The following is a 288,358-nucleotide window of genomic DNA, read 5'->3' as shown; positions in this document are numbered from 1 at the left end:
AAACTTCCATGAAGACACTACACAGATGTCATGGCAAATTGTTCTTGAAATTAAGATGTGAGCTAGGAATGTTCTTATACTGACCTTACAATTCTCTTTATTGATTTTGCTGTCATTTTCACCTGTTAAGAACAGAAAGAAATGGAAATGGTGCTTTATTTGTTTCTAAGAAAAAATGTAATATGATATTTGAAGAAAGAGTTTAGTCTTCATAGAAAATTATATATATGTTATATATATGACTTTAAGTTCTCAAAATTAGTTACCATATAAATCTAAGACAATAGATTATACAGTTTAGATAATATATAATATTTAAAATAAATTTGTCACATAAAGCCATTGAGGATTCAAATGGAATAAATGATTGGCACAATGTTTTTCAGCTTGCCCTTACTCTAAGTTACTATAACATATTTTACCTTATTTATTATCTATTAATATGTTTAATATTGATTTTAGTTGTTGAAAAATCAATATAAATATTAATATTCCTTATCCAAGGTCTGATATATATATTAGAGTTGTTTAACAAATAAAATATTCTTCTCACTGCAGTAGAATAGCCTAAATTGATAAGAGATTATTAACATTTGGAGAACATAAGGTATTAAGTGGAGAATATTTAATATGTTATTATATAGTCATTTCTAGAATAATATGCCATATTTTTATGTTTATTGCAGTTATAAAGTTCTTTTTCATTTTTTTATTTCAGTAACTTTAGGGGTGCAAGTGATTCCTGGTTACATGGATAAATTTTACAATGGTAAAATCTAGAATTTTTAGTGTGCCCGTCATCTGAATAGTGTACATTATACACATAAGGTAGTTCTTTTCCCAATAAACACTCTATAATTAGAATGTTCTGATTACATTTAAAGTTTCATATAAATATAACTTTATGAATGTATATCATTCCATTGTATTCATTATATTATAATTAATATTATATAATATTATAATACACTAGTATGATGTAACTAAGATAATAGCACACATTTGAGTACTTATTTTTATGAAGGCAATCCAATATAAAGCACAGTTTAATTCTGGGCACAGATCTTGAAGAATATAGAACACTTAATTCCCAAAAGCATATAAAATTACCTATTTTGTTAGCTCACCTTAAACATTAAGATGTATTTTAAACTATTTGTTTATTTTTATAAATGGCATATTTTAAGACTGATAGTGTAATATAAATGAAATATAAAACGTTATTCCAATGATCTATTCATTATATTAATATAATGAAATATTCATATACCAATTTCCTCTCATAGCAGGATTGAACTTACTTTTTGTGTGATTTTGGTTTTGCTTTTGGTTATTTACATTAGTCTTACCACCTAGAAGAATTTGCTAGGAAATATGAAGAATACTTAAAAGTGAAATCAGTATGGGGAAGATATCAGAAGACTAAATGGGGAGGATATGGTGAGTTGAGATACTAGAGTAAAAGTGAGTGTACTGGGGGGAGTGTAAAATATTTATGTGACTTTTATCCTTGCATTTGCCAGCATGAATGCAGGGGCATGAAAGTCTGAATAGGGCTTTTAACCATCACCTGGGGCTTAGAAAATGAAAATTAGAGTTCAGGATATGTCAGAAACAGCCACGTTGTAGAGTGGATAGCAATCCATTCAAAAGCTCAGCACTAACAAATATTAAACTTCAGATTTAAATCAATTCAATTATTGATTCAAAAAAAGTAATGTGACGTTATCATAACTCCTGGCCAAAAGAAAGTATCACTTATTTTGTGAAGAATATAACATCATTTATATCCTCAAATGAATGCTACACATGCTCAAACAAAGTGTTTAACAACCAATAAAAATAACCAAGTATGCAAAAAGAATAAAACTACAAAAAGGAAAAAGAAAAATATAAGGGGAGGGGCCAAGATGGCTGATTAGAAGCAGCTGCAGTCTGCAGCATTCATGGATGGGAACAAAATGAGTGAATGAATACAGTACCTTCAGCTGAAATATCCAGGTTCTCATATTGAGACTGATAAGGGAAACAACTTGACCCACAGGAAATGAAGAAAAGCAGAGTGGAGAGACAGGCAACCCAGGAGTGACATGGAGCCAAGGGAAGTGGTGAGTGATTGTGCAACCCCAGGAAACCATGCTTCTCCCACAGATTTTTCAACCCATGGATCAGGAGATACCCTTGTGAGCAAACCCCACCAGAGTGTTTGGTCCAACACACAGAGCCATGTGGAGTCTTGGCAGAGCTCCTGCTCAGGCATGAATGGAGACCCAGGAACTTTACATAATCTGGCCCTGGGATCCTCAGCAAACATGTCTGTAACTCAGGCAAGGCAGGAGGCCCACACATAGGAAAGAGGTGGAATCCAGGGATCCAAGTAGCATCATTCTTCTGGCCCCAATTCCACAGCACCTCACAAGATAAGACACATCGGTTTCAAATTCCAGCCAGCTACCAGCAACAGTGTGGACCCTCCCTAAGACCTGATGCAGTCCCAGAGGGAGGCATGGGTATCATCTTCAGAAGGTTGGCTAGCAATGAACTTCCCTGAACTAAAGGAGCATGTGGCAAAACAATTCAAAGAAGCTGAGAATTATTATAAAACAATGCAGGTGCTGACCCTCACAATAGCCAGTTTAGAGAGGAATATAACTGACTTGTTAGAGTTGAAAAATATATTACAAGAACTTCACGATGCAATCACAAGTATCAGTAGCAGAATAGACCAAGCGGAGGAGAGAATCTCAGAACTTGAAAACTCTCTTTCTGAAATGAGACAGGCGGACAATAATAGAGAATAAAGAATGAAGAGAAATGAAAAAACCCTTGGAGAAATGTGGAATTATGTAAAAAGACCAAATCTATGACTGATCAGGGTATCTGAAAGAGATGGGGAGAATGGAACCAAGTTGGAAAATATACATTAGTGTATCATTCAGGAGAACTTTGTTAACCTAGAAGGACAGGTCAACACTAAAATTCAAGAAATGCAGAGAACCTCAATAAGATACTCCACAAGAAGATCATCCCCAGGAAAAATAATCATTAGATTCTCTGTGGTCAAAAAGAAAGAAAAAAAAGTTAAGGACAGCCAGAGAGAAAGTTCAGGTCACCTATAAAGGGCAGCCCAGCAGACTAACAGAGGACCTCTCAGCAGAAACCCCACAAGTCAGAAGAGATTGGGGGCCAACATTTAACATTCTAAAAGAAAATAATTTCCAACCTAGAATTTATTTCATATCCGGACAAACTAAGCCTCATAAGTGAAAAAGAAATCAGATCCTTTTCAGACAAGCAAATGCAAAGAAGTGAGGATATTTATTACCACCAGACCTGCTGTGCAAGGGTTCCTGAAAAAAGCACTAAATACGGAAAGGAAAAAACTTTACCAGACACTGCAAAACACAGTGAAGTACACAGACCAGGGACACCGTGAAGCAACCACATAAATAAGTCTGCAAAATAACCAGCTACCATCATGATGACAGAATCAAATTTACATAGTCAATGGAGTCAAATTGTATTTCATTTGATAGCGATTTTTCAGGGACCCTCCTTTTAAAATTGTATTTAGTTCCACTAATAGTGAGATTTCATATTATCAAGGCAAAACTGAGTCAATTAGAACATTAAAGCTGCCTTCTTTGGTTTTATTTATTTATTTTATTTCATTTTTTGAAGCGAGTTCTCTCTCTCTAGCCCAGAATGCAGTTGCATGAGCATGGCTCACTATAGCCTTGAACTCCTGGGCCCAAGTGATTCTCCTGCCTCAGCCTCCCATGTAGCTGGGACTTCAGGCACACAATAACACACTCATCCAAATGTCTTTTGTTTAGAATAAATATTCCCCACTTCACTGTTTTTATTCCCTTTTTTTGTTTTGTTTTGTTTTAGTGTCACTTTGTCAGCCAGGCAGGAGTGCAGTGGCCAATCTTGGCTCACTGCAACCTTTGCCTCCCAGGTTCAAGCAATTCTTGTTCCTCAGATTCCTGAGTAGCTGATACAGGCATGTATCACCATGCCTGGCTAATTTTTGTATTTTTAGTGGAGACAGGGTTTTGGCATGTTGGCCAGGATGGTCTCGAACTCCTGGCCTCAAGTGATTCGCCCGTCTCAGCCTCCCAAAGTGCCGGGATTATAGGCATGAGCCACCATACCCAGCCCCATTTTCTTTCTTTTAGCATATTTTTGAGTTATTTTCTTAGTTGTATCACTGGGGATTACAATTAACATCTTAATTTAAAACAATCAAGTTCATAATAATACTAACAATCTCAATAGTATTGAAAATATTTACATATTATAGTTCAGATCTGTCCCCCTGCATCATCTTATTGTCTTTAAACAGATTGCAATTTTATGCATTTATAAGCCTATAAACATTTGTAATTATTTTTTATGTAGTTGTCATTTAAGTAAGATGAAGGCAAACAGTAAAACGAACCAAAATATATGTATACTTTATTTTTATTTACCTATTTATTTACATGTACCTATGTCCTTTATTTCATTGTGTGGATTTGAGTTTCTGTTTAGTGTCTTTTCATTTCAATTTGAAGAGTTACTTTTAGTATTTTGGAAAAGCAAGTCTGCCAATGACAAAGTTTCACAGTTTTTGCTTATTTGGGAATTTCTTATTTCTCCTTTATTTTTAAACTCTAGTTTTGCTGGCTATGCAATTCTAGGTAGATGGGTTTTTTTTTCCTTTCAGTATTTTTAATATGTTATACCACTAGTTTCTAGATTCCATGACTTCTTACATTATTTCAGGTGTAAATATTTTTAGTGATTCCTTGTATGTGATGGGTTGTTTGCCTCTTCTTGTTATCAAGATTTTCCTTTTGCCTTTGGCTATTGATAGTTTCACTACGATGTGTTTAGAGATGGATCTATTTGAGTTTATACTGCTTGAAGTTCATTGAGCTTCTTTGTGTATACTATACGATGTGTATAGTTGTAATTTTCATCAAATTTAGAAAATTTTTGGCCATTATTTTTTCAAATACTGTTTTTGTTCCTTCTCTCTTTTTAATCGTTTGCATACATTTTATGAAATTGAAGGTTTTCCACAGTTTTCTGAGGTTCTGTTTACTTTTCTACATTATTTTACTATTGTTCCTCAGGTTGGGTAATTTCGGGTGACTTTTTTTTCAACTTTACTGATTCTTCTGAAATGTTAAGCCTGCTCTTAAGTCTAATGATTTTTTTCATTGTAATTATTTTAATTTTTAAACTCTATAGTTTTGGTTGTATTTATATCTTTTTGTTATTCTCTATTTGGTGAAACATTATTCTAATACTTATGCTTTCTTTCAATTCTATGAGCGTATTTATTATGGCTGATTCAAAATCTTAGTATACTAAATAGAAAATCTGGGTTTCTTCATGTTGGGTAAGTTTTTCTCTCCTGTATATGAAGCATAATTTCCTGATTTCTTTTTTCATGCCTAATAATTTCTTATTGGTGTTGAAAACTGAATATTTAAATAATTTAATGGAGCAAATCTGTAAATCAGATCAAGTCCCTTCCAGGATTGTCATTCTTACGGTTTATTCTTCTTGTTGCTGTTGCCGTAGTTTGCATATTGAACATCTTGCAATAATTCTGTAAAGACTGTATTTTTTCCTTTTGTGGCTACTGAAGCCTCTGATTGATTAGCTTAGTGGCAGCAAATTAGTGGACAGATTTTCTTATTCATCTTGAAACACTAAGTCACTTAGTGTTTGCCAAGGGATTCTGTGTATGTTTGAAGGCAAAACTTTCATTCTCTGACAGTGTATAACTCTGCCTTGGCCTTTATTTTCTTGTCACATAGGGCTTTAAGTCACCCAGAGTTGAGAGATTAGGGCCTTCCTAGGTATTCTCTGCAAGTATTCATTGACTTCTACAGTCTTAAGAATATTTTAGAGCTTTTTCAGGGATTACATGAACATTTTATCCTCCAGATTTTTCTTTTAAGTGTTTTGACCAATTTCTTATTTGCCCCAACTGGTATTGCCACCTCAAGCTGATGAAATATTAAACACTTGTCACTGGTTTGACAAATGCTCTGTAAATAAGGCTTTTCCATTAGCTGTGTATCCAAGTCAGATAAAATAAATATAAGCCCAGTGAATGAAGCTCCAGACAGAACTGGAGCTCTATTCTGTGAGACAAAGCTTTGGGGGAGCGCCAAACCCATCTTCTTCCCTCTTGTGTTAGGTTACTGGTTTGCAAGGGCTACTATGTAGCTGAGGTGAGGAAAAATAGGAGACAGGGCTTATTATAATGTTACCAGATTCAACTTTCTAACGAAGAATTGGCCATTTTTATTCAATTAATTGTTCGTGGATTATTACCAGTATTTGAGAAATTCCTGTTCTGAAAAATTTAATGTTCACAAATTTTTTCAATGTTCTCCAAGCTTTTATGGAGGATAAGATTATCAGATATTTTACACTCCTATTCTAAATGTGATTGACAGTTTATTATTTCTGGATGCATTTAAGTTGCTAAGAAGAGGTGAATGTACTGAATTCATTTTAATATCTGATATTTTAATTTTGCATTGGTCATTTAGCAGAAATAAAAGCATTTGGGTTTAATTTACTTATTTATTTAGTTTTCTTTTACATAAAACTAATTCCAGACATATAGTTCAGTGATACTAGATCAAGTCTTGATGAATTTGAAACAGCAAACTTGAGAATCTTGTCATATTAGGATCACAATGAATTTCAGATGCTTTTTGGGTGAAGATAAATATTAAAAATTTTAATGTTCTTTACTTATTTACAGAATGAAAAAGATCTTGAGCAATCACTTGTTTATTCATTTCAGCTGAGAATACTGTGACAGTTTTATTAGACTCTAAAATTCATGGAGGAAAATAATAGATATATAATGAATGCATAAATATTCAAATAACCTATTATACACACATGAAATACTGGTGTAATTTAAATATCCAAAGTATACACATTCTGTATATAGCACAATGGCAACAAAGAGACAGTTACAATTATATGATTTTTTTCTAAAATATATACTACTACACTACCACAAAGACTTTTTCTTTGTAATGTAGTTTAATCTTTTTTAATATAAACTGGATTCAGTATGAAATAGTTGTAAAGAGTCTGAAATCTCATATAAACACTAAATCAACATGTACTTGAAAGAACATTCATAATAAAGATAATCTAGATTATTACAAAATAAAAGCCTATGAAAGCAGTTTGTATTTTGATAGGTATTTTCTTTTCTAGCACTAGAATCTGTCAATGGTTAGCTAGCCTCCATAAAGCTGATTATCTAAAATAACCATGCAACATGAGATATACATATGGCTTCATACCCCCTTAGTCTCCCTCTCCAGTGTCTCTTCCTGTCCTGGATGTACTTTCCAAAGAATTTTCTGAGCTTTCCAACTCACTGACTCTCATGAACAATTATCTCCAAGACAGCAAACCTAAAAATGCATTACAAATGCTATGAACAAATACAAGCTACAATATGTGATTTTATATGTTTATTTTTTTATTGTCAGCTTTGTTCCACAATTATTATTAGCAATACTTGAATGCTTAAAAATGTTTACTAGTTTGGCTTATCCACTCACATTCTCATTTTGAAACTGGAATTCATCAGTAGTCTAGGCCTCCTTGTTTAGTTGAATAATAGTCTCTAGCAAATGAGGAGAAATACATAATGCAATATTAATTAATGCTACTTTATTATAAACATACTTAATATATTTGAATATCTTAAAGATAGAAAGTAGTTTACATATTATTTAATTTATCATTCATAGAGCTTTTAGTGTATATTTCTATTCAGTTTAATGTAATCAGACTGCATATACAGAAACATGTGGGCACATATACACATGGTTATACTATCATTTAGTGTATATATGTATTCAAAAATTTCCTTCCTACTCATATTAAAGCAAAGCAAATATTAGCATTTACTTTTTGTGTATTTCTCAATATTTAATGTAAAGCAATATACTGAAAAGTACTCTGTGACCTTTGAAACAATGTATTCTGATTAACTGGTTCTCCCATGTCTACACTAACATTCAGGGAGTGAACTGAATGACTACTCAATCAAGACATGGAATATTGAAAAGGTCAAACTGATATGATGGTGAAAATCACTTCATAATGTTTTTTATCTTAAATCTATTTTTTTAATAAAATAAACTGAAAACTGATATAGCAAAAAATTCAAGGTAAATATTTTCCAACATTAAATAGTGAAAGAAAAAAGGGATATTGTACAAACACTATAAGGAAATGTGAACATACATAATGTTCTTATTTTTGGTCACATAGTCTCAGACTACTTGTATTCTACTTGGAATATGTTATCTCACATATATAAAAGTTACAATTACATTAATTAATCATGAAATCACTACATATAGCTCATGATAAGTCACAATAATGTAAAGTAAAATATCTTGTTATGTGCTTAAGAGACAAAGATACATTTGTATTGATGACAGCAGCAGGCTCTCTGGAGCTGCCACTGCAAAGACACTGGCTGCAGCAAGGGAGGTGCCACCAGGGGCTGTGCACTCCATGGAGCCAGCAAGAGCCAGGAACAGGCAGGAGCCGCCTTCTACTTGGCGGGGTGGGAGCCCTGCCCTCCTGGCTGCAGCTACAGACCTGGGCATCCCTGTACTCTCAGGGTCCCAGAATGCCTGCTCCTGCTGCCTGGCCTCTCCCTGCTCCCAGCACCCACTCCTATTTTGGAGCAAAGTTGTGGCTGAGTTTGGGTGCTGTTGTGATGTGGCCGGGTGTGTGGTGGTTCACACCTGTAATCCCAGCACTTTGGGAGGCTGAGGCAGGCGGATCACTTGAGGTCAGGGGTTTGAGACTACCCTGACCAATGTGGTGGAACCCCATCTCTAGTAAAAATACAAAAATTAGCTGGGCATGGTGGCTTGAGCCTGTAGTCCCAGCTTCTTGGGACGGTGAATCAGGAGAATTGCTTGAACCTAGGAGGCAGAGATCACAGTGAGCCGAGATTGTGCCACTGTTCTCCAGCTTAGGTGACAGAACGAGACTCCAACTCAAAAAAGAAAAAAACGTGTACATATATAATACAGACATACACACATACCATGGAATACCATGTGACCATAACAAAGAACAAAGTCATATCCTTTGCAGCAACATGGATGGAGCTGGAGGCCATTATTCTAAGTGAACTAACACAGGAACAGTAAACAAAATGCCACATGTTCTGTCTTATAAGTGGTAGCTAAACACTGAGTACATATGGACACAAACAGAACAACAGACACGGGGACTTACTTGAGGGTAGAGGGTGGTAGGAGAGTGAAGATTGAGAAATTACTGATCGGGTACTATACTTATTAGCTGGGTGATGAAAGAATCTGCACATGAAATCCCCATGACATGCAATTTACCTATATGACAAACCTGCACATGTATCCCTCAACCTAAAATAAATTTTAAAAATAAAAATAAATCTGTATTGAAGACTTTAAATGCACAGCTGTTAGAAATCTTGTAGGTGATACACATACATTAATTTTACAACAAAATCCTAAAATCATTTCTATAATTTCTAATACAATTTTAAACATACTTTTTAAAACTAACATTTGATTCAGAAAGCATCAGAATATGCATGGCCATTTTTATTTTATTTTTATTTATTTATTTTAATTTATTATTATTATAATTTAGGTTTTAGGGTACATGTGCGCAATGTGCAGGTTAGTTACATATGTATACATGTGCCATGCTGGTGCACTGCACCCACTAACTCGTCATCTAGCATTAGGTATATCTCCCAGTGCCATCCCTCCCCCCTCCCCCCACCCCACAACAGTCCCCAGAGTGTGATGATCCCCTTCCTGTGTCCACGTGTTCTCATTGTTCAATTCCCACCTATGAGTGAGAATATGCGGTGTTTGGATTTTTGTTCTTGCGATAGTTTACTGAGAATGATGCTTTCCAGTTTCATCCATGTCCCTGCAAAGGACATGAACTCATCATTTTTTATGGCTGCATAGTATTCCATGGTGTATATGTGCCACATTTTCTTAATCCAGTCTATCATTGTTGGACATTTGGGTTGGTTCCAAGTCTTTGCTATTGTGAATAATGCGGCAATAAACATACGTGTGCGTGTGCCTTTATAGCAGCATGATTTATAGTCCTTTGGGTATATACCCAGTAATGGGATGGCTGGGTCAAATGGAATTTCTAGTTCTAGATCCCTGAGGAATCGCCACACTGACTTCCACAAGGGTTGAACTAGTTTACAGTCCCACCAACAGTGTAAAAGTGTTCCTATTTCTCCACATCCTCTCCAGCACCTGTTGTTTCCCGACTTTTTAATGATTGCCATTCTAACTGGTGTGAGATGGTATCTCATTGTGGTTTTGATTTGCATTTCTCTGATGGCCAGTGATGGTGAGCATTTTTTCATGTGTTTTTTGGCTGCATAAATGTCTTCTTTTGAAAAGTGTCTGTTCATATCCTTTGCCCACTTTTTGATGGGTTTGTTTGTTTCTTGTAAATTTTTTGAGTTCATTGTATATTCTGGATATTAGCCCTTTGTCAGATGAGTAGGTTGCGAAAATTTTCTCCCATTCTGTAGGTTGCCTGTTCACTCTGATGGTAGTTTCTTTTGCTGTGCAGAAGCTCTTTAGTTTAATTAGATCCGATTTGTCAATTTTGGCTTTTGTTGCCATTGCTTTTGGTGTTTTAGACATGAAGTCCTTGCCCATGCCTATGTCCTGAATGGTAATGCCTAGGTTTTCTTCTAGGGTTTTTACGGTTTTAGGTCTAACGTTTAAGTCTTTAATCCATCTTGAATTGATTTTTGTATAAGGTGTAAGGAAGGGATCCAGTTTCAGCTTTCTCCATATGGCTAGCCAGTTTTCCCAGCACCATTTATTAAATAGGGAATCCTTTCCCCATTTCTTGTTTTTCTCAGGTTTGTCAAAGATCAGACAGTTGTAGATATGCGGCGTTATTTCTGAGGGCTCTGTTCTGTTCCATTGATCTATATCTCTGTTTTGGTACCAGTACCATGCTGTTTTGGTTACTGTAGCCTTGTAGTATAGTTTGAAGTCAGGTAGTGTGATGCCTCCAGCTTTGTTCTTTTGGCTTAGGATTGACTTGGCGATGCAGGCTCCTTTTTGGTTCAGTATGAACTTTAAAGTAGTTTTTTCCAATTCTGTGAAGAAAGTCATTGGTAGCTTGATGGGGATGGCATTGAATCTGTAAATTACCTTGGGCAGTATGGCCATTTTCATGATATTGTTTCTTCCTACCCATGAGCATGGAATGTTCTTCCATTTGTTTATATCCTCTTTTATTTCGTTGAGCAGTGGTTTGTAGTTCTCCTTGAAGAGGTCCTTCACGTCCCTTGTAAGTTGGATTCCTAAGTATTTTATTCTCTTTGAAGCAATTGTGAATGGGAGTTCACTCATGATTTGGCTCTCTGTTTGTCTGTTATTGGTGTATAAGAATGCTTGTGATTTTTGTACATTGATTTTTTATCCTGAGACTTTGCTGAAGTTGCTTATCAGCTTAAGGAGATTTTGGACTGAGACGATGGGGTTTTCTAGATATACAATCATGTCGTCTGCAAACAGGAACAATTTGACTTCCTCTTTTCCTAATTGAATGCCCTTTATTTCCTTCTCCTGCCTAATTGCCCTGGCCAGAACTTCCAACACTATGTTGAATAGGAGTGGTGAGAGAGGGCATCCCTGTCTTGTGCCAGTTTTCAAAGGGAATGCTTCCAGTTTTTGCCCATTGTGTATGATATTGGCTGTGGGTTTGTGATAGATAGCTCTTATTATTTTGAGATACGTCCCATCAATACCTAATTTATTGAGAGTTTTTAGCATGAAGCGTTGTTGAATTTTGTCGAAGGCCTTTTCTGCATCTATTGAGATAATCATGTGGTTTTTGTCTTTGGTTCTGTTTATATGCTGGATTACATTTATTGATTTGCATATATTGAACCAGCCTTGCATCCCAGGGATGAAGCCCACTTGATCATGGTGGATACATGATCAGAGTTTGTAGAGGGAAATTTATAGCACTAAATGCCCACAAGAGAAAGCAGGAAAGATCTAAAATTGACACCCTAACATCACAATTAAAAGAACTAGAAAAGCAAGAGCAAACACATTCAAAAGCTAGCAGAAGGCAAGAAATAACTAAGATCAGAGCAGAACTGAAGGAACTAGAGACACAAAAAACCCTTCAAAAAATTAATGACTCCAGGAGCTGGTTTTTTGAAAGGATCAACAGAATTGTTAGACCACTAGCAAGACTAATAAAGAAAAAAAAGAGAAGAATCAAATAGACACAATAAAAAATGATAAAGGGGATATCACCACCGATCCCACAGAAATACAAACTACCATCAGAGAATACTACAAACACCTCTATGCAAATAAACTAGAAAATCTAGAAGAAATGGATAAATTCCTCGACACATACACTCTCCCAAGACTAAACCAGGAAGAAGTTGAATCTCTGAATAGACCAATAACAGAAGCTGAAATTGTGGCAATAATCAATAGCCTACCAACCAAAAAAAGTCCAGGACCAGATGGATTCACAGCCGACTTCTACCAGAGGTACAAGGAGGAACTGGTACCATTCCTTCTGAAACTATTCCAATCAATAGAAAAGGAGGGAATCCTCCCTAACTCATTTTATGAGGCCAGCATCATCCTGATACCAAAGCTGGGCAGAGACACAACCAAAAAAGAGAATTTTAGACCAATATCCTTGATGAACATTGATGCAAAAATCCTCAATAAAATACTGGCAAACCGAATCCAGCAGCACATGGCCATTTTTAAATGCCACTTTAACGTGATGGTATCAATTGCTTTCTTCCACCCCTTAAATATAGATAGGCTGGTAGCATACTATAAACAGACGCTTAATTTCAGAAAAAGAGGCAGCAAAATTAAAATAATTAATGTTTTTATAAGTGTCAATGTGTAATATCTATACATTCCATGGTTTAAGGTAAAATATTTAATAATCTTTTTTTATGAAATATAAAAATCTTCTTATAATAATAAATTTTAATTTTATAATATCAACCACCTAAGTGTTATCCTGTTTGTCTTCATGAATTACCTTTTGAACTTTCATGCAATAACTTGTCTATAAATGATCCAGAGAATATATTTTGTGATATTATTTATGTAACCTTCTCAAACATGATTTTACTGTCCTAAACAAAACTCTCATTCATAGGTTTATATTGCTGTTTGTTACAATTAATCTTGTAATGTATATGCCAATAGGTGCTATATATCATGATATATTGATACTACAGATTTTCTGGTATGTCTTGCCATTGATCCCTCAAATATTCTTATATTTTTAATTTTTCTCATTTGTCAGTAATTCTGTAGATACAATTTGGTGAGTTTCGTCGGCGTATCAAGTTAAATAATCACCACATAATCATGTAGCTCATTTCCAATAACCCTCAAAATTTCCTTCTGCCTTTTTGCAATCAGTCCCGTCCTCTTGCCAATGACACATAATGATTTGCTTTCTTTCACTACAGTTTTCATTTTATATCATTTGTTATAAATTAAATTTTAGAGTGTGGTATCTTCTTTATATGTTTTATTTTGCTCAGCATTATGCTTTTTGTGATTCACTGACACTCTTGCATATATCCATAGTCCCTTTTTATTATGGGATGATATCCCATTTTATGTTAATACCATAATTTGTTTATTCATTCACCAATTGGTGGATATTTATATTGGTCCCAGTTTTTCTCAATTATGAAAAATTCCTCTGTGAATCTACCAGAAGATGTCTTTATTTTGGATATATCTTTTCATTACTCATAGATAAATACCTAAGAGTGGAATTGCTGGGCCAATGGTAACTTTATGTTTAACTCTATAAGAACCTGCAAAATTGCATTCCTAACTGGTTATATCATTTTAGATCTCCACAAACAAATTAGAATTTCTGTTATTCCTCACCAATGCTTTTTATGGTTAGCTTTATAAATTTTAGCCATCTAATGGTTATGCCAATGGTATTTTTGTTGTTTAATTTTTATTACTCTGATGATTAATAAAGTTGACCATCTTTTCAAGCATTTATTTGCCATCTGTAGGTTTAGAATCTGGATAAAATTATCTATTCGATATGTACTTATAAAACATTTTCTATTAGCTTGTGTTGTGCCTTTTTATTTTCTTTTGAGTCTGTTTAAAAGAGTTAGTTTTAAAAATTTTGATTAAGTCATGTAATTTATGTAATTGGTGTATACTATTTAAGCAATCTCTGTTAAACTTAAGGTCACAAAGATTTTCTCTCATGTTTCTTTTCTGAGATATTTGTAATTTAAATGCTCACAATTAGGTCTATGATTTATTTTAATCTAATTTTTGTATGTGATATTAGGCAAGGGTGGGATTTCATTTTTCTTACAGATGAATATTCATTATTCTAGAACCATTAGTTAATGATATTTTCTGTTTATTTTTGAATTGCCACTATGTTTTTATTTAAAGTTAATTGGTTATACATTTGAGAGTTTTTTCTTGATCTATCTTTTTTTCCTGTTAATCTATATGGCTATTTTAACAGCAACATTTTATAATCTTACTTACTGGTTGCTTTGTAATAAGCCTGAAATCATGCTGTGTGAGGCATCCAACTTTGTTTTTTATTTTCATAATTTTTGTTATTGTTAGTCCTTTGCATTTCCATATACATTTTAGAATTAGTTGTCATTTTTTAAAAAAACACATTTTTATCTGGGCACTCATCGTATTACAATGTTGGTTTTTCTCTATTATAACTGAGGTAACAGGGTATATACTATATCAGCATGCATTTCCTCATTACCCTCCCACCATCTCTACCTAGACCCTCTCTCACAATATCTTACCCTACAAAGGCTCTTGTAGTATATATAAAGTTTATTTCTCTTACCTACATCTTGTTTTTTGAAAACTAGATTCATATATAAAATTTCCAGCTTGATTGTCTTATTGGAAGCCTACTATCAACATATCCAAAATGAATCTTATATCCTTGTGCTTTAACATATAATATATTTCAACCTCTTCATCAGAGTTAATGGTGCTCTGTCGGTCCATTCAGATGCTCCTGCCACATAATTAAGTGTCTGTCTTTATTCTCTCCTTCGGCTCATACTGTTAATGGTCTTGTTTAACACTTACTCTAAATTCATTTCTGATCACAGAGGCTGAAAAGCTATTACAACTGGGATTGCTATCTGTCAGGCTTAGAAACCACTAGTTTAGACAAACTGCCTATGTAGCTCTTTTGACATTGCATTAGATTGTGTGAATGGAAATATGAAATCTGATTATTTGGACAAACTTACCCATAGTTCTTTGGTACCAATCATAGAATGTGCTCTAGAATTTCTGTAATTTCCTAATAATTGGCCATGTTCCTTTACACATTGCTCTTTTCTTCCAGTCACATCCTCTCATGTCTAGCTGGATACTTTCCAATGCTGTGAAGAAAAACAGCAAGGTAAGAACTTTGTTTTCACAGAATTTTTGTTCATTATTTACATGAGTGAGTAGCTTTTCAAAAAATAATAAAGCTAGTACATACATTACAATAGATTGAGAGTTGGACACAGCACATTAGAATATGTGGGCAATTTATTTCACTGTAAACATGCTAAAACTAGATAGTAATGAAACTAGAAGGAGGTGTGGGGTCAAGATTTTTAATGTTTAATTAATTAATTATATGTTACATGTCAATAAAAATTGTCCATATTTAAATATAAATAAAATAATGTTTCATTTGTAGTGTTAAGACAAAAGGGAAAATATAAAAGAGGAAGTATTCCAGTTGCTAGAGACTAAATCAGAATTATGCCTATTTCAGTCTTACAGTTATGCCATAATCTTCAGTTGTAAAATAGAATCAAACCTGACATAATGAATATCTAACAAGGGCAACCAAACCAAGAAAAGGGTTGAAGTAAATATTCAGCTACATTTTATTTATGCATTCAGCTAATTTTATCCAGAATGTATTATGATAAACTCTGTGATAGTAATAAGAAAGTGTATGCAGAAAAATATCTTCTATCTATAATCACCACTCCCTGTCTTGAGAGACTACAAAATGTAAGAGGCCCATATGCCTTTTCTAAAGATTTTCAAGCTTTTGCTTCCTACTTTTCATCAGTTTTTATGTCACTTCCACAGCAATGTTTTCTCTATATGTCAATCATCTCTTTTTAATTAAGGCAAATGTATGTTATTAAAAACTTGAACTTGAAATCCTTTAACCATCATGAATTAACTAAGGGATCTTGGACATATTCTTAGCTTCCTCATACATGAAATAATAATAATACAGTTATTTTCCTTGGAAGTTTAGTCCGTTGATTGAATGAGTATTTAGAATAGTTCCTGTTATATAGCCATTACTCAATAAACACAAAACTAATATTGATAATTTCTTACCTCCTGTATACTAAAATGTCTACGACATAAATGTTCTTGTTCTAATTATATAAATGAGGTATCTGAAAGAAAAATCTATGAAGTTGACAGAGTTAGAATTCTAAAACCAAATCTGCTCAATTTCAAAGACTCCATTCTGTACACAATATTTATAATCTAATGTGTTAGAGAAAGACAAAGGACAGAACTCAAAGTCATCCTGCTGCTCACTTGAGACAAATGCATATCAGATTGCTTATTTTGTGCTATGTGTTTATGTTATCTGCAGATTCAGTGAGCCAGACAGAGGTATAAGTAACTCTTTCTCTACCACCCACCCAACATGTAAATTGTATGTTCAGTGAAAGACTGAATAAAGACTCAAAAGGAACAAAAGGATGCAACTATTTGTCTCTTACCTACCTATACATTTAAAAAAATTATTTTCCTTCCCTGACTATCCGCCCTTCGCCTTTAAATATTGAAGCCCTAAGAATCCTCTCTGGAGAAGGCATAGACCTGCCTCCTGTGTACACATCCTTAACCTTGGCAAAATGAACTTTTAAATTGATTGAGACTTGACTCATACTTTTGGTTTACAAATGCTTTCTTTGAGCCATGCCAATTTAAAAAGGTAAACATTCATCAATTAAATTGCAAAGTGTTTTATTGCTATTAGCCTCATTTGCTACATGACAATTTTGTATAATCCTTAGAAACATTTGTATTCATTATCTCATAATTATATCTACATTCTTACAAAATATAAATCTTTATCGGCATTTTATCAAATATAACCAAAATAAAGCAATTTTTGGCATAATATGGATCTTGTAAACACTTAGCACCTGCTAATTTTACGGGTAAAGATTTACATATATTAATCTGGCTCTATTTTGTAACTAACCCAAGTTGCAATTATAAGAACATTTTGTAGAAAATGTTCTGAGTGCTGCGTTATTGGGATAGTTTTAGATTTTCGCTGAAACAAAAAAGAAAACTTCTGTGGTCCCATAATTTTCTACATAAAAATTTCTTTATCTCAGAATTTAGCAGTTTCTTGCAAGATATTTTGTGATCTATTTAATTTCATCCAATGCTAGATCTTTCTTTCTACGCTATTGCCAGATATGAGTTCCTTTAAAATGCCAAACACTTGTATGAATCTGGAATTTTGATCATGCTATTTGATTTACCCATAAACCCCTTGTAAAGAATCTTCCAGTGATTACCTTCTACTCATCCTCTATCCATCAATTTATGTGTCATTTTTTCAGGAATGTCTTCTCTATCACTAAAATATACTATAACTACCACTCCCATTGACATAGCATGGTGTCTGTATTTTCTTTCATTGTACTTAGCAGAATTTTTAACTATTTTTATCTGTAAGCTGATTTTTTTTCGATGTCCTTCCTCATCTTTATTTCACTATCAGACTTCAAGTGTGCTAGTTTATGATTATTTGGTTCATTATTATATATACAACAATGAGGAGACAAATGCATATCAGGCTGCTTATTTTGTCAGAACTTCCAGGATTTTATTTAATGAATTTTATAAATTAAAAATAAATGAATAAAAACCTATAAATTATATGTGCTCTAAAACTGACTAAAGGGAGAAAAATTCTCTGGAAGCACCTATAAATCTAGGAATCTAAGGGGCATACTTAAAGTGAAAAAATTTTAATTGTGTGCTTCAATTTTTGAAAACAAGTGTTCTTTATAAATTAGAGCACAAATGAAACAGAAATTAACTTCGTTTTGTAATGTATGTAAAAAATTGAGAAACAGGCCGGGCGCGGTGGCTCAAGCCTGTAATCCCAGCACTTTGGGAGGCTGAGGCGGGCGGATCACGATGTCAGGAGATCGAGACCATCCTGGTTAACACGGTGAAACCTCGTCTCTACTAAAAACACAAAAAAATTACCCAGACGAGGTGGCGGGCGCCTGTAGTCCCAGCTACTCGGGAGGCTGAGGCAGGAGAATGGCATGAACCCAGGAGGCGGAGCTTTCAGTGAGCCAAGATCTCGCCACTGCACTCCAGCCTGGGCGACAGAGCGAGACTCCGTCTCAAAAAAAAAAAAAAAAAAAAAATTGAGAAACAAAACTATTATTTAATTTTAAATTTGTATATTTGGCAATGAGGAACAAGGGGTTAATAACATATTTTAAATGCATACTTCAAACGACAAAAATAGAGAAAAAAAGCATGCAATTTCTTGGCTCTACATTTTCAGGAAATCAGTAATTTACTCTAAACTTCCACTGGCCTAATAAACTGAACATTATGCTTTGATTAAGGTTACAACTCTTCTTTGTTGGTAGAAAATATATTTCAGTGAAAAAAGCCAGGCATAAAATGACAAATACTACATGTTCTCACTCATACGTGGAAGCTAAAAAAGTGGATCTTATGTAGGTAATGAGGATAAACTCTGACCGTTTTTCTTCTCTTTTCCAAATTCCTATCTAAGGAGTCCAGGGAAGTCATGATCTACAAACCATAAAGTCTCATCAGAGGGTTTTTATTTAACCCTATATAACACGCCCCAACCTGACTCTGGCATAACAGCACATGTAGGATAAGGAAGGAAATCAAAATATTTTTAACCTCAAATATGTTTCTTTGCCATATCTTGAAATCGCCTGCAAAGTTATCTCTTGTGGGGAAAGATCTACATGCTATAGAGAATCTCTTTCCCTTTTCCTACCTTTTTTATTGATCCAGGAAAGACTCAACTAAGAGTCTGAAACCTCTTTAAATGTGATAAGAAACTTGTAGAATCTATTCTCTCTAAAGCCTGCTACCTGAAGGCCTCATCTGAACTTCAGTCTCCACTATCTTTTATCTTAACCCAGACATTTCCTATCTGTTGATTCCAGGTTTTTAAATGAACTCTTTTCAACCAAGTGCCAATCAGAAAATCTTTGAATCTGCCTATAACCTGGAAGCTCTGTTACTGGTGGAGGGTGGAGAGTCTTGACTTGGAGTTGTTCAGGTTCTTGTCATGTTGAACAAAATGCACAAGGAAAGCAATGAAAGCATAGATTTATTGAAGCAAAAGTACGCTCCACAGAGCAAGAGTGGACTCAGGGGCTCGAGGGCTTCAGCAAGTGTTTCAAGAGCCCTGGCTGCAAAATCTTCTGGGGTTTAGTATTCTTCAAGAGGTTTCCTATTGGTTACAACCTATGTAAAGGAAACTTGACTTGCAACCAATCAGAGACTGAAGTAAAGTTACACCCTATGCAAATAAAGACTTGGCCTGTGACCAGTTGGAGGCTGAAGTGAAGGCTTTCTGTCTCCAGATGCTATTCTTCTGACTTAGCCCCTCTGCTTCCAGTTGTCCTGCCTTTTTAGACAAAATTACTGAATATCTTACATGTATTGATTAATGTCTTATGTTCCCCTAAAATGTATAAAATCTAGTTGTGGGCTGACTACCTTGGGTACATGTTCTCAGGGTTCCTCGAGGGCTGTGTCACGGGCCATGATCACTCATATTTGGCTCAGAATAAATCTTTTCAAATATTTTCTGAGGAGTTTGACTCTTTTCATAGACGATAAAGAATAGAATGGTAATTACCAGAGGCTAGGAAAGGTAGAGGAGAGGGGAAATGAAGAGAAGTTGGTTAATGGGTACAAAAATGTGGCTAGATAGAAGGAATTAGTTCTAGTGTTTGATAGTATAGTAGGGTGACTATTATTAATAATAATTTATTGTATACTTCAAAATAGCTAGAAGAAAATGAGAATGTTACACGCACACACACACACACACACACACACACACACACACACACACACACACACACACACACACACACACAATGTTTGAGGAAGTGGATATCTCAGTTACCCTGATTTGGTTATTACGCATTGTATGCATGTATGTATCAAAGTGTCACATGTACTTCCAAAATATGTACAACTATTATGCACCAATGAAGAAGGGAAAACATAAGAGGAATAAAGGCATGGATATTAAAAAAAAACATGTATATGACAACCACACAAATTTCATTCTTCCTGATGACACATCTCATCTAATCTTCTTTATGAACAGTGATCCCAAATTATGTTGTTCTTTCTCAAGACTGAAAAACCAAATATATTCAGCTAAATCAGAATAGGGGTGGTGTCAGGACGTCAACCCACATCACTCTAATATCAAAATCTATGTTTCTCTCATACGTTAAACATTTACCTAAAATTTGTGCTACTTGATTAATTTTAATGATAATTGGGAATTCCTTAGGACTTGTTATGAGAAAATTCTACATATTTCTACAATAAAGGAAATCATTGTTTTCCAGGCTTTTCTCAGTGAAAGTATTCACCATTATGTTCATTTCTGGATGATCAGCAAGCATCTGTCTCTTCTACTCTGTATGTCCCCTGAAGGACCAATACAGACAACTGTTCTTTCCTGTGCTGTGGAGAGTTTGAAGTCCTAATGCTTGTTTATGAATACTTTTCTTCTGGAGTTTTTAGTGCTTTTGGAATTTAATGCTTATCTCATTTTAAATTATGCCAATATGAAAGATGTCTTTAAAACAATAATTCAAGTAATCAGTTTTCTTTTCAATGAAAAATAATTAATTAAGAAAATACATTTTAAACTTTAAATATGAAGATGAAGGTAGATTGGAGAAACTAGATCAATTCTTCGAGAAGAAATAGAATACAGATTAAATACAAAAATCATCTTTGTGATGGCAGAAAAAAATGAGAAAATAAAAATTGGAGGTGCTAAGAACTCTAGAGAAAGGGCAATCTCAGAAAGGTAAATTTATATCTACAGCTCCTTTTATCTTAGTGGCAGTTTTTAAGCATCAGAAAGTCCTTTTTTTTTTGTAGTTCTATGCACAGGTAGAAGACATTGCATCTGATCACAGGTAGAAGGCATTGCATCTGAAAAAGACTCCTGCTCAGTAAAAGAAAAAAAGAAAAAAAGAAAAAAAAAAAAAAAAGCAAAGTTTTTGGAGACTTGCGGGAATCTCAAAACCTGCTACTTTTATCCTGAAAACATTTGCAATTGTTCAGGATGACAGGCTAAAATAACCCAACAAAAAATATCTGTTAAACAGAACAGAAGTTTCAGCATTCTTGAGAGATAATTATTAAGGTTTAGAACTATAAGAATAAGTTTTAGAAAATACAAAACCTTCTCAGTTGAACATGCTAGAAGGGCAGAGATAAAATGGAAGCTTATTGTCAGCCCAAAAAAGCAATAGAAATGTCTGGTGATGTTGAAAATATATTAGAAATAAAAACTCATAAAAATTATTCAAACTGATTAGTTGCTAAAATGTAAGTATTCTAATGGTTTAGTATGGCTAGGAAAGTGGAAAAGTATTTATTTGCATTAAACTGTTATTAATTAATACCAATGTTGCAATATTTTTCATTACTAGTATTTTAATTCACAAATTTTAATTGTATACATTTAAAAGTACAATGTGATGTTTTGATAAGTATAAACAACATAGAATGGTTAAATCAAGTTAATTAACCCATCTTTCACCTCACTTGTCATTTTTTATGGGCAGACATTTGAAATTTACTGTTTATTTTGAAATATATAGTACATTATTATTAACTATAGGTATCCTGCTATGCAAAAGATCTCAAAAACTTTTCTCCTATCTAACTGTAACTTTGTACACTTTGACCAACATCTCCCGGTCCCCTCCCTCACTGTTCCCTACATCAATCCTCTGGTAACCACCATTCTACTCTCTACAACTATAGTTTGACTACTTTAGATTCACATATGAGTGAGATTGTGCAGTTTTTGTCTTTCTGTTTCTGGCTTATTTCACTTAAATATTTTCCTCCAGGTTCATCCATGATGTTACAAATAAAATAATTTCTTTTCTTTTATCAGGCTGAATAGTATTTTATGATGTGTATAAACCACATTTTTTAAAAATCCATTCATCTGGCAATGGACATTTGGGTTGATTCTGTATCTAGGTAATTGTGAATAATGCTACAGTGAACATCAGAGTTCATGTATCTCTTCAACCTATTGATTTCAATTCCTTTGGATATGTACCCAGAAGTGGAATTGCCAAATCATAAGGCAACTCTATTTCTTTTTTGGTGGGCCCTCCATACTGTTTTCCAAAATGCCTATACAAACTTACATTCACATTTTTTTCTCTTTGATCATAGTCATCCTAACAAGTGTGAAGTGATATTACATTGTAATTTTAATTTCTATTTCACTCATGATTAGTTATGTTAAACATATTGTCATCAATCTGTTGGCCATTTATCTATCTTCTTTTGAGAAATGTATTTTCAGGTCTTTGGTCCATTTTTAAAATGGATAATTTGTTTTCTTACTTGAGTTCCTTATATATTTTAGATATCAGGGAATAGCTCCTTATCAGATACATAGTTTACAAATAGTTTCTCACACTCTGAGGGTCATCTCTTCAGTCTGTTAATTCTTTCCTTAAGGTGCAGAAACTTTTTTGTTTAATGTAGTTCCATTTGTCTATTTTTCTTTCATTGCTTGTGCTTTCCGGGTACTATCTGAAAACATTAATGCATAGACCAGTGTTGTGTCACTTTCTCCCCCATGTTTTCTTTCAGTAATTTTACAGTTTCAGGTCTTATGTTTGAGTCTTTAGTGTATTTTGTGTTGATTATTTTATATATTGTGAGTTAAGGGTCCAATTTCTTTCTTCTGCATGTAGATATCCAGTTCTCACAACACTATCTATTGAAGGGAATGTCCTCTCCCCATTTTGTGTTCTTGGCATCTTTGTCAAAACTCAATTGGCCATAAAAGCCTAGGTTTATTTCTGGGTTCTGTTCTCTTCAATTGGTCAGTATGTCTGTTTTTATGCCAGCATCATGTTCTTTTGATTACAATGGTTTTAAAATATATTCTAAAATCAGGGAGTATGGTGGCTTCAGCTTTTTCTTTTTGCTTAAGATTACCTTGATTTGGCTATCCAGGATGTTTTGTGGTTTCATACACATTCATGGATTTTATTTCTATTTCTGTGAAAAATGAGAATACATTTTGATAAGGATATCATTAAACGTGTAGGTCGCTTTGGTTGTATGAATATTTCAACAATATTAATTCTTCATTAACTAATAAAAAAATTAATTATAAATTTATCCAAAAAGGTAAAAGCTCTATATACAGAAAACTATAAAATGCTGATAAAAGAAATTGAAGAAAACATTAGAAATTGAAAGATATCCTGTGTTCATGGATTAGAAGAATTAATATTGTTAAAATATTCATGTTGCAATATTTATTTAAAAATTGTTAATACAAATTTAAAAAGGCATAACACAAATTATTCACTGAGAAAGTGGAAAAATTATTTTGTAGAGTAATTAATTAAAATGAAGAAAAAAAGAATATGAAAAATTGATGAATAAAATGGCAAATAGTTCAAGAAAAATACTATGATTATCTGAAAACATAAAATGCAAAACATAACTTCATGTTTCTTTAAAGATAAGTTTCTTATAGATAAGGGCATGGAAAGCTTAAAAAGCAAAAGGATACAATATAATATAATGTAAACACAAAACAAGAAAAGATATTACAGCTGTACTAATTGTAATTAAAGTACATTTTAAGAAAAAATAAATAAATCACTAGATAATGAGGCATATTTTGTAATTTAAAAAACACAAATGTAAATATATACACATATGTAAACATAGGCACACATTTACATATAGACACACATCTCTCTCTATATATATCCATACATATTCAAATAATGGGAGACATTTATACACCACTGTTAATAGCTAATATAATAAAGAGAAATAATTGGTAATAGTATAATAGATCTGAGAGCACAAGCTATATAATTAATCTAATCTAAAGAAACAAAATCGACTCCCAATCAAGGCAATTCACATTCTTTTAAGTCTACATGGAATATTTATCAAAACTGAGCACAAACCATTATGAATCAAATGTGAATATATTTTTTAAAATACATCAATTTTTTATCATAAGATGATTAAGATAGTCAATAACATAGTTAAAAATTTCCAACTACTTAGAAAAAAATTTTACTTATAATGAACTAATGATTCAAAATGTAAATCACAATATAAATTATAAAATATATTTTTAAATATAGGTAGATGTGTGTATGGTTTGGTTGTGTCACCACCCAAATTTCATTTTGAATTGTAACTACCGCAATTCCCACATGTCATGGGAGGAACCTAGTGGGAGGTAATTAAATCATGGAGCGAGTTTTTCCAGTGCTTTTCTCATGACAGTGAATAAGTCACATGAGATTTGTGAGATTTGATGGTTTTAAAAATGGGAGTTTCCCAGTACAAGCTCTCTCTCTTCCCTGCTGCCATGTAAAAGGTGCCTTTTACTTTCCACCATGATTATGAGGCCCCTCCAGCCACATGGAACTGTAAGTCCATTAAACCTCTTTTTCTTTATGAAATACCTAGTCCCCAGCATGTCTTTATCAGCAGCATGAAAATGAACTAATAGAATTTGAGAAAAATATTAAACTGGTAAGATGCAGGCAAAACAAAATTTAGAAGATATTTGATAGCTTTCAATATATATATTAGAAAATAAGAAAAATATATAAGAATAATAGCATTGATAACATCATGGTAATTAATATCAGCCCAAAGAAAACAGAAGAAAGAAAATGTTAAAGAGCAAAAATAAATGAATTAGAAAAAAGCAATTGATAGAAAAGATTAGCAATGTTAAACATAGCTTTTTCATAAACACAAATAAACTTTATAACTCCTTCCAAGATTGATCAACAGTGAGAGAATATTGAAATTCTCATTATAAGTAACAAAATAAATTCCAAACAGACTTTATTATCTCTGGAACAGATTGTATATAATTGATATTATTTTTTATTATATGAAATTACAGGCCTAAAATACAGGAATACAAACATACACTTTTAAAAGATATAATAAAAATTATTTGCACTAATTGGTAAGCAAAAATTTCTATGTAGGGTACATAAAGCATTAAACATTAAAGAAAAAAACTGATAAATTGAACTTCATCAGAATGAAAAATTCACCCTTCCAAAGTCATTGTTAAAAAAAATGAAAATATAATGATCTGTTTTCCATTGGGTATAAAAAAGACACATGCACTTATATGGTCATTGCTATATTATTCCCCAGAGCAAAGACATAATCAATGTCCATCAGTGGTGAGTCAGATAAAGAAAATGTGGTACATATACTCCGTGGAATACTACACAGCCTTAAAAATGGAATGCAATCACATCCTTTGTAGCAACATGGATGTAGCTGGAGGCCATTGCCCTAAGCAAATTAATGTAGGAACAGAAAACCAAACATTAGATGTTCTCACTTATAAGTGGGAGGTAAACATTGAGCATATGAGAATAATGGACATTGGGAACAAGTAGAGCTGGGAGGCAGGGAGTGAGTGTGGGTTGAAAAACTACCTATTGGATACTTTGCTTACTACCTAGGTGCAATATACCCATATAAGAAAACTGCTCATATACCTCCTATATCTAAAATAAAAGTTGAAATTTAGAAAAAAAAAAAAAGGAGAGAAACTATATGTGACAGGCTGGGAGAAGTCACTTGCAACGCATATTTCTGAGACAGAATATGTATCCAAAATATACAAAGAACTCCTACAACTCCACAATAAAATAACATACACTCTCTACATATTGCCAACATATTTGAACAGTCACTTCAGAGAAATATAAGACACACAAATCTGCAATAATTGCATAAACAGATGTCAAGCCTTATTAGTCATCAAATAATACCACAATGAGATATCATGCAACTTTGATATCACACAGCCTGTAATTTCTAAAATTAAAAAAGATAATGCCAAATGTTAGGAGGTTGTGCAATGGAAACTTTCATAGTTTGTTGAGGGACATGTAAAATTGTATAACCACTTTGGAAAACCATACGTCAGTTCTAATAAACTTAAATATTAGCTTATCATATGGTCCAGAAACTGTATCCTTATGTATATACACAAGATAAATCAAATATATATCTACATAAAATCTTCTACATGAATTTCATAGAAGTTTTATTCATAGGGCTGAAAATTGAAAACAATTTAAATGACCATCACTAGGTCAATAGATAAATATATTATAGCTTATGCATTCAATGGAATACTGCTCACAAATATTATAAACCATTATTATAAATGTAGTAGCTCATATAAACCGCAAAAGCAGGCTAAGAGAAAGCAAATATGTACAAAATAGGAATTACTGAGTGATACAATATTTGTTAAATGCTAGGACAGTTAAGTCTAATTTATTTATTGTGATAGAAAGGAGATCACGGGCTTCTTGAGGCCAGGAATGAAAAAAAAATTGACTTTAGAAATAAAAGAAGATCAGAGAAAAAGTTTTATATTTGGAATCTAATGGTGGTAAATCTAAAGGAGTATAAACATTTGTTAAAAGCCATTGGACTGTATACTTATAATGGGTGCATTTTATTTTATGTAAATTTTAATATAGCTTTTTATTATATATTTATTTTATTTATTGTAAAATATATTTATTATATATTTTATTTATTTATTTATTATATTCTAAAATTAGAATATAAAAGAGCATTATAAAAAACTTTATGATGATAAATTTGATAACATTGATGAAATTGTCAAATTTATTGAAAAATAATTTTCAAAATTATACACAAAAATAATTAATTGAGTCTTTTAAAAACTTATTTTTAAAAGTCTAAGTTTAAAGGAATATTATAGTCATTCAGGGGCTGCAGGAAACATAGAACACCTGTCTGTGAATGCCTTTGATATGTCCAGCATATGTTTGATAACAAATCCTAACAAAGACATTAGAGGCAGATAAATTTCTAAATCAATCTTTCTCACACATAAATGCAAAAATTACATGAAAAAAATAGCAAATAAATATGGTTTCATATAAGAATAACAATACATTACTATCAAGGAGATCTGTGAATGCATATGCAGATTGCTACTTGAAAATCTCCAATCGTTCATAAAATAGACAGCTAGAAGGAAAAACGCCCATATAATTGTCTTGGCAGATGCAAACGTGATTCAATGTAATTCAAAACTCCTTGATGATCAGATGGTTTTGACAAAATATGAAAAGGAATTAACTTCAGCAAATTACATATTAAAAGGTGAAATAATGAAAGTTTTTCATCTGTGACATAATGAAACTTGAAGATCCAGTATCTGGCTTTTATTCAACATTGTTCATGAAGGTTTTTAAACTTAATTTTCATAAACCAGATTTCTCTTTCCAGCATATGGCCCTATGCTAAGGTAAACCTCTGAGAGTAGACACAAAATTGAGAATGAAGAAATAAGTAAATCTAGTTAAAGGTGAGTCATGGGAATACAGGTAAGAACTACAGAAGGCAAACCATTATATTTTTGATCACTGAGAGAAAACAACAGAATTAAGAAGCTCCTTAAAGTTTTAAAAAGGTATTCTAAACTACACTTCCTGTTAAAAGTTAAAAAAAAAAAAAACCCTGACGTTACGCTTTAACATCAGAAATTGTTGCAGTCAGAACACATATTCTCATTATGTCTGAAACACACATGCACACACACCAGCCCAAATCATAAAAATCACATTTTTATCATTTTTTTTCATTTTATTTTCAGTAAGAAAATGAAAGATCAAGGACTACAATATTTATACAGGAGGCAGAAAGATATTATTTAGGCAGATAGGGCAAAAAATTCCTTGGTGGAATTTCCCTTCTAAGAAAAAGCAGCCCCCAAAATCATTTCTTTTCTAACAAATAGCAGGCTGAAAAATCAAGCTGCAAACATAAATAAAGAGGCTGGAAGCTTGTAGGCGGGAATGCTGGTAACTGTGTCAATAGAAGAAGGCTACCTGGGGGACAGGCATGCCCAACATGGAGGCTCCATCTTCCCTTCTTTTTGTTAGCATGTATACAATAATAAAGAAATGAGCAACATAGTGCAGCTCAAGCAGAGAACTTGCCTACATAATAAAAGACTGGGGTGGTGATGGCCAGAGAGCCACACCCTGTGCAAATGGCACACCTGGTCCAACTAGTTTTTTGTGCCCTATCTAAATCAGACACTACCTCCCCACCAGGTCATCTATAAATGCCCCTGCATTTCACCCTGGACTCAGCAACCCATTTTTTCCAGGACCCTCTTTGCAGCAGAGAGCTATTATTTTTCTTTTGCCTATTAAACTTCTGCCCTCAACCTCACTCTTTGCGTGTCTGTGTCCTTGTTCTCCATGGTCGTGAGACAACGAACCTCCGATGTTACTCCAGTCAATAAGACCATTTAAACATCATCCTTAGTGACAATGCCTTTAAGCCCCAAAACAGGCACACACCTATAGTTGAACAAGTTGGTCTATTGCTCATTACAATAAGGGAGCCTACACATCATGGAGAACTGTACGGTGTTTCAGTAAAAGTGTGTTAGAAAGGACTCGTAGTACTTGGGATCATGTTGTAGCATTTACTGAAGTGGAACTTTGGAATTTAGAAATTGGATAGTGTCAGAAACGAGTAATTTTATGATGAGAACCAACCTTCCTTCCTTGCTTGCTTTTTTTTTTTTTTTTGGTGGTGGGAGGCCTCACTCTGTTGCCAGGCTGGAGTGCAGTGGCACGATCTCGGCTCACTGCAACCTGCGCCTCCCAGGTTCAAGCAATTCTCCAGCCTCAGCCTCCCGAGTAGCTGCCACTACAGGCGCCCACCACCACACCCAGATAATTTTTGTATTTTTAGTAGAGACGGGGTTTCACTATGTTGGCCAGGATCATCATGATTTCTTGACCTCTTGATCCGCTGGCCTCAGCCTCCCAAAGTGCTGGGATTACAGGTGTGAGTCACCACGCCCGGTCGAGAATCTTAAATATCTAGAAGACTATAGTAAGTTTAAAGCTCTAATTGTTAAAGAAGTAGCTGTCACTTATAGTAGCCAAGGTAGAAGGTTGCTTGGCAATTTTTATGGTTCAGAGAGTGTGTGTGTGTGTGTGTGTGTGTGTGTGTGTGTGTGTGTGTGTTTTAGTCATAATAATTGAAAGGTCTTATTTACTATTTTAATTTTGATGCAGCATGGTCAAAGGTGGCTTTGTCTGATGTTGAGGCTTTGTAAAATTGTTTATATCCTGCAGAAGTAGGCTAAAACTTATTGACGAATGTCAGGTTAACTTCTCAAAACACTATGGGTTTGTTGATAATACCAAACCAGCTTGCAGATGTCAGGGATTGCTTTTCTTTTTTGTACTGCCAAGAATGAAACAATGCCAGAAAGACAGGCACACAGAACAGATCAAAACTGTTTCAAAATGAGTTAAAAGTCTTAAGTAAATGATACAAAAAAAAAATATATATATATCTCAGAATTAGAGAAACTCAAATGTGACGTTAAAGAATTCAGGGAATAATTGGAAATTTTTTTTAAAACATCAGGAATTAAGACTAAAATGAAGACAAGAGAAAAGCAAAGTAAAAAAAAAAGGTAATTTAAAAGTAAAGAAAAAGTTGAAGAAAGGAGTATTTAAAAATTCAAGAAACTGAAAAATATTAAAGATATCCAAAAAGGACCCAACATAAGCTTAACAGAAATTTCTGAGATAGAGAACTGAAAAAAGGAAGTAGAAAAAATATTACAAACCATAATTTCAAAAACTCTCCTAAATTTTTTAAAAGATTTGAAGTATACATGACACTGCATTTTTAGTGTACAATGCAACAGATATTATGAAACATCTCCTGAAATTTGAAATATGACAATGCATTTTAGCATACAATGCAATAGATACCATAAAACATTTTTTAATTTTGGAAAACAAAGTTTTTAAATAAAAAATCCTGTATACCTAGTTAAAAGATCGAGATTTATAAAAGATAGAAAATTATATTACAGTAAAAGTGTTAAGAATATTACTCTGTGCCATATGAAAATGTGAGTCAAGAATTTACTTGAAAGACAGGTTGATTTTCAAGAAAAAATGACTGGAAAAAAGTTACCAACATGCAAGTACAGTTGTCCCTTTATATTCATGGAGGATTGGTTCCAAGACATGCCTTGATATCAAAATCCATGGATGTCTATGTCCTTTTTATGTAAAATGGCATAGTATTTGCATACAACTTATGCACATACTCCCATATACTTTAAATCATTTCTAGATGACTTATAATACCTAAGGCAATGTAGATGGTATATAAATAGCTGTTATAATGTATTGTTTAGGAAATAATGACAAGAAACAATTGTCTATACACATTTAGTATAGACATATCCCCCAGTATTTTCAGTCTGTGGTTGACTGAATCCATGGACGCAGAACCCATGAGTACTGAGGGCTTACTGTACATTGCTGAGATGTACACATGTGGAATCCATGAGTTGACTTTACTTGTTGAGTTATATTTGTATGAATCACCCCTGGGAAATCTGCCAAAAATTATCTTCCCATGGGTAAAATTATTAAAGAAACATCAACATAAAAACTGGTAATGATTAAGAAATGCATAGATTTTGTAAAACAAGAACAAAAGAGGCTATTATAGAGTATATTATGCAGTGTCTATTATGGCATTTTACTTGTAGTAGACCTTTTAAACATGAGTTGTACAAAAACATCTCTTTAAGAAACTAATACTCATTGATACTATTACTACTGATACATCATGACACTTATGACTGTAACATGTCAAAACCAATAGAGTATTCTGAACCTATTTTCCTAATTTTCTGAAAATCTGAGTTTCTTTGTGTTTCAAAGGAAAGAGAAACTGCTATCTAAAACAAGTAAAACCTCTATAGTAATAAACTAATGTCAATATGGAATATCAATCTTAAGTATCTTATAATATCAGATAGAAAAGAAAATATGTGAGATTTCTAGGATATCAAAACTATTAAGATACCACCTTGCAGGTAGGTACTCCCCATGGCCAAAGATGGGATATAAGGAGCTGCAATGGGCATAGCGATTATAATTAATTGTACCTCATCAAATGTATTTAAATTCATAAGTTAATTGTCCACACACACACACTGAAAACTGATAAATAGAAAGAATCAAGCATTAATTCTTTTTCCATTTGATCTGGGACATTTTAAATAGCAAATACCTCTGATTACTTTAAAAACAACAATTGTATTTATGACCAATGTATCTCCTCTCCAGAAATTTCTTTAAAAGTGGAAAAGCTTTATTTTTTACAAAATCATGTTAATAATTATTACTGAGAAATGTTTACATTAAAGGATGAAGAACATTAAAAACATTAAGAAGCACATCAGTCCACAGACCCTAAATTTTGGTGAACTGTTATCTCTGTCTATGCCACTACTTCTATTTTCTCCTTCGACATCCCTGCAACAACGTTTATTTGAGGTCCTGATTAAAACATCTGAATTTGTAGAACAAGATTTTCTAGACCACTGAACCAAAATGTGACAAAAGAATAGATTTGCATGAAAAATCCATGATATTGTATATTAACATCTTGAAATCTGAGACTGGTTAATATTTGGCATTCAAAATTTTTCCACAGCCTAATGGTCTCCCTAGTTCAGAAGATAATGGATTTGTGTATTGCTGTGCATTTAAAAAAATGAAAGTAAATTTTAAAATGTTCGTTTGTGATACAATCACCTTTTAGTCACTGCAGGCAGTCTACAAACTTTCTTCAGGTAAACATAATTAATATTTTCTAAGATAGAATGAAACAACATATGCATAGATAATTTTCTTCTTGAGTTTCCAGTTGTATATATAACTAATTTGAACCTTTCAGTCAGTTGATAAAAATAAAATATATTAGATCTTAAAAACTGGTTGTCATTACAGTTGTTTGCCATATATTAATTTTTAGTTAGGTGCAACAAATTTGTATTGCAATTATTTTATAAAGTGAAATAGGAGATTGTATAAATGAAAAGGATATATCATATACCTGTAAATTATTCCTCTCTTGTATTTGTGTTAACATGGTGAGCCATGTCCTCAAAAATACTCACTAAATATCAATAATTTCCTTGTACTTTTCATCACTCTGCTTGTTGAACAAAGTCCTTCTTTCTTCTCTACTCCACTGAATCTACTCTAGCTTTAAAGCGTTTGCAGTAACTGTTAACATTGACTGAACAGTTATTTCCTTTAAATCTTAGCTTGATAAGAACAGAATTACCATTCAGACATAAGTGCAATGCCACATCCTCAGTAAAGTTAATCTCTGTAACTATATGCTGTTTTGCCTCCATCAAGCAATTTATCTCTGCCTGAAATATTTATTATGTTACTTTCATGTTTACTGTATTCCACAAATAGAATATAAGGCACATGAGCCAAATACCCTAGCAACTGGTAACTGGTATTCTTGGCAATTGAAATGATAGAAGTTGATTGAAAAAAAAAAGAAATTGGTATGCATTCTGTCAAAACAATTGGGAGAAAGTTCAATTGACATTACCTTTATGTAGTTGTTTGTTATCACAGTAGAAGCTCACGCTATATTATACAACCTTTACATGGCTGCAGTTTATTTACTTTCTTCCTGTTCTTTTAATCTTCACCTTCATGTTTTTTTAAAGAAAATGCTCTAAGTGGTCGCAGTAGTCAATATCTCTTTCTTATTCAACAAGAAAATAAGACCTCTAAACCATATGTTTCAGATAAGTTTCTCATATTAAATATGTTACAATTTAAAATATTCATTCTATATTTATCATGTCTAAACTTAGGCATAATTATTATTCTTTCATCAAATCATTTTGAGTATCTATTATGTGGCAGGCACTGTTAGAGGTGTTTAGACATATTGTGGACATGGCATTGGAACCAAACAAGGAAGGAAACATTACCTTGGCAAACTGTTGATATTTTTATAAACAATATTTGTATATTCATGACAATTAATGGCATTTATTGATGCTCATCTTTGGGAATCAAAATAGAAATGAGCCAGATAAGATTATAGTTTTAAAAACAACTGTAGGCTGGGCGCAGTGGCTCACGCCTGTAATCCCAGCACTTTGGGAGGCTGAGGTGGACAGATCACCTGAGGTCAGGAGTTCAAGGCCAGCCTAGCCAACATGGTGAAACCCCATCTCTACAAAAATACAAAAATTAGCTGGGCATGATGGCGGGTGCCTGTAATCCCAGCTACTCGAGAGGCTGAGGCAGAAGAATCACCTGACCTTGGGAGGCAGAGGTTGCAGTGAGCCAAGACGGTGCCATTGCATTCCAGCCTGGGTGACAGAGCATGACACCATCTCAAAAAAAAAAAAAAAAAAAAAAACCCTGTAAATATTATCAAGCTTGAGAGTATAGAAAACAATCAATGTTAAAGTGCTTATTACTAATATAACTTTTAAATCTTAAAATTTAAGTTTAAAAATAAAATACATTTTAAAATATTAAAAATTCTAAAAACAAAAAATTTAATGTCTGATTTTAGACCTATATTACATTGTATTGCAGAAAGTAGATGATACAAAGTAAGAAATAAACTTTAAAACTTAATACTAACATTAACTACCCATACCATAGTAGTATTTGTGTGTGTCTTTGTGTGTGTGAGTTTATATATATAATAAAATATATGGTGGTAATATGTTCTATACATACTTTTAAAGTTTTCTAAATTCCTAGGAATATTATATTCTTAGAATATATTCGTTTTGTCTTTAATTTTCTAAGACCTGTCAAATTTATTGTGTATAACTCAACTTTCTCATTCATTTTACTTTAGTTTTTCTGTCTACATTATGGTGATATCGTGCATGATCTCCATGCTACTCACATAAAATCCTGTATATTATTTGGACATGGTGGTATTAATTAACATGTGTCCAGTATTTTTTGAGAAACTATTATTAGATTGTGTCTAAATAGATCATCTTTAATGATTTGCTATCAATAATTCAAAAATTACAAACCCACTCAGATTTTAACAAATATGTTTTCTTTAAATTTCCAAGGTTTTTGGCTAATTTTTGTAATTCTGTGTATTGTTTTGGGTAATCATATAATGAATTTCAATGAGACAATTTAATGTCATCTAATCTGCTGATGTGCTTAAATAGAAAGATATTATAAAATTAGTTATAGCTATATGTTGTTCTCACACCTTAAAACTGTATGCCTCAAAATTTCCCTACTTATATTTTTTGTTACAGTGTCTGGTGCATAATAATAATTCAATAAATGTTTTTTAGTAAATGACTAAACAAAATATTTAAATATGTAATACATTTAATCATTTCTAGTTTCATGATAATGATGCACAGCATTTAGAACTTTCCGAAATACAACCCAATTCACTAGAGATTTGTTAATTGTACAAAAGTAGTGAGATTAAAGGTATTGGCCTTTCAGCTTACATATTACAAGCAAACACATCTAAAAAAAAATTTCAATTAACTCTGTGTTAAGGCAAAGTACAGAAAATATGCAGTCCTCTTAATAATGGCATTATATTATTAACAATATTGATCAGATGGATATTGGTATTGAAAGATATAAAAACTCATATTTTGAAGGTTCTGGTTGTAATAAGACTACAATTTTATATTCAAGATTTGTAAAAAAAATTTTATCATTACTTTGAATCAATATTTAAAATAACTTTTCACTTTCTAACTGTATTTTGTTTTTGTTTTTGTTTTTTTCATAATATACAATATTTCCTTGAGGTAACACCTGAAAATTTTATCTTGGAATACAATAATCTGTCTACAATTAACTTTCTATTTAAAAAATAAATTCAACGAGAAACAAGATTATATTTCAAAAATACACTAATAGATTTAAATATCTCTATTGCCTGTAAGTATTTTGATACATATTTTGAACCAGGGTAAGACGAAATGAAGCACATATGCACACACACAAGTAAATGAGTTTGTCTCTTTTCTTTTTAAAGGATACTGTTAAATTATGAGTACACATCAATTATAATCTCAAAATAGATTTTGCCTTAACAGGTTGTGAGTGTATTCTTTGACAAATAATATTAGAACAAAATTGTTTCTACAGAATGCCATATTTATTGATAATTCTGCATTATAACTTTAAGGAATGAGTGGTTAAAAAATTGAGTCTCTCTAATTTTTGTTCTGAACAGGGACTTACTTGATTACTTACATACGTGATCAAATTAATGTCAAATATATTAATATGAGAAATAAGCAGATTTTGTTTTGTATGAGTTGTGTCAATTTTGTTGATGGCATATGTCACAGTAGGTAGTTCAACACATTTAATTAATCTGATTTTTGAAATATCACATGTAAGTGTCACATCAAAACAAAATTAGTCTCTGTGAATAGTTCTTTATTTTGTCATTATGTTAGTAAAATGAGAAAGATCAAAGTTTGGTGCATATCTTAGCTTCCATTCTTGTTAGGGAAAGTTTTTGACCATTTCTCTGCTTCTACTGTACCAGAGAAGCCAACCTAGCTGCTTTCTCTTCTGGGTTCTCACAATTGGTAAGGTAACTTTCTCTTGTTTCAAGGAATTACTGACATGGAGTAGCTTTTCCCTGGAACTTTTCAATATGAAAAATTACTCTGTCTACACCCCTAATTAGCAACCCAGTTTAAAACAAAACCAACAAAAAAGAGCTTTTGACAAAATGAACATTGTTGTCTTTCCTGTGATTTCTCTTCCCCCAAAGATGCTCAATTTATTGTTTTACCTACTCATATTTATTGTCTTTATTATGACTTCTTCTATGCCTATTCAGAATTTCCCTAATGTCAACATTTATTAAAATCCTATCTTCTCAACCTAGTGCTGAAGGACTGCGCTGCTTTTATTTCTTTCTGACATGTTGACACAAGGTATCTTGGATCCCATTGCCAATAAATTTAGCCTATCTGTATGAACAAGATAAAGAGAGATATTTTGTCTCTAGAAAAATAGAGATTACTGTAATGAGATAATCTCTCTAATTTCTTCATCTTGCAATACATTAATGTTCTTCAAAAAGAATAAATCTTTTCTAGATCTGCAGCTAATTTTCTCATAAGAAGCGGTCGTTTTATTTGAGCTGAAAGAGAGCTTGAGCATAGAAATTCGACTAGTACTAAAACTCAGTTTAATTCCATTCTTTCCTCAAAGATACCATAGCTGTTTTTGTTTATTTATTCATTTTTTTTAAATCTTGAGACTATGCCTCTGGCCTATGAGTTTATATACATGCTGTAGCAAAAGTACAGGATAGTTGGAGAGCAAGTGAGGTAAGAGATTCAGTAAGATAATATTAAATGGTAGGAGGCTGTGGTAAAAGAAAAGGAAAAAGATAAAAATCTGAATGTCATACTGATGATTTGATATTGGTCGTATCAACCAGCCCATATTTATTTGTTACTCATTTAGAGCCCAGTGAATTAGCAATACAGGATGCTTCTATCTGAATCCAGCATCTTGAATTAAAGTCTACTTTAATTCAAGTATAATCTCTTTTGAATTAAAGTCTACTTTAATTCAAGTATAATCTCTTTTGAATTAAAGTCTACTTTAATTCAAAAAAAAAAGTCTACTTTAATTCAAAAAAAATTCTTCTATCTCTAGGATCCAAGAGATAGATCCAAGAGATCTTCTATCTTGTATCTATCTCTTGGATAGATCTCTTGGATCTCTTGGCTCTCCCTCTTGGATCCTAGAGATAGAAGAATGTGAAAAGAGTTGCATAGCGGCAATTAAATAGTTTTATCTAGAGGTGACATGCATTATCTTTCTTCAAAAAGCCTTTAGTAAAACTAGCCAAGTGGCTTTTCTTAATTGCACGTGAGCCTTGGAAGCAGAGTCTGTCATGTGGCACAGAGTGGAATTGTTGGGTAAAATATAGGATGCACAGTTAAATTTTAATTTTACAGAAAAACATAGTTTTAGTATAACAGTATGATATATCAAAAAATCTACACTTTGTGGGTTTTTTTGAAATTTAAATTTAATAAGTTGCTAAATTTGGCAGCACTTTCAGAAGTGAGAAGAACTAACCATTAATGTCTAACACAGTCCATTATTTTCACAAGAAATTATTTGGTTCACTTTCTTTTTGACACATTGAGCACACTCACTTGCTCCCTATGCGAGACCTAAATCCTATACAGTTAGAGTTCAAAATTCCTGGAAAGTAGAAAAGTTTGCCCTTGTCTCTTCACCATGTATGTTTATGTTTGTCTTTGGAACTATGCACTAAGTATAAGACAAAATATCTGCTCTATATACCCCCAATGTGTAATGGTGGAACATGGAAACAGTAGCTGGAAGACATTCCCAGAAAAGGGAAGAATGGGGGTGATACAGTAATCACAGGTTCTCACATCTCACTCAACAAGTAATATGAAGTTCCTTATCTTGGGATAAGAATATTTATTAATTAGTCCCTGATTCTGCTCTCTGCAAGGAACTATCAGGTGCATTTTTTTGTTGTTGTTTGTTTGCTTCTTTGTTTTGACTTCAGTTTGTTGAGAATTTATTTCACCCTCAATCCTCCTGTTAAATAGAGGTGAGTCTGCCCTTTTGAGTGCTTCATAATGTTTACAGACATATTCAAATATTGAGGCAAGGACTGTAACATATATATGTGTGTGTGTATATATATATATACACAAACATACATAAAATGTATGTATGTTTATTGTTTCATTGGTAGTACAATAACATCAAATTTTAGCAAACAACTTTTTAATCTATTTGTCTTTGGTATGCTATTTCTTAGATATAAGAAAGATATACATTTTTCCTCCATTATTCGTGAAGGCGTCTAATAACTTACTGTTGGGTGCATGAAAGCTATCAGAAAGGATCTTCTTGGGTTGCAAAGTAACACTCAAAGTAATACAAAGTAATGAGAAGTAACACTCAAAACAATAATTTTCAAAAGAGAGGCAAAAATAAACAAAACACAAGAACATTTTGACTTTTCCCAATCAGTTGCTCCATAGCCTTGTGTGTACGTGGTGTATCTTCTAACTTAATGCAGATAAAAGCTTTTTTAGGGGGTCTATTTTCCTCAGTCTTACTAAAAAGCAAATTGATTTCTATTAAAATGACTTTATACCACTCTGTAAATAATATAGTATCATATACAGACTTTGCTTAAGAAAATAGGTGAGATCTAATATGTGGAAGTACAAAGTAATAGAAGATTGAAAGTTCCTGTCTTTAAAACATTTACATTTCATCTTTATGAATTGAGAAATTTATCAATATTTTAAAAATTGTTCAGAGGCAGAAAGAACAAAATTTACTACAGATAACATTTTTCATAAAATGTGTATCTAAAATACCATGGTAACAGTCCTTTTTAAGTAGGTAGCAATAGCAGAAGTTTTTTGCAATTAATTAATTGAATAGACAATTAACCTACTCACCTGAGGAAAATATGACTTTTAGATTTGACTCATTAAGATCGTCATGTTTTTCTGATGGAAATTATGCTAAAGAGCTTAAATGTAGTTCTTATGGGACAAGTTTTACTGAATAATTTACTGATAACTATTATGCTTCTATCAAAAATACTCCCTCTGCAATTTAATTTTTCTTATTTGAATATTTCTTCTCAGTTGTACACAAAATGATATCACTGCAGATGTTAGTGGAAAAGACATTATATATGAGCAAGTCAATAAAAATGAAATGTGTTTAAAGTACATCTATAAAGTGTTAACTTCATAGATGTTTTCAAATTATGCAAATAGTATAATTCATAATGCAGAAAAGCCTGAAAAAAATGCCTAAAAAACAAAACAAAAAAGCCATTAGATTTTTTTAAGCGGAACTTTTTACCCCCAAAATGTGTCATGAGCCAATTAAAATGCTAATTAGTATTGACTGGACTGGGAAATTTTGTCTAGCTGTCATAGAAACCTAATCTGGAAAATGACAATTACCAGGAAGTCTTATATTTCGCTACACAGCAAGTTTCTGAATTAGCGCATGCTTAAAGAAATATTTTTTCAGCCAATATTTAATTTTCACCGTTAGCACTGCTCAAGCCATTTAAAAATTACTGTAGTTTATAAAATTTATTGTCATAAATTATGAAACTCACACTATCCCTTTATTACTCATGTTGAGTTGGGACTTTAACAAGGTTAATTTTGAGAAAAGATTATGAAAAGTAAATTCTTATGTTTTTGACAATTATGTCAAATCATTTGCAATTGTAAAGATTTATTGTGTATTATTTGCCATACCTGAGGGTCTCCCTGAGTTTCTATGTTAGTTTCTTTCCTCTACTGCATCTACAGAGCCACATTATGGCAATATCAATTACGGCATATTTCTAACATCTGAAAAAGCTATCATCATCTCATTCTTCTTTTCAGAATCACTTGTTAAACTTTGTTTATATACTTTGATTGTTTACATTAGCTTTGCTTATTTATTTATTTTTATTATTATTATTGTTATTTTTTTCAGACAGGGTCTCACTCTGTCACCCAGGCTGGAGTGCAGTGATCCGAACATAGCTCACTGCAGCCTCGACATCCCTGTCTCAAGCAATCCTCCTGCCTTAGCCTACCAAGTAGCTGGGACCACAAGCACACACCACCATGCCCCCGCTAATTTTTTGTAGAGACAGGGTTTCGCCTTGTTACCCAGGCTGGTCTGGAATTCCTGGGCTCAAGTAATCCGCCCCCTCAGCCTCTGGGCCTCCCAAAGTGCCGGGATTTCAGGCATGAGCCACTGTGCCCAGCCTTAGCTTTGCATGTTTTTAATTAGGGAACATATATAAATTAATATAGTGAACTAATTAATATATGTGAATTAGATTTTTATCTGAGTATTTGTGTTTTTAATCTCATCAATGCATAGTTAAGAATGCAAGTTAGCACTTTAGGAGACCCAGGAGAGGCAGATCACTTGAGGCCAGGAGTTTCAAACCCTGTTCTACTAAAAATACAAGAATTAGCTGGGCATGGTTGTGTGCCTGTACTCCCAGCTACTCAGGAGGCTGAGGCAAGAGAACTGCTTGAACCAGGCAGGCGAGCGAGATGGGACCACTGCCCCACTACAGCCAGGGCGACAGAAGGAGACTCCTCAAAAAAAAAAACAAGAATGTAAGTCAATCTTTAAAATTTTTACATAAATGTTTCAAGCTCATTTTAAAGTTTATTTCTATACATTTTATTATTTTTGTTTTTTTAAGTGTAATTTTATTTCTATATATTTTCTAAACAAAATAATTGATTTTCATATATTAATTTTCTCCAGCCTCTTTGGTAAATGTCTTCATTTTTTGTAAAATTCTCAATATCCTCAGGTTTTCCAATGATACCTTTCCTTCTGTATATACTATCTGTAGATAACAAAACCTTTCAACTGCTTTACAGTTTTATTCACTTTACTAGTTTTTATTAGTAAATGCAGTAATAAATTTCCACAAATTTAGTGGCTTAAATAAGCAAAACAAAATTTATTTTCTTACAATTCTGAAGGTCAAACATTCAAAATGTTCTCATTGGGCCAAACTAAGGTGTTGCCAGCTGTGTGTTCCATTTTTGGGAACTCTAGGAAATAATCCATCTTCTCGTCTTCTCCAGCTTCCAGAGACTGCCCAGTTCCTCGGCTCATTGTTTGCATCACTCTGACACTAGTTATTCTGCCCTCTTCTTTCACATTAAAAAATAAAACAAAACCAAAAAGACTTCCAATTGCAATGGCATGTCAAGATAATCTAGAATAATATCATTATTTTAAGGTCAGTAAAATATCAAACTTATTTGTGTTTTTAGCCTTACATCTTCTTGCTATGTACGTGCTATAACATATTCATTTTTTTCAGAGATTAGACTATAAACATTTTTGTGGGGCCAGTGTTCTGTCTACCATAACCACTTATTATTTTCCCTTGTCTCTGTTGTTAGCTAAATCCAATTAATGTTAAAAATCAGGTGTGAATGGGGTACTTCCTATTTTATTACTTATTTTATTATATATATTATATATTAACATATAATATATAATATTAACCTGTTATATTGTACATTCTGTGAGTTTGAACAAATGTATAATGCATATTATACATTTATATGCATATTAAAATGCAAGGAAAATTGTATTCTAATTTTATTAGGAATTATATATACAAACTAGATATTTAATTTTAACCAATAAAACTTCAGTATCTATGAAAATATTAATTTATTTTTGTTCTTTTAGTCTCCTAATATGAAAGCTATATTGCTAGATTTTCTAATGTAGTAATATCTCCTAATTAGCATTTTATTCCAAGCAAGAAACCATTTTGGCCTGGTGTAATGCTGTTTTAAAGATCTGATTTATGTTTTGTTATTTTTATGTGAGGTTTGTTTTATTAACATTTGTAGATTTTCTTGGTCTATTATTTTTTAGGACTATATTTACTAGTTTCATATCAATATTTACTTATTTTTGAAATAGAGTATATAAGAAACATTGTATTCTATTCTCCATACTCATGTAGCTGTTGCTATTAGTGTAGCATTGAGTTAAAGTTTCTTAAATATATGGTAGAATTCACCTGTAAAATAATTTGGGCTTAGTGCCATTTGAAGATTTTAAAATCTCTTTTGTGTTATTTTGTTTGATTTATATTCAATTATTTAATCAATCAATTTCTTCGAGGTTTTCAAATTATCAACAAATTTATGAAATGAATTAACTATAATATGTATGTTTCTCAGTGCCACACAATCAACAACAGTTTCATCTGAGTATCTGAATTTCTGTATGTGATGTCAAAACACTTAAAATTTTGAACACCTGCCAAGGTTCTACATAATATCAGTATTCTGTTCTACTCAGAGAGACTGTACCTGGTGAGTATAGTTGTCTTTTATTATAATCAATAATAGATTTGGGTTGTCTTTTTATTTCAGATACTTAGAGGTAATCTTAACATTCTTTGACATGTATGAATTAAGTCTTAAAAGATGCTAAAATATTAAATAGAATAAAATCTCAACAGATGATGAGACTGCTAATGTATAACTGTTAATATAATAAAAACACTAAACCAGAATTATTATTGTTTGTGAAGAGAAGACATTCTAGTTAGACATGGTATTTCTGAGCAGAGTTATAAAAATAATCTCATAATGGCTTTTTTCTAGAGCTAATGCTTTTCCATAGCAGCAAAAAATTCAAGTGGATTTTCAGGAACACCAGAGTTATCCATCACATATAAAATTGTGGTAATTTGGGTGGTATTATAAAGCCTCACTGTAAAGCTGTTTATTGAAATAATACATCCCTCTCTGGCTAATTTTAAGAAGGTAGAGGCTAAAACTGATTTCTTGTTTCATGAAGGCAAATTCATTGCACCAAGTTGTTATTGATTGGTTGAACAGTTTTAAAATGGCCTCAAGTGAATATTTGCTACCATGCTGTGGCAAACAGTGTTTTCCTAATTTAGTGGCACATACGTATTTTCAGTCATCACGTTAGTTGCTTTAGGAGAAACCATCAAGTATTGTCCAGATCTTTACCTTGTTGTTGATTTTCTTTGTATTAAAGGCTTCTGTATATGAGGTTTTGGTAGATTTTGATTTTCAGTTTATGCATCCATCAGCACAATTTCATGCTTTTTTTAAAGTAGAGTGTATGTTTTAGAACAGTGGATTCTCCCAGCAAAATTCAGAGGATGGTACAGAGATTTCCCGTATACCAACTGCCTCCATATATGCATAGACTTCCCCATTATCCCTCACCAGAATGGTACATTTTTTACAATTGACGAACCTACATTAACACATTATTAGTACTCAAAGTCCATGGTTTACATTAAGGTTCGCTTATTTTGTTGTATATTCTATGTACAAATGTACAATGACATATATGCACCATTATAGTATTATACAGAGTAATTTTACTGCTTCAATAATCTTCTGTGCTTGCCTGTTCTTTCTTCACTCCTACCAGTCTCTGAAAACTACAATTCCTTTTCACTGTTGCTATAATTCTGACTTTTTCAGAATGTCATACAGTTACAATCACACACCATATAGCTTTTCAGATTGGCTTCTTTCATTTTATGATAGGCATTTAGGTTTCCTCCATGCCTTGAAAACCCATTCATTTTTAGTGTTGAATAACAATCCATCTCCAGATGTACTACAGTTTGTCCATTTACCTACTGAAGGACATTGGTTGCATCTAAGATTTGGCAATTATGAATAAAGCTGCTACACATCTGTTTGCAGGAAGCTTTCACCTCCTTTGAGTAAAGACTAAGTGGCATAATTGCTGGATCAAATATGAAGAGAATGTTTGGTTTTGTGAGAAAATGCCAAATTGTTTTCCAAGGTGGCTGTACCATTTTGCATTTCTACCAGCAATGAATGAGAGTTCCTATTGTTCAACATCCTCACCAGCACTTATCGTTACTGTTCTAGATTTTGGACATTTCCAGAGGGATGTAGTAGTAATTAACTTCAGAGTGCATTTTCCTGTTTTCCAGTTTTCTTTTCACATGCTTGTCATCTGTAAATCTTTTTTGGTGAAGGGGCTATTGAGGTCTTTTGCTCATTTTGCAATTTGTTTGTTTTCTTATTCTTGAGGTTTAAGAGTTCTTCATATGTTTTGGAGAATAGTTCTTTAATAGATATGTATTTTACAAACATTCTTTCCCAGTTTTTGGCTTATCTTTATTCTCTTAATATGTCTTTTGCAAAGTGGAAATTTTTACTTTTACTAAAATTAACTTATCAATTATTTCTGTCATGGATGATGCCTTTGGTGTCTTACCTAAAAAGTAATTGCGAAACAGAAGGTCAATTATATTTTATACTGTGTTATCATCTAGGATTTTTTAGTTTTGTGTTTCACATTTAGGTCTATAATCCATTTTGAGTTAAAGATCTGCCATTTGTGTTAACATGGATTTCACTCAGGTGAATTCTGTGAGATAAACTTTTCTAAATTTCACCTCTGAGTGATAACACGTGACATTTGTCCTTCATTGCTTGACTTATTCCATTTAACATAATGTTCTCTAGGTTCATCCATGTTGTCACAAATGGCAGAATTTCATTCTTTTTTATGGAAGAATAGTATTCCATTGTGTGTATATGCCACATTTTAAAATCTATTCATCCATTAATGGACACATAGATTGATTTCGTATCTTGGCAATTGCGAATAGTGCTGCAATAAATATGGGAATGCTAATATCTCTTTGATATATTGATTACTATATTATATATATATATACACACACACACACTCAGTAGTGGGATTGTTGGATCACTTGATAGTTCCTGTTTTAGTTTTATGAAGAGTCTCCATACTGTTGACCATAGTGGCTCTACTAATTTACATTCTCACCAACAGCATATGAGAGTTCGCCTTTTTCCACATCCTCATGTACATTTGATTTTTTAAAAATCTTTTTGATTATAGCTATTCTAACTGGATGAGGTGATATCTTATTGTGGTAATAATTTTCATTTCTTTGATTATTGATGTTGACATTGTATCATATACTTGTTGCCATTTGTATGTTGTTTTTGAAAAATGTCTCTTCAGATCTTTTGCCCGTTTCTTTATCAGGGTGTTTTTTTTTATATTGAGTTGTTTGGGTTCTTTATATAGTTTGGATATTAACCCTTTTTCAGGTGCATAGCTTGTGATTACTTTCTCTTATTCTGTAGGTTGTCTCTACACTCTGTTGATTGTTTCTTGCTGTTCAGGAGCATTTTAGTTTCATATAATACCATTTTTCTATTTTTGTTTGCTTTGCCTGTGCTTTTGAGGGTTTAATCCAAAAAATCAATATCAATTGACTTGTTTATTGCTAGCATATAGGAAAGAAATAGACTTTTGTATATTTACCTTTTATTCAGAAAACCTGGTATGTTTACTTATTGGTTTGAGGTATTTTTTAGTGTTGATTCTTCAGGATTTTCTTCAAAGATGATTATGTCATCTGTGAACAGAGACACTTTTAATTTTTTTCTTTCCAGTTTGTATACCTTTTACTTCCTGTCTTGTCTTGCTGTGCTAGCTAGGAATTCCAGCATAATATTGAAAAGCAGTGGTGAGAGGGAACATCCTTCCCTTTATCTCATCTTCTTGGGAAAGCTTCAAGTTTCTCACCATTGAGTATGATGTTAGCTGTGGAATTTTGTAGAAATGCTTTGTTAAGTTGAGGAAGTTCACTTCTATTTCTACAACACTGAGAATTTTTATCATGGATAGATATTGGACTTTGATCTGAATTGTATAAAAATATAATTCATTTATTCATTTACTTATATTTATGCAATAATACTTTAAGAATTACTTCTTTGTATACATTCTACCCCTCAAGCATTAACTTTAAATTAATATTTATTTATTTATTCTGGTGAGTATACTTTGCATGACAATTTCATATCTCTCAAATTAAGAAAAGTATTCTTTGATTACATATAATTAACTTTCTTCTAGCCCACAATGTGTCCCAATGATTGTACATCCTGGTCTTTTTTATTAAAGGAAACTAAATTTTTTAAATGTAGAAATGACCTTTTACTCTACTTTTTAAGGAAATTCTCATTTTAAAAGATTTTATAAATTTTCTTAATTCCAGGAATTTTTTAACTTCCATCTATTTCTACATTTGCAATCAAATTTTACAATAATTTAACGAGCCTCTTTTATAAATTAATACAACTGGAAATTAAAATTAAGAAGTACAGTAAGGTCAACATGAATGAAATTAGACTAATGAGTGTGTATACATATATATCATAAATATATATAAATATATATTTATATATATATCTATATCAGAAAATATATATATGTATATCAGAAAATATACAATATACAATCTATTCAGCCTGGTGCGATACTTAGGTAAATTTACAACTACAAGCTAATAAATGAGTCTCAACAGATACTTATCAGTCAATAGTATATAAATTCCCTGACTGCAAATACAAATATACACCTCAATTAAAAAAAAAACTTTAAACATCTATATATATAAAAATTTGTAAACTTAAATTACAATATTTCTCAGTAACAGCTGATTTACATAATAAATTTTAATGGAAATTAGAAAATATTTTCAACCAATGGGCTATGAAATCCTACATAAAAACTTGTAGAAGATAGAAAAGTAAGTATTTAGAGGGAAATTTATAGCCTTAAGTGTACATATTAGATAAGAAGAAAATTAAAATTAATGAGCTAAAGTCAATTTTGAAAAAGTGTAATAGAAAAATGAACAAAAGTAGAAGAAAAAGTAAAAATTATAAAAAAATTAAATAAAAATCAAAGAAACAAGATTTAAATTATTACCCTTGAAGTTAATAGATTAGAAAAACCACAATGATGGTACATAAAAAGAAATAAGCAATATTAGAAATGAAGTATGGGCCATAATTAGAGATAAAAATAGAAATAACAAAAAAATTATAAATTATTCCAATTAATCAGTAAACTTAGAAAAGGACAATGTCATAGAAATTACGGAAAATGTCACAGCAAAATATTTATTGTCAAACATTTTGGGAACAATATCTTAATAGTTTTATAGCTATTTAATAAATTTAATTAGTTATCAAAATGCTCGTCTGTGACCTAGGACCTAAAATTACATCAACATTTTGAATAATATTTAATTCATGTGAAAAGTGCCACATTAGAGAACACAAAATACATTAAGTAATGTAAAAGGTAATTGTAATTATAATACTCACTACTACTAAGTATCCATGTTTTGTAGCTCTCCAAGTAAATATACTTGTTTTATTTTAACTTATTCTGATAATCTTTTTTAAAATGCCATTAATCAGAGATTTTACCAATTCATATCCAGTACTAAAGCTATTAATTTCCATCTCTGAATATACTAATTTAGTTTTTTACTTTATGTTCATTTGTTCTTTATTTAAATTTATGCTCACTATTAAAATTTTTCAATGATATCCTTGTTCAATACTAAACCTTTTAGCTCTCCTGCACAGTCTCCAGCCTACATAATGTAAGGTACTCTGAAAGAGTCAATGGAAAAGATGGTAGGTGGCTGCTGGCTCACTGTGTAAACATGACTTTTGGGGATTCAAAGTTATTCCTTCAACCTTTGTAAAGTGGTTAAAAGTTGGAATGATTCTTCCTTACACCTAGTTATGTTCTATTCACCCTTCCTGTTGATCTTCCAGGGTTAAAATCAGCCGTAGGTTGCTTATGTATTGGAAAGGTATGGTGTTGTTTAATATTTAATTCATTTAGTTTTGAGTTTTTTTGAGTCCTTGTCAACATGATTGATTTTAGATATATTTTTTAAAATCATCTGACTTATTATTGGCAAATGAAATGATGGTATCAGTAAAGTTCCACAGTCTAATTTAAAAAAAAAAAAGCATGAAATTGACCCTTCATTATTCTTTAGGTTAAACTTAATTTTGAAGTAGAATAAGAAAGGACACTCCTTCTAAGTTATAGAGAAGAGAGAAAAAATTCACTGCCATCTGTTTAATGATACTAGCCATGATCACTTCACTCCCTCATGTGTAACGAGGGCTATAAAATAAAGTTATGCTGGCTAATGCACAGATGATCTCTCCTTAGATGAGTGATTTCCAATTCAATAATGTGCAAAATTACCTTCCTCATAATGAGAATATAAAACATTCATTAAATTTATGCCATATAGCAAGTGCCTAAGTGACTGGATCAAAAGAAAGCATTGTACATAAAGATTTCAGAAAGAAAATAACAATTTCAATTACATATGTATATATATATAGAGAGAGAGAATTTAGCTTACTATATTTATATGTAGAAATTCAAAACAAAAATTTGTTGAAGGATTTCTTTGATCTTCAGTAATAATTATTTGATTCTATTTTGTAAAGAATGTTGACATTTCTCTATTGGAATGACATCTGTCCTTTGGGATTCTTGTTGTGGTAAACGCAGGTAGTGATGTGGACAGGAGAGTATCAATGTTCCTAAGGAAAAATGAGCTTTTGATTCTCTTTTAAATCCTTTTGTGGTGAAGTTCACCACAAATTTTGGCAGGTGATGAACCTGCCAAAATCATTTATCGTGTGTTCAATGTATGATAGTCACTGTTACTGTTGGTTGCTTTGCTCCTGAAATAGGATTGTGTGTCTTCATCTTTTAATTGATAAAATATTTTATTTAGTGATTATGAAGATGAAATTATCATTGCTTACTTAACTACTTTAATCACTAATTTATTTTATGTTGTGGTATTAGAGTAATATATGTGAAATATTATAACTAGTTTCTAATTACTTTAAATTAATTCTCTCTGAAAACCTTATCAATAAGATATTTTAAATGTCTTCTAGACATAAACATAAATTTTATATATTTTTTGTGATGTGTAAGGTTCAAATCATTGTTCTTCCAGGAACTGTATATTTTCCTTAAATGATGGAAATAAAGGGTCAGGATGAATTTATATATTTATATATACCCACATTTATACATATAACATATTGTACAAGATATGTATTTTATTCACCTAAAATATTATTTATAGCAACATATAAAACTTATCAAATAAGCATTTTACATTAAACGATATTCTAGAGTTCTTCTATATGTTGGAAAGGAAATGGAACTATTTGATATAGCAACATACAGGATAATAAATTTTACAAGACATGACTGAAGCATTTGCATAAGTCATAAAGAAAGTCCACACTAAAAATTGTACACTTCACCACTTTTCACACTTGAGGAAATCACTGTTCACAAATGAAGATTTATGGAATAATAGTCCAGCTAGACCCAATATAGCAATATAAAACATCGTTTCTGAGGGGTTAGGACTCTACAGTGAAATTATAAAACATAATGTTTCTGTTTTAAGTAAAATTTTTATGATACAGTATTTCTTATGTTTCTTTAGTCATTTGTTTTTATTGTCATCAAACTCAAGCTTAAAAACCAAGTAGGTTTTTAAGACAATTTTTAAAAGTACTAATAATGTTGAAAATGTCTACAATTTTATAAATAATAAAACATAATGATATTTTTCTATTAGATATCTCTTTGGACTCTGCAAAGTATATTCTCAAATATTATCCTATATTGTGTCATCAGAATGTACATATTAAACTCAAAATTTTAAAATTTATATGTTCAGATGCTATTTTTATCAAAATATCCATCAGAGAGGCTAACTTAAGTAAAAGAAAAATAAACTAGTATGAAAGAAATCAAATTTATGAAATTGAATTTTCTAAAATCATAGTCAGAAATATTGTTCATACTACCTCATCTGCACCTGAAGAAAAGATAATTTTAAATAACTAAATATTTGATGAACATTTATTGGGTGTCTGCTAATACCATAAAATGTATGTTTGCAAAAAAAATTTTATAGAAAGAGTATCAATACTTTTTCACATATGTACTTTTCAGTGTGTTGAAAGCACAAAATGAATTGTAAACAAATATATTTATCCTGTAACATAGAAATTTCCACCAATATTTTTGTCTTTTATTTCTTTCCATGAAAAATTTAATTATTAATGTTGTTTGTCTCTACAACTATTGAAATCCTATGTATAAACACACTTAATAATCTGGAAAATTTATAATTTTAATTGAATAGTTAAAACTATTTCAGAAACAGCACTATTTAATAATAGTTTTAACTGAACAATCATTATAATTAAAATGTAAAATTCACATAAATGAAATATGTAATATTTGTAAATGTAATGCATTATTATATAATATAATACAATGTATATTTATGTAAACTTACATACAATGTGATATGTTAAATGTATATAAATGTTATATACAAATATATAAATAAATATTGCCCATGTCATCCAAGTTGCTAAACTAGGAAATTAATATAATAAATGTGTGATGGCAAACAATTGGAATAGTTATACCAAAACTACAATATTCTTGAATTGGAAATGTTCTGTCATTTTGACATAAACTTGTAAAGAAACTACTCTGGAATGTGTTCACTTTGATGCTATCAATCACAAAATAAAAAATGAAAACATTTGTCCTTTAATTTCCATCATCTTAAATACAAATCTTATAGCAAATAAATTCTGACAAATTTATTTTGAAATTATAAAAAGATTAAAATGTAACTGATTCAAATATTGTTCCATATTTTAGCAAACATCAAATAAATATATATATACACATAGACACATACACATAGATAATCATATATAATCTATCTTTAATAGATTAGAAATTATAATTTACAGTCATTTTCTTTATCATCATACTTCACATTTGTCAATAATTATCTTGATTATATTCATATTTGACAAAGTTTATGAAAATTCATATAATGTGAAAGTAAGAAATGTTAAAAAATTAAGCTAATACTCATTATTACAAGATGAATAATATTCAGTCCATTACTAGAAATATGTAATGTGAAGCATTAATTTGGAACTTCATATAAGTATTTTCTAATATGTAGGAAAACAAGTCTGAATAATGTTGAGATGGTAGTTTGAAAACAAACAAATTTAATGGAAATTGCCCTGCCAAATTAAGTCATGCTGAAAAAGGTTAACTATAATCTCTAATTTTAATTAAACAACACAAAATGTTATTATCATCTGTGAAAATAACATTATGTAATTTATGGAAATTACTTTGCAACTTTTAACTCTAAAATAAGAAATCTGAAGAGATTTCATCATATGAAAGGACCAGGCTTATTTTTTAAATCTACCTGGTGAGAAAACTGATCTTCAATGATCAAAGACATTTTCTAAAAATATAAGTCCAGCATCTTTTAAAGTTTGCCTCATTAAAACTCAGTAATGAAAATGGAAATGTATAAAACTCAAATAACGAAAGAATAAAAAAGTTAGTATGCTGAAATGCCAAAAAAATTCTTTTCTTTTTGTTTTATGGGGAAGTTGTACAATTGCTTCAGTAACTAAATATTTGCAAATAATTTAAATATCTTATAATAAATTTGTAGTGAAATATTCAAAACAAAATTAGGACCATTATTCTAATTCACTGTGGTGACAAAAATAAATAAAATATTCTGTGACCTTGGGCCAGTCTTCTTTTCTAAGTTTATATGTTCCTTCATCTGTGAAATATATCTGAGTCAAGAGGCCTAGTCATATACTCTCTAATTACTGGGTTTTATAAACTAATGGTGAATTTACTGTCACTGATTATTTGACTAGACAGCTGGTAATCACACTCAGGAACCCCTGCTAATTTAAATTCAGACTTTTGGTGAATTAATTCTGTTTTAACTTTAAAGGTGTCTCTGTGTATGTGTGTGTGTGTGTGTGTGTGTGTGTGTATGTAGTCAAGGTACTCTAGAAAATATCTGTACTTATTGAATTCTAAACACTAAAATTAATACCATATTGTTTCTTTATGTTTACATTTCATATTATGGAACATGACCACACAATTCATCCACATAATTAACAAGAAAAGCAGAATATAGTCAAAACTGATGAGTTACAGGAAATGGTTCATCTAGTTCATTAAAATGCAGTAGAAGTTATTCATCACTCTCAGTTATAATCAAAAGTTGAAGATACATTTCCAATAGATTCTGAAGGTCTACTTGTCCTAACTTAAGTGGTTTATAAAACTTAATATTGTATCACACAAATGAAATTAGAACAAATATAACAAATGGCATGCTAAAAACTAAATGCATATATTAACAAATATATATTATAAAATAAAGTATAATAGTGAGGCTATACTTCATCTTTGTAAACACTGGAGACTCATGCTGAGGAAGAATGACAAACTCCAGAAATTCTATTTTTCTTCTTTCTTTTAGAACAACTTATAATCTTCCTTAATAACAAATCAGTATTAGGGTCTTTTTAATGATCTGTAAAAGAAATGGTAAGAAAACATAGAGCACTTCTTTTTGTCTTGAGGAAAAATGTTTGTGCAGTTATTTGAGTTGTGAGCTGCATTAGCTGAATTTGTTTGCTTATTTTTGTATGTTTATTCAGATTCTGATTTTGGCAGATATATTCCAGAAAATGTCTAACCAGTGTCAGTTACAGGTAAAAACTTGGTACTTTTTGTTGTCGATAATAAAATTGGAGGCTTCAAGTGAAAATTAAAATTTTGGAAAACATATATGGCATTGTTTGCTGGAAAGTCTACCGATTCTTGTATGTTTTAAAATGAGATCATCAGTGATTTCAACAAATATGGTCATTTTATATTGAATTATGATATGTCAGCATTTTTATTCAATATAAAACATACGTATTTATTATTCAATAAAATTATTGCTTCTATATGTATAAGTCAGTGAACTAATATTTTCCAAATGATGAATGCATGATGTTGAACAATAGAACTTATGTTAAAGGCCATTAAAAGTGAAAGATAAACCAATGAGTTGTAAGTTAATAGATAATACAAATTTAATCAATATAGTTTCTGATTCTATAATAACCACTAACAAATGACCACTTCCCTAATTGGGTATAGTATCAAAGTATATCCACAATTATCTGGAAAGGCTACTAATATAGTCTATACTTTTCTTACCGTGTAACTATGCAACCAGATGTTCTTTATATACTCAACCAAAAAAAAATTACAACGAATTTAATACGTTTACATGAGAATATAGTCGTTGTCTATTAAACTAGATATTAAAAGATTGGTTAAAAAAAGAAAATAAGAAAGAAGGTAAAGTATTATGAGTCTTCCTATCTTTTGGTTTTGGAAAATATATTTATTTTTCAATTAAATATGTGATATACTTATTCATATTTGAATTTATATACATGTATGTATATAAAATGCATCTATTATTGGTGTTTAAAATAAATGAGTATATTGATGTTTTAAACTTTGAAAATATATTCGTTTTCATTTCTAATGTAGTAATAGTAAATGCTTATAAACATAACCCAAATATAAACTCACTGGGGTTCTGAATATATTTTAAGAGTGTAAAGGGACATATAACCAAACAGTTTTGAGAATAGATGAAATAGATAAAGCTACAGTGAAGTCACTATGTCAGAAAAATAATGTATACACACATATATAATTATCTATGTGAATAAAAGTTCTAAATAATGCATAAAAGTGTTTGAAAGAAAGAAAGAAAAGAGAGGGAGGAAGGATGGGCAGAGAAAAGGGCCAGTTTCACAATGAAATTTTTTTAATGTAAAAATAAATGTATTAAAAAATTCTTGTTAAGAGACAAAACCCTTGAACACTTGTGTAGCCATCTGTCAATAGTAAACAAAAAAGTCTTATCTAAAACAAATTCATTGCTTTATATGTTTTCTTTTATTTTTTCCCAGCTTTATTAAGGTATAATTATCAAAAAAGCACATATTTTTAGGTGTACAATGTGATGTTCTGATATATGTGTACAGTATGAAATAATACAATCCAGATAATTTACATATCCATTATCTCATATACTTGTTTCTGTTGATAACATTTAAGATCTATTCTCAGCAATTTTTAACTATATATACATAATTGTTAACTATATATTTACTATGCTGTAAAACCGATCTTCAGAGCTTATTCATTTTGCTTTGTGAAACTTTGTAACCTTTGACCAACATCTTCCTCCCAGCCCCTCAACTCCTGGTGACCACCAATCTACAACGCATATATGAGTTTAAGTTTTTTAGATTCCACATGTAAGTGACATCAAGGATTATTTGCCACCCTGTGCCTGGCTTATTTCCCTTGGCATAATGTCATCCAGGTTCAACCATGTTGCCACAAATGCCAGGATGTTCTACTTTTTTAAAGGTGAACAGTATTCATGTGTGTGTGTATATGTGTGTCCATTGTGTATGTATCCATTTTTCTATTGACAGACACATTTGTTGTTTCTGTATCTTGGCCATTTAGAATAATCCTGCAACAATCATAGGAGTGCAGATCTTTTTATATATCTATTGGCCATTTGTGTGTCTTCTGTTTACATTTGTTCATGTCCTTTGCCCATTTTGAATGAGGTTGTTTTTTGCTATTAGGTTGAATTCTTTATATATTTTGGCTGTTATCTCATTTTCATATGTATGGTTGGCAATTATTTCCTCCTATCCTTACATTGTCTCTTCACTCTTGTTTCCGTTGTTGTGCAATACCTTTTGTCTGTTTATCCTTTTGTTGCCTATGCCTTTGGGGTTCCATTCACAACAACAGACCAAAGTCAAGAAGATTTTCTATTATGTTTTCTTCTAGCTTTTTTATAGCTTCAGATGTTACTTTTAACTCTTTGTACATTTTTGGTTGAATTTTGTATATGGATTGACATAAGTATCCAATTTTATTCTTCTGCATATGAATATCCAGTTTTCCTAACATCATGTATGGAAGAGAATGCCCTGACTGTATATGACACTGAAATATATTTTTCTATAGTTACTTTTTTTCTATCACTTGCAAGTGCAGAAAGTTTTTCTAATTATAAATAACTCCAAATACAGTTAGGAAAAAAATTGATATATATGATAACTTATAAAAGGAAGGCTTAAACATGATAAAAAGTCAAAATAAAATGACAAAATATGAAAAAATCAATATTTATTAATGAAATCAAACACATAGCTTTATATACATTTTATAATAATAAAGAATAAAAAATAGTCTGGTAGAAATGTGGGAAGGAGATAGAAATTATTTACAATAAATAATTGTCAGTGGCCTTAAACATAGAAAAATATACTTGAACTCATATAAATAAGAACATTAAAAATTACAACTACATTGATATTTTATTTGTCACCTAAATCTGGACCTATATTCAAAGTTTGATAATGTACTCAGTTGATGAGACACTGTGAGAATATACACTCTTAAATATTGTTTATGATAATACAAGATGGTAACTTCTCCTACGGAGAGGAATTGACCAATATCTAGAAGACAGACTTAGACATTGATTTTGACCCAGAAATCTTACTCCTGGAATCTATTTCAAGGTTACACTAGCAAAAATACATTTTGATCTTTCAAAATAAGCTTTCTTGTTTGCCAACATTGTCACATAAGGCACGTCTATTTCACATGTTGATATCTTTAAATTCCATTTCTTATTAAAAAAAGAAAATCTCATTTTTGAATTGGTTAATTTTTAAGGCTGACCCTGGAAATATCCAAGATAAGCCTGCAATATTTTCCTATTGCCAAAAGCAGGGATGCTATTAAAGACTATTCAGGCCTTGTCAAACTGATTCGGGAAACATTTTGAAATGGTTTCCTGGCCAAAGATGGGGTACTTTTAATAATAATAAGAAGAATAACCATAATAGATTGAACACTTTAAATATGCAAAATCCATAAGGCCATAATATATTTTTTTAAAGAAAGAAACAACTCATTTTTATCTGTGTATGATGCTAAGTAGCCAAATCAATATTTCCAAAACTAGTAAATAATGAAAAATAATCAAGCATTTATCTATACATTCATGTAATAATTTTACCAAATAGTCAATAAGGGAAAATGTCTGCTAAAAAAGTACCTGGTTAATAGATTAAAAAAAAAGGAATAATTGAGTTAGAACTTTGCCGTTTTTTTTTTTTACAAGCAATTGAATGATTACTCTAGGCAATGGTCATCAGTAATTGCTAATGTCTCAAAGCATAAACTGCCCAGGCATTTTGTGTATCCTGACAGAGTCACAGAATGCATACTTTTTTATTTTTGGAGACAGAGTCTCGTTCTGTCGCCCAGGCTGGAGTGCAGTGGTGCAGTGGCACCATCTCGGCTCACTGCAAGCTCCACCTCCCAGGTTCATGCCATTCTCCTGCCTCAGCCTCCCGAGTAGCTGGGACTACGGGCGCCCTCCACCACGCCCGGCTAATTTTTTGTATTTTTAGTAGAGAGGGGGTTTCACCATGTTAGCCAGGATGGTCTCGATCTCCTGACCTCGTGATCCGCCCACCTCTGCCTCCCAAAGTGCTGGGATTACAGGCATGAGCCACCGCATCTGGCCAAAAATATTTTTAACATGAGTCATAATAAGAAAGTAGATATAGCCAGTAAATTGCAAGAAATGTAAGGAACAACAGTATATGTTAGAGTAAAACACAGATAGTCAATTGGTAAAATCTAGATTTTGAAATCGATAATAATTCAATAAATAAATTGTGAAGACAGAGGGATAGAGATTCAAGAGTCATAGCAACCAATTGTGATTTATAAGTCTGTTTCAATCCTAATTTGAAGAAATAAATTTTAAGAGATTTATGAGGACATGGAGTGAATTTGAGCAGTACTAGATATTTCAGGAATTAAGTGTTATCATTTTTAATTAAGCTTTGTATTTTGAGATAATAAATTTGCATGCAGTTATAAGAAATTATTAAAAGAGATACAGTACTCCGTTTACCCAGTTTTTCTACTGGTAATATGTTGCAAAACTATAGTGCAAGTTCACACTAACACATTAACATTGTCAAGAAAAAATGTTTTCATCACCTCCAAGATATCTCAAGTAGCCCTTTTGTGGCCACACTCACTTTCCTCCCTCTCCCACTTATTCCCTAGCACCTGGCATACATTAATATGTTCTTCATTTCTATAACTGTGTCATTTCAAAAATGTTATATAAATGCAGTTACACAACCTATGATCTTTTAGATTGCCTTATTTCATTCAGAATAATTCTCTGCAAATTTACTTAGGTGGTTGCTTTTGTCTGTAATTTGTTCATTTGTTGTTATTCATGTACATAATTTGTTTAACCGTTAACTCTGAGGACATTTGAGTTGTTTATGATTTTTGCCATCATGAATACAGCTGTGTGAATACGTGTACAGGTATTTGTGTGAATGTGAGTTTTTATATCTCCTAAAGACAGAGCAAAAGTATTTAATGTTAATAATGTTCATTTTATCAATTTTTTTCTTTCATGAACCATGGTTTGGGGATTTTACCTAAAGCATCATCACCAAACTCAAGGACACACAGACATTCTCCTACATTTTTTGAATTTAGATCCATGATCCATTTTGAGTTAATTTTATGAAAGGTATAAAGTCTAAGTTTATTTATTTTTTTATGTGAATGTCCAGTTCCAGCATCATTTGTTGAAAAGATACATTTTGTCCATTGAATTACCTTTTCTGTTTTTTCAAAGATCAATTGACTATATTCATGTTGGTCTATTTCTGGACTTTCTATCGCCCAGGCTGGAGTGCAGTAGCGCAGTCTCGGCTCACTGAAGCTCTGCCTCCCAGGTTCACGCCATTCTCCTGCCTCAGCCTCCCCAGTACCTGAGACTACAGGCGCCCACCACCACGCCCGACTAATTTTTGGTATTTTTAGTAGAGATGGGGTTTCACCATGTTGGCCAGAATGGTCTTGATCTCCTGACCTCATGATCCGCCTGCCTTGGCCTCCCAAAGTGCTGGGATTACAGGCATGAGCCACCACGCCTGGCTGGACTTTCTATTCTATTCACTGATCTAGGTGTCTTTCATTTACCAATACCACGCTGTCATAATTTATGTAGCCATACAGCAACTCTTGAAATTGGGCAATGTGAGTCCTCCAACTTTGTTCTTTTGTTCATTATTTTGTGGGCTATTCTGTATTTCACTTTTTCATAGAAATTTTAGGATTAAGTTGTCAATATATATAGTGTTTTGCCTATTTTTGTTAGGATTTCACAAACATTATAGACCATATTTGGAAGAATCGACATCGTAACCCTATAGAATCTTTGAATCCATGAACATAGAATGTCTATTTTATTCAGATCTTGTACTTCTTTCAACAATTTGTAGTATTCTGTATATAGGTGATACTATATATGAATAGATAATTTGTGAGATTTGTATCTAAGTACTTAATTTTTGCTGTTATTTATACAGTGTTTTTAAGTGTACATGTGTTCATTGCTAATATATAGAAATGAAATTGGTTTGTTTATATGCATATTGTATCTTGAAACATTTCCAAACTTATTAGTTGTAGATTAATTTTTTGTTAGATTCTTTAAGATTTTCTACATAGACAAACATGTCATCTGATAATGAGAACAGATTTTTTTTCTTTCAAATCTGTATGTCTTTTATTTTATTTTCTTATTTTATTTTTACTGGCTAGAACTACAAGCACTAAGTTGAATAAGAGCAGTGAGAACAGATATATTTGCCATGTTTCCAATTTTGAGTAATGCATTCAGTCTTTTCACCATTAAATATAATGCCAGCTGTAGTTTTTTTATAGATGCTTTTTTATCAAATTTAGTTCCACTCTATTTCTATCTTTTTTCCCTGAGGAGTTTATTCTGAATAGGTGTTGAATTTTATCAAAGATTTTTTTCTGTTTCAGTTGAAATCATCATATGCTTTTCTGTGGTCTGATAATATAGTGGACTTTATTGATTGGTTTTCAACTTAAACCAGCTTTGCATCGCTAGAATAAACACCATTTGGTGATAGTAGAAATTCTATAATTTATTAAGAACTTCTGTGCATATATTCATGAGAAATATTGGGGTTCATTTTCTAAATGTGTTTGTCTCTCTCCAGTATCAAGATAATATCAACTTTGTTAAGATAAATTCAGTGTATTTCCTCTTCTATTTTATAACATCTTAAATTACATTAAGTGTACATTATTGATTTTATATAGAATAGTGATATTCTCATACTTCAAAAATAATATTTATATTTTGGAGAAACATACTGGACCTTTTTAAAATATAAAGGTATGAATTATTGGACTTGACTCAAAATAATTTAGATTTTGGAGAGGATAGGCAGATAGATGATTGTTCATGAGTTGAAAAACTTTTTTAACTTAGGCAATGGGTATACTAGGGTTTGTATTTTCTGTCTCTCCACTTTTTAATATATATAAATTTTTCTTAATGCAGATTTATTAACCAACACTTCTTTATCATTAATGTATATCAGGTTTATAATTTATTGCTCTGATTATATTGGGTCACCAAATGTTAAATGACAGTTGTTGTACAATTGTTTAAAATGTAATACCATTTCTGAAATAATTTTCACTTTACTTCCTCTTTTGATAGTCTTTTCTAAATATATTCAACACAGTTATGGGGAGAAAAGCCATATGGTGTCTGTCATATGTGTTTTTTTTTTAAAGGCCATTTAATTTCTTCTCATCTGCTGTCACTTGTTTTGCACAAGAATAAACATGACAGATTCATGGTTGGAGGACACAGGAAAAATAACTTGTCAGTCATTTTCAAGATTCTATCTATCTTGTGTATCAGTACACAGAAGTTGAATTGTTGTGAAGGTTGTTTTGTAATATCACTAAACGTTATTTATTGATGTTTTGTATTTTTAAAAATATATAAAATTATTAATTAGAAGTATTCAATCTTATAGGAATGTAAATATTTATTTAAATATTACATATAATATTTATCTTATTGCATTTCTCTTTTTCTTTTCTTGTCTTTTTATTTTGTTTGGTTTTTTGAGACAGGGTCTAACTTTGTAACCCAAGCAGAGTTCAGTGGCACAAACACGGCTCACTGCAGCCTCGACCTTCTGGGTTCAAGTGAGCCTCCCGAGTAGCTTGGACTATAGGTGTGTGCCACCATGCCTAGATAACATAGTTTTTTTCCTTTTTTCTTTTTTTTTTCTTTTTTTGGTAGTGATGGGGTTTCGCCATGTTGCTGACGCTGGTCTTGAACTCCTGGGCTCAAGAAATCCACCCACCTCAACTTCCCAAAGTGCTGGGATTACAGGCATGAGCCACCATGCCCAACCTATGTTTCTCTTTTTTAGGATATTCTTTTGTTCTCACACACACAGACAAAACAAAACCTTAGACTAATTAAATAAATAAAAATTTAAGGAGAAGAAGAAGAGAAATTTGGGTTGTAGTCAGTAGTCCTACCTGTGCCAAAAAGGAAAAAATCTGTATTTGCAAAAATGCTTAAACTGAATTTTCCACTTTTCTTTACCTCACTCTACCCACATATTACAAGGTAGTTATAATAGCTAAATATATAACATTAGAAAACAGGACAATAGAGATTACTTTAAATTAGAAGATGCGTTGACAAAAGAACATAAAATAGATTTTTTAAACCGATTAGAATAAACGATGAGATTAGTAAATGTTTGCATATTAGTCAATATTTATGAACCTTAAAGTTGTTTTGATTTACCTGCTCAAACATAAGTTACGTATGATTTTCTTTCAAAATACATACATATAACAGAAAGTTTGAAAATCAGGTCTGTGTAGTAGCTTATGCCTGTAATGCCAGCATTTTGGGAGGCCGAGGCTGGAGGATCACTTGAGCCCATGAGTTCAAGACCAGCCTGGGTGACCTGGAAACACCTTATCTCTACAAAAAAAAAAAATTAAAATTAGCCAGGCATTTTAGCCTCCCTTCCTTAGGTGCGAGGATAGCTTAGGCTGGGGAGGTCGAGGCTGCAGTGATCTGTGTTCGTGCCATTGGACTCCACCCTGGGAGACAGAATCAGATTCTGTCTCAATAAAAGAATGATTCAGTCAGTAGGTCACGACTCTGGTAAGCAGCCATCAACAACAAAATAATAAATAAATGACCTATCTTTGTGGAAAAATAGAAAATTTAAGTTTCTACAAATGTATCAGGAACTGAAATTATATTACAGGTAACTTTTTCTTCATCTTCAAATATATGATTGCATGCATCTAATAGCCACTATTTTTTGTATGGAATACATAAAATAGAAATCCATGAATAGAATATAAAATAGCAAGCATGCTGTTGACTATCATTTAAGAGGCCTGCCAATATTTTTTGGAAGGAATTAAAAAAAATCTGCTTAGTTTTAACTCTGTGGTATAGCTTTCTGGAATCAAATGTTTCATCAATATTGCAAGTTTAACCAAGTATATAGGACAACAATAATCATTAAAATATAATTTAGGTAATTATTTTGTGCACATATCTGTATAATATTTATTAATATGATTTCACTGGGAGCATTAAATATATATATTTAATTTTATGAATTTAAATGGCATTACTATTCTAGATTTTAAAATATATGCTCTGTTGTCTCTGATATTCATATATATTACTGTAATAATAATTTTTTAAAACTCTCTAAGGCAGTGGTCCCAAACCTTTTTGGCACCAGGGATTGGTGTTTTCAAACACAATTTTCCCATAGATGTAGGGGTAGGGCTGGTTTCCAGATTAAACTGCTCCACCTCAGTTCATCAAGCATTAAATTCCCATAAGGAGAGCATAGATCTTTCGCATGTGCAGTTTACAACAGGGTTCTCATTCCTATGAGAATCTAATGCTGCTGCTGATCTGACTGGAGGCAGAGCTCAGTTGGTAATTTTCAGTTGCCCACTGCTCATCTCTGGTTGTGCGGCCCAGTTTCCTAACAGGCCAATGGACCTGCACGGGTCAGTGGCCCAGGGGTTGGGGACTGCTGCTCTGTGGTCCATGTGGGTGGTGGGTATGTGTGTGTGTGTGTGTGTGTGTGTGTGTATACATATACATATACACACAGAAATATATATATACACACACACAGATATATGTGTGTATATAAATATAGATAGGTATTTGACATATCCCTAACAGTATAATACTGCACATTTGTAAAATGTAAATATATCGTTCAGTTATAATTACTATTTTTACGTTATTTGAAGACCCAGGAATCATTTTTGAAACAAGATCATGTGCATTTGTGTGTTTGTGTTTGTGTGTGTGTGTGTAAGACAGACTGTGTGTTTCTGTGAATTTGGGTGTATGGCATAATCTTTTTACTGTACTTCTAGAAAAGTTTACTAAGATTTTTACTTTTGACCCCTTAATATAAAACTAAAGTGATCATTTCAAAATATAAATCATATCATAGTAATCTCATGCTTCAAAGCGTTGTTGCCTCTCCATTTCACTTAAAATAAAATCCAAAGTAATTATCATGGCCAGCATATTCTTGAGTGACTCAATACTCTTTTACTTGGTGAGAATGCAAAATGGATCAGCTATTTTACAAAACAGACAATCTCTGAGAAAGGTAAACACAACTACCACATGACCCAGCAATTTCATGCCTACTAGATATCTACCCCTGGGAAATAAAAATGTGTTCATAAGAAGACTTTGACACAAATGTTTATGACATCTTTATTCTTAATCACTGAAAACTGTGAAGAACACAGATGTCCTTCAACTAGTTAATGGACTAACAATTGTAGTAAATCAATTCAATAGAATACTAATCAGCAATACCTGAAGAACAAACTGTTAATTCACACATGAATAAACATTAAAAATAATTTGTTTGAAAGAACGCAGACATCAAACTCTTAAATAGAATACAAAATTGTATTTACTTTCTTTATATGATGTTCTGGAACAGGTAAAAAATAAAGGGATGTATAAAAAGATCCTTAATTGTCAGTGTTTGGAATGTAGAGGCAGGAACTTACTACAAAGTATCAACATGAGGAAAACTTGCTGTGAAGCAAATATAAAGTTCTATAATTGTAGAGGTGGATGTATATGGCTTTATGCATTTTTCAAAACACATATCTTTACACCACAAAGATTAAATTTTAATTGACACAATTCTTTTTAAGCAATCGAGATGTTGTAGTACTGAACACTGAGTGGAGAAAGAGACAAATAAATCTATATGTATTACAGATAAACCACATACCACCCTTATGGGCCTTGGGAAGAAAAGAGCTGACCAAAGTAACTTTAAAAATGTTTGTACAAGATTCTGAAGGCTAAGGACAAAAAGACATGTACACAAGCACTATACTTAAAAAGTTAAATTTGTTTTCCAGAAGTGAGGATTAGTAATTTTAAAACTAATTTATATGTGTAACATGATTGAACAAACATATACATATATTATTGCAGGTAAGGAGACCTAGGTCTTTCTGCATAACAGAAGAAGGTTGTGAAATTATAAATAAGGAAAGGAATGCCACTGCACTCCAGCCTGAACAACAGAGTGAGACATTGTCTCAATAAATAAATATAAATAAGAAAGGGGAAGGCTAGCTGTGGATTCAAGTGGGAGGCACCAATATAATCATACACACATGCAAACACACATATGTACATATTATACATGTCTGTATGTGTGTGTATATGTACATGAAAAATTCTAATTTTCTAGGCCTGTGTGTTAAGAAAGTCTAGAAGTATCATGATGGTAGCAGTTGGTATACCTGGTGCCCAGATCTTGGTTTCTAAATATTCTTCTATATAAGAAACATCAGAGTTTCCTGAAAAGTGGTTACTTCTAGGGCAGGGGTAGAGATAAATCAAGATAAACCTAGATCATCTGGTACTGCCAAAAAACAAGGAACTTCTCAAAAAAGAAAAAGAATGCAGGCATGTCAAAAGTACACAGGAAATTATCTGTGATGGCAGAACCTGCTGCTGATGCCTGGCTTCTCTTCACTCCTGGTGCCCTCTCTGATTTTGTAGCAAATTTGAGGACAAGCCTGGGCTCTGTCACCACATGGCTGGGCGTGTATGTGCTCAGGGCAGCACTAACAGGCCAGCCCCCTGCTGCCTTGACCCCCTTCAGACTTTGGGTTCCAACAAGCATGGGAGGGAGGCCGAAGTGGCACTGAGGGCTGCTTGGTGTGGGCGGCTTTCAGCACAAACAGCTTGGATGCTGTGGATGACATGATTGATGGTGGCAGGAGGCAGACAGGCTCCTGGGTAGAAATGGGCAGGTCCCTGGTAAAGACCCACCATCAAGCCAGGGACAGCCTGAAGCATGGGGGCTAGTCTGTCAGTTCCCGGTGGAGACTGCAGCCCAGAGTGAGAACTTATGGTGCTTTTTCTAGGCCCATCCATGACTGCCCGTGGACCAATTAGCATTCATTTCCTCCTTTCAGAAGCCCATAAAAACCCTGGACTCAGCCAGACTCACAGAGACATTGGGACAACCTGTATGTGGACAGGAGCTATCCACTCTGGGTCTCTTCTCAGCTAAGAGCTCACTTGTCAGGACTACCTGCCTATAGAAAGGAGCTACTAGGCTCGGGTCTCCTGAAAGCTGTACTTTTGCTCAATAAAGCACCTCTTCACTCTGCTCACCCTCCAGTTGTCTAAGTACCTCTTTTTTCCTGGACACATGACAAGAACTTGGACCCACCAAATGTCAGAACTGAAAGAGCTGTAACATACATAGAGATGAAATATGCACCCCTGCTCCCACTCCCTCTCTTAATGTTGTGGGCAAGGAGAAGAGAAGAGCTGCAGCCCTTCTGGGAGTCCAGACCAAGGGACTCCCCAAGCCAGGGCTGTGACACCCTCTTTGGGGCCTGTGGCTTCTCGCATCTGAAAGCTTTTGGCCACTGCATTCCCCTCAGCCAGATGTGGGTTCCTGCAGCAGAAGTGGCATGCAGTACATCTGGTCCAGCTGCAGCCTTGCACAAAGCTAGCATCTGTGCTGGAACCTGGGGCTGCCCTCCCCACCGCAGCAGCCAGCATGCCTGGTTTTACGCAGTGGCCAGGCCCTGTGCATGCTCACCCACACACCCCTCACCACTCCACACCTGGCTTGCCTTTGGCAGTTGTGATATCTGGGCTGGTAGCACCTGCCAAGTGCAGCCTGCCAGGCTGAGTGGGTGGAATGAGCCCAGTGGGCGCAAGCAATACTCAGGCAGAAGGTGCCACCAGCCATAGAAGTTTCTGGCTGATGAAGCAACACCCCAAGGATCCTGTGACATCTGAAGGTCTAAATGGTCAATCCTAGAACAATTTGTGTAGCAAAGTAAATAATCATAATATTGGATTATAGCTTAATGAGTGAAATGAGTATTTTAAATTCATTCTGATGCATTATGAATCATAGTATTGGATCATAGCTTAATGAGTGAAATGAGTATTTTTAACTCATTCTGATGCATTATGAATGAGAAGGGACAACTCTTTTTTGCAGAATAATTCCAATTACCAAATGTAGAAGAAATTAGTAAAATAAAAAAAAGTCCATGCTTAGAACATCACAGTAATAATCACTATAGGCAAGTTCCTGATAGTGGCTAAAAGCAATTGGTGCACACTTCAAAACAAATAGAATCTTGTTGCTATGTATTTGATAGAGCAAATATAGAACATTTTCATCATTATCAGCTGAACAGTGTTTTTAAGTGATTGTCAATAAATGGATGATATATTTTTAAAAAATGAAATCTTTAAGTTTTGGCACATCACTATTGTCTAAGAAATTGGTAATTACTTTACATCTTTAAGTATAAATTACCTTATATTGAACCCAGTTTTGTTAGGTCAAACATATCTCATTTTCTTATTAGACAATAATTGCTGCAATTTATAAATAATAGTGAAAAAATCAATTAAATATAATCATAGAAAATACATAATTGCATGTGAGAAATATACTGTGTATAGTAAGTGTTCTCCATGAACTATAATGATTTCCAATTTATGAGCACATATACATATAGAGAAGTAAATAAAATGGTGACTCTATTAATATGCCATGGTTGTAGGCCCAAATATCTGTTTGTCATCATTTACTGAGTCTGAAAAATTTGGTCTTTCCACTGAATTATTTAGCTCATTTATGTTTAACATAATTATTGAACTATCTGATTATATATATATCTTCCTATTTGTTGTCTATATGAAATACATCTATGTTCCTTTTTTCTGATCTTTATTTGTATTACTTCAATATTGTTTTGTTAGCCCATTTTTTTCTCTATTACTTGTTAATGAAGCATTCTTTCTGTTTTCTAAGTACTCTAGAGATCAAAAATGTAACCTTGACTTATTTCAATCTATTACAAAATATTGCTGTTATGATTTCCTTGATATTACAAGAGGTTTATATTTTAAAGTCATTTATTTCCCTCTCTTTTTCTACATTATTCTATTCATGAATTTCAGTTAGACTTATATTTTAAACCCTATTACTCATTACTATTATTGTTTTATACAGTTAATGTTTGTCCAACATTTATTATATTTATCTAATATTTAGCTTTTTGATGCTCTTCTGCCTTTCTACCTGTAATTTATCTCTCCCATTCTAGCAGAAGGAAGGGTAAATCATCCCCTTTCTGAAAGAAGAAAACATTATCTGGAGTCTCATTTTTCAATAGACATGCCAGAAGGAAAAACCACATGTTAAAGAATCTAGAGAGAGAACATAGCCCATGAAAGCAGAAACACTGTTATTCAGATAACAGAGATAACTGACATAGAACTTTAAATAATTCTTAACAATATAATACATAAAACACAAGATAAGGTGAATAAAATAGATGAGAACATGGAGTATCTCACTGAACACTGAAATGTACAGAAGAATCCCATGTGTTTACATTTAGAAAGTAAAATATAATGCCTGAAAGTAACATATCATCAGATAGACATTTTAGCAGAACTGAAAGAGAAGAAAGCATGATTAGAAAATTGGAAGGCAGGTTAGGAGACAATATATCAACACAACTGCAGGGAAAAAAGGTAATTTAAAAATACAAGAAATAATAAAGTTGAAATCTCTAACATTAATGTAATTGATTTGAGAAGAGAAGAGAGATGGAGTGCCAGCAGTTTATCTCAGTGCACACAGGGACTGCACTGTTTTGAGCCTGGGTATCAGTCCAGGTAAGGCTGGGTCTACCTCAGCTTCACCCCTTATCCTTCAGGCTTGTCAACTGAAAAACTCATTTATTTTCTTTTCCTGGCAAGAGTGCTGTTGCTCTTTGTTTTTCAAAAACTTTTTGATAAAATATTTGGAGTCCAATTTCCTCCATTCTCTGAGGACTAAACAAACATATGCTTGAGACAGGCCCAGTCTCTGTCAACATTTCTGCTAGTCTGTTACACAGCAACAGCCCCCATGGCACAATATGAATTTCCTCACTCTTACTTGTGCAATGTATTAATTTTCCATTGATACCATAACAAATTACACAAATTTGCAGCTCAAAACAACACATGTGCATTATCTTCTGATTCTGCAGGATGAAATCTAACATTGGTCTCACTAGGCTAAAATCAAGCTGTCTCAGGGCTGAATTTCCTTTTGGAGAATATAGGGGATAATCCAATTCCAAGATTTTTCCAGCTTGGAGAAGCCACTTGAATTCCTTAACTTGTACTGTCCTCCATCTTCAGAACCCGCAACATCGCACGTTTTTTGACTCTCTTTGCATTTTCCCGTGCCTTGTGACTATATCTAAGATAGGTTCTCTGCTTTTAAGACTCAGGTGAAAAGATTGTGCCCACCCTATCTCAGGCCAGTTGATTACCAACCTTATTTGCATCTGCAAACTTAATTCCTTTTTACAGGATTTAAATACTATTATTCTGCCTAAAACATGCCCAGAATTATGAAATGCATCCAAGGATAAAGTCTTTAAAAGTCATTTCACCTCACTAAGTGTTGCCTTATCTCGAGTCTTACTTTGTCAAGGTCTCTTTGCCTTTTCAGCTCTCTATTTCCTTGAACTAGTTGATTTATTTGTTTTAAATACATTTTTTTAGTGGTTTTGGTGGGAGCACTGAATATCCACTAGCTAATAAATCTCTCCTGGAAGTTGAAGTCTTCTTTCATGATTTTATGTTTCAACCTAAAGAATTATGTAATACAATCTTTTATATTTGCAGATTAAAAATGAACAAAGAAGCCAACAAAAAGCCCAGTAATCTTAGTAAATGACCTGTTTATTCCTGTGGCATTTAGGTGATAAAACTGGTACATTACTGTCATGATTTTTATTAGTTTTTTTAAGTTTTATTTTGTTTTTAATTGGTATGTAACAACTGTACCTTTTAATGGGGTACAATGTGAATTTTCAATACATATATATGTTTTATAATAATTGAATTGGTCATTAGCATATTCAGCACCTAAAACACTTGTTATTTCTTGGTGATGAGAACATTAAAAATTCTCTCTTTAGCTATTTTGAATTATACAATACAATATTGTTGATTGTAGCCATATTTTGTGCACTAGAGACTGCAGTCATCTTTTGTGCACTAGAATGACAGAATTTATTTCTCCTATTTATCCATAATCATCAAGAAAATGCAAATCAAAACCAAAATGAGATATCACCACACTCTAGCTAGAATGACTATTATCAAAAAAAGAAAAAATAACAAATGGTGGTGAGAATGTATAGAAAGAACTCACAATGTTGGTGGAAATGTATAGTACAGCCATTATTATCTATAGTATTGAGGTTCAAAAAAATAAAAAATATAACTACCATATGATCCTGCAATCCTACTACTGGGTATATATCCAAAGAAAATGAAATCAGTATGTCAAAGAGAAATCCGCACTGCCATGTTTATTGCAGCAGTATTCACAACAGGCAATTAACAGAATCAACTTGAGTGTCCATCAATACGTGAATCTATTAAAAATGTAGTATATATACACAATAGAATACTTTCAGCCATAAAAAAAGAAAATTACATAATTTCTAACACCAAGAGGAACCTAGGGCATACTATGTTAATAAGCCAAGCAAAGAAGCACAAATACCACGTGATCTCACTCAAATGTGGAATCTAAAAAAGTGAATCTCCAGTAGTAGAGTAGAATAGTGGTTACCAGAGGCTGAGGGTGGGGGTAATGGGAAGAGATTGGTTACCAATATTCTCATAAATTTTAGGCTACAAATTCTTAAATTGCACCCTCTGATATAAAAAAAAAATCATTCAGTCTGCTTATATAAAAAGTTCAGAAAACAAAGGGCACTTTACAAGTTAAGTAAATATTTCAAAAATTCAAAACAATAATCAATGACAAAAATGGCTTATCATGTAACAAATGCCTTAAAATATTTTATTTCTATTTTAAATATTTCATAAGTGGAAATATTCTTTATTGCTAAGTTAACTGAAACATTATTAATAGTAGAAAAAATATAAAATCCTTTAAAGGCTTAAATTTGTTTGTGAGGTATATAATAGTAAAAATCACACTGGCTTGGTAATCAAGTCTCTTGAAATTTCAGTAGTTAAAGGATAAGAGTCATGGAGAGTTTAACTCTTCACAAAAGCACAGTGTTGAATTATCCAGAAAATGACCCTCAGGAAAGGTTTATTCTTGTAATTTAAGCCTTAGAAATACCTTTTGGAATTCTCTAATTTCTCTAATCATGTCTATAAGCCCTTCAGATGATCAAAAGTAATTTAAAAGCCTCCATTTTATCTATAATATAAATTTATTTCCCATTGCTTAAAGTTGGGCAAGTGTGACAGAAAGAGGTTTCTTAAGCAGCCATTTGGGATAAAAGCCAGAAAACTCAATTGTCCTTCTTTATGTTCTGAAATTATTCCTCAATTGTAGATTGCTGAATGCCTTTTTTAAAAGGGAAAATCAAGAGCATGTGGCCACAACATTTCTTTAACAATATTTACTAATTCTTTTCAAAACACTAATTTAGAGATGCACAATCTTTGTCTGCCATGTTTGTAAAAAGAATGCTGATGAAGCTGCTGAAAACCAGAGACAGAGAGCATTTTTCTTATTCCTTCTGATATCATTTTGTGGGTTCAAAGTTCAAATTTTTCCATGAAAATCAATAAAGAGTAACATTTAGGACCACAAATGCTGGAAGCCAGATAGCACGTAATGCAACCCCCGTACTTGACCTATTGATTAACTGCCCTATGTCTCAGTTTCTCTATTTATAAACAGAGACTAACAATAGTATTGGTGTGTTGATATAATTGAATTATTTAAATTTTAAATCTCTCAGAATTACACAGAGTAAGTGCTCAATAAGTGATAGGGTTGTTGCTTTCTAGCCTATGGTGCATGCAACCTCTCTCTCTCTCTCTCTCACACACACACACACACACACACACACACACACACACACAGACACACACTCACCCCTCAGTATTCATGGTGTTGTTCCAGGCCCCCCTGCAAATACCAAAATCCTCAGATGCTTAAGTCCTGAGAAATACAAATAAAATTCTAAGTCTCCAACTGACTAAATGGACCCTCCCTTGGCCAAGGGAACCCAAGAGACGTCTTGGAAGCTGAATTCAAGGCCTTAAAGGGATGGAAGATGGTACATGCCTCATTATACATCCTTTTTCCCCAACAACCTTCAGGCTTTCTTCCCTATGGGCTAAACAGAAACCAGCCCTTTCAAAAGACTACTTGCTTATCTTCCCATGTACAGAACAAAGACAAGTTGAAATTCATCTTTCCTTCACTTCTCTCTGAGAAGTCACTTCCTCTATTGCCTTTTTCTTCAAATGTTCACCTTATGTTATATAAAATGTAGATTTACTGTGCACTAATTAAAGTCTCTCACAAGCGTGTAACCTTTGTGTCACTGCTGCTTCTCCCAGTACTTGTAAGACATATGTATAAATACTTAATCTCCTGAAAACTTCTTTGGGAAAAACAGCCACAGATGCTTCTGTGACTCACGTTTTTCCTGGTCACACCCTCAAGCTGGCTCAATAAACTTCTACAATTTAAGATTTATGCCTCAAACACTCATTTTGCTTGTTAGTCCCCTATATTAAGAAGTCTAGTATTTGCACATAACCTACACAATCCTTCCTTATACTTTAAATAATCTCTAGATTACTTATGGTACCTAATGCAATGTAAATGCAATGTATGTAGTTATACTGTATTGTTTAGGGAGTAATAACAAGAACAAAGCTCTGTATATGTTCGATACAGACTCAATTATTCTTTTTTTCCTCTTTTTCTGGTATATTTTCAATCCCTGTTTGGTTGAATTCGCAGATGAAGAACTCAACAAATATGAAATATGGAGAATCCACTGTATTGATACTTCAGTCTTGTGTCACTATTTTGTTTATAGATATATACACAGGGGAAGGGGATAGAGAGAGACAGCTATAGTGTGACTCATAAACATCCTCATTATATTCACCCTTGTGGACATATGTTGAATGTTTACTATGCTTACCATTTGCTGGCACTATGATAAAGCTTTTGCATGAATATGTCTTTTTATTATTAAAAGAATTGTTATATGGGAGCTATTATTATGTCTGTATTATTGAAAGTAAAGAAAGCTCAAGAAAATTACTTGTTATACATCTAGAAGTAACAAGACAAATATTCAGACTGAGTCTTGCTTGACCCTAAATCCAGTGCTTATAACCATGTCACTGCCTAGGCAAGAGAAAAGTCAATTTATTAAAAAAAAAAATAGTTGAAGTAATTAAGTAAAAAGAAAGGTAAAGTAATTGTTAATCTGGAAGTATGAAAAGACATAATATTTCTTCACTGCCAATGAAAATTTGTAAATTTGTAATGTTCAAAAAGCAGAAATATTTTTCTCCCTTCCTTTTGACCGATTTGAACAAAAAGTATTTGATAACTAGTCTCTACTTTTACATTTGTAAGCAGTTTGGCTTTTTACACTTCAACTCTCTTTTTCTATATTTAGAATTTTGGACAAATGTCTGATTTCTTTATACCATTTCTTCTGTTTAAATCAGTTTCCAAAGTTTCCTAGGTAAAATAAGTTGCTTTTTCTCTCACCCACGTTCTCTTCAGCTTTTTGCAGCTACTGTCTTTTTTAACTGGTTTTTCTACTTTGAGCAGCGTACTCGACATATATTAGAAAATCAATGTTTTTTTCTTTCTTAAGCAAAGAAACTTACTGGAAGTGGTCTTAAAACCTGCAATTCACCGAAGCACTTTGAAATGTTATACTCTAAAGAGACAGGCTTTATTTACCCAGTTAATAAGATGATATTTTATGGCTCCAATTCCCGAGTAAGAATATTGGTTAGGTTGGATTACATTTTACTGACACCAGCACAGAAAAAGTAAATTTAAAAAAAGAAGATATTGTATTTCACCTTTCAAATCAGTATTTATAGAAAAAATGTAATCATGCATTTTCTTTATGAAATGACTTTTGTTAAAACTCATTACACGAGTACATTAACATTCTATACTTGAAGAATAAATGATACAGTATGATAAAATGTCAGTGATATACATCTCTTAAATAGTAAAAGAAGGGCTGATTTTGGATTCTTTTAATCATTCACTTACTCATGTATTAACTTATTATCTAATATTCAAAGTTACTTTGGAAAGGATCTAATTATCCTGGGCTCTGTTATTTTTTCTGTTAAAATAGACTGCCTTAGAATCTGACCAATACATTTTCTGACTTTTCTTATTCTTATTATTCATGAAACACAAGTGACATAACATTATGGTTAAGGAAGTATTATAAGGGAAAGAGACAAAGACATATTTAAGTCCATGCAGGGGAGAGGGACAAACTGACAAGAGGCTTTTTTTTTTTTTTCCTGAGACGGAGTTACGCTCTTGTCGCCCAGGCTGGAGTGCAATAGCATGATCTTGGCTTACTGCAACCTCCACCTCCTGAGTCCAAGTGATTCTCCTGCCTCAACCTCCCAAGTAGCTTGGATTATGGGTGCTTGCCACCAGAACAGGCTATTATTTTTTTTTTTTTTTTTTTTTTTTTTTTTTTAGTGGAGATGGAGTTTCGCCGTGTTGGCCAGGCTGGTCTCAGGCTCCTCACATCAGGTAATCCACCTGCCTCTGCCTCCCAAAGGACTGGGATTACAGACGTGAGCCGCTGCTCCCAGCCTAAGATTTTTTTTTTTTTAAACATTACTACAATCTTAATATATTACTTAAAAGAAGGAACACTCAGAATATGGAATTAAAATAAACATTTGTGAGAAAAACAAAACTCAAAAGATTATTGATGGTAATAAGCATTTGCTTAATACCATTCTAAGAAAAGTCTGGAGAATGTGTGGCAGGTGAGGGTTTTAGAAACATTCAAGGTAGTCCACTAAGGTACTGGTTTAGGAATGAACTACAATTAATGGCCCTAAGAGATTAAGAAGGATGGACTTCAGCATCAAATAGGTTTGGATATAAAACTCAGCATTTTCGCCTTATACTTTCATGGAAGGTGAATTTTATCCTGCAGAGTTTTTGCTAGTAGGTTTTGTTTTATTTTTACTGAATTTAGGACATCAGTTTTTCACAAATCCTATCACTCCTTGCTGGCATGTGCCTGGCCTGGTATACCCCATAAATACCACCTCACCTTCTTTTATGATCCATACATGCTCATTGCCTCACTTCTTAGTCTTCTTGTTACTGATTTAAATTTAAGAACAAAAGAAAAATGACTGAGGTAAATATTGAGGTACATATTTAATATGGTTTTGATGTTTGTCCCTTTCAAATCTCATGCTGAAGTGTTATCCCCAACATCGGAAGTAGGACTGAGTGGGAGATATTGGATCATTGTGACGAATCCTTCATGAATGGCTTAGAGCCATCTCCATGGTGATGAGTGAGTTCTTATGCAGTTCAGTTAATTCACCTGAAATCTGGTTGTTTAAGAGTCTTAGAGCCCCTTTTCTCTCTCTTGCTCCCACTCTTGCCTTTTGACATGTCTGCTGTCTTTCATCTTCTGATTGGAAGCTTTCTGAGGCCTCACCAGAAGCAGATGCCAGCACCATGCTTCTTGTACAGGCTGAAGAACCATGAGCCAATTAAATCTCTTTTCTTCATAAATTACCCAGCCGCAGGTATTTATGTCAATGCAAATGGACTAACACAATATTGTTCCCTTTTAACACTATTCTGAAAGATTAGTTAACAGATTGAAAGATTTTTCTGCTTATGTCATTATGGAATATGCATTTTAATAGGCCAAATGTATTTATAAGGTATTAGAGAAGAAATGTATTATTTGGAAAAAATTTAATACTCTACTCTGAAATTAGTACTTTGCTTGAGCTTCTGGATGACATTTTGGGACTGGTAAGACCCTTGTAACAGAAACTGCACTTATATATCTTACAATCTTCAATAGGTGGCAAAATGCCATACACTAGTAGGTGCTCAAAAATAAAATAAAAGGTAAATAATTAGTAATATCATTAAATGATTACCTAATTTTTATATTTCTAGTAAGTAACCACATTCCAAAATGCTATTTCAGGGATCTATAAAAGTCATGGAACATAAATCTAAAACTCATATTTATAATTAGAGAAAAATCCCTGCAGCCTGAAATAGTTCTCTCAGGATATAAGTAGTTGATTTGTCTAAGAGTAGACCTGTGTTCTGAAGCACAACTCCTGGCTGAGGTGGGAGGTAAAAACAGAGACAGCATCTTTGAAATAAGTTAGCATTCCCTAAGGATTGCCTGAGAAAATGAGCATAGGACCTAATAAAATGCAAGGCCTCTTATAGCTAATTAGGATACAGCCATGGGCTACTGTAACAAAAAATAGATGGAAAGTGCAATGGTAATTAATAGAGGCTGAAGGGTAAGGTTTTAAAAATATATTGGTTAAAAGATGCAAAAAATTAAGGTAGGAGAAATAAAGAGATTTATTGTATAACAGGCTAACTATAGTTACAAACAATATATTGTATACTTGGAAATTGCTAAGAGAGTAGATATAAATATTTTCAGTACAAAAAATAAGTAGGCAAGGTAATACATATGTTAGTTAGCTTTATTTAACCATTCCACATTATATGTGTATCAAAATATCATGTGCGCCACAAATATAGACAATTGTATTTGTAAATTTAGAAACAAATATAAATCAAAATGTTACATTGCTGGATAGAATAATTATAAAACAATATACTATAAAAGTATACCTCTTTGAAAATGATATAATCAGGAGAGAATATGTCAAAACATTTTCTTGTGTATTTTAAAATTCTATGTTATATTATATAAAGAATTATAGAACAATCTTATAGAAGATGAGGATGATGTTAAATAAATAACACACAATTACTATGTGCCAGAAACAGCTCTAAATATTTTTATCTATGCTTTCTCATCGAATCCTCATAGAAACTACATAAGGTAAATACTATTATCTCCCATTTTACAGAGGAGGAAGCAAAGACACAGTTAAAAATATACACAATGTCACAGATATTGGTAATGGTGATGCCAGTATCTACTAAAACTGTGTCTACTAAAGGCAATATTTCCTGCAGCTATTTCACTCTCAAATATATACAATACATATATACACAATATATGATAAGGCAAAATAACAGAATATCACACAGCAATGAAGGGGAAGCAACTGTTTTTACATGCAATAACATGGATTTGTTAAAGCTGGTCAGTGGGTATAAAAACTTTTCTTATGAAGTTGCCTATATTTTTGTATGTTTTCTTTATTCTTATAAGTGATATTAGACATCACTTAAATCACCTTAAATTGACAGACTAAGTACTAATGCCTTTTCTTTTTCTTTGACTTTAAATCTCCCTATCAACTCTATCAGTTCTCTTTGATGTTCTCAAATTCTCAAAAGTGTTTTGGAAGGTCTTTCATCTATGTAACTTATTCATAAGTGAATATATACATAGCCAATAAACAACAAGAAATATTTCTAGGTAGAATGATATAATATGTGTTTTTTTTAATTGTGTCACATTGTTTTCCATGAATATTGTACCATCCAACAGTAAAGCATGTAGGTAGACTGTGCTATACAGTAATGTATGAGAGAACTTAATTCCCAAATTAATGTGCTACCAAAAAATTAGATCTTTGGCTATGCTAATGGTTGAAAGTATTTCAGTTTAATTTTAATGTGTATTTCTCTCTTATAAGTGAAATGGAATATCATCATATATGAGAACCTCTTGTTTTCCTTGTAAGTTTACTACTTAAATTAATTTTCAATTGGACATTCACACATTGACCTATTTGTTTATCTTTTAATAAAATTATCTATTTTAGTATATATTGTGAATATTTTTCCAGTTTTTGTCTTTTAAGTATTGTGCATAATTTTTTAAGTTTTAAAAACTTACATATTGAGCTTTTTGATCTTAGAGTTTCTGAAATTTTTATTTAATTTTAAATAAACGGACAAATTCCAGTATATATTTTTATAATATACAACAGGATGTTCTGAAGTATTATGTACATTGTGAATTGGTGAAATCTAGCTAATTAAAAATGCATTACTTCAAATAGCTATCAGTGGATGAATGGATAAAGAAAATGTGGTATAAATATACAATAGAATCCTATTCAGCCATAAACAAAGAATAAAATTCTGGCATTTACTGCTACATGAATGAACCTGAAGAACTTTAGGTTTAATGAAACAAGCCAGGCATGAAAGAAAAATACCAAAGACCTATAAAGAAGTTGATCTCGGAGGACAGGCCAAGATGGCAGAGTAGAAACAGCTCCGGTCTGCAGCTCCCAGTGAGACAAACATGATAAACAAAGTGATTTCTGCATTTCCAACTAAGGTACCCAGTTTACGTCACTGTGATTGACTAGGCAGTTGGCGAAACACACAGAGAGCAAGGAAAAGCAGAGTGGGGTGACATCACCTGGGAGCTGCACAGGGCAAAGGGACCTCCCTCTCCCAGCCAAAGGAGGCAGTGCGGGACTGTGCTCCCTGCCCGGGGTACTGCATTTTTCCCCATGAATTTTTGCAATCCATGGATCAGGATATTTCCTTGTAAGTTTACAACAGCAGGGCCTTGGGTCTCAAGCACAAAATTGAGCAAACCCATGGCAGCTGTTCTGGTTATTCCTGCAGGGGCTGAGCTGCAGGAGTTTTTTTTTTTTTTTTTTTTAATTTCTTTTTTATTATGATTATACTTTAAATTCTAGGGTACATGTGCACAATGTGCAGGTTTGTTACAGATGTATACATGTGCCATGTTGGTGTGCTGCACCCATTAACTCGTCATTTACATTAGGTATATCTCTTAATGCTATCCCTCCCCACTCCCCCCACCCCACGACAGGCCCTAGTGTATGACGTTCCCCTTCCTGTGTCCAAGTGTTCTCATTGTTCAATTCCCACCTATGAGTGAGAACATACGGTGTTTGGTTTTCTGTCCTTGCGACAGTTTGCTCAGAATGATGGTTTCCAGCTTCATCCATGTCCCTAGAAGGGACATGAACTCATCCTTTTTTTATGGCTGCGTAGTATTCTATGGTGTATATATGCCACATTTTCTGAATCCAGTTTATCATTGATGGACATTTGGGTTGGTTCCAAGTCTTTGCTATTGTGAATAGTGCCGCAACAAACATACGTGTGCATGTGTCTTTATAGCAGCATGATTTATAATCCTTTGGGAATACACCCAGTAATGGGATGGCTGGGTCAAATGGTATTTCTAGTTCTAGATCTTTGAGGAATTGCCGCACTGACTTCCACAAGGGTTGAACTAGTTTATAGTCCCACCAACAGTGTAAAAGTGTTCCTATTTCTCCACATCCTCTCCAGCACCTGTTGTTTCCTGACTTTTTAATTATTGCTATTCTAACAGGTGTGAGATGGTATCTAATTGTAGTTTTCATTTGCATTTCTCTGATGGCCAGTGATGATGAGCATTTTTTCATGTGTCTGTTGGATGCATAAATGTCTTCTTTTGAGAAGTGTATTTTCATATCCTTTGCCCACTTTTTGATGGGCTTGTTTGTTTTTTTTTCTTGTAAATTTGTTTAAGTTCTTTGTAGATTCTGGATATTAGCCCTTTGTCAGATGGGTAGTTTGCAAAAATTTTCTCCCATTCTGTAGGTTGCCTGTTCACTCTGATGGTAGTTTCTTTTGCAGTGCAGAAGCTCTTTCGTTTAATTAGATCCCATTTGTCAATTTTGGCTTTTGTTGCCATTGCTTTTGGTGTTGTAGACATGAAGTCCTTGCCCATGCCTATGTCCTGAATGGTGTTGCCTAGGTTTTCTTCTAGGGTTTTTATGGTTTTAGGTCTAACATGTAAGTCTTTAATCCATCTTGAATTAATTTTTGTATAAGATGTAAGGAAGGGATCCAGTTTCAGCTTTCTACATATGGCTAGCCAGTTTTCCAAGTAAAATTTACTAAATAGGGAATCCTTTCCCCATTTCTTGGTTTGGTCAGGTTTGTCAAAAAATCAGATGGTTGTAGATGTGTGGTATTATTTCTGAGGGCTCTGTTCTGTTCCATTGGTCTATATCTTTGATTTGGTACCAGTACCATGCTGTTTTGGTTACTGTAGCCTTGTAGTATAGTTTGAAATCAGGTAGTGTGATGCCTCCAGCTTTGTTCTTTTAGCTTAGGATTGACTTGGCAATGCAGGCTCTTTTTTGGTTCCATATGAACTTTAAAGTAGTTTTTTCCAATTCTGTGAAGAAAGTCATTGGTAGCTTGATGGGGATGGCATTGAATCTATAAATTACCTTGGGCAGTATGGCCATTTTCACGATATTGATTCTTCCTATCCATGAGCATGGAATTTTCTTCCATTTGTTTGTGTCCTCTTTTATTTTATTGAGCAGTGGTTTGTAGTTCTCCTTGAAGAGGTCCTTCACATCCCTTGTAAGTTGGATTCCTAGGTATTTTATTCTCTTTGAAGCAATTGTGAATGGGAGTTCACTCATGATTTGGCTCTCTGTTTGTCTGTTATTGGTGTATAAGAATGCTTGTGATTTCTGCACATTGATTTTATATCCTGAGACTTTGCTGAAGTTGCTTATCAGCTTAAGGAGATTATGGGCTGAGACAATGGGGTTTTCTAAATATACAATCATGTCATCTGCAAACAAGGACAATTTGACTTCTTCTTTTCTTAATTGAATACCCTTTATTTCTTTCTCCTTCCTGACTGCGCTGGCCAGAACTTCCAACACTATGTTGACTAGGAGTGGTGAGAGAGGTCATCCCTGTCTTGTGCCAGTTTTCAAAGAGAATGCTTCCAGTTTTTGCCCATTCAGTATGGTATTGGCTGTGGGTTTGTTGTAAATAGCTCTTATTATTTTGAGATACGTCCCATCAATACCTAATTTATTGAGAGTTTTTAGCATGAAGGGCTGTTGAATTTTGTCAAAGGCCTTTTCTGCATCTATTGAGATAATCATGTGGTTTTTGTTTTTGGTCCTTTTTATATGATGGATCTCTCAGCAGAAACTCTACAAGCCAGAAGAAAGTGGGGGCCAATATTCAACATTCTTAAAGAAAAGAATTTTCAACCCAGAATTTCATACCCAGCCAAACTAAGCTTCATAAGTGAAGGAGAAATAAAATCCTTTACAGACAAGCAAATGCTGAGAGATTTTGTCACCACCAGGCCTTCCTTAGAAGAGCTCCTGAAGGAAGCACTAAACATGGAAAGGAACAAACAGTACCAGCCACTCCAAAAACATGCCAAATTGTAATGACCATTGATGCCACGAAGAAACTACATCAACTAATGAGCAGAATAACCAGCTAACATCATAATGACAGGATCAAATTCATACATAACAATATTAACCTTAAATGTAAATGGGCTACATGCTCCAATTAAAAGACACAGACTGGCAAATTGGGTAAAGCATCAAACTCATCAGTGTGCTGTATTCAGGAGACCCATCTCATGTGCAGAGACACACATAGGCTCAAAATAAAGGGATGGAGGAAGATCTACCAAGCAAATGGAAAACAAAAAAAAAGCAGGGGTTGCAATCCTAGTCTCTGATAAAACAGACTTTAAACCAACAAAGATCAAAAGAGACAAAGAAGGCCGTTACATAATATTAAAGGGATCAATTCAATAGGAAGAGCTAACTATCCTAAATATATATGCATCCAATACGGGAGCAACCAGATTCATAAAGCAAGTCCTTAGAGACCTACAAAGAGGTTTAGACTCCCACACAATAATAATGGGAGACTTTAACGCCCCACTGTCAACATTAGACAGATCCACAAGACAGAATGTTAACAAGGATATCCAGGAATTGAACTCAGCTCTGCACCAAGTGGACCTAATAGACATCTACAGAACTCTCCATCCCAAATCAACAGAACATACATTCTTCTCAGCACCACATCATACTTATTCTAAAATTGACCACATAGTTGGAAGTAAAGCACTCCTCAGCAAATGTAAAAGAACGGAAATTATAACAAATTGTCTCTCATACCACAGTGCAATCAAACTAGAACTCAGGATTATGAAACTCACTCAAAACCGCTCAACTACATGGAAGCTGAACAACCTGCTCCTGAATGACTACTGGGTACATAAAGAAATGAAGGCAGAAATAAAGATGTTCTTTGAAACCAAGGAGAACCAAGACACAACATACCAGAATCTCTGGGACACATTTAATGCAGTGCGTATAGGGAAATTTATAGCACTAAATGCCCACTAGAGAAAGCAGGAAAGATCTAAAATTGGCACCCTAACATGACAATTAAAAGAACTAGAGAAGCAAGAGCAAACACATTCAAAAGCTAGCAGAAGGTAAAAAATAACTAAGATCAGAGCATAACTGAAGGAGATAGAGACACAAGAAACCCTTCAAAAAATCAATGAATCCAGGAGCTGGTTTTTTGAAACGATCAACAAAATTGATAGACCACTACCAAGACTAATAAAGAAGAAAAGAGAGAAGAATCAAATAGACGCAATAAAAAATGATGACGGGGATATCACCACTGATCCCACAGAGATAAAAACTACCATCAGAGAATAGTATAAACACCTCTACTCAAATAAACTAGAAAATCTAGAAGAAATGGATAAATTCCTGGACACATACACCCTCCCAAGACTAAACCAGGAAGAAGTTGAATTCCTGAATAGACCAATAACAGGCTCTGAAATTGAGGCAATAATTAATAGCCTACCAACCAAAAAAAGTCCAGGACCAGACGGATTCACAGCCAAATTCTACCAGAGGTACAAAGAGGAGCTGGTACCACTTCTTCTGAAACTATTCCGATCAATAGAAAAAGAGGGAATCCTCCCTAACTCATTTTATGAGGCCAGCATCATCCTGATACCAAAGCCTGGTAGAGACGCAACAAAAAAAAATAGATAATTTTAGACCAATATCCCTGATGAATATCGATGCAAAAATCCTCAATAAAATACTGGGAAACCAAATCCAGCAGCATATCAAAAAGCTTATCCACCATGATCAAGTGGGTTTCATCCCTGGGATGCAAGGCTGGTTCAACATACGCAAATCAGTAAACGTAATCCATTACATAAGCGTCAGGAGTTTTCACAGACTCTGGAGGCACCCGGAGCTCCAGTGAGGCAGGAGAACTATCCACTCCAGTGGAATGGGGGCTGAAGCCAGGGAGTCAACAGCCTTGCTCACTCTCACAGAACCCTGCAAACTAAGACCCCTGGCTTGGAATCTTCGCTGGCCAGCACAGCAGCCTGGAGTCTGCCTAAAACAACTGAGTTCCTAGGCGGGAGGGGCAACCGCCATTACTGTGGATCTAGTTGGTGGTTCTCCCCATCCAGTGCTAGGGAGGCCTGGCAGTTTGGACTCGGTGGTATTCCGCACATCACAGCACAGCAGCTGTGACAGGTCATGGCCAGACTGCTTCTTCAGGTGGGACCCAGATCCATCCCCACTCACCAGGCAAGGCCTCCCTATGGGAATTCCAGCAATTCCAGCCAGAGACATACAGACATAACTCTTATCTCCCTGGGACATAGCACCTAGGGAGAGGGCTGGCTGTGGTCTCGGGTTCAGTGGACTTAATCTTTCCTGCTTGCTGGTTCTGAAGAGTCCAGACAATCCAGATGAGGGGTATTCCCCCAGCACAGTGCACCAGCTCTGCTAAGGGACAGTCAGACTTCTTCCTTAAGCGGGTGCCTGACCTGGGTGCCTCCTGACTGGGTGAGACCTCCCAACAGCGGTTGCCAGATACCTCATACTGGAGAGTTCCATCTGGCATCAAGTTGGTGCCCTGCTGGGACAAAGCTTCTAGAGGAAGGAGCGGGCAGCAATCCTCGCTGTTCTGCAGCCTGGTGATCCCCAGATAAACAGCGTCTGGAATCAACCACAAGAAAACTGCAGCAGACCTGCAGAAGAGGGGCCTGACCATTAGAAGAAAAACAGAGAAACAGAAAGCAACAACAACAACAACATCAACAAAAAAGACCCCACAAAAACCCTGTCCAAATGTCAACAGCCTCAAAGATCAAAGGTAGATAAATCCATGAAGATGAGGAAAATCCAGTGCAAAAACGCTGAAAATACCAAATGCCAGAATGCCTCTTCCCCTCCAAATGATTTCAAGACTTCTCCAGCAAGGGCACAGAACAGGGCTGAAACTGAGATGGATAAACTGACAGAAGTAGGCTTCAGAAAATGGGTAATAAGGAATTCACTGAGCTAAAGGATTACATTCTAACCCAATGCAAAAAAAAAGCTAAGAACCATAATAAAATATAGGGGTCGTTAACTAGAATAACTAGTTTAGAGAGGAACATAAATGACCTGATTGAGCTGAAAAACACAGCACAAGAACTTCATGATGCAAACACAAGTATCAATAGCTGAATCAACCAAGTGGAAGAGAGAATATAGAACTTGAAGACTATCTTGCTGAAATAAGGCAGGGAGATAAGATTAGAGTAATGAGGATGAAAAAGAATGAATAAAACTCCAAGAACTATGGGACTATGTAAAAAAACCATAGTTACAACTGATTGTAGTACCTGAAAGAGTTAGGGAGAATGGAATTAAGTTGTAAAACACACTTCAGGATATCATCCAGAACCTCTGCAACCTAGCGAGAAAGGCCAACATTCAAATTAAGAAACTCCAGAGAACCCCAGTAAGATACTCCCCGAGAACATCTACCCCAAGACACATAATCATCAGATTCTCCAAGGTTGAAATGAGGGAAAAAAAAGTTAAGGGCAATCAGAGAGAAAGGCCTAGTTACCTACAAAGGGAAGCTTATCAGACTAACAGTGGACCTTTCAGTGGAAACCCTGCAAGCCAGAAGAGTTTGGGGGCCAACATTTAACATTCTTAAAAGAATTTCCAACTCAGAATTTTATATCTGGCCAAACTAAGGTTCATAAGCGAAGGAGAAATAAAATCATTTATAGACAAGCATATGCTGAGGGATTTTATCACCACCAGGCCTGCTTTGCCAGAGCCCTTGAAGGAAGCACTAAACATGGAAAGGAAAAACCATTCCCAGCCACTACAAAAACACAATGAAGTACACAGACCAATGACACTATGAAGCAACCACATAAACAACCTGGAAGCCATTATCCTCAGCAAACTAATGCGGGAAAAGAAAACCAAACACTGCGTGTTCTCACTGATAAGGGGGAGCTGAACAATGAGAACACGTGGACACAGGGAGGGGAGCAACACACACTGGGGCCTCTCATAGGAGGGCAGAGGGACAGAGATAACTAGGGAAAAGAGCTAATGCATGCTAGGCTTAATACCTAGGTGATGGGTTGATAGGTGCAGCAAACCACCATGGCACACGTTTACCTGTGTAACAAACCTACGCATCCTGCACATGTACCCTGCAATGAAAAAAAAAAAAGTTGATCTCATAAAAGAAAAGAGTAAGATGGTGGTTACTAGAAGCTGGGGTTTTCAAGGGCAAATAAGTTGGTGTGAGTTTGGTTAATTGAATTTTTATTCATTTTTGTCATAGAAAAGACTCACTAATTCTGAAATTAATTTTCCCATGCCTCCTTAAAAAAAAATCCTCACCTTTCTTCTTCTCTTTCTCCTACTTTTCTTCTCCTCCTTTTGTACCTCCTCATCTTTCTTCTCTTTCCTCCTCCTCCTCCTCCTCTTCTTTTTCCCCCTTCTGGCTCCTCTTCTGGCTCTTCTTCCTCATCCTCCTTTGTTTGCTCTTTCTCTCATTTATTTATTTATTTATTTATTTACTTATTTATTTATTTTTAAAATACACTGCTTTAGTTTAATTAGAATGTATCTTAGTTTGGGGTTCATGCATAGATCCACATTATTTTTTTTTGTTAGATGAATACTTAGATGAGCTTACATCATTTTTTAACATCCTATCATTTTCTAGTGATCATAAACATGGGAAACACTTCATTAGATATTAAATGTGTTCATGCATCTGTAGATACTTTAAAACTTTCATTTGTAGTTATTTTGCTGTCTGTTCATGTACCAATACCATATGATTTATTTTTATGGCATCATAATATATTTTGTTGTCTGTTAGCAGTACTGTTGCTTTATTATTCTTAATTTTCAAAATTTCTTTGGGTATTTTCCCTGTAAAATGTAGAATCAGCTTTGTTAGTTAAAAATTCCTTTTGTCATCTTTATTAAGAGTACATTAGATATATTAATTAACATAAGAAGAATTGGCATTTTGTGACTTTAAATATTTTTGTCTATAAATCTATTTTTTGTTTGCCTTTGTTCATCTCAACTTAGGGAAATTTTAAGTGTTAAAAGTGATTGAAATAATGTATAATTCTAGTTATATTTATTAATATGTCTTTCATGCTTTTTGTTGTGTTACAATTATAAATCAATGTATCTTCTAATTGGTGATTATTTCTATATGAAGAAGTTATTGATTCCTGAATATTGTTATTTTTTTTAACCAGCCAGTTTCCTATAGCCTCCTGCTTTTTCTTGTAGTGTTATACTTAATCTCCTTGGATTTTCTAATCATCAAGAAATTATCATTAAATAATAATTTTTATAACTCTTCTTTTCCAATTTTTATATCTCTAAGTTCCCTTCCCAGTGATACTAGCTCTGACTTCCAAGACATTGTTGAATAATAATGACAATGACCAAAAATATATCTAAATTCTGAATTCAATAACACTGCTTCTAGTATTTCTGCTTAAAAATCATTCTAGCATTTCTTTTGTTAAACTAAACATGGTTTTTATTGTTAAAAAGTATCCTTATGTTATTACTTTATTTAGGATTTTCTTATTATTAACATAGTTATGACTATTATCAGAAGTCTTTTGCATTATAGAGAGAGATCAGTATGTGCTCTTTTTGTCTTCTCAGATTATTTGCCATGTCATGTTTTCTGATGACTCATTACTTATTGATGTCCTTGTTTGAGCAAATTCCCATTTTTGTGATATCTATGTCCCACAATATTAACATCTAAAAAATGCAATCATTTAGTGTGGACCCATTATAGGCCTAGATCTAGGACTAGGTCATGGACCAAGGATTCAGCAATACACTTACTCCTAGAGACTTTCATTCAGAGTATTTAGAATTTCTATGGAATTCATTTTGCCAGCAAACATGCCCAGATTTCAGTAACAACAGAAGCAAAAGGTTGAATTGTAACACTCAAGTTGCATTGTTGGGGCAGTGTCAGTGAGGGGGTGATAATGCCTTTGTCGAGTGATTGAGTGACTTCAGTGGCTGCGGTTATCTTCTCAAGAAGCCAAATTGATAGCATTGTTTTGAACATTGTAGTTGGAAGCTTAACTTCCTATTTAATTTGCCAGAACCTATATGTTTTTATTAAAATTAATTACCTAAAACCTCTATGAGTTGGGGGAAGATATAAATAAAAGAAGGTGACCCTCAGGGTACTGTTGGAAGTCTGGGAATGGCTTTATTAAAATAAAAAAACCATAGACAAATTTAATTTAACAGAATTTAATTGAGCAAACAATAATTCATGAATCAATTCGTCCATAGAACAGAAAAGGTTCAAAAAGCTGTGCTGCACAGCTGTGGGCAAGAAGCATTTATAGACAAAAAATGGAAGTGAACCACATAAAAAGCTTGATTGGTTACAGTTCAGAGTTTTCCTTATTTGGACTTGGTCTGCTCAGTTGGAAGCTTGTGATTGGCTGAAGCTCAGATGTTGTGATTGGCTGAGACTCAGCTATTTATTACAAAACTATGCTCTTGTTAGATTGCAGTGGTTTTCATACTAAGGTTGAAGTTTACTATGGAGGAATTCAAGGTTCTAAGGTAACCTTAGGCAAAATTTAATTTATTTTAACAGTTTTCCGGCCTGGTTGGAATTCTGTCACTTAACAGTATAATTAAAATATGTAACTCATGGCAGCCTATGGCATGCTTTGGCTAAGTAACTAAATTACCATGTGTGGATAACTGGAATAAAGTTCAAGTGACAACATTTTAATAGAAAAAATATATATTAAAAAAACATGAAAAATCGAAGCAATGTATAATGAGCTGTTTCCTTTATTTATACTGGTCATCTTAAAGAGAATAAAAAGCTTAGAGTGCTAACTTTTTAAGTTCCAAGTAAAGGACAGTAAGTTATATCATTTCTGTGACTGAATTTAAAGAATTTCTCATCAATTACATTTTTAGGGATAATATACCTAAAAGCTTGAATTAAAATTTGGTCCTGTGGGTTTATGAATTACAACATTCACTGATTTCTCGGCCTCAGTATAGTTAAATGTAAGGGTTATAAAACTAGACTATTTTGGTTGAGGTTCTAGTTCAGCTATTTCTAGCTTTGTAATTTGGGGCAACTTTCCATCTCTGTAATGCAATTTTCTCGTTTAAATAATAATGCCTGCTTTATAAGGTATTGTGAGGAGTAAATTTGTTAATATATGTGAATGCTCAAAACAGTCTCTGAAATGTACTTAAGTTTCATCATTATTAATTATAAAAGTTATCTCATGCTAAATTTAAATACTTAATAAGGTGTATGAAGGGATATGAACATGACAATAAAAGTGGTTGCAAGAGGAGGTAACAAGATTGCTGAAGTTTTCCCTAAACGCTGACCACATACTTCCCTGGTCTACAGAGGCAACCTCTCCTGCACACGGTCTCAGGAGGCCATTTCTGCCTTGCTAGGAAACTATAAAAACCTCTAGAGCTGTCAATTCTTCTCATGAACACCTCCACTAACTTTAAATTTATCATTTTATCCAGATCTATAATGGGACTAAGAATCTAGCATCCCCCAGGGGGCCAATTATAAAGTTACCCTGGGAGAAAAAAATGAAAGCATTGGAAAGCTTTGCTAATTTATATTGGAAAAAATCCATGAATGATATTTGTGAGTATAGATTCTGAGAGTATTTGACCAAGTACAAAGAAATGTAATTTTAGTAAGGTGATTTTTAAAGAGCACATTGATTAAAGATTGTGGATTTAATATTCTAACTAGATAAAACAGAAATAGTTCTAGTTGTTTGTTGACTAAGCTTTGGACTCAAAAGTTCTCTCTCACGAAATAAGGATAAAATGCTGGAAATTTCTTGGTCTAATGTAGCGGAAGAAATGGAAAAAAATGATATTTATGAATGTTTAAGTTGATTTAAGATGTGCAATTTACTTTCACTGAGTTCCTCTCTGATGTCCCCAGAGATGGTTCATAAGCATCATGAAAGCATCAGGAACTGCACTTTTGATGAGAATGAAATCATTGTTGAAATATATTCTGGTGATGTTTCTCTGAAAGTCAGAGATGTTGCTATCAGATTCTACTATTTAAATGGACTCCCTTAATTTTATTTGGGATGATGTAACCACAGGGTACACAGCAGCCAAACTTCCCTTAAATGTGAAAACTGACTATGCAGTTCCTGGGATTGAAGAATCACTAAAATCCAAGTTGTATTGTAAAAGGGTAAAGAGTTATACAAAATGGCCAGGCACAGTGGCTCATGCCTGTAATCCCAGCAATTTAAGAGGCCAAGGAGGGCAGATCACAGGTCAGGAGATCAAGACTGACCTGGCTAACATGGTGAAACCCCATCTCCACCAAAAATACAAAAATTAGCCGGGCATGGTGGCGCCGCCTGTAGTCCCAGCTACTTGGGAAGCTGAGGCAGAAGGATCGCTGGAATCTGGGATGCAAAGGTTGCAGTAAGCCAAGATCGTGCCACTGCACTCCAGCCTGGGCACAGAGTGAGACTTCGTCTCAAAAAAATAAAAAATAAATAAATAAATATAAATAAATACAATAAAAAAGAGTTATACAAAATAAAACAAAAATTACAGATATGGCAAGCACAGTGCAATCTTAAATCAATATGATGAAAACTTTAAGCATCTCACTCAGTTCTTAGAAATGAACTGGAAATAAAGCATCTCATCCACTTCTTAGAAATGAACTCACCCAGTTCACAATCACAGGTCTTCTTTGTGAAGTAGAATCTAGGAGACCGACAAAAACAAAAGATTCAATAATAATATCATAAGTGCATATTATACATACTTACTTTTGCCTTTCCCAAAGATACCTGTCAAATGTACGCCATGATAATTGTTAGAGATTTCAGGGTTTGTTTGCCATAGATCCAAGTGAATGCAAATTCCTGGGGACACATTATGTTTCGTGGGTCAGGGTAAAGAGTTAGCATGTAATGATTGAGTTTTCATTCACGATTGCTACACAGTTGGTTCATAGGAGCTCAGATTCATCCTTTCATTAGTTTCTCTGTTCGTGAATACAGAATTTTAACACTTCACTTAATAGTTGGTATATTGTTCATATTAGCTTTCTGATTTATGAAATAAGGGCTACTGTGCAAGAAAAGATCTTATGCTATGTACGTTACTTGAGCCCTAGAAGATCTCCACTTAGTTTACTTTTACACTGTATGGAATGGTCATACAGCTTGAGAAATAACCGTGGATTATAATTCATTTAATCAAGTGATGTCTAGCTGAAGCTTCTATTCTGGATGTATTCTTTATTGCAGCCAATCAACACAACTCAAGGTATTTTATTTGTTGTTCATGAAGTTGCCTTATAGATCTGTACCCAAATAAAGTAAGAATGAGATTGACAAATTAATATTTTAGAAACTGAAGCATGTATAAACTAGGGGACATGTTATTTTATTTTATTTTATTTTATTTTTGAGACGGAGTCTCACTCTATCGCCTAGGCTGGAGTGCAGTGGTGCGATCTCGGCTCACTGCAAGCCTCTGCCTCCTGGGTTCACGACATTCTCCTGCCTCATCCTCCCGAGTAGCTGGGACTACAGGCGCCCGCCACCACGCCGGGCTAAATTTTTTGTATTTTTAATAGAGACGGGGTTTCACCGTGTTAGCCAGGATGGTCTTGATCTCCTGACCTTGTGATCCGCCCGCCTTGGCCTCTCAAAGTGCTGGGATTACAGGCGTGAGCCACCGCGCCCGGCCTTTTTTTTTTTTTTGAGGCGGAGTTTCGCTGTTTCGCCGTTTCGCCCAGGCTGGAGTGTAGTGGCGCAATCTCGGCTCACTGCAAGCTCCGCCTCCCAGGTTCATGCCATTCTCCTGCCTCAGACTCCCGAGTAGCTGGGATTACAAGTGCCCGCCACCATGCTCGGCTAATTTTTGTATTTTCAGTAGAGACGGGGTTTCACTCTGTTAGCCAGGATGGTCTTGATCTCCTGACCTCGTGATCCGCTCACCTTGGCCTCCCCAAGTGTTGGGATTATAGGCATGAGCCACCGCGCCAGGCTGACAAACACACACAGTTTGTCTCTCAGGTAGGGCTAGGTAGGGAGCTTTCCAAATTAGAGGTCCTGAAATTTAAGCTACATTAGCCTCATGAGTAATCTATTTCAGAGTACATCATCACAACTCTTCTTTAAAATGCTACAAACGCTGATAAGCTATAACGAAATTTAGTCTAAAAGGACCTTTCTAATCTGAATATTCAATAAAACATGATGGTGGTCTAGTAAAAGTTTGCTTGATTCCACTTTTCTTGATAGGTCCCGAAGAAAATGAAGTTGATGTTTTAGTGAGACACCTGTACGCCAGAGAGTAAAAGGTAATTCCCAAGCAAATATTGTGTTTTGGTTTGACATCTTATTTAAATTCTGGAATTCTGTGGTCTGTGCATTTTAAGTATTCCCTCTAGAGGACATTTTAACACAACTATAGATACAAAGTTACTATGCATAGTAGGCATGAGTAAAGAGAAAAACAACAAATTTTCTCTTCTTCCATCCATTTTGAACACACATTTAAAGGATGGATATGGTAATTACCCTGATTTAATTATTGTATAATGTACACATGCATTGCAACACTGTACTCCATAAATATGTATAATTATAGGTCAATAATTTAAAGTGATACAACATACACACTATCAGGAAAAACACATAAACCTTGAATTTGCCTTCTAGTTGCTAGCAATCTGATAAAGGTAGAATGTCAGCTGTGTTCTCAGGCAACATTGGTTTTAGCAGGAAAAATAAAACAACAATAACAACACTGATTACTAAGCTGCTTCTGGACTGGAGATACTATTAAAAAAGAATCACACCATAAAAACCTGGGTAAAGCCATAGCTTTGGATTTTTCTGAGCTTGGTAAGTCTTGTCGTTGAGCATGCTCCTTTTTTGGTAACCTGGAAGCTGTTGTGAAACTGCTAGAAGAGATATTGATTCCTGTATGAAGCTTGGGGCCTCTCAAGAGCTCAGAGATACATGCTTGCCTTAGGATTTTTGTTTTAGCTGGTTTCATTGCCAGGATGCTTTTCTTGTGGTTATTTGCTTGGCAAATTCACTAATTCCCTTGACATCTGCATGCAAATCTTGCCTTAATGATACTTCAATCACACTGCCAGCTCCTCATCCTTATCCTGATATACTGACTCTTCCATTTTACTTTGGATATTCTTACATAATATAATATATAAATATAATAACAATTTATATGGTTAGTATGTTTACTTTTCTATCCAGTCCCCCTTCTTCCATCATATAAAGTCCATGAGAATAGGGGTATTTGTCTGTTTTGTTTCCTAATATAACATACATTTCTCAAATAGTGCCTATCATACATTAGCTTCTCAAAAGTTTTATAATAAATAACATATTTGTGGACAGAATGAAATTCAATTTGTCCTGAGCTCATTCTGTCACATTGTTTTTTCTGTCTCTGTCATTTTACTATTTTTTCTTAAGTTCTTATACTTCTATTTAGTTCTATTGATTCACAGAGGTGATTACTGCATTCAGTATATTATTTTATTTGCATTTCACCAAGATGTAACAAAACATTTCTAATAACTGCTTTGTTGTCTAATTAAAAAGATGTTTATTTTCCTTGTAGTATCTTTGCACTGTCTTTCATTTTTTAGGTTATCTGTAGGAGTTTCATGTTGGAAAACGCTTAGTTCCAGATGCTAGTTACTTACAATGTTTTTCTTTTGCTCCTTGGTTTTGAGGGTAAATTTGTTTATTCCTAGTTCTCATTAGTTCTAGAGGATAACAACTCTTCATTCCCTCCTGACGTAGAGATGGCTTCATCCTGAATATATGACCTGCTTGTATGATTCCTTTATTTGCCATTTCTGGGAAGAAAACTGGTTCCAGAGAAGCTGTGCTCACTATATGCTATGCTTTTTCATTACTAAATAAAAGAGATTTACTGGAGGCATGGCCAAATCAAGGAGCCTATTTTCTGGCGACTTCTGAGACTAATTGCCATAGTCTTTTCAAGTTCTTAGAGCAATTACTAATATTTGAGCCCCATTGCATCTGGCTGCAGTTTTACCTAATTTTTAATGTGTTTTTCAGGGATTGTTTAGCTGTCATAATTTTTCTAAAAATTCAAGTTGCGTTTCAATTTCTCAGCTTTCTTATAATCTTTATGTAATTTCCAATAGAGGAAAAGGAAATGCTGCCTTCTTCAAATCATAGTTTATCTAATTTTTGTGTTGATAAATGTAATGCATTTAATCTCTACCTTTTAACTCTTTTTTTAACCACATTTAATCGTTTTTACCTAAGTACTGCTTTGGTATCATTAATAATATTGATATGTGGCAAACTGATTTAAAATCATTTCAAAAGTTTATTAATTTTCCATTTTCTTCACTTACAAGTTACACAAACTTGGTGGCTTAAAATACACATTTATTATCTCACAGATCTGGAGGTCAGAAACCCAACACCTTTCTCACCAAGTTGAGAGCAAAGAATCTACAAAGCTATGTTTCTTTCTGGAGGCTGTAGGGGAGATTCTATATCATTGCTTTCTTTGGTTTTGAGAAGCTGTCCACATACATTGGCTTTTGGCTCCTTTTTCCATTTCAAAATCAGAGAAACATCTTTCTGACTTCCTTTCATTTTTACCTGTCTTTCACTGATTCTCACTTCTCTTGTGCCTCTCTTCCACTTTTACCTGTTATGACGGCGTTGAGGCCACATAGATAATTCAGGATACTCTCTGTATTTTCAATTGTTTAGAAAAAGTTCCATCTGCAAACTTAATTCTCCATTGCATATAAATTAATAAATTCACAAAGCTTCAAGCATTAGGACTTGGGCATCTTCTTGGAGAAGGGACAAGAAAGCTGTTTAACTACAAAAGTTTCCTGTTTTAATTGAAATTTGCATATTATGCATGCCTTTCTTCAGGCGTGAACTTCCTGATTTGTAAGCATACACAGTAGTATTTATTTTTAATTGTTCTAATATTAAACATCCAACTGAAAATGACCCATATATTCATTTTAAATTAGAAAGTGGTCATTTTTTGTGATAATTACTTGATACCTTAGAAGTAATACATATCCTCTATGTAAAAGATACATAATTTTCTATATGTTAATAAAATAAATCCATGCATTTTTCTGCCTAAATCCTCTATTTTTTTAAATAATATGTAGCCTCTTTATCTCACAGATACGTAGTTTATGTTGAAAATTTAATCTTCTATCTTTTTAGTATCATCTAGTGTTTTTTAGTGTTTCTTATATAATATTTATATAATTCAATTTTTAACATATTTATTAATTACTTGCTCAAAATTTGTGGCAGAGATTAATGATTGCTCTACAGATCTAGTATGTCTTTTATACAGCAATACAGTTCCTACATTGTGGTTGGGCATATGGTCAGCTGGAATGTAGACTACATGTGGCCACGTAGCCTGTAGGTAGTTGTGATCTTACCTATATACTCTACCCAGTGGGATATGAGGATTGTATCTTTAATGGAAGAAGAATGGCAAATGCCTCTTCTTCCTTTACTTATCCTGCTACTTGGAACATTGATGTGATATCTAGAAAACTGTTTTGTATAATGATAATGAGAGCCATATACTAGTCCAAGAGATTGAAAAACTAGAAGTACCCTAGTTCTCAGAAACCATGCTACTATAATACTAAACTTGATCTGCCTGTAGTTGCAATGTGAAGATCCATAAGGTCATGGAAAGGTCATTTCTGAGCTCCTGTCTCAGAACTGATTGAAGATTTCTCTACCTCAACCATTACTGGTTGAAATGCGTCTATGTTCTGCTAATGCACTAAAATTAGGACTAGTAGAAGACTTTGAGTCATGATCCTTGAATCTAAAATTTAAGAAAGTGCCAAAAACTCAGTAATCCAGAAAAATGTTTAATGCAGCATTGCAAAACTTAAAGTTAATGCAAAATATTTATGAAGAAAATATAAAAATTGTAAATAATGGCAGGGTATTGTTTACTTGTTTTAGTACCTGCAATTATTGCACATTGGAAACAGTCTGTCCATTAGTCTCATAATTCTAAATTTATAAGGGCTGACATTGACTAGAGAATGGATTGAGCAACAAGGGGCTTTATATGTAATAATGTTTTCTTTTTCTTTTTTTTTTTTGAGACGGAGTCTTGCTCTGTCGCGTAGGCTGGAGTGCAGTGGTGCAATCTTGGCTCGCTGCAACCTCTGCCTCCCGGGTTCAAGCGATTCTCCTGCCTCAGCCTCCTGAGTAGCTGGGACTACAGGCATGCACCACCACGCCTGGCTAATTTTTTGTATTTTTTAGTAGTGACGGGGTTTCACCATATTGGCCAGGTTGGTCTCGAACTCCTGACCTCATGATCCAACCACCTTGCCTTCCTAAAGTGCTGAGATTGCAGGCGTGAGCCACCACACCCAGCCTAATAATGTTTTTTAATTGTTAGATATTAATTCACATTTTTGTCTGGTCCAAAATATAGGACAACGTTTTGCTAAGTGCACATATGGGCACACATTTTCCTTTTGCCTCAGGTTCTAATGTAGCACTGCAGGACACAGTCCTTCAGCCTCACCCCAGGCCTGCAGGAGTATGGGGCTTTGCAATATCTGCTTGGTTTTTGGTCCTCTTTCACAAATGGGAACTTTTCTTTCATCTCACTCCCCACCACTTGTTTTCAAATAGTGAGATGAGGTTTTATTCCTCATTCTCATTAAATTCCTGCATGCCTTTACTTCTAGAATGACAGCAAAGCAGACATGGCTTCAGCTCTAATCACTGTGAGGTGTTCTGATGCCGCATATTATCTCGGATTGTTGATGTTATATTGTGCCCATGTCTGTCTTTTTATTTTTGTGTATTTTGTTAATCATGTATTTGTGTTTAGAAGTGAAGGTGTGCATAAAAAGTGAGGATTTTCTGAGTTACTTTGATCAGTGTTCCATATTTTAAGTGAAGGATGAAACTAAAGTCTAGAGGGATGACTTTTATAATGAATCAGCCATTGATGATGCTATGTCACATCTTGTACTTGAATATGTGCTTTTCTTTAAGGCTTCTACTGGAGAATTACTTAGAATTAATTAGAAATTACTAAGAAATAATACTGGGGCACATATATCTAGGGCAATTTACTACACCTCTGGCTGTTCTTCTGTTATCAAGAATTGAATACCTTTGCCAAGTTATTTTTCCCTTGTGGTGGTTGATCTAATTTCACAAACCTATAAGAGAAAATGTTATTTATTAGGTGTACATATTTTTTTACTTTCCTCCTGCAGTGTGATTCCTTCAGTAAAGCTACGCTAGCATAAAATTTCTATTATAAGAAACTATTCATTTCTCTGATTATTTTATCATTTGCTATAAAAGACTGAAAATAGCTGCTTCCATTCCTAATATTTTCTCTAAGTTCCAAAAAACTGCAAAAGCTTAAAATGCCAGTGATTATCTTAGATAAGTCTTAAATTAATAATCAACAGCTCATTAGATAAAACATAGTTTGGAACATGTATCATGCATATTTAAAAAATCTTTTAGTATAATTTCATGGTAAATCTATTTACTTTCATAGTTTTTAAATTTAAAAAAATACTTTGAAGAAATCAGGAAATTTTTAAGTAATGCAATATATAGTCTGGATATATTATCATGTCCTTTTAAGTAAGTATAGCTTGTTGTTCAAACTTTTTTTAAAGACAGGAAGATTTTCTAACTTTATGTAGAGTAAGAATAGCCATTGCCTATAAAAAGAACAGACCTAAAGTTACAAAACAGTTAATAAGAAAAAAACAAAATATGATTAATATTAGGTTAATATTAATTTTCCCACCATATTATGACATCTGTGATTTTCTTGAAAACACGTCAGCATAGATTATATTGCATGTTCCTTAGGTTAAGCTATAAGCAAAGAGCAGTAAGTATTCCAAAGAACACACTTTCCTATCAGATATTTAATATTGCACAAGGTGTGATTAAAAAGGGATTTTGACTATGTTGTTCAGCACTTTCTTAATTAACGTGGTAAGTATGAGAAATGGGTTTTATTGGTACAAATAGTAACAGATTAATAGGTGTTTTCTGTATTAAAAATGGGTTCTTATTGATAAAGTCAATAAAAAACGCAGATTGGGTAAATTATTTTAGAGATTTTCACTGCCCTTGGCTGAATACATTATACAACAGCAAGACCTACAGATACTACCTTTATAGACAATGGCTTAGGCTAATCCTCTAAGAGGTCCTGTGCCAGCCTTGATCCTGGGGATTGCCTAATTTTTTTTTCTTTTAAAATTGTGTTTATTTAATGCATATGTCATGCTGTTGTATACATATATATGTATAATAAAATGATTACTACAATTAAGCAAATTAACCTATTCATCACCTTCCTAGTTACCTTTTTCGTGTGGTAAGAGCACCTCAAATCTACTTCCTTGGAAAATGTTTAGAATAAATTACAGTATTATTAACTGTAGTCTTCAAAATGTACATTTGATCTCTAGACATATTTGTCCTACACAACTGCAAGTTTGTATCCTTTTGTGTCCGGAATTTGGTGGGTTCTTGGTCTCACTGATTTCAAGAATGAAGCCGCGGACCCTCGCGGTGAGTGTTACAGTTCTTAAAGGTGGTGTGTCTGGGGTTTGTTCCTTCTGATGTTCGGATGTGTTCAGAGTTTCTTCCTTCTGGTAGGCTCGTGGTCTCGCTGGCTTCAGGAGTGAAGCTGCAGACCTTTGCGGTGGGTGTTACAGCTCCTAAGGTGGCGCGTCTGGAGTTGTTCCTTCCTCCTTTCTGGAGTTGTTCATTCCTCCCGGTGGGTTCGTGGTGTCTCTGGCCTCAGGAGTGAAGCTATAGACCTTCTCAGTGAGTGTTACAGCTCATAAAAGCAGTGTGGACCCAAAGAGTGAGCAGCAGCAAGATTTATTCCAAAGAGTGAAAGAACAATGCTTCCATAGTTTGGAAGGGGACCTGAGCGGGTTGCCACTGCTAGCTGGGGCAGCCTGCTTTTAGTCCCTTATCTGGCCCCACCCACATCCTGCTGATTGGTTCATTTTACAGAGAATTGATTGGTCTGTTTTACAAAGAGCTGATTGGTTTGTTTTGACACGGTGCTGATTGGTGCGTTTACAATCCCTGAGCTAGACAAAAAAGTTCTCCAAGTCCCCACTACATTAGCTAGAGACAGAGTGCTGATTGGTGTGTTTACAAACCTTGAGCTAGACACAGAGTGTTGACTGGTGTATTTACAATCCCTTAGCTAGACATAAAGGTTCTCCAAGTCCCCACCAGATTAGCCAAATACAGAGTGCTGGTTGGTGAATTTACAAACCTTGAGCTAGACACAGAGTGCTGATTGGTGTATCTACAATCCCTTAGCTAGACATAAAGGTTCTCCCAAGTCCCCATTAGACTCAGGAGCGCAGCTGGCTTCACCTAGTGGATCCTGCACGGGGGCCACAGGCAGAGCTGCCCGCCAGTCCTGCGCCATGCACCTGCACTCCTCAGCCCTTGGGCGATCGATGGGACAGGGTGTCGTGGAGCGGAGCAGGGGGTGGCACTCGTTGGGGAGGCTTGGGAGGCACAGGAGCCCATGGCGGTGGGGAGGCTCTGGCATGGTGGGCTGTAGGTCCCGAGCCCTGTCCCATGGAGAGGCAGCTGAGGCCCAGTGAGAATTCAAGCACAGTGCCGGCGGGCTGGCACTGCTGGGAGACCCAGCGCACCCTCTGCAGCTGCTGGCCCAGGTGCTAAGCCCCTCACTGCCCGGGTGGGCGGCCGCGGCGGCGGCCGGCGGCTCCAAGTGTGGGGCTGCCCAGCCCACGCCCACCCGGGACTCACGCTGGCTCATGAGAGCGGTGCACAGCCCCAGTTCCCACCTGCATGTCTCCCTCCACACCTCCCCGCAAGCAGAGGGAGCCGGCTCTGGCCTCGGCCAGCCCAGAGAGGGGCTCACTCAGTGCAGGCTGAAGGGCTCCTCAAGTGCAGCTAGAGTGGGCACCGAGGCCGAGGAGGCGCCCAGAGCGAGCGAGGGCTGCCAGCACGCTATCACCTCTCACTTTGACCTACATTTCCCCATTTTCTCCTGCTTTCCCACCCTAGATGCCCTCATAACCACAGTTCTACTCTCTGATTCCATGTTTTTTACTTATTTGCATTCTCAAAAACAAGTGAGATCACTTACATGTGTTTTTCTATGTCTGAATTACTTCACTCAGCATAATGTGTTCCAGGTTCATCCATGTTGTCACAAATAGAAGTTATCTCTTTCTTTTTCAAGGATAAATATTTCATTATGTGTATGTGTCTGTGTGCATGCATGTGCATACCACAATTTCTTTAGCCATTCTCCTGAGATGAACATTGAACACCTAGGTTGTTTCCATACCTTTGCCGTTGTGAATAATGCTATAGTGAACATGAGAGTGCAGATATTTGTTTAATATATTGATTTTATTTTATGGCTGGATACATACCCAAAAGTGAGAATTTGGGGTCATATTATAATTCTATTTTTAATTTTTCAAGGACTCACCATACTGTTTTTATCATCGCTGTACCAATTTACATCCCACCAACAGTGTACACTGTTACTTTTTCGCCACACCCTCACCAACATTTGTTGTCTTTTGCTGCTGTCTTAAAAGGTATGAAAAAGAAACAAAATTCTTAGAGGTAAATTTAACCAAGTAATTGAATGATCTGTTCACTGAAAACTATAAAACGTTGATGAAGGACATTGAAGATTGCAAAAGAAAATGGAACTATATCCCATATTCATAAATTAAAAGATTTAATATTGTCAGAATGTTTCTATTACCCAGTGATACATAGATTCAATAAAATTCCTATCAAAATTCTAATGGTACTCTTCACAGAAATAGAAAAATCTTCTAATATTTGTTTGAAACTACAAAAGGACCACTAATAGCCAAAACAATCTTGAAAAAGAAAATACAAAATTGGAGTATCACAATTACTGATCTCAAATTATATTGCAAAGCTATAGGCTATAGTAATTAAAACAATATGGTACTTACATAAAAATAGCCACATACACAAATGGAACAGAATGGAGAGCTAAGAAATAGAGAGACAAATAGACAAATGCACAAATGGAGCAGAATAGAGAGCCAAAAAATAAACTCAAGTGTGTACAGACCTAAGTTTCCACAAGGGTACCAAAAAGACAGAATGGGGAAAGGATAGCCTTTTCAGATGATGGGAAAACTGCATATATGCATGCAAAAGAATAAAACTAAACCCTTATATATATAATTGAAGTCAAAATGGATTAAAGACCCAAACACAAGACTTGAAACTGGAAAACTACCAGAAGCAAACACAGTAGAAAAGATCTTTAATATTGGTCTTTGTAATTATATTTTTGATATTACACAGAAAGCTCAGGAAACAAAATTTAAAAGAGACAAATTGGATTGCATCAAATAAAAAAGCTTCTACACAGTAAAGGAAACAATCAAATGAAAAGGCAGTTAATATTCAAAGTACATAAAGAACTCACACAACTCAGTGGCAAAACAAAAACAAGACAAAAAACAAATAATCTAATCACAAGATCAGCAAAGGGCATTAATAGACACTTTTCCAAAAAGATATAAAAATGGCAACTAGTATATGAAATGGTGCTCAACATCACTAATCATGAGGGAAATGTAAATAAAAATCACAGTAAGCTTTCACCTCACACCTGTTAGATGTCTGATTCTTATTAGGAAGAGTAGCCAAACTCTGCCTTGGGAAATTGGGTTGGTGTGAAGTAACCATTTACATAAGTGGTAGTATATCACCTGAAAGGACAAGGAGCTGGCATTTGCTTGAGGTTAGTGAAGAGGCTGCGTGAAGTATTGTGCTTGCCTGCTAGTACATTTAGTTAATTAAATGTATGATAATGTCAGAATACTCTAAGACTTATTTTTACTATAATTAGGAAAACTTTTAGAGGAAAGTAGCTAATTATTAATGTCTTCAAAATTTTCTGTTGCTATAATTTTTAGGAAAAATACAAAGTTGTACAAGACTGTAATAGCTTAGGTCACTTCACTACACTACAATATTTATTTATTTGACAAATATTTTTTATTTTTATTTTTTATTTTATTTTATTTTTTTGAGATGGAGTCTCACTCTGTTGCCCAGGCTGGAGTGCAGTGGCGCGATCTTGGCTCACTGCAAACTCCGCCTCCAGGGTTCATGCCATTCTCCTGCCTCAGCCTCCCGAGTAGCTGGGACTACAGGCACCTGCCACCATGCCCAGCTAATTTTTTTGTATTTTTAGTAGAGACGGAGTTTCACCCTGTTAGCCAGGATGATCTCGATCTCCTGACCTCGTGATCTGCCTGCCTCGGCCTCCCAAAGTGCTGGGATTATAGGCGTGAGCCACCGCGCCCAGCCACGTTTTTTATTTTTTATCATATGTATGATAGGCTGAGAAAATGTCAATGTAGATAATTTCTTTAATGTTTAGTAAAAGAAGATATAAACATTATAAAATATTAGTCATGAAAATAAATGTATTTCATTTATCTCCAGGCGTGTGTATAAATTTTATTTTAGTATAAATTTAATACTAAATAAAACTAACAGTAGTTACTAATGAAAATGAAGATATGTAAACCTTACATTCCAGCATCATAAACTTCATTTAATAATAGTAATTTGTAATCATAACCTTGACTTTTCATGGCCAATCTTGCATGCTTTTAATTATAATGTAAGCATATGTTTACAAACAATGAATAACAAATCCTGATCTTTCAGAAAAAAATAGCTTCTGATATGTTAAAAATAAAATTTGGAAATTTAAATTATTGGTCCACTTATAGTGTCTGCCAGTGTTTCATTTGAATATATGTGCTTCTGTTATTCTTGTAATTTAATTTGCTCTATCGTCTCTACTTCACCCTCATTATTCAAGAGCTTATCGACTTGACATATTATTATTACCCTAATCTAACTGATAAGTGCAAAATCTTTGCACGTGTTTTGCATTTAATGAACCATTGGAAATATTGTTTGAATTCCATTAAAAGCCAACATCGATCACATTGCAAAATCTTATTTTTTTACACACAAAATATAAGTACATACTTAATCCATGTTGTTAATTATTCTTTCTTCTGTTTTTCATATTAAGACAATTTCAAAAATTTATTTGGGGCCTTGTTCTAACAGTTTATTTATGAATACAATTTTAGTGGAGTCCTCCCAAATTAAAAGATCATTTCATTCTCTCTTTCAACTATTAGCTACAACATGCAAGATATTTTCTGAAAATGTGCTATGTAAAGGAGATAAAAACCAGGCTGTCAGTAAGGCTGTAGTCAGTCTTTGTCTTGCCACTGTCTAACCCTTGACGGTATAAAGTTACTTTAACCTATTTAAGATGTCAGTTTCTTACCAGGAAAATAGCTATGGTTCTGTTTTAATAATATAATATGTAAGGAGCATAAAGTCAATATTTGGCATAGAACTGAGCCTTCAGTACCCACATTTGTTTTCTATAGCAACTTTTCTATATATGGTACCTTTCCCTATATAAGTATTTATTTATATTTATGCCTGAGTGAAAGATCCCAGGAGACAACACCATAAGCAGATTAACTTTGATTGTGTATGCAAACTAGTATTTTTATTGACCTTAAATATACATCTTTTACTAAAATATTATGAGTTCTGACAAATTCACACATTTGTGTAACAATCACCATAATCGAGATAGGAACTGCTGCATTATCCCCAGAAATTCCCTATGTCTCACTGTAGTCAACACCTCCTCATCCAATTGCAGCTCCTAAAAACTCATTTTGTTTTCTGCCTCCATAGTTCTGACTTTCAAGAGGCCACATAAATATAAATGTACAGTTTGTAGCCTTTTATTTGAAACTATTTTGTTGAGGTATGAATGATTTTTTAAAAAGTTGTACATATTTAACGTATACAATATGGTTAATTGGGTGATAAGTATACACCTATGAAACCACCACAATCTATGCCGTAAACCTATCAATCACTTTCAAAAGTTTCCTCCGACCCTATTTATTAAATTTATTATCATTATTATTGATTTATGATACTGTAAACCACAAATAAAATACTCAGCCAGTGAACAACTAATTGGACATCCTCCCCCTTACCTTAACTCAAGCTGATTTCAACACTTTAGGCAGAGTTAAAGTCTTTCAACCAATTGCCAATATTCACCTATGACCTGGAAGCCCACCCCTGCCAGACAAATAATATACCATACATGTGTTGATTTTATGTCTTTGTGCATAAGTTCTGTCTCTCTAAAATGTATAGAATCAAGCTGTAACCAAACCAACTTGAGCACATGTTCTCAGGATCTACTGAGTCTGTGTCACAGGCCATGGTCTTAAACCTTGGCAGAAAAACATCAAAATTGATTGAGAGCTGCATCAGATACCTTTTGGTTTATGATAGGTACACGTAAGATATACCCTCTTAGTAAATTTTAAGAATATAAAATAATATTATTAACTATAGGCTTTATGGTATACAGTAGATCTCTAGGACTTAATTCATCTTGTACAACTGAAATCTCATACCCTGTGACTAATCCCTCCATTTCTCTCTTTCACCAGATCCTGGCAAATACCATTTCACTCTCTGCTTCTATGAGTTTGACTATTTTATATTGTCCATATAAATGGCATCATGTGGTTGTTCTACTGGATTTAGCTTATTTCACTTAGTATAAGGTCATCCAGGTTCATCCACATTGTCACAAATGGCAAAATTGTCTTCTTCTTGTAAGGTTCAATAGTATTCTATTGTATGTAAATACCACAATTTCTTCATCCATTCACCCATTGGTGAACATTTAGATTGCTTCTATGTTTTGGCTATTGTAAATCACACCACAATGAACATGGGAGTATAGGTATTTCTTTGATGTACTGATTTTATTTCCTTTGGGTTAATACGGAGAAATGGAATTGCTGAATCATATGATAGTTCTAGTTTTTTTTTTTTTTTAATTTTAAGACTCTCCATCATAATAGCTACAACAATTTACATGCCAACCAATAGTATATAAAGGTTTCTTTTTCTCCATAAGGGAGTTGCAGGAGGATCTCTGGAGACCAGGAGTTTGAGCAACACAGAAAATATTTTGTCTCTCTAAAAAAAAAAAAAAAATTAAAAGTAAGCCAGGCATAGTGTTGTGCACCTGTGGTCTCAGCTACTTGAAAGGCTGAGGTGGGATGTTTGCTTGAGCATGGGAAGTAAAGGCTGCAGTAAGCTGTGATTGTGCCACTGCACTCCAGCCTGGGTACAGATTAAGACCTTACCTCAAAAATAAAAAAATAAATAAATAAATCTACTGCAGATATAGATCTATCTATTTATCTATCAATCTACACATATATTTGTGTGTGCAATTGTGTAAACACAGTTTTAATGATCATGACAGTGGTTTGGGGAAAAAAAGGCAGTAGGTGTTTCATTCTACTTTTTATTATATTTGGTATCTAAAAACCCTGAGAATTTTTTAGTAGTTATCAACATAATAAGGAAGAGAACCAACTCAATATTGAGGGGTCACAATCAATGTATCTATTTCTTTCTATTCAAATGCTTGAATAATAAGGAAGGCAGAAATAATTTTATATTAGAGAAATTTTGAACCAAATAAAATTAAAAGAACAAAATTTTCTTTCTATACATTTAATAAGTAATTCATTACTACTGATTTTAGTAGAAAGCATATGTTGACAAAAGTTTTTAAAAACCATACTCTTGAAGATCATTACTTGGTATTTTTAACAGGAAGATTCAGCATTTACATAAAATGTTTACATATAAAGGCTACTACCTATATTACTGTAACGCACATTGATATTTATAGTAATAATGTAGATATGTGTCATTTATCAAATAATAATTATGCATGCCATTTTGATTTCATTTCTTTGTATTGTTAGACATTCTAAATAATTGCATAACTGTAAAATAATGAAGAGTTAAAAGTAAAAGATAAGACAGACAAAAAGCAAAAAAAAACTTTATTCTAGTTATAAAATTTAAGCAAAATCATAATTATGATATGCATTATCAGAGAAGTAATAGCTACCCATGAGTAGCATAATATTTAAATACTAGACTGGGAAACCAATGGGATTATACTATTAGATGGCTAATTTTTTCATTTGATGAAAGACAATCCAAAAATCTTACCTCTGTTATAAAACTTCAAATTCCATTAGATTTCTTCTGGTTTAGGTTTTAAGATAGGAAAAATAATATAAACCTTACTATATTTTCATCTTTGAAGAAGAAAAAAGATGGAATAGAGCAGAAAGCATAAAAGTGCCTTTCATATTTTCAGAGCAGTCATGCATTATAAAAATCTGTGATATATAAGACTTCGTAATAAAGAACCCAATGTTTATTAAAAAGAAGTATAATTTTTTCAGAAGTCTAGAACTTTCCAAAAAATATATTAAATTTTGTTTTATTTTGTTTTGTTTTCTCATTTTCTTTCCATGCTACACTTTACCATTCTTTTAATAGCTGGAAATAGTCATTTTTATATGTTTTTTTTCATTGATGAGGTTACTCTCTACAGCTTGTCAAAGTTGTAGCCATGACACTCTCAAAGGAAGGGCAAGAATTAACAAGAATTAAACACTAACTAAGCTGCTCCTCTTCTCCATATGGAGATGGCTCTGGTAATTGAACCATGCCTGGGGACAGACCTCCCAGAAGTTTAGAGTAGTTGGAGTTATGTGTTTTCTTTTCCTATAAAATCTGCAATCAAAATGCAGATTGAAAACTAAATTTTCCTTAAAAGTCACTATCAATTTAAAAGCTCTTTTAAATATTCTTTTCAAATTCTGTAAATTACCATAAAGCTCTAAGTCTCATATTTCTGGAATATTTAGCAAAGGTGAAACTGCTTTGTCCAGAATAGCTTTTTTTCAGTTTCTTCTGATAAAAAAATTGCAAGATGAAATTCTAAGTAGACAGTAAGTTATATCATAATCTGCAATGAAGCTTCACTGGCTCCTTATTAGTTTCATCTGAAGGTATGGGGTTATTTAGGATGCAGTAAGGTATGGTGAAATTGCCCATGAAACTGTTTCTAACCCTAAATAATAAAGTATAGGAAGAGGAATATTAATTTAGTTTTACCAGAATTAGAAAGTTTAACATGCTGAACATTGAACTTCATCATTTAAGTATTAAAAAAGCATGACAATATTACATGAAATCTTTTATCTGTTATGCAAATATATGCTCAAATTTAGTATTATACTTGACATGTAGACCTTAGGAATTTAAGGAAGGAAGTAGATGTATCATATCTAAGGGATAGTTAGAATTGTTTTACAAGTATACACATTGAAAATCAGAGTTCTGTTATTTTATAGGAATTATTCCCTTGTCACTAGTTCATGAATCTGTAAGGTTCTCCTGATATATTTACGTATGTTCCAACACTTTTAGGGATATATTTTCATGTCCATCATGTTTTTCTCCTATTAAAGGAAAACATTAGCTAAATTAAATTTAAAAGGGTTAAATGGAGCAAAGAAAAATTTGTGAATCAGGCAGCCTCCCAAGCCAGATTAGACTCAGAGACTTCAGCATAGCCACATGGCAGAAGATTTATGGACAGAACAAGGAAAGTGACATACAGAAAATAGAAATAAGGAACGGAAACAGCTGGATTGGTTACAGCTTGATGTTTGCCTTATTTGAACACAGTTTGAACAGTTGGCCACCTTTGATTGGACAAAACTCAGTGATTAGCACAAGAGTAGGCTGCAGTGTGCTTACAACTCTATTTAGGTTATAGTTCACGATGCAAAGAGAAACATTTAGGCTGAACTTAAAATATGTAAGGAGGCAGCTTTAGGCTATACTTGATTTAATAATTCCCCCCCTTTGGTCAATTTTTTCAACCATGAGAGATTGACCAAAACTTTCTCACCATTGTAAGTGTACTTATTCAATCTTGAAACCCACTGAGAAATAGCAAGCAGATCAGTGGGTTTGGTAAGGGGAACAAGGACTTCAGGTTATTTTTTTGTAAGGGTTACAGTAAAGGGTAGCTCATTATGCTGGAATGGCCTGTTTACAGGAGAAAACAAAACCTAGTTTGTTCTAGGATCTACATGTTTCCTTAAAGTTTTAGTTTGATTATGTCACATTTAGCATGAATGACTCAATTTTGGTTTGGTCTGGTCTATTGGGGTCTAGTGCATGTGCTTAGTCCAAAACAATGGGCTCCCACTATTTTGTTTAAAAATTCTCCCCTTTTGGTTAGGTTCTCACTTATGTGAGAGTGTGATTAAAACTCAGGGCCTTAGCACCACTCTCAGTTACCATCATTTTGGATTTCTCATCTCAGCATGTAATTCATAGGTTACAGTGCCCTCATGATCACACGTCTTTTTCAGCTCTTGTCATTCCCATTGAAGAGAGATCACTTGACCTTCTAGAGATGTCTGTATGCAAACATTTAATACTTTTGAGAGAATATAGTGCACCAAGAAGATTACTGTTATGACTATCAGGAGGATAATACCAAGAGCTTGGAGTAAGCTCCTTATGGTTGGTCCCCATAAACCAAACCAACTAAAATCAAATAGACCAAAGAATAAGCTAATTAATCTACTCACTTTAATTAAACAGTCTCTTCATTAATCCTGTACAACTGAATCTCTATAATATGCACTATGATGTAGTTCTCCATGGGCAACAAGAAGTGCCACCAGCTGCACAGATACTTCTCTGTTTAGCCAGTAAGTAATCTAGAGCAATAGAGCAATTCTATTATTTAGCAGAATTTTCACAAGATAATTTAAAGTCTGTTGTGTAACCATAATCTTTAGAGTACAATCTGCTGTAAAGCCTATCATCAGTGGTAAATTTTCAATCATTGCCTCATTTACTCCTAACCAAGGGGGGATAAAAAAAAAACTTAACAAATGATGCCCTTCTAGAATAGTGAAGACCTCCTGACGATGTTCTCCTTAACCCATAGTGTAGGTTAAGAGAAGTGGAACAATGTTCTGTTTCTGACTGATTATCAGGCAACATATGTACTATTAAAGCTTTTCACCTACATTGGGCCTTCATCTTCCAACTATCAAGGTATAAAGTTATCCATGCATAATGCTGACTGCAAACTCCTTCACACACACACAAATATATATATATATATGCCATGAGTGCACCCAACAGCACCCTTTTCACTTCTATTTTTCATAGATGAATAAAAAAGGAAAAAAAAAAAGAAAGATAAGAGTCTCATGATAGTAGAGAAGTCTTGATTCTTGATCTTGGCAAAAAGCTATTCACATCAAGGATGCCACCTTCTTCTGGGGAGAAACTTCCCTGGCTAGCTTTACCTTAAGGTTTTCCAGTGGGTGTACAGTTCCAAGAGTGTGGAGGGACCCTTCTCAGTTGTGAGATTATGAATCCAAGGTTCAAGGTCCCTAAGTTTTGCTGCAGTGTGAATAGCAAGGGCAGTGATTTCTCTGATGTTCTCCAAAGATTCAGTCTTTGCGTTCTAGATTGTGAAGGGGACAATTGTCCTCAGACAGTAAACCATGAAAAGCTCTCTTTACCTGGTGAAAATACACTGTGGAATAATGAGCTGCTATTATAACATCAGTCTTCTTGCATGAGAAAGCTCTAATACAACCAGAAAACATGCATTAAAAATGACAATTGAATGAAACCCCTCTATAGTTGTTTAAATGGCCCATCAGGTAGCAGAATGTACATGAAATTTTGATTGTCTTCCCAGGAATATGAGTTTGACAAACCAAACACTGGTCTTAAACTATGTAAACTATTTTAGCCATTTAGAAGTCACTATCTAACTATCTATCTATCTATCTATCTATCTGTCTATCTATCTATCTCTATATATTTAATTTGGATCATTTTACTTATTCCATGATGAGTCATGAAATGCAGAACTTTTAATAACAAAAGCTTTAAGGACTCAGGAAGGACAAGGCAGCCATCCTGGTCCTCCATGAGTCCATGCTTGACATTGTACTTAGTCCTCTTGAATACCAGTTGTTTTTCCAATTTAGGGGTATAACACTGATAACTGATGGGTTATCATAGGTAATCTGACTTAGACCATGCAGTTCATTCAGATTGTATATCTACACAATTTCAGTACTGGCTGATTCAGCATGAAAATCTGCCAAAGTATTTTCTCGGTATTCAATTAATTTGATTCAATTTGAGTTAGCAGTTTTATAAACCAGTCTCTTCATTAAAGTCCTAGGAATTCTTACCCAATCCAAATGATATGATTCTAAAGTTATTAGAAACCTGCATTCAAGAGTGCTTTTCAGAGTTGTTTTCATCCTTTCATGAGCTCCTTAAAGACTCCATATTCTAAAATTTTGTATGCTTGTGAAGTTTTCAGAAATTGCATCAAAATTAAGCAATTAACTGTGGAAATGACTTTAAACAAGCATTTTAAAGACACAGTTGATAAAAAAATTTCTTTATTTCTGTGGTCTACAATAACAACATTATAACCATAAGTATGATTGATAGTGCATACTCAGACATATTAGAATTTTAGAAATCCCATACAATTTTGGAACATATATTAATGACATTCATTAAATATAACCTGAAGAAGGTTAAACATTATTCCTTATTTGACAGTGCTTCCCATGTAACTTAACATGTCAAATAATTCTGCTTACCTCCCTACAGAGGGCTTCAGTGGCCCTCTTTAGCATCCCTAAGTTAGAGGTCAAAGAAGACTTAATTTTGAGGCTGAAATATGATTTTGGGAAGCCTGTCAAATAAGTTAAAGGTTTAAAACACTTGAACAAAATAGGATCAGTGGTCACCATAAAACAATAGTTGTTCATTTAACCAAAGTGATAATTTTAAAAGATTTTTAAAGGCAAACACCCGTACTCTGATAAAAGAGACCCAGTCTTCCAAACAATCAAAAGACCTAAGACAGCATGAGACAGAATCTGTCTCTTCTTTCCTCTGTCTTTTTCATCCTTTTGGTAGTTTACTCAAAAGGTGAATGAAAATATTTTACTGTGTGTTGTTAAAACTACACAAAATTTTTGTTCAAAAGAGAAAAGCAAGTTTTCTTTTTGTATTAGTGTATTATCAATACTAAAATTAATTTTAATAAAACCTTATAAATACATGTATCAAATCTGTCATCTTTTAACCACACAAGATTTCCATAAACCTTTTGTTTTACATTTTCCCCCAACTTTCTTTGTTCATTGTGTTTAATCTATTTTATTACTCTTTCAACTTGAAACTTTTAAGTAACTTTAAACCAGACAACATTTTAAACACACATTTTTATGCCTTTATAACTTTCCCCATTGAACACATATCTTGGTTTTGTTTATACACTCTGTATACAGAATTGTCTCATATCTAGTAGTTTTTAACTTTTATTATCTCTATTTTTTAGTGAAAAACCTAGAAAGTAATTTTGGACTGTTTTATATCAGTATTTGTAGATAAAAACCATTTTATATTTTTTAAGAAAAATAGTTCTTCAAATTATTGTTTATTGACAGATCTATTTAGCTTTTCTATATCATGTAAAAATAACATGTGAAGGTATATAGACTTAAACTCATGTTTAATATCTATATTTCAATATCAACTTACAGATGACAGACATTTTATAATTATCTATTACTTAATTTTACATAACATGACTAAAATTTTAAATTACTGAAAATAATTTTGAAATTGACACAGGTAGCCTTTCTAATGCCTTCCCCTAGGCATTCTAGGTCTCAGGTAGCCACAGGGGACCCAAGAGGATTATGAAATTCAAGGCCTTTCTGAATCCATAAGGACAGAGAACAGAGCCATGAAGACTATACCTGGAAAATCCAACCCATCCCAAAATAGCCAGGAGGCAAACAGGAAAAGCAGAGGAGGAAGCAGCCATATTGGGCTTGATTCTGGCTGGTATAGGCATAGAAAATGGTATAGAAAATGTCTTCATAGCTCATCATGACTACCTATTCAGATCCCTGAATCCAGAGACTCTAAACCAAAGACATAATAAGCTCACAGTCAAATGAAGCAAGTATCTATATTTAACTGATAATTTTGAAGCCATTTTTATTTTACCAACATTTTAAAAACTAGCTTTATTTACTAAATATTATCACATATAGACACACAACATATAGAAACACAACATATAGCATTACACATATAGACACACACACATAACACATATAGACATACAAACACACAGAAGCTTTCATAAAGGATTTTCATTTGGTGGCTTTTAAATAGTTCCCACTCTTACACCCCATTTGGTCTATCAGTCTTCCAATTACCTGTTTCTTTGCCCTAAGCTATTGTTAACGAGGCAACAACTCTTAGGTGAAACAAATACATATATATGTAATTTCATAAGCATAGAGCTAAGATTTTAGGCCTAAATATTTTATTATCACTTGCACAAACCAAAGGAAAAAATGGCTCAAACGAAATGTCACTTAAGACAAGATGGCCAGAAAAGCACCTTAAACAAAGGTATGACTTATTATGTAAATTTAAAAGAATTTTATGAGTTTCTAATATACATAGACAGACATCCTTAAAAATGGAGATTTCCTTTATAGATGTAAATTTCTTTTACAAAAGTGTTTCAAGATAACCAATTTAATTTCAGAAAGGTGTATTTTAGTTTAACAGGGTGTTCCTGTAAACTTAGCTACTGTTTTTTATCTAAAATTACTGAGTTCAGGGTGGAGTCCACTAAGGACTAGGGCCAAGAAAGCATTTTCTATGCCTGGACTCAGCATGGATAGATCTGAAAAAGAGTCAAGCCTTCTTTACCTGAGGGACTACATTTTATTAACACTTAGGATAGCTTTCTTTCCACCTTTGTGGTGGGATAGTAATAAGCCAAAAGTTTAGCAGATTTAATTTTTCTTGTCAATTAATCACTTTAGCTTTTTATTTGCCTTTTATAAAGACTACATGAAAATACTGGTATATTTTAAGAAGTTTCTGCATATCAGTAGTCATTCTTACATGAGACTAATTTGGGAGCCCTCATTTTCAAATGCATTTCTTTAGTGCAGTACTGTTCATTTGGAATGTTCCACTGTAACTAATCTTTAGTAAGATTTTGTCATTTCTATAAGACCTTGCTGCTTCCGGGGCCTAATACCTATGCATGTATAAGCTGGAAGGAACTCAGTTCTTTAGAAATTAAGGAGCCTATTTTTACCACAAATATTTTCCAATGATCAATTAGCCAACGATCAACTTTTTCCTACCCAAGTGTGCAAGAAAAATGAAACAAAGTGGATAGAACACAAAAATTCCTACAAATTTCCAAAAGACAAATTTTACACCCCCTGCAACACTGCCATTTACTACCGGTTTCTTTCTAATCCAGTCAGACATAAGAGGCTTCTAACTGGATCCAAGCCAGTTAATTATCAGGTCTAATCTGATCCTGGACACAGTCCAGTTTCTGTTATGACTTCCAAACCCAGTTTGGATCAGAATTTTGCTCAAAGAAACTCAGAGAACTCAAAACACAATCAATTCAGCTTCAGAATCTGAGAGAGAACTTACCATAGTCCCCAGCTGCTCCAAGAGACCAAAGGACACAGTAAGACTGGCGGGTACCTCGGATGGTCACTCAGTGCTCATGGGGGTCATTAGAAGCTCTACTTTGGATCCCAATTCTGACACCATCTGTTAAAAGAAAAACTTTAGCTGAATTAAATTTTAAAAAGTTTAATTGAGCAAAGCAATATTCATAAATCCGGAAACCCCCTGAGCCAGAGTAGGCTGAGAGACTCCAGCACAGCCATGTGGTAGAAAAATATTTATAGACAGAAAAGGAAAGTGGTGTACAGAAAATGGAAGTGAGGTATAGAAACAGCTAGATTGATTACAGCTTGGCATTTGACTTGTTTGAATACGGTTTGAATTCTTGGCCACCTTTGATTGGTCAATATTCAGTGATTGGTACAAAATTAATCTACAGTGTGTTTGGAACTCCATTTAGCTTTTAGTTCACAATGTACAAAGAAACCTTTAGTCTGAACTTAAAATATGTAATGATACAGCTTTAGGCTAAACTCTATTTAACACTGCTTACTTTTTAAGTGCCCTTAGACTGTATCATTTTGGACAAAATGTCTCTACTGTTGACGAAAAGAGTCAAACTGTAAAATATTCGAAGAGATTTATTCTGAGCCAAATATGACTGGCCCATGGCCCATGACATAGCCATCAGGAGATCCTGAGAACATCTGCCCAAGGTGGATGGGGCACAGCTTGGCTTTATATATTTTTGGGAGACATGAGACATTAAATAATATGTGTAAGGTGCATATTGGTTCAGTCAAGAAAGGCAGGACAACTCAAAGTGGGGCTTCCAGGGAATGGGTAGCTAAGAGACAAATGATTGCGTTCTTTTGGCTGTTTGATTAGCCTTTCAATGAATACACAATTTACATGTGACGTCGGGTGGGGGGTAAAGGAATACTCATTGATGCCTTAATCTGGCTCAGTGAATCTGCATTTTTACATAAACAATAGGGCTGAGAAAGCAATTAGATATGCATTTGTCTCAGGTGAGCAGAGGGATGACTTTCTGTCCTACACCTGTGAAGATAAGCTATCAATTTACTTTGCCAGGGTGAAATTCAGCAAAACTATTTTTAGAGTTAAAATCTTGAGGCTCACAAGAAATTTCCTTAAAAAAATGGGAGGAATGATTGCCTGATGCAGTTTCCAGCTTGACTTTTCTCTGGTTTAGTGATTTTGGGGTCCCAAGATGTATTATCCTTTCATACTACTATTTTGCATATTGCATTAAAAATACCATTTACCAATGTTAAGTACTGGGTAGATTTTCTCCCTAAAATTTGATTCAAGAAAAATTGGGACAACTAGACCTCAATATAAGGTTACCACATTTTTATGATTATCTCAAGCTCTGCACCCCAGTGATAATCCTCATTTCTCTGTTCTTATCTAAAAACTATAGGCTCCTTAAACATTACTTTTGTTCACTTAAGTTCTCCTGCATTGTGGATTTGTAATGTAACATTCTTTTCAATTGATTTGCCTGTACATGATAGCGTAACTACATATACCTGTGTTGTTTGTTCAGCTGTCTCCTCCGGGGCTGTTAGATTTTTCCTGGGTAATTTTGTTTTATTTTAACCACACTCTCTAGTGACAGCAGATGGCAATGTCAGAGGAAGATTGTGGAGAAAATATGAAACAATTAATTTACAGTGTTTGGAATTATGCTTAATTCAGCTCAGTGTCCCCAAACTTAGGTGAAATCAAAAAGTATAATTATAGTTGGTTTATTGAGATTTATGTACAATAACAGCAACAATTAAGATATTTGTTTGGCTGGGCGCAGTGGCTCACGCCTGTAATCCCAGCACTTTGGGAGGCCGAGGCAGGTGGATCATGAGGTCAGGAAATCGAGACCATCCTGGCTAACATGGTGAAACCTCGTCACTACTAAAAATACAAAAAAATTAGCCGGGCGTGGTGGCGGGCACCTGTAGTCCCAACTACTCAGGAGGCTGAGGCAGGAGAATGGAGTGAACCCGGGAGGCGGAGCTTGCAGTGAGCCGAGATTGGGCCACTGCACTCCAGCCTGGGCAACAGAGCGAAACTCCATCTCAAAAAAAAAAAAAAGATATTTGTTTTTTGATCTGTTGAGAAATATGTGTTGTTTTTTAAAAAGATAGATTAAAATATATTCTAGCTGTTATAAACCTGCATTCTGAAAATTCTACTCAGATTTATACTTTGTTATTAATATAACACCCAGAATGTTTCCCTAAAGTAGTACCTGAGCGATATTTTATGTACAGGTCTGTCAATTAAACTAATACACATAAATTAAAAACTAAATACTTAGAACATACTTTGCCTTTTTGATAGTCTCTATTTTGTTCATTGTTTTAATAACATAAATTGATTTGAAATTAGTTGATTTTTTGGAAAAGTTATTAGATAAAATATTTAGGTAGAGTACAACCAAAATAAGGCAATGGTTTTATAAAATTGCTAAAGCTATATGTCTAATGAAACAACTGTAATATATGACTTATAGGTTGCTATACTATAACACTAACATAAAGTATCTATAAATCCTAGATCAATGTATTACTTTTTTTTCTACTTCATACACAATTTAATCACAATAAGGACATATTAGGGCAGCTTGGAGCTATAGGAATGTCAAATAAAACTAATAAAATTGATATTTCAGAAAGATTCATTTGTAACAATTTGCTGGGCAAGATAAATAGAAACTAAGAGAAACAGGGAAGCAAGAGAAAAGATATGACTTTATTATATTAATTCAGGAATAAATTGATAACACTATAATTTTGACCTCCCTTCCAATATTTTCACATCAAAATATACTACCTCTGCATATTTTTCTCTAGTCATAGTTTTCATGAATCTGAGTACTGTTTAAGATCTCCCTAAATTTTCTTGCTCACTATAAATTTCAGAAATGCTTACAGGTTATATTTTCTTCCACTACTTTAAAATTCTCCCCCAAGCTATGACCTTATTTTTAAAAATTCAAGACCACTTTTATCTGTACTCCACAATTCCCAGATTTTAGTACAGTTGACATTTGGCAGTTTGTTCTTAAATCACAAAATAAATTATTCAAATATTGCACTTCTTGTAGACATGGGTAATTATGTCCAACACCAAATCCTCAAAACTAAAGCCCAAAGCAGGCTATTTCAATAGCATAATGGAAAGATATATAGAACAATATCCATTTACATTATATTTAGATTGGGAATTTGATTATCGGTTATAGTGGTACCAAAATGTTAAAGGAGTCATGTGAGACAAGGCGTATTTATCTACATACAAATAAAAGTCTAGGAAAGAGATCACTAGTGTAATGGCTTATTGGTTAACATCAAATGTATTCACTAAAAAAGAAAAGACTCTACACATCATACATTGAAAGAAATAAAACATAAACTAAATGTAACAAACCATAAGAAAAAGCCATACTGGGAAACAAACCATGTTATTTAAAGTAAATCCAATCTTAATTTATTTTTATGTACATTTGGTTGAACTGCTCACTTCATACGGACATAGTATCAACTTAGTGAATACTAGAGCAAATTCTGGTAGGAGTAAGTATGTAAAGACTTTAGGTGCTTGACTTGACATAAGCACAATTACACCAACAAATACAAACTTATTTTTAAAATAAAATAGTCAATTATAGTGTTTTCCCTGAATACACATGATTTTAGTTTATCAAAGTAGTGACTGACACATTTCTCGATGGAAAGGTAGAAAATCTCATCGCTGTTATGAAAATATTCCCAGCAAAATGTGTTCCCAATTTCTTTTCAGCAAAATATGTATTGATGTATGATTTTAAATTTAATGAAGTGTAGAAATTCTTTACCATTGACATCACCATGCTGCATTTTATCATTTACTACCTCCAGGCACAAAAGCAATACCTGAGACCCAAATGTCCATTCTTGGCTAACACTGCCTTATGTAACTAACAACACAAATATGTGCACTTAATATACTTACCTTAAACCAGAACTCCCAATATAGAAATCAACTTTAAATTTGTCAATAATTTTTTTAAAGCAGTGACAAGGTAGACTTTCATTTAAAAATAATAAAAAAAACTCTTCTTGTTATGACGGTTTTTGAGATAGTACAGGTCTACTATCTTTCAGTGTGAATTACTGTGTCCTTCTCTCAGTAGATCTGGTAACACCTCAAGATGTAGTCAGCTCTCATTACTCACGGTAGTTATGTTTTATGAAGTCACCGTGAACATGGAATTTAAAAATATTGAATGACTTATTCTGGGAAAAAGCAGGGTTAAGTTTATGCAAGCCTTGAGTCACAACATGTTCCTCAACCAAAACGTCATTTGTGTTATATAGGTTAATTTGCCTATGTCCTTATTAAACAAGGCAGTATTTAATCATCAGCACTGAAAACCTGCTCTTCCACCTAATCTTCCTCCTGTATAATATTTATCAGGCATTCTAAATTATTTTCTGAAGTCTCCAGATCTGTAGAAACCACCCTGTCTGTTAAACCTTCAAGTTTAACATTTTTCAGAGTGTGCTGCTTTCAAAACATGTAAGACAGTCAGCATTGGCCAAGAAGGATTTAGCGTTTTCTTGACCCTGATTAACATGACTGTATATACATATATATATATTTGGCTTTAAGAATGACAACAATGCTGTTCATTACACATTTTTATATGTGTCATCTCATGAATTTACAAATTTGGCAGGTTTTCCATCTTTTCCATGTCTTTCTCATGCATTGTAGATGTTATTTTAGCACTTTGTGGATCAGCCTCATGTACAGATCAGCAAATTTCCTCTTTATTTTTCTGGCTATACATAGTGTTGATTTACTAACATTGAGATAACTGTCAACAGCTTATAACTCATGCCTGAATGAAAATTATCTAACATATATTTTCTCCATATGGCACACATGGATATACATGAACATTAAATAGCACTTTAGCACTATGCTTAGGGACCGTTTTAAACAGCAAAATCACCAACAAAAAGCACAAAATGTAGCACCAAATAGACTGTAAAAAGGACACTTGTTTAAAGTATGAAAACTAAAACAAGAAGGCAGAGTGTTACCTTGTTCAATTTCAGTTGAGAATAAGAACATTTACTGATTCAAAATTTTTGAGGTTTTGAGCATGTCTACAAAGGACTGAGAAAATTCATGAGTATTGATTTTGAAGTTACACATAACTTTTAGTGAGTGGGCCAATTCACAGAATCCATGAATAATGAGGATTGACTGTATACAGGTAAAGCAATGTCCATACTAACTAGAACGTCTAATACTCCAATTGAATTATCTTGGGAGGAAAGTGTTTATAGTGAATAATAAATATAACATTTATAATTGTCTCTGTTTTAAGCATTTTAAATTCAGTTTTTAATTAAATCTTTATAACAACCCTATATGTAGGCAGTATTGCATCCATATTTTTTGAAGAAACTGAGTCATAAAAGTTAACTTTTATAAGACCACCTGGCTCATGAGTGATGGTGCTAGTATTTAAACACATGTGGTATGATTTTAAAGCCTACAGTATTTACCACACAGGTACAGTGCGTTTAGATTCCTTGAAAACATAAGGGCTGATAGAAACATTTAAAGGCAAAATAATAATAGTGATAATAAAAATATATATTATATTAAATATATATCTATTTAATTACATAACATAAAGGGAATTAGGCCCCATAATGGAAGCAGAGCTTGTCATAGATCAAATTCAATAACCTAATTAATAGGAGATGTCATTAAATAAAATGAGAAGAAAGCATGGACCTTAAAGTCAAAGAGCTAGTCTGAGGTCGTGGCTTGTGGGACTAACAAAATAAGTCAGGCCAGAGAGTATGAAACACAACTGTTCTGATGTACCATGTTGTGTTCAGACAAATCATAGCGTTTGCCCTGCAGGAAGGAGTTTCCTTTTGGTACATAGCCTCATATCTGATCAATGTGGCTTTGCTAGACTGGCCCAAGTACTTTATAAACCTTTATGACACAAACCATGTTACTTTAATGATACATGAAATAATCAAATGTACTCATTTCTCATTGCCCCTAGCAAGCAAAGAATTAACTCAGTGGTATTACCATCAAAACTGTCAAGATACCATAACCTGGCATCTGCAGCACCAGATGGTTTTTTGTATTAGGATATGATATTGCTCTTCCAGAGTTGACAAGAAGAGTGTTATCATAAATATTGAACAAAAGATACCCATGTGGTATGTGCTATGATTTAATTATGGTCATGGAAATCCTTAGAAGAATTCTAAAATTAGTACACATTTTAAAAGTACGGTCATGGTTATAGATGTGTATATCCTAAACACCAATTATAACAGCAAAGGGATGGTTACTGTTAGCTTGCTTACCAAAGGTCTATTCTGTAGATGATACTGCTTTTGCATAATACATGATTGATTTATCATTACCATCTGGAATAATCTCTTTAACACATTCAAAGTAGGTTCTATGCTATCTTGAACTCCTATACATATATTTTAGCATAGATGAATAATATTTCTGTAGCAAAATTTGTCAGCATATAAAAACATAAAGATTTTGCAAGAGTGGCCAATTTTCTGTATCCTTGTCAAACATAAAAGTAATGATTTTTCTTTTTGTCAAACTAATTGTCATTCCAAAATAGTGACTCACAGAATTTGTATACCCTTTTTTATGAATGTGGTGGCACATCATCTTTTCATGTTTCATGTTTATTGGGACTTTGTCTTCTTATGGTTCTATTTGTCATGTTTTTCCTAAGCAGATTTTTTTTTGCTTCCCTTATTGATTTGTAAGGACGCTTTATATAATATATTCTAAATATAAGCCATTTTTCTGTTAATTTTAAGCCACAGGTTAAAGCAAAGTTCTGGAAGTTCATGCATTTTGCGGTGGGGAGAAGCCTGGCCCCTCCTCTTCCTGTGTGGAACTGGGGATTGGAATGGCCAGGCGGCAAGCGCTCTTGCAGGGACTCTGGCCTAGCGAGAGTCCCTGTTTCCCCCTTTTCTTCCTTTTCTCCCAATAAAACCCTGCTTTACTCACCTTTCAAACTGTCTGTGAGTCTAAATTTTTGTGGTTGCAGGACTTTTCCTTAGTTCAGCTAAATGCAACCATTGCGTACAAAAAAGTTTGGTAATATCTAAGGAGACTATTACGATAACTAGCATAATAATGACCTAGTAGCTTACCACTACCCACTTCTATTTATTTTCAACCCATTAACAAATATATTCTGTTTGGAAAGTTTCATGTTCTAAACTCTCTCTGTAAAAAGTTTTCCGGATGAATTAATCCTTTCAGTTTATTCCTTGTTCTGTAATATTGGAGCAGTTTTATAGTATTAATTATATATCTTGATTAGTTTTTACAAATTATAAGAATTCTAGTGTGAAGCCTTTACTATGTCTAAATATAGCTAGAAATATGTGGTTTCATGGAATGAGAACAAGAGAAAGCACACACATGAGCTTCTGTTTCCTATGCATGAGATTAATCCTTGGTGTCTCCACTACAGAGGAGAGGATATATAGATAAGAAAAAGAAAAGTCAAGATAGGGAAGAGGCTACCAGAAAAATATAAATTATTGTTGGTATATCTGTTGAGCCCAGCCAAATGACAATAATTTTTGGAGTGAGAAAGTGTTGAAAGAGATGTAGAATACTGTGTTTTTATATAGAGATGCAGAGACTTACAGCTGTGGGTTTAAACTGAAAAGACCTGAGTTCTTAGATCTGAAGCAGATATGTGCCAGCATAAGATAAAAAAAGAATTTTCACAGTAATTAATCTTTATTTAAATCACAGAAAGGATTTAAAAGGTTCTGAGGTGAACAGAGGAGAAATCACAAGTATTAGGCATTATGGCTATTCTGTGTGTAATAAAGAAACATAACAGATAATGAAAACTTATCCTTATCTCATTTTAGCCCATGGATTCATCTGGCATGAGATTAAACCACTGCTTTTTTACATCTTACTTCTTTAGAAAAGTAAAACCGAAGTGAACTTAATTTTGAAAAGGTCATACTACAACCAAAATGCAATAATCTGGATAACTCAGTTTAAGCATAAAATAATGGTACACTTTAGTTCCTATGACCCTACATAATAAATGTAACAAAAGTCAGGCTTGGCATACTTGTGAAAGAATGAAACTAAAATTTTGATTTTAGAAGAGTACAGCTCCAAGCACAATATCTGATCCTTGAACCATATATATATATTTTAAAAGATCCACAAAAGATAGATAAAACAGTCCTAGACAAAATAAGTTTTGACCCAAACTTTTCCTATTACTTTATTGGAGTTCCAAACATGCTTAGTATATCACTTTTATAGTATTGTATTTCCTGTATTTTAAAGAAAGCAGAGTTTGAAATTGTACTTGCTGGATTTCTGACCCAGTCAATGTACAGACTACTCTAAAAATCTTGAGAATTATAAGTCTTTATCTTCATAGCTTTTATGTAATATATGTATACAGTTGGCCCTTGAACAACATAGATTTGAACTGGCCAAGTATATTTATATAGAGAGTTTCTTCCACCTCTGCTATCCCCAAGACCTGAAACAGCAGGAACAGCCCCTCCTCTTCCTTCTTCTCAGCCTACTGAATGTGAAGATGAGATGAAGATCTTTATGATATTCCACATCTACTTATTCAATAGTAAATGTATTTTATCTTCCATATGATTTTCTTAGTAGCATTTTCTTTTCTCTAGGTTATTTTATTATAAGAATATAGTTTAAAAACATATACAGCATATGTGTTAATTTACTATTTATATTATCGGTAAGTCTTCTGGTCAACAGTAGGTTATTAGTAGTTAAGTATTGGAGGAGTTAAATGTTCTAGGCAGAGATTAGACTGTGTGGGGATTGGTGTTCCTTAATCCTGTGTTGTTCAAGAGTCAACTGTAGTTTTTTCTCTGGAATATATTGACATAGAAAAAAACTAATACATTATTTTCATAATTTAATTATATTCTGTGGTCTTAAACTGACTGTGTTAGTTTTAAAAAGTCACTTAAATTGTCTGAAACTTTTTTTACCTATAAAAGTAAATTAATAATCCTCCTACTGCTCTTTAACATTTATTAAAAATTTACTGTTTGCTAGACATTGTGTTAAGCATTATATACAGATGAATTCATTTAATACTCATATTAAGTCTGTGAAATTAAAAACTACCTTTTTTACAGATGGAGTAGCTGAGGTGCAGAGTTGAAATATTAAACAAAGGTCACATACTAATAAATGGTTGAACAGTATTTGAAATAAAAATATGACTTCTTTTAGATTCTTAGATTTTTAACATTATTTTTACACTTCTTAGTATTGGACTATTGTAAGAATCAAGAAATGAAAAATCTTTTGTAAACTTTGAAAATAGTTATCTGCTATGTATACTGAGGTTGTTGTTATAAAGGCATCAGTTATTAGCCAATTCCTCTAGAAAAATAAAAGGAAATTTTATAAAATAATGACATCCTTTTGCAAAGCATTAGCAAAGAATATGGGATGGAAATATTTAAACTTACAATATAGATGGAGAATATATGTGTTTGTGTATGTGTGTACGTGTGTGTGTATAAAAGTTACTGAGTTACTTGCTAATTACATTTTGGAGTTATTATTATGAAAAATATATCAATGTCCTTGTGATCATGAAGTCTGCATTCTAGTGTGTAAAGAGCAAACACAAATGACCAAAAGGGATAGGCAGATATAGTAAATATGTGAATCAGAATATGTGAAAGACCATCAATTGTTATACATCTATAGAGAAATGGAAGAAGAGGTTTGATAAAATTGGTTCATATTCACTAAATCAACATTAATAAGAATAGATTCTTGACCAATAAATATAACACATCTATCATCTTAGATTGGCAGTGTAAAATTTCTGGCTACCTTAAAAGAGTCCGTGTCATACAAATCTGTTAAAATAAATAACGTATAAGTTTAAAATATCTTAACCTAGGAAACTGTTGATGCCACAAAAATTAATGCATAGTTTAAAAAGAATTTTTTACCTGAAGAATACAGTTTAATTTTTCTTTTTCAGAAATAATAGTTTATTTGAAAATATGACACACTTGAGAATCACTGTACCAGAATTTCATATACATTTTAAAATTTGTAACAATTAAAATCAACTATTGAAAAGCATGCATATAGGAGAATAATTATTTTTTACTGATTATGCTTTTAAGACTATTAGCTTATATAAAACGTGCTTTTTATGAGAAGTTAAAAAGAAGAGATATTATTCAGCCTAGTGAACCAATAACAAGTCTTTCAAAAGAATATACCCCCTATCCCAATAAAAATAGTTTAAGACATTTGCTTCTTGATTTAAAAAATACTTAAATGCTTATTTGGCATGAAAGAATAAAGTTCCAACAGTCAAAACAAATAAGGTAAAAATATTATTGAGAATAATATCAATGCCCTAAATGATCAAAGAAGACAATAAGTATACCATATGATTTTAAGAAATAGAATAAACATGATTACAGATACTGGCAAGTGATTTCAAACCCTTTATTCTATGCATTATGATATAAAAATTTACTTAGGAATATTTCGGAGCTTGTAGCAATGAACACACAAACAATCATTTTTTTTTTGAAATATTATTGCCTTGAATTTATTCCATATGGCTCCTGTTGTTATACCATATTTCCTTTACTATCTCTGAAAAAGATTAATCTTTACATTTAATCTTCACATTTTGTTATCAATTCTTACACCATGAAAATTATATAATTAATTATCCTCATTGTCTTTACAACTGATCCACCCTGGTATCCCAGTTGGTCATTGTGTATTTCTTTAAATACATAAATAAAGTGTTAGCTCAAGTTGCTAACACTTTATTAGGAATGCTTTCATCTCTGCCAATGAGGCATATTGGTCTGCAGTTCTTTTTAAATCTGATACAGTTTTCTAGATTTGATATTACTGTAACACTGGTCTTATGAATTGATTTGGCAAATGTTCCAACCTATATTATTTTCTGAAAATAAAAAGTATATGGTTGGTATTTTTTCTTCCCTAAACATTCGACAATTCACCAGTGAAGCCATCTGGGCCTAGAGTTGTCTTTGAAAGTTTCTTATTTTTGATTCAATTCCTTTTGAGTAATAGAAGGTACTCATATTTCTTCTAGGGTATGTTTGCGTAATTTGTGTGCATGTGTGTGTGTTTTACAGATATAAGAGGTATTAGCGCAATTTTATTACATGAGGATATTTTCCACAGTGGTGAAGTCTGGGATTTTGGTGTAATCATCACCCAAATAGTGTACTTTGTACCCATTAGATAATTTCTTATTCTTTCTCCCCTCTCCCACCCTACCACCTTTCAGACTCGCCAGTGTCTATTATGCCACTCTCTATGTCCATGTACACATTATTTAGCTCCCACTTATAACTGAGAACATGTAGTATTCGATTTTTTGTTTCTGAGTTATTTCACTTAAGGTAATTGTCTCCAGTTTCATCAACGTTTCTGCAGAAGGCATGATTTCATTATTTTATGCCCCTGAGTGGTATTCCGTGGTTTATGTGTGTTTGTGTGTGCGTTTATGTGTGTGTTTGTGTGTGTGTTTAGGTATGTGCTATATTACATTTCCTTTTTCCAATAATCCATTGATGGATATTTAGGTTGAATCCATATTTTTGGTTAAATGTATACCAAGGTATTTTTGTGAATGTGGTTATTGTAAATGGGATTTACTTTTGATTTGGTTTTCAGTGTGATTGTTACTGTTGTATTAAATGCTACTGATTTTTGTATGTTGATATTGTAACCTGAAACTGTACTGAAGTCATTTGTCAAATCTAGGCGTCTTTTGGAGGAGTCTTTCTCATCAGCAGAGACAATCTGACTCTCTTTTTTTTTTTTTACAAAGGAACATTTTACTTCTGTTGTGATTTAAAAAAAAAAGTCAAATTTTACAGATAAAATGTAGAACCCTGAAATACTGACACATTCTCTTATTGTGCACAATGCTGAGGTTCTCTTATGATTCACTTTTAAACTGCAATTAAAAATGTACAAAAAAGAAAAGAAAAAAAATCAACTCACAAAGCTTCTAAAAAAGGAACCCGCAGGCAATTCCTCTTGTGGAATGTTTAAAAAGTTAGCTTACTAAAGAAAACAGTCGACTTCTTGTGAAGGTTTTGGAGAAATATGTATCAGTTTGTTTTATTTGGGTATTCAATAATATCCTTGGGGATAATGCTGACTCCATGGCTTCTGACCCCAGAATTGACCCTGCTGCCACTGGTTGTAGCCCTGAGATTGATTTTTGTAGCCACGATTGTTTCCTCGTCCTCTGAAGTTCTGGCTGTAGTTCCCTCTGTTGGGCATTCCACCTCTGTTGTAGTTCCCTCTGTTTGAATAACTACCACAGCCAGGAAAAACAGGGGCATAAGGGTATGGATAGCCGATTACACCACTTCCGCCGCCACCACCACCTCTCTGTGGCATGTTGCCCCTCCTATTATATCCGCCACGGTTCCCAGGGGCTCCTCCTCTGAAATTTCCACCACGGAGGATTCAATTTGACTTTCTTTTGTCCAATTTCGATGGCTTTAATTTCTTCTCTTGCCTGATTGCTCTGGCTAGGACTACCAATAGTACATTGAACAAGAGTAAAAAGATTGGGCATCCTTGTCTTGATACATTACTTGAAGGAATACTTTCAACTTTCCATTGTTACATATGATGTTGGCTGTGAGCTCATCATATATGACTCCTATTATTTTGAGGTGTTCCTTTCATGCTTTGTTGATAGTTTTTATCATGAAGAAATGTTAAATTTTATCAAAAGTTTTTTTCTGTATTTATTAAGATAATCATATTGTTTTGTTTTTAATTCTGCTTATTTGGTGAATCACATTTATTGATTTGTGTATGGGGAACTCTCCTTGCCTCTCTAGAATAAAACTCTCTAGATCATGGTGAATTACCTTATCAATCTGCTGTTATAATCAGTTTGCTAGTATTTTGTTGAGGATTTTGCATCTTTGTTAATCAAGAATATTTGTAATTTTCTTTTTGTTTCATTTTGCCTGGCTTTTGTATCAGGGTGATGCTGGCATTTTAGAGTGCATCAGGGAGAATTCCCTCCCCCTTGATTTTTGTCGGATGATTTTAACAAGATTGATACTAGCTCTTCTTTGTATGTTTGGTAGAATTATCCTGTGAGTTCACCCAGTTCTCGGCTTATTTTTTGTTGAGATATTTTTAGTACGTATTCAATATCACTTGTCATTACTGTCTGTTCAGGATTTTGAGTTCTTCTTGGTTGAATCTTGGGAGCTTTTATGTTTCCAGTAATGTATACATTTCCTTAAGCTTTTCTAGTTTGTAAGTATAGAGATGCTCATAGCAGTGTCTTATAATCTTTTATATTTTTGTGGTATCATTTGAAATGTCTCGGTTTTTATTTCTTATTGGGCTTATTTGGATCTTCCCTCATCTCAGTTATTCTAACTCGTGGTCTCTCACTTTTATTTATCTTTTCAAAAAACCAACGCTTCGTTTCATTGATCCTTCATATCCTTTTTTTTTGCGGGGTTGGCGGGGGTCACAATTTTGTTTAAGTCTAGTCTGATCTTTGTTATTTGTCTTCTACTAGCTTTGGAATTGATTTCCCATTAGATAATTTCTTCTTTTTCAAATTTCTTGAGGTGCAACATTATGTTGTTAATTTATAATCTTTTTTTTATATAGGCACTTAACAATATAAATTTCCCTCTGTATACCACAGGTTTTGATATGTTGTTTTACCTTTTTAATTGTCTCAAACATTTATTTTTAAATTTCTGTCTTAAATTAATTGATCCAAAGATCATTCAGGAGGAGATTGCTTAATTTCCATGTATTTGTATAGTTTTAAAGAAAGTTTTGACTGCATTTTGACTGAAACCCATCATATGAGGTCAGTTGTGAAATTTTTCACTTGTGGCATGACATTAGCCCTCAAAAAGGTTCTATTTTGGAGCATTTCAGATTTATGATTTTCTGATTATGGATGGCCAATCTGTATTGCTCATCCCAGAAGACAATATTTTAATCTTCACTTTAATAAGTTATGTGTTTTAAAGCAATTAAGAAAGCAGTAAGGAAATAATTATTTTAATTTACCTAGATATTTACAATGTCTGATACTCTTTTATTCTTATGTAAGAATTTACATTTTTATTTAGTGTTATTTCCATATAGCCTGAAAAAATGCTTTTAGCATTTCCCACAATAAAAGTTCTCTTTCAGAAAGTTCTGTTAGTTCTTCATTTAAAATGTTGTATAATGTCTACATTCTTGAATTATTAAAAAAATTTAACTGAAATTTATAAATGTTTGGTAAGATAACATTTTTAAAAACATTTTAAAACATCTTAGTCATTTTTAAATGTGTGATTCCACTAATTGAGTATAGAATTTTGGATCAACTTTTTTTTTTTCTCTTTCAACATTGTAAATGTGTTGCCACACTTTGTTTCTGGCCTCCGTGGTTTCTGCCAAAAATCAACTTATCATTCAGATTGTAATTTAACTGGAATGTTAATATGTTACTTTTCACATGTTCCTTTTAAAATTTATTCTTACTTTTAGATTTCCACTGTGTATTGTAATGTATTTCAGGGTGGGCCTCTTTGGTCTTATTCTGATTGATGTTTAGTACTTTATATTATTTAATTTCTTTTTTATGAAATCTGGAGAACTGTGAGTCATAATTTCTTCTAATTTTTTCTTTTTATTTTTCATTCTTTGTTTTCTATCTTCCTGAGATTCTAATCACACTGATTTTAGGCCACATATTATCTAACAATTCTCTGTGTCTCTGTTCATTTTTTTTCAGTCTTTTCTCTTTTTATTCTTCACTGTGGACAATTTCTAATTATCTGTCTTCAAGTTCATTTTCTCCTGCTCTCTTTTTTTTTTTCTTGTCTTCTCCTTGGATGTTATCCAGATAGCGTTTATATTTGTTTTTAAATTTCAAATATTTTTCAATTCTAGAATTTTCACTTGATTCCTTTAAATCTTTTCTGTTCCATGACTAAAATTTCTTATTCATTGTGGAATCTTCTTATTCATTGTACATCACTTTTAAATTAATTAATTAGAATTATTAAAATAATACTTAAAATTTTTTTAATACTTTAAAATTTTTGAGTGCCACTTCTAACACCTAGTTTATTTCTGATTAAACCCCGCTTTTGTCTTTAATCTAAGACATGCATTCCATTTTCATTTTTTGTACTGAGTAATTCAGATTGATTCCTGAACATTATAAGTGCAAATGATTCCTGAATTCATGGTTCATGCGTCAGTCAGAAATGTTGGGGGTATTCCCTCTCTGAATTCCAAGATTTCCTGACTTTCTTCAGCAGGCTCAGTTTCTTCGGTACTCTTTTCCTCTTTTCTTTTTTTTTTTTTTTTTGTGTGTGTGTGTGTGTGTTTTGTTTTTTGATTCCTAGACCAGAATTAATCTTTTTTTTTTTTTTGCCTTATTGTCACCCCAATTGCCTAATGCACACAGTATACCAATTGTCCTTAGCCCAAGGCTAAAAGACAAAAAACAAATTCATATTTTACAGCCCCTTTTTGCTTCCTCCAGTGTGTACCTCCAATGACTGTGTGTCTGTTTCTACTCTGTTTACTATTCAGTGCCTCTAGGAGGTTTTTTCATTGTGTTCAACATTTATCATCATTTTACTGGAGGACATTTTCTAGCAGTCTTAGTTTGCCAGTAACAGAGTAGAAATCTAACTGAATATGGTAAAATTAGAACTTCTTTAATGTAATAAGTTAGATTCATTTGAAAACATCTGTAATTGTTTAAATTTTGTAAATTGTCATACATGTGTAAAATTATATAAATGTACTTAATGCTATAGAGTAGTATCATAAATTTAATTTTAATAATTTTCTTTCAGCCACACTCCTTAATTTTAAAATGCTAAACTTTATTTCAAGTTGTACTGTCGTTATAAAACTAGAATGTAAAATGTTTTTAAAAATTATAATTTTTTATATTGAGGAAAATTAAATACTCCCACCTACATATAAATGAAGTGCAAATGTTTAGTATTAACACTTAAGAACATTCACTAAAAACTTCAAAAATAAATGTCCTGAAGGCTATATTATTGAAAAAGTGATTGGGCCTTCTGTGTTTTCTTGTCCTTTGATTGGGTCTTGAAACTACTTCTGTCTCAATCCTTTTTATAACCTTTTATTTATGTTTTTTATTATTATTATTATACTTTAAGTTTTATGGTACATGTGCACAATGTGCAGGTTTGTTACTTATATAAACATGTGCCATGTTGGTCTGCTGCACCCATTAACTCGTCATTTAGCATTAGGTATATCTCCTAATGCTATCCCTCCCCCCTCCCCCCACCCCACAACAGTCCCTGGTGTGTGATGTTCCCCATCCTGTGTTCATGTGTTCTCTTTGTTCAATTCCCACCTATGAGTGAGAACATGTGGTGTTTGGTTTTTTTTCCTTGCGACAGTTTGCTGAGAATGATGGTTTCCAGCTTCATCCATGTCCCTACAAAGGACATGAACTCATCATTGTTTATGGCTGCATAGTACTCCATGGTGTATATGTGCCACATTTTCTTAATCCAGTCTATCATTGTTGGACATTTGGGTTGGTTCCAAGTCTTTGCTATTGTGAATAGTGCCGCAATAAACATACGTGTGCATGTGTCTTTATAGCAGCCTGATTTATAATCCTTTGGGTATACACCCAGTAATGGTATGGCTGGGTCAAATGGTATTTCTAGTTCTAGATCCCTGAGGAATCGCCACACTGACTTCCACAATGGTTGAACTAGTTTACAGTCCCACCAACAGTGTAAAAGTGTTCTTATTTCTCCACATCCTCTCTAGCACCTGTTGTTTCCTGACTTTTTAATGATCACCATTCTAACGGGTGTGAGATAGTATCTCATTGCGGTTTTGATTTGCATTTCTCTGATGGCCAGTGATGGTGAGCATTTTTTCATGTGTTTTTTGGCTGCATAAATGTCTTCTTTTGAGAAGTGTCTGTTCATGTCCTTTGCCCACTTTTTGATGGGGTTGTTTGTTTTTTTCTTGTAAATTTGTTTGAGTTCGTTGTAGATTCTGGATATTAGCCCTCTGTCAGATGAGTAGATTGCAAAAATTTTCTCCCATTCTGTAGGTTGCCTGTTCACTCTAGTGGTAGTTTCTTTTGCCATGCAGAAGCTCTTTAGTTTAATTAGATCCTATTTGTCAATTTTGGCTTTTGTTGCCATTGCTTTTGGTATTTTAGACATGAAGTCCTTGCCCATGCCTATGTCCTGAATGGTATTGCCTAGGTTTTCTTCTAGGGTTTTTATGGTTTTAGGTCTAACATTTAAGTCTTTAATCCATCTTGAATTAATTTTTGTATAAGGTGTAAGGAACGGATCCAGTTTCAGCTTTCTACATATGGCTAGCCAGTTTTCCCAGCACCATTTATTAAATAGGGAATCCTTTCCCCATTGCTTGTTTTTCTCAGGTTTGTCAAAGATCAGATAGTTGTAGATATGCGGCATTATTTCTTTCCAAAGGGTTTTTTACCTCACATTATCCATATTAAAAACTTATAGATTATAGGGTCATTACTTTGATATTTTTCATTCCTGCTCAAGATTGATGTGTGAAAATTGGCTTATGTTTTCATACATGAAAATACCAAACATCAATAAAAATTGTAATTTTTAAAAAAATTAGTATTTTCTTTGGTCAAGCTTTCTATGTTTACAATTCTGCTTTTTAATTTTTAAGTATCTTAGTCTTTGCCTTTAATTTTTTTGCAAATAGAAACTCATTATCAGGTTTTATTTTGAATATTGTTTTATTTTAGAAGTGTTTATATTAAGACTGCTATGTTATTAACCAGCCCACTTCATATTAACCTCCTGAGGTAACAATATTTCTCATTTGTCTTTGTGTACTTTAGTTTTTAACCAAACCTATTTTTTTATTATTTAATTTTTTATTGAGTGTTCACAGGCATACTTTCACATCAGGACATCAAGATTTACTTTATACTTAAGTCCTATAAAGTGTAGCTGAATTTCCCAATATTTATACTCCTTTATCTATTTTATCACTGATAAAAATTTGGGATAGTTTCAATTTTTGTTTTCTAAAAATACAAATACTTTATTGACCATCCATTACAAAATCTTAAGCATTTTTGTTAACACTGGCATATGTGTAGAATCTCCATGTTACAAAATTATTCTCACCAATTATTAGGAAAATATATTAAAGTTGAACAATTATCTTTTTCTGAAATACTCTTCAACTTTTTTTCCATGTATTAGAAGACCTTGTTTTTCTATTTTTTCTGCTGTTGCCATTTCTCAATAACTTTTGCTTTTCTCTCCTCATCTATTCTACCAAATATGGGCAAATCCCAGCATTTAGTCTCTAAATGTTTTATTATTTATTGCTTGGTGATCAACTTTTCTCAGTGATGTCTGATACTGAAATCTTTCAAATTTATTGCTCTAGCCATATATTTTTCACTGAACCCAAATCAAAAGTCTCAATTACCTATTTTACATCTTCTCTTGGAAGCCTAATATGTTTTTCAAATTTTAACTCGCACATCTACACTCTACCCTCTAATTCTGTCCTCAATCTACTCATTCTTTCATCTTCGCTATTTTTCCTTCATGTTCCGTAGGTTAAGAGCTTTGAAATTACCACCAATCCTTGTTTTCTTATGCAGCAGCCAATCCTCTCAGTATTACAAAACAAATAACAACAATAAAAAATAACTTACAACAAAACAAGAAACAACAACAATAAAAAATCAAGAATCCTATATTTTTAGTAGAAAATCATTTTGGTCTATGCTTTCATAATCACTGAACTATAGCAATATTGTTATATACAATTTTTCCTTTTCTGCCCTTTCATCCCTGCAGCCAATTTCCTAAACTACAGCTAAAATATATATTTTTTAAACAACTCTTTTAATTCAACTATGTTAAACTAATTTAGCTTAAAGCTGTCTCCATACATAATAATGACAAACTAACTTGGTATGTAAACAAACTGTTACCTAATTTAAGAGTATATTGTTTGTAACAATCAGAGCAATGGAGATTCAGCCTGTCTCAGGCAGCCAATTGATCAGATCATTTCCATATGAGACAAATCCTGAGCTGGAGCTGTAACCAGTGATGCTGTTTCTGTATGTCAATTTCTTTTTCTGTTGGATGAAGATCTCTGAACCTCTCCTGGGTGTTTTTTTTGTTTGTTTGTTTGCTTGTTTGTTTTTTGACACATTTCACTGTGTCGATTAGGCTAAAGTGCAGTGGTGCAATCTTGGCTCACCACAATCTCCACTTCCCGGGTTCAAGAGATTCTCCTGCCTCATTCTCCCGAGTAGTTGGGACTACAGGCACACGCCACCATGCCTGGGTAATTTTTGTATTATTAATAGAGACAGGGTTTCACCATGTTGGCCAGGCTGGTTTTGAATTCCTAACCTTAGGGGATCTGCCCACCTCAGCCTCCCAAAGTGCTGGGATTACAGGTGTGAGCTACCCCACCTGGCCCACTCCTGGTTCTAAGTGTGGCCTGACCCATGAATCATTATTTCCTCACATAAACTGCTAAATTTTATTTGTCTAAAATTTTCCTTTTAACCATTACTTCTTCCAATTTCCAATAGCATTTCACTTCAATCAGAAAAAAAAAAGCCAAAACCTTACAATAGTCTCCAAGTTTTATATAATCTAGCTCCCTATGTCTGTACTAATATGATGTAACTTTCCTGTTTTCTCACTCTGCACCAATAACACTGATATGTTCTCTAACCTTTTCACCTCGGGGAATTTGCATTTGTTTTTCTGTCTACCCAGAATAATACCCAACATCTACAGTCAGATATTTATTTAGCTGTCTATATTATTTATAAATTATATTCTCAGAGATGATTTTCCAGCTCATAGTTTTTAAATTGCAAATATACTTCCTTTGACAAACAGAAACACATATTCACTTGCCTACAAAATTGTTTAATCCACCTCATTTTTCCAAAACATTTATAATAGTCTGGCATAAATTATATTTCACTCATTTGCTCGTATGTGTTGAGGGGTAGCACTTTTATTATTTATTTATTTATTTATTTATTTATTTATTTTGAGATGGTGTCTCTCTCTGTAGCCCAGCCTGGAGTGCAATGGCTCAATCTCGGCTCACTGCAACCTCTGCCTCCCAGGTTCAGGTGATTCTCCTGCCTCAGACTCTTGAGTAGCTGGGATTACAGGTGCCCACCACCACCCCCAGCTAATGTTTTTGGTATTTTTTTAGTAGAGATGGGGTTTCACCATGTTGGCCAGACTGGTTTCAAACTCCTGACCTTAAGTGATCAGCCCGCCTAGGCCTCCTGAAGTGCTGGGATTACAGATGTGAGCCACCGCACCCGATCCTTGGAACTTCTTTTTAAAGTCAGATTTATGGAGGCATAAATTGCATACTTTGTATCTGTACTGTACACTAATCTTTGATGAGGTACATAATCATGTAACAATCATCACCACTGTCTAACATTTGGATAATTTCAAAACTTCCCCTTTGGAACTATTAACTCACACCAAGCTCCTAACAGCCACTGTTTGGAAGTATTTGTATAAATTTATCTTTCAATGAATGGAATTCAATAGAATAATTCAGCATTTAGACTTCTTGTTTCTGTACCTTTTCGTTTAGATTAACAAATGTTCTTGCTCATATATATAGTTCATTTGATTTTGTTGCAGAAAACAATTTCATCACATAGATATATCACAATATATTTATCAGTTGATGAACATTTGGGCTGATACAACTTTTGTAAATAAAACTGCTATAATCTTTCTTCTACAGGTCTTCATGTGACAAACAATTTCTATTTTTAATTAATAAATATCTAGGAGTGAGATGACTAAGGCCAATGGGAAATGTAGGTTTAACTTAGTACAAAACTGCCAAAATACCTTTTAAAGTGGCCCTACGATTTTGCATCCCACCATATGCATATAGAAATTTTAGTTGCTTCATAATTATCCCTATACTTGATGATTTTCATAATTTAAAGTGTAGCTATCTGGGAGAAGAGTGTACCTGTATTTCCCTATGATTTAAATTTGTCTTTTCCTAAAGATGAAATTTGTGAGCATTTTTATATGCTAATTTACCATCCATATGTTTTGTAGTAAATTTCCTGTTTCAATCTTTCACCCACTTATTTATTTTTATGTTTGAATTAGCATTCAAAATATATTCATATAATCCATATATAATATAATTAATGGAAGTTTAATTTCCATACAATAAATTTAACTGTATATAAAAGTATACAGTTTTATGACCTTTCACAGATCTATAAAGCCATGTAACCACCACTATGTTTAGCTTGTAGATTATTTCCTACAAAAATATCCCCATTCAATTTTGCAATCTGTTCCCTTTTCCCAGCTCTAGTCTCTCGCAACAACTAATCTTATTTATCTTTATAAAGTTTGCTTTTAGAGAATATTATATAATGGTATCATACAAATCAGGTTATGTTGGCTTTTCTAGCCATTATATTTTACTCAGCATAAAGCTTTGAGATTTATATTTTTGTACATATGAATAATCCTTTCATTTTTATTGTTGATGTGAAGGTAACATAGCTTTTAGCCTATTAGCCAGTTAATAGATATTTGGTTTTTGTTTTTATTATCATTTAGAAACTTGTGATAAACACTGACTAAGGTATTTGTGAGAAAATGTGCTTTCAATTCTCTTGGGTAAACATCTAGATGGGGGATTGTTGGGTCATACGATAAGCATGTATACGTTTTTACAAGAAATTTATAATTTGTTGTACAAAATGGCTATATCATTTAGCCTTCCCACCAACAAAAAATGCAAGTTTTTAATGCTTTTCATCCTGTTGATATTGCCAAATTTCTTTTTTGTTTGTTAAATATTTCTTGTTTTTAGCCATTCTGATTAGCATTATTAATCACAAAGTAATATAGTCTGCATTTTTTGTTGTTGTTGTTCTTCGGTTTTTGGGTTTTTTTTTTTATGAGACTCACTTTCTTGCCCAGGATGAAGTGCAATGGAGCAATCTTAGCTCACGGCAAACACTGCCTTTTGGGTTCAAGGGATTCTCTCACCTCAGCCACCAGAGTAGCTGGGATTACAGATGTGTGCCACAGCACCCGGCTAATCTTGTAATTTTAGTAGAGACAGGGTTTCACTATGTTGGCCAGGCTGGTCATGAACTCCTGACCAGGTGATACACCTGCCTTGGCCTCCTAAAGTTCTGGGATTACAGGCTTGAGCCACTGCACCCAGCCTGTAGTCTGTATTTTTAATGACTAGGGAAGTTTAGCTTATTTTTATGTTTTATTTGCTATCCATAGCTTTTTTTCAGTGAAGTGTCTGTTTAAATTATTGATTCCTATTTTTATTATCACCTCATTATTAACTTATATACTGTGTCTTTATATATTTGCAACACAGTTTTTTAGAATATATTTGTTTTGCAAATATTTTTACTAAATCTAGGCATATATTTTCATTTTTATAAAAATGTCTTTCAAATAACAATTTTAACTTTTAATGAAGTCTAACTTATCATAATTTCCCCTTATTATCTGTAGTTTTGGCTCCTTTCTAAAAACAATGCATGAGTAACTCAAGATCACAAAGATTGCTAAATAGAAACATTTCTATAAGTTTTATAGTTTTAGACTTTTGTTTTACATTTGTGCTCCTGTTTCAAATTAATTTATTATGTGGTCAAAAATAAGTTCTGACATACTTTTTATGTAGATGTCCAATTTTTTCTATGTTGTTTTTTAAGAACATTATCCCTATACATCAAATTGCTTTGGCATCATTGTTGAACATCAATGAGTCATACATGTTATGTGTGAATCCATTTCTGGCACCCGATTGGTTTCTTTGACCTGTCTATTCTTATGCTAACATCATGCTCTATTGATTATTATACCTTTACAGTAACTCTTGAAGTTTGCTGGTGTAAGTCCTTCAAACCAAGATAGGTAAGATAAACAGAAAACAAATGGTAAAAAGGTAGACATAAGCCTAATGTATCAATAAATATATTAAATATAAATAGACTAAATAAGCTAATATGTGCAAAAGTATCTGATAAAAGTTTAAAAACTATATTATTTATAATGGACGAACTGTTCAAACACATAGACACAAAAAGATTAAGAATACAAGGGTAAAAAAAGTTGTATCAGAAAAAAAGAGGCTAAAATAGTGTTGATATATTTGTATTAGGTAAGGTGAACTTTAAGGTAAGAAAATTTAATACAAATAGATAGCATGTTATGATAAAATGATCTACCTACCACCAAGGTATAACATTTTTAAATATTCAGACACCAGTATCAATCACTTATGGCTTCAATAATGTTGTGAAACAACCAAAAACGTAGTGGCACAAAGCAAAATAAAATATCAATAATTTCTTTCGACTCCATGGATTGGCTGGTGGTTATGAGTACTTGGCTGGGTCAACTCATCTCTAGTGGGCTTACTAATGTATTTGTGGTAAAGTTGAGGGGGCCTAATGGTACAGAGTGGACTCTGCTGAGTCAACTCAGCTCTTCTCCATGCCTCCCTGACATCCCTCCAGCATGCTAGTTAATGTATATGGTCATGGTTGTTTCAGGGGACCAAATGAGGAAGAAAAAAAGCACAACATTTTTAAGCTCCTGCTTATGTCATGTTTGCTAAATACCCATTGGGTAAGTGATGGCCAAGCCAAGAGTCACTGTGGGAGAACACTACTGAATTGTGAGGATACAGAGAAGTCTGACAATATGGGGTCATGAGTGTAATCGACCAAAGCATTTAGTGACATAGCTTAACTATGACACACAACTTTAATACCTGTGATAATTGGAGAAGACAATAAGGAATATACCATTCAAAATACAGATAGCTTTTTAAATTCTGCAATAAAGCATAATTGAAAGGAACAGAGAAAATTCTTCACAAGTCCTTCATACTATAAAAGAGTACAATGTAAGTATTAATTTGACAATATTCTATAATACACAAAACATGCTAAAATGGTTAGGTAGCAAAGAGATTGAAAATAAAATTGTAATAAATACATTATTATGTTCAAATTCAAAGTGTTTTTGAAACAAGTAAACATAATATAACACACTGGATATTTTTGTCCACCCAGGATTACATTGAAATCCTAACTCCACAATATGATGATATTAGGAGGTGGGATTTCAGGAAGTAATTAGGTCATAAAAGTGGAGCCCTCATGAATGAGATTAGTACTCTTATAAAAAATATTCTGGGCCGGGCGCAGTGTGGCTCACACCTGTACTTTGGGAGGCCAAGGCGGGGGGATCACGAGGTCAGGAGATCGACACCATCCTGGCTAACAAGGTGAAACCCCGTCTCTACTAAAAATAAGAAAAGAAATTAGCCGGGCGTCGTCGCAGGCGCCTGTAGTCCCAGGGAGGCTGAGGCAGGAGAATGGCGTGAACCCGGGAGGCGGAGCTTGCAGTGAGCTGAGATCGCGCCACTGCATTCCAGCCTGGGCGACAGAGGGAGACTCCATCTCAAAAAAAAAAACCAAAAACAAAAACAAAAAAATTCTGAAGAGCTCTGCCTTGCTCTGCCTTTCAACCATGTGAGGATACAAAATGTTGCCAGTCTGTAACATGGAAGAGGGCCCTAACCAGAACTCTACCATGCTGGCACCTTGATCTCAGACTTCCATCCTCCAAAACAATGAGAAGTAGATTTCTGTTGTTTATAAGCCACAATGTCTATGTTAATTTTTTATAGCAGCTGAACTGACTGAAGTGCAATCTAAATAAGAGCATGCTCACATCAAAAAAGCAGAGTCAAAGTACATAAACAGAGATAGAGATAAGTACATTTAACATCAATGAGATATATTGGAAAGTCAATGTCTGATTATTTTCGTAGTGTTGAGCAGAAAAAACAAATAGTTTGCTCACAATTAACAGAACACAAAACAGATCAAAAAAGGATTGTACAAATAACAAAATAACCTAGAATCCATCCATTCTATTAATTATAAACACATGGCAATACAAAGAGATTATTTACAAGCTTAATTTAGGCAAGGGGTTAGCAACATTCTGATACTTTCCATCAGTGCAACAGATAGTCCCTAAGAAAAAACTCGGTGACAACATGGGTGGTAAAAATAAATGAAGAAAAAAGGACTTTTAAGGAGGAAATAAATAGCTTTTACCACTGCACCCTATTCAAAGGACTAACAGTTCAGAAGCTGGCTGCAGATAAAACAGGTAAAGGGAAGCACAATTTACTTATGGTGAATCTTCTCCAGTGGAAATCAGAAATCCTTATTCCTAAGTGGGAATAGAAAAAAATCTGGCAGGTGCTCTGTGATTCTTATTGCTTTACATTCCCAGTCATCTTTATTCTACCCTGGATTAGCTAAATGTCATAAATATACTGGCCCCAAAATGGAAGTTTCCTTCCATGTAATGAATAGAGAAATTAAAACCATATTCATTTACAATTGTTTCTATAATTTTAGTATAAATAATGTACAATGGAAGATTGAAGAACTTCCTGAATCTGTCTGGAGAGGTCATGGAAACTTCCAAGGAGATATCAATATTGATATGAGATTTAAAAATAAGAATGTACTTTAACTTCAGACAAGTAGCGTCTGCATAATTCAGATAGTGGAAGTATCAAGTTCAGGGCACAGAATCTACAGATATGGAATATTTTGTTTGTTACAAATGCTTAAATATTACTGGAATACATAATGCAAAGAGGCTATTAGCAACAAAAATGTGATTAGAAGTCAGCAAAGACTTCCTATACTTCACTTTCCCCATTTGTAAATATGAGAAAATAACATTACTTCCTCATAGTGTTCAGTGTTAAACCTTAAATGAAGTAATATTTATAAGTTAAAACAGTATGTAAAAAATGTTAAGGTAGGCATTTTTTTGTTAATAAAATCAGAATAGTTTTAAAAGCATATTCTATAAAGGATGTATTTTTCATGTAGTCAATAAATCTAGCATTTCTGTTCAGGAGAGTAATAAGTTGAGATTAGTTGTATATTAGGCAGTTTTACACTGATAGTTGCCTAGAATTCAACATTTCTTCTTTTCTCATTATCTACGTACATTTTGTTCATCATTAAATAATGCCATTTAAATTGCAAAAATGATGAACAGTTTAAGTTCATCATAATTTCTAGTGTGAGGAAAATGCATTCCAGTGCATAATACTAAAAGTACGATAGAGTAATATACATAATTAAAATTAAATAATAATTTATGTGCTAATTTTTTAAATGTTTTAACATTAGAATATATTAAAATTAATATATTTTTTCTCTAAGAATATCTCATTGTTTAAGATATGCAATGAACCGTTAGTGACACATATTGTACATTGATCCACTAGATTAAGTTAGCATGCAAAATAAATATGTGTATAAAACACTATTTAAAACAGTAACTATGGTGAAATTACAATTTTGTAGCCCTTCAAAATCTTGCCTCTTTCCTACCAACTAAAGTAGTATCGTGTGTGTGTGTGTGTGCGTGCGTGTGTGTGTGTGTGTAAAAATGAATAAATAAATTAATATATGAATTAACGAATTGTCTTAAAAGTTCCTAGTTTTTTAAAGGGATTTTTGGTCATGTTATAGATTCAATGTAGAATGAGTTTGCTTTTCTTAAAAAAAAAAGTGAATTGCTGAAGATTAAATTTCATTGGTCAATACCAGTTACCAACTAATGTAATGAATCATCTTCTTTAAATATATCATGAAGATAAAATAGACTTAAATAAAGCCTTTCAATTAATCAAGAATTATTTTCTTTTTTCTATAAGATTAACTTTTATTTTCTAATAAGAATAGAATAGATTTTGCATCAGCATTTGGTTCTTTGGAGCCTCTGGGGAAGTAGCCATATTATTCCTGAGTCCTAGTTTGGAAATAGAAAAATACTATTTTTTTGGATCCTGTTAAAATGTAGAGAGCTAAAATGTAAGAAGTGCAGAATATTTAATGCATATGATAAACTCCTCTTTGACACAAAATTAAAGGGTAGAAAAGTATATTTTAATGAAATTGGCTCTTGTTGCCATCTGTTTTTCAAACTACTTTAAAATACACTGTTCAAGATCATATTACAAATTGCAGTGCAAGTAATTTGCACTTAATTTTCTTCTTTATTTCTCCATGCTTTACACATTATCTAAAGTAAAATAGATTCTAATTTCAAATCTGAACTCCCAAATTTCTTTTCTGTTATATATTTAAAAAGTATAATATATACTCACTTATTTTATTTACTTCCAACTCACTGTGATGCAAATATGGTTTCTTTAAATGTTTGATATCTATGAATCTCTGGGAACTTGATCTATTTACTTGAATTTAATAATATGTCCTAAAGCTTGCTGATTAACAAAATAAAATCAGTAGGATATGGATAGTTTGTTCCAACTTCTCTATATCATTTTCAACCCCCCTTTTATATTATCTCTACCTGTGATAATGTTTTCAATCCCCTCCTTCTATGTCATGACTCCCCCAACCCTTTTTTTGCAGTCCAAAATTCTACACACCAATATACATGGCTCTAGTGTACACATGCTCTGAGCTTTTCAAATGGCTGAATCTGGTTAAATTAAAAGCAACACAAACACTTTTTTTAGTACTATCTGAACAATTTATTTAATATAATTTTCTGGAAACTCTAGGGTTATGGCACTACTCTGTGGAAACCAGACCTTTCTCATCAAAATAATACATTGCTAAGGACAAATAGCCTTCCACAACATAATTGACAGGGAGAGAGACAAAGATTATAGTGCAGGGCACAGAAAAGAGAAAAAAAGGGAGAGAGTTCTACAAAATGACATTAAAAATAAGGAGGAAAAACAAACCACTATACGAATTACAGGAAAAAGATGAATAGTTTAAGAAAGAGCAACAACTGATCTGTTTTTATTTGAATAAATAGGTTTGGTTATGTGTACACCATTTTTATACATCAAAAGAGATATGATAATTACATATAATTCCTTTACATTATTTTACATTTATGGATAATTCCTATTACTATTATGGGTATTATAGAAAATACAGAAAATATTATGTGATTTGTTCCTTAATTTTTATCATTCTATTGATTTTTTAAAATCACAGACAACTTAAAAACATGTTTTAGTGACTTTTATTATATGCATACGTGTTATATTTATACCTTCATAATCTTATACATAAGAATTATGACTATAAAAAGGGAAAAATTTGCTTCAATTTATTTTTACCTTGGAATTCCAATAGAAATATGAGAATTTACCTTAGTTTAGAATCTCACTATCTCCTAGAATCCACTCAGATAAAAGAATGAGAAGAAACTACATATTTTTTAATGAAACAAAAAATTAAATATAAAATTAAAAAAACAAACTGTTGTAAACCCCAAATAGCTGCTGTTTAAGAACAGCAGTAGCTTGAAATAGCAGAGTATATATGCAGCCACTAGAGAAAATTATAGTGGGAAGAATAGAGAAGAATGGTGACTTGAGATACATCCTGTATGAGTTAGATGTCTTTTTCTCCATCCCTGTCCATAGGGCCACCAGAAGCAATTTGCCTTCAGCTATCAAACTCAACAATACACCTTTACTGTTCTAAATCAGCGGTATGTTAACTCTTCAGCTCTAAGTCATAATCTTGTTTGCAGAAATTTTGATCGCTTTTTCCTTCTGTAAGATATCACAATGGTCCATTACATTGGTGATGTTATGGTGATTGGACCTAGTAAGCAAGAAGTAGCAACCACACTGGACTTATTGGTGAGACATTCACATGTCAAGGGATGGGAAATAAATCTGACTAAAATTCTGGGGCCTTCTACCTCAGTGAAATTTCTAGAGGTCTGGTGGTATAGGGCCTGTCAAGATATTCCTTTTAAGGTGAATAATAAGTTATTGCATCTGGCCACTCCTACAACCAAGAAAGAAACACAATGCCTAGTGGGCCCATTTGGATTTTGAGGACAACACATTCCTCATTTGTGTGTGTTGCTCTGGCCTATTTATTGAGTGACTCAAAAGGCTGCTAGTTGTGAGTGCAGAAGACTCTGCAATAGGTCTAGGCTGCTGTGCAAGCTGCGCTGCCACTTGGGCCACATAACCCAGCAGATCCAGTCATGGCTGAGGTGTCAGTGGTAAATAGGGGTGCTGTTTGGAGCCTTTGGCAGGTCCCCATAGATGAATCACAGTGGAGGCCCCTAGGATTTTGGAGCAATGCCCTACCATCTTCTGCAGATAACTATTCTCCTTTGGAAAGACAGCTCTTGGCCTGCTACTGGGCCATTGTAGAAACTGAACATTTGACTATGGGTCACCAAGTTACCAAGCAATCTAAACTGCCTTTTATGAACTGGGTGCTTTCTGACCCACCTACCAATAAAATTGGGCATGCACAGAAACATTCCATCATTAAATGGAAGTGGTATATATGTGATCAGGCTTGAGGAGGTGCTGAAGGTACAAGTTACATAAGGAAGTGGCCCAAATGCCCATGGTCCTCATTCCTGCTACCCTGCCTTTTTTCTCTCAGCCTGTTCCTATGGCCTCTTTGGGAGTTCCCTATTATTAGTTGACAGAGGAAGAGAAGACTAGGGCCTGTTTTACAGATGGTTCTGTATGACATGCAGGCACCACCTGAAAGTGGACAGCTGTAGCACTATGGTTCCTTTCTGGGACATTCCTGGAGGACAGTGGTGAAGAGAAATCTTCCCGGAGGGCAGAACGTCAAGCACTGTATCTTGTTATGCACTTTGCCTGGAAGGAGAAATGGCCAGAAGTATGATTAGATACCAATTCATGAGCTGTAGCCAATGGTTTGGCTGAATGTTCACACACTTGGAAGGAGCGTGATTGAAAAATTGGTAACAAAGAAATTTGGAGAAGAGGTTATGTGAATGAACCTCTATGAATAGTCAAAAATTGTGAAGATATTTGTGTCTTATGTGAATGCTCACTAAAGGGTGACCTCAGCAGAGGAGGATTTTAGTAATCAAATGGATAAGATAACTCATTCTGTAGAGAACACTCAACCTCTTTCTTCAGTCACTTCTGTTATTGCTCAATGGGCTTGTGAGCAAAGTGGTATGGTAGATGTTATGCATGGGCTTAGCAACATGAAGTTCCACTCACCAAGACTGACCTGACCATGGCCACTGCTGAGTGCCCAATCTGCTAGCAGCGGAGACCAACACTGAGACATAGATATGGCACCATTCCTCTGGGTGATCAACCAGCTACCTGGTGGCAGGTTGATTACATTGGACCACTTCCATCACGTAAGGGGCAGCAGTTTATCTTACTGAATAAACACTTCTTCTGGATATAGATATGCCTTTCCCACATGTAATGCTTTTGCCAAGAGGTACTTACAAAAAGCAAAGGAAATACAGAATGGATAGAAGAAGGTAGTTATCAAATACCAGCTGCAACCATGCAGCTAATTAAAGAAATGAAGATGGTAATTTTTATGAATATTTCCTCCTTATTTTGTTAAGAATAAATTTGTGCATATACACACCTGCATTAAGCAAATATCTTTGTTTTATTACCTTTATTATTATTTATTATGTAACAGATTTATTGACTTCAAATCAGCATTTAAGTATTGTTAATTTTATGTAATCATATTTAGGTTAGTGTATTTTTGGTTGTATGAAGGATAGTTTTATTATCTTAGCAGAATTATGACCTTGTTATTGTCTTTATTTGGAGATTAAGTATGATTTAAGAAGATGTGTATGGGTGCCAAGCTGACAAGGGATGGACTTGTGATAGTTAATATTAGATGTCGACTTGACTGGATTGAGGGATGCCTAGATGGCTTGTGAAGCACTGTTTCTGAATGTGTCTGTGAGGGTGTTGCCAGAGGAGACTGGCATTTGAGTCAGAAGACTGGGAGAGGAAGACCCACCCTCAATATTGGTGGGCACCATCCAATGGGCTACCAGTATGTTAGAAAAAGCAGGAGGAAGAAGAAGTATAAGCTGGCTTGCTGAGTCTTCTGACTCTGTCTCTCTTTTCATGCCAAATGTTTGCTTGCTCTCCTCCTTCTCATGTTATTTGGCCTTTGGACTCTGGGACTTTCACCAGGAGCCTCCCAGGGGCCCTCAGGCCTTTGGCTTCAGACTGAAGGCTGCACTGTTGGTTTCCCTAATTTGGGGGCTTTTGGACTTGGACTGCCCCATGCTGCTGGCTTCCGCTTTTCCCAGCTTGCAAACAGCCTGTTGTGGGACTTCACCTTGTAATCGTGCAAGCCAGTTATCCCTAATAAGCTCCCTTTTATATATATGTATATCCTATTGGTCCTTTCCCTCTGGAGAACCCTGACTAATGCAGACCACACATAGCTGGTGTTTAAGAACTGTAGTAGCTTAAAACAGCAGAATTATATATGCAGACACTGTAGAAAATTTTAGTAGGAAGAACAGAGAATGGTGACTTAGATTAGAGTTATGATTAGATTTAGATAACTAATTAAACCTGATTAAAATGATTAAAACTGATTAAATGATTAGAGTTAGGTAACTAAAATACCCAGCAAACACACCTTCCTAGAAGTCTCAACCTATAGTGGAAGTTACTTTGATCAGATATACAATTAAACTGCATGCAAGCACCTGGGAGGATTGAGAAAGAAGGGATACAAGTTACTGTGGAGTGTCCAGAGATGGTTAAACTCAAGAATATTAGTAAAATGTACTTTCTGAAAGTGAGAGGATCATTTTAGAGGCTAGAAATTGGTAGGGGCTAGTGAAGCAAAGATATAGTTCAGGCCTCATGAGATAAGTCATTTGGAACGAGGCTAGGTTTCTATAGGCGTAAGAGGTGTGACCAGGTAGAGGTACACTGTGTGTGAAAGTATATACAACGCATGTGTGTATATGTCTATATCTATATATCTGTATGCATCAGAGTAGCCACAATGGAGAGAGTTTTTTAGTTAAAAAGGCTAGTAAGGAACTTTGGACCACTTTTCAGAAGAGGATAACATGTATGAAAGTGACTCTTCCATCTCTACTAAAAAAAATACAAAAAAAATAACCAGGCGTGGTGGTACATGCCTGTAATCCCAGCTACTCGGGAGGCTGAGGCAGGAGAATTGCTTGAACCTGGGAGGCGGAGGTTGCGGTGAGCCGGAGGTTGCAGTGAGCCAAGATGGTGCCATTGCACTCCAGCCTGGGCAATAAGAGCAAAACTTCTTCTCAAAAAAAAAAAGCAGACACAAAGAAAGTACCAAGTAAATGGCACAAGTGGAAGAAATTTCATCATGAAATTAAATTTCATGATGAAATTAAAACCAACAAACTTAATGAAAAGAGCCCAGAAAACACACAGGAATTCAAAGACACAGCCAAACAAGTGAGGGTGCCACACATAGGAAATAGCAGACGTTAGAAATGAGCACTAGATTAGAAGGGGCACAGAGCAAATAGACACCAGAGAAAGTTCAGTAAGAGGCAGAGAAGATAGAAATGGGAAAAAGAAAGAAAATAAGGCAAAATTAAGGAGACGCTTCAAAATCATTTAAAATGCTAGAGGACTCCAGCATAGAAAATGTACTGTAATCATAGTCGGAATCCCTAAAAAATAAAATCAAAGATACAGACACCTTGTTTTGTTCTTGGTCAGGTTTTTGGAACCTATTTGAAGCAAAATCTACCCATTTTTAAAAATATAATCTGAGCTTTAACAAGCATATACGGTTTTTAAACCTACACTAACAATTTATACAAGTTCCGTCACCCATGATTAACTCATGACCCCCTGGTGTCAATATCCTCCCCAATTCCCGGTTTCTGGCAAACACTCATCTATTTTTAATCCCTATAAATTTGCCTGTTTCAGAGGTCATATAAATAGAACTTTATAGCATGTGGTTTTTAGAACCTGGATTCTTTCACTTAGCATAATGCTTTGAAATTCGTCTATGCTGGATGCATGTATTTGTAGTTCATTTTTTTTATTGCTAATTAGAGCTCCATTGTAAGGCTGTATCACTGTTTATCCACTTACTAGATGAAGAATATTTGGGTTATTTTCTGTTTTAATTATGTACAAAACCTCTATCATCATTAGTATACATGTTTTTCTGTTAACATTTCATTTTTCTTCAAGAAATAGGTATTTCTTGAGTGAGATGGGTGATAACATTTCACTTAGCAAAAGAGAAAAAAACTGATAGCCAGGATATATAAAGAACCCCCACAAATCAGTGTAAGTAAAAAAGCCAAAATTTTAATTAGGCAAGTAATGTGACTAGATTTTTCAGCAAAGAATGTATGTGTGTATGTATATATGTACACATACATATATAATAAACACACATATGGGTGCTCAACATCATTAGTTATTAAAGAAATGCAAAGTAAAACAAAATGCCACTATACACATCTATTAGAATATATAAAATTTAAAAGACTGAGAATATTAAAAGCTTATAAGGATGTAAGCAATGTGAACTCCCATCAACTGATACTTGAAATGCAAAATGGCACAGTCCCTTCAGAAAACAGTTTGGCAGTTTCTTCTAAAATTAAACATACACTTATTATATACTTATTGTGATTCAATTGGTTGCACAACCATATAATTTAGAAATTTAAAGAAGGTATCATTTATTATATAACTAAATACAATAAAATTATGAGAAATAAGTCTGACAAAATTGCAAAATCTACATTGATGTGATAAATATATAAAGACTTACACAATTTTTATGGTTAGAAACTCTTATAAAGTTGTCAGTTTCTCCCAAGTTGATCGATAGTTTCTGTGGAACTCTTACTAGTATATCTAAAGAAGTTTTCTAGGCCCTAGAATCTGAAATTTAAATTTGACTCAAGATAAGCTAAAATGCATCTGAGGAAGTGCAATAGTTTGGAGATATTGCCCTATTACAGATCAAGACTCACTAAAACATTGTAGAATTGCAAACAATGTGGAATCACACAGAGAAGACAGATGTATCAATTTAACAGAATAGAGAACCAAACATATATTTACACTTATCAAAGTTTAATTTATGGCAAATATTGTATTACAGTTCACTAGGCAAAGAGTGGAATATTCCTGAAAATAATACTGGGATAATTAGGTGACCATATAGAAGATCTTGCCTGAAAACTAAACAAAAACAAATCTGTTTAGACTGATTAAAAAATTAAAATTGGCTGGGCATGGTGGCTCACGCTTGTAATCCCAACACTTTGGGAGGCTGAGGCGGGCAGATCATCTGAGGTCATGAATTCGAGACCACCCAGGCCAACATGGTGAAACCTCATCTCTACTAAAAATACAAAAAATTAGCCAGGCATGGTGGTGGGTGCCTGTAATCCCAGCTACTAGGGAGACTCAGGCAGGAGAATTGCTTGAACCTGAGAAGCGGAGGGTGCAGTTAGCTGAGATCATGCCATTACGCTCCAGCCTGGACAACAAGAGCGAAACTCTGTCTCAAAAAAAATAAATAAAAATAAAATAAAATTAAATTAAATTAAAATTAAAAGTCAAAAATATAAAGCTCTTAATAAAGTATAAGGGACAATAAACTTATTAACTGCAGGTTGGAACAATTATTCAAGTAAGAAAATATATAATTTATAAATTAAACAATTTAAAATTTTATCTACTTTGAAATAATTAAGTTCTGCTCATCAGAGACCACCTAAAGAACGATACAAAGCAAATTACAATTTAGAAAAAAAATTAAAATATAAATAGACTAAATTCATAAATATCTCCTATGAGTCAATGAAAATAAAAAAAGGAATTATATGAAAAAAAGATTTATATATAGTGCCTATTGAAAAGAAAATAAGGAAATTGCAATACTTTAACAAAATGAAATTCTGTATATAACATTAAGAGAAAATGAACTATCGTAACATAAATCAACAGATATTTTCAACCACACAATATTGTAAAGAGAGCATGTTCAAGGACTTCATACATTATATAAAGCTCAAAAAATAAGAAAATATGAACAACCTATTTTTTGAGAATGTATGCACATATGAGAGAATTAAAGCTATAAAAAATAAGGCACAGGCTAATCATATCAACCCAATTAGTGGTTACTTCATGAGTTTTGGAGAGTTGGAAGGTGAAATAATTAGGAAAAAGTCATGTAGATTAACAATATCGGTGATATTGAGAGAAGAGGAAGGAAGAAACCAGTCAGGCTGGCAGTTAGGGTGGCTCCTTGGCAAAAGTCCTTCCAGCCAAGGACAGCCTAAAAATCAAGCTGCAGGCCTCAGATAAGAAAGAGCACGTGTCCTTGAATGGAAAGGCCTATTTTGTGAGCCCAGATGAGCAAATTCCACTTCTCTTTTGGACACATTTCTCTCTCTTTGGTTCATCTTTGTCTTGCTTCCTCCATATTGGTCCTTACCTTTCATCCATTTTATATATGCCTATCTCCTGTGATTGTAGGCCAAATCTTCATTTACATAAAGTGTAATGTTACATCAGCCCCTGATTGGTCCAGGGCCAAGGCCCTAGGCCAAGCCTTCACTTCAGCCCCTGATTATTCCTGGGCCAAGGGCTCAGGCCAAGCCTTCGCCTCTGCCTTCAATTGATTCTTTTCACTATCATGTCTTTTTCTGAGTGGTACTTTCTTCAAGACAGCAGGCAGACCAGTCAGCACACTCTTCCCCTGTCCCACTCCATAAAAACCCCTGAACTTTGCCCTGCAACTGGCAAGCCTCTTTTGGGACACCACTTTTTGCTGAGAGCATTTCTGTCACTTAATACATTTGACTCTGCCTTACTCACTCTCTGGTGTCCGCCTGCCTTATTCTTCTTGGTCTTGAGACAAGAACCTGGAGTTTGCCAGTGGTGAGTGTAACCAATAAACAGGAATGAAAAAGCTGCAACAACATCCTAGTAATTTCATTTGTTGGTGTTTCCCAGGTTACTTCCAATATGTTCTTTTTCTTATTATACTTAACATTTATATAATTATGTAAAATGATTAAATGAAATATGCTTTGGCTTCATATCATCCTTAGTTAAAATATCCAGGTACAATACATGCAAAGGGCATAATTTATTTTTAATACTAGTAGAAGATTACTCAAAAATTCATATTTCAGATAATCTTTTGATAATGCCAAATGCTGTATCTCATTGCCACTTTTGATATTTCAAATTAGACTGCCATTATTTTTATACCATAATATGGCTGAGAAGAACACTTTAAGGAGTAGCAATACCAGCTCTATCAATTATTTTTGCTTCTTCATATCAGTATCATCATTACATTGAGGCCTCAGTTTCTAAACAGGAATCATTGAAAACTACTCACCTACTATTTAAGGCCAAATTTCAGTATTGTAGATAATGGAACCTACAGTCAATTGAAGCAGTCTTAGGGAGAGAAAAGAAGCATGATAAATTTCCACTGCAATTGTCTATCTTGTAGATCTCTCACTTTACTTTTATTTCATTTCAAGTGTTAGTGTGGCCATGGATTCATCTGCTGCTATCAATTAATGCACTACTCATTTATAAAATTATTGCCTTTCTTATTCCTTAGATAAAAAGATGACTATAAATAAGATCTTTAACAGTTTATTTTTAATCCTCAACAAATCATCTTGAGCACTCTACTCTGGAGACCACTGATATAGCAGGTTGAACTTTTTCATTTATCAGAATATTTTTACAATTTTATTTTTATTCAGCCTTCCTCTCTGCCTTCTTTTCATGTTTCAGAACTGAGGATAAAAATCAACTCAGTAGATGAACTTGTGTGACTACATTAAGTCAGGGTCTTCCAGTTTTGCTATGATTTTCATAACACCTTGTTTATTTGTCATTACATTTCAAAATCCCAAATTATTCATGTATTTTTTTATTTTTGCCCATAATATGTCTTTCTAATTAGATTACATAATATATGAAGACTAGAACCATGTTTAGTTTATCAACTTTTGTTTCCATAGGACCTAGGTCAATGCTTAGCACATGGAAAACATTTATTACCTATTTATTGGAAATAAATAAATAAATGAACAAAAACATTATTCCCACTGGGAGGTCACTCAAATTTCTTAAATTAGTTAAATACTCGGTGACATAATGCCTGGATTTTTAAAATGAAATTTGACCTTCTGTAATCTTTATGGTCTAAGTAAAATTTGTAACATAGATGAGAAATAACCTGATTTTCTTTAATTACAGCTAGTCTATAAAATTGTTTATGGGGCAATTGTATATGTAATACCCTATAGATATCTTTTAAAGAAGTATACCACACTTTACACTTTTCAAGTAACCTTTTTTTTTTCTATGAGAATGCTTTATTAAGCAAAACCACATACTATGAAAATGCTTTAAAATGCAACAAGTTGTGAGGTAAAGACATGAAGAACAAGTGCACAGTGAGACATGGCTATCCCAGAACACACTGTGAATAAATAGAGAATCCCCATACTCCTTCTACTATTTACCCAGTAACAGAAAGATCTAGGCCACCTCCTCCTCAGCACACTCCTCAAACTCTACCTCCTGCTGAGCTGTGGCATGCTGGTAGTACTGTTGGTACTTGGACACAAGATTGTCCATGCTGCTCTTGGCCTCAGTGAACTCCATCTCATCCATGCCCTCACTCATATAGCAGTGCAGGAAGACCTTGCCCCTGAATATGGCTGTGAACTGCTCCGAGATGTGGCCTGAACAGCTCCTGGATGGCCGTGTTGTTGTTGATAAAGGTGTCAGACATTTTTAGCCCCTGGAGTGGGGTGTCACAGACAGCTGTTTTCACATGGTTGGGGAGCCAATAAGCAAAGTAGCAGCTGTTCTTGTTTTGACCATTGAGCATTTGCTCATCCACCTCCCATGTGGACATGTGGCCTCTGAAAATGGCAGGCACTGTTAGGTAGCAGCCATAACGAGGCGGGGTGTCACAAGCAGCTGTGATATTCTTGGTGTCAAACATCTGCTGAATGAGTTAAGCCACAGTCAGGGCGTGGTACTGCTGACTGCCCTGGCTGGTCAGTGGGGCAAAGCCAAGCATGAAGAAGTACAGGTAGGGGAATGGGACGATGTTCATGGCCAGCTTCCACAGGTCAGCATTCAGCTGGCCTGGGAAGCGCAGGCAGGTGGTGAACCCATTTATGGTGGCAGATACTAGGAGTTTTAGGTCACTCTAGGTGGGCATGGGCAGCTTTAGCGTTCTGAAGCAGATGTCATAGGAAGCTTCATAATCAATGCAAAAAGTCTCATCTGCATTTGCTGTGAGACTTGGAGGGTGACATTGTGGGGCTCTAGCATGGTGCCTGACACCTTGGGCAAGAGCAGAACGCTGAATGTGTTTATGATCCTTTTTAAATACTCTGAATAACTATGATGAATTTACTTGTATAATCAGAATTCAGATTAAAAATTAAGACAACTGTTTTGTTTTCAACAGAAAGAAAAATAAAATAAATGAAAAAAAGGAAAAAGGCATTTTTTAACCACCTTTGAAATGTTCCTTGCTCTAGATTGAAAATCTTGTTTTTAGATTGCATAATGACTGATATTTCTTAAATTTCTTTTCCTTTCATTAATATTGCTATTGTATGGGGGTAAACATTGTCTTGCTTTCATCTTAAAGAGTAGATATAGATTACCAAGTATCTGCATTCTATAAACACAGATTTGTATACATAGTGAATATATATGGAAATGTAATTGCTCAGAGAACTTGGTAATTACAATTTACTTTTTATGCAGAATTAAGATAAATTTATTGTATCTGTGTTCACATCAAATACCTTGCTACCTTTCATAACATTGGCATTATTGATTTCAAAACCAAATAATTATTTGTTGGGGTGGAGCATCTTCTGTTTATTGCAATATGTTTCATAGTATCACTGGGTCCAATCTGTCAGATGTCAGTAGCAATCTTAGCCCAAAGTGTGACAAGCCAGATTTTCCCAGATATTGCCAAATGTGCACTGTAGGGCACAATTGTCCCTAGTTGACAATTGGGGGCTGATTTATATTTATATTTATCTCTGTGTATTCATCTATGTCTGGGAAAATTTGGCTTGTCACACTTTGGGCCAGATATTGCCAAATGTGCACTGTAGGGCACAATTGTCGTTAGTTGACAACTGGGGGCTGATTTATATTTATATTTATATTTATATCTATCTCTGTGTATTCATCTATGTCTGTCTATCCATTGGATAAAATTATAAATGTAGAAGCAGGTTGCTTTCATTTATTTATATTTTTAGTTTCTATTTCTTTACTGTATTCTAATTAACTGTTGGTGAGTGTAGGTCACCAAAATATAACGTTAAATTCCTCATTTCACAAATTTGCTCAGGTTTACTCACCTAGGTATACACTAAGATAAGTTTTGAATACTAACTCTGCATAAGCCACCGTTGTAAGTTATAGAGACACTTTAAATATTACTGAGAAGTAGTTGTTCCAGTCCAGGAGTTTTTAACATGGTGTAATTGTTGCTATCACTTGTCTTTCCAGCACCAGTCAAGGTGTATGTAGTCTAACAGAAAGATGAAAATTTTAGACATATTTCCACCAATATATTTTTAACTTAGAACAAATGCCAGTATGTAGGGAAACTACTTGAGAAAATATAAAAATATAGCTTTACTTTTTCTGAATATTCATAATAAAGAATTTAAAAGTTAGACTCCTTGAAAATTATCCATGTGGTAATTGTGTTTGCATGGCCTCTGAAATGTGGATAGGCTATTCTGCATACAGTAAGATCCACATGAGCAGGGACCACATCTGCAATATAGTCTTAGCATTTTAACTTTGAGATCTGAACAAGGCCTCAAACATAAAATATTCTCAAATATTCTTGAATGATTGAATGAATAAATGAGTGAATTAATAAAACAATATTCAACTTAAAAGAAACTGAACTTGAAAAGAAAGGAATGCTTCTACAGCTCTTAGAAAATATAGTTAAAGATATAATTTCCTGTGAAAATTATTGAAATACAAACAATTTCAAATCCCCCCCAAATTTTTTTATCTGAGCAAAGATTTTATAAAAACAGAATTAATGGAAAACAATTGGCAATTTTTCCATAAGTTTTATACAGCTATTTCACTTACACATGAAAGCCTCATAAATGACTTTTTTAGTACACTGTTATATAATGATTTTCACAAGTGAAATAGTTATAAAATTTCAGAATCCTTACTGATTTTATAGTTTTATTATAATTGACTAATAACATTTCCCTTTTATTGTTTTACCCTTTCTTAATATATAGTATTTTTATTTGCCAATTTTCATGGGGCTAAAAATATAAAATTTAGCTACTGTTTAATTCACAGTCATTAACTCTATCATCCCCCAAGCCAAATTTTATACTAAGTGATTAAAAATTTGTTGTTATACTAAATGTTTAAAAATTTTATACTGATTAAAAATTTGTTATACTAAGTGATTAAAAATTTGTTATTTCTTATGTTTCCTGGTTCCTGGAAAATTTACATTAAGTAGATTTTTACTTCTTCTTACCCAATTTCCATCCATTCTTCTCAGCTTCTATTTCAGCATACTCAGTTTATTAACTTCAGCTTGAAATTAATCTGTTAGATTGTTTAATTTGGATATTTCTTGCTTTTTTTTCTTGTACTTGAGCATATTCAAGTTTCTTAGCACTTCCACTGGGAAACATCAAGCTAAGTTCTTATTATTTAAACATTGCAATATCTGTGCAATATACTGGTCACTTTAGAAGTTGGTTTAAAACTGACTTCTCATTGCAATCATTATATTTCAGTATCTCTGCATTATATTGTTCACTTTAGAAGTCAATTTATGACTTTTCCATTGTGAAAAATAAACTGTATATTCAAGGAGTCAAATAGCTAAAAACATAAAACAGCTATAACTGAAAAGTAGTGGAGACAAATAGTCCTTTACATTTTTTTATGTGTAAAAGTATTCGTTCAATTAATTAGAGAAAAATCAACATTTACAACATATTAGGATATAGATAAATTTAATTTATTTTATTCCAAATTACCAAGTCTAAAAATATTGTCATTGTTGCAATTTACCACTAATGAAATAATATATTTTAAATTTTTTTTTCTATTTTCCCCCTTCCTCCCATCTTTTCTCTTTTTCTCTGTGTGTATTACCTCATGGGGTCACATCCTATAGAGATTTGCCACAAGAAAACACCCTGTGTAAAGGGCTGCTTCCTCTTGTTGCCTGCAGTTCCAACACACGTTGAGTCTGTCTGCAGTGTTAAAGCACTTTGTTAAAAAACTTTTAGGACTTTCTTGTGGGCTTCAATAATTTCTTATAAAAAAGACTTACTATATGGACCTGAAGAAATCAGAAAATGAAGCAAATGCATTTAAACTACTTAGCAAGAGTCATCCTCCTCCCAGTCCTATCACAATGGCATAAATCAATAGAAGTTTATTTCTCACTCTCAAAGTGTCTGATGCAATTCTTGTGCCCTTCCTTGATTTATAACTGGATAGTCTGGACCATTTGTGTCTTAAAGGCAGTGTTCCAGCAGAAAAGAGGTAGGGACGAGACATGCACACATTACTTCAACTTAGAGGTGACCGGCCACAATTAAGCCCATGGTTCTAAGACTTCTACAAAGAAGGCTGAAATACACAGCAATAGCATATCAAATATTTGGCTTAGACTGTCAATTCTATATAGGGTTTAACCAAGTTATGAATAAAATTTATGTATTAGCAAATTTTAAATTGGTTTTAAACTGACAGTAAAATAGCATTGTTTTAAAGAAAATACTGATCTCATTTGTATATGTGTTTATGTATGTAATACAAGGATGATACTATCATGATGTTTCTCAAAGTTCTTTGGGATCCAGGCTTCTTTCAGCTTACTGCACAATTATCCTTATTATGTGACCAAAATCACCAATATGGTAGAGAAAGGAACAAAGTAATAGAGAGACAGGTATGAATGCCAACTAGATTTTAAGAAAGTCTATTCAAACTGATATATGACATTTCCTTTTCATCCCATTGTTCACTGTCTTGTCACATAACCAAATCAAGAAGCAAAAGGGTTTTGCAAACATATTGTTGGCTAAAATTTCTATAATTACGTAGAGGTAGAAACAGATACTTAGGAAAAAAGCAATCTCCATCACCATTAATCATAAATTAGTAGAAAATGCAGGATCAAATTCTAAGAGGCAGGAAAATCAAGATATCAAGTTTTAATTTCTGAAAAGTGTGAAGATTATTGTATGATATTAATTAACAAAAAGAATTTTCATATACTATGCAAACAACTAAAGATGTTTATTCCTTATATTTTCTTCTGTGGATGGACCTATATTTTCTTTGACTAAGCTGATAAGTGGTATACATACTTAGAATTTACTAATTATTTTCTCTTAATCTTGAAATTATCAATTTCATCTATGTCTGTATTTCATTTTACTTCTGCATTTTATTTTCTGTACTTACTCTTTAAAATAGGGAAATACTTGTATAATGGCAATCTTTCCTTTCATATATTTGTATAAATCTGTTTTTTGAAAGTAGTACTTTTAAAATAACATTACTATACAAAACCATTTGAATATCGTTTTTTTAAAAATAATGAATGAAGATATTTTTAGTTGTTTTTAAAAGGTTACATTTTTGTAAGAGAATAAGGAAGGTTGATTAGCGTTCCTTTGTTTTACAGATATATGACAGATTGATTACAGAAAATTCATGTAAAAACCTGCTATTTCTGTTATTATAGTTGAAATTATGACAGCAATCCTATTTTATTGCTTTATTTTCAAAGGACAATAAGTCTAGAAAGTCACAAAATTTGTCAAAGTTGTAAAGTGATATATGAATTTAGAAATTCTCTTGTCATTATCTAGCACTTATCTGAGCCAAAAAAAGATTTAAGCACAAAAACAATAGCGAAAACATAAATGATGATGATGGTAGTAAATACATGGAGCAGTTAATTTCCATTAGGCACTGTGCTAAGCATGTAAAATGTGTCAATTATTTTAATACATTGCATATGGTGGGAAAATTTAGACTTCTGTTTTATGTATGTTATATTAAAGCATATATAAGTAATTTTTTTCAAATTCCACAACTAATAATCAAGAAAAAAAATGAATAAATTTGAAGACCAGCCTAGAAAATATGGTGAGACCCCATCTCTGTGAAAAATTTAGAAATTAGCCAGCTACTAAGGGGGCTGGGGCAGGAAGATCACTCGAGCCCAGGAGTTGGAGCCAGCAGTGAGCAATGATTTCACCACTGCACTCCAGTCTAGGCAACAAAGTCAGACCCCCATCTGTAATGTATATATCTGAATAAGTTTCAGAACACAATGGTATTATCTAAGAGACAATAAAAGACCAGAATATGAAATGGACATAAGTTGGGAAAATGGTTCAAAATGTGTACAGCAGAACAAGTGTTTGAGTATTTGTGCTTGTATGCACATATGGTACAACTTTTAATTATTATTATTATTATTTTTTTTTTTTTCTGAGACAGAGTCTTGCTCCGTCGCCCAGAGCTAGAGTGCGATGGTGCAATCTTGGCTCCCTGCAACCTCCACCTCCCAGGTTAAAGCAATTCTCCTACTTTAGCCTCCCAAGTACCTGGGATTACAGGTGCGTGCCACCACGCCTGGCTAATTTTTTTATTTTTAGTACAGACGGGGTTTCACCATGTTGGCCAGGCTGGTCTAGAGAAACTTTTATTGTTAATATACAAAAATATCATTAATAATATAAAAAAGAATAATTACTTGGGGAAAAAAAAGAATTGTATGAGAAAAAGAGTGTGATATAAAACAGTTCTAACAAAAAGCTGAAGTTTACCAAATATGTGAAAAGTTTAATTCTCCGAGAAATAAAAAGAGTAAAAAATAAGTGAAATTTTAAAATATTATTGTTAATAAAATGATAAATAAAAATAAGATCTTAAAATGTTAAGAAAATAAAATAAAAATAAACAATAGTAATAGGTACGATCAGAGACTGGCAACTTCACATAGGGCTAGAAGTAAACTGGCTGACAAATCCAGTGACTACATATACCTTTGATTATTAATTTTGTATTCTAGAAATTTAATGTATTAATCACTAAACAGAAACAAAAAGATAAATAATTTTTAATTAGCATGTTATAATAATTATATATAATCTTTTACATATTCAAAAACAAGCTAATAAAATTAAGCTTTATTTAAACAATTGATATATAGTATTTCACTTTACCTTTAATAATATGTAAAAGTGCTCTAAGCCATAAGTGTTCTAAACCACATATTAATATAAAAAGATAATCTTTCAGTTAAGATATCAAAGTAAGCCATGTGATTCACACACCACTGGCTAGTTCATAAATAACTAAATGATAGCTGGACACAGAGATAGACATAAATATAGGCAGATAGATGGATATCTAAAGGTTTTTTTTCTTTAAATATGAATCTAGTTCATTGACATTGAATATAGGCTATGGTTTATCCTCCTACCAGATGCATCACAAAAAAATACATAATATAAATATATGTCCAGAAGAAAAGAAGGCTGTATATGCAAGTAAAAAACATAACTTCCAAGAAAAATAGAGTCCCTAGAAAATAATTTAAGAAGACCCAAACTATTAGTATTTGTCCCTTACGTTCAATGACTGAAACATTGTCAATATTACTTATTACAAATTTTTAAATAAGTTATATATTTCCATAAATATTTCCATTGTGTATCTCTATATCCTGCAATTGAATGTATAAAATATATACACATTTTATGTACAGCTATGTGGGAATTTATATGTACATGTACATGCATATGCTCTAGTTTGACTTGCTTTTTATCCCCATAGTGCAGCCCTCATCAAGTGTGCTTGATATTCTTTTCAAATAATTCTTTTTTATAACTTAAATATGTCATGGCTCCTCATATGTTTCAGTATGTCTTTTGTCTTTATTCATGAAAACCTGTGAGTTTTAGCCAGCTTCACTAAGGAACACCTATATCTTGTTCTCCTTTTCTTCCTATGCAAAAGGCAAACTTCTTAGCCCTATTACAATTAGATGGAGCTAATTCATTTTTCTCCAGACAAGGAAATGTATTGGAAGTGCTGCATGTCTTTTGGAGGGTAAAACTATAAAACCCCCTGTGAATAGTCCAGTTCCTTTCTTCTTCTTCTTTCATAAATATGGAGACCGTATGTGATGGCTAAACTATTATCAACATAACATGCACAGTATGTAATGCTATGGGCTTGATTATCTTCTTTGCCAACTGTCCTAGAATTGCTGTCATGTTTAATTATTTTTAAACACTCACATTAATGGAAAGTCAAGCTCTGTCAAAATGATCTTACCACTGTTCCTTACATTTCCCCTCTTTTTCTCTTCCAGAGATACTGATCAGATTATTGAAATTATTACTTGCTTTCCAGTAGACCCCTCACTATTCAATTCTTGCAATATATGACTGTGAAAATAAAATTTCTAGACATTGATGTTGAGGTGTTTGTCTCATGATAAAGAAAATTTTTTATGGCTTTCTATTGATTATAATATACAACTCAAATTCCCAAGTATTCATGATCTTCTCAACGTGGCCCCAGTCTACATTTCTAATCTTATAATAACTCACTCCCCCAAAGCCCAGCTACTATAATCTTTATTGTAACTACACAAGAACTGCCTTATATTCTATGGAATTGCTGTGCACTAATACAATTTCAAACCTTGCTATTTCCTTACGCAGTATGCTCCTGCTTCTTTGATTTACCAGTTATAACTCTCACATTCACTCAGATGTCACTTTCTCTGTTAACTTTCCAAGGTTCCAACTCCCATTCCAAAAACTAGTGTAAAAAATTTTCCAGCAGTCCACATATTTAAGAGATGTACACGGTCAAAAAGATAATAAAGCACAGAATTTCATTTTTAGTTTATTTTGAAAGATAAAATGAAGTTCTAAATTATTTTTAATAATTTGATACAATAATTATTGGAACAAACATAATTTCATGTACAAATTCAATGTGTAAAAAGATAGAGTGAAGAAATTGTAACAAAATTAAAGCTATCCCTCGGCCCTTAGTAGAAGGATAAAATAATATGACTTGCGTTTATAGCATAGAGGATGTTTTATCATAATCTCCAACATTTTATCACAAAAATAAGTGAAACATTGAAAAATTTAAACTACAATTATTCATTCTCTTTCAGGAACATATTGTCAGACAATACTCCATATAATAGAAACAACTGTGAATGAGAGTAATAAATCTTCATCCTTGTAAGGAATTCTCACTATATTAAAAGCTGATAGATTAAAATAATATACATATTTCACTGGTCTTTAAAAATCATTTCAGATCCTGTGATCAAGATATGGGATGTGGCATACAATGTAAAATAATAATGCTATGCGGATAAACAAAATTAGGTGTAATTCCCAGTTTGGCAGCTTTTTCATTTGGTCTCTCTGATCTTATTTTTGTTTAAATCTGACTATCGTGAAGTAACTGCTAACTATACCTATCTGTTGTTTTTGTTTTATAAAGCACCACATTTCATTTCTTTAACACAGCAGTGAGTCTAAGTAGCTACTTCAAGCATCTCTGCTTTTACAATTTTTTTTTTACTTCAGCAGGCTTCTTTGGTGCTGTTCCATCTCAGAAGTCCTTGCAATCTTTATAATGTTTTCAAAGAAGAAACAAACAAACTCAAAAAACTTTGAATACACTTTAAGAAAAATGCTTATTCTTAAAAGAATGCAGACTTTTGAATTTGGTCTTTAAAAATAAGATGAGTTCTTTTTGATATAATAACCTGACTACAAAACTGAATGTAGGTTTATATTGTTGTAAGAAAAAAATAACTTAAAATGCCTTGTCACTTCTTCTAAGATAATGAAAGGAAAGTTCATGGAAAAGTTTTCTAAAATAAAAAAACACATCAACAGCTTGCATTTCTCACAAGCACACTCAACAGTGCTCTCTCAAGTATCGCTTTGTCATGATGTTTGTATACTGGTGAAAATAGTTGTTTTTAGAGGAACTTGTTTTGTCCCCATTGAGCAAGTTTGCCACAGTGAAATAGGTGCAGATAATTGTAATGTAGCATAAGAATCACTGTCCCATTTGTGGATTTAAGATAATTGCATAATTAATGCAGAGTCTTAGCTTATTAAAATTTAAAAGATAGTGGGGAAGGTGAATAGAAATGCTAACATTTAAAAAATTGCTCCCTCTATTTATATTTTTCTACCTTAAGTTATATAAAGACAAGTCCTTGATTTACAATTAATTTCAAAAACAAACACCAATACATCAAAATGTATGTTAACAAGAAAATATGCATGCTATTAAATTACATTAGTACATAGAAAATGAGATACCAGAGAAGATATTATAACCAATTTGAATACTACACACTGATATTTAATACCTCTGTAAGTAGTAAAGCTTATAAATAAGTCATGGATAATTTATTTTCAACAAAGACATTTCTATGTAATTTCATTCCACTAATGCAAGCTATAAATGTTCATTTCTACTAAGAAGGTAATGGCATTTATTATTTCCATAAGTGAAAGCGTATGCTTGATGTCATCTAGGAAATAGATAAGTAAAGGTAGTGCTTTCATGGCACGCTGGGCCTGCATGTTCCCTTTTGAAATAACACCATAGTTTCTTAAGTTTCAAAGTACTTGACATGATACTCAAAATTTGCAATGTGGAACACCATTTTATTTTTTATTCTCATAACCTATAATCACTCTATATTGTTCTTGATTCAAAAACAGTGTTGCAATTACGTTATTCAGCTAAGCCGAAATATATTGAACATCTACTATGCTTGCCAGTCATGTGGTTCAAAGTAAACAAGATATTGTTACCCATTAGAGAGATGTAATTTAACAGGGAGACTGACATCTAACTAAATTATAACTATAAAATTATATGTGTTATAATAAAAATATATTAAAAATTACAGTATAAATGTGGGGGAAAAAAACCCTTAAACTTTCTGTGGGAGTTTATATCAGACTTTACAAAAGAAATGGATTTTGAGTTGAGACTTGAAGTGAAAATTCATGAAGAGCATGAACAGCTGCTTTATCAAGTTGGAATCCCTATGAAGGAGAGATGCTTATACAATGGCTTGACGTTATCAAATAAATTTCCTTATTTCTCAAACTGCTGTAATGTTAATTGCATTAAGTGGCATATTTTTAAAGATTAGGCTGAAAGGGCAGGGAGCGAACTGCAAAGCCAAATCTCCTAGATCTCTCCTCTTCCATAAATTAAAAAAAAAATTAGTCTGGGTAGGTAAACTAAAACAAAAATACCTATTAATCATTCAATTAAACTTTATGGTTTATGAACACTGTTTTCTTTGACTTCTACTACTCCTATCCTGGCCAAACTGTCCCTGAAACATATAAAGGTTGTTTCTATCTGAATAATTTGCATTTGTGCTCTCTGTACCTATTCTGTTCTTACATCTGATAGTCATGTGTCTGGCTCCTAATCACCATTAAGGTTTCTCTTGCCCAATATCTTCTGTAGTTTTCCACAGACAAGCATACAGTATTGTACTCATGGTTTGTATTTTCTTGAGAGTCTCTTACCAGTGAATCCATTTTATTCATTTGTGTGTGAAAATGCTTATTGTCTACATCTTTGCCGTAAGCATAGGGAGAAGGATATGCTTAGTGTCAGTAGGTGATTAGTTTACATCATTGTCATGTATATTAGACAGTCAAACGTTTCTGTTGATAACATCTTGGACAGAATAAAATCAATTTTTTCAGTTAAATTTTTAAGGTCAATATAAAGATGGGTATATTGTTCCTTAACCTAATGAGAATAAATTTAAAATGAAAAATATTTTATTTTTAATCTTTTAAAAATTGTTTTTCAATTCCTAAATGAACATACTCAAGTTAATGACTTACTTCTACTAAAATTAGTAATAGAATATATCAATATTTGAATGATAGTAATGTAAAATATATATTAATAAAATGTTTTTAACATATTGTAAAAGCATTTTAATTCATTTTCAATGCCAATCAGAAATATAATTCTGACAAGCTTTATGTTTCCAAGAAGCATATCATAAATTTTAATATTATTATGTATGAGTAGTCAAGTCTGATACCATTTCACACATAAATAATTATAATCAGGAAATCAAAATTCAGAACAAAAATATATCCTCTTCCTTATGCCATTTAAAAGAATAAAATCAAGGGAAACATCATTTATTCCACATATGATCTTTCCTTCATCTATGAATATATGTATTGCTTAAGAAGATATTAGGATTCTTTTTTTTATTATTATTATTATACTTTAAGTTTTAGGGCACATGTGCACAATGTGCAGGTTTGTTACGTATGTATACATGTGCCATGTTGGTGTGCTGCACCCATTAACTCATTTAGCATTAGGTATATCTCCTAATGCTATCCCTCCCCCTCCACCCACCCCACAACAGTCCCTGGTGTGTGATGTTCCCCTTCCTGTGTCCATGTGTTCTCATTGTTCAGTTCCCACCTATGAGTGAGAACATGCAGTGTTTGGTTTTTTGGCCTTGCGATAGTTTGCTGAGAATGATAGTTTGCAGCTTCATCCATGTCCCTACAAAGTACATGAACTCATCCTTTTTTATGGTTGCATAGTATTCTATGGTATATATGTGCCACATTTTCTTAATCCAGTCTATCATTGTTGGACATTTGGGTTGGTTCCAAGTCTTTGCTATTGTGAATAGTGCCGCAATAAACATACGTATATATGTGTCTTCATAGCAGCATGATTGATAGTCCTTTGGGTATATACCCAGTAATAGGATGGCTGGGTCAAATGGTATTTCTAGTTCTGGATCCCTGAGGAATCACCACGCTGACTTCCACAATGGTTGAACTAGTTTACAGTCCCACCAACAGTGTAAAAGTGTTCCCATTTCTCCACATCCTCTCCAGCACCTGTTGTTTCCTGACTTTTTAATGATCACCATTCTAACTGGTGTGAGATGGTATCTCATTGTGGTTTTGATTTGCATTTCTCTGATGGCCAGTGATGATGAGCATTTTTTCATGTGTTTTTTGGCTGTATAAATGTCTTCTTTTGAGAAGTGTCTGTTCATATCCTTTACCCACTTTTTGATGGGGTTGTTTGTTTCTTTCTTGTAAATTTGTTTCAGTTCATTATGGATTCTGGATATTAGCCCTTTGTCAGATGAGTAGATTGCAAAAATTTTCTCCCATTCTGTAGGTTGCCTGTTCACTCTAATGGTGGTTTCTTTTGCTGTGCAGAAGCTCTTTAGTTTATTTAGATCTCATTTGTCAATTCTGGCTTTTGTTGCCATTGCTTTTGATGTTTTAGACATGAAGTCCTTGCCCATGCCTGTGTCCTGAATGGTATTGCCTAGGTTTACTTCTAGGGTTTTTATGGTTTTAGGTCTAACATTTAAGTCTTTAATCCATCTTGAATTAATCTTTGTATAAGGTGTAAGGAAGGGATCCAGTTTCAGCTTTCTACATATGGCTAGCCAGTTTTCGCAGCATCATTTATTAAATAGGGAATCCTTTCCCCATTTCTTGTTTTTCTCAGGTTTCTCAAAGATCAGATAGTTGTAGATACGTGGCATTATTTCTGAGGGCTCTGTTTTGTTCCACTGGTGTATATCTCTGTTTTGGTAACAGTACCATGCTGTTTTGGTTACTATAGCCTTGTAGTATAGTTTGAAGTCGGGTAGCGTGATGCCTCTAGCTTTGTTCTTTTGGCTTAGGATTGACTTGGCAATGCGGGCTCTTTTTTCGTTCCATATGAACTTTAAAGTAGTTTTTTTCCAATTCTGGGAAGAAAGACATTGGTAGCTTGATGGGGATGTCATTGAATCTATAAATTACCTTGAGCAGTATGGCCATTTTCACGATATTGATTCTTCCTACCCATGAGCATGGAATGTTCTTCCATTTGTTTCTATCCTCTTTTATTTCCTTGAGCAGTGGTTTGTAGTTCTCCTTGAAGAGGTCCTTCACATCTCTTGTAAGTTGTATTCCTAGGTATTTTATTCTCTTTGAAGCAATTGTGAATGGGAGTTCACTCATGATTTGGCTCTCTGTTTGTCTGTTGTTGGTGTATAAGAATGCTTGTGATTTTTGCACATTGATTTTGTATCCTGAGACTTTTCTGAAGTTGCTTATCAGCTTAAAGAGATTTTTGGCTGAGACGATGGGGTTTTCTAGATATACAATCCTGTCATCTGCAAACAGGGACAATTTGACTTCCTCTTTTCCTAATTGAATGCGCTTTATTTCCTTCTCCTGCCTGATTGCCCTGGCCAGAACTTCCAACACTATGTTGAACAGGAGTGGTGAGAGAGGGCATCCCTGTCTTGTGCCAGTTTTGAAAGAGAATGCTTCCAGTTTTTGTCCATTCAGTATGATATTGGTTGTGGGTTTGTCATAGATAGCTCTTATTATTTTGAGATATATCCCATCAATACCTAATTTATTGAGAGTTTTTAGCATGAAGGGTTGTTGAATTTTGTCAAAGGCATCTATTGAGATAATCATGTGGTGTTTTTCTTTGGTTCTGTTTATATGCTGGATTATGTTTATTGTTTTCATATGTTGAACCAGCCTTGCATCCCAGGGACGAAGCCCAGTTGATCATGGTGGATAAGCTTTTTGATGTATTACTGGATTCAGTTTGCCAGTATTTTATTGAGGATTTTTGCATCGATGTTCATCAGGGATATTGGTCTAAAATTATCTATTTTTTTTGTTGTGTCTCTGCCAGGCTTTGGTATCAGGATGATGCTGGCCTCATAAAATGAGTTAGGGAGGATTCCCTCTTTTTCTATTGATTGGAATAGTTTCAGAAGGAATGGTACCAGCTGCTCCTTGTACCTCTGATAGAATTTGGCTGTGAATCCATCTGGTCCTGGACTTTTTTTGGTTTGTAAGCTATTAATCAGGTCCTTAGTGACCTACGAAAAGATTTGGACTCCCACACAATAATAATGGGAGACCTTAACACCCCACTGTCAACATTAGACAGATCAACGAGACAGAAAGTTAACAAGGATATCCAGGAATTGAACTCAGCTCTGCACCAAGCAGACCTAACAGACATCTACAGAACTCTCCACCCAAATCAACAGACTATACATTCTTTTCAGCACCACACCACACCACATCTATTCCAAAATTGGCCACATAGTTGGAGGTAAAGCACTCGTTAGCAAATATAAAAGAACAGAAATTATAACAAACTGTCTCTCAGACCACAGTGCAATCAAACTAGAACTCAGGATTAAGAAACTCACTCAAAACCGCTCAACTACATGGAAACTGACCAACCTGCTCCTGAATGACTACTGGGTACATAACGAAATGAAGGCAGAAATAAAGATGTTTTTTGAAACCATTGAGAACAAAGACACAACATACCACAATCTCAATTCTAAGCAGTGTGTAGAGGGAAATTTATAGCACTAAATGCCCACAAAAGAAAGCAGGAAAGATTTAAAATTGATACCCTAACATCACAATTAAAAGAACTAGAGAAGCAAGAGCAAACACATTCAAAAGCTAGCAGAAGGCAAGAAATAACTAAGATCAGAGCAGAACTGAAGGAAATGGAGACACAAAAAACCATTCAAAAAAATCAATGAATCCAGGAGCTGGTTTTTTGAAAAGATCAACAAAATTGATAGACCGCTAGCAAGACTAATAAAGAAGAAAAGAGAGAAGAATCAAATAGATGCAATAAAAAATGATAAAGGGGATATCACCACCGATCCCACAGAAATACAAACTACCATCAGAGAATACTATAAACACCTCTACACAAATAAACTAGAAAATCTAGAAGAAATAGATAAATTCCTCAACACATACACTCTCCCAAGACTAAACCAGGAAGAAGTTGAATCTCTGAATAGACCAATAACAGCCTCTGAAATTGAGGATTCTTTACTTTTATTTAAGATTTTTGTAAATTAAATATCCTCTGTAATACATATTTACAAAAATTATGCTAAACTTATTTTCCTGTACAATGATTTTTTTAATGATTAAAAAAATTAGAGGCTACATTTTCCTCCAGAGTGTTAGACTTAGCTAGTTAAATAAATATAATATTTGTATATCAACACATCATACAAAAGCATGAGAATAAAATTTAACAAGTATGCTTTGGAATATAAGAAAGTTTGTGAATTTTAAAATCTGTAAGGTTAACTTAACCAGAATCCATGTAAACACTACAAATTAAAATCAGGAAAGAGCTAGCTGAATGTGATGGTGATGGTAAATAAAGCCCATAGACTCAGCATAATCCTGAAAAGTAGGCTTTTTACAATAGGCAATTTAGCAACACATTTTTTTTTTTTTCTAACTGAAAGCAATGAGGGATTTGAATGGGTCTCTTCCAAAAATCAGCATTCAAAATACTCTGATCAGCTCAACACTGTCCAGCTCATTCTCTCTGGTCATAAGTGGGGAATTTTTAACTGAAAGGTGATTTTTTTTTCTTATAGAATCCATCTATTTTGTCTGTCACTTACTAAACAGTGAGTAGGCAATTATTCTCAACAAGTCTGCTTTTCATTCTGTATATCTCATCATAGGATTTTGAAGTCAAGAAATCTAGATGTTATGAAAGACCATGACATTATTAGATCTATTTCTTTGCCTTAAATCAATACTCATTTAAATCAATTCTAAGAAAAAGAAAAAGAAACATTGTCACATGTCTACTCACTGGCATTATCCCTTATTATTCCTTATCATGATTCATTTTTCCTGCTTTATGAACAAAATTCATCACTCAAGTGTCTGATATTTTCTTCTGTTTTTCCTACTTAAGAAAATCCCTGCTGTACTCCCCTTTGTAGAAACACTGTGATAAGTAATGAACCACATCATTTCTCTTGTTTTAATTTATCACCAAGGTTGTTCACACATATAACAACAACTATAGTCACCATGATTTAACATAACGGTTCCAATGTGCTAGTTATAAAAACATTTATAAAAGAAAGGAAAGATTATTAGAATAATAGTTAATCTTTACATAAGTAGCCTTGTAATAGAATTTTTTTCTCCTGCATTGATGCATTGGGCAATATGATAATTGAAATAACCTTAGTGACATTGTTTCTCTGTGCGTTGGTCATATTGTTTAGAAAAAATATTTATAAATAATTTTTAAAATTAAAAATAGACAAATTAACAAAGTATGGCCTATCATTTTTTCAAATATCAGAATAAAATGCTCAATATATTATTGCAATATAAGTTAAATATTTTTTCTTTATAAAGTATATATAATTTTTTAATATTTACTAGACATCATTATTTATAATGGCATCAGATAAAAGGCATACCTTGGCAATATTGTGGGTTTGGTTCCAGACCACTGCAATTTATGTGGTTTGGCTCTGTGTTCCCACCCAAATTTCATCTCGAATTGTAATCCTCATAATCCCCAAGTGTCAGGGAAGAGAACTAGTGGGAGGTGACAGGATCATGGGGGCAGTTTACCCCATGTTGTTCTCAGGATAGTTAGTTCTCAGGATATCTCATGGTTTTTTAAGTGTTTGATAGTTTCTTCTTCACATGCTCTCTCTCTCACCTGCTGCCATGTAAGATGTGCCTACTTCCCACTTTTGTCATGATTTTAAGTTTCCTTAGGCCTCATCAGGCATGCAGAACTGAGTCAATTCAGCCTCTTTTCTTTATAAATTACCCAGTCTTGAGCAGTTCCTTATAGCAGTGTAAGAATGAACTAATACACTAAATTGGTTCCAGTAGAGTGGTGTAGTGCTAGATAGATAGCCTGAAAATGAGGGAGCGACTTTGGAACTGTGTAATGGGCAGAGATGAGAACTGCTTGGAGGGCTCAGAAAAAGATTGGACAATGTAGAAACTTTGGAACTTTCTAGAGACTTGTTGAATGGTTTTGACCAAAATGCTGATAGTGATGTGGACAATAAAGTCCAGGCTTAGGTGGTTTCAGAGGAAGGTGAGAAAGTATTAGAAACTGGAGTAAAGATTGTTATTGCTATGCTTTAGCAAAGAGACTGGCAGCATATTGCCCCTGCTCTAAAGATCTATGGAAGTTTGAATTTGAGAGAGATAATTAGAGTATCTGGTAGAAGAAATTTCTAAGCAGCAAAACGTTCAAGAGGTGACAGAGTGTAAAAGTTTGGAAAATTTGCCGCCTGAACATATGGTAGAAAAAAACCTGTTTTCTGGGGAGAAACTCAAGATGGCTGTAGAAATTTGCTTAAGTAATGAGGAGTCAAATGTTATATTCACCAAGAAAATGGGGAAAATGTCTCCAGAGCATGTTAGAGATCTTCATAGCAGTACTGCCCATCACAAACCTGGAGGCCTAGAAGAAAAAAATGGTTTTGTGGGCCAGGCCCAGGGTTTCACTGCTGTGTGCAGCCTTGCATCCTAGCCAATCCAGGTCCAGCCATAGCTATAAGGGTCCAAGATACAGCTTGGCCTGTTGCTTCAGAGGGTGCAAGCCCCAAGCCCTGGTGGCTTGCATGTGGTATTGGGTCTGCAGGTGCAGAGGAGTCAATAATTGAGGTTTGGGAACCTTAACCTTGATTTCAGGAGATGTATGCAAATGCCTGAATGGCCAGGCAGAAGTCTGCTGCAGGGATGGAGCCCTTATGGAGAATCTCTGCTAGGGCAGTGCAGAAAGGAAATGTGGGGTTGGAGCCCCCACATAGAGTCCCCTATGGCTCATTTCCTAGTGGAACTGTGAGAAGAGGGCCACTGCCTCCAGACCCCAGAATGGCAGATCCACTAACAGCTTACACCATGCACTTGGAAAAGTTGCAAGAACTCAAAGCTAGCCTGTGAAGGCAGCTGCAAGGGCTATACACTGCAAGGCCACAGAGCTAAAACTCTGGGCTCTGGGAGCCCACCTCTTGCATCAGCGTGCCCTCAATGTAAGACAGTGAGTCAAAGGAGATCATTTGGAAGCTTTAAGATTTAATGGCTGCCATACTGGGTTTTGGACTTGCATAAGGCCTTGTAACCCCTTTGTTTTGGCCAATATCTCCCTTTTGGCATGTAAATTAGTTCATTTTCACACTGCTGATAAAGTCTTACCTGAGAATGTGTAATTTATAAAGAAAAAGAGGTTTAATGGGCTCACAGTTCCATATGGCTGGGAGGGCCTCACAATCATGACAGAGGGCGAAAGGCACATTTTACATGGTCAGGCAAGAGAGAATGAGAACCAAGTGAAAGGGTTTTCCTCTTACAAAGCCATCAAATCTCGTGAAGCTTATTCACTACCATGAGAACAGTATGGGAAACACCACTTTCGTGATTCAATTATCTCCCACTGGGTATCTCCCACAACATGTGGCAGTTATGTGAGCTACAATTCCAGATAAGATTTTGGTAGGGGCACAGCCAAAAAATATCAGAATGGGAGTACTTACCTAATGCCCGTACCCCCATTATATCTTATAAGTACCTAATTTTCCTTTGATTTTACAGGCTCCTACACAGAAGAGACTTGCTTTGTCTCAGATGAGACTTTTGACTTCGACTTTGGGTTAATGCTGGAATGAGTTAAGACTTTGGGGGACTGTTGAGAAGGCATGATTGGTTTTAAAATTTTTTAAAATTGTGAGATTTGTGAGGGGCCAGGAGCAGAATGATACAGTTTGGTTCTGTGTCTTCACCCAAATCTCATCTTAAATTTTAATCCCCATAATCCCCACATGTTGAGAGAGGGACCTGGTGGGAGGCGACTGAATTACGGGACAGTTTCCCCCATGTTGTTCTCAGGATCGTGAGTTCTCAGGAGATCTGATGGTTTTATAAGTGTTCAACAGTTCCTCCTTCACATGCTGTCTCTTGCTGCCACCATGTAAGATGTTCCTGCTTCTGGTTATGTCATGATTGTTAAGTTTCCCGAGGCTTACCAGCCATGTGGAACTGTGAGTCAATTAAACTTCTTTTCTTTATAAATTACTCAGTCTCAGGCAGTTCCTTATAGCAGTGTGAGGATGGACTAATACAGCAATAAATCAATTATCACATTAAAGTGATTCACACCTTTTTTTTGTTTATCAGTGCATATAAATGTTATGTTTATACTATATTTTGGTCTATAAAGTGTGCAATAGCATTATGCCTAAATAAAAATGTGCATATCTTAATTAAAAATACTATATTCTTTAAAAATGTTAACAATCAACTGAGCCTTTGGTGAGATATAATTTTTCTGCTGGTAGAAGGTACTGCCTAGATGTTGCTGGCTGCTGACTGATCAGAGTGAGAGTTGCTGAAATTTTGTATGGCTGTGGAAATTTTTAAAATTTAGAAAAGTGAAGTTTGCCACATCAATTGACTCATAATTTCATATGATTTGTATCATAATGCTATTTGATGACACTTTACCCAAAGAAGAACTTCTTTCAAAATTTAATTCAATCTTCTCAAACTCTACAACTGCTTTATCTATGAATTTTATGTAATGTTTTAAATTATTTGTTGTCATTATAACAATGTTCACAACATTTCAGGAGTAGATTCCATTTCAAGAAAGTACTTTCTTTGCTCATCCATGAGAAGCAACTACTTACGTCTTAAAGTTTTATCATGAGATTTCAGTAACCCATCATATCTTTAGGTTTTACTTCTCATTCTAGTTCTCTTACTAGTTCCAACACATCCCTAGTTACTTTATCCATTGAAGTCTTAAACCACTCAAAGTCATCCATGAGGATTGAAATCAACTTCTTCCAAACTCCTATTCATGTCGTTTTTAGACCTCCTCTCATGAATCATGAATGTTCTTAATGGCATCTATGTAACAGTAAGTAGTCAGAGGTGGTTGTTAACTGTCTCTCTAAAATAATAATTGGTTCCAGCCAGCACTAGGGAAAGGCAGTCTCTTACTAGATTTCTACTGACCAGAAACTGGTGATAAGCAGCTTCCTGATAAGAGCTCAGGAGTTGGGTGAATAGGCTCAAGCATACTCACTAGGAAGAATAATGGTGGAGTGTAACTGATATAAGGTCTTCTAAAAAAATATTCGGCTGGTAAGGAAAGAACACCTCAAGTGAGGATATTTAAAACTCTAGTAAATGCACTGCACGTTCAGCCCTACCCCAGTGCTGGCAGGCTACTACACATGCAAACAGCCCACCCCAAGGAAAGAATCAGGGGAGAAGGGGTGCAAGACCATGGAAGTGTGCCTATGTATAAAACCTCAAGCCAAAAGGTCAGACCCTGCACTTGATATCTCAAATTGCTCACATGGCCCTCTTCCAAGTATATTTTAATTCCTTTTTTTCCTGCCCTAAAACTTTTAAATAAACTTTCACTCCAGCTCTGACTTTCCTCAGTCTCTTACTCTGCCTTATGCCCCTTGGTCAAATTCTTTCTTCTCAGTGGGGAAGAAATGAGGTTGCTGCAGACCCATGTGGATTAGCCACTGCTGACATCTAGAGTAGTGAATTCTTTCCATGTTTTTAATTTTCTCAGATGCATCAGAGGAATACTATATTTGACAGGTATAACTTTGCAATGTGTTTCTTCAGTAGTAGGAAAATCCAGACTTTATTGTCTTATGTATGGAGCCCAGGCAGAATAGATGGCATAATTCTAGAGGGCCCTAGAACTTTTAGAATGCTAAAGGAGCATTGGTTTCAACTTAAAATCACCAGCTACCTTAGCCCCTAAAATTAAGTCACCCTGTCTTTTGAAGTTTTGAGGCCGGGTATTGACTTCTACTCTTGAGCTTTGAAAGTCTTAGATGGCATCTTCTCCCAATGTAAGAATATTTTGTCTACAATGAAAATCTCTTGTTTGGGATAGGAAGCTTCATCAATTGTCTTAGCTAGATCTTCTGGATAACATGCTGTAGCTTCTACATCAGTATTTGCTGCTTTGCTTTGAACTTTTATATTATGAAAATGTCTTTTTTTCCTTAAATATTATGAAGCAACTTCTGCTAATTTCAAACTTTTCTTCTGCAGCTTTCTCACCTATCTCAGCCTTCATAAAACTGAATAGATTTAGGGCCTTAGTCTGAATTAGGCTTTGGTTTAAGTGAATGTTTTTTGGTAGGCTTTGGTTTAAGTGAATGTTGTTTGATATTGAACTTTTATATTATGAAAATGTCTTTTTTTCCTTAAATATTATGAAGCAACTTCCGCTAATTTCAAACTTTTCTTCTGCAGCTTTCTCACCTATCTCAGCCTTTATAAAATGGAATAGATTTAGGGCCTTAGTCAGAATTAGGCTTTGGTTTAAGTGAATGTTGTTTGATATCACCAAAACTGTCTCGAAATCAGCAATAAGGTGGTTCGGCTTTCTTATCATTCATGTGTTTATTGGGTAGTCCATTTAATTGTTTTCAATAACTTTTCCTTTGTATTTGCAACTTGGCCAACTATCTGACACAAGAGGTATAGCTTTCATCTTATCTTGGCCTTGACATGCCTTCCCCATTAAAATTAGTTATACCTAGCTTTTGATTTAAAGGTGAGATAGGTTTCATTATTTCTTTACTTGAACACTTAGAGGTCATTATAAGGTTGTTAATTTGCCTAATTTTAATATTGTTGTTTCTCAGGGAATAAGGAAGCCTGAGGAGAAGAAGAGAAATTTGAGAAGAGTCAGTTGGTAGAACAGTCAAAACGCATACAATATTTACCAAGTAAATTAGCCATTTTGTATGGTGGCAATTCATAGTTCCTCAAAGCCGTTATGACAGTAATATCAAAGATCCCTCTTTACAAATCACCTCAACAGATGTAACTATAAAAAAAGTTAAAAATATTTGCGAATTAACAAAATGTGACATAAGACATGAAGTGAGCGCAAGTTGTAAAACTGGCACTAGTAGGCTTGACACAGGCCTGCCGCAAACTTTCAATCTGTAAATATGCAATGTCTACAAAGCACAATAAAATGAATTGTGATACAATGAAGTATACTGTAATATGAAGTTACTAAAATAATAAGAATTGCTATCCTTTAAAAATGCTCCCGAGTTTTAATGTCAGGTGTTCTCCTGATCTCTTTATATAACTCATATACTACAATAATCTTGTGAGGTAGGTGTTATTATATTTTATAGATGAGGAAACTGATATGAAAAAATTAAAAAATTTGTCCCAAATTCCGTAGCTGTAAGTGGAAAAAACTTGATTCAAACCCATATAGATTGCATGCAGAATCTACACATAACAACTGAGCAGCAGTACGGATCACTAGCTAGATATTAGTTTATATTTTAAGAATTGTTTCTGAAATACTCAAAAAATTGTTTGGTACCTTTTAGAAAGAGACAGTTTTTTGTTATATACCATACTCTCTATAAAAATATGCTTAATTACTGAAAAATTGAGAAAATAACATGGGGATGTTGGCAATTGCTGACATGAAATATTGCCATTAAAATTGTAATTTGGGGCCAGGCTTGGTGGCTCATGCCTGTAATCCCAACACTTTGGGAGGCCGAGGCTGGCAGATCACAAAGTCAGGAGTTCAAGAACAGCCTGGCCAACATGGTGAAACCCTGTCTCTACTAAAAAAATACAAAAATTACCCGAGCATGGTGATGTGTGCCTGTAGTCCCAGCTACTCGAGAGGCTGAGGCAGGAGAATTGCTTGAACCCAGGAGGCAAAGGTTGCAGTGAGCTGAGATGGTGCCACTGCACTCCAGCCTGGGTGACAGAGCAAGACTCCTTCTCGGGGAAAAAAAAAAAATTATAATTTTGTTAATTGTCTTCTTTTCTGATTGAGAGTTTTATCAGTGTTTCTCATATACAACTTAAACTGTCTATGTATCACAAAATATGAGAATTTTCATCAAATTATTATTTAAATAAAATATAATGACCTTGAAAAACAAAAGTTGGTCAAATTTGCTTTAAGTCCATCTCTGCAATGATCAAGAGGTGTTTATCTGTAAGAAAATATTAGATAATCTTCCTATGTAATGGAAACTATCAATGGAGCCAAAAAGAGAAAACAAATGTGGTAAATATTTTATAGTGGCCTAAAGAGGAGCTAGTAGAGAATTTTAAGACTGACCACCATAGATGGGTTACAATTTGATTTTACAGTATTAAAATGATAGAAAGTAAACTTGAAATTAAGAACTGTGTTAAAATATGGGCAGTTAACCAAAAAATAGACACTCATGCATTTAAAAGCATCTCTATATTTACCTTGTTTCACTCACTTCCGTGTGAAGAGACCACCAAACAGGCTCTGTGTGAGCAACGAGGCTGTTTATTTCACCTGGGTGCAGTCGGGCTGAGTCTGAAAAGAGAGTCAGTGAAGGGAGACAGGGGTGGGGCTGTTTTACAAGATTTGGGTGAGTAAAGGAAAATTAGTCAAAGGGGGTTGTTCTTTGGGGGGCAGGGGCGAAGGAGGGGTGGTCACTATGTGCTCAGTGGGGGAGCTTTTGAGCCAGGATGAGCCAGGAGAAGGAATTTCACAAGGTAATGTCATCAGTTAAGGCAGGAACAGGCCATTTTCACTTCTTTTGTGATTCTTCAGTTACTTCTGGCCATCTGGATGTATACATGCAGGTCACAGGGGCTTTGCTTGGGCTCAGAGGCCTGACACCTTGATACACTGGAAAAACAACTAGAGATCAGATATGGCATCCTTGAGTAGATTTTTCTACAAATATTTTTAAGGCTAACTTTTTTTCTGGTTTGCATTTGTCTTGATTCATTAATTTTTTTTCAGCAACTATTCAGTAAAATTCAGGTATAATATTAGGCATGGAGATATCAGACTTAATTTCTGCACTCCTAGAGATCACAAACCAGTTTACCAGTTATAAAATAAGTATTAGATGAGTGCAATGGAAGTGTAAAAAAAAATAAAATTCTAAGCCCCCCAACCAACTAAATGGATCTTCATTCTCATCCAAGGGGATTCCAAAGACACCAGAAAAACTAGTTTAGACCATGATGAGAAGGGATATTTGGACATAGCTCAGTATAGTCTCCTCCCTTTGGAATTCAGGTACAACTGCCCAACATTAACATTACAACAGAAATCTTAGGACTGACAAAACAGACTCCTTGCAGCAATGGGAACCAAAGTCCAAGCTGACTCTAGTACAGTATCAAATAGCAGGCTCTGAAAGAAATTAAGCTGTTTTACCCCAAAACATATTTATCTGACATATTTTTAAATGGCCCTGCAAAACTGTCTCTTGTGGGGGAAATTTACATACTATAGAGAATCCCCTCCCCTTTCCAATTATTTTTCAGGTCCTGAAGAAATTAGCTGAGAATCTTGCACCTTTTAAAGATCTGAATAGAAAACATTTGCCATCTATTGCCTCTAAGGGCAGCCACCTATGAGACATTATCTACATAATAAAAACCTTAGTCTCCACAACCCCTTATCTTAACCCAGACACTCCTTTCTATTCATTTCAGGTTTTAGATAATAACTTAACTCATTCAACCAACTGGCAATCAGAAAGTTTTTGAATCCACCTATGACTGTTCAGTTCCTGCTTCAAGTTGTCCTGCCTTTCCAGACCAAAGTATATCTTACATCTATTGATTGATATTTTATGTCTCCCGAAAATGTATAAAATCAACCTGTAATCCAACCATTTTGGGCACATGTTCTCAGGACCTCCTGATGAAATGGCCTCATTTGTCTGGGGTGATACCTGAGATTCGTTGTCTCATGGCCACAGAAAACTAGGATGTGGACACAGAAAACTAGGATGTGGACACAGAAGAGTGAGGTTAAAAGCAGAACTTTAACAGGCAATAAAAAGAGAAGAGCTCTCTTGCTACAGAGAAGGGTCCTGGAGAAATGGGTTACTGTTTCTGCAGTGAAATACAGGGGGTTTTATAGATGAGCTTAAGGAGATGGTGTCTGATTTACATAGGGTGCAAAAGATTGGTTGGACCAGGTGTGCCATTTGCATAGGGTGTGAAAAACTGGCTGACCCCACCTTAATCTTTTTTTAGGCAGATGGGTTCTCTGCCTGGCCGGTGCCATGTTGCCCATTCCTTTACTGTACACACTGTAACAAAAAAAAAGGAAGATGGAACCTCCATGTTAGACATGTCTGGCTCCCAGGTAGCCCTTTTCTACTGGCGTAGCTGCTGGCATTCCCCTGTGCAAGCTACTAGTTTTTGTATCTACATTTACAGCTCCATTTTTCAGGCTGCTCTTTGTTTGAAAAAAATAATCTCTTGAGCTGCTTTTTGTTAGAAGGGAAATTCTGCTGAGAACTCTTTTACCCTCAGTATCTGCCTAAATAATTTCTTTCTATCTCCGGTATCACTGTGGCTGTGTCATGGCTCATGGTCCTCACATTTAGCTCTGAATAAACCTCTTCCGATATTTTACAGATTTGGCTTTCTTCATCAAAGGAAGTATAAAACATACACACATAACTTAGTCTAGAAATGCCAAATAAAGCATTCTTTAAGAAGCCACATCTGAGTTAAACTTTTAAGTATCTATATTACTTAGCCAAGTGAAGATGGCTGTTGAAGAAAAATGTATTCTGAGGCAAGACAGGAAGAGGGCAAACACTCTATGGGAGAAAGGAGATAGATTTTTAATTACAAGTAATTTAGATAGACTGAATGATATGTTATAGGGAGAGAAAAGGTGCTTTTGGTGTTTTAGACATGAAGTCCTTGCCCATGCCTATGTCCTGAATGGTAATGCCTAGCTTTTCTTCTAGGGTTTTTATGGTTTTAGGTCTAACATTTAAGTCTTTAATCCATCTTGAATTGATTTTTGTATAAGGTGTAAGGAAGGGATCTAGTTTCAGCTTTCTGCATATGGCTAGCCAGTTTTCCCAGCACCATTTATTAAATAGGGAATCCTTTCCCCATTTCTTGTTTTTTGTCAGGTTTGTCAAAGATCAGATAGTTGTAGATATGTGGCATTATTTCTGACGGCTGTGTTCTGTTCCATTGATCTATATCTCTGTTTTGGTACCAGTACCATGCTGTTTTGGTTACTATAGCCTTGTAATATAGTTTGAAGTCAGGTAGTGTGATGCCTCCAGCTTTGTTCTTTTGGCTTAGGATTGACTTGGCGATGCGGGCTCTTTTTTGGTTCCATATGAACTTTAAAGTAGTTTTTTCCAATTCTGTGAAGAAAGTCATTGGTAACTTGATGGGGATGGCATTGAATCTGTAAATTACCTTGGGAAGGATGGCCATTTTCATGATATTGATGCTTCCTACTCATGAGCATGGAATGTTCTTCCATTTGTTTGTATCCTCTTTTATTTCCTTGAGCAGTGGTTTGTAGTTCTCCTTGAAGAGTTCCTTCACATCCCTTGTAAGTTGGATTCCTAGGTATTTTATTCTCTTTGAAGCAATTGTGAATGGGAGTTCACTCATGATTTGGCTCTCTGTTTGTCTGTTATTGATGTATAAGAATGCTTGTGATTTTTGTACATTGATTTTGTATCCTGAGACTTTGCTGAAGTTGCTTATCAGCTTAAGGAGATTTTGGGCTGAGACAATGGGGTTTTCTAGATATACAATCATGTCATCTGCAAACAGGGACAATTTGACTTCCTCTTTTCCTAATTGAATACCCTTGATTTCCTTCTCTTGCCTAATTGCCCTGGCCAGAACTTCCAACACTATGTTGAATAGAAGTGGTGAGAGAGGGTATCCCTGTCTTGTGCCAGTTTTCAAAGGGAATGCTTCCAGTTTTTGCCCATTCAGTATGATATTGGCCGTGGGTTTGTCGTAAATAGCTCTTATTATTTTGAGATACATCCCATCAATACCTAATTTAAACCCATCTCACATGCAGAGACACACATAGGCTCAAAATAAAAGGATGGAGGAAGATCTACCCAGCAAATGGAAAACAAAAAAAGGCAGGGGTTGCAATCCTAGTCTCTGATAAAACAGACTTTAAACCAACAAAGATCAAAAGAGACAAAGAAGGCCATTACATAATGGTAAAGGGATTAATTCAACAAGAAGAGCTAACTATCCTAAATATATATGCACCCAATACAGGAGCACCCAGATTCATAAAGCAAGTCCTGAGTGACCTACAAAGAGACTTAGACTCCCACACATTAATAATGGGAGACTTTAACACCCCACTGTCAACATTAGACAGATCAACGAGACAGAAAGTCAACAAGGATACCCAGGAATTGAACTCAGCTCTGCACCAAGCAGACCTAATAGACATCTACAGAACTCTCCACCCCAAATCAACAGAATATACATTTTTTTCAGCACCACACCACACCTATTCCAAAATTGACCATATACTTGGAAGTAAAGCTCTCCTCAATAAATGTAAAAGAACAGAAATTATAACAAACTATCTCTCAGATCACAGTGCAATCAAGCTAGAACTCAGGATTAAGAGTCTCACTCAAAACTGCTCAACTACGTGGAAACTGAACAACCTGCTCCTGAATGACTACTGGGTACATAACAAAATGAAGGCAGAAATAAAGATGTTCTTTGAAACCAACGAGAACCAAGACACAACATACCAGAATCTCTGGGATGCATTCAAAGCAGTGTGTAGAGGGAAATTTATAGCACTAAATGCCCACAAGAGAAAGCAGGAAAGATCCAAAATTGACACCCTAACATCACAATTAAAAGAACTAGAAAAGCAAGAGCAAACACATTCAAAAGCTAGCAGAAGGCAAGAAATAACTAAAATCAGAGCAGAAGTGAAGGAAATAGAGACACAAAAAACCCTTCAAAAAATAAATGAATCCAGGAGCTGGTTTTTTGAAAGGATCAACAAAATTGATAGACCGCTAGCAAGATTAATAAAGAAAAAAAGGGAGAAGAATCAAATAGATGCAATAAAAAATGATAAAGGGGATATCACCACCGATCCCACAGAAATACAAACTACCATCAGAGAATATTACAAACACCTCTACGCAAATAAACTAGAAAATCTAGAAGAAATGGATAAATTCCTCAACACATACACCCTCCCAAGACTAAACCAGGAAGAAGTTGAATCTCTGAAGAGACCAATAACAGGAGCTGAAATTGTGGCAATAATCAATAGCTTACCAACCAAAAAAAGTCCAGGACCAGATGGGTTCACAGCCAGATTCTACCAGAGGTACAAGGAGGAGCTGGTACCATTCCTTCTAAAACTATTCCAATCAATAGAAAAAGAGGGAATCCTCCCTAACTCATTTTATGAGGCCAGCATCATCCTGATACCAAAGCCTGGCAGAGACACAACCAAAAAAGAGAATTTTAGACCAATATCCTTGATGAACATTGATGCAAAAATCCTCAATAAAATACTGGCAAACCAAATCCAGCAGCACATCAAAAAGCTTATCCACCATGATCAAGTGGGCTTCATCCCTGGGATGCAAGGCTGGTTCAATATACGCAAATCAATAAATGTAATCCAGCATATAAACAGAACCAAAGACAAAAACCACATGATTATCTCAATAGATGCAGAAAAGGCCTTTGACAAAATTCAACAACCCTTCATGCTAAAAACCATGCAGCAAGCTTCTGACTGCACATCCAGGCTTTTCCATACATCCTCAGAAATCTAGGCAGAGGCTCCCAAGCCTCAAGTCTTGTACTCTGTGCACCCTCAGGCTTAACACTATGTGGAAGCCATCAAGGATTTTGGCTTGCACCCCCTGCTTCAGAGCTAACTAAGCTGTACCTGGGGCCTTTTGGCCTACAGCTGGAGCTGGAGCAGGTGGAAGCACAAAGAAGTGTCCTGAGGCAAAGAAGGGTGGCAGGGCTCTGGGCCTAATCTATGAAACCATTCATTTATCCTAGGCCTGTAGGCCTGTGATGGCAGGGGCTGCTGCTAATGTCTCTGAAATGCCTTTGAGGGCTTTTCCCCATTGCCTTGGCTATTATCACTTGGCTCCTTTTTACTTATTCAAATTTCTGCAGCTTGCTTAAATTTCTCCCCTGATAATGAGCTTTTTTATTCTACTACATGACCAGGCTGCAAATTTTTAAAACTTTTACTCTCTTTCCTCTTTAAATATAAGTTCCAACTTTTGGTCATTTCTTTGTTCATTCATATTAACGTAGGCTGTTAGAAGCAGCCAGGTAAAAACTTGGACACTTTGCTGCTTAGAAATGTCTTCCACCAGGTACTCAAAATCATCTCTCTCAAGTTCAAAGTTTCACAGATCCCTTGGGCAGAGGCACAATACAGCCTCTGCCCAAAGGATGTTCCCAATAAGTTACTCATCTCCACCTGAGACCTCATCAGCCTGACCATCTATGTCCATATCACTATCAGCATTTGGGTTATAACCATTTAACCAGTCTATAACATTCTAAACTTTCCCTCATCTTCCTGTGTTTTTCTAAGCCCTTCAAACTCTTTCAATCTATGACTGTTACCTAGTTCCAGTGTTGCTTCCACATTTTCAGGTATCTTTCTAGGACTGCCCCACATTTTGATATAGATTTTCTGTATTAGTCTGTTTTCACACTGCTATAAAGAAATACCCGAGACTGGGTAATTTATTAAGAAAAGAGATCTGGCCAGGTGCGGTGGCTCACGCCTGCAATTCTGGCACTTTGGGAGTCAGAGGCAGGTGGATCACCTGAGGCCAGGAGTTTGAGACCAGCCTGGCCAACATTGCAAAACCCCATCTCTACTAAAAATACAAAGATTAGCTGGGCCTGGTGGTAGGTGCTTATAGTCTCAGCTACTCAGGAGGCCAAGGCAGGAAAATTGCTTGAACCCACAAGGTAGTGGTTGCAGTGAGCCAAGATTGTATCACTGCACTCCAGGCTGGCTGACAGAGTGAGACTTTGTTTCAAAAAAAAAAAACAAAATAGAAAAATGGGAGATTTTATTGGCTTATGTGTCTGCAGGTTGTACAGAAAGTATTCTGGCTTCTGCTTCTGAGGAGGCCTAAGGAAGATTTCAAACATGGCAGATGGCAAAAGAGGAGCACATACATCACTGGCCCAAGTAGGAGCAAGAGAGAGAGCAAGGGGGAAGATGCTGCTCACTTTTAAACAACAAGATCTTGCAAGAACTCACTCACTATCACAAGAAAAGCACCAAGAAAAGCAGACAGTGCTAAACCATTCCTGAGAAATCCATCCCCATAATCCAACCACCTCCCATCAAGCCCCACCTCCAACTTTGGGAACTACAATTCGACATAATATATGATGGAGACAAAGATTCAAACCATGTCACTGACATTAGTAATTGAATAAATAAATTAATGAGAGAGAATAGATACATTTTCTATAGAGAAAAATTCCAAATAATTTTTGTAGTTATCTTCCACTCAAGAAGATGGAGTATAACTTTCCACTCCTTAAGTATGGGCTAACTACAGTAATTTATTTCCCAACAACACATTGTGAAAAAAGGACAAAAAGAGTTACTTTACCATGGAAATATATGACTTACAGTACTTTAGCCGGGTGACCAAGTTTAACTCAAGTGTAACTCATGTAAGTAGCATGTACTCTTGATATAATGTGAAGAGAGTGACATTGTATCTCCATGTGTTATTAGACCATTAGCATAGTCTAATTATCTGAAATACATGCATATGTGAAGCACTTAGGAGATATTAATGCCCTAATGCTGATTAGACAACCAATATATGTTACTTAACTTTAGCAATAAAATGTTTCCTATTAAAGTTGTGTCTGGATTTTAAAACATGTTAACTATTCCTTAATCAGTAACATATTAATACATTATTTGTTTAGTCTTCTGGATCTATAAAATGCTAGACTAATAAAAGTGGCATTTTAGAAAAATTGATAATCTAGGGAACTAAGGGTGAATAGTTTACTAAATACCCTGGATGCTCACTTGCATTCTGGATTAATGATCAGAATTCTTATTTTAAGTTAAAATCAATATCCACATAATCATCTTTATTGTTATTTTAAACTTATTTGCCTGTATGTTTTCTTCTCCTTTTTATGTCCAAATAACTACCTAGCCACTGATACAGGTTGCTAAAATTATTATACAAGTTTCTTTTTAATAATTAGCTTTGGGAAACAGGATACTTGCTGGCAAGAGTAGAAACATAGTAACTTAAGCTGACATTATATCCAGGTTCCAAAGTCAATTATGTGACACATAAGCCATTTTGTATAGATATTAAAAACATCAGTTATTATAATCACAAGTTAACATTAATAGGATTGTAAAAAAGGAATATTTACAGAAGGTAAGGGTATACAAAAGAAATATTTGGATATTTTCCAAGATTTTATCCCCAGTGTCTGGTGTAAAACATTGTTTGTATTAAACACTCAGTAAGTTTTACTTGGATAACTATTCAATGCATTATGCACTACAGTTTTATTATATTTAAATATATTATTTTGTATTTAGTTCCATTGTCTTTACTAGTTTGTTCTTTAGGATTATTAAGAAGGTTATAAAAATGTCAGAAAAAATGCCCCTAAGAAAACAGAACTGTTTAATTAATATTGCAATTTATCTACTTTTAAATTTTAACAAACTATATTATGATTATTAATACATATTTGTATCAAAAAATGATAGCAAATGTAATATTTGTTTAAATCATTTTTCTCATTTTATTTTCTCAGAAATTTTAACTTTATAACTTTTTTCGTTTATGTATTAAATATGTTATTAATAGTTGGTTCTATTTTGTTTTTATTGATATTTACTATCTCTAAAGAATTTATACTTTTTAAAAAATTAATCAGCTTTCCTAGATTTTTCCACCTAGTTTTTCTTCCCAATTTAGAGTAGGCTTTCTTACCTCCAATTAGCAGTTCCTTACTATTTCTACATAATTAATTTAATACATAGATAGGTTTTGATGTAATTACATTTTCTCTTTGATAGCTAGAATTTAACATACATAAGAATAGGGTACGTTTGTGAAGAAAAAAAATCTTGCAAACACTTCTATTTTTACCAAGATTCTTTAAAGGGTCCATCTTTTTACTATATAAAATTATGTATTTTCATAATCCCATTATGCAAGCACATTTAGAGTTATCTTTAAACACAACCTTAGCTTCTAATTAATAAAGTGAAGTTTTCAAAACAAAATAACCCACACTATTCTCTTTAGGCAGATATTAACATACCTGTTCTAATTTCCAGTTGAAATAAACACATTGCTTAATAATACATTGAGGTATAAATCATACATTGGGAAAGCCATTGGAAGTTTATTGGTTCATATTTTATTTATGTAACATCTCATAAATAATATTTTTGTCATTTCAGCTTTAGTTTAGATTCATATAGTGGAAACTTAATTTCAAGAAAAACAGAATATACTTCTGATACAAATATAAATAGGTAAATTTCCAGTCTTATTGGAGTATGTAATATAAATAGAAAATTAAATATAATGAACTCTAAAATGGAGTTCTATACCAATTTATCACATACAATATTCTAGGATATATACAGCCTGATTTTGAAAAAAGATTAGAGACAGAACACAAAATAAATTGAGTTTTAATGAGGTGGCCATTACTTACACTTTCCATGTTAATTTGGGCTAATTTTTATTATAATTAGCAACAAATTAGAATGCAGCATTTTTAATACAAGTATACTTAGGAGATACTGTAGATTCTGTTCTGGAGAACTGAAAGAAAGTAAATATAGCAATAAAGGTAGTTACACATAATACTTGTTTTCCCAGTGCGTATGCCGACAAATCTGCAGTTACATCCTTCACTGAATTCTTGAAGCCATCAAAGGCATTTATAAAGATTAGAATCAACTTCCTTCAAACTCCTATGAATGTTGGTATTTTGACCTCTTTCCTTGAATCATGAATGTCTTTAATGGTATTTAGAATAGTGAATTCTTTCCAGAAAGTTTTCAATTTACTTTGTGAATATCCATCAGAGGAATCATTGTCTATGAGAGTATAGCCCTATAAAATGTATTTCATAAATAATAAGACTTGAAAGTTAAAATTATTCATGGATCCATGGGCTACAGAATGGATGTTGTGTTAACAGGCATAAAAACGACATTAATCACCTTGTACATCTCCATCAGAGCTTTTGGGTGACTAGGTGTGTGTCAATGAGCATTCATATTTTGAAACAAATTCTTTTCTGAGCAGTGGGTCATAACAGTGGGCTTAAAATGTTTAGTTAACCATGCTGTAAACAAATGTGGTGTCATCCAGGCTTTGTTGTTCAATTTATACAGCCCAAGAAGAGTTAATGTAATATGAGTCTTAAGGGCACTAGGATTTTTGCACTGGTAAATGAGCATTGGCATCACCTTCCAGTCGCCATCTCTAATAGTCCCTAACAGGAGAGTCAGTCTCTCCTTTTGAAGTTTTGAAGCCAGGAATTGACTTCTCTCTAGCTATGAAAATCTTAGATGGCATTTTCTTCCCGTGGAAGGTTGTTTCATGTACATTGAAAATGTGTTGTTTAGGGGAGCCATCTTCATCAATTATCTTAGCTAGATTTTCTGGATAACTCCCTACAGCTTCTACATCAGAACTTGCTGCTTCACTTTGCACTTTTATGTTAGGAAGATGGCTTCATAACCTAAACATCACAAATCAATATCTGTCAGCTTCAAACTCTTCTTCAGCAGCTTATCTCTCTAAATCTCCATGGAATTGAAGAGAGTTAGCGATTGCTTTTGATTAGGCTTTGTCTTAAATAATGTTGTGGTTTATTTGATATTATATCCAGACACTATGACTATGTCCAGCAATAAGGCTGTTTTGCTTTGTTATCCATTCTTGTATTCACTGAAGTAGCACTTTAAATTTTCTTTAATAATTTTTACTCAGCATTCACAATTGGGCTGTTTGGTGCAAGAGGTCTAGCTTTCAACCTATCTCAGGTTTTAATATGCTTTCCTCACTAAGCATAATTATTTCCAACTTTTGATTTAAAGTGTGAGACATGGGATGGAACAAGATAGCAGAATAGGAGTCTCCACAGATCATCCTCCCCACTCCCACACACAAGGAAACCAATTTAACAACTATCTACAGAAAAAAAAAAAACACCTTCATAGGAAACAAAAATCAGATGAACATTGATAGTATCTGGTTTTAACTTTGTATCACTGAAAGAGGAACAGAAGAGATAGAAAAAAACAGTTCTGAGTTGCAGATGCCACCCCTGTTACTTTACACCTTAGAGCAGCAGCAGTGTGGTATGGAGAGCATCTCTGGGCACTGGGAGAGGAAGAACATAGCAATTGTGAAGCATTGAACTCAGTGCTGTCCTGTCAGACCAGAAAGGAAAACCAACCCAAACTCAGCTGACACCAACCCATGGAGAAACCATTTAAACCAACTCTAGCCAAAAGGGAATCACCAATCCCAGTAGTCCAAAGTGAAGTTCCATGAAACCTCGCCCCTGAGAGCTAAGGTGCTCCAGGTCTCTAAGTAAAATTGAAAAGCAGTCTACACTGTGAAGACTGCAAATTTTAGGTGAGTCTTAGTGCTAAACCAAGCAAGAGGGGACTAGGGGGCACGCAAGCTACTGAGACAGCAGCTGAGGCAGCTCAGGAGGTTGGCATCATCCCTCATATAACCCCAGGCTGTGCAATTCCTGGCTTCAAAAGAGAACCTTTCTTTCCACTTGAGGGGAGGAGAGAGAAGAGTCAGGAGGACTTTGTCTTGCATCTTGGATACCAGCTCAGCCACAGCAGGATAGGGCAACAGTCAGAGTTGTAAGGCTCCTATTCCAAGCCCTAGCTCCTGAAAGACATTTCCAGATACTCCCTAGAGCAGAAAAAAGCCCACTTCCTTGAAGGAAAAGACCTAGTCCTGGCAGCATTAATTACCTGCTAAGTGAAGAGCCCTTGGGCCTTGAATACCTAGCAGCAATACTCAGGTACTACATCAAGTCCCTTAAGTGAGTCTCTGAGACTTGCTAGCTTCAGGTGAGACTCAGCACATTACCAGCACTGGTGTCTATGGGGCAAAATTCCTTCTGCTTGATATAGGTTTGTGCAAAAGTAATTGCATTTTTTGCTATTGAAATTAATGGAAATGACAATTACTTTTGCACCTAATAAAGGCAGGCAGTAGAGAAAGAGATAGGGGGGAAAGTTTATTCAAACAGGTAATAACAGAGAACTTCCCAAACCTACAGAAAGATATCAACATTAAAGTACAAGAAGATTATAAAACACCAAGCATATTTAACTGAAGAAGTCTACTTTAAGATATTTTATAATCAAACTCAGATAGTCAAGGAAAAAGATAGGATTCTAAAAGCAGCAAGGGGAAAAAGAATACAATGAAATTCCAATACATCTGGCAGCAGACTTTTCAATGGAAACCATACAGGCCAAGAGAGACTGGCGTAATATATTTAAAGCACTGAAGGGGGAAAAAAAAACTTTTATCATAGAATATTATATCTGGGAAAAAATATCATTCAGACCTTAAGAAGAAATATAGACCATCCCAGACAAACAAAAGCTGAGGGGTTTCATCAATACCAGACCTATCCTATATGAAATGCCAAAGGAATTACTTCAATCAGAAAGAAAAGGACATTAATGAGCAATAAATTATCACCTGATACAAAACTCACTGCTAATAGTAAGTACACAGAAACACAGCATATTATAACACTGTAACTGTGGTGTGTAAACTACTCTTATCCAAAGTAGAAAGACTAAATGATGGATCAAGAAAAAATAACTACAATGACTTTTTAAGAAATAGCACAATAAAATCAATAAAATGTAAACATAAAAAACAAAAAGTTAAAAAGTGAGAAAAAAAAGTTAAGGCATAGAGTTATATTAGTTTTATTTTTGCTTGTTTGCTTATGGAAAAGGTGTTAAGGTGTTATCAGATTAAAATAATGGGTTATAAGATAGTATTTGCCAGCCTCATGCTAACTTCAAGCCAAAAAAACATACAATGAATACACTAAACATAAAAGCAAGAAACTAAGTCATATCACCACAGAAAATCACCTTTATTAGAAGAAGACAGAAAAGAAAGAAAGAAAGAAGATCAGAAAACACAAAAATGGTAGGAGTAAGTTCTTACTTATCAATAATAACATTGAATGTAAATGGACTCTACCCTCCAATCAAAAAACATAGTGGCTGAATGGATGAATCAACAAGACCCATTGATCTGCTGCCTACAAGGAAAACACTTTACCTATAAAGACACACATGGACTGAAAATAAAGGGGTGGAAAAAGATATTCCGTGCCAATGGAAACCATAAAAGATCAGATGTTGCTGTGCTTTTATAAGAAGAAATAGATTCCAAAACAAACACTGTAAGAAGAAACAAATAAGGTCATTATATAACGATACAGAGGTCAATTCAGCAAGAGGATATAACAGTTGTAAATATATATGCATCCAATGCTGGAGTATAAAGATAGATAAAGCAAATATTATCAGAACTTAACAGAAAGGTAGACCCACATACAATAATATCTAGAGACTTTAACATCCCCCTTTCAGCATTGGAGAAATTATCCAGACAGAAAATCAACAAAAAAAACCATCAAACTTAGTTTTGGAAAGTATATAAATACATGGAAATTAAGCAATAGGCTCCTGACTGACCAGTGGGTCATTGAACAATTTTTTGAAACAAATGGTGATGGAAACAATATAACAAAACCTATGGGTTACAGCAATAGCAGTACTAAGAGAGAAGTTTATAGCTCTAAGTCCCTACATCAAAAAAGAGGAAAAACTTTAAATAAACAATTTAATGATACATTTTTAAAAACTAGAAAAACAAGGCAAACTAAGCCCAAAACTAGTACAAGAAAATACATAATAAAGATGAGAGAAGAAATAAATAAAATTTAAATAAAAATACAAAAGATTAATAAAACAAAAAATTGGGTTGTCAAAAAGTTAAACAAAATTGACAAGACTTTAGCCAGACTAAGAAAAAAAAGAGAGAAGATGCAATTAAATAAAATCAGAAATGAAAAAACAGACTTTACAACAGATACAACAAAAACTCAAAAGATTATTACTGACTACTATAAGCAACAATTTGCCAGTAAATTGGAATATTTAGAAGAAATGGACAAATTCCTAGTTACAACAACCTACTAAGATTGAACCAGGAAGAAATCCAAAACCTGAACAGATCAATAACAACTAATGAAATTGAAGCTGTAATAAAAAGTCTCTCAGTAAGGAAAAGCCCAGGACACAATGGCTTGATTGCTAAATTGTACCAAATGTTTGAAGAAGAGTACCAATTCTAGTGAAACTACTCTGAAAAATAGAGGAGGAAACACTTCCAAACTCGTGCTATGAGACCAGCATTACCCTGACATCAAAACTAGACAAAGATACATCAAAAAAAGAAAACTACAGCCTAATATCACTGATGAATATTGATGCAAAAATCCTCAACAAAACACTAGCAAACCGAATTCAGCAAAATACATTAGAAAGATCATATATTATGACCAAGTGGGATTTCTCCCTGGGATGCAAGATTGGTTCTCCATACACAAATCAATGAACATGATACATTATATCAACAGAATGAAAGATAAAAATAATACGATTATTTCAATTGATGCTGAGAAAGCATTTCGTATAATTCAACATCCCTTCATGACAAAAACCCTCAAGAAACTGGGTATAGAAGGACTATACCTATACCTCAACATAATAAAAGCCATATGTGACAGACCCACAGCTAGTATCATATTGAATGGGGAAAAACTGAAGGCCTTTTCTCTAAGATTTGGAACACAACAAGAATGCCCACTGTCACCACTGGTATTCAACATAGTACTGGAAGTCCTAGCTACAGTAATAAGACAAGAGAAAGATATAAAGGGCATCCACACTAGAAAGGAAGATGTCAAATCATTCTTGTTTGCTGATGATATAATCTTAGCTTTGGAGAAACCTAAAAACAAGAAAACTATTAGAACTGATAAACTCAGCAAAGTTGCAGGATACAAAATCAACATACAAAAATCAATAGTGTTTCTATATGCCAACAGTGAGAAATATGAAAAATAAATATAAAAATTAATTTCATTTACAATGGCCAACATGAAATTACATACCTAGAAATTAATTTAACCAAAAAAGCAAAAGATCTCTGTAATAAAAACTATAAAACACTAATGAAAACGATTGAAGAGAACACTAAAGAATGGAAAAAATATTCCATGTTGATGGACTGGAAGAACAAATATTGTTAAAATGTCCATATTACCTAAGGCAATCTATAGATTCAATGCAATCACTCTCAAAATACCAATGACATTTTTCACAAAAACAGAAAAAATATCCTAAAATGTATATGGAATCAGAAAGGACTCAGAATAGCCAAAGATATCCTAAGCAAAAAGAACAAAACCAGATGAATCACATTATCTGACTTTAAATTATACTACAGATCTATAGTAACTAAAATAGCAGATACATGCATAAAAATAGACACATACACCAATGTAACAGAATAGAGAATTCAGAGACAAAGCCACAAACCTACAGTGAACTCATTTTTGACAATGGTGCCAAGAACATACACTGGGAAAAAGACAGTCTTTTTAATAAATTCTGCTTGGAAAACTGGATATCCACATGCATAAGAATGAAATTAGATCCCTATCTCTCACCATATACAAAAATCGTATCAAAATGGATTAATGACTTAAATCTAGAACCACAAACACAAGCAACCAAAGCAAAAATGGACAAATGGGATCACATTAAGTAAAAAGCTTCTGCAAAGAAAATGATATAATCAGCAGAGAGATTACCCACAGACTGGGAGAAAATATTTGCAAAGTACCCATCTGACAAGGGATTAACAACCAGAATAAATAAGGTACTCAAACAACTCTATCGGAACAAAATCTGATAATCTGATCAAAAAATGGCCAAAGATTTGAATAGATCTTTCTCAATGCAGGATGTACAAATGGCAAGCAGGCATATAAAAAAGCATTCAACATCATTAATCATCAAAGAAATGCAAATCAAAACTACAGTATCATCTCACCCCAGTTAAAACTGCTTATGTCCAAAAGACAGGCAATAACAAATGCTGGCGAGGATATGGAGAAAATGGATCCCTCATCCACTGTTAATGGGAATGTAAATTAGTACAACCACTGTGGAGAACAGTTGAGAGCTTCCTCAAAAAAACTAAACATTGAGGCACCATATGATCTGCAATCCCATTGCTAATTACATACCCAAAATAAAGCAAATCAGTATATGGAAGAGATAACTGGAGTGCTGTTTGCTGCAGCACTGTTTCCGATACCTAAGACTGGGAAGCAACCTAAGTGTTCATCAAGAAACGAATGTATGAAGAAAATGTCATATATATACACAATAAGTATTATTCAACCATAAAAAGAATGAGACCCAGTCATTTGCAACAACATAGATGTAACTGGAGATCATCATGTTAAGTGAAATAAGACAGGAACAGAAAGACAAATAGACAAATATTGCATGTTCTCACTTATTTGTGGGATCTAAAAATCAAATCAACTGAACTCATGGACATAGAGAGTAGAAGGACAGTTACCAGAAGCTGAGAAAGGTAGTGTGGGGCTGAAGGGGTTGGAGGTGGGGATGGTTAATGCATGCATAAAAAATAGAGTGAACAAGATGCCAGAGAAACCAAAGGAGTAACCACATAAAGTCTCCACATTTACTTCAAGGGATAACAGGACCATTAGCCAGAACTCAGAAAATATCATTTAATAGATACATATTGCTTACAAGAAGAGACATGAAAATACCCCACATACAATATTAGCAAAGTATATAAAGTAGAATACCACTGTGACTGATTATACTTTATCCAAGAAACTCTTATATTTCATCATGCATTAAAGGGGAGTTTAGAGGAGATAGCATGTATGATCATCTTAAAAGGCACTAAAAAGGAAGCTGATAAAATCAATACTTATTTAAAACTTTTAAACTAGAATGTAGACATATAACCACACAGTGAAAATAATCATGAACAGAAAAATACTAGTCCATGATCTTCCCATTGGAGTGAGTCCCAATCCACAAAGGTTCTGATGATCCTAGCTGATAAAGTGAAACAGTAATTGGAAAAATTAAAGGTACACTATCTCTACTTCAAAACTGCATGACTGTCTGCATAGAGATATCAAGTGAATCAAAAATAAAGATGAGCCAGCATAAATATAAAATAAATTAAACTAAAATTAATAAGTTTCTAGAGAGAGAGAGAGCCATAATAACTTATTTGAAATTAAAATTTAGGAATATGTTTTTCATAGTTCTAAAATAGGAAATAAAATACTAAATAAAAATAAGTATGTTACAGTTTCAGATAAAAACTGTAACGTTTTCCTGACTATCATTAAAAAAAAAGAGAGAAATATACCATATCTCTGAAAGGAGAAACAGACTGAAATATATATAGCTATACATACATGCAAATCTATGGAAATTTTGGCACAAGCAATATTTTTCAAAATTCTCAAAGAGTAAATAAATATGATGGGTTAGAATAAGACTAGTCCTGCGACCTTCTTTTTATTTTTGCTATTCTAAATTAATCTGTGGGAGTAAAGAAATGATGATAGGTTGGATCAAAGAATTAGGCCACCACACACTAAAGCACATTTTATAGCTCTAGTAGGAAAATAAGCATGATGTGTAACAAAAGAGTCCAAGAAAAAAGGATGAAAATATTTATAAACATATACTAGTGTATATTTAAAAATGTATATTATATATAATACCATTGGACGAAGAAAGGACTATCGAAATGGACATAAATTGTAGTTGCTTGAAAAACTAATATAGGTATATGTTTTGTTGAAAGACAAATACAAAAAAAGATTTGATGGACAAATCCTCTTATCACATAACAAATCAAATAAACATCCAAATGTAAATAAGCATGCAAATATGTTAAATATTTAAATATAAAAACAAATTTAAAAACTAAAGCTGAATATGTCTTTAATTGAAGAATCTTGTCAACAAAGCAAAGTAATAAATCACAAGTAGCTATGGAATATATTACATTAATTTATATATTACATATAGAATATACAGATGTTTACATATGCATATGTACATATATTTATATACTTTATTTGCTTATTTTTGGATAATTTATAAATTAATAAAAGAAATTATCTCTGTATTAATATATGTATGTAAAGAGATACGGATATATAGATATGTATCTTTAGTGTGTTTTTATGTATATGTAAATACACATTTTCTCTAAAAATATGCAATTTCTCTAAAAATGTATATTTACATTTATCTAAAAACTGAAAAAATGCAGCTAGTATTATAAATAGCTGTTATAATTTATATATGACTTCATAATACAACGCTTCTTTTAATATGCATATAGAGTTATTATGTAATTATAGATTCCCCAGAAGTACAAATAGGAATTAGCATGTGACAAACATTCATAATATCAGCAAATTCAAAATCCATGCAAAAATCTATTTTTAATAAAAATACAACATACACAACATTTAGGATTCAACATACAAAATAAGTACAGATTACTTCATTTATTTGTAAAAGTACTCTTTTTTACTTTTACAAACTGTCACAGAGTACTTTTACAAACTCGGAGTGCAGATTGATAATCATTCAAACTGCCATTTTACAGAAAATAATCAAAATTAAATAATTTAAAAGTCATATATTTTCTTCACATAACTGGAAGAATAAATATTAATAAAACAATTGGCCAAGCAGGGTGGCTCATGCCTGTAATCCCAGCACTTTGGGAGGCTGAGGCAGGTGGATCACGAGGTCAGGAGTTCAACACCAGCCTGGCCAACATGGTGAAACCCGGTCTCTACTAAAGATACAAAAAATTAGCTGGGCGTGGTGGCGGGCGCCTGTAATTCAAGCTACTTGGGAGGCTGAGGCAGGAGAATCGCTTGAACCCGGGAGCCAGAGGTTGCAGTGAGCCGAGATTGCACCGTTCCACTCCAGCCTGGGCGAAAGGGCGAGACTCCATCTCAAACAACAACAACAACAACAAAACAATTATCTGAAATAAAATCGCTATGAATTATAGCACTTTACCTTTGAGATTTTTACAGAGAGATACACTTTTATGGAAGGAGAAAAGCATTTCAATAGATTCAAAAAAGTATCTGTCTTTCTCTACTAATAGAAATTAGCGTCCTTGGAGAAATAACTGAACCCAAGGCTGGGACGCGGAAAATATATGAATTGGTAACATATCTGGTGACACAAAGTATGGAAGTATTCAAACATGTTGAATGCATTTTAAAAAGACAAAAAGTCAGCTTGAAGATGTGCCTATGGTGAAAAAGGAACACTTTGAATAACTAAAAGAATATAGTCAATGATGTATAGTAGTAGATTTTTGAAAAAGCTGTAATTATACATCCAGTTCTATACAAAAATATAATTAGGTTGGTAGGTATGAAGGAATGTAGATATATATATATATATATATATATATATATATATATACACACACACATACATACATGGATAATAGGTACATGATAGGTAGGTAGCTAGATAGTGGTCAGAAAAGAAAGTGATTATTTATAATCAAATTTTTGCACTGTTTTGTAATCATAATGATACTTGATTTAGGCAAGGTTGTTGTAAGGATGCTAAAATCATTTTGTCTTAGTTTACTGAAGAACGAATTATTAATATGGTTTAAAAATCTTTCTAAGTAGATTATGTATTAATTGCAAACGTTTAACAAAATCTTTTCTATAAAGTCATTTGGGCTTTATTGAAGTAAATCTCATACCAAGTGATTGAAGTTAATATCATCAATAATGGGGCAAACTGACATCCCGTGCTTCTTTGTGTGACACACTGAGAAATGCAATATATCAATCACTTAGGTAAGATTCCTGCTCAGAATGCATTATCTGAGTTTCTTTATAAAGAAGCAATTGATCAAAACCAAATTGATGAAATTGGACTCAATTCTTAAAAAATACTAGTGTCTTGAAAGATGAAGAAAGAATGAAGAACAGCTCTAGATTAAGTGAGAGTGAAAAGTTATAACTGAATGCAATTTTGAATCAAGTTTGGGATTTTGAAGCAGGAAAATAGTGTTAGAGTATCATTAGGATGAATGATGAATTTGAATATTTACTATTTATTAGGTAAAAGTATTGTGTTGATGTTAAATTCCCTGAACTTTTAAATTAATGTTGGTAATGAAAGAGAATGCTTCTATTATTAGGAAAGACCTGCTGAAATAGGTTAACAATCATGACATCTGCAGTTTACTTTCCAATGATTTAGCACACAGACACACACACACACACACAAACACAGACACAAACATAACACAGAAAGCAAATATGCTATGTGAATGTAAATATATCAACATATACATAGCATATGTACCATTGCATAATTATATAATGCATTGGATGTTTTAATATTAATGTATTACATATATATTATATGAGGTATATGATATACACTACCTGATATTATATATTCTATTTCTATATAAATATAGAAGCAAATACAACAACATAATAAGAACTGATTAACAGGTTAAAATCATACAATACTGTATCAATATTATTTCAAATTTTCTGCTAATGTAAAATATTGTTTTCAAAATTAATTTGTAATAGATTAGGAAAGAAAAGGAAGAGTTTGGATTGTAGGTGAAAATATGATGACAATTCAAGTGTTGTATAAGTTTTGTAATTTAAGTTTTCTGGAATATTTATGTATTATTTTATTAAAATATTTTTATAATAAGAAGTGTTTCTACTTTTAGTATATAATTTACAGCTCCTTTATATGCATAATCAAGTTGCTGGAAAAGTAATATTTCATTCAGTTTCAAATTTCGTATCTTCTGTTCACTCTTCAGCACACTGCACTATGAATTTTTCCCTAAATATTCTGCTTAAAATGCTCTCACTAGTTCTTACAAGTAACTTCCTTTCACATCATCTAAATTGCTTTCCCTTTTGAGATCAAAATTTTAGATACACTTCACTCCACCAAATCATATGATTTATATTGGATAAAGTAAATATAATTTAAGGAAAAGCACATTTGGGAAGGCAAACTTTTTAATACCAAATACACATATTTACAATACAATATGTGTGTGTACACAACACATTTGTACTTAAACTATAATGTCAAAATATTTTCAGCTTTGAAAAAAGTTCATAAACTTATTGATGTAAAATAACTTCCAGATGAGCATACATTATCCTTTACACTTACAAAGTTCATGATACATTTTCAAGCAAAATATAAGCCAGTCTGTTCTCTTTTCCGTGATAAATGGCCCAAACCAAGTAAAAGGTATCTTCAGAGTATACATTATAGTGCTCCTCAAGTCCAACAGACAGCATTATTGGTCAGGAAAATCAGAGAAATTACAGAAGAAACTTTCTTTTAACCATAAATTTGCTATAGCAATTTAATGTATACGCCATAATATCTATTCTAAAAAATTAGAGACACCTGTATGTATGCCAATATTTAATTTAAATAACATTTGGACTATTCACTAATTTTTATTATGCATTGCATGAATTACATAGCACCTTAACACAAATAACAAATAATTGATTGTATTTTTATTAGGAATTATGCAAAGTTCTAATTTGGGTGTTTAAAGCAGGAAATGAAAAATTCAGCCATTTACTATTTCTATTATGACTATGAAACTTTGCCACAAAATATTTTATCTTATGTCCTATTACAAATAAATAAACTAAAAATACATAACAGCTTCAGAATCACAAGGGTGCCAAGGAATCATTCTCTTGATTTCAGAAACCATTCTATTATTTACTTGCTATTACCTCCCATTGTATATGTCCATTCTATGAGAATATATGACTTCATGTGGTAGACCTAATGGGACTATGGATAAGTGGGTGATTTTTCAATGTTATGTTATGAGTGATAACAGCCTGCTAAATTGTTTAAGAAAGCTGGAACAATAGACTGCTGTCATCATGAGTTGGCTGCATTGATGAAATCCACATATCAGCTTTAGAACACTGAGTAATGAGGCAAAAGAGTAGTTTCCAACCCCTAATGGACTTAATTATAATTTGTTTTAGATTCCAGTTTAAACTCCAGACCAAGACATGACATCTAAAATTTTATTCCATGAGCAGCTAGAGACAATGGGAAATGGTGTGCATTCTTTGTCTTATTTCTTCCATAACTAACTACCTAAAACTTAGTGTTCCTTTTTTCTTTGCTGACTGTCCTCACGTGGCTATCCTTAGCACCAAGAGCCTTCTCGCCATTTTCGTAGCTTGATCTTTACAGTTCAGAGCCAGCAATAATGCATCAATCCTCCTTAGGATAGTTAAGTGTAAAGTTTGTGATATACTGTTATTCAAGATTATCTTTCATTTAAAAATTGTTGAAGGTATGATATTCTACACAGTTTATCTATAAAAATCAAACAAGGCACATCAATGAAAGTCATTTTATATTCATTAACATCTTCCTGATAAAATAAATTGTATATATGTCATAGAAAAGGTTTTAGTTACTTAATGAGTAATTTGTTTTAAAATGTAACTTTATATTATTTTTCTTGACAAGATGCAGTAACAGAAAACTGATTTGTACTTCTATTGGAAAAAATTGTAAAACGAAAGTATATATAAAGCAACAGTATCCAAAATATTTAACATCAGAAAAAGAACAATGATTGCTGAGAGACAGCAAGCAAAGAGAGCACTATGATTGCTCGGTTCTTGGCCTCCAGTTTACTAGGCGGAGTCCAGGAATATTCCTGAGTTGAAAAGACATTGCTGAGAGTATGAAGAGGCCAAGGAGAAAAAAACTTAATGCAAAGAATAATAGAAGGAGAAAACCGCACAAAGAGAATCTTTCACAGATTTGAAAATTTTTCTCCCTCTTAATATTAATTGAAAACTTACTGGAGCATATATGCCAAAAAAAAAAAAAAAACCCAAGGCAGGAGGTAGAAGAGTGAAAAAACTCCGGAGCTTAGTAGCTTGAAAAAGTTACTGGTCCCAGCAGCCAGTTGGAAACCCTCTTAATTAATGAGGCATCAGGTAGAATAAACACCATATTTTGGCGTCAGCAGTAAGCCAAAGTTTTCTCGAGCAAATATTTCTCTGGTCCCACATACCACAACTTAAGAGTAAGACCAAAAAGAAAAAGAAAAATAATTGTAATTAATCCAGAAATAGTATAGATGACATAATTAGTACATAAAGACATTAAAGCAGTTAAAATAACTTTATTCTATATTGCCAAAAAGCTACAGAAAGTTTGACTGTGCTAAGTCAATAAATAAATATATTTAAAAGACCAAAATCATATCCTTAGATATAAAATATCATATTAAATTACATGAAAAATAAAAATTATAAAATTTATTCCATATGAAATATTCCAGATAAAAATATTAGTAATTCTGAAAATATAGCATCAAAAACTCTACAGACTGTAACCTAGAAAAAAAGAAGAATGAAAAAAAAATAAACAGGTTCAGTGAACTGTGAGACAAAGCATGCAAAGCAAGTAGCCTAAGGCATGTGCAATTGGATTCCCAGAAAACAGGGTGTGGGCAGAAAATACCACAAGAAATAATGGATATTTTTGCATATTTTATTAAAACTATAAACTCTCAGATCCATGAGCTCAATAAAATACGACATAAACTAAAACAAAGTACATCTTTATTGAATTGCTTAAAACTGGCATTAAAGAGGAAATTTTAAAAGCAATCAGAAAAAAAAATACACAAGACACAGAGAGAAAGAAATTAGAATGATAGATTACCTCTCATCAGAAAAAATGCATCGTGGACAGTAGGAAAATATCTTTAAGTAACTGAAAGGAAAATAACAAAAACGAGCAAACAATACAAGTCAACCTAGAGTTGTATATTCAATGACAACAATTATTCACAAAAAATAAAGGCAAAAACAAGACACAGGCAATTGATGAAATCATTAATTACCAATCATCTTACATTATGAAAAATGTGAAGAAAAGTCCCCCAGGCCAAAGGAAAGTGAGGAAAATGATAACAGATTGAAATCTGCATTTATTTAAAAAAAAGAGCCTCAGATGCCATGCCTAAGGGCGGATATAAAAGACTTCTTTCTTAACATTATTATTTTTATCAAAAGTAATATAAAATGTAAATTGTCTAAACAACAAAACTAAAACTTGTGGATTGTTAGAATGAATACAGAAGCAAAATGTAATTATCCACTACCTACAAGAAACTCACTTTAAAGAAACAAAGGGGTTCAAGCATATGAACAGATAATGACATCTAACAATAATCATACTAATATTAATTTTTGAAAGTTGATATTAAAAGAAAGCTGGAGACGCTACGTTACTGCTTAACAAGTTTGATTTCAGAGAAAAAATATTGTCAGGGAAAAATAATATTAGAGGGTAAATTCATCAAGAGAGCATAACAATCTTAAGCAGTATACACATAGTAACAGAGACTCAAAATATCTAAAGCAAAATCTAATGGAATGTCAAGAAGAAATACACCAATCTGAAGTTGCAGTGAGAGTTTTTAATACTCTTCTATCAATAATTTTAATTAGAAAAATTAATTCAACTATAGTAGACTACCTATTATTTTCAAGCACAAATGAAATATTTATGAATATAGACACAATTATGAGCAATAAAACAAGTCTCAATATATTTGATGAATTAAATCATAGAAAGGAAAGAAAGAAGATGAAAAAAAGAAAGGAAGGATGGATGGATGGATGGATGGAAGGAAGGGAGGAAAGTAGGGAAGGAGGGAGAAAGGGGAAGAGAGAGAGAATAGGCCTTACTTTGAAGACCCAACAATTATTTTTGGAAAAAAAATAGAATTTATACATTGCTGGACTAAAAGCAATATATAATCTGAGGGTAATATAAACTAATTGGAGTAAACCTAGTACTACCATCAATAAGGTTGGTATGAGGGAATAAATTTGAAATAATCATTTTGAAGACTCATGTCTCTAATGAAATATCATGTCAGGATAGGAATCATTTTATATTCTATTAAATATTTTTTAAAATTAACCAAAATATAAAATGATTAATATTTTTTGAATAAAAAGAAAATAATCTATATGAAGATAATTCTCTCAGGTACCATGCAGATGTACATTTCAGTTAACAATTTATCTGAAGTTCAATTACATAATAATGTTGTTTATATGAGTTAATGTCTAAATTTAATTTCTTATCTGATTCTATCATGTAGATAAAATAATGCAAATAGTATACCCTCATTGGTAATGCAAAATGGTACATTCTTAAACTTAGTAAAACCTTATGAAAACAGGCTTCATTCAAAACAAATTGTAAGTTAATAAAAATCTAGAACTTTTTCAGTCCTCTTTCTGTTCCATCATTTTCACATGTACAACACATTCACAGTAACATATACATTTTTCTTTTTTGATACGGAGCCTTGCTTTTTTGCCTAGGCAGGAGTGCAGTGGTGTGATCTCTGCTCACTGCAACCTCCGCCTCCCAGGTTTAAGTGATTCTCCTGCCTCAGCCTCTTGAGCAGCTGGGATTACAGGTGTATACCACCACACCCAGCTAATTTTTGTATTTTTAGTAGTGATGGGGTCTCACCATGTTGGCCAGTCTGGTCTTGAACTCCTGGCCTCAGATGAACTGCCTGCCTTGGCCTCCCAAAATGGCATCCCAATTCAGGACACAAAGCTTCCACAGCGTGGAAGTGTGTCCTGAATTGGTTCCTTCCAGTGGGTTCTTGGTCTCACTGACTTCAGGAATGAAGCCGTGGACCCCCACGGTGAGTGTTACAGTTCTTAAAGATGGTGTGTCTGGAGTTTGTTCCTTCAGATGTTCAGATGTGTCTGGAGTTTCTTCCTTCTGGTGGGTTTGTGGTCTTGCTGACTTCAGGAGTGAAGCTGCAGACCTTCTCAGTGAGTGTTACACCTCTTAAAGGTGGTGTGTCTGGAGTTGTTTGTTCCTCCTGGTGGGTTCGTGGTCTCACTGACTTCAGGAATGAAGCTGCAGACCCTCCTAGCGAGTGTTACAGCTCATAAAGGTAGCGTGGAACCAAAGAGTGAGCAGCAGCAAGATTTATTGTGAAGAGCGAAAGAACAAAGCTTCCACAGCATGGAAGGGGATCCAGCTCCTGCTGGATCTTGAGTGGCCAGCTTTTATTCCCTTATTTGGCCCTGCCCACGTCCTGCTGATTGCTCCATTTTACAGAGCGCTGATTGTTCCATTTTACAGAGTGCTGATTGTTCTGTTTTTACAGAGTGCTGATTGGTGCGTTTACAAACCTTTAGGTAGACACAGAGTGCTGATTGGTGCGTTTTTACAGAGTGCTGATGGGTGCGTTTACAAACCTTTAGCTAGACAGAAAAGTTCTCCAAGTTCCCACTCGACCCAGGAAGTCCAGCTGGCTTCACCTCTCAATATGGTAATATGAAAACCCTGAAGACACCACCAAAAGATATATTTCCATTTGTTTGTGTCATCTTTGATGTCTTTCAGCAGTGTTTTGTAGTTCTCCTTGTAGAGACTTTTTAACTCCTTCATTAAGTGCATTCCTAGATGTTTTATTATTTTGTAGCTATTTGAAAAGGAATGAGTTCTTGATTTGATTCTAAACTTGGCTGTCATTGGTGTGTAGCGGCAATACTAATTTGTGTAACATTGATTTTGTGACCTGAGATTCAACTGATTAATTTATCCCAAATACTCCAAATCCAGGAGTATTTGGGAGAAGTCCATAGGGTTTTCTAGGTATAAGTTCATATCATCACCATACAGAGATCATTTGACTTCCCTTTTTTCAAGTTAGATGTTCTTTATTTTGTTTTTCTCTTGCCTGAATGCTCTCATTAGGACTTTCAATAGTTATGTTGAATAGAAGTGGTGAAAGAAGATATCCTTATCTTGTTCCACTTCTTAGAGGGAATGCTTTCAGCTTTTCCTTGCTCATTATGAGGTTGGCTGTGAAATATCATATATTGCTTTTATTATTTTGAGGTACTTACAGATTAGAAGAATCAATAATGTGAAAATGGCCAAACTTCCCAAAGCAATGTAGAGCTTGGATGCAATTTCTATCAGAATACCAACATCATTTTTCACAATATAAGAAAAGACAATCTTAAAATTCATATGGAAGCAAAAAAAGAGCGCAAATAGCCAAAGCAATCCTAAGCAAACAGAACAAATCTAGAGACACCACATTACCTGACTTCAAATTATACTACAAGGCTATAAAGTAATCAAAACAACATGATACTGGCATAAAAGTAGATATATAGACCAATGGAATAGAATAGAGAATACAGAGATAAGTCCAAATACTTACAACCAACTGATCTTTGGCAAAACATACAAAAATATAAATTGGAGAAAGGACACTCTATTCAATTAGTGGTGCAAGGAATGTTGTATAGTGACATGTGGAAGAATGAAACTGGATTCCTATCTCTTACTGTATACAAAAATTATCTCAGGATGGATTAAAGACTTAAGGCTAAGACCTGAAGCTACAACCGTCCTAGAAGAAAACCTAGGAAACACTTTTCTAGACATTGTGACTAAGATCCCAAAAGCCAACACAACAAAAACAAACATAAATAAATGAGACTTAATTATTTTGCTGCACAGCAAAATAAACCACCAACAGAGTAAAGAGACAACCTATAGAATGGGAAAAAATATTCATAAATTATGCATCTGACAAAGGTCTAATATCCAGAATCTATAAGGAACTTAAAAAACATTAAGAAGCAGAAAGCAACACCATTAAAAAGTAGGCAAAGACATGAACAGACACTTCTCAAAAGAAGACATACAAGCAGACAAAAAACTTATGAAAAAGTGCTCAACATCACTAATCATCGGAAATGCAAATCAAAACCACAATGAGATATTACCTCACACCAGTTAGAATGGCTAATATGAAAAAGTGAAAAAACAAACAAACACACACATGTTGGCAAGGTTTCAGAGAAAGGAAATGTTCATATACTGTTGGTGGGATTGTAATTTAGTTCAGCTCCTGTGGAAAATGATTTGGAGATTTGCCAAAGAACTAAAAATAGTATTATCATTTTATCCAGCAATCCCATTACTGGATATATACTCAAAGGAAAACAAATCATTCTACCAAAAAGGCATCTGTGCTCACATGTTTATTTCAACACTATTCACCGTAGCAAAAACATGAAATCTACTTAGGTGCCTATTGATGGTGGATTGGATAAAGGAAATGTGGTACAAAAACACCACGGAGTACTATGGAGCTATAAAGAGAATGAAATCATGTCTTTTGCAGCAATGTAGATGCAGCTAGAGGCTGTTATTCTAAGTAAATTAACATAGGGGCAGAAAACCAAATGCTGCATGTTCTGACTTATAGTTGGGGGCTAAACATTAGGTATACACAGACATAAAGATGGGAATAATAGACACTGGGGACCCAGAAACGAGGAAGGGAAGAAGAAGGTCAAGGGTTGAAAAACTACCTATTGGATACTATGTTCATTATTTGGGTGATGGTTTCAATTGAGGCCTAAACCTCAGCATCACACGATATATCCATGTGACAAACCTGCACATGTACCCTTTGAATCAAATATTTAAGAAAAAAATAATAAAATAATACTTTAAAAATATGATTGCTGCCTTGTATGTAAGGTAGTAATCATATTTTACTACCTTAGAGTTTACTACATTGTATGTCATGATCCTTCCATTTATTTCAGGATTTTCTCACTCTTTTCTTCAATTTTATTTTACTGTTTAGGAATCAGCCCTTTTCTTCATTTCTGCTGACGTTGCTCCTTTCTACTATTTAGTAAGCTCATATTAGCTCCATCTTCTGTGTAGCTGCTGCTTTTGTGACTATCTCAGGAATATTGTTTATAGATATCTGTTATTTCCAGATAAATCCATTACTTCAGTTTGTTTCATGCCTAACATATGCCTTCTCAATAGAACAACCTTTCTCTGTAAATAGTTGACAGTGTTTTATAAAATTTTGAATTTTTTTTGTTTATGTCTTATATTTAATATTTTCACTTCACTGAATCTGATCACCCTAAATCTCCTTGGTATGTGAAGCAGGTGGCTTAAGGTTATCTCTTTCACCATTTTTTTTTTTTTTTTTACTAAATAAATCAGTCAAGAGTATTCTGAGTGGGAAGGCTAAACAATTAGCATATTGATGTGATGAAACACAAGCTCTGTTACCACAATTGTCTAGTAGAGTGGTTCATTCCTCAAGTAAGTTTATGCTTTTACTATTAAACTTCACTAAATAAATAGCTGTTGGGTGCCCTCCCAATTAATATCACAATTATTTTTCTTCTATGAGTGTTTTTATGTCCTAAGAACATAAAAACTAATATTTAATAAGTTGCATTACATTTGGTAACAGCAATAATAACAACAATGGTTAATAGTCAGCTTATGTTCTTTTCTCACAGAGCTTGCGTATATATTTTGGTTTTCTTCTAATCTGGGATAAACCATTATCTTCAACAAGCTTAAAATTTTCTAGAATAGAAACAACAATGAGACACTTATATTTATATTAAAATATGTTGAAGAAGAAATACAAAATAATCAAACACAAGCTTAATGGGGAAGAAAACTTTTTTCATACAGTATGTTTTGAACTGGTCAAGAATAAAATACTACTGTTTGTATTTTGTTTCCATGGAAAAGATGCATTCTCTAATGTTTAGATCAAAATTTACCTAAGAGAAAAATAAAACAATTTTCCAAACATCAGAAATGCATTATTATTTCAATATATTTGGTTTAGCAAAACATAATATTGACATATTTTTAATTATTGATAATTAACATATCAATATATTTTTATCATAATCAACATATTAGTTTTTAATATAAATTTAACATTAACATAATATTAATTTTTGGTAGTGTGTGAAAAATAAAAGGTTAGGCAATGTCTGAGGAGCTAGGTTCGACATAAAAAAGAGAAAAATTTTTACGAAAATTTTTACTAAAATTTTGTGGATTTTCAAAACTAAAAAAAGAAAAACCATGAATTGTGGATTGCAGTGGGAAAACAAGCCTGAGCACAATACAATAGGATGGGATTAAAAGAAAAAGATAAATGCTGGACACCTCACCAAAGAATATATGCAGGTGGAAAATCAACATATAAAAAGTTAATCTACCTCATATGTCATCAGGGAAATGCAAATTAAAACAGCAATGAGATACACATTGACTTGAATGGCCAATATCTAGAACAATGACACTAAATGCTGTTGAAGATGGAAGCATCAAGAACTCTCATTCATTGATAATGGGAATATAAAATGGTATGGCCACTTTAGAAGACAGTTTGGCTGCTTCTTCCAAAACTAAGCATACACCTACCATATGATATAGCAATAGCACTCATCATTTTTTTTTCCAAAGAGGTTAAAAACATATGTCCCCACAAGAATCTTCAACCTGATGTATATTGCCACTTTATTCATTGCCCAAACCTGGAAGCAACCAAGATGCCCTTCAGTAATTCAATGGATAAGTAAACTCTGGTACTTCCAGACAATGAAATATTATTCAGCACTAAAATAAATTATTTATTAAGCTACGAAAAGTCATAGAGAAAGCTTCTATGTATATTGCTAAGTGAAAGAAGTCAGTCTGAAAAGCCAATGTATTCAAACATATAACATTCTGGAAAAGTAAAACTGTGGTGAGAGTAAAAAGATTGGTTGTTGCCAGGAGTTGATGGGAGTAAATATTACATAGTATAGGGTTTGACCAGAAGACTGACATTAGAGGAAAGGAGGTTTGGGAATGGGTCCATTACCACAGGATCCACTGGTCATCCAGAATAAGTCCGCCTGATATAGCAATGGAAACACCTATACAAAACAGGTTTGAAATGACAGCTAAAGGGAAAATCCTCTGAAAAGATGCTTTCCATCTTTCAAAATACAATATCTGTAATATATGCACTTTGTGCTGCACATGGACTATAGAAAGAATAACTGTGTCTGGAAACCAAGAGGAGAACATTCCCAGTCACTTACTAGAAACTGCAAATTTGGAAGTGCTGATCTCTAATGTAAGTACATACTTGTCAGTGGACACAAGAGGTACACTATTTAATTTCAAGCCATATTACCATGTGGGCATATTGTACGCATGCCCAGGGACCAGTATTTATAAGAAGAGCCAAGATTTTGATGAAGATAATTGACTCTGATCAGCGGAAGCATATAGTTGTTTTTACAAAAGAGGAATGAAGGGAAAGTGTGTGGAATCCAGCAAATTTCATTCAGACACTTGATGTTCCTCCTTCGTGTAATTTTAACTATGAATGTATGCATAGGGGAAACTTAGTTTGAAATTATCAAATCATTACCAAAGCGTCAAGCCCTTTAGAAATGAGTGCTTAGGTCATACCACTATCTAAACCATCAATACCTGCTGAGCAGAGAGTAAGGGACATTTCAAATGGATCATGGAGAAGCCAGCCATATGTAAATGGCCCTGAGACCAATTGCAGCAAAAGGGATTTTAATTTTCTCTAAAGGGATTTTAGAGAAAGGGATCCCAATTAAAATTAAAATTAAGGGATTTTAATTTTCTCTACTAAATTCTGTAGTCTAGGTTTCTCCTGGAAGAAATACCTCACAGGAACTGTGGAAGAGCTCCTGCCTGAATCTGTGTGGTAAAAAAGATTTTTATAGAGAAGTGGAGTGGAATTGATGGGCCTTAAAAATGTTCTACTTGGATTTTTTATCAATGGGGGATCCCACTTAAAAAGTGTTGCTTAACAGCCTTCAACAACTACCCATGTAGTTGCATGTATAAAACTTTTAATATCATTTATTAAATGGCTATTTTAAAATATTAAATATAATGTATTGATATATTAAAGGACATATGTGTTTATTTGTGCCTATTATTATTTTTATTTGTGTTGATAATTGTTATTGGTCTGATATTTCAGGAAGGGAGACTGTCATAATAGTAAAGAGTAGAACATCTTGGCGGGGGATCTGTAAATGATAATAGCAAGGAAAACTGGGTCACATGAAAAAAGAGAAGACTATAGACTGAGCAATGTTTTGTAGATTTAGACTTTTCCTGTAGATATTTTGGAACTCCTTCATCTTTTAAAATGTATATAAATAATTCACACAAAAAATTATTTCAGTTAAAATTCTCTGGTTTCATCACTCAGCATCATGGCCACCACAATATAGTGGTTAAGGGCAGGGGTTTAGTAGCTACATAAAACTGAATCTGAGCTATGAATCTGGCACTTAGTTAACTATGTAACTTTTGAGAATTTCTGTCCTTTCCATAAGCCTCAGCTTTTTCATTTTTTAATATTTTAATAATACCACCTTCACAATATTGTAATGGAGCTATATTAAGAGAATGCATAGTAATTTACATTTACATATTGTATGTTCACAATACATTTTCAATATTTGGAATAACAACAATGACAACAGTAATAGTAATTTCAATAATTTGAAGTTATTTCTTTTGGTCAATCATTAGTCTATTGAAGGAAGCATTAAAATACTGTTATATATTGTGACCTAAAATTTGTGATGTCTATCTTTAATGACGTATGACTAATTTGGAGATAAGAATAATGCGCATAAGGATATAAGTACATATATTATATGATAATAACATTGTTTTAAGTAGTAAAATTTCAGTAAGCATGAATACAACAGTTTACTGACAAGGATTTACTGTAAATTGCTAACACTAGGGACAAATTTGAAATACTACAGATAAGTAAACTAGACTCAGATTACGGAGTGCATTGACATCCCCCTAGATTAATTTCTACTAAACTAATTGAAAAGTTCACATCATTATGTTTTGAATATGTTTGAGAAAAACAAGTTGTGAGAAGGGATAATCCACCAGAATATGCGCCATTATTGAGGAAGAAGGACAATTTCAGGTTAAGTACCTCTAATGCTCCTAAAACACTTAGTCAGAAAGAGATTAACATCCAGTCTACATTAATGGGAGTAGTAATAAAGAATAAAATGTGTATCTAGTATATTGATGATTTAAATAAATTAGATGGAAGAAATAATTAGTGTTTATTGTTGTATCATAAATGCTACTGTTTTCAAGTACTGTCAAATTATAAAATCATAGAAAGATGATGAGTAAAAGAGTTACCTTATTGCCAGTTACTGGATCCATATCTGAGAAAGAGAGGCTTGACCTACAATGAAACAGAAGGGGATCTAAAGGATAGAAGAAATGGAGTAGGTTTGTCCAGCAAAATTTTGAGGATAGAAAATATAAATGATAGTTTGAAAATGCCAGAAAAATAAAAGATACTTAACAATATATACAATTTTAATAAGGGATAACATAAGAGACCAGTGTATTAAAGCTGCCTAAAACTGATTATCACTAATAATGACAGGTCTGTGATGTGTTTGGTTGCAGAGGAAGAGAAAGGTGGGGGTAGAAAGGAAGGCACATAAAATGGTAGAGTGATTTATCTTTATCAACAACTAGGAAGACAGCTGGTTACAAATAGCTAGCTCATACTGCAAGCAATTTAAACAATTCCCTAAATATAACAGCAAGAAGATGAGGTTTTTTGAAACCTAAATTCAGATCAAATATGTAGACAATCTATCATAATTATTTATGTCACCATCATCTTTTATGTTGACACATGCTGAAAACCTGTTCCCTAAAATGATCACTCTGAACAAAATACTTCAGAGTCAACTAAAAATAAATAATATATGCATTGAGTATTATGTAATATATTTCTTCAAAAATGGCTTTCAAATCATGGAGTAGTGAAGAGGGGAAGTAGCTACTAATTTGGTTTCTTGGGTATAAACTTTCCTCTGAAGCAAGCTTGTATAATTTAAACACTTAACCTTTGAGCCTGACTTACCTGATTGGTAAAATGGAAATAATGACCCTGCCTTGAAAGCATGTTGAAAATTAAAAGCTTCATTATTATTAATGTTATTCATTTTAATATGTTCAATTAATGCAGCATGGCCACTTAAAAAAGAGAAACTACAAATAAAATTATAGTAAATTTTTATTCTAATTAAATCTGGCTAGCAAAATAATACAATTTAATATGTGAAATTATTCTTGCAAACTGACAAGAGGGCATGTCCATTATAAAAGTCTATTGGTCTGAATCTTACATATGCATGAAATATATTCATAATAGATATCTTTATATATGTATTACATAAACAGATGTGTGGTAAATTTCTATATAAAGTCCATTACAAATCCACACAGATGTATAAGAAGATATATTAACAAAATATAAGTCACCAGGAGAAATCAGACAAGTTCAATTAAAGATATTCTTTTAAAATATGCCACTAGTAAGAGTTATTAGTTAGGTAGAATTACATTCACATAACAAGTTTTAAAAAGTATGACCTTTAACAAAGGAACTCACCTCTAAGTTTCCTCACCAAAAGAAAAGAAAGGGAGGTGGAATGGATATTTGTATTGTGGACTTATAAGAAGGGAATGGAATGAGATAACATCTGAAAGCTGCAAAGACTGACATGTAGTAGGCAGCCTATAAACTTTAGCTTTGCTTCGTCTCATTTTAACTTAAGAAAAACTAAAGGTGGAAAGATTTAAAAAGTTACAGTTGTCTTAACCAAGAATGTGACCTACCTTATATTATCATTCCGTAGTAAGAATCTACAAAACTTTAGGAATGAAATATTTGTTGTAGGAGGGATCTGTTTAGATCAGTAATTTTCAATGCCCTTGGACTTTCCAAAGTCACATAAGAGAGCATGGACCTAGACTTTTTTTTTTTTTTTTTTTTTTTTTTTGATACGGAATCTCGCTCTGTCCCCAGGCTGGAGTTCAGTGGTACAATCTCGGCTCACTGCAACCTCAGCCTTCTGGGTTCAAGTGATTCTGCTGCCTCGGCCTCCCGAGTAGCTGGGACTACAGGCACCCGCCACCACGCCCAGCCAAGTTTTGTATTTTTGTAGAGACGGGGTTTCACCGTGTTGGCCAGGATGGTCTCCATCTCTTGACCTCGTGATCTGCCCGCCTCAGCCTCCTAAAGTGCTGGGATTACAGGCATGAGCCACCGCGCTGGCCGGGGCCCTAGAGTTTTTAACCCATACCTCACTGGTGCCCTTTTTTTTTTTTCCATCTCCTCCTCATTCTACTTATCTACCACCACTAATTATTGTGATTGTGAAGCACCCTGATCTTTTGGAATACTGCATTGCTCAGTTTTACTGCGTTGGATTAAATAGAGAGGACTCACTCCAAAAGTTAAGACTCTTCACTTTCTAGTTGATAAAATTCACAAACATCTCTTCAAGAAAAGTATTTTTTTGGTTCACATAGCTTATTCTCTACAAGAATTTTCAGTGTTGAGTAGGTTTTTTTCTCTTTACAATGCTTGAGTTTCTACTGCGGCATTAGTTTGGGACTGCTTGTTAGTTGGCAGGTTGGAGTAATTCAGAAACTAAACATAAACATTTCTTCTTTATAGAAAGATAAAATCTAGAAAAAAAGTCACTTCTTTCTCACTAAAGACTATGAAATCTAAAGCAATCATGTTTTATCCACTAGTGCCTTAAATCTATCTGAATTTGACAGATAAATATTTTGAAATTTATTGTATATTTAAATAATGCTTTTTCCACTCACTAATTTTAATCTATGTTAACTTGAAAAGATTTAAATTGGAAGATCAACTTCAATTTATACATAACTAAGTGAATTTGACAACTTTGATTATGACATTTACTGCAAGTGGATGGCAGAATTGAGGACTAAAATGATAAATACTTAACTATAGGCAAATTACAAATGTGTTCACAATGATTGTGTTAGAGTGGTATTCCTTATTTCTTTTCTTAAGCTGAAAAACATTTTTAATTACTTCTGACTTCTATTATGTTCCGTTGTACATATGTATCAATAGTGCTTTAAGTTTAGTTTCAAATATGGCATAAACAAATAATATGGCAAAATTTTATCAGTTTACACACTAGTTATTTAAACATAAATCCAAAAGAAATAAAACTTCATTCCAAAGGGCAGATAGCAAAATGTTAACACCATTAAAATTTCTACCAACTATCCTAATGTCTAGCATGTAATAAGTATCTGTTGAGCTATTAAACAAAGTTTTTGAAAATGCATGGCTATGCCCAAAAGGACAACTATTTGCTGAAAAATTATACAAATATAACTCAATGAACAAAATGTTTCCGTTTTGAAAATTAATATGTAATATTTCCTACTGTCATTGATAGGCATGCCTGTAATTCTTTGTCTTAAATTAAAAATAATTATTAGAACTTATTAAAAGCTTGGTGTTACTTTATACTTACAAGCCTCTATAAATGTAGTTTCAGTTTAGATATTGTATTTTTATTTAATTAAATTAATCCATAAGAATTTCCTTTTATAATATATAATGTCTAATACCTGAATTTCAATTTAAAACTTCTTTTTCTATCATATGAGCATGTCCATATGTTATTTGACATTTGGATATAGCAAATTTATACTTCAAGTTAATGTTTTAACATATGTTTTTTTTTCTAAATAGGGCCTTTTGTAGTTCAGAAAACTAAAACTCACATATTACATGTATTGGTGTGCATGTTTAGAGAAACCGTATTTAAATATAAAAGTATTTTGTTCTTCACTAATATAAACAATTTCAAAACTAAAAAACTTTGTATTATGAATACATTCTATTTGATTTTCTACAGATTAATGATGAATATTTTAAAATTATGGGATTTTTGCATTTATTATGCTTCAAGTTATTAGTGAAAACCTTCAAGAAATAAAACTTAATTATCCATTAATTTTTTATCCAAAAAATTAAAAGATTTTTAACTTCATTATTAGTTAACTCTTTAGGAAGGTCTAAATAATGTTTTAAATCCATATTTGCATGTAGAAAAGTAATATAGTAATCATGTCAAATATTTCAATTTGACAAGTATAAATTAAATTGCATTTAATTTTTGATATCTTTGCAATCTTAAACTGATAATAAAATGTCTCAGGTAAATATGATAATCTTGTTTTCAAGTTTATCTGAAAAGAAAGAAATATACAATAATTCAGAAGGAAAATGATGTAACTGGACCAAACAGAAAAGGAAACTTGTTGTAGCAAAATTTAAATATTGAGGCAAATGACGGAAGCTTAGAAGAAGTAGATTACTTTAAAAAAAGTCTGTGTTCAAATTATATATGTACACAGTGGCAATGATGCTGTACGCTTATTTAAATTAGTTGCAGTTTGCCTAGATCCTAGTTAGACTCTACAGTTTTACAGTACATACTTTGCTATAAATTTAAATCTCAGCTTAGTTGTCATCAAGTTAACTTAACTGAAAATTTCCAAAAGTAACTTATTGAATTTTACCTAATTATCATGCATTCTCATAATTTATATAATGTTACTTTTATTTGACAGTAAAATAAAACCACCATCAGTATCTTAATTTCCCTTTCAAGACAGTTAGAGGCTTTGAACACTCTCAATTTTATGTCTTGGTCTGGTGTTTATCTACCACAATGACTTGCATAGAATCCCATTAAAACTGACACAATCCTTTGATATTTCAATTTTTTAAATTTAAATAATAAATTTACCAAATGCATATGGTACAGCAAATCAATACCAAAACTTAAAAAAAAAATACTAGAGGTCTCTATTTTCCTTCTCTTACTCAGTCAACTCAAATATAAACATGTTTTTAATCTCTTATTGAAATATACAAACAAATTACTTAAACATATTGCTGTGCACTTTACTTTTTCACTTCATAATATTACACATTGTGGTATATATATTTTAAAATTTATTTGGCTTTATAAGCTCTTTTTTAAAAACATGCATAATATTTGATTTTATTTTACCTATTCTACTTTTGAGCCGAATCGATTCCAGTTTTGTTTTTGCAGTACAAACTACATTGCAAAGAACATCTTTCAGAGTACATATTTGTGGACATATGAAAATATATCATTAGGCTACATTGCTACCAGTGAAATAGATTAGCCAATGAATTTGAGTGATGTTGTTAAATCGACCTTTGAAAATAATCTCACTTTCTACTGCCATTAAGCATATATGGAAAATTCTGTTTTCTTCCCACCAATCTTAACTTTACAAAATTTAATTAGACTGCCTGAATTTAAAGTATTCTATATTGTCATTATAAATCACCATATACAGATCTTTCATAACTCTGTAAGTATCAACTCAGTTTGACATGGTTGAAAGGAACCACCAAGTCATAACTGAGTTTCTAACCATTCATTATTTCTGGAAACTCGAATTATAAAACTAATTGTAGCAGAGGAAATTTCAGCCGAGTAAAAAATGAGCAGTATAGAGATTAATATGAGTTAAAGCACAAGTCATCAGTTGAATGTTTTGAAATAATACTGAACTGAACATGTACTCCTGATTGAAGAAATTAGAGAAATAATTGAAGAAGTCACAGGAAACAGGTTAACATGTGCCAAAATTTAGAGAACATAAAAGATTATTTTCTTATGCAATTCTTCACTATCTAGTACTTTCTCACCTTTCTCACCAACTACTCTCCTCTATCCTCTTATCCTCCTCCATGGTCTTCATCATTTAAAAATATAAGTGTGATTAATACAGGAATGTCAGCATAGATGTCCAATAAATGTTTCTAATAAGACTTTTTATTGTACTTCACCTCAACTTTAGGACTACCTTGTAAAAGAGCCTGACTGAATACTATACTATGCAGAGAAAAGATCATAGCCATAAATGAACCAAAGTAACAAGCAAGCTTAATTCTGCATTATAGCACCACCATTGAGCTCCTATCTCATTCTGCCTCCACCAAAAATAAAACAAACTGGCCTCTCATACAAGCTGTCCAAAGAGTAATACATATAGATGGATAGATATTCATATCCAGTCTAACATTTTTAAAAAATAGAATAATAAAGACACAACAGGGAAATAAATCTCTGATTGGGTATGTTAATTTACAATACAGGTATGTGTATTTAAAAGTCTACATCTCAACTTTTTATAAAAATAGTAGGCTGCCTTATTGGGTAGCCTCATCTGTATCACCCACGTGTCATCTACTGGAAGAAGTAACTAAATTTGATAAAAGTCTTGTTCATTTAGAAACTACCTTTAAGCCTTCAATACAGAGAAAAATCATTAAATGTAATTGAAATTAAAGCTTCTAAACAGATATATGATGCATTTGTTTATGTTTAAGGTAGTAACAAAATCTCTCAAGTTAATGTTTATACAGGTAAAATATTATAAAGTGAAAGCCAGACGTTTTGTTTAAGATCCTTTTAGCATTTTGAAATGCTGAAGTAAATGTTTATTTTCTATAATAAACTTGATGCCTAATCAACACAGGAACAGATAATTAAATGCCTCATGTACTCACTCATAAGTTGGAGCTAAACATTGGGTACTCATGGACATAAAGATGGCACCAATAGACACTGGGGACTATTGGGTGGGGAGGAGGGAAGGGGGCAAGGGCTGAAAATCTGTTGCATACTATGATCAGTACCTGGGTGAGGAATGATTTGTATCCCAAACCTCAGCTTCATGCAATATACTTTCAGATAACAAACTCACTCATGTATCCCCTGAATCTAAAATAAAAATTGAAAATTAACAAAAAGTAAAATAAAATAAAAAAGAAAAAAGCTTGATGCCAAAGCTTGACGCCAAAGCTTGGCGCTCTTTAAATTAAGTTGTTCAAAATCATGATCAGTTATAGTATGAACAATATTATATTAAAGACTTTTTTTTTTTAAGACACAGTCTCACTCTGTCACCCAGGCTGGAGTGCAGTTGCAAGATCTCAGCACACTGCAACCTCTGCCTCGCAGGTTCAAATGATTGTCATGCCTCAGCCTCCCTAGTAGCTGGGATTACAGGCACCTACCACCACACCTGACTAATTTTTGTGTTTTTACTAGAGACAGGGCTTTTCCATGTTGGCCAGGCTGGTCTGGAACTCCCGACCTCAAGTGATCAGCCCACCTCAGCCTCCCAAATTGCTGGGATTACAGGTGTGATCCACCGCGCCCGGCCTGAAATCATTTTTAGAAACAATTTTCCACCAGCTTAAAGCAAATAAACTTATCATAAAGTAAAATGATAAAGAAAAAGATCATTTCGGTGAAATACTTAAATATATTCTCTTTATAATTTAAAGTACTTTTGTATGGTTCAGTGTTCTGAATAAACATTTCTATAGATAAAAAATACTTGTATAAATTTTTTGTTGAATGGTTAAATAAATTAAATTTTTGTTAAATTACTGTGGCTTTAGGGAATATTTACTATATTAAAAGTATATTTTAAATTTTCAAAATGGGGATTTGGTAAGCAGCATTTTCCCTGCTCTGTTTATTATCATACCTTAATCATATCTCTTACTAGTTGCTACCTATTAACAGCTCTTGAAAACGATTTCTAAACAGTTTACAAAATGCTCATCTAATTTTGTTCAGAGTTTCTGCCATATTTATACCAAATATAAATTGGTTTTGCTTTTTAGAATGACCATTGTGCCCAATTCAGTAGACTTTTTATCAAGTGATTATGTTTTACATTGAACATATATGAATTTCTATTGAAGAAACTCATAGAATAATGTCTGAATATATGTAAATCTAACATGCAACAACATAATTCAATTTTCATTTTATTTTATTTTTAGTTTTATTTTTGAGATGGAGTTTCACTCTTGTCCCCCAGGCTGGAGTGCAATGGTGCGATCTTGCTCACTACAACCTCCGCCTCCTAGGTTCAAGCGATTCTCATGCCTCAGCCTCCTGAGTAGCTGGGACTACAGCCATGAGCCACTATGCCCGGCTAATTTTATAGAAACAGAGTTTCACATGTTGGGCAGGCTGGTCTCAAACTCCTGATCTCAGGTGATCTACCCACCTTGACCTTCCAGAGCTGGGATTACAGGCATGAGCCATCACACCCAGCCAATTTTCATTTTAACAAAGTCATTTTTGCAAAAAAATGCCCATTAGAATCAGCAAAGATTTTTCTAAATACACTGTCCCTTGCTCTTTTTTGTGTGTGATTGAAAAATTTTGCGAGGGCATCTATTAGCATGTATATGTGTTAGAATTCCATGCTAAAACAAGAGAAACCAATTTGCTTGCTTAGTGCTTGCAGAACCTAATGAAGGAATAGACCTCAGGAAACATTGGAATGAAAAACTTAAACACTGACATTACTCTCTTCATTCATTCTTTTTTTTTTTTTTAACACATTAATTCATTTGTATTGTGACTCTTCTCTGCTCCAGGGACAATGGTGAGACATTTGACATACAATGGTCTGATGGTCAGTAAATTGTCTGGCTTTTTATGTTTTCTTATGTTTTGGTTTTGCCTTAATTTATTATTTCTTAATCTTCTGTCATTTTTTTCTGCTCCCTTTTCCCTCTCTTCTTTGGTTTTTCTTCTTCTTTTCTTCCTCTCCAATTTTTATTGTCCTTTTCTTCTCTTAAGCAGAAAATATGATTACTGATAGGGCCTGAAGAAGATACAGATTTGGCTATCTGAGAGAAAATTTTTGTGCTTCCCCAAATAAAGTAACAAAATGTCCAAGAAAGAGAATATATGGTTCTATTTGGCTGAGGCTTATCTCTAGGCAATCAGCTGTGGCTGGTGGGTGATAATTGGAGTTGAGGACTACTGAAGTTTGAATTGTGTTAGATGACTGCTATTAAAGAAAATATTTAGAATGTCATAGTCCTAGGTACAATAATATGTCTTAAAAATACTCATAATTTTTGTATAAGGTGTAAGGAATGGGTCCAGTTTCAGTTTTCTGCATATGGCTAGCCAGTTTTCCTGACACCATTTATTAAATAGGAAGTCCTTTCCCCATTGCTTGTTTTTGTCAGGTTTGTCAAATGTCAGATGGTTGTAGATGTGTGGCATTTTTTCTGAGGCCTCTGTTCTGTTCCATTGGTCTATATATCTGTTTTGGCACCAGTGCCATGCTGTTTTGGTTACTGTAGCCTTGTAGAATAGTTTGAAGTCAGATGAAGTGATGCCTCAGGCTTTGTTCTTTGTGGTTAGGATTGTCTTGGCTATACAGGCTCTTTTTAGTTCCATATGAAATTTAAAGTATTTTTTTTTCTAATTCTGTGAAAAAAGTCAATGGTAGCTTGATGGGGTTAGCATTGAATCTATAAATTACATTGGTTAGTATGGCCATTTTCATGATACTGATTCTTGCTATCCATGAGCATGAATTGTTTTTCCATCTGTTTTTGTCCTCTCTGATTTCCTTGAGCAGTAGTTTGTAGATCTCCTTGAAGAGGTCCTCCACATCCTTTGCAAGTTGTATTCCTAGGTATTTTATTCTCTTTGTAGCAATTGATAATGGGAGTTGACTCATGATTTGGCTCATGGGTTGTCTATTATTGGTGTATAGGAACATTTGTGATTTTTTACACATCGATTTTCTATCCTGACACTTTGCTGAAGTTGTTTATCAGCTTAAGGATATTTGGGGTTGAGACGATGGAGTTTTCTGAATATACAATCAAGTCATCTGCAAAGAGAGACAATTTGACTTCCTCTCTTCCTATTTGAATACCCTTCATTTCTTTCTCATGCCTGACAGCCCTGGCTGGAACTTCTAATAATATATTGAATAGGAGTGGTGAGAGGGCATCCTTGTCTTGTGCCGGTTTTTAAAGGAAATGCTTCCAGCTTTTGCCCATTCCGTATAATATTGGCTGTGGGTTTGTCATAAAATAGCTCTTATTATTTTGAGATATGTTCCATCAATACCTAGTTTATTGAGAGTTTTTAGCGTGAAGGGGTGTTGGATTAAAGACTTAAACGTAAGACCTAAAACCATAAAAACCCTAGAAGAAAGCCTAAGCAATACCATTCAGAACATAGGCATGGGCAACGAATTCATGACTAAAACATTAAAAGCAATGGCAACAAAGGCCAAAATTGATAAATGGAATCGAATTAATCTAAAGAGCTTCTGCACAGCAAAAGAAACTATCATCAGAGTGAACAAGCACCCTACAGAATGTGAGAAAATTTTTGCAATCTATCCATCTGACAAAGGGCTAATATACAGAATCCACAAAGAACTTTAAAAATTTGCAAGAAAAAACCAAACAACCCCATCAAAAAGTGTGCAAAAGATATGAACAGACACTTCTCAAAAGAAGACATTTATGTGACTAACAAACATGCAAAAAAGCTCATCATCACTGGTCATTAGAGAATTGTAAATCAAAACCACAATAAGACACCATCTCAGGCCAGTTAGAATAGCGATCCTTAAAAAGTCAGGAAGCAATAGATACTGGAGAGGATGTGGAAAAATATGAGCGCTTTTACACTGTCGGTGGGAGTGTAAATTAGTTTAACCATTGTGGAAGACAGTGTGGCGATTCCTCAAGGATCTAGAACTAGAAATACAATTTGACACAGCAGTCCCATTACTGGGTATACCCAAAGAAATATAAATCATTCTACTATAAAGACACATGCACACATATGTTTATTCCCACATTGTTCACAATAGCAAGGCTTGGAACCCACTTAAATGCCCATCAATGATAGACTGGATAAAGAAAATGTGGCACATGTATACCATGGAATATTATGCAGCCATAAAAAAAGGATGAGTTAATGTCTTTTGCAGGGACATGGATGAAACTGGAAACCATCATTCTCAGCAAACTAACACAAGAACAGAAAACCAAACACAGCATGTTCTCACTCATAAGTGGGTGTTGAACAATGAGAACACATGGGCACAGGGAGGGGAACATCACACACTGGGGCCTGTTGGGGGATGGGGGGCTAGGGGAGGGATAGCATTAGGAGAAATATCTAGTGTAGATGATGGGTTGATTGGTGAAGCAAACCACCATGGCATGTGGATATCTATGTAACAAATCTTCACGTTCTGCACATGTATTCCCGAACTTAAAGTATAATTAAAAAGAAAAAGAAAATAGCAGTAACAACAACAAAAAGAAAACAAAGAATGTAAATCATCACATTAATGATGTCTGCATTGATTACATGTTGAAATGATAATATTTTGGATATACTGGGTTACATTATATATGTTATTAAAATCAATTTCACTTGTCTTCCTATAACCTTAAAAAACACTCATAATGCACCTTCAGTTATAGATGACTGTGTGAGTGGTAGTGTAAAGGGAAAAGAAAGTATGATGGTTCATTTCAGGTATGATATTGACTGGAGCAAGGGATACCCAGACACTGGTAAAGTATAATTTCTGGGTGTGCCTGTGAGGGAGTTTCTGGAGAAGACTGGCATTTGAATAAGCAGATTAAGGAAGATCTACCCTCACTCAATCTTATCAATCACTGTCTCGCCACTGAAGACGCAGATAGAATAAAAAAGCAAAGGAAAGGCAATTTTTCTTGCTCTTCCAAGGCTGGGACACCCATCTGCTCCTGCCCTTGCTCATCAGAGCTCCAAGTTCTCTGCCATTTGGACTCCAGGAGTTACACCAGCAGCTTCCAGATTGTCAGGCCTTTGGCCTAAGACTGAAAATTATACCATAGGATTCTCTGGTTCTCGAGCCTTCAGATGTGAATGGAAAAATGTTACTGACTTCTCTACTTCTCCAGCTTGCAGATGGTCTATTGTGGGACTTCTTGAGTTGATAATTGTGTGAGCCAATTTCCCTAATAAATCCCCTCTCATATACCTGTGTATATCTGAAACTATTGGTTCTGTTTCTCTCGAGAACCATGAGTAATACAAAAACCTTAATAAAACATTATTTTAACTCATTCACTGATGTAGTATACATCACAGAAAATCATAAAAGTGATAGATTTATCTTAAGCATTATACATCTCCAACATGTCCAGTGGCCTTATATGTGCATTGTGGCAGCGTAAGTTCTTCATTGTGCCTGCTACACAAAGATGTGCTACTAATATAATGACTATGCCTTCAAGGAAGAAAACTTACCTTCCTATTGCTTCAAATCTGTCTTACAGAAAAAGTATGGAGAAATCTACTCCAGCACATTTCCAATTACTGCATAAAAATGACTGAGATGTGTATAAAAGCCGTTTCTGCCCTGAAGTAATGATTTCCTCAATAATATATTTTATGCAACTGGAATTAACTAGTATAATTTTCAAGTACTTTTAATTATTTCCTAGAATCAGATACCAAAATTGAGAAATAGAGTTAATCAAAAATACTAAATTTATTAAAATATTTCTGTTTGGAAATGGGTCTAAAGTTATCTGATTTATAAATGGTTCCAAAAATTTTTGTGCATTTCTTACCTTCAGCTCAATGTTAAACTAAATTTTTTGCTAAATTAATATTTGTTGATGAAATATTTTATAAAAATAAATGATAACATTATTACCTTACAGGTAATAATATAATACTGATTAATAATTCCATATTGGGAAAAAGTTCCATTTTGTGATGTATGAATAAAAATATCTCTCATTGAAGTCCATTCTAAGTAAGGCATACACAACAATTCCTGAACTGTCTAGAGAAAGCATAACGATATTATCTCATATTGATTTGAAGGGAATGGTAGCCCTGTTACCAAATCAGCTTCTGTACCCATGATATTTTTTTAGAGAAACATATTCAATTATCGGTCATGCCACACTTGGCTTCGTTTTTTAGATGGACTGCATTACACTACACGAATTTGGATGTGCCCCATTGCCTCTGCTCTGAGACTTGCACGGAGGTACAGTAACAAAAGCAATGCTAACCTTCGGAAAGAGCATTCCCAAGGATTAATGTTAACAACCTTTGGCTATATTGCAAACTATCACCTCTAGCCATGCAGTCATCAATCCAGAAAAAATACTTTGACCTTTGGGTATTACTATTTAAGTTGTAAAAAGTAAAGAAAATAAACAAACAAAAATCACAAGCACACCCTTTGAAGTTATGCCTTTCTCCAGGCAATGCAATGGCAAAGTTGAAACTTACTCTTGAATATAACTACATTATGAAGACCACTACACTTGAACAATTAGGTTATTATTTACTGTGACAACATGATGGCATTAGATCAATCTCATTCACATTTATGCTTAAAGTAAATGAATATGTATTGGTAATTCATTTTGTTTCTGTTTCTCTTGAAAAATGCATTCTCAATTAGTATCATCAAAACTCTTTTTTTATGTGTTTAATGTTCAAATAACTGACAATAGGTAAAATTCTGTTAAATGTTCTACAGAACAATAGTTTCTATGGGTAAGTGGGAATCAGCATCATCTATGGAATATATTTATAACATAGATTCGTTGAGTCCTCCCAATAGATTCTGTTCAAATAGGTTAGAGGTAAATTCAATCTTCTGAAAAATATTTAATATACTTACAGGGAATATTAATTCATAGACGGATTATGAGGCTATACTGTTTTACAACTCTAAACTAGAATTGAAATTTTATTTCTTTATTTGTGATACAATACATTTTATAATTCTTAAAGACAAGATCTTGAAGAAAATATTTTCTGTTTCTTTGAGCTTTACACAGCTCTACACTAAAATCTAGAAGAACTTTACATTTTATAGTATTATATTATATATCCAAATTAATTATATTTAATAGAGTTGTTGTGCCATATGGTATTAGAAATATGATTCAATATGTGACATTAAAATGACATTTTAATAGTTGACTTCCTGAACAACTTATTAAAAATGTTATAATACCAATGTTTTAGAAATTATTATAAACTAAAAAATAAGATGAAATATTCACAAACCGTCTTAGAAAAATAACAAAATTAATGTCACAACACAATACTGATAGTAAAATATGAAAATAAATGGGACAAACTGTATGAAAAGTGTGAAGACTATACTAAATAAAATGTAAAAATTAAGCAATGTAACAAATAACATCAAACTTTGATAACTTTGGATTTACGCCAGGAATTGAAGAGAAGTGTGGTAGTAGAAAATTTAGTAACATTAGTTTATCTCATAAAAATTTAAGAAAATAAAGCAAATAATTATATTTATGAATGCTAAAAGGGCATCTGATAATCTTTAGAAATATTTCCTTTTCAAAAAGATAAAAAAAATCAGTTTATAAACATTATTTAAAAAATGAAAAAACAAATATAAAACTCACAGATTTTAACTGAACTTAGGTAATAAAGAGTAATTCTTGCTACTAAAACGTCACTCAGATTGATTAAAGGTAAAATTTTGTGCAAGAAAATGATCCACATATAAAGAATTAAAACGTTATTTTGTTCATGATATGGCCTTACATCTGCTAGAAAACTCTAATATTCTAAAAATAACAAAAAAATAGGAATCAACCTTTGAAATACATTTATAAATATGTAAATTATATATTGAGATATTGTATAATTCTTTGACTACTGTTTCTCCATAGCAATAGACAGATAAAAATCAATAGAGAAAATAGCTCTTTCAATATAGTGACAAAATTATGAAAAGTCTAGGTATAACATATAAACAACTATAATACAACATTGGGGAATATTTTTAAATGGAAATATATTTTTTAAATGCAATATTATTTGCTAAAAATATTTACTATCATAAACTGTGAAGTCTCTGCATTTTGATATTTAAATATAAGTAATTGCAGTCAAAGTTATAAGACTTTATTTTTTATACAATTATTTAAACATTTATTGGAATAACAAAGGCTTTACAATAGTTGAGGAAATGGTGAACGGTTTCAAAGAATGGAGAGATAATCTCTGAAATTTTATTAAAGTGTTATTTGCATACCACTAGAGAGATTACTTAGCTATTTCATAAATAGATTCAAGTATGTATCAGTGGTTAACGTATGACAGCAATAGCACTTCTGTTTAATGAGGAGCATACGTTAGTATATATTGCTAACAAATTTAGCTGTCCTTTAGGAAAATAGTAAAGATTGTTTCTGATTTTACCCAATTTAAAAATAACATATTGCAAATAATTTCTGATTTAAACATAACAAGATGATTTCAAAAATATACTAGATATATGGTCTTCATTCCTGGGTCGTATATCTAATATATTTAATATGACCCAGGAATGAAGACCTAACTTGAGAGATAGTTGAACTTTATTATGGGATAATCTTTGGTATGGCTGGAAATTGATTTATAAAACCAAAGTACCTATGATAAAGTCAGGCAAAAAGTTTGCAATGGACATACTAATTAGCTTTTACAAATTTACAAATAAATAAATAACTAAAATATGCAAGGTATGGGAAAACATTATGCTTACAAAATGTAAAAAATGATAAATAGAACTGACAGCATGAAAAATTGGTTGAGTGCAGTGGTAATTGTGAAAAAGCAACTTAGAGATAGCATTTATTATTAGGTTTCAGTAAAAGTAAATAAACTTTCCATGTAATCTCTGTGCATATATACCAAGGAAGATGTGTAAGGATATACTGTGATTTTTTAAATTATTGGCTTAGGGAAGTGAAAATTGGAGGAGTCAGGGTTTCAAGTGAGATGATTAGCATTCTGTTATATATTGTACTGTAGTCATTTAGAAAAGGTTTGTTAGTACCTGTTATAAGCTGATTGCTCTTCCATTTGCTAAGTATATGGCATTGAACAAAAATACAAAAATGACTGCTAACAGCTGTGATTATAACAAAGTAAATATAAAATATAAAATGACCAGTATTAATAATGGATGTTACATCGTTGTATTATAAAATGTAAAAGGAAAATTAAATATAAAATTCTATAATTTCACATAAATAAATTAAATATCAAATGATGTGTTTCGTTCAAAAATGTTTTCATCATTTCTTTTCTCTCCTCAAACTACAATGTGGGGTTATATACAGATCTACATAAAAGCAACCAGTTTTCATTGCTTCTCACCACTGATCATAGCTGATATTTTCCCATCATGTTATAAGCTCCAGAAGAGAATGCCAGGGTTTTAGTTGCCTGTAAAACTCAAGTTCTGTGTTCTACAATTAATTCTATGTCTTGACTCTTCTTAACTGTTGTTGAACATTGGTAGTTGAAAGCAATGCTGAAAACTTGGTAGAAAGTGTTTTTGTACTGGGATTTCTTTGTTATCTTAAGGAGATACTGTGCTTTGCTTTTGGAATTCAAAGCCAATATAAAGAAAAAGTGTTCACTTCTATATTTTAATTTACACAGTGTAAAATGCCTTAATAATTTTTTTTTAAAACAGAGATGATAGAAGTATAATTAAAGACCTAAATTAGGAATAGTTGCTTTTTCTCATATAAAATTATATATGTCAATATAAAGCTGATCTTCTAAAAATACCTGCCATTACTCTTTAATAATTGGTAAAATAATACATTTTAAAATATTGTATAACAATATCTATAAATATTACAATATTTTTTCACAATGTAAGATGTGTCTAACAATTGTCTTCTCATATTACTACTAGGAGTTTACATGTCATGTGTTCTCATTTATTTCACTTACTATAGTTCACAGTACATATTTATCAGATACTGTAAATGAAGTAGAGATCTCAATCATTAATCTTGATGTTTCATGAAGGGGAGACCCGTTTTGTGTTTTGGCAAATATCATATTCCCAATATCCCTATTCTACTCCTGCAATGTCTTATTTATCAACACTATTATCCTCTCCTTCCTGTGAAATAATTATATAATCCCTGAGAAATAAAAGAGTTGGGGGATAAGAACTTCTTTTCATTTGCTATCTCATTTTAGTATACCTAACTCCAAGCTTCTACACCTAATGGAGAACTTTGCAAATTAAAGATTTGCAATAAATCTTGTGTTATTAAAATAAGGAACTTCAAAGGAGATTTACTCATGGTATCTCTTTTTGTTTGTTATATTTAGAAACTTCACTCTGTTGAAGAGAACACGTTTCTTTTAAATTTTAGATGTTTCGAATTCATATTTACATCAGTACAGAGTACAGAGTTAATGAGGGATAATATATTAATACAAATTTAATTATGGTAATTGAATGCCATTGTCTTTTCCTGTTGCTTTCTAAATAAAGTCACAAAAGTAAAAAAGATTAATATTTATTTCTAATGTTCAGTCAATCCATGTGTCTTGCCAAGATTCACTGAAGATTTTGAAATTTAATTAGCCTTAAATTAGCAATACAAATTTGATATAGATGTTGTATGTACCCTAGTGGAAGGAACTATAAAATTATACTTTATAAATTTTAATACAATCAGGAGTTTGCAAGTTTTAACTTAATTACATTAATGTGCTTAACACCAATCATAAAATGCCTTTGTATTCATGCTACATTGTACTTTGAATATTCATCTTCAATGAGAAAAACTGAAAAAGATGTGGAGGTCATGGCTAAAATTCAGTAATAAAAATGAGTGATAGGTTCACGTATCTCAACTTTGAAGGTTTTTTTTTTTTTTCAAGTTGGTCATACTGTTCTCCTAATATAATTATTGTACATTAATAGGCATATCTTGCTCTCACACAAGGAAACCACACTTCAACAGAATTCTCACACATTTACAACTTACTGTCAAATTCTAGAACCTCATTGAAAGAAAGGTATTTGCAAGTAAAATAAGTTTTTACGTGTTCACTATTATTATTTCTCACTTTTTTGCCACATACATAACTATTGTCTAGAAATCAGAACAAGGCTAAAAGTTTGTGTGTGTATATATATATATACATATATATATATGTTACTTTCAATAATTGTACTAGCTACATGATAGTTGATTCATTATACTCTTTTATGATCTTGTTTTTCAAAATTCATCAATGGCATTTTTCACAGACACAGAAAATAATAATCCCCAAATTTCTGTGGAACCACAAATGTAAGCTGGATAACCAAAGCAATACTGAGGAAGAAAATCAGGAAGTATGATGGAAGAAGAATCATGCTCCACAGACCAGTAGTACAGAACAGAGAGCCCAGAAATAAATCTAAACATACACAGTCAATTAATTTTTGACAAGGGCACCAAAAGGACACAATAGGGAAAGGATAGTCTCTTTAATACATAGCACTAGAAGAACCGAATTTGTACATGCAAAATAATAAAATTAGATCATTATATTGCATCATGCACAAAAATTCACTCAGAAAGGATAGAAAACCTAAATGTAAGATCTGAAACCATAAAGCTCTTAGGAGAGAATAAAGGAAAAACATACCTTGACATTGGCCTTGGCAAATATTTTTTGGATAACAAGCCAAAAGCTAGGCTACAAAAGTAAAAATAAATAAATGGGACTGCATTAAACTAAAAAGCAACATAAGCCTCAGCATATAGGAAACAAGTAACAAATGAAAGAGCAACCTATGAAATGGAAAAAAATGACTGCACACTATCTATCTGATAGAGGGTTAATATCAAATATTTATAAGGAAATTTTACAACCAATGGCAGAAAAACAAACAAATTGATTTAAAAAAATGGCAAAGGACCTGAACAGACATATATCCAAAGTAGACATAAAAATGGCCAACAGGTACGTGGAAAGTGCTCATTATTACTAATTATAAGAAGATGCAAGTTAAAGCCACCATGAGATACCACCTCACACGCATAAGGATAACTGTTACAAAAAATACAAGAGAAAACAAATGTTGGCAAGGATGCAGAGGAAAGGGAACCCTAGTACACTGTTAGTGGAAATGTGGATTGTTACTGCCATTATAGAAAATAGCATGGTGGTTCTTAGAGAAATTGTTAATAAAACTACCATATGACCCAACAATCCCCCTTCTGCATGTATATCTAAAAAGATGAAATCACCACCACGTAAGTAAAGATATCTGCATTCCCATGTGCACTGTAGCATTATTCACAATTATCAAGTCATCAAAAGCATTACATGCCTATTGATTGGTAAATGGATAAAGAATGAGTAATATACATATCATATATATAATATTTTATACACATACACACATACACAATGAAATATTATTTAACCTTAAAAAAAGAAAGAAGATTATGCCACTTTTTGCAAAGCAGATGGACCTACAGGACATCATGTTAAATGAAATAAGCCAGACACACATACAAGAAATTATGTGACCTCACTTCTGTGTGAAACTTCAAAACAAAAGAGTTCAAATACAAATAAACAGAGTATGAAACAGAGGTTACCAGTAGGGATGGTGGGAGGAGAGGTAGAGAAGAAATGAGAAAATATTTATCAAAGGATACAAAATACCAGATATGTAGGATGAACAAGTCTAGAGGCCTAATGTACAAAATGAGGAAGTTAATAAAATTGTATTACATTAGGGATTTTTGTTAGCAATTATATTAGGGATTTTAGTTATGTAGATTTTAGCTGCTGTTGTCACCAAAAAATTAACTATTTGAGGTGATAGATGTGTTAATCTGCCTCACAATAATAATCATTTTACTAGCTATATGAATCTGATAGCATCGTGTTGTAAATTTGAAATATATGTTAAGTAACATCTATTAAATAATAAAATAAGTTGATTCAGAGAGGCTTTATGTCAATTACAATATTGGCCATGATAAAAATTGATGACTTATAAATTAAAGAATTCCTAAAGCATTCCTGTGTAAAAATTCAAAAACAATGAAAGCATATTGAACAGGAGGAAATTTAGATCAAGTTACGAGTTTCATAGTGAAACCTACCAAAGGCAAACAAATGTAATTTTGTTTTGTACTTGTATTTATCATGCTTATATAAGTAGTTTGAAAAGAAAACTATTTCTGTGGATTATTGTAACAAGTTGCAATTACCCAAATTTTATCGGGGACCTTTAAATGAGTTAATAAATAATACAATTATTTGCCATTAGTGTTATTTGTGAAATGAATGTTAAATATTATCCTTTAAAACATATCTATAGGTAAATTTATTATTGGCAATAGCCATATTCTGCATATTCTTCAATAAAGTAGAGGTTTCTGCTTGGTAATTCTTTATAATGGATTCTATTTTGTGGAAAACATTGCATCAATCAATAATATTTTATCAAGTCCATCAATACAGTGGGAATTAAACACGTAAAAAACTTACCTGCAAACATAACTTGAGAAATTAAGCTGCCTAATGGAAACGTACACGAACTACATATATATCTTTAACTTTTCTAGTAGCCACATATATTAGGTAAAAAGAAAAAGGTAAAATTAATTTCAAAAATAGATTTTAACACATTATATCTAAAATATTTTTATTTCAGCATTTAATCAATACAGAAAGTATAAATAAGATATTTTACTTTATTTTTGTGCTATCTTTAAATTTGGTAGCTTACATTTAGAATATATTTAAATTCAGTAATAAATTTTTACTAGAAGTAATATATCTTTATGTGAATTTCATAAAATTTGCATTTTAAAAAGTAACCTTAAATACCAAAGGTTTTGCAAACAACATAAATGTTTCCAATATTATGTTTTAAATTTAAACTTAAATTAGCTAAAATAGAGTAATATTTTAATAATCAGGTTTAGAGTCACACTGGTCAAATTTCAATGGCTGACAGGCCATATACCACCAGTGCGTTCCATCTAGAACATTACACATCTCTAGTTTGTAAATCTGATACACAAATGGTATTATGTTTTACTCCAAGGTGAATTGAAATGCAATGAAAAATTATTTGTGAAATTATATATACTGACACTCTACAACATAATCGTATATGCATTTTTCTTAGTTTTTTACTTAATTTTAATGGACTGGTTCACTATTTCTATAAAATTTATTTTATAAGATAAAGACTTAGATTAAATATATATGACAAATTGGAACAGTCTCTGTAATTAGAGATATGTAAACCAGGACTTTAGTTTTAAGCAACTGTTTAAGACAATTTCTTTCTATTCTGTTGTTCTGTTTTCTTTTGAATTATTTACTCTGTAGACTTAATCTTGAAGGCCCTTACAAATACATTTGTCAAAACTTTAATAGGCCTACAAAACAACAGTTGACAAGATAAAGTATAGAATATACTTTTCTGTATAAGATATAGCTCATTAATAAATATGAACTGGAGCCTGGTTCTGGTCATCCATCAATATTTATTCATTTTATGCTAAATTTTTCTCTACTTGATAATTTCCCCACGATCACACATATCTCTAACTTGTAAATATTATGTAATTAAATATTAATAAATATATTAAATTGTATAAAAATATACACGTAATTTTTATTTCATAGAAATTTTATGAGATTGTATATATGTTTTGAATGAAAAATAACTTACAATATAGGAATGAAAGATACGCATGGCTTTTGATATGATGGAAAGAATATCCAGTAAACTTTTTTGATTTGTTTTTTACATCAGAAACAGTTAATAACATTATCCATAACATATATTAAAGGCTATTTCATGAGAACTATATATGATTTCACATTTGAAGCTATCAAAGATACTTTATATATATATACTTATATAAAATTCATTTTTTGTTAATAGAAATTCACATTTAAATATTACCTCATTTATTGCCATAATATTTTGTTTTTTTAGCAATATTTAGTATGTGCTCAGCCTTTTTAGAGTAGAAAAAGAGATTAGAGCAGAGGGCTTTGGCAGAGAAAATATAAAAGATATAACTATATAAAAGGACTTATCATAAAGGAAAAATTAACAGGAATTATATCTAATCTGGGATATCGCATTGCACTGAAAGCCTAAACTTGTTAGCCATTTTTCTGATAGTTCTGGCTCATGGTAATAACACAACCTCAACCTGTGATCAATATGTTGAAACTATATATTGGCTTGAGTTTCTGATACACTAAAACAAGAAAAATTGATCAAATTAATAAGTTCATAAAATCAACATATCAGTATTCACACATGCATATACATTTTTATAGAACAACATCTGAAATTTGAAGTAAATGTATTTTAATGATTGCTGTTTTATAAATAGATAGGCTCTGAGTGTGTAACTATTGATCAGAACAGGTAGACAATTAAATAAGGGAGGATGATCTTAATGCGCATATATTTTTCAGAACTAAATCTTAGGGCAGTGATATGGTTTGGCTGTGTGCTCACCAAAATATTTTGAATCCCCGCCTGTTGTGGGAGGGACCTGGTGAGAGGTTGAATAATGGGGGCAGGTCTTTCTTCTGCTATTCTCCTGAGAGTGAATAAGGCTTATGAGATCTGAAGGTTTTATAAAGGGGAATTTGCCTGCACAAGGTCTCTATCTTTGCCTGCTGCCATCCATGTAAGCCATGATTTGCTCTTCTTTGCCTTCTGCCATGATTGTGAGGCCTCCCCCAACTGTGAAACTGTTCATTAATTAAACTTCTTTCTTTTGTAAATTGCCCAGTCTTGGGGTATGTCTTTATCAACAGCATGAAAATGGACAAATACAGTAAATTGGTACTGAGAGTGGAGGACTGCTCTAAAGATACCCCAAAATTTGGAAGCGACATTGGAACTGAGTAACAGAAGAGGTTGGAACAGTTTGGAGGGCTCAGAGGAAGACAGTGGGAAAGTTTGGAACATCCTAGAGACTTATTTAATGGCTTTGTCCAAAATGCTGATAGCGATATGGACAATAAAGTCCAGGCTTAGGTGCTCTCAGATGGAGATGAGGAAGTTGTTGGGAAGTAGAACAAAGGTGATGTTTGTTATGTTTTAGCAAAGAGACTGGTGGCATTTTGGCCCTGCCCTAGAGATTTGTGAAACTTTGAACTTGAGAGAGATGATTTAAGGTATCTGGCGGAAGACATGTCTAAGCAGCAAAGCATTCAAAAGGTGACTTGGGTGCTGTTAAAGCCATTCAGTTTTACAAGAAAAGCAGAGCATAAAAGTTGGGAAATTTTTCAGCCTGACGATGTGATAGAAAAAAAAAATCCCATTTTCTGAAGATAAATTCAAGGCAGCTTGAGGAATTTGGATAAGTAACAAATGTTAATCCCCAAAACAATGGGGAAAATGTTGTCAGGGTATGTCACAGGTCTTCATGGTATTCCCTCCCATCATAGGCAAAGAAGCCTAGGAGGAAAAAATGGTTTCATGGGTCAGGCCAAAGGTCCCTGTCAAGTGTAACCTAGGGTCTTGCTAGGTCTTAACTTAGCATCCCAGTTGTTCTAGCCGTAGCTGAATGGGCCCAATGTAGAGCTTGGGGCATAGCTTCAGAGGATACAAGCCCCAAGCCTTGGCAGCTTCCACATTGTGTTGAGTCTGCAAGTGCACAGAGGTCAAGAATTCAGGTTTGGGAACCTCCACTGAGATTTCAGAGGATTTATGGAAATGCCTGCATTCCTAGGCAGAAGTTTGCTGCAGGGGTATGCCCCTCATGGAGAACCTCTGCTAGGGTAATGCGGAAGAGAAATGTGGGGTTAGAGCCCCGACAAAGAATCCCTCCTGGGGCACCACCTAGTAGAGCTGTGAAAAGGGTCCTCCAGACCCCAGAATGGTATATCCACCTATGACTTGCATTATGTGCTTAGAAAAGCCACAGACACTCAATGCCAGCCTGTGAACGCAGCCAAGAGGGAGGCTGTATCCGGCAAAGATACGGGGGCAGAACTGCCCAAGACCATGGGAACTCACCTTTGCATCAGCATGACCTGGATGTGAGGCATGGAGTCAGAGGAGATCATTTTGGAGCTTTAAAGTTTGACTTCCCCACTGGAGTTTTGACTTGCATAGGCCCTGTAGCCCCTTTGTTTTGGCCAATTTCTTTTATTTGGAATGGCTGTATTTACTCAATGCTTCTATCTCCATTGTATCTAGGAAGTAACTAACTTGCTTTTGATTTTACAGGGTCATAGGCAGAAGGGACTTGCCCTATCTTGGGTAAAACTTGGGACTGTGGACTTTTGAGTTAATGCTGAAATGAGTTAAGACTTTGGGGTACTGTTGGGAAGGCATGATTTGTTTTGAAATGTGAGGACATGAGATTTGGGAGTGGAATGATATGGTTTGGCTGTGTCCCCACCCAAATCTCATCTTGAATCCCCATGTGTTATGGGAAGGGCCCCAGTGGGAGGTAATTGGATCATGAGGCCAGGTCTTTACAGTGCTGTTCTCATGATAATGAATAAGTCTGATGAGATTTGTTGCTTTTATAAGAGGGAGTTTCATTATAAACTCTCTCTCTTTGCCTGCTGCCATCCATGTAAGACATGGCTTGCTCCTCCTTGTCTTCTGCCATGATTGTGAGTTCTCCCCAACCATGGGCAACTGTAAGTCCATTAAACCTCTTTCTTTTGTAAATTGTTCAGTCTTGGGTATGCCTTTATCAGCAGTGTGAAAATGGACTATTACATGGAGAATACTTCTTATTGTAAACCAAAAAAATGAAACTGAATTAGTAAAAGGGACTAAGTATTTTATACATTTTTCGATGTAAAAAAAAAACCACCAAATATGCAATTCAGCCATTGAATCATTTTAACTTGATATTAATAGCTAAGGTAAAATGATCACTTTATTTTGCATAATCATAGAAGAAAGTGGCATCTTAAAAAACCATTGTAACTAAAGACTATATAAACTGATGATGTTAATATACAGAATCCTCAGTGGTTATGAAGAAAAAAATCTTTCTGGTTACAAGACCATTGTAGATGGATGTTAGCAATGTAAATATTACCTGGATGTAGTTTCCTTAGGAGACTGATTCAGCTGAACAGGCTTCCATAATTTAATGCAACTTGTATGTTTCTTATGGTGATTCAGATTTGCACCTTCTGAGACTATGTTGCAAATAAATAAGTTTATATAGTTTATGGAAAATGCTGAACATGTCTTAAGAAAATGTGTTTATCTATTTTTTCTGTATTTTTCCCAACTTACTTTCAATTCATTCTAATCTAACTAGAGTCTTTTAATTTATAACTGTGTTAGTCTGATTGCATTGCTATAAAATAATACCTGAGACTAGATAATTTATAGCTAAAGAAGTTTATTTGGCTCACAGTTCTGGAGGCGCTACATGTTGCATGGCACCAGCATCTGATTCTGATGAAGGTCTTAGGAATATTCCAGTCATGGAGAAAGGCAAGGAGAGCCAATTTGATGGGGGAAGGGCCAGGCTCTTTTAAATAGCTCTTTCGTGACTTCACGGAGGAAGAACTCACACATTGCCATCAGCAGGACACCACATCATTCATGAAGGATCTTCCCCCATTACCCAAACACCTTCCACCGACCTCCACTTCCAACAATGGGAATGACATTTCAACATGAGATTTGGAGGAGACAAATATCCAAACTATATCCATAACATATTTATGATAAAACAGAAAGAAAAATATTCTGAGAGGTAGTACTTTTATTATCTTCTTTACATATTAAAAAGTATTTTAGTTTTAAAACATATAGAACACATGAAAATCCAAACAACACCCTTGTAAATTTGATAAAATATTATCTGATACTAAAAAGGCAACAACAATCAGAAATTACACAGAAGTATGCTTTACCTGAAAAGGAGATAAATATATAAGATTATAAAAATATATATATCATTATTAATTTATATTGTTCATATTTGGTAACATTTTCTTAAAATGTAACTATAAAAACATGTTATCATCTGTAGAGGATTTAACATATTAGTTATCAAGACTCTTAGTGTCAGTTCACTCACATTAATATTCCTACAACTTTTCCATAAATAAATTTTAAAATATGTAGAATTTAATGTTGGTAAGACTGTGTTTGATTCTAATTTTGATCTTACATTAAAATACCATAGAATACAATGCATGACATTTAACTAAGGTTGGGAAATACAATGTGAATGAAGGAAGCTTTTAGTAGGACTGAATAAAGAGTTCCCTGATACAAGATTAGGCAAAAAGTTATATAGATTAATTATTAATATAAATAAGTATAATATAAATACTTCTTAATCTTTAGCCTCTAGACTTTAATAACGAATTATACTTCTCATTTAGATATAAAATATCAATGGCTTCTTTAAAAATACAGATATAAAACAAATATAAATATCCATTATATTTAAAATAATTATTTAATCATACTAATAAATGACTGGTTTATTCAAAATAATTCTTCATAAAATAATAGTGATATTAACATGACATAATATATGTACATATGTATATTATGTTATAATCATACCATCATATTTCATAATATAATTTGAATGTCACACTTTATTATAAAATAAATATATATTATAGAAATATAAAACATAATTTAGTATAAATATGATTTCATAATACAAAATGATTATGTTAATAAAAATACACCATGAATACAATTAATTATAAAAATTTATAATCTGTTGTTATATTTACTCCTAAACATAACAAGACTATATTGGACTTTAAATTTTTAAAGTTATGAATAGAACAAAACTGTCAATGTAAAACAATTTTACAGCTCTTATTTGCCAAAATTATTTCCTAAATTCAATAACCTGACAGTAACATAGAAGGAAAAATGTCTGATTTGCCATAGAAAATGAAGTACCTAAAATCCTGATCTTTGTAGGACCCTTGGGGTAGAAAATCATCAAAGGCAACTAGAAAATGCAGTGTCAACATGATATAATATAGCCCATAGGGAATCTGAAGCAATAGGGAGAGAAAAATGGGCAACAGCAGATGTTTTCCTGTAGGGACAATTATAGAGCAATAATTAAAGACCAGGATAGGATCTAGAAAAGAGTATAATAATTCTACCTGGAGGAGAAAATTAAAAAGAAGGATGAAACCATTTACAGCAGTTACTCCACTATTTGCTAAAGTGATATTCGTAATCAAAAACAGACACACAAACACACAAACAATTCTGAACCAAATCAACAAATGCTCCAGCAATCCAGAAGAGTTGCTGTTACAGAACACAGCCAGAATTAATTTCACCAATTATTTTAAGCTGAAAGGGGTATATACACAAAACAACTTTTTATTGGGGTTATTGTATTTATATCTTTCTCTTTATCCCATTAATCCTGCTTGGGATAGTCATGAAACAACAGAACCTGATTTAGTTTCTAGACCAGCCTACACCACTAATCTGCATTCCTCCTGGAACTGCTTTCTCACAGTCCTTGAGACTCAGCTTTTTTTTTTTTTTTTTTTAAATCAAAATAATTTATTTTATTTTTTTTTCTTTTTCTTCTTCTTCTTCTTCTTCTTATTATTATTATTATACTTTAGACTCTATGGTACATGGGTGCAACGTGCAGGTTAGTTACATATGTATACATGTGCCATGCTGGTGCGCTGCACCCACCAACTCGTCATCTAGCATTAGGTATATCTCCCAATGCTATCCCGCCCCCCTCCCCCCACCCCACAACAGTCCCCGAAGTGTGATGTTCCCCTTCCTGTGTCCATGTGTTCTCATTGTTCAATTCCCACCTATGAGTGAGAATACGCGGTGTTTGGTTTTTTGTTCTTGCGATAGTTTACTGAGAATGATGATTTCCAATTTCATCCGTGTCCCTACAAAGGACGTGAACTCATCATTTTTTATGGCTGCATAGTATTCCATGGTGTATATGTGCCACATTTTCTTAATCCAATCTATCATTGTTGGACATTTGGGTTGGTTCCAAGTCTTTGCTATTGTGAATAATGCCGCAATAAACATACGTGTGCATGTGTCTTTATAGCAGCATGATTTATAGTCCTTTGGGTATATACCCAGTAATGGGATGGCTGGGTCAAATGGTATTTCTAGTTCTAGATCCCTGAGGAATCGCCACACTGACTTCCACAATGGTTGAACTAGTTTACAGTCCCACCAACAGTGTAAAACTGTTCCTATTTCTCCACATCCCCTCCAGCACCTGTTGTTTCCTGACTTTTTAATGATTGCCATTCTAACTGGTGTGAGATGGTATCTCATTGTGGTTTTGATTTGCATTTCTCTGATGGCCAGTGATGATGAGCATTTTTTCATGTGTCTTTTGGCTGCATAAATGTCTTCTTTTGAGAAGTGTCTGTTCATATCCTTCACCCACTTTTTGATGGGGTTGTTTGTTTTTTCTTGTAAATTTGTTTGAGTTCATTGTAGATTCTGGATATTAGCCCTTTGTCAGATGAATATCCTTGATGAACATTGATGCAAAAATCCTCAATAAAATACTGGCAAACCAAATCCAGCAGCACATCAAAATGCTTATCCACCATGATCAAGTGGGCTTCATCCCTGGGATGCAAGGCTGGTTCAGTATACGCAAATCAATAAATGTAATCCAGCATATAAACAGAACCAATGACAAAAACCACTTGATTATCTCAATAGATGCAGAAAAGGCCTTTAACAAAATTCAACAATCCTTCATGCTAAAAACTCAATAAATTAGGTATTGATGGGACATATCTCAAAATAATAAGAGCTATCTATGACAAACCCACAGCCAATATCATACTGAATGGGCAAAAACTGGAAGCATTCCCTTTGAAAACTGGCACAAGACAGGGATGCCCTCTCTCACCACTCCTATTCAACATAGTGTTGGAAGTTCTGGCCAGGGCAATCAGGCAGGAGAAGGAAATAAAGGGTATTCAATTAGGAAAAGAGGAAGTCAAATTGTCCCTGTTTGCAGATGACATGATTGTATATTTAGAAAACCCCATTGTCTCAGCCCAAAATCTCCTTAAGCTGATAAGCAACTTCAGCAAAGTCTCAGGATACAAAATCAATGTACAAAAATCACAAGCATTCTTATACACCAATAACAGACAAACACAGAGCCAAATCATGAGTGAACGCCCATTCACAATTGCTTCAAAGAGAATAAAATACTTAGGAATCCAACTTACAAGGGACGTGAAGGACCTCTTCAAGGAGAAATACAAACCACTGCTCAAGGAAATAAAAGAGGATACAAACAAATGGAAGAACATTCCATGCTCATGGGTAGGAAGAATCAATATCGTGAAAATGGCCATACTGCCCAAGGTAATTTATAGATTCAATGCCATCCCCATTAAGCTACCAATGACTTTCTTCACAGAATTGGAAAAAACTACTTCAAAGTTCATATGGAACCAAAAAAGAGCCCGCATCACCAAGTCAATCCTAAGCCAAAAGAACAAAGCTGGAGGCATCATGCTACCTGACTTCAAACTATACTACAAGGCTACAGTAAACAAAACAGCATGGTACTGGTACCAAAACAGAGATATAGATCAATGGAACAGAACAGAGCCCTCAGAAATAACGTCACATATCTACAACCATCCGATCTTTGACAAACCTGAGAAAAACAAGAAATGGGGAAAGGATTCCCTATTTAATAAATGGTGCTGGGAAAACTGGCTAGCCATATGTAGAAAGCTGAAACTGGATCCCTTCCTTACACCTTATAAAAAATTAATTCAAGATGGATTAAAGACTTAAACGTTAGACCTAAAACCATAAAAACCCTAGAAGAAAACCTAGGCATTACCATTCAGGATATAGGCATGGGCAAGGACTTCATGTCTAAAACACCAAAAGCAATGGCCACAAAAGCCAAAATTGACAAATGGGATCTAATTAAACTAAAGAGCTTCTGCACAGCAAAAGAAATTACCATCAGAGTGAATAGGCAACCTACAAAATGGGAGAAAATTTTCGCAAACTGCAATTTATAAACACACATAAACTTGAAAAATGGTTTTAATATGAATCAGTGAATTCCATTTTAAAATATGCTATAGTTAAAATAACATTTCAAGAATTTACATTAGGTACATTTCATGTTTCCTAAGATTTCAATAAAATACATATCAGGTTAACAGAGAATATCAGGGGCTTTTGGCTATTTTGAGGTTTCAAATAAATATCTAAATTTGAAAATACTGAATTTCCATTTCAATTTTGTATCTCATACAATTTACTATGTAAAAAATGTTATATTGTGACCTCAGTTTTTAAATGTAATAGTTTATCTTAATATTATTTTAATATTTTATCATGTATTTTTAAATTTTATTTTTTATACATAATTTTCATCAATTTAGTTTCTTTAGAATTTAAATCCTATGTTTTTTAGTTGCTTCTTTTCAAATTGATTTCTCTTCATGTATAGCCCTTATTAATACTATTTTTGGGTCTACTCCAAATATTCAAAAGAAGTCATACAAAAAGTTTTAAGGTTCAATTATTTGAGGCATATTTAATATGAGACACTTACAGTAGATTATTTGTTATAATGAATAAAAGAGCTAATACTATTATAAATACATCTGGTTAGATATTTAACATGCCTGTCATTGGAAATGTAGAAAATACCCTTGGAATTTGCCTTTCAAGATATAGTACACCTTAATTAGAGCTGAAAAATTCAATGGTTTGAGCAATTGATATCAGAAAGATAACACTTTAAGTCTAATACATTTTGTTATTTTTCTAATTAAAAATGCATACTTTTTTGAGATAATAGAGAAGATATGAAAATATAAGAACTATAATTCCAATACCAAAGATACTAATTGTCTTCTTTTCTAGACTGAAAACTAAAAGAGGAGTGGTCAGATCCTCCCTATCCAAAAGCATACTTTTAGGTTCTCATACTGTGCCTGGAACAAAGTTTCACTAAGTAAGTGTTCATCCAATGAAAGAATATATGAGTTATATACATTCTTTCTTTTAGTTCCCTCTCTCTCTTTATACACACACACTCTAAAGTGTTTGAGGTCTTTTTGTGTGTGTGTGTATAGTGTGTATACATTTCTTAATTTATATCAGCAAAATAAACTTAGACATTTGTGCTACTATTAATAACCAGTCTCCAGCATCAGCAATTCTCAGTGCTGTCTTGGTTAGTCCTCTGTGTCTGTATCATCCACCTACCTCTCCCACTCCACTCCATGAGATTTTAATACCTCCTTGCTGTCTCTTATCCTATACCAACTGCCTCTGACAACAATCCTTCCATTCTCAGCAAATAATCTCACCATCTCTTACCTTGTAGCCGCTCATAAGCTTCTCAGCAGATAAGTCATCTTTTCTTCTTCCATCCAGTATGAGTGGATTCAGCCCTCTTCTTTAATTTCTTGGTTTTCTCTGTCAGAGGCACGAGAAGAATAATCACTGCAAAATACACCCAGAGAGTTCCCTATTATAAGTGGCTTCTCTACAGAGGCTGATGCATTTGCCAGAGACTTTTCCTATTGGGAGAAGTAATTGCTCTGAGTCCAGTGCCTTCTAGCTTTTCTGTCTCACCTAAGGGTGAAAAAATAGTTTAACCGAAGGTCAGGGCTTCAAATAAATAGATTTGGAAAATTGCAGAAAGGGAAGAGAGTGAGGTACCGGAAGGAAAAAAGCTATCCCAGTGGGAAAACACTTGTAAATTCACAGCTTCGAAACACAGTCCCACTGAAACAATGAGATGTAAGTGGACGATTATTGACATTCCATCTCCTCAGCATTTGTCACCACACAAACAGGGCTCCAATATAATATCAGAGGATTATAGCCGAAAGAGGTAAAAGACAAAGACTATATCTGTAAAAGAAGTATTTAGGTAAGACAAAATCAAGAGTAGTGACAAAAACAAGGACACTGGAGGAATTTGAAGTCAACAACACCCAGAGCTACAACAGATATTAAATACAGTTCAACTGCTGGGGAATTCCTAATAACTCTCACACTATAGGCCTACTTGATTCAGTGGTTATTATGCAATAAAATACACATGACTTTCAACAAAAATCTAAAAGGTATGCCAAAACACAAGGAAAAACCATCTAAAGGGGCAAGGGAATCAACAGAATCAGACTCATACATGATGCAGATATTACAAGACACAGAATTTAAAATGACTGTGATTAATATATTAAGGAATACCATGGAAAACAATTAGAAGACAGTCAATAGTAGACAAGTATTGGGAGCAGAGAGATGGAAACATTAAGAATCAATTAAGGGGGGGAGGAGCCAAGATGGCCGAATAGGAAGAGCTCCGGTCTACAGCTCCCAGCGCGAGCGACGCAGAAGACGGGTGATTTCTGCATTTCCATCTGAGGTACCGTGTTCATCTCACTAGGGAGTGCCAGACAGTGGGCGCAGGTCAGTGGGTGAGTGCACCGTGTGCCAGCCGAAGCAGGGGCGAGGCATTGCCTCACTCGGGAAGCGCAAGGGGTCAGGGAGTTCCCTTTCCAGGGGTGACAGACAGCACCTGGAAAATCGGGCCACTCCCACCCGAATACTGTGCTTTTCCGACGGGCTTAGGAAACGGTGCCCCAGGAGAGTATAGCCCGCACCTGGCTCAGAGGGTCCTACGCCCACGGAGTCTCGCTGATTGCTAGCACAGCAGTCTGAGATCAAACAGCAAGTCGGCAGCGAGGCTGGGGGAAGGGCGCCCGCCATTGCCCAGGCTCGCTTAGGTAAACAAAGCAGCCGGGAAGCTTGAACTGGGTGGAGCCCACCACAGCTCAAGGAGGCCTGCCTGCCTCTGTAGGCTCCACCTCTGGGGGCAGGGCACAGACAAACAAAAAGACAGCAGTAACCTCTGCAGACTTAAATGTCCCTGTCTGACAGCTTTGAGGAGAGCAGTGATTCTCCCAGCACGCAGCTGGAGACTGAGAACGGGCTGACTGCCTCCTCAAGTGGGTCCCTGACCCCTGACCCCCGAGCAGCCTAACTGGGAGGCACCCCCCAGCAGGGGCAGACTGACACCTCACATGGCCGGCCAGGTACTCCAACAGACCTGCAGCTGAGGGTCCTGTCTGTTAGAAGGAAAACTAACAGAAAGGACATCCACACCAAAAACCCATCTGTATATCACCATCATCAAAGACCAAAAGTAGATAAAACCACAAAGATGGGGAAAAAACAGAGCAGAAAAACTGGAAACTCTAAAAAGCAGAGTACCTCTCCTCCTCCAAAGGAACGCAGTTCCTCACCAGCAACGGAACAAAGCTGGACGGAGAATGACTTTGACGAGCTGAGAGAAGAAGGCTTCAGACGATCAAATTACTCCGAGCTACGGGAGGATATTCAAACCAAAGGCAAAGAAGTTGAAAACTTTGAAAAAAATTTAGAAGAATGTATAACTAGAATAACCAATACAGAGAAGTGCTTAAAGGAGCTGATGGAGCTGAAAACCAAGGCTCGAGAACTACGTGAAGAATGCAGAAGCCTCAGGAGCCGATGCGATCAAATGGAAGAAAGGGTATCAGCCCTGGAAGATGAAATGAATGAAATGAAGCGAGAAGGGAAGTTTAGAGAAAAAAGAATAAAAAGAAACGAGCAAAGCCTTCAAGAAATGTGGGACTATGTGAAAAGACCAAATCTACGTCTGATTGGTGTACCTGAAAGTGACGGGGAGAATGGAAACAAGTTGGAAAACACTCTGCAGGATATTATCCAGGAGAACTTCCCCAATCTAGCAAGGCAGGCCAACATTCAGATTCAGGAAATACAGAGAACGCCACAAACATACTCCTCGAGAAGAGCAACTCCAAGACACATAATTGTCAGATTCACCAAAGTTGAAATGAAGGAAAAAATGTTAAGGGCAGCCAGAGAGAAAGGTCGGGTTACCATCAAAGGGAAGCCCATCAGACTAACAGCGGATCTCTCGGCAGAAACCCTACAAGCCAGAAGAGAGTGGGGGCCAATATTCAACATTCTTGAAGAAAAGAATTTTCAACCCAGAATTTCATATCCTGCCAAACTAAGCTTCATAAGTGAAGGAGAAATAAAATACTTTACAGACAAGCAAATGCTGACAGATTTTGTCACCACCAGGCCTGCCCTAAAAGAGCTCCTGAAGGAAGCACTAAACATGGAAAGGCACAACCGGTACCAGCCACTGCAAAATCATACCAAAATGTAAAGACCATCGAGACTAGGAAGAAACTGCGTCAACTAACAAGCAAAATAACCAGCTAACATCATAATGACAGGATCAGATTCACACATAACAATATTAACTTTAAATGTAAATGGACTAAATGCTCCAATTAAAAGACACAGACTGGCAAATTGGATAAAGACTCAAGACCCATCAGTGTGCTGTATTCAGGAGACTCAGCTTTATTATTATTATTACAAAATAAAATGTACAGTATGTGATCTGCAGTTGCCTTTTTGTATTCTAACATTCTATATCTGTGAAATACATTTGTTGTCAATTTTCATTTTGAAAAATATTCGTTAGATAGTCTTATATTACAGAGATTTCCAATGTAGGTAAATTATTATATTCTCCCCAGGGAATCTGAAGTAACAGAGAAAAATAATTTTTTGTGAATTAAATTTTTATGAATTACATTAAATATTTAATTGTATTACTATTTATCATAATAACAGGGAACTAAAGATACCTGCAATGTAACAGTTATAATTTAGTTAACTATTTTTCTTAAGCACAGGACTGTAAAATCTTTCAGATTATACAAATAAGTCAAGTTAGAAAATTTATAGTCTACCTCTGTTATTAAATATCTGATTTACATTGACAAAGTCAGGTGAAAATTTTCATATATTTTAAAATATGTGAACTAAAAAAGAATAGTCATCCTATTGTCACTTCAGTTATAAAGTTCCTCACTTTGTATTGAACATAGAATTTTTGATGACATAAAATCTTGATTTTTTTTTGTATAGCATGGTATTTAACAAAAGATGGAAATTTCACAAACAGTTGGTGAAAGAAACAGGAAGAAAGGAAGGACAGAGAAACTGTGTTACTGAATCAAACATAACTTTAAGTTCCTTTTTCCAACAGAAAGTAAACTATACATTATATGCCCCCTTTGGAAGGAAACCAAATGAAAGACAGGAAAGAAATTCACATGTGCTTCATGTTGAAGTTTAATTGGTGAAATGTGAATTCTCTTTTAATCTGCTCTAGTGAAATATAAAACCATGTATGCAATCACATACAATCTTATTACTGACTTGCAAACTTGCTTAAACTCTACTTTTACAAACCAGGTATTAGCTCTGTTTCACATGCTCAATTCTGTTATAATAAAGTCTGTGGTTTGCTCATGATTGGCTATAATATATGGCCTTACATTCCTATGAAATTTCTTTAACTGAGTATTGACGTTATCATAGCACCTTCTGCTCAATTTCAAAATTTTTATTTAAGGGCATTTTGACAGAGTTCATAAATAAAAAAGTTGTGTTTAAATTCTCCAATGAATATTGGATTTGTCAGTGATGTAAATTGAACAATGCAGTATTCAGACTATGATAACTGATCCAGTGATGGGAAGAGGTTAAAGATAACTTCCTCCAAAAAAGCTGGCTCAGTGAAAGAATAAATAGCATTCTAAATAGATTGTAATGTTATAATCCACAAGCAAATATAAATCTAATGCAAGTAAATGTGTAAGTTTTGAGGATAATTTTAGAAAAGGCAAGTTAGAGAAAAGTTTGTCCAAAAGAATATTTCTGGCCAGCCATGTTGGCTTATGCCTGTAATCCCAGTACTTTGGGAGGCCAAGGTGGCAGGATCGCTTGAGCTCAGGAGATAGAGACCAGCCCTGGGCAACATAGTAAGATCTCATCTTTACAAAAAATAATAAAAAAAAATTAGCAGGGCATGGTGGCACATGCTTCTAGTCCCAGCTACTTGGGAGGCTCACTTGAGTTCAGGAGTTTGAAGTTGCAGTGAGTTATGATCACTGTACTCTGGCCAGCACCAGAGTGACAGGGCAAGATCCTGTCACTAAACAAAACCAAAAAAAAAAAAAAAAAAAAAAGAAGAAGAGAAAAAAGGAAATAAAATAAAATTCTGAGTGCTTTTTTGTCTCTAGTGAATGCCTGTTAATCTTTTTTGTCTCAATTTACAGGAACATATTCTGAATTCCTAGATTAGATTTAATGACAAGCACTCAGAATTTTTCCACTGAGTTTAAATGAGCTAGTGAAATACTAAATTTATATGAAAAATTTTATTTCATTACCTAGGAAATGCTGTAGACATTTTCTTAGCAATCCCTCAAATTAAAATCCATATTATTTTTACTTTTTAAAATAATTACTCTTATGTTAATATCAAATCCACAAATAAAATAGTATAATTTAAGCATCTGTTTTAGTCTGTCCAAGCTTCTATAACCAGATACCATAAACTGAGTATGTTAAATATAAAACAAATGTAGTTTTCACAGTTTTGGTGGCTGTCAAGTCCAAGATCATGGCACAGACTGATTCAGCGTCTGGTGAGGTCCCATTGCTGATTCACAGAGGTCACTTTCTTATCATATTTTCAGGAGGTGAAAATGGCAAGCTAGCCATTTTATAAGGGCACCAACCTCATTCATGAAGGCTTCTTGCCCATGACCTAATCACCTACCAGTGTCCCACCTCCTAATACTATCATTTGGAGGTTGGATGGTATGGTGGCAATGTTTCATCACATCCTCAGAAATCCAATGATCAGTCCTGCTTATCACTGAAAGGCTATCTCTAGATTACAGGGCTGTTTCCTATGCTGTCGAGGAACTGTAGAGTAACTAAAGTTATAGGGAATAAAGTAGAAAAAAGAATTAAAAATGGACTCTTATAGATGGAATTGTGTCTGCACAAATTATATGATAAATTATTTTCCTTTAAGGCTAAAAATTTTAATGTTTATTTTAGACAGTCAATTTCCTAGCTACAAATTATTTTATTATCACATAAAAATTGGGAAAAAAATTGAAAACATAAACTAAAATATCTGATAAAATATTTGTTTTAGTTTTAACTTAGCTTCAAATGTTCTGTCTATGATTTCTTATATATGTTTTGTTGTAAAGAGATGCCTATGGCAACTATATTGATTGGAGTTCTTGGCTGCACACAGAAAAACTGGGCTAGTTTGAGCATAGAGATACTTTTTTATGGGATTTAAAAAATCTGATCAAATCTTTGTAGGGCTAGAGGAGTAGGCTTTAAGATTTGATGCCAGAAACAGCTCCCAGAATGACTACGCAGAACTGTCAAGCTGAAAGGCACTGCCGCAATGGCTCATTGAAGAACCATGTTGCCTCTAATCCAAACTCAAAACAGGTTGTTCTGAAGTGATTGAGAATTCCTTGCCACCAACACTGCAAACAACAGATATAAGGTGACTTTCACAAATCCAGTTTGACACCAGATAATTCTCACTGATCCTAATTCCTCAAGTAACTTATATTCAAACAAACTGTATGTAATGGAACTTATTTCACATGTCAGGACAGTAATGACAAGACAAATTGAAAACCATAGTTTTTTTTGCATCTACACCTGGTATTTTGCAATGTATGGAACTGGAAAATTATGAATAATATTTCTGAGTATTTGGAAGCATCATAGATGCAGATTTTCTGATAATACTATTATCTTTTAAAACATGAAAAAAGAAACTTTATTTAAAAGAAACTTTTAAATCAATAAAATTAGTCCCAAATAGGTTCTTCTTAGTGGCATGGTGATATTGTAATTCACATGTGATTTTCTGTTTAATGCAATTAAATATTTTACAAGCTTTATTGGCTTTTGTTTTTCCAAACATATGGTTACTAATTAAATTTTTTTCCTGGTGAGTATTCTATTCACAGTATATTAAATTTGTTAACAGTTTGTATGTGTTACAAATTTAAGAAAAGACAACTTAAAAAAGAAATATCTCAAAGGCTGCATGCAAGAGCATAAGACTATTATTTATAAAAGGGAATCGGATGAAATGAGAACTAAATATGAGTTCTATCCAGAAATAAGCCCCATTTGTCTTTGAGCCTTTATCAGATACCAAAAAATGAAATTCAAATAGAAATTATGAATAAAAGTATTAAGTAAATTTTTATGCTGGTTACTTGTGGACATGAGTTTTCAAATTGATCGAGTAAGTATACAGCAGCACAGTTTCTGAACTTCACTTTTTATTTTGTAAAAATCTGTCAAATTGTCAGCCAAAGTGGCTGTATTATTTTACATTCTCACCAGCAATGCATAAGTTGCTTTATATGGTTGCCACGAGTTGATAGTCAATTTTATTTTTGTATTTTATTTATTCTAATAGGTGTATTGTGGTATCTCATTTGTGTCTTAATATGTTTTTTTCTCATTTCTTTAAATGACAAATTATGTTCAACATGTCTTCATATGCTAACTTGCCATCTGTGTATATTTTGGAGTGGTATCTTCAGATTTTTGCTGATGTAAAAATAAGTTATTTATTTTTTACTACAGAGTTTTAAGAACTATTTGTATGTTTTAGGAGTGACATAAGCAATATGGCAGAATAGGAGGCTACTGACTCTCCCTTCACCCATGGACACACTGAATAAACATCTACACAAGGATCAACGTCATCTGAAAGAGAGTCATAGACAAACTTGAGACTCCACACTCCAGGCAACTGAGAAAATATCCACAGCAAAAGTGTAGAAAAAGCTTAGGCACACTTAGGTATGAACCTTACCTTGGGAACTACCTCAAAAAATTGGGAAGAAATTTTCAAATCCTAGCTTCTCCTTGAGGAGAGAAGAGTTTGTAACAAACATTTAGTACCCCAACTTTAAGGCCCCTCCTCAGTTGGCACAATTCACCCAGCTCTGGAAGCAGAAGGGATTAGGTATACCTGAGTTTCCCTTGACTACTAAACAAAGTCATGTACAGGTATGTAAACACTTCCTGGGGCTTCATTCTCCCTAATATCAGGAAAGAAAAGGGACTAAAACTCAAAAGGTCCCCATTTCTCACTGAAAGGGGTTTGCCAGTGTACTCTGCCAGTTGCTGCTGCTGACAGTTAAACTCTTAAGTAGCTTACGTCAGGGAGTTAATTGGGCTGACAAACTATAGAACTGCAGAAACCTGAAGAGAATTTCGGGTATTTTCTAAGCTTTCTTCTTGGCTTACCCAGTGGACAACCCCAAGACTACCAATTCTTCCTGGTAAAAGTTTGCACACACATGGAGTTTCCCAACTTTTACAACTCCCACCCAAACAGTCTGCATCCTATACCTCGTAGTGCCACTGTGGAAAGTGATTTGGTGATTTCTCAAAGAACTTAAAACAGAGCTACCATTCAATCCAGCACTCTCATTACTAGGTATATATCCAAAGGAAAATAAACTATTCTACAAAAAAGGCACATGCACTCATATGTTCATTCCAGCACTATTCACAATAACAAAGACTATAGATTCAACATAGATTCCTATCAATAGTGGATTTAATAAAGTAAATATGGAACAGGACACCATGGAATATGACACAGGCATATAATAGAATAAAATCATGTCCTTTGCAACAACATACATGGAACTGGAGGCCATAAACCTAAGTGAATTAATGCAGGAACAGAAAACCAAATACTGCATGTTCTCCCTTATAAGTGGGAACTAAATATCAGGTACCTATGCACCTAAAGATGGGAAAAATAGACACTGGAGACTAATAGAGTGGGGAGAGAGGGAAGGGGACAAAGGCTGAAAAGCTACCTATTGGGTTCTAGGCTCACTACCTTGGTGTCAGAATCACTTACACTACAATCCTTAGTGTGACACAATATACCCATGTAACATGTGCGTGTGTACCCCTTGAATCTAAAATGAAAGCTGAAAATGTAAAGAAGTACAAGTATATAATTATAAGTAATGTTAAAAAAATGAGAAATATGATAAAACAACTTTAAATGAGCAGCAATGAAACGACAAATAAGGGCATTATGTAATGATAAAATGATCAATTCCATAAGAAGGTTTAACAATACTAAATATATATGTACCCAACACTGGAACAACTAGATTTATAAAGCAAATACGACTAGAATTAAGAAAAGTGCTAGATAGCAATATCATAATAGTGTGAGACTTCAACACCCCACTGGCTACTGTGCATTAGTAAGATTATTAAGGCAGAAAACTAGAAAAGAAACTCAGGACTTGAACAGCAATCTTGACCAAACAAACCTAATGGATATCACAGAACATTACACCCCACAGCTGCCAAATATACATTTTTTCTCACCTGTGCTTGGAACATTCTCCAAAATTTGTCATATGTTTGGCCACAAAGCAAGTCTCAATATGTTCATAGAAATCTAAATCAGATTAAGTATCTCCTTGGACCACAGCAGAATAAAATTGTAAGTAAACACCAAGAGGAACTCCTAAAACTATAGTAGTATGTGAAAACTAAACAACTTGCTCATGAATGACTTTTTGGTAAACAATGAAATTAAGGCAGAAATTTAAAAATATTTAGAACGGAATGAAAGTAGAGACACAATATACCCAAACCTCTGAGATATAGCAAAATCAGTACTAAAAGGAAAGTTTATAACACAAAATTCCTACATCAAAAGATAAAAAGTTCTCAAATTAATGACCTAAGCTCTCTATGTGCACAATCTAGAAAACCTAGAAAAAAAATGATAAATTGCTGAAAACATTACATCTCCCAAGTTCAAACCAGAAAAAAAAATAGAAATGCTGAACAGACAAATAAGAAGTGATGAAACTGAATCAGTAATAAAAAAAGTCTACCACCACCAACAAAAAAGCACATGACCAGAAAGACCTACATCCAAATTTTATGAGATACACAAAGAAGAACTAGTAACAATATTATGGAAAGTATTATAAAAAAATGGAGGAAGAAGGATTGTTCCCTAACTCATTCTAAGAAACCACTATCATCCTGATAACAAAATGTGATTCACCACATAAGCAGAATGAAAAACAAAAAAAAAAAATAATTTTAAACATGTAGAAAACCTTTCAATAACATTCAACATCTCTCATGAAAAAAACCCAAGCAAATTAGGCATCAACGAAACATACCTCAAAATAATGAGACATATGTGACAAAACCACCACCAACATCATACTGAGTGAAGACAAGTTTAAAACATTCCCCTAAGAACTGCTCAAGACGAGGATGTACACTCTCACCACTCTTGTATCCAACATAGTACTTGAAGTCCTAGCCAGAGCAATTGGGCAAGAGAAAGAAATAAAAGGCATGCAAAAGGCATCTTTCTAAAAAATAGAAAGGCAAATGTTTTGTTTCCTGATCACACAATCTTAGAGGCAGAAAACTAAGACTCCGTCAAAAGACTCTGAGACTTAATAAAAAATGTCATTAAAGTTTCAGGATACAAAATCAATGTAAAATTAATCAGTTGTAGTTTTGTTCAATAAAAATACTCAAGCTGAGAACAAAATCAAGAACTCAATCCCATTTGCTATAGCCACAAAAAAACTAGAAATACACTTAACAAAAGAGGTAAAATACCTCTAGAAGGGAAACTAGAAAACACTGATGAAAGAAATTTTACATGACACAAACTAATGGAAAACCATCTCATGCTCATGGAAGAATTAATAATGTTAAAATGACTTTACTGACCAAATCAATCTATGGATTTGGTGTAATTTTGAACAAATTACCAACATCGTTTCTCACAGAATTAGAAGACACAATCTCTAAATATATATATGAAACCAAAAAAGAGTGAAAGCAATCCTAAGCAAAAAGAACAAAGCCACAGGCACCATATGACCTGACTTTGAACTGTTTTGTAAGTCTATAGTAACCCAGACAGCATGGTACTGGTACAAAAATAGACTTATAAATCAATGATACAAAGTAGAGAACCAAGAAATAAAGCCACTTATCTGCCACCAAGTGATCCTCAACAAAGTTCACAAAACTAAACCATGAGGAAAGGATACTTTATTCAATAAATGGTGTTGGGAAAATTGTCTCACCATATGCAGAAGACTGTAACTGGACTCCTGTCTTTTACCAGATACAACAATCAGTCAAAGATAAATTAAGGAATTAAAGGTGTGACCTGAAAATTTAAAAAATCTTATTACAAAACCTAGGATGAACTCTTCTGGACAGCAGTCTAGAAAAATTACTTATTTGTACAATGTTCACTATTTGAGTGTTGGGTTCACTAGCACCCCAGATCTCACCATTACATAGTATATTAATGTAAAAAACCTGTACATGTACCCATGAATCTAAAATAAAATAATATTTTTAAAAAATGTACTCCACTCTCTTCCTTCTGTAGTTTCCAATGATAAGACCCTGGAATTATTACCTTTTTTTCCATATGTAAGATTTTGTATTGTTTTCCCTTGGCTTTTTAAAATATTTTTTCTTTGCATTTGGTTTCTTGCAGTTCAATTATGATATGCCTAGGTGTTTTACTTATTTGTCTATTTATTTGGTGTTTATCCTGCTTGTGGGTTTCTCTACTTTGTTTCCATTATTAACTCGGGGAAATTATTTAGACATTATTACTTCAAATTTTTTTGCACCATTATTTTTGTTTCTGTCCCAATAGCATGTACAATATATATTTTACAGAATTGCTTTTCATTCTTAAGTATTCTCTTTGCTTATTTTCATTCATTTTTATCTTTGCATATGGATATTGTTTCTATTGACTTATTTTCAAGGTCACTTTGTTTTCTCACATGTCTATAGTATGTTAATATTTCTATTAAAGGCATTTATTTTTGTTGTAGCATTTCTTATTGCTAGCATTTCATTGTGATTCTTTGTGCATTTTTATATCTGTGTTTACACTAGTCATCTATTCTTGATATTGTCTACAGTTACACTAGAATCTTTAAAATATTAATCATAATTATTTTTACTTTCTTATTTGATAATCTAACATTAGAATCATATCTGAGTCTGGTTCTGATGCCTACTTTGTCTCTTCAGATTGTGTTTTTTCTTGCCTTTTGACATTCCTGTAACTTTGTGTTGAAATCCAAACATATTGTAATGAGTAACAAGAATCAAAGTCTTTACTGTGTAGCTTTATCTTAATCTGTCTAGGAATCTGACTCTGCTTAGTGCTTTGTGTAGCTGTAGTTGTCACTGGCTCAAATTCCTACACTGTTTAGGTTTCTTCTCCCCTATTGACTTGGAATTTCCCTAAGTAGTCTGCCTCAGAGAGGCTGACTTTTGCATCTCTTTCTGCTTTCATCTTGTGATGACTTCAAAGCTCTTTACATGTCATAACTGAAACTAAAGGTGTCTGTACTCTCATAAATGCAACAATTATATTTTTCATGAAAAATATTTTAATTACAAAATATATAAGTATATTCATAATATCCTAACGTGGATTTTATTTGACTGTTATGTATATCAAATATTTTTGATACTTTAATTTGATAAAATATTAAATAACATATTGAACCTCAATTTAAATAATTTAATCCTGATACAGTTTGGCTGTGTGTCCTCACCCAAATCTCACATTGAATTATAGCTCCCATAATCCCCACGTGTTATGGGAGGGACCAGGTGGGACATAATTGAATCCTGGGGGCAGGTTTTTCCCATGCTGTTCTCATGATAGTGAGTAAGTCTCATGAGATCTGATGGTTTCATAAAGGGCAGTTCCCCTACACATGCTTTCTTGCCTGCAGACATGTAAGGCATATCTTTGCTCCTATTTTGCCTTCTGCCATGATTGTGAGTCCTCCCCAGCCATGTGGAACTGTGAGTCCATTAATCCTCTTTCCTTCATAAATTACCCAGTCTTGGGTATGTCCTTATGGCAGCATGAGGATGGACAAATACAAATACCATTATTTAATAATAAGTCTTTAATAAATATTACTTATTTATTTTGAAATACTCAGGAAGTGGAATGCACCCTTTCCATTTCAATAAAAATAAGAAGCATGTTTATTTGTGTCATTCTTTGGCAAAAGAAATGAAGTGCTTGTTTGGAGATCTCAGGATATTTTTATTTCTGATCAATGTTTTCTACCTTATTATACATGCCAGCATACAAAATACAAGTTTCTATCTTAAAGAAAGAGTAGCAGGTAAGGTCACAATAGTGGAGGGCTACCCTTTTCCAGGTCAAACATTTATTTTGTGTGTGTGTGTGTGTATATATATGTATACATCTGTATATATACATATATACACACAATAAATGTATATATGTATATACACGTATGTATACATATGTGTATCTACATATACATATATACATATACATATAGCAAGAAAAATATCTACCATGTGTTTTAGAAACATCAACTTTACTGAGACACTTCTCTTTAAAGTTTTCATTAGCTTTTTTTTTGTAATATAAGAAATACAGATTACAAACCTATATATTTAAAGTGATATATTTATGTCAGTTATGTTTGTTATATTACTACCAGTTTATACATGATTATGTTTGTAATGGCCATTTAAATAAAGGCCTACGGGTGGTTATTTAATTAGCCAAAAGAAATGAGAATATAGAATTAAAAATAGCTATGCAAAAGTAAAACAAAGGATGAGTATATATTAAAGTTTTGGTTTCTCAGTTTCACCCTGTATTATAATCAGATAGGTTCAATACAAGGAGATTTGGGGTATAGGACACTTACACCTCCTGAACATCAAGATTTCACGTAAAAATACCCCTAGAAAGTTTCAAACTGGACAATAGGCATTCAAATCTGCTTTAGGGCATTATAAATTATCCTGTTAACTTATAGTGACTTTTCTAAAACACTGGCATGGTATTAAAAAATAATACTTCAGAAATGAAAACTGCCATGTACTCTTCATGAGAAACTACATGTAATTTTGTCCTTTCCTCCTTAACCTGTGGTTGCCAATAATTAGATAGTGGATTTCTACATTAGGATGAAAACAATGCTTTATTATAATTATTATGAAAAATCATTAACTTACATGTTGAAGGACAATAGAGTTCAGAATGTGCTTGCTGTTTACTTTATCCCAACTTTAGCCTGATGGCACAAAACATATGCCTTCGGTCACTCTAGGCTTTTAAACAGCACCAGAGCTTCTAACCTGCCTAGACCTCACAAAGCACCACCATCTAAAAGAGATTCTCTCCATAAATAACAAATTTGTTATTTGGAAATCACTTCTCCAAATATTATTATTATTATTTTGTATTTTATTATTTTCTATCTATTCAGCATTTTGCTAAAGGATATCATTACGTAACATTAAATACATCTTTCCGAAGGTCTGTGAGCCAAGGCCAGGAAATTTAAGGAACTGCTTTCTAGATTTTGAAATAACTTAGTGCCCCAAAACTTTAGGCTGGGGAATTGGCCAATGATTTCTGAGTGACAACTGAGAGCCTGGCAAGTATTTTCAGCTGAATAATTTATATAGTCAAAAACACTAGCCCTTGGTCATCCCAAAGGAGTCATTTGGAATGAGCAATCCATACTTCTGTTGAAAGATGAATGTAACCCTGGATAATTCACCTTTAAGCTGAATTATTCTAAAGGTTGTTGACTTTGGCACATCAATAAAGATGTAGCTATATAGCTGAGATAACACTCAGGGCTGTAGTATTTTCCATTTGGTTTCCCATTTGATGATTGAGAACAGTTGTATCCAAAGGTCCTGCAACTCCTTGAATTTCAGGGAACTGGCATGGGGCTATGTAAGGCGCTGACAAAAGCAAGAGGATAACGTTTCTGCTTTTCTCAAAAAGGGCTTATTTCTGCATGAAAGTTTGATGAGATATGCATTACTAACCAGAGTAAAGGGGCTCATATCCTTCTTGAACTCTTCTGACTGCCTCACTGACAGATACTCTAATCTCTGAAACAGATATTTCAATAGTTAACAAGGACCTTCACAGGGTGCACCATAATTTGAAATTGTTTAATGCACATTGTTTCTCCTATTCAATTGCAAAAGCCCCGAGAACAAACTTTCTCATGTATTTATTCATTGTAGTATTCCAGGGCCTAGAAAAGTGCATGGTACATGCTAATTACCAAAAAGAAAATGAAATTTAAGTTTTGGATATTTTGTGTGAGAGTGACAGAAGCCTGATCCTCTATACAGTTTAGTCTCCCAGGGGATTTGAATGGAAAACAGAGAGTTTTTAATTTGAATATCTCTAAGTTGGTAGAAGTGATAATGGCTAAGATCTGAACATTGTACAAAAATGTTTAAGGCAGACTGAGGGTCCTGAAACATTTAAATACAGGGAGAAATTATTGATTTTCTAAATGGCATAGTGTCATAAAAAATTGCTAGAGTTCTTCATGTGTTTTATTTAGTTTAGAAATAGTTTATGACATAAACTATGTCTTATATGGGTGAACATACATAAAAACCCTAAAAAAGAAGATCAAATTTAGGCTAGTTGAGAAGTATAGTACACAAGATTAATTACAGAATCAGAATCAGCAAGCGGGAAGACTTACACACTAAATAATTTTTAATTTTTTTTAGTTATTGAATATTATATGGGGAAAATTAGTACCAAAATATCAGAAATTATTATATGCAGCATTAGATATTTAAGGACATTGATCTTTAGAATCATTTTATAACTCAGTTACTTTTGAGAAATACTAGGTGTTCCAACTATATTATTAAGATCTGCACTTTTGTCAACGTTTGATTTGTCAGACACATAAAGTTCTATTTCTGGGCTGTCAATTTTTTTCTATTGATCTATATGTCTATACTTTCACCAATACATTTTCTTATTTTTGCTTTATAGAAAGTCTCAACATAATGTAAGTTTTGTAACTTTATTTCTTTCAAAATTGTTTTATTCATTCAGTTTCTATGACTTACACATTTTGAAAATCAGCTTATCTATGATAAAAATATATCCTGCTGTGATTTTGATTTAAAATGGAATACATCTATGGATAAATTTGAAAAGAATTAATATCTTAATTGTTTTGAGACTTTGATAAACATAGCAGTTCTCTGCTATTATTTAGGTCAGCTTGAATTTTTTCTCCAGCATTTAGTAACTTTTAGCCTACAAATCTTCCACATGTTTAGCTGTATTTACAAATGACTGTTGAATTTTTGAAGCTAATTTAAATGTTTACTTAATAAGTTTCATTTTCTAATTATTGCTGGTAAATATAATTATGATTGCTTTCTTTATGTTGCCTTTATATCCTCTGGTTTTGTTAAATCACTAATTAGTTGTGGAAGATTTATTGTGGCATCTCTGGAATTTTCTATGTATACAATCATGCTATCTTTGAATAGAGACTTTTACTCCTTCTTTTCTATCCTGTATAAACCATAAATCTTTTACTTCTCTTACTGCACTGGCTACTACTTCTGATATGATGTTGAATAGGAGTAGCCAGAGTTGACCTCATTTCCTTGTTCACAATCTTAGGAGGAAATCATTCTTTTTTTTTTCCGTTACGTGTTTTAACAGACATGAAATTTTAAATGTCTTTTATCATGATAGAAGTTATTTTTCTATTCCTAGTTCGCTGAGAAAGTTGTTTTTGTTTTTTGTTTGTTTGTTTTTATCGTGAATGTAAGGTGTATTTTATTAAATGCATTCTTGGTGTCAATTGCTAGGATCATGTGGTTTATTTATTTTGTGTGTTAATATGTTGATTGAATTAATTAATTTTAAGGTTTGGACTGAGCTTGCATTCCTGAGAAGTTCTCCTTGGGCATAGTGTATTAAATATTGTATATGTTACCAGATTCAGCTTATTTCTATTTTGTTTAGAATTTTTGTGTTTATCTTTATGAAAAATATTGGTCTTTTTTTTCTAGTTCTATTTTTTAATCCTCTATTTTGTTTGATGGCAATATTAACCTTATGATACAAGAAAGGATATTGCAGTCCTTTCTCTCCTATATTTTCTGGAAAACAAATTGTATATAATTGATATTATTTTCTGCTAATATATCTGTTAGAATTCACCAATGAAACTATTGCACCTGAAGTTTTCTTTTCTAGAAGTTTTATATCTAAGAATATACTTTCTAACGTGATTTGAAAACTGAAATTCTAAAAATATTTTGCATGAAAACTATATCTCACTGGAATGAATGTGAAGGCTTAACTTGACTATTTTGAAGATATCAAACTCATTTAGTGTATAAGAAAAAATTAATTCCATAGTTATCACTTTTAAAAGACTCAGAAATAGCTAAGTGAGGAGATTTGAATGCCAGCAAAGCCACTTTGTAACTCCATGACATCAACATTAAACATTACATTCCACCCCTACCTGTAAAATTCTCACATTTTTTCTCATATTCTCTTAAATGCAGTTTTCTCTCTGTTTGTATTTAACAGGAGCAAAAGTGCAGTTGATTTGGGGAGGAAAACTTATTCTGAGTAACAGTAGTAAAAAGAGGATAGTTTTACCCATTTAAAGGGCAAAGTGAAACGTACAATATAAGATTGCTTTTTAAGAGTAACTCAGAAATTTCAAAATACAAATTTGAATAGCAGCATTAGTGGTTTAAATGTGTAGTGTATTAATCAGGGTTCTCAGAAGGGACAGAAGCAATAGGATACACGTATATAAAAAGAGGAGTTTATTAAGGAGTATTGATTCATACAATCACAAGGTGAAGTCCCACAATAGGCCATCTACAAATTGAAGAGCAAAGAAGCCAGTCCGAGTCCCAAAACCTCGAAAGTAGGGAAGCCAACAGTGCAGCCTTCAGTCTGTGGTTAAAGGTGCAAGAGTCCCAAAGCTGAAAAACTTGGGAGTTTACCTGATGTTTAAAGGCAGGAAGCATCTAGCACGGGAGAAAGGTTTAGGCTGGAAGACTAAGCTAGTCTATTCCTTCAACATTCTTCTGCCTGTTTTTATCCTAGCTGGACAGGCAGCTGATTAGATTGTGCTCACCAAGATTGAGGATGAGTCTGCCTCTCCCAGTACACCGACTCAAATGTTAATCTCCTCTGGCAACACCCTCACAGACACACCCAGGAACAATACATTGCATCCTTCAAGCCAATCAATTTGACACTCAATATTAACCATCACATCTACCAAAGGAAAAACTGAATCTGATAAATAAAATAAAAGTCTGGTATTTGTGTTTTAAAATACTCTTTGTTAGTCACAGCTTGTATTAAGCCTTATTCCAGGTTTCCCTATTTTCAAGATATAATGTTTAACTATTACTATATACCTGATTTAATCATTAAATTTAAAATTTTGCACCATGGTGTGTGTGTTCAAATTCAAAGCATTTTAAAATGTGACAGATGAACTTCATGCAAGTTGGCAATAGTTGTGGTACTAAAAATTGTAGTTGTTGGTGCTGTGTATGTAAGCTGCTTAGTAGTACATCTACCAAAAGTCTTTTTAAGAATGCCATCATTATTTACCCTTATGTCAACAACTTGTGACATGAAATTTTTAAACTGACTTATGTGAACTATGATATTGTAATTTTTCTAAGCATTTTAAAAAGAGTAACAAAGTTATGTTTATGTACTAATTCTAATCAGAAAAGTAAGCAAGTAAAAGTTGATGGTCAATTCATTAGGCTTTAACTTAATGGGGAGGTTCCTTATGACAGCAATTGTCCAGGAAGGATAAAACAGTAACTTAATGTATATTTATTTGAAATTGTTATATATTTTTAAATTGCCAAGAAAAAGAAATAGCTTGATACATTTGAAAAGAAATAATATTATTTCTAACATCAGTACTCAGTAAATATTTTCTACAAAACTGATAAGTAGTTTAAGGTTTGCTGGCCAAGATGCAACATTAATGATATATAGATAGTTATATAATGGAAGAGAAAATAAATTTGTGTAATTTTTATTGACAAGATTTATAAAACAATGAAACTTTACCACTTTTTTGTGATGCTGGTCTACTCATAAGAATAACTTGATTTTATACTTTTAGAGAGCAAAACATTTTGCTTACTGGGGTTCAGAGTTAATGTTTGCTGTAGTCAAAATCCATTGCAAATTTTTAACTATTAATATTCATCTATAATTAGATTTATTTGTATTACATCTTAAAATTTCTTTTCTCACAGTTAGGAACTGCAAATTTTGGTGTCAGTCTCTGAAAACGTGATTTTTAAATTAGTATATCTATAGCCTGGAAACCATATAGAATTCTTTCTTTTTTTTAATATTTACCTTTTAGTATGTCACTATGTTTCAGATAAATTGCATCCAGTTGAAAGCTAAGTAGAAGCTCCTCAATTGTGGAGGTAAACGAAGTTTGAAATATCGAAATAGCCTTTTCATCGGCCTCATGGGCAGAAAAACGTGGCTAGAAATAAAATTTGAGCTTGAAAAACATTTACTGCAAATTTGTCTAGGAATTGAAATTCCATTTCTGCTTTTAATTTTTTTAACATCACAGAAATGTGTAAAGCAGCTGACATAACTTATAATTAAAATACATAAGTTGTTATCAAATACTTTATATTTAATCAGTGTTTTGCCTTGGAATTTTAGATTAAATTAATTAAGAATATTATCAAGTCTGCAGCAAAATTAATTTCCAAAGCCATTCAGTAATTGATAACAGTGGTTGAGAGTGTTTTCACTCATTCATAAACATTTAAATAGCAAAAGTGATTTCCAAAAGTCACAATAAAACTTTACTTTCACTAAGCAATTGAACTGCTGTGTGGTTAAGCAAGTAAGAACATTCAGCTTGTATTTCTCACTAAAAATTAGAGAAGTTATGATGGTTAATTCCCTGAGAGTGACTTGAGTTTACTATTGTCACTACTGGCTTAATAAAATATTCAAATATTTTCCACAAAGTACTGGCTGATAAAAGATGCAATGAATAAACATCAAATTTAAATGGCTTACATTTTTACCACCTTTGTAAATTTATCTAATTAAGCCTTTTGGGCCCAACACATACCAGTTTTAACACATCTTAGCAAATTCCATTTCAGGTTGTATCTCATTAGTGTTTTCTCAGCCTTCTTGAAAATAGACTCCCCTACACTTGTTCCACATAGACTCCAGATAGAAGCTAGTTCTATAGTCATTTCTAACTTGACATTAAGGCTTCAAATAAAAAACGGTAACTAAGTAGTATCTGTAATATTTGACACAAGGAAAACTACTTGAAATTTTATTTTACATGCCTTGCTTTTTACTTTGAGCTGTTCTTCTTTATTATTTATGTTGCTTAGAATTTCCACAACTATTCAAACAAGTGTTCTCATCAAAAGCCTAACCACTCTTAAAAAGTTTGTTTTCTCTGGAAACATTTCTTCAGTTGCTTCAGTTAAATATGATTTAATTAACTCACTATTGATAAGTGGTTTAAATTGTTTTTAAGTTTTATTTTAAGTTCAGGGACATATGTGCGGGTTTGTTACATAGGTAAACTTGTTTCATGGGGCTTTGTTGTACAGATTATTTCACCACTCATGTATTAAGCCTGGTATCCATTAGTTATTTTTCCTGATCCTCTCCCTTCTCCCACTCTTCACACTCAGATAGGCCCCAGTGTCTGTGGTTTTCCATTGTGTGTCCATATGTTCTCATCATTTCCCTCCCACTTACAAGTGAGAACATACAGTATTTGATTTTCTGTTCCTGTATTAGTTTTCTAAGGAAAATGGCCTCCAGCTCTACCCATGTCCCTGCAAAGGACATTATCTGTTTCTTTTTTATGGGTGCATAGTATTCTATGGTATATATGTACCACATTTTCTTTATCCAGTCTATCACTGATGGGCATTTAGGTTTTTTTTCCCTGTCTTCTATTGTGAATAGTGTTTCAGTGAACATACACGTGTGTGTGTCTTTATAACATCACAATCTCTATTCCTTTGGGTGTATACCCATTAATGGGATTGCTGGGTCGAATATTACTTCTGTCTTTAGGTCTCTGAGGAATCACCCTCTGTCTTTCACAATGGTTGAACTAATTTACACCCCCACCAACAGTGTATAAGCATTTCTTTTTCTCCACAACCTCGACAATATCTGTTGTTTTTTGACTTTTTATGTAATAGCCATTCTGATTGGTATGAGATGGTATTACATTGTGGTTTTGATTTGCATTTCTCTAATGATCTTTCTTTCATGTGTGCTTTTTTTCATATACTTGCTGGCCACATATATGTCTTCTTTTGAAAAGTGTGTGTTCATGTCCTTTGCTCACTATTTTATGGGGTTATTCATTTTTTCTTATAAAATGGTTTAAGTTCCTTATAGATGCTAGAAATCAAACCTTTGTCTGATGTATAGTTTGCAAAAATGTTCTCCTGTCCTGTAGCTTGTCTGTATACTCTGTTGATAGATTATTTTGCTATGCAGAGCTCAATAACAAATGTGTCACAGAGAAAACAACTTTGGTTACAGCTGCATTTTCTTTTCATTTGAAAAATTTGTGAAGAAATTATACTGTGATGAAATATCTTGTTTTATATTTTCTAATATTTCCAGCCAAAGGGTAAATTAGGTGGATACAGTGAGGACAGTTCCTTCTGCAGACACGGCCTCTGTAAAATGATGAATGAACAGTGATTTTTTTCTAGGCCACTCTAAGAATTACACACAATTAAAAAGCAACTCTGGTTTGGGGCCTTCTTTTGCATTTCTATTAAAAAATACCTGAGGCTGGGTTATTATAAAGAAAGGAGGTTTAATTGGCTCACAGTATTTCAGGCTGCACCAACATGGCTCCAGCATCTGCTTCTGGTGACAGCCTCAGGAACAATTATGGCAGAAGGTGAAGCAGGGGTAGTCACCTCACGTGATGAGAGTATGAGCAAAACAAGGGGGAGTTGCCACACACATGTTTTTTTTCTTTTTTCAACTTTTATTTTAACTTCAGGGGTACATTTGTAGGATGTGCAGGTTTGTTACATAGGTAAATGTGTGCCATAATGGTTTGCTGCACAGATCATCCCATCACCTAGGCATTAAGCAGAGCATTAATTGGCTATTCTTTCTGATGCTCTCCCTTCCCCCACCTCTACCCTGACAGACTCCACTGTGTTTTGGTCTCCCCTGTGTGTCCATGTGTTCTCATCATTCAGCTCCCATTCATAAGTGAGAACATACAGTGTTTGGATTTTTATTTCTGCATTATTTTGCTGAGGGAGATGTCTTCCAACTCCATCCATGTCCCTGCAAATGACATGATCTCATTCCTTTTCATGGCTTCATAATATTTCATGGTATATATGTACCCTGTTTTCTTTATCCAGTCTATCACTGATGGGCATTTAGGTTGATTCCATGTCTTGGTTACTGCGAAAAGTGCCACAATGAACATACATGTACATGCATCTTTCTAATGGAATGATTTGTATTCTTTGTGGTATATACCCAGTAATGAGATTGCTGGGTCAAATGGTATTTTAGCCTATAGGTCTCTGAGGAATCACCACCCTGTCTTCCAAAATGGTTGAACTAATTTACACTCCCACCAAGAGTGTAAAACTCTTCCTTTGTCTCCACAACCTCACTGGCATCTGCTATTTTTTAACTTTTTAATAATAGCCATTCTAACTGATGTGAGATGGTATCTCATTGTGGTTTTGATTTGCATTTCTCTAATGATCAGTGATGTTGAGCTTTTTTTTCATATGTTTGTTGGCCACATATATGTGTTCTTTTGAGAAGTGTCTGATCATATCCTTTGCCCACTTTTAAATGGAGTTATTTGTTTTTTTCTTGTAAATTTGTTTAGGTTCTTTGTAGATTCTGGATATTAGACCTTTGTCAGATAGATACCTTGCAAAAAATTTCTTCCATTTTGTAGGTTGTCTGTTCACTCCAGTGAGTTTCTTTTGCTGTCCTGCTCTTTAGTTTAATTAGATCCCACTTGCCAATTTTTGCTTTTGTTGCAATTGCTTTTGATGTTTTCATCATGAAATCCTTGCTTATGCCCTGAATGGTATTGCCTAGATTTTCTTCCAGATTTTTTGTAGTTTTGGATTTTAAATTCAAGTCTTTAATTCATCTTGAGTTGATTTTTTTATATGGTGTAAGGTAGAGGTCCAGCTTCAGTTTTCTGCATGTGACTAGCCAGTTCTCCCAGCACAATGTATTACATAAAATATCCTTTCCCCCCTGCTTTTGGTCAGGTTTGTGGAAGGTCAGATGTATGTGTGTGGTCTTATTTCTGAGTTTACTATTCTATTTCATTGGTGTGTGTGACTGCTCTTGTACCAGCACCTTGCTGTTTTGGTTACTGCAGCACTGTAGTACAGTTTGAAGTCACGTAGCCTGATGCCTCCAGCTTTGTTCTTTTTGCTTAGGATTGTCTTAGTTATTTGGGCTCTTTTATGGTTTCATATGAATTTTAAAATAAATTTTTCTAGTTCTGTGAAGAATGTCAATGGTAGTTTAATGGATATAGCATTGCATCTATACATTAATTTGGGCAGTCTGGCCATTTCTAAGACATTGATTCTTTGTATTCATGTGCATGGAATCTTTTTCCATTTTTTTATGCCCTTTCTAATTTCTTTGAGAAGTGGTTTGTAGTACCCCTTGAAGATGTCCTTCACTTCCCTTGTTAGCTGTATTCCTAGGTATTTTATTCTTTTTGTAGCAATTGTGAATGGGAGTTCATTCATTATTTGGCTCTTTGCTTGCCTGTTATTGGTGTATAGGAATGCTAACAGTTTTTGCACATTGACTTTGTATACTGAGAATTTGCTGAAGTTGTTTATCAGCTTCAGAAGTTTTTGGGCTGAGACAATGGGGTTTTCTAGATATAGGATTATGTCATCTGCAAAAAAAAAAAAAAAAAAATTGACTTCCTCTATTCCTATTTGAATACCCTTTATTTCTTTCTCTTGCCTGATTGCTGTGGCCAGAACTTTCAATACTATGTTGAATAGAAGTGGTGACAGACATATTCTTGTCTTGTGCCAGTTTTCAAAAGGAATGCTTCCAGCTTTTGCCCATTCAGTATGAAATTAGCTGTGGGTTTGTCAAATATGGCTCTAATTATTTTTAGGTGTGTTCCTTCAATACATAGTTTATTGAAAGTTTTTAACATGAAGGGATGTTTGTTGTGGGAAGTCAGGAACCCTGAACGGAGGGACCGGCTGAAGCCATGGCAGAAGAACGTGGATTGTGAAGATTTCATGGACATTTATTAGTTCCCCAAATTAATACTTTTATAATTTATTATGCCTGTCTTTACTGCAGTCTCTGAACATAAATTATGAAGATTTCATGGACACTTATCACTTCCCCAATCAATACCCTTATGATTTCCTATGCCTGTCTTTACTGTAGTCTCTTAATCCCATCATCTTCGTAAGCTGAGGAGGTTGTATGTCACCTCAGGACCCTGTGATGATTGTGTTAACTGCACAAATCGTTTGTAGAGCATGTGTGTTTGAACAATATGAAATCTGGGCACCTTGAAAAAAGAACAGGATAACAGCAATGTTCAGGGAACAAGAGAGATAACCTTAAACTCTGACTGCTGGTGAGCTGGACGGAACAGAGCCATATTTCTCTTCTTTCAAAAGCAAATGGGAGAAATATAGCTGAATTCTTTTTCTCAGCAAGAAACAGCCCTGAGAAAGAGAATGCGTCCCTGAGGGTAGGCCTCTGAAATGGCCGCTTCAGGGGTGGCCGTCTTTTACGGTCGCAGCTGTAGGGATGAAATAAGCTCCAGTCTTCCGTAGTGCTGCTAGGCTTATTAGGACGAGGAAATTACTGCCTAATAAACTTTGGTCAGACCGGTTGTCTGCTCTCAAACCCTGTTTCCTGATAAGATGTTATTGATGACAATGTGTGCCTGAAACTTAATTAGCAATTTTAATTTTGCCCTGGTCCTTTGGTCCTGTGATCTCGCCCTGCCTCCATTTGCCTTGTGATATTCTATTACCTTGTGAAGCACATGATCTCTGTGACACACACCCTATTTGTACACTCCCTCCCCTTTTGAAAATCACTAATAAAAACTTGCTGGTTTTACGGCTCACAGGGCATCACGGAACCTGCCGACATGTGATGTCTTTCCTGGACACCCAGCTTTAAAATTTCTCTCTTTTGTACTCTGTCCCTTTATTTCTCAGACTGGCCAACATTAGGAAAAATAGAAAAGAACCTATGTGAAATATCACAGGTGAATTTTGCCCGATATCTGAATGAATTTCCCCTGGTAGTTGTTGAATTATATTGAAGCCCTTTTCTTCATTTTTTGAGCTAATCATGTGGTTTTTATCTTTAGTTCTATTCATGTGATGAATCACATTTATTGATTTGCATATGTTGAACCAAGCTTACATCCTGGGGATGAAGCCTACTTGATTGTGGTGAAAAAGCATTTCGAAAAGCTTATCTTTGAAAAGCTGGATTCAGTTTGTTTCTATTTTGTTGAGAGTTTTTGCATCGATGTTCATCAAAGATATTGGCCTGAAGTTTTGTTGTTCTTGTATCTCTGCCAGGTTTTATTATCAGGATGATGCAGGCATTATATAATTAGTTAGTCCCTCTTTTTCAAGTTCTTGGGATAGTTTAAGTAGAAATGGTGCCATCTCTTATCTGAATTGTCTGGTAGAATTCAGCTATTAATTCCTCTGGTTATGGGCTTTCATTGGTTAGTAGGCTATGCTATTTATTACTGTCTCAATTTCAGAACTCGTTCTTGGTCTATTCAGGGATTCAATTTCTTCACAGTTCAGTCTTGGGAGGGTATATGTGTCAAGAAATTTATGCATTTCTTCTAGATTTTCTAGTTTATATGCATAGAAGGATTTATAGTATTCTGTGATGGTTATTTGTATGTCTGTGTGGTCTGTGATGATTTCCCCCATATTATTTCTTATTGTGTTTGTTTTATTCTTCTCTCTTTTTTCCTTTATTAATCTAGCTAGCAGTCTATCTGTTTTATTATTTTTTCAAAACATCAGCTCCTGGATTTGTTGATCCTTTGAAGGGTTTTTTGTGTCTCTATCTCTTTCAGTTTAGCTCTAATCTTGGTTCTTTCTTGTCTTCTGCTAGCTTTGAGGTTTGTTTGCTCTTGGTTCTCTAAGTAGATTGTTAACTTGAGATCTTTCTAGCTTTTAGGTGTGTGCATTTAGTGCTATAAATTTCCCTCTTAACACTGCTTTAGCTGCATCCCAGAGATTCTAGTATGTTGTCTCTTTGTTCTCATTAGTTTCAAAAATGAGATTTCTGCCTTAATTTCTTTATTTACCCAAGAGTCATTCAAAAGGAAGTTATTCAGTTTCCATGTAGTTGTGTAATTTTGAGTGAATTTCTTAATCTTGAGGTCTAATTGGATTGTCCTGTGGTCTGCAAGACTATTTGTTATGATATCAGTTCTTTTGTATTTGCTGAGGAGTGATTTACTTCTAATTATGTCATAAATTTTAGAGTAAGTGATGTGTGGCAATGAGAAGTATGTATATTTTGTTGTTTTGGGGTGGAGAGTTCAGTAGATATCTATCAGGTCCACTTGATCCAGAGCTGAGTTCAGGTCCTGAATATCTTTGTTAATGTTCTGTCTTGATGATCTGTTTAATATTGTCAATGGGGTGTTAAAGTCTCCCATTATTATTGTGTGGGAGTCTAAGTCTTTTTCTAGGTCTCTAAGAACTTGCTTTATGAATCTAGGTCCCCTTGGATTGGGTATGTATATATTTAACATAGTTAGCTTTTCTTGTCAAATGGAACCCTTTATTATTATGTAATACCCTTCTTTGTATTTTTTTATCTTTGTTGGTTTAAAGTCTGCTTTATCAGAGACTAGGCTTGAAACCTGTTTTTTTTGTGTTTTCAATTTGCTTGGTAAAGTTTCTTCCATTTCTTTCTATTCAGCCTATGTGTGTCTTTGAATGTGAAATAGGTCTCTTGAAGACAGCATACCAAAGAGTCTTGGCTCTTTATCCAGCTTGCCTACAGTCTTTTAATTGAGGAACTTAGCCCATTTACATTTAAGGTTAGTATTGTTATGTGTAGATTTGATTCTGTCATCATGTTGCCAGTTGTTTACTTTGCAAACTTGTTTATGTGGCTGCTTCATAGTGTCACTAGTCTGTGTACTTTAGCGTGTTTTTGTAGTGGCTGATACTGGTTTTTACTTTCCATATTTGATGCTCTCTTCAGGAGCTCTTGAAAGGCAGGCCTGGTGATAATGAATTTGCTCAGCATTTGCTTATCTGAAAAATATTTTATTCTTCTTTCACTTATGAAGCTTAGTTTGGCTGGATATGAAATTCTGAGTTGGAAATTATGTTTTTTTAAGAATGTTGAGCATTGGTCCCCAATCTCTTCTAGCTTGAAGGGTATCCACTGAGAGGTCCACTGTTATTCTGATGGGTTTCCCTTTGTAGGTGACCTCGCCTTTCTCTTTGGCTGTCCTTAACATTTTTTCTTTCATTTCAACTTTGTAGAATCTGATGATTATGTGTCTTGCGGTTGATCTTGTGGAGTATCTTACTGGGGTTCTCTGAATTTCCTGAATTTGAATGCTGGTCTCTCTTGCTAGGTTGGGAAAGTTTTCCAGTATGATTGCCTGAAGTATGTTTTGCAACTTTGTTGCATTCTTCCTGTCTCTTTCACGTATCCCAATCAGTTAGTTGTAGGTTTGGTCTCTTTATATAATCCCATATTTCTCAGAGGTTTTGTTCATTCTTTTTCATTCTTTTTTTTTTCTATTCTTATATGCCCCTCTTATTTCAGAAAGATAGTCTTCATACTCTGAGATTCTTTCCTCCCCTTGGTCTATTCTGCTGTCAATACTTGTAATTGCATTGTGAAGTTCTCATAGTGCTTTTCAGCTCTGTTAGGTTGGCTCTGTTCCTCTCTAAACTGGCTATTCTGGATGTCAGCTCCTGTATTGTTTTATCATGATTCTTATCCTCTTTACATTGGGTTACAACATGCTCCTTTAGCTCAGCCAAGTTTGTTATTACCCACCTTCTGAAGCCTACTTCTATCAATTCAGCCATCTCAGCCTCAGTCCAGGTCTGTGTCCTTGCTGAAGAGGCATTGCAGTCATTTGGAAAAGAAGCATTCTGGCTTTTTGAGTTTTCAGCATTTTTGCATTGATTCTTTCTCATCTTTGTGGGCTTATCTACTTTCAACCTTTGAGGTTGCCAAACTTTAAATGGGGGTTTTTTGGGGTCTTTCTATTGATGTTGTTGTTTTCTGTTATTTTGTTTTTCTTTTAACAACCAGGCCACTCTTCTGTAGGGCTGCCACACCTTGCTGGGGGTCTGCTCCAGACCCTAGTCACCTTGGTTTTTTCTGTACCTGGAGATATATGCAGTCAAGTGTGTGAAACTGCAAAGAATTCCTTCCTATGGAGGCTCCTTCCACTGGAGGCTCTGTCCCAGGGAGTACTGACGTGTTGCCAGCCTGAACACATCTGTAAGAGGTGGTTGGAGCCCCTGTTGGGAAGTCTCACTGAGTCAGAAGGAATGGGATCATGGACCTACTTAAAGAAACAGTCTGGCTGCTTTTTGGTACAGCAGGTATGCTCTATTGGGGAGGACCCTTTCTCATCCAGATCTTTTGGACTTTCAAAGCTGGCAGGCTGAAATGGTTGAATTGACTGAACCACAGAGATGGCAGCCACCCCTCCCACCAGGAGCTCCATCCAAGGGAAAGATCAAAGCTCTGTCCATAGAATTTTTGCAGGTGGCTGAAACACCCTCAGGGAGGTCTTGCCAAGTGATGATGAATGAATCACGGTCCCATTTAAAGATGCAGTCTAGCTACGATCTGGCAAGGCAGCTGCGCTTTGTTGTGGGGTGTCTTTCCTTGTCTGGACGATTAGTATTCCCAAAGGTGCAGGCTGGACCAACTAAGTCTACCAAACTGAAAAGTTGGTGGCCACCCTGCCTTCCCAGAACTTGGTTCTGACTCAGGCAGACTTCAGCCTGTTGCTGTTGGCTGGCTGGAATTCTAAGCAAGTGGGTCTTAACATGTGAGGTGCTTCAGAAGTGGGGCCTGCAGAATAGCCCTGCTTGGCTCTTTGGATTTCCTTCTTAGGAGCTGTATGGATGGACCTCCTGCCTTGTGGGGGATCCTGGGGCTAGAGTATGTAAAATTCCTGGGTCTCTGCACACACATTTAAACAACCAGATCTCTTGGGAACTCTCTAACTATCATGAGAACAGCACCAAGGTATTCATGAGGGATCTGTCCTTATGACCCAAATGCCTCCCTACTAGGCCCCACCTCCAGCACTGGGGACAAACATCTAAACTATATCATACTCTAACAGAGTACCATAAACTCAAGATTCTCAGAGATTCTCCAGTAGCAGCTAATCTCTGGAAGCAGATATTTAACCTAGAACCTTCAGAACAAGCTAACGACTTCAGTAGTGTATGGTTTCCACCCAAGATTCCAAACCAAAATCCTTATCTAATTTTTTTTTCTATTAGCTTATAATCACTCTTCTCACTTTCTGTAGACCGCAAATTGTTGTCCACCCAATAACGTACCTTTTCTTTTTTCCTCCCTCCTCTTGTTATAATTGTTCTGGTACAAAACAGTCATTCTAATGGCATTTTTAGAATATCCTAAATGGTAGTCAATGTATTCAGGCTTACTGACTGCTAGATATGCCATCCCATACCACATCTTTATGAATAAGCAATCTGGGAAATCCTAGTGTCATCAAATGAGACATAAGAGAATTTCAGCCAATGATATTTTTACCTGCACTTACGTGGCCAAATAACCTTATACAGAATGACCTGTGATATAGTCAGTGGCCCTCTCTCCCACAGGAAAAAAGATATACTACATTTGATTGATCATACCCTAGGTAACAGTAAATTTATATTCAATAAACTTTGTAGGGTGATGGGTCAAATATTTACTCATTAAAAGAGACAAAGATAGGTACAAATATGTAACCTAGCTAATACAAGGCCTTGGTTCAGACCTTTTGTCATAAATAAATCATTTTTTTTTTTTAGATTTCTGTGTGCTTCAACTAAACTCTACTTTTTTTGTAGCCAGGAGACCTAGTTCTGCTTATGTAAGATAAATACCTTATGGACTTTATAAATATTACTCTGAAACCTTCCTGTACACAGAGACCCTACTTCTATAAATCACCAAGGCTAGAAATTCAAACTCTGATTGAGACTTAAAATGGGATTACTTTTGAATGTTTGGGTATTATGGCTACTCTGCTTGGGGAATTATTAATTCAAGTTTTTATGTGAATAATTACAGAATATTCTTCTCAATATGAGAATCATACAAATAGGAACAATTATAAGAAACTTATCACTTACTCTGACAGAATTTATTGATGATACAACCTCTCTGCCTTAGGTCAAATTAATGTTGTAGCATATGAAAGGATTTCCTTTTTGTGAGGATAAATAATATTCCATTGTATGTATATACCAAATTTTTGTTTATCTATTCATCCCTTGAATGCCATTTAGTTTGTTTCCACCACTTAGCTATTCTGAATAATGCTGCAATAAAGCTGGGTGTGCAACTATCTCCTTGAGACCCATTTTTTCAATTTTTTTATATATAGTCAGAAGTAGAATTACTACATCATATGACAATTCTATTTTTAATTTCTTGAGAAGTTTCTATTTTGCCTTCCATAATGATTGCATAATTTTACATTCTCCAAGGCAGTGCACAAGAGTTCTACTTCTATACATCTGTGCCAATACTTATGATTCATGTATGTTATTTTATTTTATTTTGGTAACAGCCATCCTAACAGGTATGAGATTATGGCTCATTGAGGTTTTTTATTTGCATTCCCCTGATAATTAGTGATGTTGAGTATCTTTTTATAAGCTTTTGGCCATTTATGTATCTTCTTTTGAAAAATGTCTACTCAAGTCCTCTGCTCATTTATTAATAAAATATTTTTTGTTGTTGTTGAGTCATACAAGTTTTTTATTTTCATGAGTATTAACTCCTTACTAGATACATGGTTTTCAAATATGTTCCCCTAATCTTTTGGTTACCTTTTCACTCTAGACTGTTTCCTTTGCTATACAGAAGCTTTTAAGTTTGATGTAGTCACTTTTGTCTATTTTTGCTTTTGTTGCTTGTTTTGTTTGTTTGTTTGTGTGTTTGTTTTGGTGTAATATCCTAGAAATCATTGCTAAACTCAATATCATAAGGCTTTTCCTCTGTGTTTATTCCTAGGAGTTTTACAGTTTAAGGCCTTAAGTTTATATACTTAATCCATTTTGAGTTAATTTTTGTATGTTGTGCAAAGTACAGGCCCAATTTCTTTTTTTTTATGTGTGTGTACATAGACCTTCAGTTTTTTTCAACATCTTTTTTTTTTTTTAAACTATCATTTTCTCATTTTTTGGCTTTCAAACTCTTGTCAAAATCATTTGATTTTATATGTGACAGTTTATTTCTAGGCTTTTTATTTAGCTCCATTGGTCTGTATATTTTTCTATATGCCAGTACAATACTGCTTTGATGATTATAGCTTTGTAATACATTTTGAAATCTGAAAGCATCATATCTCCATGTTTATTTTCTTTCTCAAGATTGTTCTGGCTACTCTGGATCTTTTAATAATGCATATAAATTTATGTATGATTTTTTTTTGTATTTCTGCAAAACATGCCAATGGGATTTCAATTGGGATTGCAGTGAATCTGGAGATTGTTTTGGGTACTATAGATATTTCAAAAATATTAACTATTTTAATTATGAGCATAAGTTGTGTCTTCTTTAATTTCTTTAAGCAATGTTTTTCAGTTTTCAGAGTACAAGTCATTTTGTTCCCAGAGTAAATTTATTAAAAAATATTTTATTTTTTTTCATGCTATTGTAAATGAGAATGTTTCTTTAATACTTTTTTGTATTGTTCAGTGTTGGTGTGTATAAACAAAAGATTTTGCCTACTGATTTTGTATTGTCCATTTCTACTGAATTTGTTTATTATTCTTAACAGGGATTATTGTGGATTCCTGAGAATTTTCTACATATGAAATCATGTCATCAGTGAACAGAGGTAATTTTACTTCTTTCTTTACAGCTTAAATGCCTGCTATTTGTTTTGTTTTGATTTGACTTGTTTTCCTTATCACTCTGGTAATAACTTCCAGTACTGTTTTGAATAGAAGTGGCAAGAGAGGATATCCTTGCTGATATGGCTCCGATGACTGAAGGAATACCAGGGTCCTTGGTCTCACGCCCATAGGATTAATGACACAGACACACATGGAGTGGTTTCAAGGAGCGAAAAGTTTAATAGGCAAGAAAGAAGGAAGAAATAAACAGCTCCCCCATACAGAGACAGAGAAAGGAGGGATTTTAACAAAGAGAAAACCCCGTGTGGGGCAGAAAAGTGGCTGCTTCTATGAGGAGGCTGGAGGAGGTGGTGTCTGATTTGCATAGGGCTCAGGGGATTGGTTTGACCAGGTATCTCATTCACATGGCCAGTGAAAAAACTGGCTCTCACACCCTAGCCTTTTAATATGCAAATGCAGTTCACCATGATGTTCTAGACACATGGGGATATGTAGGGGTGGTCATGTGGCCAGGCACATGTTGGGGCAAGGGCAAGAAGAAGGTGGCGGAAATCACCATGTTTGGGTGGACCCAGTTTCTAAGGGCTGGCATTTGCATATTAAAGTTTGCCAGCATGGCTCTAAGAGCCAGGGCTTTCCTGCTAGACAGGAAACATTTCTGGAGCTGCTTTAAAAGAAACAAAAACTTCCCAAGGACCCTTTTTCCTCTCTATCTGCCTAAAATAATTTCTTAATAACTCCTATAACATTTCCTTGTTCCCAATCTTATAGGAAAAAAATTTTAGTTTGCTATAATTGAGTATAATGCTAGTTTCCTGCTTTTCATATATGACCTTTATTATACTCCCCTTATTCCCAGGTTGTTGAAAGTTTTTAACACAAAATGATGTCAAAGTTTTTCAAATGCTTTTTCTGCATGAATTGAGATGATCGTATTTTTTTTCTTTATTCTGTTATTGCACTATATTACATTGAATGAATTTTACATGTTGAAACAACCTTGGTTTCCAGAATTAAATCTCAATTAGTCATGGTGGTATAATACTTTTTAATGTGCTGTTGAATTTGATTTGCCAATATTTTGTTGAGGTTTTCTTGCATCAATGTTTACAGTTTTCTTTTGCTGTGGTGTCTTTGTATATCTTTATCAGAATAATGCTGTCCTTAAAATAAGCTTGAAAGCGTTACTTCCCTTTTATTTTTTAGAATATTTCTTTTTTAATTTTGTAGGGATGGGTCTTCGTATGTTGTCTAGGGTGGTCTTCCCAGCTTTTGTTTATCTGGGAAGTTTTAATATTGTTATTATTACTTCTTCATTTTGGCTGGTTATAATATTCTTGTTTTGTGGTGTTTTTGTCTTTTAGCACTTTAATTTTATCATCTCATACCCTTTTGACCTATGATGTTTTTTCTTAGCAACCCACTGATAAATCTCAGGAAAACTCTTGTAATAATACCATGGGGTTTTCTTTTGTCCTGTTGCTTCAACTTTTTTTCTTTGTCTATTATTTTGGCAATTTGGTTGTAATGGGTCTGTTTTTTCCTCTCTGGGTTCCATTCATTTGTAATGTTTTTAGCTTTTTGAATTTGTATGCCCCTTTTCTTCCTCAGACTTGGAAAGTTGTTTTTTTTTTCTTAGAGAAACAAAAGACACAAACAAATCCCACATATTGAAAATTTTAAATAGGCAATACCACTTTTTTAACGAAATGGTTTCTTAGAATCATAACTGAAAAACACCAAAATATAATATGTACAATTTTATTTTGACAATAGCAGAATTAAAAAATGAGGTGGTATACGCTCTTGAAATAATGTTTTTGAAATAATTACTCGTAGTATTCTTTTTTACTCTTATAATGATAAATGCCTTTCCATTTGGTATATTAATGGTGCAAAGATGACAATTTGAAAATATAGCTAAAAATGTTTTCAACATACAAAAACTTCATTTCTGAATAATTTTATTTAAACATTTGCTGAGTTTTATTTCTCACACCTAAATTATAACATTAAAAATATGTATGCTAAAAGCTAAAGTCATCTAATAAAATAAAAAGTATAGAAGAATAACCCTGAGGTGATTTTAATTTTATTCAGCTTGATATGTATAGTTGAAAACATCTTAGCTTAAAAAAAATACAGCTCAACTTTCTAATTACTATTATATTAACTGAAAAATTCGCCAAAATCTTATTTCTCAGTATCTACACTAGGAAATGAAATAGTCTTGCATCCCTTAGAAAATAATTTGAAACCAATAAGCTTCCACATTTGCTTCTTTGTTAAGAAGTTAATTCTAGCTAATTTTTTAAGTAACAATAGAGGAATTACCAGAATTAGGAGAAATGCAATTTTAGTGCCAGCATTTCACTGTAGACCCCTGGGGAAAGAGTTACATCAATATCAAAAAAATTAATCAAAACTCTAGTTTTGAATAACTGCAATTTCAAGTCTGTAACTTTTCTGAAAGTCTGTTAGACAGCAATACTAAACAGAAAAAAAGTACAATAATTCCTAGATCAAGAGAATGGCTTAAAAGCAGTCAATTTTCTTAATATGTTATATTGTATTAATAAAATTAGCAATAAAAATAATCATTTGGGCTGGGCACGGTGGCTCACGCCTGTAATCCCAGCACTTTGGGAGGCCGAAGCAGGCAGATCATGAGGTCAGAGATCGAGACCATCTTGGCCAACATGGTGAAACCCTGTCACTAGTAAAATACAAAAAATTAGCCGGGCATGGTGGCGGGTGCCTTTAGTCCCAGCTACTCGGGAGGCTAAGGCAAGGGAATTGCTTGAACCCAGAAGGTGGAGATTGCAGTGAGCTGAGATTGTGCCACTGAACTCCAGAGTGACAACAGAGCAAGACTCTGTCACAAAATAAATAAATAAATAATCATTTAATTACTATTGTTTTTTGTCTAAGAATTTCAGAGATTATACTCATTAATTAGCTAATGGAGTTACCATGGTACCATGTATTAAAATAACCAATAAAATATGTAAACTATTAGGGGAAAGGTGAATGAAAATAAAGACTGAGTTTCTATTTGTATTTTTGATGCATTGATACATTAGGATATACAATTTTTTACCACGCAAGCACAAAATTTAAGTTATATAATACCCCTAAAATTGAATAAAAGCATTTCTTTATAGATATATGTTATTTTTAGCAAGCAAATATTGCTTGCTTCAAATGAATTATAAAAATTAGAATGGTAACAACATTTATTATGTAAATTAATGTTGTTTTTCAGCTGAAATAAATATTAATGAAATAATTGTTAACTGACTTTTCTATTTATATTTGATATGTTTTGGTTGCTCTTTTTGGAAATGAATTGTTTTGCTATATTTTCAATTTTGCTACTTTTTTATTGGGTTGTAGTTAGTTACATGGCCCATATGGAATTAAATTTAAGGATGCCCAATACTTTTATATGGTTATGTATAGCTACGATATTGACTTTTTGAAGGATTCCCTTAAAGAAATAAACTATTGCAAGTATTTCATTTGCTAAAGCTTTCAAAGGAAATGTTCACACAATTAAAATCTCAAACTGTGGAATTCACCCCATAACATTTATATTCATATTAGGAAAATTAATGTCTACTTAAATGCATCTAAAAAGCTTTATTGTTTTTGAGTCTATGCATTTAAGGAACATTTTAGGTAAAAAAAGCTGACAATTTTTTCTGATAGTCATATAACTATTCCTAAAGACTAGTATTTGGATAATTATAAAAAATGCTGTGTGTCACAGAATTATTTGTTGTTGAAAGACATTGAATTTTCAATATAAAAGAAAAGTTTCAATTTAACAGATAGTAGCACCTAATGAAAAGATCTTAGAATTAGGGCTAGAAATTATGGCACTTGTGAGAACACCATTATAATTAGAAGCCTCCTTTGAAAATGTGACTTTTTAACCATAATCCACAAAATAATAAGTTCTGCAAGTAAATGACAGCTATACAAAGTAGGATACTTTTATAAATTTATTACTTTTGATCCAAAATATCCACTATTTCTAACTTATAGCAAGTCCTATTATATCTACTATGACTTTACTACTTTGTAAAGTAATAGGTATTTATATCTGCCATAAAATTACCTTTGCAAAACCTTTGTTATATTTGCCTTTTTCATTTACTTTAATATTCCTTTGCTTTATCAGGAATTTCATCAATCAATATTACATGAAAATCAGCACACATATACTCATCTATTTTTTGTGTTTCAATGGCCTTTTTTTTTTAGTTAGTCACATGTCAGTTATAAAGGTCGTTTGCATACAGAGATGAAAAGCAATCATTATCTATGATTGCTTTTCATAGATATTACTCTTCATTGAATAACAAAGGTAACTTTTGTTTTCGATCACATTATAAGAAACTACCTACTAAGAATCATTGCGTGGAGTAGAACATAAAACAGAAAAAATCTGTAATATCAATCCTGTAATTAACTGCTTGCCTTGTTTTTTTTTTTTTTTTCTTTTGAGGAGTCTCACTCTTGTCCCCTAGGCTGGAGTGCAATGGCACCATCTCAGCTCACTGCAACCTCCGCCTCCTGAATTCAAGTGATTCTCCTGCCTCAGCCTCCTGAGTAGCTGAGATTACAGGCACCTGCAACCAAGCCCGGCTAATTTTTGTATTTTTAGAGAGATGGGATTTCACCTTGTTGACCAGGCTGGTCTTGAACTCCTGACCTCAGGTGATCCGCCCGCCTTGGCCTCCCAAAGTGCTGGGATTACAGGCGTGAGCCACCGTGCCAGGCCAACTGTTTGCCTTTTAGCCCACCTCATTCTGTCAGAATATAGTTACATTTAATCCTTATGATCAAGTATACAAATGTTAAAAAACTTCTGAAGATCTGTGGGCCATTTCTAATCAGTGGAAACGTTTGTGTGTAAATATAAAATTAGCACACACATTGTATATGAGAGAGAGAGAGAGGAGAGAGAGACAGAGAGAGAGAGAGAGAGAAAAGATACTTGGTAACAGAATGAGAGAAGCCACTACAATATAGAGAATAAACTGATATTTATTATTTTAATTGAGTTATATTGTTTCTGTCTGGATTTAAATCTAAATAACATAATTTATTAAACTACCAGGATGGGTTGTGTAAATAATTTGGAGAAATATCAAGTTAATGTTAGCCTATGATATCTCCGCTGTTCTTTGCTGTCTTTCTTATTCTGTGGGCAAAGTATAAATCACTAAGTAGCACAGAGTCTATTGTGAAAATGATTGTGACTGACTAATAATGGGCTTTCTTCTTGGACTAGATTGCTGGAAGAGCAATCAGGATTGACCAATAGGGCTGTTTTAATGATAGACCCCGTTACATTGTTAAGAAAAAATTTTCCGGACAAAAAAGTTGCCCTGGTATTATTGTGATCTCAGAGAAACAGATCTGTAATTTACTTTACCAACAGAAAATCCTGAATATAGTATGTTTGACATAGAAGAAAAGCTTGGAGGCATCCCAAGAAATATATTTAGGCTATTTCTAGATCTTATTTTTGAATAAGGTATTTTTTTTCCTCTTATAACAAAATTTTGGTCTAAAACATAAGTATTCACTTATGTATATGATGTGTGGTTTGAATTGTGACATTTTTTCAGTTTGGAACATCCATACATAGAAAAAGATCAGTAAACAGAGTCTGCGGGACATGAAAAAACAGAAAAAAATTAGTCCAAAGCTTAAACCCTAGCAGCATGGCATAATGTAACATCTTTGTATTTTATAGAAACGGGCCCCAAAGTAAATATTTAAGGTAATATCATTTTGGTTCCTAAAATGTTTTAAAATATAGTAAATTTTGATCAGAAATTTTCCTTATTATCAAGAAATTTTTCTTAAAAATTTGAAGATGCCCTCTAATAGTGAAAATGTTTACTTCTTGTTTGACAATTTATTTAATGATATCCTGTAAATTAATTGTATTTTTATAGATTATTTTCTTTTTTGACTTTAAAAAGTTATGTGGTATTACAAATATAAATAAGGATTTCCTCTAGAAAGGTTAAAACAACGACTGTATTGATTTTTTACTTTTTTTCCTTTGGAGTTCTTGAAAATGTTTCATGATGCTACTGATTGTCTGTTGGCTCTCAATCACCAAACTATTAAACAAACAATTATTGTCTTTGAAATACTATTTTAAGCAAACTACCTTTTTGGGCAATTTTCTTCTGCTTGGGAAGAGAAGAAAAGCAATAATAAGAAAAAATAATTGATTACAGATTATTTTATATTAAAACTCTCTGTACACAATCCAAATTTAAAGATAATTAGCCACTCTTATTATGCTTCTTATAAGGAATGATGTGTATGTTTAATTTGACGAATGGCACTTTGAGATTTACTAAACACTTTTTTTATTTATGATAAAATTTAACTAAGAGCCACTATTCTCATGTTTTCTGGGCATATAGCAGTGACTGCAGTTCAAAGTCCCTACCATCATAAAGCTTGTATTTTAATGCAGGAAGACTAAAACTAAGCAAGCAAGAATTTATTTGATATTAAATTGAGGTAAACATTAAGTTTATGGGAAATGACAAGGGGAAAGGGAGAGCATAGGCAAGAAGGTTCAATTTTACATAAGGATTTCTTCAAGGAGACCTCCCAAATTTTGACGTTTGACATTTGAGTTGGCATCTGGGTGAACTGAAGAAATGAGCCAGGAGGGTATGTTGGATAAGGGTATATCAGGATAAAAAACACAGTAGATTGTAAGGGCAAGACATAAGCCAGCTTGTTTGAAAGAAACTGCAGTTAGAAATATAGTTTGGAACTAAATAATTGATAAGTTTAAGATTTCAAAGCATGGCTTGATGACCCAATTGTTGATCAAATTGACAATTTAATGTTCTTCTTTAATGGGTTACATGATAATAAGTATCTAAGAAATGTGAGTTGTATATCCGTATCCTTTTTAGGGTATTTTTACTTTTGTATGCTCAGCTCCTGAGACGAAGTCCTTGAGCAGAGTATATTCTATGCACATTTTTGACCAATAGAACTAAAGTTGCTGGCAATAGAGTAACAATATCTGATAAATTCACAAGGAAAACAACCATTTACTTGCAAGCTGTGGTACAATCTAAACTTTTTCTGACTCAAAGGAGAAAAACAGAAATAATATTCCTCACTTGAGAGTCTAATTTTATAAGCAAGTCATTATCGAAATTTGCATTGAGATGATGGGTCAATATACGAAAAGCCTCGTGGCTAAATTGAGACTTATTAAATCAAGATTTCTATGCTCGAATACATAAAGCCTAAATATTCTTCTGAAGTTTCAAAAACTAACTACAAATTCCAACAAGTCCTGTAAGTGGCACATTTAGAGAGATGTATTTTACAGTCAGATTTTGTTATTTTACCAGAATTTCTAATGAACCCTAAAATCAGTTGTTTTCAAACATAGCTGTGTAATATTATCATCTATTTATATATAATCATGTAACAATTCCTAGGGCCCATCCCAGACCTACTGAATGATAACATCCAGATCTGGAGCCTGAAGAATGTATGTTGTGAAAGTTTTTTAGTTATTTTGATGCCTCAGGTTTTTAAATTGTGGTAAGGAAACTACATGCAAGCACACAATGCATTCCCACACATGTATTCCATTAAATTCCAGTTATATGAAACGTACCATGATATGTACTAGCAAATCTACATGAAATTCTGAAGAAGATATATATCATCTGTGTTTGTTAACTAAGGTAGCCTAGGCTTCACTAACATATAATCTCAAAACTGTAGTAGTTTGAGCAGTTGAAGTTAACTTCTTTTATAGGATGTTCCAGACAGGTGTTCATATCAAAGCAGCATATCTCCTTCCCAGAGTTGTATGGGAATGCATAACTGGGCTTTCAAGCAAATCAACCACTTTGAAAAACTTTTGAGATCACCTCCTGAGGTTGAACCTTTTCATGGTATATGACCAACAGTTCTTCCTGCAGATATTTATCTAAAGGAATCTTCTTGCATAAAGAGCAGAAGATGTGCATAAGATTTTTTTATAGGGATAGTGGGGAAAACAGAAAAAAATGAAAACAATTCAGTGCCCATCAAGAGAAGTAGATGAAAAACTTGTGTTATATTCACTTCTGAATAGTATAGGGTACTAAAAACAACATTTATTTTGTTATATTCACTTCTGAATATTATAAAGCACTCAAAACAACTTTCAAACAACACAATAATATGTTTGAGCTTTATCAATATAATAGTAAATGAAGAACAGTTTTATTACATTGATTAAGTACATTACATTAATTTATATGTATACCTTTACATGATATTAAAACAACTGAAATAAAATATTTAAAGCTTATGTAAATGGAATAAAATATTTTTTACAAAACAATAGAATTATGAAAATACAACTAGGGATGCTTTTTTTTCAGAGAAGGCAGAGGAATGAGTTAAATGGTTAAATTAGGTTGGATGGTAATCAAGTCACAGTATTTATTGTATTATGCAATTGCATTAGCTAATTAAGTGGCTAATTACATAATAAAAGTAGACCATGGCATTTGCAATGGGAGTGTGTCATGAAAAAGGAATTGTAATTAAGCCATTTCTGGCAACCAACTTTCAAAAATATTACATAAGAAAACTTTCAATGAAGAAAGTATAAGAAATGAACATATTTATGGATCAACAGAGAATAATAATTATATAGGCAATTATATATCATTACATTACACACTCTATATAAGTATACAATATTTTTATGTATAATATATAATACATATAAAAGAAATATATACATATATAATCTATATAAAAATGTTTAATGTTGAAAACTTTATGGAGCTACATTGGACTGGCCAGTGTTGAGATAGAAAAAATCTTTCAATCTCTACAGCCTGCATAAAAGAAAAAGCCTTGGGTCTGAAATACTTCTTTTCTAAGAAACAAAGAGCTGCCAGTGCCTCTGCTGGGGTTATTGCCTAGCATGAGAATTTCTTTCCCTGTTTCAGACTCAGTGTGTACTTTGTTCTGCTTAAGCGTGTGCTAAGTGTCATGTGCCACCTGGTCAATCCCACTACCATATCTGTTCACAGCAAAAAGAGAATGGGGTCTTGCCTGCAGCACAAGAGGTATCATATATACTATCTCCCTGTGTCCACTTCAGGGCCAGACCCACTGGCCATGGAGACCAATGCCCACTATAATATCTGATCTTGCTCTGTCTCTTAGTGAGTAGAGCTGTTGATCTGTTTATCGTTTGAGTAAATCGTGGACTTCTTGGCAACTTGATGCTGCAAAACCATGCAGTGTGATCATATCCTGGGGCTGCTGTTCCTGGTGGTAGACAGGAAGTGTCACTTGTTCAACAGTTGGGATATGTTTATTTCAGTGGCATAATGTAACATAGATAAACTTCAGTTTTTCATTAGAGATAGGTCAATATATCATGCCAAAAACTTCAAAATAAAAAGGCATGTCATGCTATTTAAAAACATGAAATTGACACCAACAAAAATTGATAGATATAAAAATGGGTTTACATGGAGTTTCAGGAATTATAGTGAGGAACAGTATAACAATGACTGCGTTTTAAATTGTTATTTAATTTTTGAAAACATAGGAACATGTATTACCTAAAAATAATAAAAATAAAATAAAATTAGAAGTAAATTAACTCACTAAAACATTTTTCCTAAAAGTTCCTAAGAATCAATTGATTTTTCTGTTGGTGCCATTTCAACCATATTTTGTTAGCTGTGCATTGATGAGTAATGGATGAGGATTGTGAATGGCATGGAAAATGAATTCTTAAATCTCAACCAAAATTCTCATAGGGTTTTGTTTTTGTTGAAATATTCCTTGCTTAGGAGTTTTTAAAAAATCAAATAGGTTCATAGATTATTTTTTAACCTCCAAAATGGAAATAACAGTGGTACTGTATTTTACAAGAGTGTTGAGTATAAATTATTAGTGATAAACCTGGCACTCAATATTTTTACACATTTCTACTTCTCTTGACACTCTCCAGACTTTGAGTCTTCATTTTGAGAGCTTCAAGTTTCACAGAAATGGCATCCAAAGGAAGGGAATAAAAAGGAGTTGAGATGTTTATGTCAAAATCAGTATAACCTCAAACAGAGAACATATCTAGGACTTCCCAATGGCTGCTTTGCTTATGATAGGATCCACTCCATTTTAAGTGAGCTCAAACAGTTCATGAACAAGCTCTCTGCAGTAGAAAATGCTTTCTCCTTTTACCAGCCATGGCTACCCACTGACTTTTGCTTTATAAAAAAGGTTTAAGTCTGAAATAAAACATACAATTAGAAGTTCATATACACATAGTATTATTATTTCACTGCATGAACTTTCCACAAAATTGCACACTAAATGGCATCTTTTCTTGGTTCAATAAATATAAACATATGGGGGTTGCTTAATTACTAAAAGTGGTAATTAATTAACTGTATATATGGCTTTCTTTGTAGATTTCCATGTAACTCACAACTGGAATTTTAAGCATGCACATTTATTAAACTTAACAGATTTCTAAATACTGCTGATTTTCTCCTCACTGTTCTTTTGCAAAGAATAAGCTGTATACAACATGAACATAAATCTGATTTATTTTTATAGGAGCTCTGACTAGAATTCTAGAGTTGTTTCAGTTAACTTTATGCCAGGATTTCCAATAAAAAAATCCTCTCTAATGTATTTGCTATTTGGTCATTACATTCATTTGGATAAAAATGATTTAAATTAAATGTGCTTCATAATAAAGAGAAGTTTCAGTGATTTTACTTACTAACATTGAAGATTTTCATAAACTTAAATCAGAGTATTTCTAAGCTACCATTAGAGGAAAAATATTGCATTTAACAAGCAGGTATCTACCATAATGGGCTCCGACTGCTTTGAATAAAAATGAAATAAAAATGCCCTAAATATTCAGTAAAATGAAATCACAGTATAATATATATGCTGCCAAACCTTTTGAACTAATAGAACACCAGAAAAATTGAAATAGATTAAAGTAAATTTTAAAATATGCTTTTCGGTCTAGGGCATAGGCAGGGAGCAGTGGCTTTCAGAAACCCAAACGCTTGTTTTTATGGCTCTTATTCAGACATATCGCAGGTGTTACTAAATAAAAACTGGCACCTTTTTTGAATCCCATTTACTCTTGTCTCCCCTAGTAGGGAAGATTTTACTGGTTAAGTGAACATCCTGAATATTCCTACCATGACAGAACTCATGCCAGCTTGTGCTCAGACCCTAGGGGATGCTGCCCAGAGCCAAGCTCACATTCATGAAAAGCTTTGCAATGTGGTAAGCTTATTTTTTCTTGTCTGTTCTATGTGAAAATGATCCAAAAATCTAGACCTGTATTGTCTCCTTACACATGGCTAGCCATGATATCACTAATGTTTGTTGAACCTCATTGATAGGGTCACTCCATCAAAATTAACACAGATGGTTTGGGCAGCTTCCGGTTTGATCCATATCCATCATGATGTCAAGTAAAACTGAAACATTTATATTTGCCACTCTCTCACATGAAATGTTAAGCTACAGATATTTTAATGGAAACTGGGTTGTTTAATTAATCTTAATCATTTTAGTAAATTAATTCTTGATTGTACATTCTAATAGCTTGATCCCTTATTATTCAAATATTCCCCTCTGTCAATCTTCAGCTTATTGTCTTCTTCTCCACTACTCAAAAGAATAAATTCCAACCCTCCATTTGAGCATTCAGCACAGCCTGTCTTGCATCACTTATTGTTTTCCTACCTCTTATTATCTAATGATGTAATATTGAACTTTGAAACCACTTATGTCTTTCTCTACAGCTAAATAGTTGTGTAACACAGAGTAAGCAGTGAAAGGCTTAAGATCTTTTCTACTAATACACACAAACAATTAAAAGCATACCTTTGAAACATTTTTTTGTAATGGCTGAAGGGAAAATTTTAATGGATTAAAGTGAGGGAAAGTAATAAAGAAGAATTTGTTTTACTTACCTTGACGTTTGCCTTCCTATCTGTTCTCTCAACTCATCTCGATTCAAGCTCTTCATTGTAGCTCTTGTTCTAAAATACAAATTGTATTATGCCTCTTCTTTGTTTAAAACTTTTCAATAGTTTGCCTTTAGTGCAGAATAAATTTGAATTTTTGAGTAGCTATCTTCTTACCTCATCAAATGCTATCATTAAAGCAAACCACAGTCAAAATTTTGTCATACATACAATACGTATTAGAAAAATATTCCTTAGAAAGCAGGGATAAAAAGTCTGTAAACTTGTCCACTAAACTTCTTTTTCATGCACTCTTTTCGCTTTGTGTGGAAAGTTCAGCCAAGATAGATAAGGCAGCATTCCATAAGCTGAGTCTTATAGTCTTATAGTTGGGGTCAGGAAACAATTTCTCCAAACAAATAGCAAGAAACAATGCTGATGATTAAGCTCTGATTTTGGTAGTAAAAAGTCATATCTGATATTTATCATACTAATAGGTAAACCTTCATATATTGGCAGAATATGGCTAGCTGAAGGGAGGACAGTGATGCCTCTCAAGTGTGTACTTCCTGAAATAATGCCAATTGACTGTCCCTATGTTAAAGATTTTCTATAAGGGCCACTTATTTCCTTAGACTTGAATCTCAAGTTACTAAGATATGCATAATGCTATACTTTATATGGTGAGGTATGTACAATTATAGACATCTAAAAATGCTTTTGAATTATTTTCTGTTTTGTTAAATTTTATTCATAAAACTATAACATGCTTTACATTACGCATTCAAAACTAAGAAGAGTATTACTTTAAAAACAAAAGTCCTACTCTTTCACAATTACCCCAGTTTCTTGCTGTTAGTTCATAGGCTTAAAAAACTGGATGCCAAAGACAAGAGAATAAACAGGAAAAAAAAGGTAAATTGTCAAAAATAAGAGCATTGTATGAAACAAAATAATTTAGAAGGTTTGGAAGACAGAACATACAGAAGAAAATCATTAGCCATATTTTTAGGACCAAGGCTGAAAAGCAATGTGTATTTGGATTAATGAAACCAAAACCAAAACATATGATTTAATTTCAACATCTGTTTTTTGAAAAATCAATATGGACATGTTTTTGTACTATGAAGATTGTCAAGGTATTCAAGATTGGCCATGATAACATTAATCTTTATGATAGCATATTCTTGCTAATATTTTGGAGAAATTTAAGTATTATGAATATAATCTCCTATTATAAAATAATTTATTCATTGGTAAAAATACTAGACAAAAATTATTTTTGAGAAATTGTATAGCTTTGGTAATTCTTTTAAAAACTGATACATAGTTGTACAGATTTTGAGGGTACATGTGAGATTTTGATACATGCATGCAGATAATTACAATCAGGGTAATTAAGATATCTACCGCTTCAAACATCTATTATTTCTTTTCATTGGAAACATTCCAAAACATCTATTCTAGATATTTTGAAACGTACAATAAAATTTTGATAACTATAGCAGTCTTACTGTGCTATTGAACACCAGAACTTATCCCTTCTATCCAACTGTAGTTTTGTACCCATTAACCAATGTCTTTTCATTCTATCCCTTTCCTACCCTACTTTGGTGGCCGCCATTCTACTCACTACTACTCACTGAGATCAACATTTTTAACTCATACATATGAGTAAAAACATTCAATATTTGTCCTTCTGTGCCTGGCTTATTTCACTGAATGTTCCATAGATCCGTCTATGTTGCTGCAAATGATAGAATTTCAGTCTTTTCTATGGATGAATAATATTCCATCATGTATTTCTACATTTTCATTATGCATTCATTTGTTGTTGGACGCTTAGGTTAATTTCATATCTTGGCTATTGTAAATAGTACTTCAAAAGACATAGAAGTGCCGATATCTGCTTAATAAATTGATTCCCCCTACCCTTATTTTATTTTATTTTTTTGGATATATAGCCAGCAGTGGAATTGCTGGATCACGTGGTAGTTCTATTTTTAGCTTTTTCAGAAAACTCTCTACTGTTTCCACAGTAGCCGTACTAATTTACATTCCTGCAAACAGTGTGCCAGTGCTCCCCTTTCTCCACATCCTCATCAACATCTGTTATTTTCTGTCTTTTTGATAATAGTCATTCCAACGGGAGTGAAATAATATCTTTGTGGTTTTGATGTTTACTGATGATTAATGATGTTGAACATTTTTTTCATACACCTATTGGCCATTTGTATGTCTTCTTTTGAGAAATATCTATTTAGGTGTCTTGCCCATTAAAAAAATCAGATTACCATTATTATTATTTTTGCTATTTTGTTGTTTGAGTTCCTTATTATTAGGGAAAATGTATGTAGATATAAGTCATGAAGTTGGGTGGTTCTTCACTTGTAATGGTTCAGTAAAGAGGCTTTCACAGGAATCTATTACTATGAGAGATAGAAAGGTCAACAATGTGGTCTTACATATACACATTAACCCCCCTTATCTATATGTGGGTTCCTAGAACTTTTTATTCCCATTGGACATTTTGGGTAATTTTATGCAAATGCACATTCCTATAAAATGAAAATGATCTATTAATATGATTTTGTAAAATGCAGTTTCAAAGCAATTATGTTACCATGATCTTATTTAATCCCCAGCCTAACTTGCTAAAGTCAAAAGATATTAACAATTTAATTGAATCAACATAACTCTGAATACAATAATAGGATGAGAATTATGACTATTTATTAACTCAATTGCCTGATATGAGGAGTAGGGAAGTGAAGGCAGTGATTAAAGCACCCCAAAAATATCACCACGCAAAACCAATTTTCTCTTTAAATTATAAGCCTCTCTTACTTATATTTCTGAGATTGTATTTTGTTTGTTTTAAAAAGCCTGCTGAGAAGCTTTCAAGCCCTTGTCCCTAGAGTAGTGAACCAATCAGGCTCAATATTCTCATCCCTTCTCTATTTTATCAAAGCCAAAAAGCAACACAAGAATCCCTGGAGAACAGCCCCAGTTATGAAAGCCAGCCTAGTTGTATAGCTGAGAGGAAACCCGTAGGGTCCTGAACAAAATTTTTCACACAGAATACATTTTCACCACCCACAAATAGCTTATTTTTTATTAGGCTATTTTTATGGCTTTGTTTCTTGCTGCTTTAAACATCAATATGTTGAACTGAGCCACTGACACTGCTTTAGAGAATACTGCACGCTATGGGAACTGAAGCTCTGAGAATGTATTACTTTTCTAGCATATTTAGTAATTACTAATTTCTGAGTTTTTGTTTCAATGTTTCATTTTCAATACAATTTTCAATTTTCAAAAATATCAGTCATGTTTTTATGTTTAGATGATGAAATGACTATTTTAATATTCAGATATTAAAATGACTAGGACTTATCATGTATAGAATTGTATACCATTTACTACCATAAATGTATTGCTTAAATAGAAAGGCCCTTTTAGGTTAAATTTATGACTTCAAAGGCAGAGTATTTTAGTAACATCCAGGTTCAGGTACCTCCTCTAAAAGTTTTTAAAATAATTGTGGAAAAATTAAGTAAGTTTTCTATGCTTTAGTGTCCTTATTTACCGTGTTAAGCGTTATTACTAGCATGCTACATTTTCCAATAGACTTACAATTCAATGGGATCTGAGTTTACCCCCAAAACATAAACTCTGTGCAAATATGGTATTATCAGATGCATTTTCCACCCAATTTATCTTCTAAAAATAAATTTCTCTATAAACAGGACAAGCAGTAGTATTGGTCACTTGGCAAATACATCAATCCTCGCTTCTCTTTAAGCAAAATGAATGCAATAAAGATGTAACCTTTTAAACTCCTAAAATAATGTTTAAATGTTACTAATTTGTAGGCAAGCATAAAACTTGAATAGCTAATATGTGGGACAGAGTAATAAAAATTCCAGTATAATTTTTCAAAGAAAATGAATAAAAATATTTATATAACTAAAAGGCAGGGGCCTAATAAATCCACGATCTTGAATCCTTTTTTCCCCCAAGAAAAGTAGCTAATGCTTTTGCATTCAAAAGTTGATTATTGCTCTACGTGTACTAGGAAGTGCTTAACTTATTTTGACTTCATGTGTGTGTGTGTATATCTTCTAGAACAAGAAATACTTTTTAGTTTCTATATTTGCTTATTGTTGTGATTTATGATTTATAAGGAATCAGGACTGCTCCAAGTAATTTTTAAGTTTCTCTTAAACGGTAGTGCATGTATAAAAAAGCACATGTGCCAATAACTATGGTTTACTTTTGATTAAATATATGTTATACTTAGCTGCATCTATAAAGTGGTTATTTTAGTGTCAAAAAATGTGAAGGTTTTGAGATATTACCCTACTCTCAAGCTAACAAGATATTACCCTACTCTCAAGCTGTCACTGTTTCATGGATGGTGGCAGAAGTCGTGAGACTCTTAAAGCAAAAACAAAGGAACGTTTATTGCTCACAGCAATAGCAGTAAAATATGATCATTTCCCATGTTTCTTGAGCTTTGATTCCCACATGGTCATGTGACAAGGGCTCAGTGACATTTACACATGCAGCAAGTTGTGAACTAGGTAAACCAATCTTCCATAAAAGGGGTTACAGACTAACCTACTCAAAGTTTTTCCTGGAGAGAAGCATTATCTTTATTGTACCAGTCAGGAAACCAATCTTCTCCCAGCTCCTAATGGAGCTATTCCTTTATCTTCCAAGGTCACTTCAATATTAATATTTTAGAAAAGATAGTCCCTGAAAAGGCAGCTAATACTTGTGCCCTTAAGGTATACAAAAATGTAATAGATCTGTAGAGAATTATCTCACAAGATGTTATATATTAATAACATTTTTCCAACTGAACACACCTATGTAACTGACAGTCAAGAAGAGAACATTAGCAGCAATCTTGAAGTTCCTCTAATTTCCCCTACGATACACCCCTCTTCTGCCAAGTATAACTACTATTCTGAAACCTAAGTAAGTTTTGCATATTTTTTTCCATTTACAATAAATGAATACATGTACCTACACAGTGTGTACTCTCATGCCTGGCTTTGTACATTCAAATTGTATTCATAAGATTCATTCATGTTGATGCATGTAGTTATAGATGTTGATTTTCATTACTGTATAAATGTTATTGAGTGAATATAATACCTCTAACTTTCAATGAATATTTTAGTAGTTTTTTAACTTTTGGCTCTTATGAACATAAAAGTAGTTTTATATCAAACAGATAATTTGACTGCTGAATATCTAATCACTACACAAGAAAACAAAATAACTGAGGGCAAGAAATATGAACAGCAAACACCATGGCTTTACTTTTGAGAACAACCAATAAATGATATAATATTATCTTTATTCTTTAACTTTAGCAGATCTTCTGATAAAAATGATTATTTTGGCCTATACCTAAAAGCTGCTAACCAAACATATCCCTAACTTATGCTAGGATATTTTTTTTTCTTTAAGCAAACATGTACAACTGATAGGAGAGAGAATCATTTCTGTCCACTCTGCGTGATAAGACTATGGTGACTGAAGTATTTGCCACAATATAATGTTATTAACACCTGTACTACACCTATAAGGACATGTGATGACAGTATATGCTTATTGGTATCTTGTTTGTCATCAAGACTATTAATTAAAATTCTCTAGATTTAAATTATATCAACAGAATCAAAACCTTCATGAGAACATCATGGTATATACTGCAGAAACTGTGATGTCTTAAATGTGCACTTTTCAGGATGTATTAAAGTATAATTTTTGAATCCCTGATGGTCACAATGGATTCCTCTAAAGTTTTGTTTTGTTTTGTTTTTATATAAGCCAATACCGTTTATATAGTAAAACATAGAATGTGGAAGTTTCTATCAAAACATCCTGCTATAAATACTAGAAGAAATATATATACCCTGTAAAACAATGTCCATAAATCTTCTACAGTCTGACACCAGAATCACGCCAATAATCTGATTCAGTTGGCAAAAATTGGTTCAGATATATTTCTTTCAAAATATCTGAAATCATTCTTTAAAATAGCGATTTCATTAAACAGTAAAAGTGATTGACTTCAATGTTACCTTAAATTTCTAAACTAATATAGTCTTTACTCCAGGTCTTGATAGATCCTCCCAATGAGTACCTCTGCTAAGATAATTATCTTGCAGTTATAAGAATTGGTTAATCATAGAGTTTTTGATACCATTGTCTATGTACCCAGTGGGGACCCTTCTTTTTCTAGCCTTGTACATTGTTGGCCTGACTTGTGTTTATTCTAACCTCTACCTATTCTTTCATTCATGGCTTGCAGGTAGATCAATTTACATCACCATCTGTTCCACAGCATTATGATAATTTTATAATTATGTTTCTTACTTATCTGTTACATTTTTAACAATGTCAGAATATATGTCAGTGTTTCTCTAGCCGACTGGGCGAGAAAAGAAACATTAAAACCATAAAATTTATCATCTAAAATTTTCTAGTGTTGAAGTAAGATTGACAATTTATAAAAGATATAATCTTTCTCCTAATATCATAAAAGTTGAAAAAATATAAATTTAATCCTTGTAAGAAGAGGTTTAGAAAATGAAACCAAGTGGCTTATTTCTAATCAATCATTCAACACAGACTTAAGGAGACTCTGCTTTTGGTTAGTTATTGTGATAAGTGCTGGGAGTAAAAATAAATTTGTCATCATACATAACCCCAAACCTTCACAGCTCAGAGGAATAGAAACTAACATTTGCATAGTTAATAACATTCTACTCACACATTCATGTAAATAAACTCAATTCATACCAATAGCAAACTGAGGAATTGCTACAGCTTTCATTTAATTAATGAGGAAATGGAGACTGAGAAATAAATGTCATAAACAAATTCACACACGTAGTAAATAAGAGACTTAGTAATGACTCAAACTTCCTTATCTTGTTGAAAATTCTATTGTTTTGCCTCTAAAATAAATAAATAAATAAATAATAACAAATGGATGGCTAGAAGAAAACGATGGTTTGATCTGCCTCTTAAATAGTGGGGGTCTCTTCTTGTCCTCAGAAAACTTGGTCTACACTGCCATTTCTTGTTATTATTATTGATATTGTGTTTTTTTTTTCCTTTTTATTCCTATTGCTATATCTGGCAATGGGCTACAAGGACTTTGGGAAATGTGTAGGAGGTGTCCTGAGTACAGTCATGCCTTGGAGATACTGTGAGTTTGGTTTTAGAACGCTGCAATAAACTGGCTGTTGAAATAAAGTGAGTCATGCAAAACTTCTGTTTTCCCAGTACAAATAAAGTTATGTTTACAGTACCTGTAGTCTGTTAAGTGTACAATAAGATTATGTCTGAAAAACAATATACATAACTTAATTAAAAATGCTTTATTCTTTAAAAAAGCTAAAGACCATCTGAACCTTCAGTGAGTGATAATATTTTTGCGAATGAAGGGTCTTGTCTCAATGTTGATGTCTACTGACAGATCAGGGTGGTGGTTGCTGAAGATTGAGCTGGTGGTGGCAATTTCTTAACATAAGAGAGCAAGAAAGTGTGCTGTCTCGATTGACTCGTTCTTTTACGAAACATTTTACTGTTGCATGAGATGCTGTTTGATAGCATTTTTACCCACAATAGAACTTCTTTCAAAATTGGAGTCAATTCTCTCAAACCCTGCTAATGCTTTATAAACTAAGTTTATTTAATATTCTAAATTCTTTCTTGTCATTTCAACAATATTTCCAACATCTTCACCAGAAGTAGATTCCATCTCAATAAACTATTTTCTTTGTTCATCCATAAGAAGCAATTCTTCATCTGTTCAAGTTTTATCATGAGATTACAGCTAGTTATATCGTAAGGCTCCACTTCTGATTCTAGTTCTCTTACTACTTTCACCACATATGCAGTTACTTCCTCCACTGAAGTCTTGAGCCCCTCAAAGTCATCCATGAGGGTTGGAATCAACTTATTCCAAAGTAGTATTAGTGTTGCTATTTTGACCTGCTCCCATGAAGCGTGAATGTTATTAATGGCATCTGCAATGGTGAATTCTTTCCAAAAGGCTTTCAGTTTACTCTTCCAAGATCTA

General features: G+C 33.6%; 1 long non-coding RNA gene across 2 annotated transcripts; it reads left to right on the top strand.

Moving 5' to 3' along the window:
* The first annotated feature begins 86,157 nt into the window (after window positions 1-86,157).
* Window positions 86,158-273,008, top strand: LOC134759972 (uncharacterized). 2 transcript variants are annotated; one of them, XR_010136874.1, is made up of 4 exons: window positions 86,158-86,213; window positions 89,942-90,000; window positions 268,138-268,197; window positions 272,730-273,008. It is a non-coding gene; the product is annotated as an uncharacterized LOC134759972 (long non-coding RNA). The 2 variants fall into 2 exon arrangements; XR_010136875.1 differs by lacking the exons at window positions 268,138-268,197; window positions 272,730-273,008 and adding an exon at window positions 179,398-179,687.
* The last annotated feature ends 15,350 nt before the right edge of the window (window positions 273,009-288,358 follow it).

Source organism: Pongo abelii, chromosome 15 (genome assembly GCF_028885655.2).
Source record: "Pongo abelii isolate AG06213 chromosome 15, NHGRI_mPonAbe1-v2.0_pri, whole genome shotgun sequence".
Taxonomy (NCBI): domain Eukaryota; kingdom Metazoa; phylum Chordata; class Mammalia; order Primates; family Hominidae; genus Pongo; species Pongo abelii.
Note: the sequence above shows the minus strand (reverse complement) of the source record. Positions and strands in the feature narration are given on the sequence as shown.